The sequence below is a fragment of the Cuculus canorus genome, chromosome 11, assembly GCF_017976375.1.
Source record: "Cuculus canorus isolate bCucCan1 chromosome 11, bCucCan1.pri, whole genome shotgun sequence".
Lineage (NCBI taxonomy): Eukaryota > Metazoa > Chordata > Aves > Cuculiformes > Cuculidae > Cuculus > Cuculus canorus.
This window is the reverse complement of record NC_071411.1, coordinates 14,943,920-15,232,277: the sequence shown is the minus strand read 5'-3', so window position 1 is coordinate 15,232,277 and position 288,358 is coordinate 14,943,920. Positions and strand designations below refer to the sequence as shown.

Sequence of the window (288,358 nt, the reverse complement as noted above, 5' to 3'; positions counted from 1 at the left end):
TCCTCCTTGGAGAGGACCATGAGAGCTCAGCCAGAGAAAGGAAGCCATTTGGAGCAGGAAAAGGATGCTTGGAAACAGAGCTGGTGTGCTCATATTAGGCCTTTTCTGAGGTCAGAGGATCAAATAGACATTTAAAAAAAAAAAAAAAAAAAAGCTGCTGCTCTCATTCAGGTCGATGGGCAGAACTGCAGCACAAGAAGCCCTTTACCAGCCTGTTTCATCAGGTAGCACCATCCTGACAGGCTGCTCCTAGAGGATGCTTCCCAAGAGCTCTGACCCCATCCTTTGCATGTAGTTAGAGGAAGGGGATTGGAGGCATCATGTCCAGGAAAACCAGAGAACCTGGTTCTCTTTTTCCTCCAGCCCAATATCAGGAGGAAAGAAGAATTCCAAATACTGCTGATTGGGCCCTGCTAGATGCAGTGTGATTACCTCTTGTCCCAATGTACCTATTTCTCAAGCCTTGAAAAGCCATACAGGGAACCAAAGGGCCAAACATCCTCCTCCTTACATGCACCTGTCTTTATTAGTGCTGGACACTGCCACCAATGGGGTATCAGGGGGTTCACCAGATCCTGACCCATCTTCAACACCCATTAAAGCTGGAGTTGCTGTGTGCTTCTTGCCCGCTACACGCTAAGCATATTTTTCATCCTTCAGGGAGGCAAAAAGGATATTTGAGCCCCAGCAGGGAAAAAGGATTAGACAAACTGTCAGGAGAAAGGCAGTAGCTTTAGAATGGGGAATAACTCTGGAACCAGCGTCTCGGGCATAGTGAAAGCACAGCTGTAGGCTGAACAGAGTTTCAATGTGCTATACCTGTAGAGAGAATAACATCTCACAATGTGCAATACCTGTAGGGAGAATAACATCTCACAACGGGCACAGATAAAGGGAACTGTCCCTCCCCTCCCCAGCCCACTCTTCCCCACACACTAATTGGCCTTGGCAGGACAGACGGGCACCTGCCCCTTCCACAGAGAGGCAGCAATCTCCTTCAGCACACACCTCATGACACACAACTCATTCCTAGGATTCGTGCAGAAATGGCAAGGGGGATTCAAAAAGCCAATCTAATGAATGCTACATTTCCAGATCCTCCAGGAATAATGAAAAAAAAGTCATAATATCCTTTGCCCCTTTCTCCTACTGATTCTTAAATCAAATAAAAGCCCTTATAAGAACACAGCAGCGACTAGAATACAATTCATGTTTCTGTTTTGCTAAATCACTCATCGGCCTTACAGCAGGTAAAACTGTAGCACAGCACCATCTGTTTCTCAATATGTTTGCTGCCAGATACCGTAACAGAGATTTACTCATATATCCCTTTTGAAACATGGCTGAGTTGATAGGCAGAACGTCTGTCACGAGAGAAAAGGGATCTGTCACCTGTCAACCGCATATTTGGGATATACCCTACCAAAAGATGGGGACAGATCATTTATTTTCTGACATACAGCGTAGGCTTGCAGTGCCAGCTCTAGTGAATACCCCTTGATGATGCTACACATCCTTAAAATACTGCAGGAGAAAGCATATTTTCCAGCTGTTTGTGCCTCATGCCAAGGAACATTTATATCAGCAATTTCATTTCTAAATATTCTGAGGGTTGCTGCAAGTTCATAAATTATAATAGATGAATGGTAAGAAGAAACGCAGGCAACATGTCCACATCTTTAGATGGAAATTTAAGGGACTTATACACATGCATACATGAAAGTCTCAACCACTAGTCAGGGAGCTTTCAAGCTCTTGCATCTACCAGTTTTGGTCAGACCTCATAGTAAACAAAGCACCAGGGAGCTCAGTACAGAGCAGGCTCTGAAGGTGACCATCCCCAGGGCAGTCTGGGGGTGCAGAGCACTGCCAGGACTCAGCTGAGGATGGGCTGTCCTATCTAGCTGCTCCCTCAGCTGGGTACAGAGCTATTGCTAAAGGACAGACCTGGCAGGTGACGGAACAAAACCCAAAACCCTGGCTTGCCCAAATTTCTGCTCTCCTGCCTGCAGGTCAGCTGGTGAAGGGCTGTGTCCTCAGAACAAGGACAGCAAAGCCCACCACAGCCTGGAGCAGTGCTGTCTTCTGCTACAATAACAGATGCTTTCACCCCTCAAGGTCCCCAGTACAGGCTCCAAAACCCAGCCCAAGGCAGGACAACATGGTTAAGCCTCTATCCTGTCAATGTCTACAGTAGATGCTGCTTTCAAACGCGTGCCTGACGCACCAGCCAGTCCCAGCACCAGGAACCACACCAGAAGAGGGTCTGCTCCACTGGCAACACCCACAGAAAGTAACCCTGGGAGAAGCTTTCCAATACTTCTCATGCTCAATTACTTCTGAAGCAAGTTCCCAGGAGCACCTCCACTGACCGCAGCAATACACATCCCCAACTCAAAAGCCAGTAAGGGTCGCCCAGCCTCAAGTAATTCGACATGTCAATTCAAGCAACAAGTTTCTCTCACCTGAGACTCAGGAGACAGGTACTCTCTGGAGGTGAAAACTGCTTGCACACGCCTTACCCTCTGCCACACGCCATAAAAACCTCTTCTCAACTCTGTATCCGGATACTCCACTCACTCCCACAACCTCAACTCAGGTCTTCTGTAAGCCTCCTCTGTGGGGCTGCTTGCCACACACTGCAGCACCGGAGCTGGTGTCTGGAGGCAGGGGAATTCCTGCAGCGCTCTGAGAAGAGGCCAAGCACCTCCCAGAGTGCCCAGGACAAGAGAGTGCCTGTCAGGAGACTAAAGCAATGAGCAAACTGGTTCAGCCTGTTGCTCCATACGCTGAAGGCCATCCCGGCACAGAAGGTGTTTAAAGTGTTTTCTCCTGACCAAGCTTGGGAGGAAAAAAAAAAGAAAAGAAAGCGGCTTCATAGGATTTAAGGCTTCTACCTAAGCATTTTCAAAGGGGGTATCTGGTGACTGAAAAGAGAACAAAATAAGAGTTAGAATTTTAATGCCAAACTTAAAACAAAACAAGCTCTTCCTTCTTCCAGATTTTCGGTTTTTTATATATATATATATATATGCATCTCCTCTTCCACAGATATAATTTTACAGTTCAGAGTCCAGAATAGGGAGCTTTGTTTCCACTTCTCTCCCCTCCAGCCTCATTTATCAACAGGCTATAAGGAATCAAGGTAACCAGCAGAACTTCACAAACGACCAGCCTCCGTGTCTGAACTTCACATGGGACGAAAGGAGAGGATCCATGAACGTCTCGGGAAGTTTCATCTGATCTAGAAGTACAACCCATGATATCTCTCTCATGTCTTAAATATCTCAATTACAGGTTTCAGTAGCTGTTTTGTTGCATAGGGGATGCATCAAAACACAGCTGGCTGCTGCAGCTCTGAGCCAGCACTATGCCGAGGGAAAGGATGATCCTGAGCTATGTTAGCCTGGCTCCAGTCAGTCTCAGTAAGCGCAGGAGGAACCAGCCTGGCCATAGCTGCACGACTCCCCCTCGACTGTCAGAAACACACTCAGGCTTCATACCTTCAGCTCAGCTCAAGGAGCTTAGACCTCCAGTCACTTGTCCCAATAAAACTAGTTCCTATGGAGAAATCAAGGTATTAGACATCTCATTCTTCATCACTGCAGCTCCGTTAGTGTCCATGCTTTGTTGCATTTCAGCTACCACTACCTTGCAGTAGAGAACTGTGACTATTTAAGGAGATACTCTCCTCCCTAGAGTAGAAGTATAAAATCAGTACCCCCAAAGGAGCCGCTGGCTTGCCTACAGCATCCAAAGTACTCAGCTCTAAGATTCTGACATTCACCATAGAAAACATCTTAAAGCGCACCTCTGGCATGTTATTGGACTGCTTTGCTAAGAGAAGACTTATCAACTCACACCCCTAGTTCTGCAATTGCTTATCCTCACTTTCCCACACCGTTTATGGATTTCATCCTTTGCATCATTTCAGTCTTTTTCCTTTTATCCAGTCTCTTCATGGAACACTACAAAGAATATCTATTTTCCCTCACAAAAATCTCATGCATGCTGAACGGGCACGTTTTCCCAAATGTTTACGCCCAGTTACGCAGAACAACCTCCCTGTCCAAGCCTGCTAATAGCAGATAGGGGCTACAGATGACACCAGGTATATAGCCAAGACACTGTTGCACAGACTGAACTGCAGCACAGCTCCCTGGTAATGTTTCTGGTGCTCTCCTTTCCAGGTGCTACAACTTCTGCACGCTTTGGTTCATTCCAGATGCAAACTCAGCCTTGCTTAACTTAAGTTCATCTCTGCATAATCCTTCCCCCCATTAATGAATGAAGTGTTTCCAAGAAACAGAAATATACGTTACCTAATTACAGGAGTCAGGCCGAAGCAGATCCTTTAAACAAAACACATCCTGACTAAGCTCTTCTAACCCCACTTACCCAATCCTTTCCCCCCTGCACCCTCTGGGTATCCCCTACAAGCAGTTCCTCAAAGCAGCAGTTGCTGCTGCAGGACCGGTCTTTCAACAGCCCAGGGCACCGGAGCCTGTTTCAAGCCTGCTCTCATGCAGGGAATCCACCCAATTCACCTCCCAGGTGAAATTTGTTATGAAGCCCCTCCCGCATCCACACATCTGCTCTTCAGAGAGAGCAGCTCTAGCACTAAAACCATCCAACAGCACTGAGATCTCCTCTCTCTACTAGGTTTTCTCTTCTGCAGCCTGCAGCACACATTGCTTGTAGTTTTGGTGACCCTCAAGCCTGGAGAAGCTCATCAGCACACTGCCTGGCAGCCCCCTCAGGACTTCAGTATTGCCAACCGCACCTCAGTGTTCATATTTTGAATCATCGCAATCACGATGCTGGCAGCTGTTAGACAAGACTTGGACCAGTTTCAACTCTCCACAGCCCCCCACCCATCAAGACCACCACAATAAACAAGCAGCCAGAGAAATACAGAATAAAAAAGGCTGACCCTGAAGTACCTCTCCCCTTATGGAACAAAAGCAAAACCTTTCCCAATGCTTGAGTGGTGTGGTTGGCACAGAGGAATTCCAGCACACTTTGGTGCTGGTGACCATTCCTGTAGAGAGGATCATAGAATCACCAGGTTGGAAAGGACCCACTGGATCATTGAGTCCAACCATCCCTAACACTCCCTTAAACCATGTCCCTAAGCACTTAATCAACCCGTTCCTTAAACACCTCCAGGGAAGACGACTCGCCCACCTCCCTGGGCACAGCCCCTCTGAGAGCTCTCGCCTCCTGGCGCAGTGGTGTGCACACAGGACACTCACTGCCCGAGCCCAACGATTACCTCCTGCGGTTCTTAAAAGCTGCCCTACAATTACATATGAATGGTACAATTACATATGAATGGAAACCTGGTGCAGAAATTCACTGTTCATCTGAGCCAGCAGGTCCTCCAAGGGGTCCATGCTTGGCAACGCTGCTGTTCACACCAAAAAGCGTAGGGCAGGAACAGCCTGTCAGTGGGAGCACTGAGGTTTGATACCGCTCCTTCACACCTCCTGCAGCAGCGTTGCTTTTCAAATGTGCACAATTCAACCACGCTCCTGCCCAACACACAGTATTTAGTAAGCAATCAGATTTCTACCAGGAAGACTGAGCACCATCAGGCTGTGATTAAAAGGATTACACTGATGACAAGTTTTGAGAGGGTAGAGATGGAGAGCTCATTATGGGCCACGGCTCACTAGAGGGCAGCCTGCATTCGGCTCTGCCACCCTGGACCTTGGCGAGGGAAAGGAGAGCCTGCCTGCCCAGATTTAGAGGGCTGCAGGATCAACACATCGATTGCAACACTGAATTTGCACAAGTGATGGTGTGACCAGGAGAAGTAAAACGCTTATTAACCTTATACTATGCACACAGTGTGCCTCAGACAGAGGCTTGGACTCTCAGGGAAAAGAAATACCCCATTAAACAGTTATTTTAAAAATAGGTCATGCTTTTGTTTTCTAGTTTATGCCAGGCATATACAAATAAATCAATAAACCACCACATTCCCCTCTCCCTAGAAAAGCCTCCCTCTCACATGGGAATACCCATGACCTCACCTGCTAAGTTCCTTCATGCCAGACAGAAACAGTGAGCTCTAACCTCATTTCTGCAAGATTTACTCTGGTAAATTCTTACCAGAGTGCAATTGCCTTTGTATAACAACTATGTATTATCCTACTAGGAAATACCAAGGGAATAGAGACTTAAGAAAAATAACATAATTCTTCACCAGGCTTTAAAATCCCCCCATGGGAGTGATTTGCTTATGTCAATAACCAGATCAAATATTCACATTGGACCCTTTCCTATTTGCATGTTATTTATATGAGGGACTAGCAACCTGACCCAAAGCTTCCCGCAAGTCACTTGGAGCCTCTCCGTGCTAGACCAGTCCCTCCAAGGCCAACAGATGGTTCTGCAGGGGCTTGAACCCAGCACAACTCTACAGGCAACCCCAGTTCACCCTCGGCAGTGCCTACCCTTCAAATAGTTCACCACGTTTTAACTGACCCAAGTCAGTTTTATTACAGCTAAAAGTCCTCACAAACTGATATCTAACAGAAAATAATTGGTCTCAGGCTAAGAAGGAATGTAATTTAAAATACACCACCAAACTCACTGATTTTTAAGAAAAGGACAATTTTCCTCCCTATTAAATAAGCTGCTCTCGGATCTTCAAGGCCATGATGGTCCCAATTCCACTCCTAGACCCAAGTTAGATCCTAAATGCCTCCTTGTATCTGAGGAGTGACACACCATATGCAAGAAATACCATGAGAAATCATTCCTGTCCACAGTCACTACATAATTGATGTATTCCTGCTTTGGTATTACTCCTTTAAAAGCATGTTGGCAAGCTGGAATTTGTTTCATACACATTTTCTCCAGTCTGTCCCTTAATTCACCTGAAGTCATAGCAAGACCACAGGAGAGAGTCACTATTTACTCCTGTTACTGGAAAGTGAGCCCAGTGCAATCATGCAGTGGCAAAGAGTTCACAGGGCAGCTCATGCAGTCGCCGTTTTAGAAACCTGCAGTAGCTTAGATACGTGGACAGAAAGAAAAATTAACCCTTTTCCAGGACTGCCCATTATTACTTTACCTTTCCTTGAACAAGTATTTTCATTCAGACAACTGTGTATAAATTAGAAATGAGAAAGCAAGTCAGTTTGAATTCAAGATCATTATCACTGTTTATAAGCAACTCACGTGCCAAAACCTTCGATTGTTTTTTTATTTTATTGTAACTCCAGCAATTTAGCAGCACATATTGATTTTGAAAGAATGGACAAAGCTAAGTAAGCAGGAGGCAGTGGCAGCCAAGAATAACCACTGAGTGAAAGGACTAAGAAAGAAAATAAAATCACTTAATCGTGGAAAGATCAGAGGAAGAGTCCACGTCTTCCCTGCTCAAATGGCAAACTTCTCATCAGTTTAAAGAGACCACTCAAAATCAAAATTTCTCCTATTGCAAATCCAGGAAAGCCTGGGTAGAAAAGGAAAACCTGCTCATGTTGTCCAGAAGCTCAAGGATTATTTTGGTTTATATAAAATATTCTTTTTAGGACAAAGCGTAAGTGGTTTTGTTTGGGTTTTTTTTTTCTGCACTAAACATTACATGGCTGTGACCCCAGTGCTTTCACACCCAGTACAGGGCCACAAGCACCACCAGAGCTGACACAGGGACCCCAGCACCTGCAGCCCACTGGGGAGCCCAAGTCAGTCCTGGCAGTGCCAGTGCTGCACAGGATCACCCTCTTCACCCAACTCGGGGCAATCACACCAGCAAGAGGCTGCAATACAACAGCTAAGGGTCAAGGCAACGTCTCAGGTGAATTTAAGTTTCACATGTTCTGGATGGGCTCTCTGGAAGCCTCTCAACTCCCCAAAAGTGAACTGCTGGCCAGGAAAAACCCTCCTCAGCCCTGGGGTCAAGAGGGACAACACAACCTTCCTCCTTTCGTAACGCCAAGCCTGCCCATGCTCTCCGTGGAACAGGGCTGTATTCTACTATCTAAAAAGAAAATGGAAGAAGAAAGAAACAGTGTACAGGGAAGGGATTAGTGTTAGAAATTAATTAACACATAATGCCCAAACAAATGAGTTTCATCCCAGTTTATTTACTCCATCCCAGAGGGAGAATATCCTTCTTATCAGAGCAGCAGAGAAAGCGAGGACAAGTTTAGCAAAAAGACAAGCTGGGCTTCAGAGAGTTATTTTTAACTAGCTATCCTTTTTTGTTCCACATTATTTTAATTAAAGGGCTGAGACTGTATTAAGACCCCAATCTTGCACCAGTACTAATCTGCAGCACCCTGCAAGAAAACACGGATCTTGGCGCAAATTGCTGAGCACAGTTGCTAAAGAGGCTGTTTTGACACATGGCACAATTTGAAGTCTTTGCCACATTACCTCAGGAGAGGAAAACTCCACGTTCCTGTGGAGCTGTGACTCTGCTTTATTTGTCATGTAGCATTATATTCTCCAAACAATGTTTCCTAATGAGGCACAGAACAAACATGCAACAATGGTGATGTTAACAAGGCAACTCTTGCTTTCTTCTGTTACATAACACATCTAGAGCCAGGGTTGAGTTTTGGCAGTTTGGGATTTTGTTTTCTTGTTGTGGGTTTTAAGAAAAACAAATGGGGAAAGAAGTACTGAAGTTAGACCTGCTCAGGATGAGCATCCTGCATCAGCTGAGGAGAAGAGCTCACACATATGCAGACTCACTTGACACCTTTGGAATACTCCACATTCCAGCTGCTCCCAGCATGGGAGACCTCAGCTGGTCTCCCTCCCAGCTGCACACAACAGAGCCCACAGGGACATGCCAGTGCCCAGTAAGAGAGCAGGAGAAAAAACACAAAAGAGAAAAAACAATCAGTGACCTGGGGTTATCATCGCCAGGACAGGAGACAGCACCATTTCTGAACAGAGATCGCATCATATGGAAGACAAACATCCTCCATGCACCCAGCAGAAAGTGCAGTGTTAGAGGAGACCCCTCCTTGGGGCAGCAAATCCCACATCAAGGGGACACACAAGGGCAGCTATTGTGTTCAGGCTGTTCAGAGCTCTTCTCATCATGCAGGAAGGAAACAACTGGTTTGAAGTCTCAGTCTCCATAGTAGTCACCCACCAGCCAGGAAGGGGCCACAAAACACTCCCAATTAACACTTGCAGTGAAGAAATTACGTAAAGCAACCCCTGTCCTAAAAACTAAGGCAAGGGAAGGGGCTCAGCCTTTCACACTGCCAACAGGAGCAGCTCAGGGTCCTGCAGCCAGATATGTTCAAATGCTTATCTCCTCCCAGCACAGAAGATTTAATGTGGAGATCCAGAACAGTTGCCCTGGAGAGCCTCCTGCCCAGCGATGCAGCCTTGTATTTATGAGCTGTTACTTTCCATGCAAGCCAGGAACTTATCTAGGGGAGTGCATGGACAGAACCAGGCTCAGCAGAAGCAGAGCAGAAGGCTGCAGCAGCACTGCTAGCTCTCACCTAGGTCAACCAGCACTGACAAGTAAACACGACTGCACTCAAGTAACTACAGGTGATTTCCCTGAGGGAGTCAGGGAGTCACTGTCTCTCCATTGCCCCTCCTCCTTCCATGTATTTTTCTATCAAGCAGCTTTTTTTTTTTTTTTTTCCTAAACATGCATTGCTCTGTTCTATATTACAGTTAAAAAAAGCTCACCACAAAACCAAGATTTGAACTTGGCAAAGACTTTGTGATGACAAGCTGAGAAGCTCTGGCTTAAAGCCACGCTGCAGTTCAGAGAAAGCACAGCCCTACTGCAGGGCTAGAGAGTGTGTGAAGGTGGCAGTAGGGTCCCTCCCCAACACATCCATATGTACCCCTCAATGCATGGGCCAGTTTGCAGTAGCAGGGTACCAGGCACCCAAACTCGCAGCTACTGAGGTGAAATGAAGGAAAATATTTTGAAATAGACGCGAGGAAGTTCAGCTGGCAGCATCTTCCAAATGTAGTTTCCCATAGCATCCGGCAGTTTAGGAACAGAGATACTCTCCAACAAGAGTTTTACTTCTCCATCTCTGCACCAGCCAAATTATTCTCTGATGTAATCCCATGGGATTCCCGGTGCTTAAAGTTTACCAGCAAACAGGGCTGGCAAGTCTTCAGCCCTCAAACGCTTGCAGGTCCCTTCGCAGCATGTTGAGAGTCTGCTCTGTTGGAGCCTTGGCACAAGCAGCAGGAGGACCTCACTGGAAAGGTGAGATGACACCACACAGTGCCCTGCGCCTTAGGTGAGGAGTCTCCAGCTGGAGACTTCTGTCTTCAATTTGGATTCTAATAAGTTATCACATTCCTGCGCAATAATCACTAACCCTGTAAGAGAGAAGCTTGATGATGACAACAGCAGTGAATCATCCTCCTTGCACAAGAGCCCCCAATTCCTTTCACTCCCCCTTTCCAGGATTTGATTCAAAACCAGTCCCTTCTGTTTTCAAAGCTTCTTATCTCTCCGCTTTAGCCTACAGCTTACAAGCTTGCTCTTTTCCCCTTTCCTTTGGGAAAGGCCACGTACCAGCTTGCACTGTGGGTTTAAGCAGCAGCGAGGAGGTATGAATGGACATGGTGTCTGTAATCACTGCTCTGACCCATCTCTGCACCCTGAATCCCATGCTGAGACATGCTTTGTAAGTGTTGTCCTACATGACTAGTTGAATTCAGCTTGGAAAAAACATCTCGTCCTTCCACCACCTACTGATGTTTACTTGCTCTGAGTATGAACAAATAAACATAGTACAATCTAGAGCACAACAAGTAAAAACAAAAACAGACATTAAAGTGTAAAAGGCGTAAAAAGCACAAAATAGTTTCAAGATTAAACTAAATTTCAGCTACGGGATCTGCTAATTTCATGGGACATGTAGGAAAAGTTTAGCAATTTTTGAAAAAAAAAAAAAGGAAAAAACAGGATCTTTGAGAAATACAGTGAAGACAGCTTAAGCCGAAGGGGAAGGTGGGAAGAAAACAGCCCCCTCCAGCAGGATATCACTTAACAATATCACTTACAAATGCACATGCAGACAATCCTGTTAAACAGGCTCAAAGCTAGTCTGATAAGGCACTTCACAAACTATAGGAATTTGCCCTCAAAACTTTCCTTCTAGGACCAAGGTCTATGCTTGGAGATCATAAAAAGTATCTAACAGATAAAACAAAGTGAGCTTTCAAAAGTGTTAAAGTCATTGACAGGGAATCACATAATTTTGAGATGAAAGATAAAGCTTTGACTGGAATAAAAAGACATGAAATAGTGAGAAACACATTATAAAGTTGTCATCATTTGGAGGGGTTTTTTTTCCATTTGCCTTATGAGATTCGTATCTCCAGCGTCTCCTCAGCTACCCTGAAAGCTACAAACCTACCAAAAGGGAGAGCAAGTATTGCAATATCAAGACTGCAGGAGTTTTGAATTTAAGATGCAAGAAGATAAAACACAAACAAAGGGCCACAAGCCTTTAAGAGTTGCAGGCAGATGGAGATCATTTCCCATCATTGCCAGGGAGGGCTGGAGCCACAGCGTCTAAAAACCCTATGCACAAGCAGTAAGGGCGTATAAAAACCTGTTCTTAGGGCACAGACCAGCCACTAAATGACAGAGGTTAGGATAAAAACTCCCTCTAAGGAGTGGCTAGCCCACAGTCATTCTGTATCAAGATGCAAGTGTCAGCTGGCTCCTGCCTCTTAAAATTGCTTCCATCTGCCTTTGCCCAGACAAATGGCCAAGCTTCTGGCATAAACAAAACGCTTACAACCAAACCTCCTCTCTCTGCACTCCACTGTACATTCCCTGCTGGGAAGAGCAGTTTCCATGCTGCTCTCTAGCGCTGCAGGCAACACTAAACAATCCTGTCTCATGTTTTTGCAGCGTCAAAGAGGATGGGAGCAGTTGTGTCCAAACAATCTCTTCCTGTTATAGGCAGAGAACTTAGAGGATGGCTCTTCTCTGCGTCCTACCAGCTTCATCAAGAGACAGAAGACACGCCCCACCAAAACCTGCAGAGCTAGCCAACACCTAAGGAAGTCCCAGGCATTTTCCATCTAGGAGCTGCTTCCATCCCATCTATTGTCATCTACTTGGAGAGGGGAGCTTTGCCCCCCAAGACCTCCTAATACACACCACGGACTCTTCCTGTGTTTCAAAGCACTTAGCCAGATTCAGAACAAGAACAGAACCCATTTTGCTCCAAGATGGTAACCGCGTAGTGCTGGACGTGCTGTATATGGGGCTGAATCATTATTCATTTTCAATGCACTTGTAAAGATGCTTCTCAGACGACTGGATTAGAGTCATATTTTGGCACAGAGTTGTCACAAAAAAAATAGGAAGAACCACAATCAATGGTTACCCCTTTTATTGAAGTCCAAATCCACTTTCCTACTTCAATTACCACTTAGACCATGGGCTGTCCCGCCTAATTGGAGTAGTGTAATAGAAGGACATAACCGCCTGTATCATTTGTAGCTGCAGTTCATATCCCAGTGCTCAGGTACTGGTTTGTTGATCATCTTTCTGCCATTCTTCCTGCGGCAGATTCTGCAGTATTTGACCTACAGCCAAGCTAAGGCAGATGAAACCCTTTCTACAAAGGCAGACGTACTTAGCTTCAGCACATGCAAGTCAAAGTGTATCTTCAACCTAATATACCAAGCCAAAATAGAAAACACTTGTTTCAAAGTTACATCATAAATGCTCTTCTATCACTGCAAAGTCCTCATGGACCCCACTTGCTTCTCAGAGCAACTGAGGCACAGACCAGTGGCCTGCCTCCACACAGAAAGCAAGTTTCAGACCTGCAAGCACAGCTACATCTCAGCCCAGTGCCCCAGAGCTACACCACCACCTTCAAAGAGTCTGTTGCACTGTAATAAAGTAGTATATAAAAAAAAAGCCCTGCAGTAGTTCTGCTTTTGCAGCTTTTTCTGTTATCAGCAATTGAAGACTTCTGATGCAGGCTCTAGGTCCATTTAACAATTCAACTAATAATTGTATTTCATTTCTCAGACTATTAATGTGTAATGAAGCAGTAACAGCCTGGGCTCCAGCTGTCTGGGAAGATAGACAGTTTGTGCCAAGGGGTAAGAGCACTGCCTTGGGTCAGATGGTTCCTCTGGATCCTAGAGCACATCCTGGGAGAGAGAACCGCCCCAGCTCTGCTCTCTCTGCTCTCAGCAGGAACTGGAGCTTCCAGATGCTTTTCAAAGGATGAAGAGAAAAAGAAGTATCAGCGGTCTCCAAGTACTTTCTCCCAGTCTGTTCTTTTTGTAGTTCTCCCAAATAACAAAGATGTTTAAATGAGATGTGCACACATGTAAAACAATTTAATTAATGGTCTCAGCCTAAATTGGTGAAATCAGCATGCCTGAAGCGATGATTTAGCAGTTCAACATACTGCACTGCCAGACTTTCTCCTTCCAAGCAGTCCTTAATCCCTATGCTAACATTTAGCTCCCTGCTGAGATGCTGCTTCCAAAACTCAAGATTTTAAGGATTTTGTTCTCAAGACAGAAGCATCCCAGACTTCCTACTAACCTTAGGAGTTGAAGAACCAGTAGCAGACTGCAGAGCTGAGCAGAAACCAGCGAAAGGATGAAGATCTGCTTAGACCAGACAGATAAACAGGAGAGCATGAAAGAGATGAGCTCTGCAATCTCATTTAGACCAGAAAAGGGCCTTGTTTTTGAGCCCCAAAGCTTCTACTGACTCAAGTTTAAAACTGAAATTCCTCCCCACTAAAACCTATTTTGATTCAGCTTCATCGAGCTATCATCATCAACTCCTGCAAGAAATATTTTCTCATATTAGATTAAATTAAAGGGCAAAGAGGTGAGGGCTGAGAAAATATAAAACATTCCTCAGAGCTACACAGTTGTGTTTATCCAGCACGCTTAGATTCTGATTTGATGCAATTACTGGATACAAGCATCAATTGTGCATACCAGAGCAGTCATCAGTCCGCTCCAAAGACCAGTCGGTCCAAAAGTCAGTCTCCAAAGTCAGTCACTGTCAGGGGCAGCATCACTTCTGCCCGAGACAGGCTCCACGTAGCAGAGGGGACAATGACAACCAGGGAGGTCGATGGAGAGTGCACAAATAACAAGTATCCTCTGTACGCTCCAGCCCTGGGGAGGAGTCACTGCAGACTTCAGAGGGTTTCCCGGGCACAATCCGAGCCCAGCCTGGGCAGCAGGCAGGGAGATGGAACTCTGGGATCAAAGCGGAGGACTGGAGCTCAGCCCAGTCCTGTCCAGCCCATCAAGGGGTGTGCTCCTTCACCCCCACTTCCACAAGACCTGTCTGGTTCCTGGAGATGCAAATCCAGCTGCTTCTCACCAGACAGGGAGGAAGCACATCCAGGCTCCCCTCACTCCTCTCCCCTCATACCCAGCCCCAATTTCCCACTTCAACTCCAGGAAGAGCAGTGTGGACAGCACACACCTCTCCTCCATCCTGCTGCAATAGAATCCATCTTTGCTGGGATACAGGCAGTTAAATCACCGGGTCAAGGAGGGGACATCATGACAGAAAAACCCCAAGCAACCTTACATAGTATTTTGGTACTCTGAGTAAAAGAAGTCACGTAAGCAGTTATGTACAGAAAGCTGCTCCAGCACTCACCCAGTTTACATCTGGTTAAGAGATTTTTTTTTTCCTTCCCCAAAAGGATTAAAGCAATGAGGGAGCACAAAGAGAAAGGTGGGAGGACTGCAGCAGCATGAGGCAGATGACAAACCAGAGGCTTCTACCTTTGATGTTTGGATGATGACATCATTACAATTACTATGTTAAGGGCTCTGCTGTGTCACTGACAAATAAATCATCCAAGGAGATCAACTGTGCAGAGAGCTTGCACCACAAGTCACAGCAGGTAAAAACAGTTACAGAGAAGTCAAAGCATTCCAGGTAGAAGAAAAACTCCAAAATACTATGAGAACAGAACTTCCATTTCAAATAATTTCTCTAGCAAATATAAAAACTGTGTAGGTGCCTGAACATGGAGAGCGTGAAGACTTCAGATTCACCCACTGTTCTTTGGGAAATAAACCCATCTGTTAACTGTGTGTGCTCTACTGGAGATACAAAGAGGAAGAAAAACTGAAGAATTTGTCTTCTGTAAGGAAGAGTCTCTGACATCTGGTTCTCTGGAGATACCTGCGCTGATACAGCATTAAAAACTATGCAATATACTAATTGTCTTCATCACAAAAAATGTTGGCTGATTTCCCCTCCCGTTATCACAATAAGTGAGGTCATCCATAACACATCATGATGATCCAGAATTTCATACCACTGTTTCACAGTGTGTTCCAAAGCAAAACACCATCCCAAGTACTTACAGATGATCAGTTGATTTGAATTCCTTAGTGTAGCCGCTGCTAATTTCACAGATACGTAAACAGATCCATATAAAAATTAAGACATTTGTCCTAGAGCACTGAGGCTAAGAGCCGCCAGGGCTTGCACCTACCCTGCTCACCCTCAGTAGCAGACAGAAAACACCCCAAAGCAAACCAAGCACAGGAAACACCACTGGCACAGGCAGCACCATGAGACTGGATGGGATGCAGCAGCAGGTGAGGCACTGCTGACCCATAGACATTTGGCCATTCCTGGATCTGCAGTGCTAACTTCCCTGTCCCTGTGGCCTTCTGCTCTCACTCGGTCTCTGCAAACTCAGCCAAGTCTAATTTCCCTTAGCTGCTTGCCCCTAAACACCACCTCATCCCTCCCTCCACGCACTTCCAGCCCATGCTTTCTAAACGCCTGCTTTGCAATTCAGAACATCCTTAAACTCCTCCATCAGCTCAGCATTTGCCTATAATCCCCTTTGAATCTAAAGTGTTTATACAGTATTACTTGCAAGATTTAACTCAAAGATGATTAATTCGGTTCTGTGATTTTTGGCTTCAGTTTGATTTCAAGGCAGCAACAGGAAGCCTAGTTTCCAGTATCTTATGGACTTTCTCAAATTCACAAGTGGTTTGATTCAAGGCAAACAGATTTACAGCCTTAAAAAGGACTATCAGGTTTTTAAAAAAATGCAAACTAATTCCACTTTTAGCCACCTTCTCTTCTGTTTAAACCCACCTAGCATTCTTTGGAGCACAAATTCCATGATCACATTCATAGTAGATGTATCATGGTTTTTTTAGATTAAAATCCAGCCCATTCCACTAGCAAGTATTTAAAGCCCAGAGATGGCATAGTAAATTAAAATAAGAACAGCAGCAAAAGTGAAGGTGCCAACCAACATTGAGCAAGCACAGCACCTGCCACCACTCTGCAGCCAGCATGCCCCCAGGTAGGGGGGTGGAAAGGGAGATCACAGGCAGAGCATGGTGCAGAATTAGAGCACAAGTGTCAAGGCCAGCTGTGGAAAAGGCTAATACAGATGCTGCAGCACATCAGTGGGAAGAGTGAGCACACTGTGGCCAACGTGGTGCTGCTCCAAATCATATAATGCAGCTGCCACCAAGGGAAGGTGCACAGACCCCAGCCCAGTGCACACACAACATCTATTGCACCATACAATACCTCTATTGGGTAAAAAAGCAAGAGGGCAATTATATAAAGTCATGCCTCTGCTTTAAGCAGAGCATGTTTTGCCACTTGCATGTCAATGCCCAGAGTGTCATCTTCACTTTCGGGGCAGCTGAACCATAGCCGGTGGCCAAACTGCCCCTTCCTGGCTCAGGGAACAGCTAGCAGGCAGGTTACCCCAATGCTGGCACTCCTCAGCACCCAGTGAGCTCACACTAGTTAAGATTCGCACTTCAAGGAATAAAGTAGTATTACAAGATGCGGTTGTGGAGAAATGTTATCCTATGTACGTGGTAAGCAGGTATTTTTTTCTTTCTAAGCTGATTTACTGACACCAGCTGCCATCTAACCTGGAACCACAGATGTTCCCTTGGTTCCCAGTTCTCCCCAATACAACAAAACAAGAAAGTAAGAACAACACTCACAGGAGGCTGTTCCAATTTTGCCCAGTAACTTTGCCGTTCCTGTGCTGTCAAGCAGTTAACTCACTTTCTGCAAGTTTTAATCAAAGACCACCAAAGTTTTGTTATTTACTGGCCAAGGCTGTTCACAGCATACAAAAGAAACAGTTCCTTCCCATTTCAATTTTGCTAAACAAATATCTAATTATTCCAGCTATGTTTTTCAGTTTTCAGCAGCATCAATGAAAGCAAAAAGTACTGCAGTTTTGAAAGCAGCCTTCCATTACTCGCACGCTGAAACGCCTATCATTGCATCTACTGCATCCTCAGCCTTCACCAGTCCTCCGCTACTGTTTCACTTGAAAACTTACACTTAAATGAAATCTAGAAGACCTCAAACTGCCTTTCAGCAAGACCCACTGGCTGATATCACATCTTCCCTGCAAGTACTGCATTTAAAATTGCTGCGCATTTGAGCGGCTCTAATTTCTCAGACTGATGCAGTACCAGAGTAGTAAGACCTCCCACCCACACGACCCTGCATAACAGGGTACGCCTAAAAAGTAATTTATCCTCAGAATAAAGCCAAGAAAGCCTTCCCTGCCAGATGTTTTATTACACTGAAAGTCAACACCGATTACATTTTCACAGCAAAAAGGAAACATGACTTCATCTTAGCAAGATACCAGATTGCTTTACGACATCAGCGAATGTCGTAAACATCAGCGAATCCTCACAGACCAAACTAACCAAATAATGATCCTTTTAAGAGCCAAGATATACCTGACACAGGCAAAACAACAGCATTTAAAATGACATGTACATGCCTATCCCACTAGAAGCAACGTTAAAAGTGACAAGTGGGAAGTTGCCCGTGGAATTCTCCAGTCCTGAGCCTCAGATGTGGAACACAAACCAATTCTCCTACGGCTTTACAGGGTGACCACATGGCACTAGATCTGCGCTACACTGACAGTACTACAGCACACCTTTAGTCCTGTGCAATCGCCAGCCATGGCTTGAGGAGTAGCACAACAGACACAAAGCAGCCCAGCTGCAAAACACATCAAAAGCTCCAAAACCCTGGGAATGGCCTTGATCAGACATCCCCAAAGGGACCACTTCTGATGAATAAATGGATTCATTATTTATAGCAGAAAATAAGGTTGCTCACTGCACCTGAGAAAGTCACTTTCAATTTAGTATGTCTTCATACAGTGCATTATGTAAATGGCTTGTACACACACAGAGGCTTCTGTAACCACACTGAGAAAATTTCCTTGTTTTTAGTTGGGAAAACAAGCTTTTCCATTAATTTCAACAGAATTAGGGGCTGAACTTTAAATCCTCCATGAGCTTGACAGGTGACAGGCAAGTCTGCTTCTCTCCACCTGAAGTCCTCAAAGCTCTGGGGGCCACACTCCCATATCTGGCCACTTTCCGGTCACTGAATACGATTTGATTTTCAAACATTAATGCTTCACACAAACTGAGCCACTGGATGGTTGATGCCCTCAGATTTGCACTCCCATACCATTTACAGTCAAGAGTCACCAATTCAGGGCACACACTGGTGACAAGTGACTGCTGATGTGGCACTTTGTCCAATAGTTTATAAAACTAGACACCTATTAACCCCTCTGGGACTAAACATGAAAGTTCAAGCTGTTTATTTTCCACAAACTTGATAGGCACCAAGCCAGGGCACTTTGCCTGGGCTAGCTGTATCACCTCTTAAGAGTCAAGGACATTTAACACATTCTGGAGAATTCAGATCCTTCCACCAGCTTCTTCGTCACTCAAGAAATACAGCTTTACTTAAGCCCACTAACTCTCCCAAAGACTGTTTGTTCCCATAGAGGACAGTTAACATGTCATTCCTTTTTGCTTTGGAATCAACGACCAAATATGCTGCTTATTTGAAGGCATTAGATAGTTTGAGTTGCCTCAAAAAAAAGGAGATTCAGAAATAAAACTGCATGTAGTCATTCTGTAAGGGACAGGATAAGTTTGAGTGATTATTTTTCCTCCCCTGGAAATACTCTTTTCTAAGGAAAAAGAATCTTAAAAATATCTCAGGTTGTACCAGTACAAGATTATCATTGAAATGTAGTAAATGAAGTGATGTTAAATCCAGAGATGTTCAAATGAGTTCACGAAAAGGTGAAGTGAGAAATGTAAATTTCTGATCAACCTGAATACAAGGCCAGTAGCAACAGACCTTCCCAGGATGCACTGTGCTGATTTCAGGGTGCACCACGATCAGAGATACCTGCTCTGTAGGCATTAACTCCATCCTGCAGAGCCCTGGTTATAATATTCCAGCCATATACATGGACAGCAGTTGAGTTTGTAATAATTTGTGTCACTGGCTCAAATCTAATCCCTTTTTTCCTCCCATTAGTTTGGCTCCTGCTACGAAGCTGGGAAATTGTGACTGTCTTTTAGGTGTTTCCAGCTCAGATTTCTTGCTGGATGACCAGGAACAACTTGAGGGTTCCCTGTGGATGCCTGACCTGATACTGCTACCCTTGTAACAACACAGCTCAATGAAGTGTTCGCAAAGGTATTAAGTGTACAGGGGCAGAGGAAAATAGAAAAACAGAAATGAAAATGTAACTTTAATTCATTGGTTTTGACTATGTCACAAACAGGCTAATGCAACAAACGTGCATTGCAATATTGTTCTTGCTATCACCACAGTCTTAGGGAAGGTGATACTCCAAGTTCACACCTGTTTTCAGTCCCGAGCAGCTCTACAGAAAACAAACCAGGTACTCTGCATAGGCACAAGATAAATGCAGTCAGGCTCTACACCTGCAGACAGAAAAGTTTAATATTTGTCCCAGTAAGAAATACGGCAGATGAATCCAAAATAGTTTTTATTCTATTCCTCCACCAGAAGGGAAGCAAGAAAGGACCTCACTCCCTGTAATGCTTTTCTGCATTACTGTCAGCAATTGCATGGTGAAAAAAATCCTTTTTTTTTTTTAAAAAAAAAAGGCCAAATGTCTGTTTTGTTAAGTTCTCATCCATCACATAGCATTAGAGGTACTCAAGGGACTCAGTTTTGGCTTTACTGTGATTTAACATGGAGATTTGCCAGCCCCTCCTTACACGCCCTCCCCTCCCCTTTATTTTACAGTCTTGGGTGGCATTATGCTTTGAGGTTCAGCAGCTCCAAAGACATGCGGATGCGAGGAGCAAAAAGTACAAATCCTACTCATTCTCCAGGTGGGACCCAGATAAAGGCACCCTCTAAAGTTTAGGAATACAGAATATTGAATTGTTTAGGGGAAAGAAAAACTGAAAGCAAGATATTAAAAATCCATAGCTACTTACAAAGAAGCAGGGGGGAAGGGACAGGCATAATGATGGGACTGAGAGCAAAAAGATGGGAAATTCTTCATTTTTGCTTACATTGTAAACATTAAAATACACACATAATTACATGCAATATTTTCCCATGGGAACCCCAAATTTATGCCTGGTCTGTACAAGAGAACAGCACAGCTGTGACAGAGAGCAGACCTGTAATTAGGTCTCTATTGTGCCATCAACAAACACGGCATTTATAAGCATACAACGCCACAGATGCAAATCCCATGCATACACAATTGAAAGCCTATATATACCCTGTTTGCAGCCTTACCTTCCCATTTCATTTTGGGTTCGATTATTAGATGCCCACAAGCACCTATTAAGTAGACAGAAGAAACCACGGCAGAGCAAATCCCAGCTCTGCTGTTAGACAGGTCCAATAAACCAGGAACAAAGCCAGCCTGCAGCAGCACACGGGAACCGTGCCTTTGCCTGCACGGATCCAGGAGCAAGGACTGTGCCAATCCCTGCGAAAAAAAAAGCACCAGGACACTTTCTCCCCTTGACAGCACACCATGTCACATCCTTGCTTTTGTGGGACTTACGGAAATAGTTCACCATTGCTTTTGCTACCTGGGCGAGGTATGGGACACCCGTTACCAGTGCTGAAGGGGCAATATCTACTGCAATGTCTGATACATAAGGGATGTTTATGGGACAGCCCAGGCAAATCAGTTAGGGCTCCCTCAAAGGGCTCCCAGGGATAGAAAGCCACTCTCCAAATGGGGAAAATGAAAGTCTACCCCTTTGCAAACCAGAAGAAAGCACAACTGCCACAAGGAACCGGGTGTGGGGTACAGCAGCAAGTCCATGTCATAGCCCATCAGAAACAGGGGAGATACCAGCTGTCCCAGGAGCTTGTGTGGGAGAAGGAGTGGCCAAAACCTAGCGCCTGGCAAGCTGCTCATCCATCCCAGCTAGGAGCTCATCCCCCAAAGCAGGAAAAAAAGGCCTGTGTTGCAGTGTTATATCCCTGGTGCAGGCAGCCATAGATGCCCAGGAAGACAAGGTGTGTGAACAAGTACAGCACTTTTTCTACAGCTGCAGCATGCTGTTTCCTGCCACCACAACCCACTTACCTGCCAAGGCAAAGAACCCCAACTACCAACCATTTGAAAGCAGCAACAAGCTTTCTGTCACTACAAACATATCTAGCCTTTTCATAAAAAAAACAGCTCCAAGATTTGTCTGGGGCACATAATCCTCACCCTACACTAAGTGAAGGAAACAGATTTCTAAATGCTTTTTGAACACACCCTACAATCTCAGAGCCTCTCTCCAAAGCCTTCCCTGCATTGCCATGTGCACAGACACTGCTCCTGGGAAATCTCTGGGGAGGGCTGACCAGCTCTTCATATCCATTGACATAGGGAGAATGCAGGTCACAAACATCCCCATAAAACAAAACTCTTTTGGGAAAATCTGTGACCTCACTGCTCTTCCCTGCCAGCAGCCCAAGAAATACAAGCAGGATATTGGTCTTCTTCCTGCCCTTGGCAGAGATCTTCCTGGGAATATATTGTACCTACCTGTGCTGGGTACCCACTGCATGGCTGTAAATTTACACATTATGTAAATGCACAGCTACATATGAGAATATCAATTAATTTTGTGTATGTGTATGGTTTTGCTCTTCCCTTTATAGTCAGTGGCAGCACAGTGGCAATTCAAACACTGTGATTTAGCGTTTCTTTTTTGAAAGCGCCCACAATGATTTTAAATAAAGCAGACTTGGCCTTAAACCAGCCCTACAAACAGTGGGTTTTCCTTTGTTTCAGCAAAGTATGAAGCACAACCAAGAGACTACAACAGTGATAGTGCCAGGGAGGGTGCAGGAGGTGAAGAAGGAAAGATTAACCTGAAAATACCTTGTGACAGTTTCCAAAACAGAGAGCCTAAAACAAGGACAGACAAGACGATACTAGAGCGAAGATTGTAAGCAACAACAAAAACAAGTGGGAAGATTTCAAGTGAGTGGATCACTGCAGGAAAGCAGAGCTGCCAAAGAAGCTGTACTCCCACAGCTGTACTTACCATGCTCGGGAGCATCTGCAGGAGCAGCACGCACACACTAGAATAATGTGGTCATAACTCAAACATCAGCAAACAACAGTTTTCCTGCTCACCGCAATAGCTCCTTGTATAATTTAGCAAAGAGACACCAGTCTATCACATTTCTCCTCTCTCAAAGTAGCAACACCGCTTTTCTAACATGATGCATTATTGTTTTGGAGCTGGTTTGGGTTTTAACAGAGAGAAACCCCATAGGGATGTACTCCTTAGTGCTGCGCTGCATAGTGCTATGGGTACATACAGCAGATTAAAAAGCCACATCTGAGCTATAAGATATATAAGATATATAAGATCTGAGCCAGAAGATAAATATATATATAGCCACCACTGCATAGCATTTCAAGCTTGAAAATTCTTAAGTCTCAAAAATTTGATCCTAAATTCCAATTGAATCCATCAGATTTGTACAAACTTTGGATGCAGCAACGTTTTTATGGAAGTAGCAGCCCAGGTTCATTAGTTCAGAGCAACTCTGAAAGCCAGATAGCGAAACCTGAAACTGTTGCGAGCTAAGCAGCTCAGATGAAAGTACGTTGGCATGCATCCCCATGTAACAGCATCAATGTGCCTAGAAAGCTTCACGAATTCATACTCCATTTAAGACTATTGAGCATTTAGCTATCAGCTTTCGGAAACACAAGGACATTGGAAGATAGCCTCCTTACACACAGGGCTGTGCAACCAAACCCCAGCCCCCGCGCAGACAGCTAGATTTATGGGAACTCTTGGAAAGCAGCTATAGAGTTACCCCTGCACATAGGCATGCTCCTGCACACACCGACACGCAGACCCCACGGAGTGGCTATGCTGTGCATCTTCACCTCGAACGCTCCAACAGTGGGTGTTCGCCTGTTAAGACAAATTACCTGTAATCTGAGGCAGTGAAAAAAATTGTCAGAAAGTCTGGGGCTTAATCCTGGCTCCACCCCTACATTTATACATCGTCTATTAGTAAGGGGGGACCAAGACCACTAGGTCTCTTATTCAGACATAAGATCAACTGCAACTACAGAGCAGCATCAGACAAGTACCTGCCTGTTGATTCAATAGCAACACGGGAATTCTTCCTCCATCTTCTTTGCTATTTGCATCTATTTCATACAGCACCAATTCATACAAACCTCCTGCTTTACTGCACTCAAATCCAAGGAGCTGCACCCATCTCACGGGGCCATCCTCTCCCCAGGGCCCAGTAACAGACTGCCAACGCCTCTCGGAGTGCTGGGATCCCCAGGCAAGCCATGGCTTGCCTCTCAGTTATTACAGCAGCTATCTCCAAGGCCACCGAACAAGGGGTCACATATGCCATACCTCCCAGTAACACCTCTCCTCCAGGACTTGTCATCTTCCCACTTAATTCCAAGCAATCGGAAGAACAGAGCAAAAAGAGCAAGCTCAAATACAGTGCTCTGTCAAAAGTAATGGCTATGTGAGGAATCCAGGTTTACGTGCAGAGACTGTCAAAACAAGGGACAGAAGTAGTAGTTTACACTGCAGAGCTGTGCATGCAATTTATGAGCACACAACTGGCTTTATGTTAGCAATTACTCTTCTTTAAAAGAATCTTTACAGGATACGTCCGGGGGGGGAGTGTTCCTCCTCTCTGCCCAGCTGTTGTTTTAAACCAGATCCTCCCTGCTCAAAACATGCTTAATCCCAAATAACTCGCACAGCAAAACCCATGAGGAGCCCAGGGCTATTTCTAGAAGCCTCAAACCATTTTGCAGGCAGGCAGCTGTTTTCTGGACTGACATCTCAAGCAAGCACATCTGTATTCATGCAGAAGAACTCTTCTTGCCTGCTCCCCTGCATGCACCATTCTCATCCTACTTGTGTACACAGATAGGAACGAATTTGGGATGATAAGAATACTCTGGCAGGAGTATTGCCTAGTTTGTTTTTTCAATATTTATGTGAGCCAACCAGGACTTTGTTTGCTGAGCAATAATAGAGTATCTAAATGATGCTAATTAAAACCATTCAATCAAGACATCATGCCTTCAGAAATTCTGACTATGTTTAATTCATGCTGCAGCTTTTTTTCCTCTCTCTGAATACAGCAATTCAGACTGCATTACTCCAGCAAGCAAACATACATGTGATTAAGTTCTTGTACCTCCAAAGCATAAAGTTATGGCAATATTTGGCCCTTTCCAAAGCAAGCTCTAAGTCAGAGTTTTACCAGGACTCAAAGCCACTTTGATACTTCTGGACATGACCAGTTTTGAACTGGAAGTCGAGAAAGAAAATTTATTGGGAAAAACCTTCCCAACACACAGAACATCTTAAGTACCAAGCTCTTTTAGGAGCTGATACTGGCTGCTGTTGGAGATACGCTGTTGAACTAGCCAATTAATTCAAATTTCTACAGGCTTCTATTGAGACTTTAAATTTCATACGAAGTTTTCTTCATCTTCACAGTGGTCAACATGAAAGGGCATTTAATATGAGAAGTGCACAAATTTCACAGTGCATCGATACAACAGCATAGACCTCACTAAAAGATAAGCATTACAAAATCGCTCTGCTTCCCAGACAATTGCACTGGGTTACAGGCACTTGTTGTCTCTCATTGAGATAGTCCCTTACAGGTTTATTATCTGGTTAGAGAATTAGTCTGCTTTAGGACAGTTATTTCTTGGGAAGCAAAGTCTCTCACTAGTTCTGTTGCAGGTGTAAAGCCACCCAGGAGCATTCTCAGCACATGGACAATATAGAGGAACGCTCAATTTGGGACCCCAATGCTCCCTGTCTTTGCTCTTCCAAACTTGCCCTCAAAGCACTCCACACCTCGTTTTGTGCAAACTATCACATTACATGCATGAAAATGCACCATTTAGTCTCACGGGAGCAATCTGCTTGCCCCTCCTGACCAGCAGCTAGCTCCACACCCACTGAGGGGACACGCTTACCAATATTCCTGACATGAAAAGACGCAACTAGAGCAACCCTTGCTGAACCATGGCACAGTCCTCACTGAGGGGAAGCCCCCCATTTCTAATTACTCCAGCAGCTGACAGAATGGCCTGTCAAGGCTTTTTCTTTGGGAACAATATGCATTTAGTCCTGAGAGGTATTTAATTATCTGCTGCTTTGCAATAATCTCCCATTTTCCATCACCCAAATAGTTTTTAATAAGGAATCTGCAGCAATCCAAGACACAAGAAGAGTTTAGTGACAGTTTCACTGAGCATTGTTGCAGGAAGAAAGTGTGTGCCTGCCACAACAACAATTAGCAGTGACAGGCGCTGCGCTGAGCCCTCGGTACCGTGCAAGAGAAGCTTAACACGCTGCTACCTCCACTGCTCTCAGTTTGATACCGCTATGTGCGCAGATAACCACCAACCAGCCAGGTGGCTTCCAATGTTTCAGAAGTTGGAAGCTAAAACACTGAAGGTTTCAAGCTCTTTCTGACTTGGCCCTGTTCCAGGAGTTTAACTGGTCAGATAAAATATTCATGGAGTAACTGGCCTGGACTTGTGCAACCATATATATTATACATCACACCTGCACCAGAGCCTCTGACTAGCTTTGAGGTGTCTCATGCAGACAGGAGGCAGAAAAGCAAAACATGAGCAGTGCAAAGAGCTTTTGGAATTGTTTTGACAACAACAGTCACAAGCCACTTCACTCTTGTGTTACCCCAGCTTTAACACGTTTCTCCAAGTCGGCTCTCTCTTTTCAGCCCACAACAAATGTTAAGGCTTTTTTTTCTTTCTTCTTCCTTTAAACCCCGTATTCCTTACGGGCTAGGAGCTAATTTATGGCAATTCATTAGGTTACTGTCATTCAGGCAACAACAACTCGGGCTGTAAATTTCCAAAATGAATTTCACAAAAATACTACCCCACCCTTGCAAAAAAGTTAATTACGTATTCTTTTACCTGCTCTCAGAAGATCACGGGGCAGATACTGTCAGACAGGTTTGCTTTCTGTTATTACCAATTTCAGTAGCAATTCATCTCTCCTAATCCCATTTTGAATATCAGGTACTTGACCAGACATATTAAAATGAAATAAAGAGGGTTATTGTAATCACCAAGACAGCAGTGTTGGTTGGGAAGGAGCTTGGAGAGAGGACAAAGCAATGCAATACACAAGGATGACTTGCTTTTCCTTAAAACCTGTAGAACATACTGTTCTTCTGAAGCCCCCCTGGCCTTCCAAACATTTGCTTGATGTTTACTTCCCATGCACAGTTTCCCAGCAGAATGGTGAGCATGCCGAGCACATTCTTCTAAGAGTCTTCGTCAAAATTTGGATAACTACCAGCACATTCCTGCCTGGCTCACACAAACAATTTGGATTCTAATTGCAGAGGCAGAGTTTGAAAGAATGGCTGACAATCACCTTGCTGCCTGGTATTGACTAAAACCAAGCACACACCTTCACTGACTTTGTCCTCTGCTAACCAATACTATTAGACCCTCAAGAGTGGACACATTTAACTCAGTAAACAGTATTCTAAGCCGCACTACTTAGACAAAATGGCTAATGGTAACTAGGAGGTAAAAAAGTGTCTTTTATGTAGAGACCTATGCTTTATGACAATGAAGCCATTGCTAATGTTACATTACTGTTGTCAGTACTGATAAGTTACTGGATGGTGGTAAATTTGAATTTAATTCAATTTTTCTTCCTTTATTGCCCCATCTTCCATGTGGACATCGGTGTCACAATTGCAGAGAAATTGCTTGCTTGAAATAATTGCACACTGAAATGGTGAACGTAACATTTTCAAAACCTTTCGTGCTGGAGAAAGGCACAAAGCACCACTGATAAACACCTGAAGCCTTCCTCCCACCAGAGTAAGGTGCCATGCCTTACTCCAACACCTTTGTTAGGTATGATACAGCGCAAATCGCAGGGGCTCAGGCAAGGCCTGCACAAGAGCCAGTGATATCAGGGATGTGAAGCCTTAAAATAAAAGACCCTCCAGCCTGAGGTGATGGGCAATTGCTGCACAAAGCTGCTATTACACCCATCATAGCCCAGAGGAAGAAAGCAGGCTACACACAGGTGTTGCGATTCATCTACCACAGATTTCCTAGGCAGACATCACCTCCTCCCAAACCTTTTATTCTTTTCCAGAAACATGAGATCAGCTGCTTTTGGCAGAGCAGTACCTAGAGTGTTATCAAACATCTTTCTGTACAACAGGAGTCTCCACTCCCACTTGCCCCAGGAGGCAAAACCACTCTGAACTCTCCTCCCCAGACCTGGGAGAATCCCCAGGGTTTGGTGGCTCCAGGGTTCAGCATTGGGAAGTGCTGGAAGGAGTAGTTGGAGACAGCATCAGGCAGAGATCCCCTCCTCTCCATCCAGTGCTCATGAACACACACACTTGTGCAGCATATCCACAACACCACTCTCACTTAGCTCTCACTAACACCACGCTGTACCCAGCCTGGTACTTTTACTCAGACAAGTTTCACAGAGGAAGACAACAGGCACAAGCAATAGACTTCCAGCAAAATCCCTTTTAACTACAGTATGATCTTAGTGTCCTGGTGAAGCATCAGTGACAGCTCCTTCGTACAAGCTGCAGAACACACAGGGCATTTTATAACTGCATGCCACGCTATCCTATATGAAGCTCATAGGAAAAAAAAAAAAAGGCTATTTTCTTCCTATTGTCTCCAGTTTATTGTGCAAAACAACCTACTTGTCTACTTGTTTTAAGAAGGTGAACACTGTGCTGCAGGTACACCTCAGTAGCACAGCCAAAGGTGCCACCAGCAGATACTGTTAGGTCCATCAGCACGTTCTTCTAAATGGAAAGAATGGAATTCCTACCTGAGGCTCATCTTCTCCTCCTAATTTCAAGGAAGCAAATAAGACTCCTTCTTTGAGGAAGGCACCAGGACCTTAATTTTTGCAAACAGCTTCACTTGCCACTTCCTTGTCCCACTTGGCAGTTCTGTACAACACCACTCTACAGCCTAAGGCTACTGAACCACATGGATAGAGGGAAGCTTATGCCTAAAATCCAGGTGACAGAGCCAGATCCCATGGCATTGCACTTGGAGGGATGTGGAGAAGTACACAAGTAGGTCAGGGCATAGCCTCCAACTTTCCTCCTCTCCCAGTAACCTATTACCTCCCTCCCTGCCATGCACTGAAGGCACTTATGGCCACTATTGTTGAAGCTCAGCTGTTACAACCCGGGCCAACACACCTAAGCATTAGTCAGTCAGGGACTTGGAATAGTTTGGGTTGAGATTTACAAGGCTGGATTGCAACTATAAAAATTACTAGCACATTAAAGGAAAAAACCCAACATTAAACACAATTTCTAGCACCACAAAGCAGAGGCTTGAGCCTGCAACTACTGCTCCTTCCTAAGGCACATCTGTCTGAAACACACATCATGAAGGCGTTGCACCACTAAACTTGAGTCCCACGCTGCAGTCTCCCACCCTGCTCCCTGCCCTGGGCAGTGGGCATCGATCCCTGCAGTTTTCACAGTTCATGTTTCAGTTGAGACAGACCACATCTCTCAAGCCTATTCCGTGCCTTTGTACACGTACGGGAAACGAATAAGGCATATTTCTTTACTGAGGCAACATAACAGCCACAGAGGCAGTAAACACCTTCCCCCACCTTCCCTGGCCTTCAGCAGGGCTGCACATAACCAGCACAGTGATGCTCTGGGAATACCACTCTCAGATGGAGTTTCCACTTACCTGGACTCACCGGGTGAAACTTCCTAAGGATGAATTGCCAGGCAGTTCATCCCCTGCAGTAATTCCACACTTCTGCTCCTCACCGTGCTCATTTAACATCACTCGCCTCTTCTCTTCTGGCTGCTCTTTCAAGCTCCGTCCCACCCATGCCAAGCTGCTCTTACTTGGTTGTGTTTTTTTTTCCTCCCCACGTTTTATTTTAGGACAGGGCTACAGAACACAGTATGTATTTTAGTATGTAAAAACAAAACCAAGCAAGTACAACTTTGCAGAGGAAGTGCCAGACACACAGTCTGCCACAATCACAACCCGTCACCCTGTACTGAAACAACAGAGCTGGAGACAACAACTGTTAAAGCAAATGGGAAGTCTCATTCCTGGTGCCACTAAAATCCCACGCAGTTATGTTTTAGTCACGAGTGAAGATGACACACTCAAATGTATTTGAATAAACATACTGTATTGCAGCTTCTGCACAGCCCAGGCTCCATTTGAGCACCAAGGGGGACAAGTCTGATATAGGGAAAAAGACTTCTCTCACGGGGAGAAGGGTGCAGCTTACTCCAACAAGCATACGACCTTGCAATAGGGTGTGAATTCTGAAAGAAAAACTCTTAATATACTGCCAACAAGCCTTTCTACCATTAAGCAACAAATATAATCTTGCTGGGCTCAAAAAAAAACAAAAAAAAAAAGAAGATTGAGCCTGAGAGTGAGGGCATTGAGATTACTAACACCAGCTCCCCAATGCTCAAAGTGAATGCAACAAAGATAGCAGCCAAATTAATTAAATGCCTTCAGTGTACATCATAACAGTGTTAAAGATAGAGCTTACTTCAGCCTGGCTGAATAGTTTTTCCTAAGATTTCTTCAGATACCTTTGTTATGAAACCTATTTGATGATAAACTGACATCCATCTAATACACCAGACACCACAGTAGCACCTTCTCCTTTTTTCCTTCCAGGTTTCTTCTTCCTCCCATTTGATTCTTTACATGCAGATCTGCATTATACACACACATGCATGCTGAAGACCCTTTTTCCTTCTAAACCCACCACGCTCCCACACGGCTTTGGCCCATGTCCTCTCCTTGACTAGGGGTGGGCCATCAAGAAAGCCCTGTCCCTAAAGATCGTGTAATCAAGCAATGCAGTCCACCAGAACACATCTTCCACCAAGTCTATAGCACTGAAGTAATATTCGCTAATATTTTCAAAGATGAGCAAGGTTTGCAAGGGAGAAGAATGATCTTTTACCATACCAGTAACCCCCAGTATGCACATATACACCCCCCTTTCCCCACACTTGCTGTCAGGCAGATCTGACAAAGCCCATGGCTTTCCCTCCTCTTCAACCAATGATAATCAATTCATCTAAGTGACAAACTTGGAAAGCCTTGACACTGGTGTGTTTATCCAGTTTGCACTATTGCCTACAGAAACTGCTGTACAAGTTTTCCCATTGCCCCCTGGTTGTCCCAAGATGATGGGGACACACTTACTTTTTAGATTTCAATTCACCTTCATTTCACAAAAACTTGTCATTAGATGACTCTCCTCTTGTGTTTCCAGCAGATACTCGTATCCATCCCCTACACTGATTTACTTGTAAGCACAGGGAAGGCTAAAACATGGAAAGGGAGTTAAAGCTGTTGCCAAGGGAGGCAGACTCACATGGTCAGCATTAGGAAATACTGACAGATAAGCACATAACCACTTGCTCTGTGCCAGATAATGCATCAGCTTCAAGGCTGCCAAATAGACACCTCCTGGAGCTTCCTATTTCTGCCTCCCAAGTAAGCAAAATCAGGTGGGGCTGGAGAAATGATTAGGAAAGGTTATTTCTCCAAACTTTCTCCTCTGCACAAGAGCACAGACTTAAATTACATAGAGATGCAACTGAATTTTAAAATGATTGAGACAATAGCAAAGTTCAATAAAATATTAGTTGCCTAGATAAAAAAAATATTAACTTTTGGAAGATAGAAGGACAAACCAGGTCCAGGCATCCAGAATCTCTAACACATTAGCTACACAATATATACGAACTTCTCCATCCTGCTAACAAGGCACTTACAATAAAGGCCAATTGTATTTTACTTTCTAAAACATTAGATTCTATCAACTCTCTGCTGCGCTTTTTTGACACTGGAAGAGGAACAAGTGATTAGAAGCACTTTATTTTATAGAAAAATTAAGTAATATGGTATGAATTAAAAGAACTGCTGCAGCACATCCTTTTGCATTTCCAACACCTCACTTCCCTGCTCCTTATACAGCTAACACATGTGATGCAGTCATTTTACTTTAAAAGTATTATTAAAATTTTGGTCATTTATAATTTGCTTTCATCCAGGCCCTTCTCTTAGGTAGCATCCCTGCCAACAAAGACATTTCCATCATATCGTACACACGAGGAAACTCAGTGTCAGAGTTATAAATACCCAAATTGCTGATCTCCAATCCAGAGGGCTTTGTAGCTTGTTTTCTAAACTAGGAACAGAAGCCTAAACTTAAAATAAAATTTCAGAGGAAATTAAGGAGAAAAAGGCACAAATCATTAGACAACTGCAGCCATTTCTGTGCACTAGGAACTGTTCAGAGATGCTTCCCAAGCTCCAGACACGCATTTTCCATCATTATCGCCTCCAGGGACAAACAGCAGAACAGACCATGTCAAGGGTTAATCATACACACACCTCTCTTTTTAAAAAAATCTTGAGATATTCAAGACATTTTACCTTTTATAAGAACTGCTTTCTTTACTGGTTTAATTCAGTCCCAGCTCTCTTGCACAATAGCTACGGAACATCTGCCCATCTGCTTTCCATAACATCCAAGCAAGGCTGTTAAGACAGATGCAATAACCATGTTCACATAACCTGTACATTTAGCACTGCAGTGCCTCTAGAGGTAATATGTCACATAAAATACATCAATACACCATGATCTCAGCCCAAGGCCAGATTACAGATAGCAGCCACCTTTCGTGCCGTGCCCAGCCCAGTCCAGAACAATGACTCTGCCTGGGCACTCTCCTCTTCCCACCTGGTTGCTCTGAAGCAACCCTACATGTTTCTACTACATCTATTACCCTCCACCTCTTCCTTCCACGAGCCTTAAACCGAAGAAGTGAGGACATCAAGCACTGCCATAGGAGCTACGCTGCAAGGTGCGACTCTTCTGCGTTCTCAAGGCCAGGGCAGGCTGACTCAAGGAAAAACACTCTCCAAAATATCCACTAATTATTTGTATTACTTTCAGATTTGTTTCCAAACTAGAGAAAGTGGTCTCTGCCTCAAGATACTTCTAATGTCTCTCCAAGTCCTTCTAGGACTTGTTGGGAAGGGAAAAGGATGCACAGCCCTTGCTGATGCTGATTAACCTACTCTTTACAAATAATTGAAATATTCTAGGAGTCTGTTTCCTATTTTTTTACTTCACTTCAGGGCTGGGGAAGAGGGTGGATCATTTATGAATAAGCCTGGAACACCTGAGCATTGGTATTTCAGTAAAAGTCTGCAAATCCACAACTCTAAAACCACAAATACAATATTCCATGGAGATAATTAAAACTCCAAGTGAAATTCTGGCTTTAAGATTCCCACTAACTCCTACATTTCATCATCTATTTTGCACCTTTTGTCATTTGATTTTCCTATAAGATTTTTCAGGACTGAAAGTAATCTCTTTAGTGGAAAGTTTTTGAAGAGAGAATAATCCTCTGAAATCTCTAATTTTAACACTATACAACAATAATAACCCAGAATGTGCAGAAAAATGTGTCTATATTTTTGCTTTATTTCTGCTTTCAAGTAAAAGAGGTTTATTTCCAATGCAACACAAGGTAAATGGATTTGTTTCTAAAACCATCTCTCTTCTACAGTAGGATCTGAAAAAAAATAAAGGATTAATTGTATGAAAGAGATTTATTTATGGGGAGATTAACCAGCCTATGGAACTCTCTTTCAAAGAGAATAAAGATAGCTCAGACATTAGCATGAGAAAAACTGCAGGGCTACATTTTACACATCTTAGAAAGGGTTCTAGATACCCATTTCTCACTGCAAAGGCATGGCCACACAGCAGAGCATGACCAGGCTGGAACAATTCAAACTCACCACCGCTGATCAGTAACCGCAATAACTGATCTCCTACGTGCTCCAGGACCAATAAGCAGTGGCTGAAATGATTCTTTTGTCACAGTAACTGGGCCATACCATCTCAAAACATACCAAAAGGCGGGTTGAAAAAATTCGGCTTTGAACTAGAAGAGTGCAGTAGTGACAAATCCTGCCCTGGCAGAGGAATGAAAGAACACAGGTGAATTGAGGATTCATACACTTGAGTTCTGGGGCATCTTGGCAAACATTCTTGAACAACAGTTTTTGTAGTAGTTTGTTAAACTGACAGATAACCAACAAGATAACCCCAGCAGAACTGCTTATCTTCTCACCCTTCAGCATCCCCCTTCCCTTGCATCAAAGTTTTGACACCTGCTGAAAGTCCAAGGCTTCATCAACCCTACCTACAGCAGCCTCCTAAGAGAGTAGCCTCTAAACAAAGAGGCCATCACATAAAAGTATATTCTTTCCTGACTCTGCCCCGAAAACAGACTGCATAGAAAACAAAAGGACTGAAATTATAGTCTGCATGTTTTCCATGTGCAGTCTGTTTCACAAAAATTACTACAATTCTGAAGGAACCATGGTTTGATGGTTTGTTGTGCTGCTTTAAATACCAAAAGAAAACAAAAACCCTTCTTTCTAGAACCTATACCATTTAACCACAGAACTGTTAACCATTGCTGGAAGCACTGATGCTTTAGGACTCTGGGCAAGAGGAAGGCTTAATGCTTTGAAATGACTGTAACCAAACAATAGCAGCTTTGCTTGTGGCTTTTCACCATTATGTGGGATGCAAACTGCTTAGCCTGTTAAAAAAATAAATAAATATATATATATATATAGGCTCTAAGCCAGCCAAGGAATTGTTTCCATAACTAAACATTGTCACACAACATTGCTGGTGATGTACACAAGATAAGGATGCAGCTCATTTATCCACGATGCCCAACAACCTACTTATTGCACTTGGCCCTTCACTTAATTATATTCTAAGCAAATTGTTTGAAGTATTGAGCACTCTTGCAGCATATGTCATGTGCTGGTTTATCTAAAACCTAATTACAAGCAGAGGTGCCAGGCCCATGCCTCCCCTCAGTCAGTCCTTCCTGGTGATCTAAAAACCTCGATCTTTCTTTATCTCTCATGTGGTTGCGTATGGTCTACAGTTGTCCTCAGCTGCTCAGAAACTCTTAAATCAAAATATGCCTACGTTATGAAAACTGTTGTCTGCAGGCAAGCCTTCACATTCGTTCTGCAATTAATTTCCATGTTAAGCATGAAAACTGTTACATCGTGGTAGTCCAGTTGGGGGAAAAAACAGAACATGAGTAAGACCATAGCATTAGCCCCTTAGAGAACTGACTTTTTATTTTTGGTTTTGGTATATAATCCAAGAGGAAAAGTCCGAAATGTGATTTAGCCACAAGTGTCTCATAGCAAATAAGCTCAGGAAGAGCTGTAACTTTTATCGCCTTGCAGCCTGAACATGAAGTCTTTCCTTCCCCATGCCACCCTTGGAAGGGATGACATAGATCAGCTCCAAAGTCAGCTCCTCTCCCAGAGTGCCACCCAGCTCAGACCCAGGAAAAGACAGAGCCTGATGCTGCCAGCCTATGCCTCCTCCTGAGCTGAACCTGTCAGCTGAAACCAGCACAGATGGGAAGCGCTGAATGACACCCGCACTGTTGAGGAAGCACATGAGCTGGAAGGATCTCTGTTCCTTTCACCCTCCCATGGCACTGTCTCTAATCACCAACTCAAATATATTCCAATAGGAATGGAAATCTACAGAGAAGAGGAAGTCATAGAAATTGGGGGCCTGAGCATCTTCATCTGAGTGTTGCCGGGCACTTCCAGTCAGATGAGTAAAGGCAACATCTTAAGTTAGCCACCCTCCTCCTTCAGCTTCACTACTCTAGATTTTAAAGCTAAGCACATGCTTACAGAAACAGCAGTGCCACCCTGGTTGGGATGCTGCCTGACAATTTTGGGGCCTAGAAATCATTTGATACAGTATTATAGCTCCTCCTCTACTCATCTTCATCGCTCAGCTTGCACAACACCACATCTAAATAAAAGGTTTCTGTTAACACTGGGATTGTACAGCTGTGCGTAACAGCCAGGGCACGCTGCTGTCTGTGGCTCAACAACAGTCCATGACACCAAGACTTGGGATGCAGGGTCCTAATTCAGAGCTACCTTACTGTGTCCAATATCACACATCAGCTCATCCTAGGGGGAGTATGACCAAAGTCTCCTAGCCACGTTTTCCAAATAGCCAAGACTCCACCATCACCACCACCCATTTTGCTACTCCTTAAATTCATGTAACACAGCAACCCAGGGAGGGGGAAAAGGCAAACAAAAGACATTACAGCCAATTTGTATGGAGAATCAATTAAGTTCAGACATCTCATTAACCTTCTAACCCATTTATCCCCCAGCTTTAATTTATACTGCCAGCTGCAAATGGATTTGACACATCAGCCCACTGTTCCCCTGGAAGGGTACAACAGGCACAAACAGAGTCTTTGGGTTCTAGAATACTTCTTTTTTCCAAGTCCTTCTCTCTCTCTCCCCCAGCCATTCAGTGGATGCTAAGGAGCACTGGAGGAAGAAAATGGGATACAGAAAAAACACAAGAGCATTTTGAAACTTATGTTAAGCCATGCAGTGGGCCTCCTTTTTACCTTCTGCTGCTTCAGTTACCAGAAACTAAGGGCTAACTTGCCTACACCAAGAATGCCCATCCACAGTCACTTCAGCCGAGTCCCGCAGTGGCGACAGAGCCATATTCATAGAAGTCTTTTCATTCCACACTTCAGTTTTGTATTCACAAGACTGAACCAAGTAACATGCACTGAAAATAAGTTTTAGGTGGTGTGTGTGAGTTTGTTTTTAATGTTCTAGCACAAAGCCTAGGGAACAGCCCCAATTTCTACAGCTGAGATGCATTCCCAAACTTTACTATGAGGAACCAGAGAGCAATTTCATCTCACTAGGCAGAAAACACCCTAGATGCTGTGAATACAAACTCAGCATCCTCACAGTAACCCACAGAAAAAAATGGTCACCTGCATGCTAGACCTCAGGAATTCATTCACTCCTGACATGTTTTCAAACTCTAAAGCTTGTTAACACAAAGGTTTCTGTACAATCCCCATCTTTTGACCAAAGGCACATTCTTAGTAAGAGGTTTCTGATGCATTTAATGCATTTAATTTCTGATGCATTTAATGCATCAGAATCAAAACAAAAGATCAGTTCTGACTTATCTGTACCCACACAAGGCCAAGGGAATCAGCAAGATGACCCTCCGTTTCATATAGGCCAAACCTGGAAATCTGTGCAGTTGCAGGGAATATAAATGTTTCCAAGCCAAGAACTGCTAAGTTTCACATAATAAGCTATTTAAAAAGAGGAAAGTGGCAGCTTCAATAAAATTATTTTTAAAAAGTAGAGAACACAAGTGAAAATATTTACCTTTTTCTAATTGTATTCTCCTACCTCAGTGCAAATCAGTCATAACTAAAGCACTGCAGTCTTCCCCAGGCTGCAGCCACTGCTCTCCAGCCAGTGCCCCTGCAGCAGCTCAAAGATTTCCCAAGTTATAGCCAAGTAGAAATTGATTAAAGACTTGACTGTTTCACTGCTGCTATTGGGAATCCTGCAAGAGTTACAAGAATGAGCTCAGCTGCTCTTTACTTTCCATTAGGCAGAACTCTAAATAAAGGCAGAGCAAAAGAACATGATCCCCTAAAGGAAAAATCAGTAAGCCCCACAGACAGCGGCTATGCGCTGCCCTCTGTTTCAACAGAGACACACAAACACTTTCAAATAGATCTAAGACTCAAACCCAATATGCAACAGAAGATGAGGACTGGACCCTTTTGGAGGTAATTTTCTGGCAAGCTCCTAATGTGTCTTCTCCCTAGGTCTCATCTTCCAGCCGCTACAGGCATAACAGAACTTTTTTCCCAAGAAAAGTGTATTCATTTTTAAGCTACATCCAATAAAGCTCTGTTCTTTTTGCCTAGTCCCATGTATAAAAACAAGGAACAGCGAGGTCAAAGGTAAAGCATTATGTTATTTTACATCATATCAATAACCGGATTAGAAAACTCCATCTACAAACATATCATGCTTGGTATATTTTAAACTGATACAGAGCGGTGCATAGGCAAACAAACCATCCTTACCATGTGGCAGGTTCCAAGTGATGTTTATTTCAACTGAGTTCAAACCCATTCAAGGGAAATTTAGGTCCAATTGGAACACAGATACTGCGCTCATAAAAAGGAGAATTTCCTCAAAACAGGTAGATCTGGACTTAAAAACTCCATAGGGGGGTGGGAAAACGCATGTCAGAATATCATGCCTGCAGAGAACCTGTGGCTAAGGAGGGGTGGAGGAAAAGAGGGGCGAAAGGAAACACGCTGAGAACAATACAGGGAAAAGGGACTATTCTCAGCGAGAGGGAGGATGTGAGGCCAGGCAGGGAAGGAAAACAAGAATAACAAAGGCAAAGGAAGCACCCTGAGCTTCCTTCGCAGGGCCCTGGTCCATCAGGGATGTATTTCTGTCCAAACAAGCTTGCTCATAGCCCTGATGGACCCTGTGCTGGGGCTAAGCACAGCACGGGGAAGGGCAAGAGGACAGGGCTAGTGGATCCCCTCCTGCACAGCAGACTGAGTTGCATGGGAACGCTTCTCAGACCCCCCACTCCACAAACAGCACTCATTGTGTGCGAGCGAGCAAATATTTGTTATCTCTCGAGCCAAGAGCAGAATTGCAGCGCTGACACTCAATTCTTCATTGCACTCCGTGGGGAATTCCATACTCCTCAAGCGTTTCCAGGTTTGATTTTATTGGCGGTCCCCTGCTCCGATAGACACTGAACTTAAACCAAGCAGGCTGAGGGGATGGAGCATGCAGGCAGGGACACGGGTGGGTGAGTGGGGAGCACCCTGGTTCCCCACAGACATGTAGAGCCACAAGCGGGTGCGGGGTGGGAGCACCCCAGTCCCCCGCAGATGCACAGGCAGAGCCACGGGTGGACACAGATGGGGGGCACCCCGGCTGAGTACACAGGTAGAGTCATAGGTGGGTGCATGGGGGGCACCCCAATCCCCCACGGGAATGTAGGCAGAGTCACAGGGGGGTGCATGGGGGGCACTCTGGTTCCCTGCAGGCAGAGTCATCAGTGGGTGCATAGGTTGGGGGCACCCAGGTCCTGCGCAGGCAGAGCCATGAGTGGGTGCTTTGGGGGGGCACCCCAGTCTCCTGTGGGTGTGCAGGCACAGTCACAGGTGGCTGCATGGGTGGGGAGCACCTTGGACACCTGCAGGAATGCAGGCAGAGTCACCAGTGGGTGCATGTGTGGGGAGCACCCCAGTCCCTCATGGGCGTGCAGGCGGGGCCATGGGTGGGTGCATGGCTGGGGAGCCCCTCGGACACTCGCGGGAACGGAGTGCAGGCAGAGCCACGGGTGGGAAGCTCCTTGAACACCAGCAGGAGTGCAGGTAGAGTCGCGGGTGTGTGTGTGGATGGAGAGCACCTCGGACACCCACAGGTGCACAGGCAGAGCCATGGGTGGGTGCACAGATGGGGAGCACCCCTGTCCCCCCGGGGCATGCAGGCAGAGCCACGGGGGGGGTGCGTGGATGAGGAGCATCTCGGACACCCACTGGCAAGCAGGTAGAGCCACGGGTGGGTGCACGGATGGGGAGCACCCCTGTCCCCCACGGGAGCGCAGGCGGAGTCACCGGTGGGTGCATGGCTGGGGAGCCCCTCGGACACTCGCGGGAACGCAGCCAGAGCCACGGGTGGGGGAAAACCTCAGCCACTGGTGGGAAGGCAGGGAGAGCCGCGGGTGGGGAGAGCCCCCCCAGCCCCGCCTGGGCGCGGCTCCCCGGCCCCCGCCCGCCCCGCGCCGAGAACAATGCGCTGCCCTTACCTTGGCCGGAGCGCCGGGGCTGCCGGCAGAGCCCCTCGCCTCCGCGGCGGCTCCCCCCGAGGCGGCAGCTCCGCCCCCGGCTGCGGGGACCGAGGGACCCGGTGGCGATGGATGCTCAGGTCATGTTTACATCCGTGTGTGCGTGCGTGCGGGCACAGGCAGGCGCGATCGCACCCCGACAAAGCGCCGCAGCTGCACAGCAGAGGGGACGCGGGCGAGTCAGAGCATCCTCCTCCTCCTCCTCCTCAACTTCAGGAGCAGCGGAGGGACGTGTCCAGCCCTACTCTCCGCAAACACCGGCGGTTCCCCCGGGATCGGCTTCCCCGGAGCCGCTGGGGATCCTCCCCTCTCCTTTGATTTATTCCCAGCCGCAATTCACAAGGCAGGCGGGAGCCGCGTGTCAGCTCCTCTGCGGTGATGGATGGAGGTGGCTACAGGGCAACGGGAGAGCGGCGGCGTTCGCCTAAATCCAGCGCTCTCCGTTCTAAAAGGCCCTTTGTCAGCCGTGCAACGCGGAACAGAACAATAAGATGAGTTCAAGACTATCCCTGCTGGTATGCTACAAATGCAGCCTTCTGATGACCGTGGAGGAACGGGCTGTCTAAAGTACAGCAATGATAGCAGCCTGGCTATTGTCTGGGGCTGCACATCGGCTGGGGGGGCAGCAAACCCTGCTGAAAACCAGGCTTACACCTGCAAGGCAGCACCACGGCAAGTCCAACGTATCCCACAGAACAAACTGCTGCAGCTAAAGCCGCTATTGTGCTGCAAAAAAAAAATTGACTTGAACACTTTGCTATGAAGGGGTATGTTGTTGTTTCTCAAGAAATCTCCCAAATCCTTGTTCCATTTAACCAAAAGGCTCACCAGATCCTCCTCGGCAAATTTGGTTTGGTTTTTTTCCCCAGGGAATTCTCATATCAAGTAATAGTTATTAACCCCAGCAACACCAGGTTTTCCTGTTTCACAGATGTACAGAACACAGTAGCAAACTACTTGGAGCATTTCTTACAGCAGGGGAACAAACAATTTGATTCGCTTATGTATTTTGCATACACCTACACTCACACAGTACTTCAATTTCTGCTTGCACCCAAGGGCCCCCCATGCCTGTATTTTGCTGCCATCCAACTTCCTCAGGTATCTTCTTCCCTCAGTTCCTCAGAGGTTGTGGTTTGGGGACTGAGAAGTGCTCTCAGATGTTTCTTATTGCCAGGAAGGTGGCAACATTTGCCTCTCCTGCTCCAACTTGCTGTAAGTCAGGAGCAATGCAATAAAAATTTGAGATCATTTTGCACATCACCTCCAAAACTGCCTTCTGCATACTCTTAAGTCTTGCAGATCCTTTCTGCCTGCTTTATCCACAGGACCTCAAGTTTCCTGGACATTCATGCAGTAGAGAGTTTATCTGCTCCCTAGAAATGCTGAACAGATTATTCTAGGTATACGTACCACTGCATCAGTAGTCTCATTCCTGCTAATATCCAGCTACCATCAACCGCCATCCCTCAGAGGAGCAAAAAATGAAGCACCACTATGCAGTCTCCCTAAAAAGATTGTTTTATATCACAAGGAAGTCTAATGTTACCTATTATTTCAACCATTAAGATTCACCATACACTTCTTCCTGCTTATAGGACTTCATTAGAGGAAATTACGCTGGCATATTTTGATGCAATATATGCATCCATTTGCTTTCCACAAATAATGCTAAATCAAAGTCTAGAGACCGAGGAGTGAGCTTCCTTTGGACAGGAAAGGTCACACAATATTTATAGTAGCTGAAATAAATGCTCTTTATCTGGCTTATAGCTGTGTTATAATAAAATAAAGAACCTGCAGAAAATAATGCTGGTGCACCTGAACCAAGTAGGGGCAGAATATGAGTGATAGCTGTGCATGACAGCAGAAAGGACCTTCAATGTGATTCATGAAGGGATGCAGGACCAAATTCCTCAGCTGAGTAGCCTCTGCTGGCTTTGCACTTGACCCCATCATACCAGCCTACACCAGCTCTCCATTGTGGTAGGTGTCTCAAACCCACAAGGTCTCTTGCCCTGAAGAGCACATAAATGAAGCACAGAGTCAGGAATGTGAAGATGCCATTTGCCTGGAGTACCACAGCAAGCCACAAAGTATTTATTCCAATTCCGACCAAGCTTGTTCAGCATGCATGTCCCACATTACGATGCCTCAGTTTTGGTGAGAAATTCCACTTCTAGTCCTTGATAAGGAGGGGAGCTTAAAGCAGAACTCAACAATAGAGTCATTTTGCCTTCCTTGGCCAGCAGCTATTTAGACAATACAAAGTTCCAGATATTAAATACATTGCAGCACAATTAGCCGACATCTATTTCCCAAAGGTTTGGCAGTCAAAAATCTATGTTACATTCCCAGCCCTGAAACAATTCTTCAGCTATCAGCTTCTCAAGGAAGTACTTAGAGCCTACGGACATCAGAATTGGGTTGGGTTAAAGATCTCCTGGGAGTGGCTGCCTGGATTTATGCTTCTTTCCATACGTGAAAGGTAGACCCCAGCACTGACCATAGCTCTCTGCAAAATCCCTTTATTGCAATGGAGGAATATTAATGTTTAAAAAGGTACTCCACCTCTCTGCTAAGATCTACCACTGATGATAATCTGTACAACTGCCAGAGAGGGTATCGTTTATTATTTAGGATGAATAGCGCAGTGCCAGGCTAAATGGACTGCTAGACTAACCCATTGCAACATTCTTCTGGCAGACCCCAATAAAGGCAAGTTGTTTATGTAGTTTGGCACTGATGTATATAGATCCTAAAATGAGCATCACTTGAGTGATGGTGAGGAACAGACTTGCTGTATTTCATGTCCTCTGCACAGACAATCTTCACCCATGTGTGCTACCAGAAGGAATCCAGGTTTGGGAGAGCTTCGGGGTGAAGTTTCAGTTCGGGCTGATGTCAAAAAACTGTAGGTTCTCCTACAGTTAGGAAAAGATTATCCTTCTAACAATAAACCACTTTTCATGGCTGGAGGTTCCTTTCATGCAGCTCTACTGGCAAGGCAGAATATACAACCATGCAGAGTCAGCCCGTTTAGCTCAAAATGCTTTTGTTGCTGCTGGATTTTGTCTTAAAGCAAAGATAAGCATTCACATGCTGGACCTGTACACCTGCAGTGGAACATGAGCCTCCAGAGAGGAAGGACAGCAAACAGCTTAGAAGTGATCCATATTAATTCTGCAAGCAGGTGGTGGAGTTTCCAATACACACAAACTGTTACGGTATGGGCACACAATATATTAGAAACAATCTAAGGTAGACGATAGTTGAGTCAGAATTCCCTCAGCTACTTCACAAACTCCAGAAACGTCTCAAGTCACCTGTTGCGTTTCGGATCTAAAGCAGAAGGTACAGATTCTAAAAGCTGCTCAGTCTTGAAAAAAACAATTCAGATGCTCCCTCTAAACTATTTCCCAGTTATAAGTGTTTTTTCCCCTTTCAGAACAGGTCTACTGAGCTGGATAGAAAAGTCCTTACCATGCACATTACTTTTGCTGTCATGCAAACTGATTTCCCATATTTCTACCACGATGAGAGAATGGGAGCCTCTAGGACAGGCAAGAGCTGTACCAAGCTCAGAGACAGCCATGTCACTCTTGAGCACAACCCTTCTCCATATGAAAAGAAAGTTGAAGCTCCTCCCCTCCTACTTTCCTTCTTTGACTTCTCTGAAACATCCTAGGGTCTGTTTCTCATCACAACCTTTTGCAAGCACTGTCTATTTGTGTGGTTTAAATGAAGTGGAATACGAGGAGTTGCTGGCTTTTCTGTTTTCAGATTCATATAGCATGCCATATACATTAAATAGTCAACTTATGTACTTTTAGAAAAGGAAATGAGGTAAATAAAATGCAGAATGATAGAGCAAAATGATGTAATTTACCTTACCTGCCAAAACACACAAACTGTTATTATAAAAATACACCAGCAGACCTAAGTCCTGAGAAACTGTTTGCAAAACCAACATCTAGATGCCAGGATTCAAATCCAAGGTCCAAATCAAGCAAAGGCATTCATACATGCTTAATCTCAGCTTTCAGTGGGGCTCCTGTGGTATCACTGGGGCACCACTGCACTCCTGATGTGAGCAGTTTGTTTGCACCAGCCACTCTTACAAAGCTTGACTTGAAGTGTCTTCCTCCATCTCTGCACCATCACACAACTCTTGTTCTCTTTTCAGGTGTTTACTGTCCAGAACAGTCAACCATGAATTTCTGACTGCCTTGTTTCAAGCTGATTCCCTTAACACCACTTATCACAGAAAGACTGTGGGATGCATTCAACATTGGTAACCACATGCAAGCAAAACCTTCCCTTACTAGCAGTCCTCCTACTCTTTCCCCCTCCCACTCTTGCCTTGTTTGTGGCTGAAGCAAGATCTGTGGCATGGAGATTCTGTGGCAGATGTTGGATTATCAGCAGGAATAAGGATTTTGTTGGTCTTTGTGATAATACCATAATCATTGGTTTCCTGTCCAGTCTTAATACTGTGCCTTGTTGTTGACACCAGCCAAAACGGCTTTTAAGATGTTGTTTAAAAAGTTAAGGCTACAGCATTTCTGTAACAGCACCCTGGCTTGTACACAGCGTTCTGAGGGACCTGAACCGCCTTACAAAAGAAGTTGTTGTTACTTTCCCTGGTTTGCAGATGGGAAAACAGGAAGATTACAAATAGCACTGTCGAGTCCTATCATGCTAGCAGCTAAGTAACAAAAATCTAAGTCCCAAGAGCCAGAAAGTAGGTTTATGGGGCTGTGCCACATCTCAAATAGATGTGAAACATATCACATTCTTGGTTTTTGTTAGATGATGTGAGCATGCCCATACACAGCTTTCAAAAATTCATCTTGCTTATACCTATGCTTTAAATAGCTCATTGATCAATCTTGCAGGTTTTTAACTTGTGTTACCCCCTTGCCTTAAATTTAGTTACATCGATGCTATTCCAAGGCACCAAGTTACATCAATGAGGTGTTAAACACAGGGAAGAAACTAGGCTTGCTAATTATGTCAAACAGTAAATAATCTCTTCAATATAGCTGCACAATCTTCAGTTTTCATTTAAATGTGGTTCTGTTACAAGATACTCTTCTGAAATACTAGAAGGCAACTAGAAAGGGTAATGACTAATCACTACTATCTTGATAACTTGCTCTTTCATATATGCATAAGTGATGCTTATACCCCGTGTCCCCATGTTAAAGGGGAAACATTTGGTGATAAAATCTCACTTTTCTGTCCTTCAAGGAGACCGACTGTGATGCCCGAGTTTAAGGGACTAAAATCAGATGAGTGACCCTGGCATCTCGCTGCACATTCACTCTTTGAGCTTACTGTGATCTATTCCATCTACTTATATAATACCTTTATAATGCAGATGAGGTACTGTCTCCTCCACACAGACTTGACACAATGGCTGAGCTAGAGCAGAGAAAGTCTGTGGAAGGAGCTGAACAATTTTCCAAATCTTTTGGACAAAGTTTCTAGGCCTTCAATTTTTCTAGTTCCCAGAGGAAAGGTAGTTCTGCAGGCTAACCACAAGACAAGAAACATACACCCAGGTCCTACACATGCTCTGTCAGACCTTTTATTCCCTTATCTATGCTCAATGATAACAAGAGAAGAAGCCAAAGGCATGGCTGTTGCTCCTTTTATCAGCAAAGTTGTTCTCAGAGGAACAATAGTTATTCTCATAGGTGATAGCACAAACTGCTGGGCTTTTCTTGCATTTCTTTTGCTTCATTATTCACTGATCCTATTTTTATCTCCATAGAATTAAAGGCAGATTACGAAGTGCTGAGTGGCTCGTTGTGGTCATTTAGCCCAACCACCTTGCACTCCACAGGCCAGCATTCCACCCAGGAATTACTGTAAACCTCCCAAAGGCTGCTGAGTGAGAATGAGCCTTTTCAGAAGACACGCACTCCTACGTCTGCAGCACCACTAATGCTAGAAGGGATTCTGCTTCTCAGTATTTCTCTGCACCCCTATGTATTTGTATCTAAACAGAAATTTTAAAAGTTTTTACATTCGTATTCCTGACAGATCTGTGCATTCGGACCAAGTTGAATATTCATTCGTTTAGAAAGACACTTATAGAACAATTTCCCAAGCTGTTCCTGGAGTCGTATTAGCCCCTAAGGATTGAAGTCATGCCCTCATATGCCAATGTATCTCACAATGTTATCCAAACAATTCAAAATCTGGCCTTGCAGTGTCAAGGGGACTGTGAGTCCTTACCTTGCCATGTATTAATAAAAACCTTACTCATCTCATCAGGACATCCAAAGGTACATCACTAAGATTAGTATTAACATCTTTCCTTATTTTTTATAAGCAGACAGAGCTGAGGATCAGAAATGTGAACAGGCTGACCAGCAGTCAGAACCTGCTGACTCAGCACTCCTGAGTCCCAATCCTCCTCACAACTTCATCCTCACACACCTTCTGTTTATCTTTTGCTCAAAATGCCTCCACAACGTTGCTTATTTTCCTTTTCAGATTACTTTTTTTGCTAAACTGCATACTTGGAACTCCAGCTGAGACACAAACGATGTTATGGATTACTCCAGTACATGAGGCTGATAGACAGAGGAGCTCTTTCATTAGCCCTGAAGTGCTGATTTGCTGGAGGCTCAACACTAACACCCGGGCAGGGCAAGCTGCAAGGGCAGCCACTGCACACATACCCAGACTTAGCAGCTGTAACTGCGGTGCTTCTGTGATGCAGGGGAAAGGCTGCTTGCAAGATGCTGTTTAGGCTTCCATCCTTCTATATAATACTCTTAGAACTTGACCTATAAGTTTCTCTTCCTACAGAATGCTTATGAATGTACCCAAGCCTGTTTTCTACCACTTTATCCTGTGATTTTCTTTGTTTCCTTGCTACAGAAGGGCTACCAAACTTTTTTTTTTCATGTGTTGAGAAAAGAATTGCTTCACCCTATTTCAGGGCCAGAGATTGAGGCTACTTTGCTTCTATCTCCAGGCACATTTGACAGCCATAAACCAGAACCACAACTACTCTGCTAGCTGTCAAGCATATCTTGATGGCTACATGGAGTTTTGATGTAAGGGCTTTTTGTTTTGCCTTTCTACCAGCCAGTCTAGGAAGACACATTAAGATGGAAAATGGCGTAACACTGGAGGCATTTAACCAGCTAAAAATACTACAAGAGGGTCAATGGACATAATTGTGATGAACAGAATCCCGATTGTTGGATCCTGTTTATTTGATCATAAGGGCTGAAGCTACTCCAAAGGCGTTTGTTATGCTGGTGTCAAGGAGGAATAATGACAGTTAGGCCATGAGATTTGCTCTGTTGCCTCAGTAATGGAAGCTAGATCAGACTCTGACCCTGAGCCATCTAAAATGGACTTGACCTTCCATTAGTGCTCTCAGCCTCCAAAGTGCTCTTTCATGGCTACTCTGAAATGGCTTCTGGTGAGTGAGTGAACTATGCAATTACACTCAGAGAGTCTTGGCCCTTCCATAGATCAAAGGACAGAACCTACAAGCATGTCCCTTATGAAACTCGTCTGTGATTCAAAGAGGAATGTCATGTAGCTCCATGAAGATAGAGCCATACATTAAATGTTCCCCTAGAAAACACAGTAAGAATGACTATGGTAAAGCTCAATATCTAAGCCACACGTCAGCAGCATATTTAACCTATGATTCAAATACCACATACATAACAAACACAACCTCAATGAAAAAAAACATTAGTACAAAACTCAGCAAAGCCACAAGATAAGCTGAACTCTGTAATGGCTCCAGACACAGCTGCAGCACGCGCTCAAAGCCTCACTTCTGCAGTAATAGCAAAAATGCTCCACGGGCTTTAAACAACAGGTTAGGAAATTGTTTGCCATAGAAGAATTTAGCATAGGTGATCTTACCTTTAGCAAGGAGAACATCATAGAGCAGATCCCCAAGGAACATTACACTACAGTGGAGTCGAGTCCTTGCCAACCAGGGCTCAGCCCTTCAGTATCTGACCAAGACAGGCAAAGAATTGGGTCCCAGCTTCAGGTGGGAGTCTAGATCTCGAAGCAAATTCATGGAGAATACAGACTTAGGGTCAAGCAGAGAATTCAGTCTCTGTTGTACAGTCTACAGCCAGACACAACTGAGCTCTTCCAACATGACTCAGAGAAAAGATTAAACACCCCTAGCTGAGTTTAAATAGGCTCCTGGTCCCATGGGAGTGGGTGGAGACACCAGGTGAGGCTGATCAGGGTCATTAAGGTTAATTAGTGCCCTCAGGGTTCCATCAGAAATTCTTTCAAAGCAATTCTAGACAATTTCATACAGTGATTTCAAAGCTTGCTCCACAATCAGAATAAATTCTGCACTTCCTGCAAATATTTATCTCTATTAAACAATAGTGTGGGCATCTCCACTTCCAGAAGGTTTAAAGAAAAGGTCAGAGAAGTATTTTACAGGGACCATTTAGATAGTACAGAAGACATCTGTGTATGAGAGACAAAGGGACAGTGGGCTGTGTCACATAAAAACTTAAAGCCAGCTATGACACCTGTCTTCAGGGCAGCGTAGCTGTTTCACAGAGACGGGAGGCATTGCAATGAGACTACTTGAACTAGAGCATGCCTCACTTTCTTCGCTTGCAATTGAGAGTAGAGTTTAAAACCAGAAGGATTGTTTTGTTTTTTTCTGGCCCATGCAGATTGGCACAGAAGGCTGACTTTGCTAGATTTTTATGTCTAGAAGAGGAGCAGCATTTACACCTGTTTATATTGTATAAGCAGACAAACAAAATCTCTACTTAGACCATGATGATGGAGCTTCCAGAAATTATCCACAAGTATCTGCCTCATGAAAACTCAAATCACTTGGGCTCCTACACATGCTTTTGAAAAATCCCACCCTGCTTATTTAAAAAAGACCATTCACTACCAGTAGCAAAACTGTGAGAACACTGAAAGGATACAGCACCTCACAGCAGAGTGCCTTTAATTACCACATGGTAATCATTACAGTGATTAAATTTTCATCAAGTCCTTTTTAGTTTCTTTCTAACCTCCATCATCTTTACCAAACTAGTAGGGAACCTACAGCAAGTGAATAACAGTGAGGTGGCAATTCTGCCTTTCATTTCAGGGGTACAGCTGTATTAAATCAGCTCTTCAGTAGACTTAACATACAACAGCTTAGAAGATGATGATTTCATGGGAAAGGATTAGAACAGTTTGGGTCATGTTTAATGAATGCCATCTTAGATCTACTTTTTCTGCTTTCTTAAACTGTAAAGGGTTCCCAATTCCAGTGTTCTTCTCACGTAGCCCTTCATTCAGACTGCTGACTGTACCTTGCAACCTGTATGCCAATTGACTACTTTTTTCTGTTGGTAATCATCCACTTTTCAGACATGGAAATTGTTGTATCTTAATCTTAACTGCAAGTTGATTTGTATTCACTGAACCATACAGATAATCCGCAAGAGTCTATGCTTAAAAATTGCTGCTGCAGTCAGTGCAGCAAATGCAGATGGCTATACAGCAAGGATAATCTCTGTGTGGGTTTCATCCACTGCTACAACAGCCCTGTTACAGAGCTATGTATTCCCATAGGAACCCACAGGCCCCAGGAGGAGAATAGAGGCACAAACAAAAAACCAAACACAATAAATTGGATACTCAGCCTGCCAGCAGATTAAGTCGAGAAGGAGTATTAAGTTGTTTGGGTTCCCATTTAAAAATAAATAAAATGAGTCTCCCAGTCAATCTGCTTAATGTCTGATTGACTTTAAGCAGATAAGTAGTGATTTAACCTTATGGGGTAGATTTCTTCATACGATGTGGAGGTCGTGTCATACTTGGAAGATGACAAGTGAATTTTTTAATTTCCTGTCCTGCCATAGGCCAGTGATGTATTTGCTGGAAGGTGAGGGTGCCCCTTGTTTTTCTATTTTGGATGCTCCTGGGGCATTCTGATAGGGGCCAGCAGTGTAAAAACAATGCTGCCAAATAGCATAATGGTGCTATTAAATAACTCCACACAGGGAAAAGATTGCCTCATTTAACAAAATATGAAGAGATTTAACGTTGGACCTATTCTGCTGGTCATTCAGTGTTTTCTATGCCCGTGAAACTATTCTTCACAAGTTCTTGAACTGCACATCCTTGCCAGTTCCTTGAGTGCCAGCAGAACCTAGCATGCGAAATAATCACATGCCATGACAGCCAGAGGTTTGCTGCATCATATTTTATTGTGTTGATTTACATCTCCATTTCTTGAGCTTAAATTGCCTTGCACAGTCGAGCTTCCCCAGCCGCTTACCAGATTCTGCAAGAGGTGATTTTTCACTTTGCATTCAGCTGTCAGCGCGTGTGCCCTGCACCTGCGCCCTCCTGGCCTTAACCCCAGGCTCCCAGGGGATGTCCACGCCACCTTCCTTCCAGGCAGGTACATTGCTTCCACCAGCCACTTGCCTCACCATGCACAATTAACACATGCAGTGCCCTTTCCTCATTATTTTTTTCCCTCTTTCCTCTCCCCTCCCTCCTGAAATGAAGAAGTACTGAGCTCAAAGTGGAAAGTTTGAAGTGGTTATGCCCTTTGAACATTTTGTTTCCTGGAGCACAACTTTCTAGTTTTGTTGCTGAAAACTTTATCCACAAAATCAAACTGCCTCAAATATACTGTCCAGTAACATTTTCCTTTCTTGTCAGCTGATAGTCCACAATGACAATACAATGAGATCAGCACAATCCAATCCAATCTGTTAATTTATTTAAATTATCTTTGATACTGCTGCTAGACTAGTCACGCACCTTCAGTACCTGCCAGGGCAACTGCCAGGTCAGTTGTGCCATCCAGTCTCTTCTCACCTATGCTAAGATTTTCTAGCAACTAACTAGACTCAAGCTGGTTAGTATTCCCAAACTTTTCACAGTTTGGTCCAAACTAGTTAGACCAAAGCTGCTGATGTTCCTTTTTTGCAGTGGGAACCTGCTGTCATGGAGCTGCAGCACCTCCCACCCCACCAGAATTGACACTGGCCAGGTGGCAGCAGGCTGGACCTAGTGGCACAGCTCCATTAAAGACATTGGAGTTACGCTGCCTTACAGCAAAGGATCATTTTCCTGTATCTCCTCCATCTCCTCGGAAAGCATCCCTGCAGGAATCCCAGGTATGGCCACAGTTTTGCCCATGTCTTTCTTGTCCTCCACACAGCAGTTTCTCAAGGTTTAGGAGCCTTCCTGCCTCCACCATCCCTCAAGCTTTGTTAGTATTGTTTAAACACCTTTCTGCTTTTCTGGCTCAACTGCCACTTTCCATCTTATCTTAAAGTCTTTTAATCCTGACATTATTCCTTCAGTCTCTCCTTCTGTAATTCACTTGGCATAAAGCTGTGGTGTGGTGGCTCCCTACTCTTCCTTCTTAAGTCATTCAGCGGACGGTAGATATGTTTTTACATCCTTGTGTTTATTGCCAGGGAACATCTCTGCTTCATTGCCGGTTTACCCCCTGCCGCGTCCCCTGTTGCTGTGCTGCACGTGGGCTCAGGCTATTTGCCAACCAGCTCCTGAGAAGCTGCTGCTCCTCACATGACACTTCTGAGCAAGTCAGCAGCTCTTGGATTATCTCAAAAGTGGCGATTTAGGAGCTGACTGGAAGCAGTTCTGCCCCATGCACCACAGAGTGAAGCGGGACGCTGGGGTGCGCTGCCATTTCTCATACCAGGGAGCCCTGACACACATCAGTTACTTGGATCACCGAGTTCCTAAACTGCGTGCACTCTGCACATGACAAATGCTCCAACCTAAACACACAAGGATGCAGATGCATTAAATGACACAGCACATGGAGCTCTGGGCTGCTGGGAGCACTCGTGCTAGAAACAATGGGTAGCTGTTTTGCTTTAGGAAGCAGGAAAGGGAGATCTAGGGAGCAGGCAAAGGAAAAGCTATTGTAAAAGGAGGTGTTTTAGGCCCCTTAGAAATACAAGTTTTAAGAGAAAGAACTACTTAGGACCAGGACTTCCTTAATTTGAACCGGAGGAGTGCACATAAACTAGAGCATCACACTGGTTTCCTACTGAAGAGACCCAAACAGTGCTACTCCCAATGGCATTTGTCAGGGTTTTTTCAGTAAGGACACTCTTAGCCATCAAATCTTGGGTGCTTTCATGCAAAACACTTAAGTCCTTGAAAATAATTTTTTCCCTATCTCATTTCAGTTTTTCCTCTCTGAAATGCAATGGCCCAACTCCACCATACTGAAGGGCAGCAGAGGTACAGGAGCCACAGCGGCAGCTGTGTGCAATGCCAGTCCTCCTCAGCCGCTGACACCAGCTAGTCCATCACATGCAAGCACCAGAGCATCTGCTGGTAGTTCAGCAGTGAATGCTTGAATGGACACAACCCCCACCCCTCAGCAGCATTTTGGTATCAACGACAGACGGAGAGAGGGCTGAGCAATGCAAAAAAATCCCATTGCCATGAATATTCATGTGAATTCTTAAACATGCTTGGTGGGTGTTTGCGTGTCCTTTGTGTTTGCTTCTGGGTAAATGCCAGCAAACGAGTTTCAGATGGACACATGACAAAGAGTAGCCTCTGATGGAAACGTTGAATTTGTTGTTATTATTTATCGCTTTTGTCACCGTTGCATGAGGACTTATATCCATGAGCCAAATGAGTGATGTGCTAGAGAGCCTCTGCCCTGAGGAGCTTGTATGCTAATGGGAGAGAGGAGAAGCTGCTGGGGAACTCCAGGGAAAATAGCAGACTTTGTTCTGGCAGTGGTGGTCAAAGAAATCAACCTATTCACACCATACTACTGAGCTGGTTGTCCTGAGTTTTAGCAGGCAAGGAGGGATTGGGCAGAGGAGCTTGCAGCTTGGGAAAAAGCCCACAGATGCTGGCTGGACAAGCAAAGTGTGTGATGCTGGCTGCTTTCAGAGCTGATGGAGTTTGTGCTGACTTTGGGATGCTGAAAGAGAGGTAGTGTCTGAGGCTGTGTCATCAGATTGTTTGCAGTGGAGACTGGAGGTGTGTTCATCCAGTGGAGCACCAGTCTCTTCCTGCAATCTGTGCATCCTGACAGAGGGGCTAGCAATTTGAATTTCAAATGTCAAATATGTACCGTGACTCATCACCAGCCTATTACTAGGCAAAAAACATTTGTGAAAATAATTTTGTAACATTTCAACAATCACTGTAATATTTGGGTAAGAACTCAACCTGGCAGGTGATTTGCAGGTGTAAAGAGATGAATAAATTGTTCCCTGTGATTTTTTTTTGCCCAGGCTATTTCACAGCTCTTTAGCTGAAATTCCAAGCAATTTTTTTTTTGTTTAGCATTCTAACAAAAGAAATATGATTCCGATTTAATGCAGCTAGGAAATGTGTCCTGTGATGAACCTCTTTTATTGAAATTTAAGTGATGTGTCTTCAGTTAGGGATTTGTTGGTGAATGAAGAACTTTCGCTTCCTTGTAACTGCAAATGAGAATTTACCTTGAATGTTGCATTTCTGAGCTTAGGAAACCAGGGATGAATTTCCCTTTCTGCCACAAACCCCCCCTTCTTTCAGTAAAAATTCAATTATTTACAACGTCTTGAAGGCAGCAAAGCAAGAACAAAGAGCAGGACACCAACAGGGACAAGTGTGGAAATTTCCATCATAGAGACAGGTCCCATTGGACAGCTGAGGACACGATTTGTGGCCTGCTGAAAAAAATACATTGAGAAGCATCACAAAAGCTCTCGAGTTGCATGCTTGAGGAGCTGAAATTGCCCCTTTCTCCTCCCTTTTCTCCCCACCCTCCCTCTCCACTGCACTTCATACGTGTTTAATTTCCAAGGTCCTCTGGGGTCTGGCCTCTGGCACCATGACTAAAATGAAATGTTCTGGCTGGGAGCTGAGGAGGGGGAGACTGGAGGGATGAGGAACAAAGCCCACAGGCTGCGATGCCAGGGAGAGGCTCTCAGGCTGTCACAGCTCGGCGTGACCGACTGCAGGCAGCTAATTAACAGTAGACGGAAATAATTAACATCTGTGAAGCCAGACAGCTTTGCCTGGGGACCTCTAAGAAGCAAACCTACAACTGAGCAGCAGCGTGGTCCATGGGTGCGTGACAAATGCTCATTTCAAAGAGGTGCTTGTGATGGACATCACCGGCAAATGCTGGTGTGACTTTCGTAACGTGGGTTAGTAGGCACCAGAGGTTTTTATGTCTTTCTATTAGGTCACCTTACGGGTTTAAGAGGCAGAAACTCCTTCCCTGCTGCAAATGGTGAGTGTAATTTGCTCATGGCAAAGAGTAACCAGGGGAGAAACCTGTGATTGCTACCCAAAAGCCAGGCACAGGTTATTAGTGCCCACCTCAGCATTTTGGTGACCTCTCCCTTCTGCACACTGATTGCCTTGGCAGATGGGGTCAACAGCGTTTAGGACTTCTATGACATAATGCTTCAGTGAGAAATGTAAACAAATTGCAGCCCTGTAACACAGACAATGTTTAGTTTTGATGTTAGGTAACATGAAGTATGTCCTTAAAGATTTATTCATTGCAATGGATACACAACCTGCCATGGGGAGGGCACCTGGCAGAAATGAAATGTCAGAGATATGGATTCAGCACTCCATCAAACTGTTCATCATCAAATCTGTGTCTGAGTGAGAGTGGGGATGCAGGGTGTGGTTTTGCTCTCACTTGCCAGTAAGAAGAACAGGACTGCCATGAAGCCAAATTCACTGCCCACTCACTCCTGGCACAACCAACAAGGGCGTATTGTTGGAACAATTTAACTCAGAGCTGAACAAGCCAAATGCCTCCATGTAGCAAGTACCTGTCCTTGCTACAGAGTGGGTGCGGGAAAGCAAGGGGAGGCACAAGGCATGTGTTCAGTACAGAGCCTCCTCAAAGGCAAAGTCTTCAAGCTTACAGCTTTGCCTTGCACACTTGCACTTGTTAAGAAACAGAGATGGCTTCTCAGTGTAGACATTTCAGCTATGGAAAGGAATGCTATCTTTAGTTCCCTTGTGATAGAATAAAAAGCCATAGTCTTCCTCTGGAACTGTTCTACCTTCATATATTTATTGATCTAATTGCCAGAGACAGCCGCAGTTCAGAATGTGACTAGACATGCAAACTGCAAACTGTACAACCTGGGCTGCTGAGCCCTCTCCGAGCCAGCAAGGCTGATAAATAATGTCCCTGAATCATAACTTGTTCTTTGTATAAATTGCTCTTTGCATGCTCCATGATCATATAATGCAGAGAAGTTCATTTTTATTAGTTTGCAAATAGCTTATAAGACTAGACAAATAGATATGCTTTCCTCTCACATACAGAATACTTGGAATATTTGCATATTTAGGTAATGACAATATTTTTTTATGCCGTAGCTTTTCTTATGGTCATAAATCCATAATGCACTTCAAGGCTTTATTGTCCCCCAAAATGTGATGTACACCATTTTTTCCAAGTTATGAGCATGCATTTGCAATTCATTAAGCAACCCGACCAACATATTTTCCATTTCATACTCACTATTTTCGTATGACCTTTTTGGTCTGATGAGTCAAACATATTTGATAAATTATTAACGGAGATCACATTATTGAGAGAGGAGCCGTGTAATTAGTTCAGAGAGTGCTCAGAATTGGCGTTATTGGGATCTGCTGAAATTGGAGAGGGAAAGTTGACAAGAAAACTCAGTAGGAGGAAGGGAAAGAGCACAGAAAATTTAAACCCAGCATATTTTCAGATAAAAAATGAATCTCGAATGGTTGCAGTTCATTAATCTTTCCGTGGATTTTAGCTGTCAGATGCTTTAAAGACACAAACCTCCATCTCTCCCTGGCCCTGCACAGGAAATACAAGACTTGAGAGAGAGCTGGTTCTTCCCTGGGCACTAGGGTGCATCTGGGAGCCTGGCCAGCAAAAGGTAGAGTGGAGCTTTATTTTAAACTGTAATCATCTTCCTCCTTTCTGGCTAATTTGTTCATCGTTTTCCAGTGATGCCTAGAGGAGAGTCGTGGACTCTTGTCTCTCAGATGGGTGCTGTGAAAATGCTCCATGTCCATGGGTGCAAAGGTTGCAGATGGACTAGCAGGTGGGGCTGAAGCACATGTACTTCAGTCCAGAAAGGACCTGGTGCCTCTGTGCTGTTGTCTTCTGTTTCGGATTTATCTCAGGAGCACGGATGCTGAATTTCTCATATTCCTTGCCTTGACCAGCTTTAGATGCCGAAGAGCAAAAGGGTTTACATGGCCCGTGCAGTTTTAATTTTGTCTAAATCTAACCAGCAAGCTGCAAGTCTTAAAGTAATAAACATTATTAGTGTGCTGATAAATGACAACAGTGTAGCAGAAAAGAAAGCCGTCCATTCTAATTCATAGAAGGTCTCAGCTTCAATCATATCTTATTACTTTCAGAGTATTCGATCTTCATCTCAAATCATTCAGTGGCAGTTTAATCAATACATCAAAATCTTGTACAATTCCTTCTGCTTACTGAACAGCTCGCATCTGAAGTGGTTTCTGGGTTGCATTCTGGAATCAGACAAATAATTAAATCAAAGACTTAGTGACAGAAATACTCCTGAAAGAACCTCATTAATTTCCTTGTGATTTATTTACATTTCCCAGCCTCAGTTTGTACATATAACGGGGTTTTAAATAATCTTTCAAATTCTTTCCAGACATTGATCCTGAGAGCACCGCTGAGGCCCATGTGAGCATTACAGCTATTTTCCAGAGCAGGTAACCAGAGCAGGTAACCAGAGCATTGTCCAGCTTGGTCATTGGTTTTAGGCTTTACTGTTTTGAGACTATAGAATATTGTCTGAAATTCAGGACTTAGCTCTTTGTATGTTCAATATCTTAAATCAATGGACTATTCTGAAAAAGAGAACCTTAAAAACATGTCTAAATCCCAACTTTAAGGTGCAAATGGCACTCCTTCTTTCATATCAAAGCTACATAATGGTTCCTCTTCTCCCAGCACTACTCAGGAATGTTTTCTCAAATCGTAATTTCTTCAAATCAGAGATAAAATTCAAAATGTTTCTCTGTCTTCTTCACTTTTTTTCTTGCCTATCTCTATATTTTAATCTCCTGCTTGTATTAATCACGCTGCAGATTAGGATCCCTATTGTATAAGGGTTAAAATGAATGTAAATCAATAATGGGTAATATTTGTGATAAAGAGCTGTTTTTCATTTCTTCTCCCTTGAAATATGATAGTGTATTGCCCTGGTAATACTGTAGCTGTGTTGAGAACCACCAAAAGCAGACTTTACTAAGTAATGAAGACCTGTTACAGGCTGCACTGAATGGTTTTCAGATGGCAGGTGCCTTAGTGCAGCATCACTCAAAGCTTTTACACCCAATCTTCTTTCCAGATAAAAATATGATGAGATGCACATACAATTGCAGTCATTGACAGTGTTCAACCTTGTATGAATTGGATGTGTTGCAAAATAAACCTGAACCAATCTCCTTGGTAAATCTAAAAGTGTTGCTCAATGCAGGATGAACCAAACTTCCACAGGCACTCTGTTAGGCAGCCAGCAGGGAAGTTCCTTTGCTTCCCTTGCTGTGATAATGGCTCATTTAGATTTTATATGCCTGTAAGAGCCATATTCTGATAAAGTGATTTAACATTGAAAAAAAGCCAAAGTAGCAGCTCATCAAGGAAGTGATATGTCACTCTGAGTTATGCAGCACCTCCGTACCTGTCGGAGGAACACATCCTTCAACATGCTGTGAATCACTTACAGAACTGTGATCCATCCTATGGTTTAAAACAGGGGTGAACAAGCAACTCATATTAGTCTTTCAATAGGACTTCATGAAACTGTCACTGACTTAATGAAATTGCCATCTTTCCATTGACTTCAAAGAGAGATGGGCTGGGGCCAGCCGTCAAATTACCATCAAATTACAGTAATCCCATTCTTTCTCTTATCAGATTTCCTCTTGTGTTTTTAAAGGTGATAGAGTACACAAGCACCTGGATTCTTCTGCCATCAGGTCACTGCTTGAAGTAATTTTCTTCTGCACTTTGTGCATTTACTCTTTTATTCTCGAGGAAGATGCCAGCAGAGAGCACTGGCTGGTTTGGTTTTTTTTTTCAATTATGTTACAATTTTTACATATCGCGTTATGCATCCTACAAAAGCTTAGTAATAACATCAGCATGTGTTACACAGGTTGACCTCCAGCTGTGATGGCATGTGCTACATTATTATTGGTTTCTGCTCTGATATATATAACAAGATGTTGCCCATATAAGAAGGCATTGACATTGCTGTAAAATGTTTAAATCACTTCATGAGATGAGGCTCTTCAGGGGGTGCTGCAGGAGCCTTCTGGGGGAGGTTCTTGGAGGTGCTCTGCTTTTGACAGCACAGTAGGAAAAAAAGCATGTGTTAGCCTGTTGTCTTGGGTTCCTTCACTGCAAATGGTCCTCCAGTGATGGTGATGGAAGCCTGTGGCAGCTGGGTGGTTCAAATGCTGGGGCAAAGTTAGCAAAAATGTTTTGTCAAAACTGAATCTTTTACAGAAAAAAAATGAAGAATTTCTTCCTTTGGCAGAAAATTAAGGCCTTTCAACATAAAACCCAGTCCCTCCTCCCCGATATTCATGCGAAAAGTCAAAGTATTTGATCCCAAAACACAGCAATGGTCCTGATGTGGCCTGAGCACCTCATGGCTTCATGAATGGGATTTGCTCAACAGGCTTCCTGTAGCTAGATTTCACATCAACTCCACCTTGTTTTAGATAAAGCTAATTTCACTTTTCATTTCAAAATACCATTTCCCACTGACCTCCACTGTCTCCAACGAAAGCCTGTGGGCCTCTTTCCCGTGCTTGCTCTTTCCTGACAGTGGAATACCATTAATTCAGATATCCAAACATTAAACCCTTCATCCTTAGCCCTCAAAGGGATGCTTTTAGCAGCATATTTTATTTTCTGGTTTGCAAAGTCCACCCTGGGGTCAAATCACGAGCTGTGTGTACATGCACACAGCATATTGGATGCAAGACCAAACTCATCATGTGGGCTTGAGGAAGAAAGTGGTAGCGGCAAACGTGAATGACCTGGCTGTGCATCTCATGGCTTTCAGTGAGACTGGGGTTGTCAGCGTTTTGCATTTTTCTGGAGAAGCAGGCTAAATCCATCTACACATGCAGAAAACCTCACCAGTGACACCACTCAGCACCCGCTGAGAGGAGTAACTGATGGGAAGAAAATACCATTTTGGAGTTACAAGATAATTTTTAAACTTGTCAGATGAAACCATCAAAACGGAAAGGATTATAAAGAAGAGCTGTAAAGCTGAGATTCATAACTGGACAGATTATGTATGACCAATCCATTTCGGCTATGTATTATTCATCACTACTATATTATTCTAGCTTTCCAGCTTTTGGGCAAGTCCTACATGTAAAATGCTAGCATGGAAGAGTATTTTTTTCCCCTGCACTTTGCTGTGGGGAGAGAAAACAATATCATGTGATGGGATCCTGCCTAATAAGATAATACACACAAAAAATGAGCAGACTTGTCATGATGGAGTCAATGCTTTGCTTTTTGTATGAAAACCTATTGAGCAGTTAATTTTAAAGTAAATTGCCTTTTTTTCTCACAGACAGGTATTTTGAAGTTTGTGTTGACAGTTTCCTGATTAAATGTGAATATTTTGGTGGCATTTGGAGGTAAACCAAGCCAGGTGTTTCAAGGGCCATATAGATCTAATTCCTATTAAGGCGAATGCTCTGCTCCCCTCTGGGCATCAGAGTGGATGAAATCCAGTGGGTTTTTTTGTTCAGTAAGTCTCTATTACAAGCAGCAGCTCATGATTTTGCCAGAGGCAGTATGTAATGTAATCACAGGTATTGAGTAAAAAGGTTATCAGCTTCAACTGTAATCTTTTTATTGCACAAAAGAGATCTTTGAGCATTTTGTGGGGATTTTCAAGCCTTCCTCTTGGCTGGAGGGAAGGAGCTCCCTGAGGAGCACAGGGAGGTGGCTCCTCTCTCATCTAGGCAAGCACCAGGGGGAAACCCAAGCAAAGAATCCAGACAGATGGAGAAATGCAGTGAGTAGGAAAGGGTAACAGTAAGTTTGAGGGTGATAGGAGGTTTCTTCTTCAAGGGGTGAATTTTGATAACCCTCAGAAAGGTGCAGACTGAAGAGAACTGTCCACTCCAAAGCTGCAGAAATGCTTGGGCCTGCCTGCATTTCACATAGGTTCCCAGCACAGACAGGTGCTCTGGCAACTGCATAGCAAAAGCATAGGTGTAAACTCTGGTATCTCTAGCGTAGCAGCCCACAAACCTCATCTTGTTAAGCTGTCTAGCTTTCTGAGCCCATTTTAGTGGAGATAACCTAATTTTTTATTTAAAAATATAAAAACAACTGAAAAATTAAGTCCATTCACTCAGGATGCCAGGAAATTTCTATGCAGCTTATCATACCTATACAACTTATTCCCTCCCTTGAAGTGTTCGAGGCGAGGCTGGATGGGGCCTTGGGCAGCCTTGTCTGGTGGGAGGTGTCCCTGCCCATGGCAGGGGCATTGGAACTAGATGATATTTAAGGTTCCTTCCAAACCAAACCTTTCAATGATTTTATCATTATTCCTACTTAAGCCAACAGGAAACCTTGCAAATGCAGCACAAATATGTACAAGCAATAATTTTGACTCACGTGCTGCCTCTGTTTTATCCACTTCCATGGACTTCTCCATTCTGTACGGGAAATGAGAAAGGAAAAAAACCATTATTCCTCTTTTGGGGAAGGGAAGCAGAGGCACAAAAGTCTCCATTCCATGATATTCTCTGTCTAAGGCTTGAGTTCTTCAGGGTGCAAGATCTGAACCCTGTGCGCACTCAGACTCCCTCTCTCTCTGCCTCTCGCAGCACAATTCAGCAAGTTGAAACAATTGGACAACAGACTGTTTTGTTACTGTTGCTAGCAGCCAGTTGCTATAGATTTGAGTACTCTTCTGCTCTGCCAGGAGGAATATTTTCACATGCCTGAGGGATGCATAAAGGATTTGCCTTTCCAGACACAACTTTGTGCTTAAAATATCTCCTTACACAGATTAAAGTACTTACTTCTGATTTAGCAAAGACCCCTTGAAATGCTGGATGGAACACAACATGGTTTTCATTCAGCTTCATCTGCCAAGCTTAATTAGAGAAGAATTAGAGGTTAGCCTAGTGGGAATTTGTGCTTAAAGGTTCAGTTTCCCTCTTGCACTGATGCCTGGTGGCTGCTCAGAGCCCATCCTGGTCAGATAGGCAATAAACATGAAACTCATGAAATACTGGAGGAGAAAGTAGCATCAAACAGAGCAGTAGAATGAAATGTTTCTTATTTTTATTTTGAGGGGCATCACGTCAATTCCTTAAGGCTCAGTTTTCTCACTCCCTGTGCAATCCAGGAGTAGTAGGGTTCCCATGCGAGCCATATCTTTGAGCCTGAGCATCTCAGCCTGCCTGGAGCCCTGGCCTGGGGCTGGCTGTGCTGCTGAGCTTGAGAAGGCAAATATGCATTAAAATAATGTGTATATGTAAAAATGTGTAAATATGTAGAAGGATAAGCATTTTTCACTTGAAATCTCTTTGAAAATTACTTCTGTAAACAGAGACATTCCCAGGTGGCCACTATGCCCTTACATCAAGGCAGTCACCCCCAGGAGCTCTTCTACCTTTATATCAGAGTATTGAAAAGCACTCGCAAAAAATTATGTGGGAGAAGAATAAATGATTCAAGACTTTTTTTTTAAAGTTTAGCTTCTTGCTCTGTGAAATCTGTCTGCCCTTTCTAAGGACTTTATCAACCCTCCAGATTCTATTAGACTTTTTCATGCAGAACTTAAACCCCTAAATCCTGCTTTATGTGAAATGACAGGACATGTCCTATATCCTATGAAAGAAACGTAAAGACTGTAACATTTCAGAGTGAATAAGTAATTTAGTTGTCCACCCTGAATTTCTAGATGCTTCAGGAATAAGGCTGCTCATTCTCTCTTGTATTACTGCTTTATTGATGGTATCCTGTTCTGGCAAAAGGCAGAAGGAAATGTTGCTGAAGAACTTGAATATGTACCTTTGATGCTAAAGTGAAGGAAGCTTTCACTGTGGTTAAAATAAATGTTGCTGCAACACAGTAGATACAGACCTTACCTTGCCTTTTGCTACCGTTAAGAGGCATAAACAAGCCATATCTATCTACTGGGAAATTTAAAAATACCTAATTGTTACTTACAGAATACGAGAATGGAAAGACAGGAAAAAAGGTGAGAAGAAATTATAGAAACTGTAAAAATTATAGAAAATAAACTATAAAACCCAAGAAGAGACCACAGTAACAGCAAGGTAATTTGAAGATTTAAGTGATATTTTCTTTTTATAAAACTCCTGTCTGATTTATTTCAGTGGGCCAAACATTTGTTCCCAAGCAACTCCATTTTATCAATAGTGTGTGAGATAATGCAAATTCTTCTGGCAGGACTGTACTGTGATGAAAGAGCAAACATTGCATTACTAACCCAAATAATGCAGGAAAAACATCTTTCTATTGTGCAAGCAGACAGCAGTATAACACAGAATTTCCCCTCGGGAATAGATCACACTCTTACAACAAAAGCATTGTGAAAGTCTTTGTTCTGATCCCTAAGGATTTTATGAATTGCCACACAATCTATGTAGATCAGCTGTTCGTCCTGATAAGCAGACTTTGCATTTCTGTGAAAGAAGGCTCATGTTTGAATAGCGTAATAAGAAAAAAAACTGAGGTGCTTTTGATCATTTCAGAAAATATAAATTTTGTTTCATTTTGAGGGTGAGGGGAAGCAAGAAGAGGTCTGAAATGTGTTCACAACACACAGGATGCCCAGCTGGGTACTGTGAACCTCTCTCATTGACATCGGCTAGTCCTTGAAGAGATGTAATATTCTGAGTAGCCTCTATAAAGGTTTTGAAAGTGAGGTTTGCACTCCAAATTGACCCTGCCCTTTCTTGAATCTTTACATGGACCTCCTAATGTCTTGATTAACTTTTGTTGAGGTATATATTAGCATCCCATACATTTGGAAGCTTTTGCTGCATTAATATTTGGCACATACTTGATGATCATTGTCTGATTAAGATGTTTTCTCTCTTTCCAGGCAGAGAACAGCAGGGATATTACTGATGCTGCCTGTAATTGTTTAGAGCATTAAGAGTGTTTATAATGCTTATTCCATGCACATGACCATTACCAGAATTACTTGAGCTGTGGATGCACCATGATGACACCACATTTTTTGAATGATTTTTCCCAAAGATGTTTTTATCAATCTTAACAAACAGGATCACAATAGACATAACACTGAGCAAAGAACACCACTACATTGTAATAATTTAAAGTCACAGATTATTAATCATTAGAGAAGTGATCTCTGGCCATATTTGCTCAACCAAACCCTGATTTCCTTCATTGGGTTTCTTCTTGCAAATGGGTTATACCTTGCAATGGTTTAATACATTAAATTTACTCAAATGTATTTTAATCCAACCAGTAACTTACCACTTTGGGTGAAATAGTAGGAGATAAAGGGGCAAGTAAAGGAGCAAGTTTTGTACTTCGACTACATCTATGTTACCTACTCCTTGCCATCACGCTGGGGATCTTGCCCCTTGTGCAAATGCTGGGCTGGAAATTGCCATTCCTGCTCCCTTCCCCATGCTGCCTCTCTTGCAGGTCATTAGCATTCCCCTCTTGCTTCAGCACCGAGGGGAAGCTGTAATTAAAATTCAATATGACAGAGCATGTAAAATTCAAAGGGTCCCTTTTGCACAAAATCTTTGCTAAGCTCCTGTTCATTTTGTGGTTGTATCACTTACCATGTGCTGCTTTCTAAGAACAAATTAACAGGGACAGGTCAGGCTTTTGTGATATCCTATGGCAATTTTGCTTAGATAATTTTCTTGATCATTAACTATCATAGGACTATTGGTTGTCTCTTGCTCATAAAAACAAAGCAATAATCCATTAATTATTTCTCTTCAGAGCCTGGATGTACTCAGTATAACAGAATATTGCTCCTTGAATGAGGGCAGCTCTCTAAGGCCAGCCCTTCACAGGTACTGGCCTTGGGAATGGTCAAGGAGGACAGTCCAGAGGAATGGGCAAAGGTAATCAGTCTAGAGCAAAGCTTTCCAGGGTGGAAAATCTCTCCTGGTTTCACCTAGATGATTAAGAAACAAGAAAGATATGGTCATGCTTCAGCAAGGAGGCATTGAGATGGTGTTATGAGAAGCAGTGTGGGAAGTCTGATGGATGGGGAGCTCAGCTGGACAATGGGAAGTTGTGGATTGGAAGTGGCCCTGCACTACCAGCTCAGCTGTCCCCACCTCTGAGAGTCAAGAGATCACCCAGAGGAGACAACAGACATCTGAGCGATGCATGCTCCTACAGCACATCTTTGCAGGGCAGTGAGACAGGGACAGGCAGGGCAGTGGGGAGCTGCGGAGGAGCAGGATGGAGCACGTACCAATGGGGCTTTTCCCTGAGCATAAGTGCAAGCTCAAGTTTCTTGTGCAGGCTCATGCTTCTTATTTCATTAGGGAACTCTTTATATTAATTTTGCAAGTCATTAACATGCAGCAGAGTTCCTCATTGCATCCTAGGTCTTACACTCTGCTTTGATGCTATCACTGTCGAGAGTGCTGATTGCTCTGACCTCAGTACAAGAGTCACAGCAAAATCAGAGTTTACCACTGGGGGCTTATTGCCTTTAGGCAAAATAAGCTATAAGGACTCTTGAGTAAAATATCCACAAAATAGTGGGGCAGCAATAAAACTTCTAAAAAAATAACAAATCTCATACCAAGAGCAAAACCCCAGTGTGTGAGAAGGATGTTGGGGTATAGCAAATCCACCTCCATCATCACAGGGGTTCTCCCTGGCTTTCTTGTATCAGAATAATACTACTTGGACAGGTGGGATAATTAGGGTCATGACACCCCTGGAAAGCTGTAGGTACATACAATCTAATGGAGTGATTATATACTTAATGAGAACAAGCTGTGCCTTCTCATTTGCTGATGCTGAGGACAGAGTATTTTAGCAGGCAGGAGTGGGGTAGAGATTTTTCCAGGCTGTGTGGCAAACATGGCACTAGAAGTGCCTAGGAGAGGTGCTCTGTAGAGCAGCAATTTCCTGTGGTGCAGACGGCATTGGATGTCTCAGCATTCCACACTCTCTCAGGAGGAGCAGGTGAGTCAGGAAGAAGAGAGAAGATCAAGCTGACATCCCTATCTCTACTTTGGAAAGAGATACCGACCTGGAAGCCAGCCCCTAAGGCAGCTGTGTTACCACATGAAGATCATTGGCTTATCTGTAAAAAGGAGATTATGGATGAAGCAGCTATACTGCCAGGTCTTAGCTTTTGAACTGAATCGTGGTGTGAGCTTAGGAAACTTCCCAGTGTGCAGAAGTCTTGTTATCATATATTCACGATGAAAAGCATAATAACATTTCCTTCTGAGGTAGGTGAACTCTTCGGTAACTGGCATTGCTGAGCACAGGATTAATTCCTTGAGAGACTTCTTGACACCCTTCCCATTTGGTCTGGATTTCACTGAAATCTACGAGCATGAGTCCAGTGCTTTAAATAGGCTTTAACTTATCCCCCAGGCTGCTGCAGGAGTTCTGCTTCTGTGCTATTTAGATAGCGCTCTCCTGTCTGTGGTGTGAGGGGAAATATCAGCACCCTCTGCAGCAGATGTCTGCTCTGTGTTTGCTTTTGCTAGGCTCTCCTCTAGCTCGTCCCGGGCATTCCTGTGGCACTTCCAAAGAGCTAATGCATACTTTGTATGCCACAACTGTTGTCACCCACTTCATTTCAGCTTAGTGTCTCAAGATAATTGCTGATGTCTGTTTGTGTTGTGACTTAACCTTTCACTGTCAGGACTGGAATTCTTGTTTAGTACTCTCAAAAAAAATAATGTCAGGGAGGTTAAGGTTGTAGAAGTCTTGTCCATGTTTTAAATACAGCTCCCGTATTAGCACTTGGGCTCTGAGTGCGCATAACATGCAGCTGCTGGAGAGACCTCCTTCCAACCAGTGATGGAACTCATCCTTCCTGACAGCAAGTCTCCATCCTCTGTACATTCATCAGCTTTAGTCAGAAGTTACCCTTTCTTCTTTGCCGTTTAGCTACTTCTTTTTACCATGTTTATGTACGTGAAGCATAGAAAAATGCCTGAGAAGCAGGCAGGGTTGCAAATCAGGTGTGTGCTTCTCTGCTCATTAAAAGAGGTGGCTGCTCCCTCATGAACTTCCTCCTCTTTTGCATTTTGCCATGAAGGCTGTAGAGCAGGGGGGTGCTTATAGCTTGCATTGTTTGATTCCAGGTGGCTCAGTTCAAAGCCTCTCCTTCGCGGTTACTGACAGTGATCCAAGGAGCGCTGAAGGAGCGTGTCAGATTGTGCAAGGTATGTGTGTTGCTCTCCTGAAGGCTTCTTTGTTAAACTGAAGAAATCATGTTAACTCTGTCCTTACTGCTTTTCAGAATATGATCAAGCATTGTTCTACAGGCAATAAAACTCAGTGTCAAGCAGCACTAAATTAGTTTATTTTACACACCCAGGCTCACAAATAAGTCCATCCACACCCTCATACTCAGAATGGAATAATACATACCAGCTGTATTTTAAAATCTAGCTGGCTTTAGACATTAAGATATAAGCCAAATTCAGGAAATTACCTTGCTAACAGCTCATTGACTATTTCCATATATGGTGCTTATTACTGTTATTACAAATGAATTCATGGGAAATTTAATGAAAGTCTCAAAATGAGACAAATGGCTTTCTATCGGTTAAGTACACTGGCCAAGTTTACTTTCGGCATATTTCCTTGTCCCATAAAGGTTTTCAGTACATTATTTTTCTCTGAGTAATCTTGTCACTAAATTAAGCCTTAAGGTCAATGTCAGCTCACTGTGTACCATATAAAATGTTGATAACTTCAGTGTGCTGCACCTGCAGTCAGGGACATTTTAAATATTAAAGTCTCCATTCTCAAATAACACTTGCACAGGGATCACCTTTCCCTGTGAGTGGTTCTATTTCAGAACGGAGATGTCTAAACACATCCAGCTTATCTGCTAGGCAGTCAAAGACCCTTCCTTCCATGCTTCACTGTCCCTGACAGAGCTGGTTCACACATCACCAGAGCTCGTTTTGTTTGCCCAAACACCAAATCCAGTAACGTGGTTAAAGACTGAAGCTTGGTCTCTGCAGCCATGTCTCCCTGTCTCTGCCATCACGTGTCTGCTTCCAGAATGAGGGCTGTGCTAGTATGGAATGAGCAATGACATGTATCAGTGAAAGATGGGGCTAATAATTTATCCTTAACCTGCTAAACCACAAAGAGCTTTGCAGGAGACTGTGGGCATATTTTGATGAAGTAGCAAATCTCTTTTGCTTGCTTAGGGAAGGAGAGCACATGGCTGTAAATCTAGAGTCGCTGCTTATCTACAAGAGGAATGTCACAAGCATGAGAAAAAGAACCACGTCTTCTGCTTTGTGCACCCTGGTATTGTGCTGGGGTTTGTAATCTGATCAGAGAGGGCGAGAGGTGAATTTGACTTAGTAACATAGATCAAAATAACACCGGGCATGGAAAACATTCTTCCTGAATGCTGTTATGGGCTGGCAACTACCTGTTCATCAATCAATTCTGACTGAATCCCCTGTGCCGAAAGGTGCTTTGCACAGGCAAAAAGGCTCAGTGCGCTTCACTGAGACCCTTCTTTAGTGCATACATCAGATCATAGATGGGTTTACTGGGCTGGAAGGGAATTCAGCAAATCTTCACCCCAAATGAGAATTTTCACGCTCTGGGGATTTCTGTTATTGTCTGCAAATATAGACTAGTCTATTTCAGAATCCGTGTGAGGCAAAGAGGCTTATAATAAAACTAAATACCACTGACATCATACCTGATAGCTTTAAAACTATCCAGAAAGTGATGTGGAAATCATCTGCTTGATAAGCAGTAACCTGCAACGGGTGCATTCAATCACTGTTCTGTGGTATGCATTTTCTCTCTGGGCGCTTCAAACTGCATGTTAAATGTCTTGTCTGCTCCTTAGAAATCTAGATAATGTAGGAAACTTATTCCTAAAATCCTGCCTCTCTTCTTGGGCTGTGTTACCCCCAACAAGCTGGGTAGAATGGGCCGCAAAGGGTGGGAACTGTGCCTTGTCCTGCTGATACAGGTTTGCTGAGATCTGTGGGGCAGATCCCAGCAGCCTGCTAGAAAAAGTCGAGGTCAAAAAAATTCAGTGGACCCAAGCTGCTGCCCTGCCAGCGGGGCACTTTGCCTTTGTCTAAAGCCACCCTTAAATCAGACCTTTCTTCCCAGGACTGGAATGTGCAATGCGGTGGTAGCAACACCTCTGCTAGACAACAGGTTACATCACCAGCTGATGTCATACGTGGCAGTGGGTATATATATCATTGCGGTCAGAGACAGGGACTTGCCAAAGTTGACTTTGAGCCAGATAATTTGGTAGAAGGGACCAGCCCAAGGTGGGACTTAGCTGCTGAAGCTGGCCAGTTTAAAGGACCATATATCAAATGGTTACTACAGGTCCCTCTGAGGACATGAGCTGTCCTGGGTTTGGAGTTATGCTGCAGAAAAGTTGGATTTGCTGATTGATTGTAAGGCTTTTTATGAATTCACAGACAGCAAGTAATTTGAAATAGATGTTGTAATGCTTTGTCTCTGGTCTTTCTAAACCAGCCATATAGTTCTACCTCATTTATTATTTAGAACTGAAATGATGCTTTATGTGCTGAGTAATTTATGCTCTCAGATATTGACCTGGTGAAAATTGTAGGGTCATTTTGACTATTTTCACTCAAGCTTGGAAGAATAATCCATCATGAGCTGCATGGAGGTTGCAGCTGTCCCAGGACGTGGTCCAGCCTGAGGGTAATGGAGCATTCCATGGGGCAGGGAGTCAACCCGGGTGGTATTACACAAAAAATTAGTTTCTATTCTAGCACTTCTGAAGAACTAAATCCCTGATGTCGCTAGGGAAAAAGCTGGTACTCTATTTAAATTGGAAATGAGCACATGGCAGTATCTCTGTTTGGAAACTGGAAAATGTCAGGCCAAAAGTGATTATTGTTTTAGGATGGGTTCCTAAGTGTTTTTACAAATATATAAGAAAATCTAATTTATTTTTTTTAATACCAAAAATGATCCTATGCACATTTGCAAACAAAACAGCTTGCACATAGTTTCTTCGACTCATCTCATGAGCTGAAGAAGTGGGCCTGTGTGAACCTCATGAGGTTCAACAAGGCGAAGTGCAAGGTCCTACACGTCGGTAAGGGCAACCTGCAGTTTCAATACAGATGGGAGATGTGATTGAGAGCAGCCCTGCGGAGGAGGACTTGTGGGTGCTGATTGATGAGAAGCTCGACATAAGCCAGCAATGCACGCTTGCAGCCCAGAAGGCCAACCGTACCCCGGGCTGCACGAAGGGAAGCGTGGCCAGCAGGTCAAGGGAGGCAATTCTGCCCCTTCTACTCTGCTCTTGTGAGACCCCTCCTGCAGTGTTGTGTCCAGTTCTGAAATCTTCAACATAAGAAGGGTATGGAACTGCTGGAACAGGTCCAGAGGAGGGCTACAAAGATGACCAGGGGGCTGGAGAACACCTGCTATGAGGACAGGCTGAGAGAGTTGGGGTTGTTCAGCCTGGAGAAGAGAAAGCTGAGAGGAGACCTTATAGCGACCTTCCAGTACCTGAAGGGGCTCCAAGAAAGCTGAGGGGGACTGTTTACAAAGGCTTGTAGTGACAGGGCGAGGGGCGATGGGTACAAACTGGAACGCGGTAGATGTAAATTAGACATCAGGAAGAAATTCTTCCCGATGAGAGTGGTGAGAGACCGTCACAGGTTGTCCAGGGAAGCCGTGGCTGCCTGGTGGTGTTCAAGGCCAGGCTGGACGGAGCCTCGAGCAGCCTGGCGCGGCGGGCGGCGCCCCTGCCGGCGGGGCTGCGGCTGCCCGGGACGCGGCCGGGCGCGAGGCGCCGGCGGGGCGGCAGCACCACCTGCTGCAGGCGGCGCCGAACGGCAGCCGCGGGGCCTCGGCCGAGGAGCTGCCCGGAGGAAAAGGACCCGGGGGTACGGGTAGACAGCTGGTTGAACAGAGCCAGCAGCGTGCCCAGCTGGGCAAGAAGGCCAGCGGCATCCTGGCTTGGATCAGGGATGGTGTGGCCAGTAGGAGGAGGGAAGGGCTCGCCTCCTGCGCGCAGCGCTCTACCTCCAATCCTGTGCTCGGTTCCGGGCTCCTCGCTACGAGATTGAGGGGCTGGAGCGGGGCCAGAGAAGGGCGACAGAGCTGGGGAAGGGGCTGGAGGGCGAGTATTAGGGGAGCGAGTATTAGGGGGAGCAGCTGAAGGAACTGGGGCTGTTCGGCTTGGAGAGAGGAGGCTGAGGAAAGGCTTCATTGCTCCCTGCAGCTCCTGAAAGGGGGTTGTAAGGAGGGGAGTGTTGCTCTCTTCTCCCAAGTAACAAGGCCATTTCCTTTCATCCTATCCCTTAAGTTGTGCCGGGGAGGTTTAGACTGGATATGAAGAAAAATTGTATTCATGGAAAGGGTTTGCAGCGTTTGCACAGGCTGCGCAAGGGAAGGGATTGAGTCTTCATCCCTGGAGGGATTTAAAAGACGTGTAGCTGTGGCACTTAGGGACATGGTTTAGTGGTGGGCTTGGCAGTGTTAGGTTTATGAATTTGATGGTCTTAAAGGTCCTTTCCAACATAAACAAGTCTATGATTCTGCTCTTATATGTTCCCCAGATTAGTATGGATAAGGACGTGTGCCCAGAGCTAACAATAGGGGAGCTAAGAAGTGGTTTTCACCCCTCATTTGGAAAGAAGGCTTTGTTAACACTTGGATTGGAATTATTTTCTTGCAACTGAATGCAGCAGAAAATTTGATTTGAAGGCTCCATCTTGGATCCCACTAAGATTTGGGGTTAAATACGAACATCAGGGCTTAGACACTGAATGCAGACCGAGCTATAAATCACACAATTATTAAAACAAGTTGCTCAGTGGAACAGCTTGTATGCTCCTTAGTGAACAGCAATGGACTGAGCTGGTGTTCCAAGTGAAATACAAACTTGAATATTAACATGTACTGCTGAAATAGGAAATGCAAGTTCCCACAGAGCCTTTGTGGCATTTCAAGTGGGAAGTGGTAGTGGGGGATACATTTGCCCTACTTCTAAAAGCTGGTCAAAATCTCTGATTCAATCCTCTAATGGGAGGAGGTTCAGATGTGACATCTGCATCCGAAAGCTGTACGACAGTCCAGTTTTTGGATGATGGCTGTAACGGCGCTTAGTGCAGTTGTTAAATCAGAGGATGGACACTGCTGTTCTGAGTTGAGACCTGTTTGGAAACCTCTTTGCTGCCCTTTTCTACCCTGTAACTGGTAAGCTGTTTTCCTGCAAAAGGATGGAAAATTGAGCAACGTACTGAAGGCTTGATTCAAAGCATATTGGCTTCAAAGCCCATCCCAAAACTACAGCTTCAGAGGAATTTGGAGTATGCTCATCCCAATAATCCTCACTTTGAACAACAGAAACAAATTCCTTTTTCAGTTAATTTGTAGGAGGTCTCAGACAAATACACCAACCACCTGAAAATTTGGGTACCACATCTTGGACTAATCTCAGCAACAGAAAATATTGTGGAAATTGTGTTCTTAGGACAGGGATATTTTCCCTCAGTGAGATCTGTAAACATAGATAACCTATACCTTGCCTATAAAACCTATAAGGTGTATGTTATCTCCTTAAAATCTCCAGGAAAAGTGGAGGTGTTTAATACCCTGGTTGTCTGCAGACTGAGGAGCAGACTTAAATATTTTTTTTGGTGAGTTCCCCTGGGCATGGAGAGATGGTCTGCTTCCGAAGCTGGCAATGCTCAGAGTGCCTTGGCCCTGCTCCATCTTGCACAATGCCCAAGAGCAAAGCACAGATGAGTGTAAGGAGACACCCAAAGCAGCTGTCTTGTCGCAACTGTTTTCCAACGAGGCTTGCTCTGCACCCAACAAGGACAGCCCAGGGCTGTTTGGCCTATCCAGGAATGACTTCTTCCAGTAAGCTCTTCTAATAAGAGGAAAGCATGTTTAGAAAACCCAGAGTAATTTTATTTCCTCATTTCCACACACCAAAAAAAAAGCCCCAAAAATTTGTCAGAAACTCTCAACAGGATAAAATATGTGGTGAGTGGAGGATATTGGGGAGGAGGGGTTTTGAGATGGCCCATGTCATACAGGCAAGGGCTGGCTGGGCCAAGGAAGCCTCAGAGCACTCCAAATAGCAATGCTAAGAGAGTGTTTGGGTGTATGCTGCAATATTGTGCTACTAGCTGAGCCATAGACTACAGTAAACCTTCTGCTGGTGCTTTGAAAAGCAATCTCCAAAGATGTTGAGCTGAGAAGTTCCTAAATTGCTGTTAGCTGAAAGAGCTGCATCATAAATAAGGGACTGTTGCAAGAGTAACTTTAAACGTAAAATTGTGCCTTAACCCTGCACTTTGCAAAGCCCTGTTGATAGTGGGAAGAGATTTCACTTAATTAAGTCTCAGTCTCACCTCTTGCACCCATAGGGTGTGTAACCAGGCCAGAAGTGGGACTCTAACTTATCCTCTAATTGGAAAGTACATAGGGCTCTCAGAGAGAACCTTGAGTTCATCCTCTGTATTTTTACTTTGGGGACAGACTAAGGAAGGAGCTAAGATCCTGACCTACAGTTACATCAGCTTATTCAGCTTCACCAGCCAGAGCACGTGGCTATTAGTAATCTAGTGAAAAATGTAACAACACTTGCTTAAAAATAAACAGCCCACTCAAAAAAAGGAAGTTCTGATAAATAAACTGCATAAGAGGTAGCAATAAAAACTTTATAGCTGGAGTCATAATTGGCTGTAGAAATAAATGTTTTTAAAGCAGGAGGCATTGAATATTTTCCTCCTTACATCTTACACTGAAATTTGCCCAACTGGAAGAAAGCAAGTGGTCCTAAGCCTGTGTGCTGTGGAAGGAGACATCACTGTATTTAGAGTAACCCCAGTGCTTCTGCCCACACAACTTCCTTTCTTGAAGTCATGCTGTAGAGAGAAAATGTTTCCTTCCACTTGCTCAGCAGAGCGTGGTGAGCTCATAAGCAGGAGACTTCAACTTTCAAATGTTGAACTTGACAGAGGTCTGATTTCCCTCTTTATTTATATTTTCTTCAGCAGCTTCAATGAAGTAAGGTACACTCTGTTAAACTAATCTTCACCAGCTTTCATTCCTCCTTGTCTGGAAAAGTTGCTGCGAGCAGCTCTGGTCAGCCTGTGAGTAATCCCCCGGAATTACTACAATCCCAGATAATCGGGACTTGCCAGATGAGACTGGAATAGCTGAAACAGAGTGGGGGAGGGAGGGAATGGAATCGGAGAGGTTGCTGCTTAGATTTTCTTTTTGGTAATTTTTTGCAATGTCAGCTCAAAACCGAATTCCTTAAAAAATGCTCAAAATTAGAGTGGAGAAAGCAGACAAACTCCCATCTGGCTTTATATCACCAAAACCCCAGACAAAGAAGACAGCAGAAACAAAACAGCCTGTTGCCAGGGAAGGGAGTGACCCAGACCCCAACAGAACCACAGCAAGTGCCTATCTGCAGAAGTTCTGACCTGACAGAGCTCCATGCAAATCCCAATAAAGTTGTTAGTAACTGTAACATTACACCCCATCTTGCAGAGATATCATCCTCCCACATGTGTTGATATTGTTCTCCAGAAGGCGTGTGTTTTTTAATTGTGCTGGTAGAGTTAGATGAAACTAATGAGTCAGTGGTCTCACATTTTTAAACAGATGGTTGAGATATCACTTTTGATTTCAGTCAGCTGCTGTGCTTTGGTGCCTCTGTGTTTTGGAGTGTGTGCTTGGGTGTACACCTGTGGGGAGAAGAGGCTTAAAATGGCTGTGGATGTAGACTGGGGAGTAATAGTGCCTTGCTGCAGGAAGCCTTCCACTGGCTTTAATGAGCTGCTGTTTTGCTAAGGGACAGCTTTCTGTTCAAGGCCTTTCAAGGAGGGTGGTGTGAGGGAGGTGTTTAGAGATGGGACAAAGGACTTCTTGAAAAAGGAGAAAATTATGTTCTGAGAATGAGTGAGGCATTCTGTTTGGCCCCATACCCAGAGGGAGAACTCCTGACGGACTGATGTCAACCAGATTTTGACAGCATTGCAGATACATTTTTGAGAGATTCTGGTGTTTTGTCTCATTGCGCATCTTCATCCTCTCTCAAGCTGCACTGTTCTTATTCATGTTGAGTAGCATTTCTCTGAGGAAATAACTCCCACTGGTTACAGTAGGACTACTCATGGTAGACACTAATATTCAACATGAGTAAGTAGCTATACGTGTGTGATGGGGTGTACGAGGTTATTCAGAGTCCTGTGGTTTGCAAGCCTGAGGGCAATGCTAGGGATACATGCATACCAGTACATAATTCCCAATAAATGTCCTCAAGGTTGTACTGTCATTTCTGCAGAGCTAAACATGAAGACAATTCTGTAATGGAAAAATTTGTTTTCCTAAATTCTAAACGAGTTTCATTCCCATTGTTGTCTGGGTTGTATTGCCTAAGCTTAGGAAGTTAGAATTAGAAGCAACGTGTGCAAAAAGTAGTTTTTATAGATCTCATAGTACCCATGTTCATGCTAGGAAGTACCCATGCTTGTAGCTTTGAACATGGCATGCAGCACCTTGTTAGTAGAGTTAGTTCCATGCTGGCCTGATGTCAAACATCTCATGTAAACTTCGCAATGATGATATACAGTAAAGTTCATCTCAGCGTTAGCTGCTTTGCAAGTTAGTTGTTGAGTTAAAATGTGTCCTGAAGGCTCCTTGTATAACTGGCAAGAGAGGCTGGTGGCATCACTGGCAGAAATCTCTGTGACAGCACTGAGCAGCTAACTTTGGGATGGCCAAAGGTAAGGCCTTGTTGATAGGGATGGTTGCAGAGATATCTGAAAAGTAGCGGGGGAAAATAAAATGCAGAAGCAAATCAGAGCAAGACTGTTTATATAATCTAAAAAGACAATGTATATCAGATGGCAGAAATGAACGCCAAGCTAGTACTGAGAAAAAGAGGTCTACCTGCAGTGCATAAAGACAGGAAAACTTGTCAAGCATAATGGCATAATTAATTTTGCCATTTTGAGGATGATTCTAATGAGTATATTTGTGGTTTCCTGTGTTGAATGTGTAGTCAATGCCATCATAAAATTGCTGCTTGACATCCTGGGCCCATTCAGCAGAAAAGTCCATGTACTCCCATGGGCTCCAGGGCAGAGATGCTAGGCAGCCAAGTATGGCAGCTCTCGACTGCAGGCACACATCCACAACACAGATTTGGGACTTCTCTGGTGCCTGGTTCACAAGTATTTCAATAAATCCCACTCTGAGGTGTTCCAGAGAAGCTGGGAATGGGCAAAAGGAAAAACCTTGTTAAGAGAACGGAAAAATTCCATTGCCTATGCCTTCACCAATGGAGCCTGGAGGCGGAGGGTGCTTTAAGTGGCATTCACAGAGGCTGCCAGCCCCACGCAATTTGCGTACTAAGTTTCTCACCATTACAGTCTGTAGGGACATTTCTTCCCCCTTAGTGACCTAATTTTGGTGAGCAAGCAACCAGTTGGAAGGACTTTACTGCCTGACTTTCCAACTGTAGCTCCAAGCCAGCAAGGAATGGGAGCCCAGGTTCAGAGCTTCCTGGTAGCATGTGGTTCAGCAGCCCAGCTCCTGCCTGGGAGCCTCTTTGCTGCTGGGGTGCACAGACAAGGTGACACTTGCTGGACAGAACATGCCAATGTTGCTTAAAAGAAATAGGTCCTTAGGATATAAAGCAGCCTAATGCAAGCTTCAGATCCCACTGTGAATAACTGGATGTGGCTTACTGAATTTTAATAGAGTTTTGCCAAAAGAAAGCAACTTTTTATACAAGGCACATGATTTCCCTTTGAAAGAATGTTTACAGACTAGAGCTCATTGCCTCATCACTCAGTGTATACTTGATATTTTCACTTATGTGGTTTCTTATTCAACACGTGTTTGAATCATAAGACCTACTCCTTCATCTGAATTTATCTACTGGGAGCATTTTTCAGAGTGAAATGTCAGTCAGGTGCATACCAGACATGCAACACAATTTTTTTCTTTGCTCCCCGTCTCAGTTCTCTGGAATTCCCCTCTGCTGCTTTTTCATTTTTAATGTTCCCTTTGCATTAGAGGAGGACAGGTTTAAAGTTTCCTCTGACCAAGGAAACATATCCAATGGAGTCCTAGGACGAGCTCCTTGTTTAGCATCTTTGATCCATTTACAGCAAACCTGGACATCCTTTGGCCTCCCAGATGACAGTCTTTGAAGATTCCTCTGGTTTGGTACTGGAGGGCTCCCCTCAAACCTCTGATGGGTCTAAAACCTGACAGCAGCCAGACTGTTTTTGAGGTGGGTTTTTCCTTTGGCTTTGCTTGAATAGGAAAGGAAGGGAAAAACAAATGGGCCAGGAGGACTGTTGCAGCTGCAAACTGTGGGAAGGCAGAGAACACACTGATGTAAAACCTCCGGCATGGCAAGGTCTCCGCACATGCCCTCCCATACCCTGTGGCAAGCGCTCCCTGCCCTCCTCTGGTCTAGATGTCTCTTTTTTCTGACTTTTTGTGCTGTAGCTTTGTGCAGATCTGAGGAAGTGGGCAATGTTGGAATGGGAACAGAATGTCATTATTTGTGGTGAATTATTTCTTAATGCTGAGTGTAGGAGAGACTGTAAATATATGCACTGGCACAGTTTTAACATACTTCTCTCTCCACCATAATAATGCATTCTTCTAGAAAATCTTACAGAAATCCAGGCCAGAATTTGGATAAAAGAAATAGCTGTTTGTTTTTCCCACACTTATTTCTTAATTTAAAATAATATATCTAAGTATCATCGTGATGCCTGTGCAAGAATGCTGACAAAAAATAAGCATGGGGGTGGTGTGATACTGAGCAGGGGCAGCTTGATGTTTGTTGGTGGTTTAAGCAAGACATTCAGCTTGATATTTAGAAATCCCACCAAAATACTATACCTAAAATGCATGGTCTCTCATGTAAGCCTTCGTTAGCTACTCATGGAACTTTTTCCTGGCTGCTGTGTGCATTGACATCATAGGCAGTCATAGCTGCTGGCATTGATGCCTGTGTCACATCGATTGAAAACAGGGCAACATCTGGCAGTGAGTACTTCAGGCCCCCAATCAGAAAACTGCGCGTAGAGAAAATGCAGTTCTGTTGTCTCCTGAGAGTTTTAAAAAATAAGCCAGAGACTCAAGAACAAAACTATTTCTTAGTGAGGCCTATGTGATCTTTCCAGTACTAAGACTCTGCAATGAGCTCAGACATATCCCCAGAGTGCTGATGTGGGGTTTCAAAAGCATCTGCACTCAGCAAAGGCATAACTCTACTGCTGAACCCCCACATAAAGCCCTCTCCACTTGCAAAGGGAGCTGACGGCCATGGTAGCTTCAGCCCATGCTCAGCCACACTACTGAAACCAAGAAGATGCAGCAGACCTCTGAAGGTCAGCCTATGGTTAAGTCTTTTGCTTTGCATTTGGATGCGCTGCTGAATTTTACTGATAATGCCTGAGCTGGAGAAGAATCCTGTTCACTCACCACTACTGGAAGATGATCTGTGGTGCTAACTGGGCCTGTGAATTTCCATTAATTTCAAGGTGCTGTGATTACATATTTACTTTTGCTGATGGTGCCTATGTCTTTCAGGAGAAGGTATAGAGCATTTTACATGACTTTCAGCTGGAACACGATGTCACAAACACTCCCCCTCCCAGACTGGTGGAGCAGTTCTGATTGCTTGCAACGCTTTATTAATAGACTTGCTAACATCAAGGAAAGCTTTATGAACACTTAGGGTACAGGAAAGTGCCAGTGACTGTACCTTGTGCTGCTTCTGCTAATAATATGTAGAAATTATAAATAATGTATTTTTATTTTCTATTTGAGACAACCTAGGCCCACCAACAGACAGCCCTTCCCAGGCCTTTCAACACAGCATCCAGCAGTCCTGACATCTCTGATGTATACACCAGAGCAGGGACAGTGACTGCATGCTTCTGGCTTAGCAGTTTGGCAGGAGTTAAACCCGGTGTCCTGCAGGAGGAGGGAAAAGGGGTGCCTGGCCTTGAGCTGGTTTGCAGGCAATAGTGAAAACTGCAGGTGTGTGCCAGAACAGCCTGGTAGCCGAGACCTGAGGGGCTTTCATGCCTTGAGTGGAAAAGCCTGTCTTTGTCCCAGAGTGCTTACCTTGAGAGCGTTTGTCTTTAGGAATTTATGAGAGTCAGCTTCAACTGTGTATTTGATTATATTTCGGAACACCACGGTGGCTTGAGGTAGCCCCTTTAGCACTTGTAGCGATTGAGAAATGTGACACCTGGTTAGCAACTCTGCTTCATAGGAAGGAATATCATTTTCCCTGAAAGGATAGAGAGGTATAATGATGTCTTGTGATTCCCTGACACGAATGGGGAAGCATCAAGTCCCATACAAGAAGGGAGACTTGGGTTTCTTGGATTGCATAGCACCTTCTTCAGGCTTTCCATACATCTTGAGCTCTAATCCTACAGTTCTTGTAGCCCCCAGTACATCCCTGGATCCAGTAAATCAAGCTGCTGTTAAAGAAAGTAAAGCAAGACAGGCTTTATCAGCTCCTGACAGATCAAACTACTTCAGAAATAGCTCTCACCTGATAAGGATCAGGTATAGCTGATGCAGGAACTCCTGCCTATATGTATCTGAACATCTCTGTGAGCTACAGCATGTAACCTCCTCTATATTTTTATTGAAATTTAAAAGAACTTATGGAGGCTCTGGCAATGATCAGGGCTAATTAGCTAGATGTAGTCATGGGTATGAGGCAAGTAGTGAGTTTGTTGGTAGTCACCGATGGTTTTGGGATAAAGAAGTGGTGGCTATTCTGCACTGTTTGGACATCTGTAAGCAAACAGAGATGCATGGCATGCATCCATTGCATGCCAGAGATGGCCTCCATTTCTGTCAAGGACATGACATGGGTGTGCATGGGCAAGTAGCACTGGCTGCCCTACGCTATCACCTACCAAGCAGAGTTATTGTGCTGCTGAGCAAGCCCTTATGTTGCAAATGGCTTTGGGTTAAGGCTTGCTGTTCAATGACTTTTCATGTAAATCACTAGAGGGTATTTTCTCCATTCTTCCACAACAGTACAGAGTGTACTTTTTATCCCATTTTGCCACAGTAATGGCATTAACTTCTGGGAAAGCAGACAACTTGAGCCTCCAGGTCTGGCTTTCTTATTGACTAGCTCCTCAGAGAGAAGACAGCTCACTTTACCCATATCCATGAAAGCCACTGTGCCAAATAACCAAGACCATCTGATGCAGTCTGAATACTCTGTTCTCAAGCACTACATCATCTAGCAGGGTGTGGAAGGTTAAGCCATGTGTCTGTTCATGTACTCGAGTCACTTAGCTGTGTAAAATTCAGTCCAGGCTGTATTGCTCTTTATCAAGTCTCCTAATGCAGAAAGTAGCGTTGGTATGGGTGCTTCCCAAGGGACTGCCAAAATGAACCCTGCAAAACAAGCAGCAGTGGTTCAAGCTATGTTGCTGGCGTCATCATCATCGCACTGTTTATGGATGCCTCATGGGCAATGGCTATGAGTTTTGTGTATATTAATGTTCTTCCAGTTTCAAAGCTAATGTCGGTCATTAGCTTTGTGGTGTCACAGTCAAAGGGACCATTGCCAGAGGAGCACCTAGGATGACTGAGCAGTTAAAACACTGCTCCCGCACTTGGGTGTCCTGCTGTTAGTTGAGTGACCAGAGAAGATTCAAGTGAGAGCTGATGTGAGCATTGGCCTCTTCACAGGCCAAAACTGATAGGAACAAGCACTGGATGAGCACAACAAAAAGAATTGTAGGATAAGAACTGATGGAGGGACGTAAATAGAAGGGGAAAAGAGAGGCATAATGCTGGGCAAATTGGCTCAATTTCTGCTTCTTGTACGCACATATTTGTGGTAAACATCAAAACACATTCCTGCATTCATGCTAAGGGAAGGGGCATCCTTTCTTTGTGGCTGATGAATCTGACACCTTCCTTCACAAGTAGGCAATGGGTCTAACAAGGATCCACGTTTAGCATATTGGGCTGAGTTATCGGGCCTCCAGCTTCCCTGTATTTAACAATGTCTCTTTGCCTTTAAAATAAAAAAATACTCTGGCAAATTATCTTTTCCAGGTAAATGGAAGCAATGACAAAGACTCTTACATTGCCTGCTCAGATCAAATGTCAGCCTGCTGAGAGACAAGAGGAGGGGGAAAAAAAAGTATTAAATTCTTGTGGGGTTTCTGAGGTAGGCACACACTATGAGTAAAGCACTTAATGATCACTCAAGAAGAGTTTTGGGAATCCTTTTTTATGTATGGGCAGTTTTGATCTCAACTATACATAGTTTTGGCCCTTGATGCTACCAATTACCACTGTGTAATAAGGATTTAAAATACTTTCCACACTGTTTTACTAGCTGAGGGCATCTTTTTTACACATGCAAAAGTGTGAAAGGTAACACAAATTCTGCACACTGGCCCTTATCCTTTAATTCTTCTGCTTTAAAAACCCCACAAGTCTCAGCAGGCTTTATGTACTAAAGACTTTTTTTTTTTTCCCCCTTTGGATTTCTATTGTCTCGCTGCTTAGTTTCTGTTTGAAGACAAATTCTCAAGGTGGTGACACAGAAATGAATTGCAGTAGAAATACTGCATATAAGGGAAAACAAAGGGATTCTGACTTCAGGTGGGGAATATTTTAATATTTAATACAGTATTTAATATTTTATTCTGAATTCAGGTAGATGAGTATTTTAAAACATTTTGGGAGGGTTTGTGTTTTATGATATGTGTGTAAAGGCCTGATGTCAAACGGAAATATTAAGGTCTTGGTATTTGTGCTTGTTGTGACTAACTGCAAATGTTCATGTTCCTAATAGATAACCTGTATTTAAAAAAAAAAAATCTTGTTCTCTTCAAATAGCACTTGTAATTAAATTTCTTCCAAAGGACAGATGAAACACAAGAAGAGTCCGTGGGACCGTGTCAAAATAGAAAGCCTGAAAAAGTTTTCACAAATAAAATCTGTGCTTTTTCCATTCAAAACTATTAATGGAGCATGGGGAAATAAAACAAACACCTTCCCCCTAAACTGATGAGATTATGCATATTTTGAAAAATGGGGTGTGATATTGATCTCACCTTTATAATAGGATTTTCAGGAAACAAATTTAGCTCTAAGTGTTGTTGACATGAAGATGACACAGTTTCTCAGAAAAGCTGAGAAGAAGGTGTCGGAGACCAGTGCTGCTGGGCCAAGTCCTCTTTTCTCAATGCACTTTGCTCCTCATTAAAAGCTGTTTCTTACATGTCTCTACAGGCTGTAGCGGTTTAAATACAAAATTGAAAAATTGGCAGAGGTGTACACTTTGCTTTTGATTTTAAAGCAGTCTAGTTAAACCAGTGCCAGTACTTAGGGCAAATGTATTTAAAACAGTTAATTCTATAATCAGTTTAGCTAGCAATGATACTGTACCAAATTACATTAAATTAGTATAAGTGAGAGTTTAACCTGGCCTATCTATGTCAGCTTTGGCCTTTGCACCAGTTTAATTAACCAGGTTTGCAATGCCACGCTAGGCAAATAAGGTTGCCCTTACAAACTGTATTCTATGGATTTTTACTGATCTTCAAGCAGTTGTTCCCATCCTGTTTACAGCTGCATGGGACAGCCAGTCAGTGCTACCTGCTGGGGCCCAGCTCTAGCTGCTCTGCTGCTGCCTTTCTCTCTCTTAGAGAGCCTGCAAAAGCCCAGCAAAGTTCGAGAGGATGAGTCTGCACACCTTCCTCCAGCAGCCTTTGAGAAGCAAGACTCACGTTTATTTCCCATTGGGAGAATAATCCTCTGGTTCTCAGGAGAAGCAAATCATACATAGCCTGCTGCCAGCTGTTGTGACCTTGTTCTTGACCTTGGATGTATTAGCTCAGGAGAACCTCAGCTTTCACTGAAAGAAAAGGCCAGCTTCCTACCTCTCAGCTTGCAAATGCACCATCACATCCAAGGGTGACTGGATGTTAATGGCTGGGAGTCTGGTGTAGAGCCTTTTTGATCTTCCTTCCCAGGCCATGAACAGAAGGTGAGAGTCCTCAGGTGTCTCTTCTCCATTTTGCAAGTCCCTTCCCTGAATAACTCCCCAGGACAGGGAAGATGGGCAGTTTGTCCCTGCAGAGGCAGTTGTGACCCCTCCAACACTCTCTATTTGGACCTAGAAACATCTGCCTTGAGCAACACGCTCAGTTTTTAACGTGGAAATCATGAAAGCTATTCTTTTGATGAAGAATTAGAGGGAGTGACTTAATCCCCAGTCTAGGCTCTTTTTTATTTCCTAAGGCAAAGTCAGAATGACATTGCTCTTGCAGCTTCTGTTTGCGCCACTGCTGCTGTTGCTAACCAGTGTCATGAGTTAGCATCTGGAAAGAGGAACTTATGAAAATCAAAACAAGGATATTGAACAACAGAGATATCCACTTCCTCCTTGAATTCTTCTGTTATCTGTCCAGATGTGGCAGAGATGAAGAAAGGGAGGACTAGGAATTAGTGGATGATTCATTAGAGTAACACAATTCATTCAGGAGCCCCAGCTGCAGAATTAATCACCTTCAATTCTGCTGATAAAACCACCCTGGGACTGACAGGGTTTCAGACTTTGTTCCAAACTGATGACACAGTCTTAGAAACTATATTTTAAAATATGAATTCTGCTTATTTCGCCTGGGATATTCATGTAACAAGGGGGGCCATTTTCAATCTGAGAACTCAAAACTTTTCCTAAGAAAAGCAGATGTAAACCTGGCAGTGAAATTATTACAATTGGCAACAACATTTTGTGTGGGGCAGGCTGTGGAGAGCAAGGTTATCCTGCTGAGATGTGAGGTGACAGGCCCCTTGTTCTCCCTTAAAAAATTATTTTTGCATTCCTTCTTAAGACATCGAGTTGCCGCTGGCTGTCTAGCAAAGCCCTGCATGTGAACTGGAAAGCCTGGAGAAGTTATCTCACTGTACGTGGCTGCTGGTCTTCACAGAGATATGCCACGTGCTGTTCTTGTGACAATCAGGCTAAGTAGTGATTCTTTGAAAAACCATAAGTGGTACATGCACAGCAGAGCAGCAGTTAAATTTCCATGGGTTTCATCCTTCTTAGATGTTTTCTATCCTAAATGGGAGCAGGATTTCCCTTTTGTTACACTTCTGAGCTGCTATGTCTAAAGAGCTTCTGTTGAAGGATGATTGTTTGGTTTATTTTCCTGAGTACAGAGAGTGGGGAAGGAAACCCCTTGATTTGATACCAGAAAACTGCACCTTATGGGAGCTGAAGCACAAAGAACACCCAGGGTAGACAGAAACTGTGATTAAATACTTAATACATGTGTGAGGGTATCCCTGGGAGGTGGAAGGAGATGAAGTTTGAAATAGGGGGAATGCCTCTTCGGTGGGCAAAGAGGTGGGATGGCAGCTGGGGAGGAGAGGGGAATGGGTGACAGACTGAGGGTCTGCAAAGAAACAGATGTGGCTGGAAATAAAAACCTGGGACTAGAAATGAGGTAGAATGATGAAGAACATGGGCAGAGAGGGCCTCTCTGCTACACCTGACCTGGGAGAGTGAAACAATTAGATGAGATATTGGGGATGAGAGATTTTAACTGGCAATATATGCAGCTGGCAGGGCAAAGAACAGGACAGGGATATATATTCCTATAAAGCCGCACATAATGTCTCTGTGGGTACTGGAGGCTTTCATTTAAATGCTACTTTTCTTTCTGTATTCAATGTTGAAAAGTTATAAATAAGTCTTCTGCCTTGTAGGAAATAAAGAGGGATAAGAACTTCTTGTCTTTTAGTTTGCAGGGGTAAATTGTGTTCTCTTCCTGAATTTCACAGTGTAGAATACAGACTATGAAGACTAAGGTTTGGGAATTTTCTTAAAAATTGTCACATGTCTGTTTATTTTTTTGAATAGCAGCATTGACTACTTCCTTTCCCCTTCAAATTAATGCACAGTCAGTGTGGGGGAATTCTTCCAAACTGGAAATGTTACTGAGTTTGGTGTCAATTTTTTTTTTGCCAGCTTACAGACATATAAATCTATCTGCTACTTCTTGCTCCCAACAAGAGATCCCCAGACTTTGGTTTGAGTAACGTTACTGATGGGACAACTATTTTAAATGCTACTTGTATGCCAGAAGAAGAAAAATACAAATTATGATAATAGTGATGATAACACAAATGAGGGAATTGCAAAGAGTAATCACAGGAGAAAAAAAAAGAGCTGAACTGCCCAATGTGCTTGCTGCACGTGAAATTGTGCACCCCACAATATCTTGAAAATCATTGCTGAAATCATAGGAAATGCTGGTTCAGAAGAGGAAGAGCTGTGTCTTCTGATAAACCCTTCTCCTCAGGACCTGCACAGCCGAAGTCCTTCAGTCTCCTGAACCTCCATACTTCTGCCTCACAGTGAGAATTCAGACTGAAAAGAATTTGTATAATAAGCTGAATGTATATTTTAACAGCTCGAGCAATATCAGACCCATCGGTTGAAAAATAACTGGGAAATGCTGACCAGAGAGAGGATGTCTGCGTGGCACTGGGGAGCAAAGCAGAGGCTGGGAGCCCAAAGCAGCTCATGGCTTTTGAAAAGGGCTATGTTAGTTTGGGTGAAGACCAAGACACAAGTGTCATACAGACGTTGCCTATATTGACAGATGTCAATCTGCAACTCTAGGAAGGAGTTTACAGGGCATGAAAATTTCATTCCATTTGAAAAAAAAGAAGAACAATAAAAAAAAATGTGGGCAAATAGAATATTGTCTTCAGAGAGCAAACTAACACGTAGTTGTCAAAATAGATGCAGTTGTTTGTTTTATTCTAGCTATGATTTTTATTAAATCATTCTTGAAAGCAAGGCAGGTTTCAGACAATAGAAAACCAAGCTGTGCAATCCCAGTGATCCCTAAATCTGATTATGGGACTGCACCCCTGATGAAATCTGACTTTACACCCTAGGGATGTTTGGGACTTGCTCATAGGTCACCACTCTTAGAGGAATGACAATGCTGCAAGAAATCCTACTTGGTAAGGGTCTCAGTAGGGTTATGCCTATAATGAAAACACTAAAGTTCATGTTCTGCCACAGATTTGATGTTGACAAATAGTCTTTTTGTATTTTGTTTTTCACTTTGCTAAGTGAGATAACCATTCTTGCTTCCCTCCCTAAAGCAGTTTCACATTCATGACTAGAAAACACTCAACAGACCTACACAGAAACCTAGCTATATAGAATAGCTATCCAGAAATCTAAACCCTGTGTCAACGTAATAGTCACTGCATTTTTCATTTCACCTAATATGTATTTTGCTTTTAATTTAATTTTCTTTATGGCAACCTAGCTGCAATATTGGCATAGTAGGATTCACCTTTAAGTACCATGTTTGTTTTGGGGCATGCTTACATATTAAATCCTGCTTAGGCACAGTGGAAGTATTATTCTTTCACCCTGAAAAATAAACTTTAAAAAAATATTGTAAACACAAATGACATCTATTAGGAATAGAAGAAATCTTTGTATGACTCAGCAAAACTGTGAAGGTTCCAATTAGCCCAGGTGCAAGGAGAAATTACACCAAATACAAACTTTACATTGCACAGAGGAGGAATGAAAGACAGAAATAAAAGCTTCATGGTCTGATGAAAAGAAAACCAGCTTCTTTTCTCCTGTATGCACCAGCCCACTGGAGCTGTGGTGCTGAAACGAAGCAGTGTTGCCTAGGATGTATATTTGCATACTTGATCTTAGCTCTTTAGAACTCTCATTATAATATAAACACAGTTGAAAGCTCCTAAGCCATACATTTTGAACAGCAGAAGAGAATACCTCATTTTTACGCCTGGAAAGGTGTAAAAGGCCTACAGGTTTCTATCAAAGCAGGTAGCATGTCTTTGCTCATGAAAACCCAGTTAATCAGAAACACGCCCAACCCAAGGGGCCACAGCAGCTCAGGCTCATAAGCGTAGCTTAGCAGTGGGCTTTTTCTGAGTTGTTTTCAATTGTTTGTTGGTTGCTTTTTTTGCACAAAGCACTACTAGCAAGCCTACTGCTCTGCTCAGCTATCCCAGCCATCTGCCAGTGTGGGCTCAAAAGAACATTCTTCAGGGCCTTATCCAATTTGTTGTATCTGATTCATTAAAGTAATTACTCCTGCTATTAAGTCATTGCTTGAGTTTGGCAGCTGCATAATAATCTGGGGCCTAAATTTCTAAACCAAGCTAGAGTTTTTGTTTGGTTTTATTTTATCAAATCCCACATTGCCTGAAATGAGCAGAGGTCCTGGCAGTCCATGTGTGAGCAGTCTCTGTTGCAGCACCAAGCCGGGGAAACCGCCCTACAGCCAGGGCCACCACTGTCCGGTAGCTTTGGCATCTGTGACCAAGGAAAAGGGCATGTAGAAAAGTCTCTTTTCTGGCTTATCCGGTCTGCTGGACTTAGCAGTGCCACAGCAGTGGTGTAATATTAGCTGTAAGTGATATGATGACACCAGAATTATGAGGCATCAGTTATCAACAGCATCCTTAAAAGTCCCGGGACTTTGAGTTATGCTGTGACTTCATTTAGTGAAGCCAAAACTCTGGGGAAACGCCATGAATGAAACTTCCTGTGGCATTTCTGAACTGGAAAGTCCCTGTCACCCTAACATCACAGCAGGTAAGGAGAAAGGACAGAACTGAGGAAGATTTCTCGTCCTCCGGATTGTAAAGGGGAGGTACACAGCCCGTCATAAGCGTGACAACAGAGCCCTGCTCCTGAAATCCAGGGGCTGGGTAGGCATGGGATGTGTCTGACCCCTCACACCACCCAAACGCCCCTGTGCAGAGCCCTCTGAGCCCACCTTCCAATCCAGTCTTCCTGCTTCTGTTTGCTCTACAACCCGGCACTTATTGCAAGTATGATGGAGTAAGACAAAGACCAACTCTGTGTTCAAAGGTATCTGCACTTTGTTTTGTAATCCTGCTGGAGCCAATCTGGAAGACGAGGTGGTGTTAAAAAATTTCCACAGTAAATAAATGAAACCCAGCTGGCTCTCAAATGTTTAATTTTATTACACCTTTCTTTGCAATATTTATAAGCTAATGCCTATTTATAAAGTTTGAAGGAAGCCTCTCGGAGCTCTAAATACGCTGAAAACTTGTTCAGAAAAGCGTAAACTGTCCTGGGACGTGAATGCCCATTGTGTATGAGTTACCATAAATATCCCACCCTCTGTCCCCTCCAGACCTTCCCTTTTGTTGCACTCAAACCCATCATGGTCACAGGCTGTGCTGGGGAGGTTCAGATTGGACATTAGGAAAAAATTGTTCACTGAGAAGGTTATTGGGCACTGGAACAGCTGCCCAGGGAGGTGGTGGAGTCCCTGTTCCTGGAGGTATTTAAAAGATGGGTAGACAAAGTGTAGAAGAAAGCCAGAGAGGGATGTTTTACAAGGACATGTAGTGACAGGATGGGGGGGAATGACTTAAAATTGGAGGGGAGAAGATTTAGATTAGGCATTAGGAAAAAATTCTTCACAATGAGGGTGGTGAGGAACTGGCCCAGGCTGCCCAGGGAAATTGTGGTTGCCCCATCCCTGGAGGTGTTCAAGGCCAGGTTGGATGGGCATTGAGCAGCCTGGTCTGGTGGGAGGTGTCTCTGCCCATGGCTGTGGGGTTGGAATTGGATAGGTTTAGGGTCTCTTTCAACCCGAATCATTCAATCATTCTATGAGGTGCTTTGGGATATGACTTAGTAGTGGACATGTACAGTTGGACTTGATATCAAAGGTCTTTTCCAGCCTAATGAGTCTATTAGTTCCTCCACTAGCACAGCCACCACCCTAGTTTCGAACTCTTCTCGTAGCAAGGCTGGTATCCAGCTCTGCAGTGGCACAGGACACGATTGTGCTGCTGGATGCCAAGGTTGGTTTGGATGGGGCTCTGAGCAAGCTGACTGAGTTAAAGATGTCCTTGCTCACTGCAGAGGGGTGGAGTAGATGACCTGTAGAGGTCACAGAATCATAGAATAATTTGGGTTGGAAGGGACCTTGAAGATCATCCAGTTCCAACTTCCCTGCCATGGGCAGGGAAACCTCCCATGAGATCAGGCTGCCCAAGGCCCCATCCAACCTGGCCTTGAACACCTCGATGGTGTTCACCTCCAGGCAGCCACAACTTCCCTGGACAACCTGTGCCAGTGTCTCACCACTCTCATAGTGAAGAAATTCTGCCTTATGCCCAGTCTAAATCTGCCCCTCTCCATTCACACCCATTGCCCCTCACCCTGTCACTATAAGCCTTTGTGAACAGTCCCTTTCCAGCTTTCTTGGAGCCCCTTCAGGTGCTGGAAGGTCTCCTCGGAGCCCTCTCTTCTCCAGGCTGAACAGCCCCAACTCTCTCAGCCTGTCCTCGCATGGGAGACGCTCCAGCCCTCAGATCACCCCTGTAGCCTCCTCTGGACCCGTTCCATCAGCTCCATCTCCTCCTTATGCTGAGGATTCCAGAACTGGACACACCGCTCCAGCTGAGATCTCACAAGAGAGGAACAGAGGGGCAGCACCCCCCCCTCGCCCTGCTGGCCGCGCTCCTTGGGATGCAGCCCAGGATCAGATTGGCCTTCCGGGCTGCGAGATCCCTTCTAACTCAAACCCTTCTGTGATTCTACACCTCGGGAACACTTGACACGAGCCTTCCCACGGTTTTGGGGGGTCGGCAGCGCTGTGCGGAGCGCCAGCAGCGCTCAGATCCCCCCCTCCCCGCTGTAGGTGATGCAGCCGTGACGCCCAGAGCCGCAGGTGCGGGCCGAGCGCGGCGCGGCGGGAGTTGTAGTGCGGGCGGGCGGGGCGGCCCCGGGCCGGACTACAAGTCCCAGCGGGGCGGGCGGCGCTGCGTGGGTGCGGGCGGCGCGGCGGGGCTCGGCGCGGCGGTCACCTCCCGGCTCTCCCTTTCGCAGCGGCGGCGAGGATGCAGGCAGAGTCGGGGATCGTGCCGGACTTCGAGGTGGGCGAGGAGTTCCACGAGGAGCCCAAGACCTACTACGAGCTGAAGAGCCAGCCCCTCAAGAGCAGGTGGGACGGGCAGGGAGGACGCGGTGCCCCCGTTTGCAAACGACAACCCTCTTCCTTCTTCCCCTTCCCCCCCCTTTTGCAACACCCCATTACAAACGCGAACCCCGCGCTGCGCCAGCCCGTTTGCAAACGCTAAAACGACCCCCAACACCCCCTGTTTGCAATATCCTATTGCCAAAGCCGACCCCAACGCCCCCCGTGCGCAGCAACCCCTTCCAAACGCCGACCCCAGCACCTCCCGTTTGCGACGCTCAGCTGCGAACGCTGACCCCGCGCTGCGCCACGCCGGTTGCAAACGCTAAAACACCCCCAACGCCCTCGTTTGCAGCACCCCATTGCAAACGCCGACCTCGACATCCCCCGTTTGCAGGCGCCGGCCCCAGCACCCCGTGTTTGCAGCACCCCGTTCCAAACGCCGGCCCCGACACCCCTCATTCGCGACACTTAGTTGCAAACGCCGACCCCAGCAGCCCTGTGTGCAACCCCCCGTTGCAAACGCCGGCCCCAGCACCCCCCGTTCGCAGCACCCCGTTGCAAACGCCGGCCCCGCGCTGCGCCAGCCCGTTTGCAAACGCTAACACCCCCCCTCCGCCGCCCCGCAGGCGGCCATTTAGCGCTTCCTGCCATAACAGCGGCGTTGTTGGGCGGGCCGGCGTTATGTAAAGGGCATTGTTGGCCGTGCGGGGCCTGCCGGGGCAGCCCCGGGACCCTCGGGGGGTCGGTATCCCGGTGGGCGCCGCCGCTTCCCACGCCTCCGCCCGCCCGCAGGTGCGGCGGCACCGGGTGGCTCAGCGCGGGGGTTGTTGCGAGGTCTTGCAGCGTTGGGGTTGTTTTTTTTTGACTTTGGAGAGCGGGTCTGTGACAGGGGGATTGGGAACTTTTCCCTAGAAACGTCTTTTTTTCCTCGAGTGTTTTCTCCCCGAGATGTGCCCTTTATTCTTACCTGGAGGGGCTGCGCCGCGTAGGTACGGTCTGTATAGGGAAATAAGGCGTGTGTGACTCTCCCTTGCGGGGTGTTAGGTGCTTGCTTTCCTTCCTAGTGCTGGCAGAAGGAAGCAAATGCTTTACCTTATCTTGAGCATCTACATTTTCTGACGTGATACGGTTCTCCCTGCTCTGGTTTCCCATCCAAAGTATTCCAGGGTCAAGGAACCGTCCCTGTTGCTACAGCGCTCTAATCGGCAGTGCTTGGCTGGATGGAAGGTCATTGCTGCGAGTGTATCGTGTTTGTAATCAAGTCTGCTGTTAGCCTGTCTTTATAGTCATGGTTTTTTATAATTCTGAATGGTGTTCTTTGTCCGCCTGTGAACGCACTTGAAAAATGAATGGGAAGGTAAATATTTTTTTAAAAAATTGTGTTAGAATGAGCTTCGGTTGCATTGCCTGTCAAACACTCTTCAAAGTAAACAAATAAATGTTGTGTTGTGCTCTGGGTGGTTCATAAACATTGGAGGTCTTGTACTGAAACGTTAAAACCTCTGTCAATGTCAGGGCTGGGAGATCTGGGGCTCCTCCAGTGGCCCAGCAGCCCTGCCTGGCACTCAGCATTGGTATAGCTGAGAAACTGTGTGTGCAGCAGTGGGGATGTGCAGCCTGCCACAGCCTGACGGGCCAGCCAGCCTGACCAAAGTTGCCAGAACTCCTCTGACCTCCAAGGTTGCAAAGGGAAGGTAATGTTATTCAGGTAGCTAGCTGGGAGCCAGGCTAATGTGCAGAGAGGACAAAGCAAAGATGGGCTCAGCAGCAGTGGTGGGTTCAGCTGTGGTAGAGGCAGCTGGGAGACCCACATCCTTCAGTGCCCACATCACCTGTGGAGCGCAGCACTTGCAGGGTAGATCATGGAGCGCTGATGCCTTGCACTGTCGTTTCGTAGTCGTGTTTGCACCAGCCACGGGCTCTAACTGGTGTACAGGAGTTCTCTTTATGGATATCTGCTTCGTAGTCAGCAGTTTGTCTATGCTTTCAGATGTTGTGGACATGGAGCTTAGATACCAGGTCTGCATTTGACCTTGCACAGATGTTCCAACTGCTTTTAATTCCTGTGATGCTTTGGTACCCAAATGCACCTTTGTGTTGTTCACTTTGCTCAGGGGGAAGTGGATAAGCATACTCTAATGAAGCACTGAAATATTTGGCCATCTTCTAAATGTTGTCACTTCAGACTTCCCTTGACTGAATTGCCCCAGTATGTTCTGTCCTGGTACTCCTGCAGAGCCAGCACTGCCCACCCCTGTGGTTTAAAGGGACCCCCATGTGAGTCTTCCAGACATCTTGGTGGTGCCTCAGGCCAACATCTCTTCTGATATATTTCCAGGAGGGCTTGTAGGGTAGAAGTGACCAGATTGCCTCCCTCCCTGTCCTTCCACACGCATGCAAGAAGAGGGAGTCCCGTGGGTGGAACAACAGCCCGTGGTTTTCCTGGCAGATAGCGAACTGGCGTGTTAACCTCAGCGTAGAGTCTGCCCAGCTCACGTACGGCTCTTACCTCTAGATAGTCTCAGTTGTCTTCCTGGCCCTGGGGGAGATGAAGAAGCAAAGGAGCCAGGGGCCCTTTCCAGGTCCATAAGCTTGTCCCTTGGGCCAGGCTGATGAAACTTGATGATAACAGAAGGCAAAAGTTGCTCACAAACCTGTTTGTTTCATGATGTGCAGATCGTAATCTTCAAGGACTTCTGTAGGCCTTCAGCTTTGCTCAAGCCTGAAACTAGTCTGACTGATGATTATCAGGGGTAGAAGTCTGCTGCTTTCTCTTGTGGATGTAAATCGGGAATAATTGCATAGCAGTCAGTGGAATAGCACCAAGTCAGCTTGGTGTAGCATGGGACTGTGGCTGTGGGAATTGCTTCCTTACCCTCTTCTCCACGCCCTTGCTCTGGAAAAGTGTCTGGGGAGCAGGCAAACCAGAGGCAATAGCTGGTGTTAGGAGATGAGTCTGTATAGCAATCTGCTCTTTCCCTGGTGAGAACTACTGATCTCCCAGCAATATTCAGGGCTTTCGCTGATCTCTTTTAACCATAAGAGGTGAGAAGCATCCTCCACTTACACATAGACGCTGACATTTTGATTACATAGAAAAAGCCACCCAGCTCAGAAATATGCAAGAATGCCAGTGCTCTCAATCAAGAAGAAACTTCTTTAGTTGCCCAGTTTAACTCAGCCCTGCTGATACTGCTTCCTTCACTCGGTGAAACTCCTGTTCATTTCCTCCCAGATTAACTGGATGTCATATATTGGAAAACAAGCAAAGATTTCTTCTCTTCAATATGCCGTCGCTGTTACTCCATCCATATTTCATAATTGCAATCTGCAATCCAAAGCCACAAGGGGTCTGATAATAAAAAGCTTTTTGCAGTAAACACTGTACTAAGTTAGGCCAAGCCACAACTGAGTGCTGGAGGCCAGGGGAAAATGTAAGCCCGATGAAAACCTTTAATCACAAAGGATGAAGAGAATACATGGGGCTGGGATACATCAGTCCCAGTCATATTTCCTAAACCCCTCACACTCATGAGAAGTTTGCTTCTTGTGCTAAGTGCTAGATACATGTAAGGCTTCTCTGGAATTTGCTGTGGTTTAATGTCTTTGAAAACTGAGATGATGTTTCAGTTGCTTTGGTTTCTCCAGTCACTTTTCACTTTGGGAGGAAGCTGGGTTGTATGACTAGCCAGTGAGACAATGAGATGTATTTTTTTTCCTCACTTTCACACTTTATTGCTCTCCTGCTGTACTGTCAAAGGGTAACAATTTTAATGTATAAGTACATGTGCATAAATATGTATGTATTCCTCTAATGAACAAGTAAATAGGAGTCCTTTTCTGGTACAAGCAGGGCACAATGCAATTGATGGGGTTTTATCTTCAGGCAGTTGGTTGAAGAAAATAAGCACTTATTTCCAAAAGTAAACACAGATACTGCTGTGTCTGCATGCAGTCATGAGGATGCTGTAGGCTTAAATTACCTCTGTCATACTACTAATGTGGATTCTTCAAATCTTTTTGACTTATTAGAGCAATGTTTTGGATATTAAACTGGAAGTAAAGACTTCACAATCTGCCTTTGTGTGGGGCAATCTGAACTAACTCTGATGTGCCAAATGCAGGAAAAAGTGTCTTATTTTCAATTGCTTTTCTGGTTTCTCTGTAATGTGTGTCCATTTGGATGGTACACACGACCTAGCAAGTGCCAGCAAATTTTTGTCAGTAGTTGTGAATTACTGCCTTGCTCTTAATAAAACCATGTACTTGCAGGTGGATTACTGCTATTTGTGCTGTTTTCTGTTGCTTTTTCTCAGCTCCTTTATTGTCAGACTGGTTAAAAAGCACCTGAATGATCCAGTTACTGAACTACTTTTAATGGAAAAAATATTAGGAAATGCTTTAAGTTATATGGTAGTTTTTTAGGAAGCTTAATCTTGCTTTGTGAGCAATAACATTGAGGTGTAGAGTTTATTACTGAAGCAGTGATGGTTTTTATAAAATTCTCATCATTCTTGGTGTCAAAATGCTTTTTTTTCATGTCAACCTTGAATATTTTACTTGTACCAGTTAGTACCTTGTCTTTATCTGGTTAGGATCCTCTGTAAAGGATCCCCATTCTTCCGATGCTGGGCTAAACATTGAAGTCTTGATTTAGCTAAAACTTGCCTTTTAATCCACAGCTTTTGTTCAGGAGGTATTAATTTCACCAGAGGCACACATCTTTGAAATGTGTACTTACTCTACAGCTAAAGAGAACTTCTCTAAAGTGCCTCATTCTGCAGATGATCAAATTTAATTTTGTAAATGAACTTTGCAGCATGATTAAATTTGAACTTGATTACATTAGGCTTCTCAACATTAAGTTTGTGCCTTGTCGGAGGTAGTCTTTTCATATTACTGCTATTTATGGATCTTATTCAAGTGTTTTATATTCTGTTTAGGTTCTGCAATGCAGTTTGTTGAAGCTCCTGCTTATATCTGTTCCAGTTGTGCAAGAAGTGGAAAATATCCTTTATTTAGAACAGGTCACATGTGCTTGCATCCAGGAACTGCGTCTCAGTGTGTTTTTAAAAAAAAAAAAAAAGTATCGTGGAGGAGCAGATTTTAAAAGTTCCTGAAATATTTTTCCGTCTGTTATAGAGGAACATTGCATATTTTACACTAAAAGGTAATAATAGCTGAGTTTAAAGTGAGAAGTAGGCTGGCACTGACTGAAGTCCATGGTAAAAGTCTTGGCTGACGTCAGCGGCAGTAGAGCAGAGCCAGGAGTGTGTGTCTTTCCGAAATCTCTCTGGTAACATTTTTGTGAGGGAGTCAGTAATCCTATGTTTATTCTGTACCTCAGATTTGCTTCACTGGGAAGGAAACCCTCACCACACTTTTTGTACCCTTTTATTTTTGAAAAGGATCTTAAAAGGAAAGGCTGCAATTGGACCGTCTGTTCTATGAACATGTGGAGATGATAAACAATATTTCTTTATATTTCTTTATCCTGGAAACCGATGCTGTTCCCTGTCTGTAGCAGCATTTTCTGTGGTGAGAGATCCCGGTTGACCTTTTCTCTTATGTGAAACGCTCACTCTGTTATTTGCAGTGGGCCTTTGCTATTTAGCGAGGAAACAGAAATAGCTCATGAGATTCAGTTCAGCATTTGCTTTGATAGAAACTACTGAACGTCACCTTTTTGCTTCCCTGGCCTGCTTTCCTCGGGAGGATTTTGTTTAGCTGCCAGGCTGATCAGGGAGTGCACAGATATTTTGAGGTTGAGCCGACTGCACTGACTGTGCACCTTCCAGCACACACGTGTTTTCTTTTTATTTATCAGAGTGCTGGCTGTACTAGTTGTGTGTAAGTACATAGCACTCCACGTGAAATAAATCCATAGCGTTCTGGTGATCAGGAAGCTTCCCTTGCTGGCTATTATCTATTTACAGAATCCAGGTGATAATTTGAATCGATCTAGTCTTCTGCCTTTTAAATGGCTGAAAATAAACCCATGCAGCCCTAATGACGGATGGCAGGGGTGCCCCTGGTACTGCTTGTTTCCCTCTGTGTAGTGGAGTTAACTTCACAAGCCTGTGAACCGGAGTTTTTGAGGCTGCTCTTAACCTACCAGTAGTCATTATCAAGTCATTGCGTAGCTTATTCCACACTGGCTATGTTTTTATTTGACACTTGGGGTGATATGTGGGAGGCCAGTTCCAGCACGGTGACAGGCAGCATGAATATTCCTGCTCTATGGTTTGGTCGGGATCTAGAAGGAAGATTGGGAAACAGTTGGGAAAGAAGAGGCATGCAGATGTATTATTTTGTAAACACGTCTAGCTTCTCATTGTGTTCTATTATTAAAAGTTTACTGGAGAGAAATCTGTACAGCTGCTTAAAAATGAGGGTACAGAATAAACTTGTTCCGACACAGAGCTGTCCTCCTATTTCTAGGTTTGCTTTCCAAAGTAACGCGCTTTAGAACTTAGAAAATGAAATGGAAGGAGTAATTTTCTGTTTGCTTTTCTGCTAAAGATTGAAATTGCGTGTTGGCTGTTAATTGTCTTCCGAGAACAATCTGCTGTTGCGGTGCTGAGAACAAAATAAGAGCCCAGCCTCCATGAAGCTGGTCAGGCTCTTGGCCATTATTGTCTGCCTTGTTCTGTTCTGGATTTGAAGTGTTTTTGAAATGCGTTGGTTGTAACGTTTTTATTTGGAAAAATTCACTGTCTTTTAATATCATTTTTGCTCGGACAAAAACAACGCAATTAAGCAGTACCCTATGACTGATTGTGCTGATCAGTTAACTCTTGCATTGCCATCATATTATACTAAAACTGTGATTATTTTTTTATTTTTATTATTTTTTATTTTTTATTATTATTTATTATTATTATTTTAATAATCCCAGCAGCTAAACAGTAACAGGACAATTACTGACTTGCGTGTAGTTTTACAGTTCACTTCATGCTGGGGAAGAGCAGTGCAGGAAAAGGAATATTGTTTCATATTCGTAATATGACAGTGCTGCTGTTTTAACTGCAACAGCTGTATAAAAGCTGACGCTGCTTTATGTGTCAAGATTGAAATATTTACGTTCACTGAAACTGAAGACTGTAATATAGTGTGAGACAGGTCACCCTGTCCTGCAGCCCATCTTCGAGGCAGAAGTTACATGTAGTTGGCTATGGTAGACGTGCCAAGGATCTTCTTGCTGTTTTGGGGTGCCTTTAGAAAAGGCTCTGTCCCAGTATCTTTGACCAGAATTTCAGCTTGTGACTTGCATTTGCCCCAGTCGTTGATGTCTATTGGCTTCACCTGAAAATCAGTGTTTCAGAGAGGGTGTAGGAGTGTCCATGTGAAAGAGGATGGTGGGATACCAGAGGGACAAGTACAAAAATTGTGGAAGTTGGCAAGGAAGGCGTGGAGTACAACTGCTAGCTACTACTTTAACGACTAATAGTGCCTTTGGATCAAGCTCATTTTTTCTGGTAACATCTCTGCTGCAAAGGCTGCTGTAATGTTTGTGTTAGCAGCTTTCTGCCAAGCATGCAAGTCAGGGTCTGGTGGCTTAGAGCTTTTTTCCTTCCGTGGTAAGTGATTATGTAGAAACCCTCTGCAGGCTCCCCCTGCCCTGACCTGCTCCTCACAGCTGCTGTGTGGACTGGACTGGCAGGTTGAAGGGCAAAAATGTGTTGCTGTGATATATAATTACTTCTTCCAGCGTGAGCCAACAGAGCTGCTTGCTGTGATGATTGTTACGTATGCTGCTATGTAAAACAGAATGCAAGTTTAATGTAGGGTTCAAGCTAGTATTTTAATGTTGTAATTAACAGCCTCGTAACAGTAAACAAGTTTGTTGTTTTTTTTTTTTTTAAAATCAGTTCCCATGAAGATTATTTCTCTATGGTGTAGGCAGACATACATTTGCAGATGTGGAGAAATGAGCATCAAGAACAAACAAATACCTCTTTTTCCGACCCTTTTTCTCTTACTTTAGAATATACAGGTATGGTATCAGGCAGCTGGAGATCAGTCCTGCAGTCGATATCTCATAGGGACCTTCCAGCTAAGGGAAACAGTCGCATTTGAGATGATGCAGCAGTTCCCACCTCTTGAAAGAACTGGATTTGTGCTTTCTCGATGCTCTGCAATAAACAGTGATCTGGTTTCACAGGTATGTTTCGCCTTCATCCGTGTTGCTTTTATGGCACAGAGTGGGCATAAACCCACCTGAATGTGCTGCTTAGGCTGGAGTGGCTGGGTGGAGTGTGCTGGGTGGTCTGGTCTTCTCGGAATATCTTGTGAGACCATCTATGAAGAGACCGCTGAAGTTACAGGGAGTAGGAAGGAGGTTTGTATCTGTTCAGACCTACAAAGGCAAGCTTTGTTTGTCTGTGTGCAAGGATTATGTGCCTGGTTTGGCCTGCTGTTACATTAAAGGATTTATTTATGATGAATTCTGAGAGAAAAGGACTTTACATGATGAAAGTTAAGTGTTTTGGGTACCTGGAAAGATGTTGATCAGCTTTGAGATATTTAGGTACCAGAAGCTTGCCAAGTTTAACGTGTTTAAAGCACCCCACCAGGATACTGTATTGTCAGAGCTTGCCTGTAACCCTGGCATGCTGAGATGCTACTTCTTGTCTTCACAGTATGTGACAACACAAATGGCTTTATGAGTGATTGAAACCTAGTAGGGGCAGGGTTTTGGGATCTGGAGACTAGAGAGGAGTAACGAAGAGAAGTAGGAACAACTGCAATGTCCTGAACAAAGAATGCTTCAGAGAAGGGAGACAGAATGGTGTATGATGGTTATTGATCTGATTGCCAGCCATCCTGTTGTAACATGTAAACGCATACAAAAAGAGGGGTTGCTGTGATTCTTTCTGGAGGAAAAGTAGCCAGCTAGAAAACTTGGGATGGAGCTAAATTGACTGGGAACTGTTTCAGGGTGAGATGATGGGAGCAGACTTTGGGAGCGATCAGATAACAAGAGATGAGGAATAGGGGCAAGGAGGGGCTTGTGGTCCTGGAGGTTCAATCTGAGAAGCTGGAGTAGTACTGTGGAGATGGAAAAGGATTGTTGAGGTATCTGAGTGGGAGAGCCTGTCTGAGCATGTTCTGTGCATATTTACTATTCTTTGTGTTTTACCTAAATAGAGGAGAGAGTTTATATGAAATATGGCTGACTTGGGAAATGCTTTTTCTGGGTGTATCCCTGCATAGTAACATGAAGCTGTAAAGCCAAGCTTAAGAATGTAGAGGTGGAGGGAGCAAACCAAACCGTTTTTATAATGTTTGTGGAGTTCAGCCTGAATAAATAACAGTTGGAACCTGAGAGAATGAAATCAGAATGATGTTGAGATTACATATTGAGTGTACATAGGTAGGAGGGGATTATCTTTCAGAAAAGCGAAGGGAAAAACCCCATTCTTTGGGCTGCTTGTTGGAAGCTGGAAGGAGTTTTGGGGCGGGGTGAGGCTCTTGCAGTGGGTCTGCTGGGATGCCATTAACTACTGTGGTTGGGTTTCTGCTCAATCTAGTTAAGTTTTATTTCAAAATATATACAATTGCCAAATATTTATAATTCCACCCAAGCTCAGCAATGCTAAATGCACATCCCGATATCGGTCTGTCTAGTGGCAAAGTTCAGAAGAGTTGCTGGCATCATTTATTTATTTATTGCTGTTGTAACACGAAGGCTGCTATCTGATAAATAATTATTCCACCCTTGGAGAAGGCACATTGTAAATCTCTTAAACTGCTCCTTTGTTTGTTAGGCTTGTGCATAATGAGTTTGGAATTTAAAATTAGTAGTATGCTATGCAAGTGCCTATTTCATGACCTCATCCTCCTCCTCGGCTTGCCTGCCTGTCCACCTGTCACATCCTGCTGGGCACCTAGGGCTATATTCATAAGGGGAACTTTGGTTTAGCTTTGCATCATCTCATTTGTATGTTCTGCTGCCTAGTGGAATTGGGGAAAAAAAAATGAGGTAGGTATGTAGGTTCCTTACAGAACACACCGGGAAAAGGTAGCTTCAAAGAAGGTCCTGACAACCAGCATGCGGAGTGGGGAATTGCCCGAGTCAGCCAGTGAGGGGTGTAAGAAAAGCCTGGTGTTGAATGCTGTCCCTTGAAGATTTGGTTGTCTTGTCTAGGTGAGCTGTCGCTAAACCTTTCTTGGAGTGATGTGCCAAAGAACAGATCCCTGTTCTTACAGGGACAGTATGACACACCTCTACCTCAACTTTATTCACTTGGGATACGGAAGTTTTGAGACACTGTCCTGTCTGTGACTTCAAATGTGGGATTGAACATCTCTGTTACGCTTTGGAGTGCCCAAGCCAATAAACCAGAGGCTTTTTGAAGTGTCTCTTTTGTCGACGCTAGTCTGGTTTTGCCTTGTGGAATATTCATTGGACTGGTACGGGGAGGGAGGAGTGGCTTGGGGTAACGTGAAGGAGCGAGCATTCGCCCTGGATGGTTCTCACTTGGCTCCAGAAAATAGTGATTTGTACAAAGTGGAACAGCTCTACCAGGAAGCAAGGAAGATGTGCTCAGAAATTAGATCATTTTCAGCTCCATCTGTTTCTAAAAGGCAGTTTTCCAAATCTCTGTAATTGGGGTGGGTCACAGCGTGAAATATGGGAACCTGCTTGAAGTATGAGTGGTGATAGTCTGGGCATAGGTAGCTCGATGAAGGGAGAATGTCTTTAGGGTTTTAGGAAGCAGAGGTTCCTGAATTGCTGCAGGAGGACAAAGAAGTTGAAGGGTGATATGGACTCTCTGATGGCCAAAGGCTTCTCAGAGTGGTATGTATTGGTGAGGAAGTTGTCAGGCAAAGGTGGATATTAACAGTGAAGACAAGTATACAACAATTCTTGAGAATGCTTAATTTTTTTTAGGAATGTCAAATTGTTCGTGGTGCAGCAATCTGAGCTTGAATCATTGTAAAAGTGGGTTATTTCAAATGAGAAAAGCAGGCAGGGCAGGAAATGAAATAAGGTGATGTTTCTATCACAGACTTGTTTTTTTGATTTAGCTTGTTGCACAATTTACAGCTTCAATGGAATTGCAAAACTATTCTGCAAGTGATAAATTGGTTCCCAGCTATTAGAGCTTTTGATACTGTAGGAGCTACTCGTGCTGAAGATGCTGTGGGCCGGCAAGGATTTTCTGTTTTTCAAGTGTGTTGAGTAATGTAGAAAAGCATGAAATAGATCTCTCTGTTAGGAGGATCTCGGAGGTGCTGGAGCTGTCCCTGCAAAGAAAACAGGGCTGGCTGAAAGTGGTGAAGTGGCTGCTGCGTGTTGGCAGAGATGGGGAGGGTCTTTGTTGGTATTTTTGGTATTTCCCAAAGGCATTGGGCACCCTGGGTTTATAGCAGCCTCCTGCTTTCTGGGAGAGATCCATCTGAGTAGGCAGTAATTACTGTCTTTCCAAAGGAGTCTGTTTTTGAAGGAGGTTGTTACTTATCCTTCACTTAGCCTTTCTAATGAAGTTGATTTTAAGAGCTGTGCTGGGGTACCACAGCTCCATAGCATGGAGTTTCCCTCCTCTGGGTCTGCAGTGTTTGCAGTGGTCTCTTGCACCGGTCTGGGGTGTGTGTGTGTGTTCTTGGGTCACAGGTGGGATCTTTAGGGACTTACTCTTCGAAACTGTTGACTGTTTGGCCTTTTGCCTTGCAGCACCACTTGAGACTATAAATAGACCCCTGGAGGAACAGGTCCAATGAGTTCATGTTCCCAAATGCCATTCTGCTGTGCTGAGCGTCGCGCTGCGTGCCAGCTCAGCGAGCTGAGATCTGGAGCACCTCCGATGGTGGTTGCAGTCTCAACTGGGAATCCCACCGTTTTTGTACCCAGAGCTTCTGCTGGGCAACCTGGGCATTGCAGCTGTTTAAGGTAGCCACAGAGACCGAGGAACACAGAAGATGACGGATCCTGCTCTCCCAAAGGATTATGAGAGCATCAATGTGCCACCAATATGGTGTGATGTTTAGCACATTGCAATGATGTTCTTGTCTGTGCTGTTCTGACTTGCTGAGGCGGAAAATCAGCAGTACTGCAGGGAAAAAAATATTTTGATAAGTTTAGAGAAGAAATGCTTTGGTGATTTCTTACAACTCCTCTTTAAGTATTAGGTTTGCTCGCTAGCCTGTTTTCTCATCTCGTTTTTGAGACGTGCTATGAGCTGGAGGACGGTACTGGTTTGTAATGTTAGCAGTCTCATCCCTCTGCTATCTGATAACTCCTGCCCCGTTGCTATGAAACGTTTTAGTGAGATGCTGTGTAAATGGGATGAATATCCATCTGTAACTGCAGACATACTTTTCCATGGCTCATCTCTTGCTGATGTTTCTGATCAGTTTTCTAATTCTACCCTGGGTGGATTTGAATGAATTCTGGTGTTGTCATACAATTATGTGATATGTGTTTCTCATCTGTAATTTAATACCTTTGCAGTGAAGTTTATTAAGTGTCATAATGCAGAAAATAGCAGTATCTGTCCTTGTCTCATTGCAGTGGGTTTATTTTTTTATGGCAAAGACTTTCATAGCTCATGAAATTCCAATTCTATAATCGCTATTTACTCTAAGACAGTTTTCCTGGTGTTTAAGAGCTGCAGAAGCAGGCCGGAAATGCTAAATTCAGCTGCTTGCAGAGTCACCGGCAGTGCACAGGTTGTTCAGTAGGTGTTTGGCTTCTTGTAGCGCTATACGGAATGCTGGGCTTCGGGGGCTATGTGATAGAAAAGCAGCTCCTCCATTCTATGTGTAGCATGGCAAGAACTAAGTGGTAGAACTAGGAACTGTGTGCACTTTGTTTGGTGGCACTTAGAGTTGCAGAGCACCCCTGGCAGCAGAAAGGACGGTGCTCCAGAACTGCGAGGTTGTATTGGTTGTGTTGCATTTCTGCTGGAACAAAAATATAACAGGCTCAGCATTTGCACTTTCCACTTGTGTATTGTTTTCTCTTTATTTTGTGTATTTAGAAAATGCTCTGCTCTGCAAACTGCTGGGTTTAGTATTTTCTGTGGAATGAAAACCATCTGGATAATTTAACTGATTTTTATTGAAGTTTTTGGTAACAGGCTCTTTTCTGTTTCCTGGCATCTTGTTAGATGAAGATGAGAATTCGAGTTAAAATTCAGGGAGGTAACAACATACTGGTTTATGACCTGGAATTTTATAAACGACTTGGGCTTGTTTGAAGTTGCAGAAGTAATTGAAATATTGAAATTACATAAAGTCTCTCCCAAAAGCAGTCTCACCGAGCAAGTACTTGCCATAGGCTTTTTTGTGCCCCCTCAATGCGCTTCGAATCCTTGGCATAGTGGGAGCTGCCAGCTAGAGAAAGCATCCAGCATTCATGCTGAGGTGGCTTTGGGAGAGATCAGACTCAAATGCCAGCTAAAGTTAAGTTTTTTTAAAGACTTCCATTGATCAAACCTCCGTACAGCAAAACGCTTCCATTTATCATTGTTTCGGAATCCAAAATAGTTCGGTTGGTTTTATACTCGTGGGTTTAATTCTGCTGCAGCCTCGGTGCTGTAACAGAGACAGGAGTGCTCTGCCCTGATCCAGCGAATCTTCAGCACATGAACCCAAGACTCTGTGCTTAAGTTTTAGCTCATGGTTTGAACACAGTGCTGTACTGGGCAAAGAGCTCAGCATATCACAGGCTGTTAAATCTGATGTACCTTTGAGCCTGGTACTGTAATTTTTAGTATATTCCACTTTTTTTGAAATACTACTTAGAAAAGTGAAAAATCTGACTATAAGAGGATAAATGCGTGTTATTTTTAAACGTGAGAGGCAGAATTAACTGAAGTTCGGTATTAACAGAGGAAGAGCACCGTCACTCGTTTTTCTTTCTCCTCTCCTGCTCTCCCTGCAAGGCTTCACTGCCCATTTGGTTTCTGATGTCCTGACGATAGTGTTGGCTTATGGGCCTAATTTTTTTGAGTGGTGTGTTTTATTTTTCTGTTGAGATGAGGATTTTTTTGGTGGGTATGGGTTTTTTTCTTTTTTGTTTTGTTTTTTTTTTTTGTGAGGTGAGGGAAGGTGGTAAAGTTCTCAATGTTGGAATGTTTTGGATGTTTGAGAGGTATTTAGGTTTGGACTTGCTTAGATCATGAAGAACAGTTGTTCCTTGAGCACTCGTGTGTGCCTCCTGAAGAAGGAGCTGATGTGTCTGCAGCTTTCTGAATCCAAACTAGGTTCTTTTCAAAGCCAACCACAGCGTTGTTAGTCTAATATCAGGTGTCATGTGGACAGGTTCTGAAGATTTGGGATAGTTATTTTCAACAGTCTTATGGTTTTCCCTGTGGCTGTGAAGAACCACAAAGTCATTGAGGTGACACCTCTGGAGATCATCTAATCCAGTTTTGCTGCTCGTCATGTTGAGTAGGTTGCTCAGAGCCATGTCTCATTGGATTTGAGTATCTATAAAGACAGACTCCACAATTTCTCTGGCTGACCTGTACCAGTCTTGGTGACCCTCATGGTGAATAAGGGTGTTTTTCTGTTTAGTGGTTTCTTTTTTTTGTGTGTTGGACATAATTCAAAACCAGTGTGTTTGAGTTGGGTATCACTGTATGCCCAAGGCAAAGTATGCAGGAGGCTGCGCGCCACCTCTCCTGGTTGTGCTTCTTAAGCATTGCTTTTCTAAGCAAGATGAGGGTAGTTGCTGCATTATCTATACTGTTTCAGTTTGTCCTAAAAGCAAATTGATTGTACAGGCATAGTTAAAAGCCCCGGCCGGCAAAACTTCTGTGTCCTTTTCAGTCTTGGCTCAAAGGTTGCCAGGTTTTCTTCCTTGTCTTGATCTAATCTGGTTTGACACAAACTAGATATTTTTGCTCTGTCCTTTCCCACTGTGGACACATGCAAAGCACCCTACATTACATTTAATAAGCATTTCTGCTTCAGTGCAGAGGTTGCTTCCAGAGCTGCAAAACTGTACCTTGGTGGTGTTCGTGTAGAGCGTTTGACAGATGCTCGCTGTTTGCGATGTTATCTGGATGGTGTAACACGTATAACAATTCTACGAGGGTGTTGACTAAAATATTGCAGTTCTTTGATGCACCAGTACTAACTTGTCTGCTATGAATTCATGCACTAAAGTCAAAATTACTTCTAAGATAGTAAACATGAACTTTGGCCACTTTGTGTTCTGGGATGATTCTAGAATCAGTTCCTCAGTGTACTGTGCACAAAGTGCCTTTCTGTAACCTGCAACTGTTTCTGTTTGTTGGGACAGTGTGCAATACACTTCTGCCAAACTGTAGAGAATAACTATCACACGGAATTGAATATCTAAGCTTCAGTCAGGAGTGAAGTCACCTCTTGCCTTGGCTGTCCTGCGTCATGCAGTTACCTAGGACTACAGTCTTCTGTGGTTTGCTTTTGGCCGTTACAAGGACTAACAAACTGGAGATCTTGCAGAATATGTTCTTTAGCATAAAAAAAGGTTTACTGGAATTACTGGAAGAGTTTACTTCAGAGGTGCCTTCCAGGGTAAAATAAAGTGTAGCAGTCAAATGCAGATCGTTAATGACGTTGCCAGTAGCAAGTAAGAGTCCAGTGCTATGCCATACCGTAGCAGTCTTACTTAATTCACTTCGTATCAGAGATAGATAGAAATGCGTGTATTCGAACTATACTGTTTCCAGTTTGTGTTTTCTGAGGCTCTATTCATTTCTTTGTCCTGTCAAGCTCTGACACGTTTGGGTAACTGGAGTTGACTGGCAATACAAAACATCAAGTATAGAAATAAGTCACGTTTGTTGATCCAGAGTTTGTTGCTTTTACATTTCCAATAAGTATTGAGAAATAAGCAGAAAGTTAAGGGTGTTTTCCCAGAGTAGCAGTTTTTGAGGAGGAGGCTTATTTTGTTGTTGCCATCTGGAAGCTTCAAGCAAGCCTGAAAACCAGTAGTGTCAGTGGTCTTTCTTACTTTAAGCTTATGGGTGAGGATGATGTCTGCATTTATGCATTCCTTTCAGACTTTTCTCGTGTGAATAAGAGTAACTTTGGACATCAGCACAGCAATATCTGCACTCCGTCAGTGCTGTAAGGCTTAGCTCTTAGGTGCCTCAGAGACAAAATACGTGCCATGTGAATACTGGATTTTGGCAGATGTTGATGGTAGTTTTTGTCTCTACCTGTACTTGCAGTTCGGAGAATGTTTTACCCTATCACTTTTGTTGGTCTCCCTTTGTTTATTCTAAGCCTCAAATGGAAATAAGGAGAAGCAGTGGGGGAAAGATCTGGTTATTTGCTTACAAAGCCATCTCAAAATGCCACTTGAGTATCTTGCTACAAATGCAATATTTGGGAGCCAGAGGAGTTCTGGCCTCTGTCATGTGGGTAAAACCTGGGATCCTGGGAGGTCTCACTGTGTGAGCTGCTACTTGAATAAAACTGTTGGGGCAATTTAACTTTGCAATGCTTAACCTCAATTAAGTTGTCAAGTTTAGCATTGCTTTAGGCATTAATATAGTTTTACTCTCACTTAAAAATCTGGTGTAGTAATTAACCTCCATTTTATTCTGGAGTTCAGAAGGTGCTCATTTAATGCAGCAAATCTAATGTCATGTGAATTAAAACATGAAAGATACTCAGTAATGAGAAACTGAAACAGGGTAGTGCAGAAATTGGATTATATACAGTTTACAGGGAGCCGTGCTAGATGCAGAGTTCTTAATGAAAAGCATTGAAGGCACTGCCTTCCCTCTGCATTTGCATGGTTAAGGAACGTTCTGAATTTAGTTGGCAATTAGTAATGGAGTTGGGATTCTGTTGTAGCTCACTGACTTGTTATTGTGCTTGGCTTTATCGTACAGCTTTTTCTGAAAGCTGGGCATGGCCTGGCTGTGACAATTCACCTGCCAGAAGGTGCGAGGCATTTGCAGAGGCTGGGGCAAAAGCATCTGAAGACGAAGTGACCACTGGTTCAACTGAGTGATATGGAGTAGTAGTTGAGATCTCCTTTGCTGTTGTAACTGAAGACTGAATCCAGACTTCAACATATTTTGCCAAGTTTATTGTTGGAGAGAGGCAGAAGCATGGTACATGGGAGAACTACACCTGCAGGCGGTAGAGTTGCTTTACAAAAATTGGTCTGGCCTTTGTCATTTATCGGATAGTGTTCTTCATACTTCTGTGCCCATATTTTATGTCCTACCACAGGCACCACTGTCACAAAGAAAAGTGGTCTCCCTCTTTCCTTCAAGAGGACTGTTTAGCTGCTCTCAGCGTTCGAGTACAGCTGTGTGCTGCTGCTCCTCTCACAGGAGCAGGGCTGCTGTGCAAGGGCAAACAGGTTTAATTCTCCCTAGGAATTATCAGGCTTATTGCATTCGTACGTGGAGGATGTGCAACTGGTAAGTCCCCTGCTTTTCAGGACTGGACTGCTGCTGTGACATCCATTCACATAGTCTGATTTGCCTCTGTATTTAAGGTGTAGACCTTTTAAACAGCCCAGAAAACTACACCAATTTCTACTGCCCAGAGGTTTTGGGTGACTGTAGGGGTAAGGGGCAGCATTCTCCTTATTCTACTGAGCATCATGTGCACAAAACGTTGATTGCACATCTTTTTTTGGTCTGGGTATAGGGGACTATGTAGTACCATCAATTTGGAACATTAACGCAAAGGCATTTGCAGAGCAGTACTGTCTGTCACACATTTGCCTTGTGATGTCCATTCTCATATTAAAGCACACTTCTACCAGTTCTTTGTCTGCTCCAGTGGATTGCAGTAACTTGAAGGTACAGGAGGCTCTGCCTTCGCCCAGCCATCTCCTCTGGAGCTTAGATATGTGGAATCAGAGGCTTTGTCTTTTCTATCATTTGAGTGATTTAAGGTGGGGGGGGGGGGGAGTAGCCTCTTATCAGTTACTTAACTAGTTTATTTCCAAGGCAGTAATGTGGGGTAAAAGTTCAGTTGGTGCAGGACTCTGCACTGTGCGAGGTGTGGTGTTTTGTGCTGCACGCGAACTCTTCTGGCTGCAAGCTGCTGCTGGAAGGTACGGCTGTGCCCATGTGTGCCTTGAGACCTAGTCCTGCACCCTGGGCAAGAGCTGGCTGCTAAACGGCTCTAGGGAGAGTTCGTTTATCTCACTGATTCAATGAGAAAGGACCACACATGCTCAAAAAAGTTTTCCATCTGCTTACAGAACTGACTTGTGCTATGGCTCAACAAAGGGAAGGGCTGAGGACCAGACTGTGGGAAGGCAGGACTCCGCCGCCTTTGGCAGCTTGCAGTTACGTTCGGTTGTTGGGTTAGTTGAACTAAAAAAAAAAGAAAATCATACTGCTTATATTATAAAAACGTGGTGAAAGCAACGTGCGAGTGGTATGGTTGCTGGCCTGTGGTTGGATTTCTGTATGCAGCTGAATTTTGCTGTCATAAACAGCATTCCAGTAGGAAGTGTGACAAATATCATGCTTACAGTCAGTGACATCTTTATCAGTGAGTCTGGTTTAATTTTATGTGTCTGATTCTTGACATACTGAGTCTTCTAAATGAATGAATGGTAAAGCCAGTGGTCTGGTAACCTGCCAAGGCTCTTCTTGAGCTTTATGCTTACTCCATAGGAACCACATCCCAGATATACTGGCTCACTGAGGTAATCATCTTGGGGCTCAAGCATAGTTTAGTTAGTTCTGTGTAATAATTGACTGATGTCAGCTGTACTGCAGTAGTTATCTGTGTGCAAAGTCCTGGTTCATAGCAAATATGACGTAATGCAGGTTAACACTAACCTCTTTGACCATAGACTAAGCTAAGCTGTTTTAGTACACGTTGGCTGTGATCTAACAGCACACGTGGCTGCACTCGCTGCTCAGCTGCTGAATGGTAACTTGTTAAGCCAAGGTATTTTGATTGGCTGCTTGAGTCCTGCCACCAATGAGACCTGGAATCACTTGTGTTGACTGCAGTTTTATCTTCCAAGTCGTCGTGTGTTAATCCATTTTCCATGGAAGACTGAAAATTTAGATAATGGATGAAGCAGGATCGAATTCTTCCAGGAAAGAAGACTGCTGGTTACCATAGACTAGTTTGAGAGGGTTCGTATCTGTATTAACTTTCAGAAGACAACGTGAAGCTATTATGCAGTTACTACCCACTCCAGGATCTGCACATCAATTAGGAGAGGCTGCTTACTCATGGTCCTCAAAAGTTGTGCCGAAATAGCTATTACATTATGTCAGAGCCCGTATTTTCATCCTGAACTATTAATCAGAACATAAACCTTGTTTCTTTTCAGCAGCTTTGTATGTAGACCTAGGACTTCGATACAGGGTACTTTGGATCTGCAGTGGTTGAAAAGGGCTCTTCTGTAGTTGGCACACGTCAGGGAAATTATGATGAAATGTGATGTTATTTTGCCAGCAGTATATCTGGGAACTTCTAACAACAAAGCCTGTTGTAAACAGCTTTTGTTCTTCGTGTTATGACTTATTCTACTGTAACACTTAGGATCCTTGCTCAGGACATAGCATCCCGTGCTGCGGGTAGGTGATGTGTGAGCGTGAAGACAGGCAGTGGGCTGCTTCACAGCAGATCTGCAGTCTGAGAATAAGGCACCAGAAGCAGATGGTTATAGGGGGAAACAATGAGGCAGAGCTTGGCAGCACGAGGGGAAGGAGCCCCAGCACGCCCGCTGCCTTGCTGTTGTCAAAACCCTGGTCGACATCTTGCCCAGGAAAGAGCTCTTGAGGCAGCCTTGAGGGAGGATGGTATGGTAGGTACCCATGGAGGTACCTCTGAGGATTCTCCTTTGCGAGTGGGAGAAAGCACTGAGCCAACATTGTTGGAGGAATGTGGCATTGTTGGTTACGCGCTTCCAGGTTTTTCTTCTCAAGCGTCAGGACCTGTGGTTCTGCATCTGAGCCTTGGCTTCGATCTCGGTGGCAGTTCACTGTGGCACAGAGACTTGTGGCAGCAGAGCCTCGGGCAGGTGTGGGGTCTCAGTTAAGATGTGACAAACTGAGGAAATGGCATCTGTGCAGAACTGACAAAACCAGTTGTAACCGAAACAGAACAATACTGACGTTACTGATACTGCTACTGATGGTCTTAGACAGAACCTCACTGTCTGTATCCTGACTTTCCAGATGATCATCATATAGATACTGCCTGATATTGTTATGCCAGAGCTCCTTTTCCAAAGAAGAGAAAAGGCTCAAGTGTAATCACGTGAGTTATTTTGATGGTGCAAAACACAACTTGAACGAGAGTTCTGTAGAGAAAATGTACTGTCACGTTGATGAAAAGGCTAAGGTCTGTTCTGTAATTCCTCAACCGAATTTGTGATTGTTTTATCTGTTTTGCCAAATACTTTGTAATGAAGGGAAAATGATAACTCGGAAAAGATGGTGTGTGATAAAAATAGAAGTGCTTGCTCCAATTCTTCCATATGTTAATGGCTGGATTTTCAGGGAAGAGATTCCAGGAAGATGTGCCAATAGTCTGAATACCTGCTCGTGCGGTGGCCCTCTTCCCATGAAAAAGCTGTTTGGGTTAGAGACAGCAGTGAAGTCATTGGGAGTGTTTGGTATCTGTGTGAGTTGGATCCAGTTCTGTGTGATTTTATTAGAAGAAATGAAGTGTCATAATTCCTGAGGTACTACTGAGGTTCTTCTTGCTTTAGGGATCCTGTTTTGCTTTCATTTATGTCTTCCCTATTGGAAAATTCATGGCAAGTGAATAAATTTGTCCTCTTGAAGGCCATCTGGAAATAGCTATAGCAGGCTGAATTAGACATTGTATCTGATAAAAACTTTTCAAAGGCCCTTTCTCTGGGGAAAGGGAGGATGAAGGCCTGGAAAAAGTTTTAACAGGAAAAACAGACAGGGATTAGAGTTCAAAAAAGTACAAAATTGTGGTCATGTTTTCATTTGGAGAAGAACACAGAGGGAAGTTTGATTATGGTTGAATGCAAATGACGAGACATTGAAGTGGCACCTCGGCAGTGGCTGTTCTCTTGGTTCGTTGTCCCCTACCAGTTAATGTATATAACCTCAGTGTGCAGACCACCTTTCTATCATTTGAAAAGATTTACCAGTGTTAAAAGAACAGTAAATGTACGCAATGCAACAGTGTAGGTTTGTACCTGGAGTTTGGGTCCCAGTCAGGCGTGCACTGGCAGGTTGGATATCTAGGTCTTTCTTCCTTTAGTTATTTCAAACCCAGGAGCAACTCATCGAAGTCTGGACTAATGAATCATGGCAAGTGCTTGATGTGTTGGCAGCTACATGCCACCCAGCTTCACACTCTGTTCTGCTGCCATAATTTTAAGAAACTATTGGAACAGTGCCCTCCCCCCAAAAAGCAGTATATCCAAAGATCTGGGAACTAATGTGTGCAACCCTCCCCCAGTTTATTTATACCAATCTGTTTGGGTAGGCCTTGCTATTAGCTCTAGCTGCAGAGTAGATTTTAGTCAAGAAATCAAAATCTTGGATATCATTTACTCTGAATAGATAAATGAGCCAGTTAACCCAGAATTAGTGGGGGGAGGAAAAAAAAAAAGTCATTAGAGTTGGGAGAAGTTAAAGGAGTCAAAATCTCTCCATAAGCAAGAGCTATATAGTGGTTTGCTTTAAATGGAGTATTAGTCATTACCCTGTCAGTTGTGTTTATTAGTTTGATTTAGTGTTTATTTAAAGGTGTCTCATGCAAGTAATGTTCATCTTTGCATGTACCGGAGGCTTGCTTGTTCTCCTAATGTAATAGTTCAGTTACATTAAATGAAATCTGTACTTCCATCAACTCTTTGTCATATTTTGACTCACCAGTTCCACCTCATGATGTACTTCAGTGTACGTGTTATAATGGCTAATGTTAGCGTGTTAGTGCTGTGCTGTTGATACGCTGTCCATCTTTGGGGGAGCAGAGGTCTTGTGAGGGAGATCTTCTCCCTTCTGTTTTCCTGAGGGGCTAGTAGGGTTTATTGTTGCTTTCAGCAGAGAAGAAATGGGGAGTTATAAAGTGACTGGCTGTCTCTCCTACGGGTACTTAATAGACCTTTAGTGTTTCACCCCACTCCCTGCAGCACACTGACCCTTTGCTTGCTGAAGCAGACACAAGTCATTACAATTGCGCCTGGCCAGAGGAAGTTTCCATTTCATGGAGGGGTGAAGTCAAGGATGATGTTTTAACTGGAAATCGTATATCGGGCTCTTTCTTCAAATCTAAAGGAACAGTCCTGTTCTCCAATAATTTTAAACCTTTTTCCAGTATTTGAAAAGTTGCCTCCTTGCCTGTGCTAGCACTCCTGCCTTTTTCTTTTCTCCATTTCTGCCGTGTCAGGAAGAAAAATAAATGTGTAATTCAAGTAATATTCTAAATATAGAAGGGCTAGTTTACAAATGAGAAATCTTTCTGATGGCTTCAAAATGGGTTTTGTAATAAAAGGAAATGTATTTGACACTGCCAGAATTTACAGTCCCACCAGAGGCTTGTGAAATAACTGCTGTACCAAACATCTTGGGCTGTAATGGAGCTTGTTGACACATACAGGTTACTGAAGGGTATTTCTGGCTGTTGCCATGAGGATGGGTTAGCAGGAAAAAATACTTTCTTTGCAACTACCATAGAGCCCTGTCTGTTCCATCAGCTTTTATAAAGAGCTTTTTAATAAAAGGTGATTAAAGAGGAGGTCTGGCTTTCAAAACGAGTACCAGATATGGCCCCTGGGAGCCAGGAGGAAGGCATTTTGAGTAAGTCCGGTGTGAGTGGTAGAGGCTAATACTGGTTTTGGCTGTTTAACCGACCAGAGAACTGTTTTGCTCAAGTCCCTGCAACTTGCAAGCTTTTTCTTTATTTCTTTCTTTCGTTCTTTCCTCCTGTGTCTGAAATCCTTTCAGGCTTTGACCTCTCTGCAGCTGCTCTAGAAGTAGGTTCCAGTTATTCCCAGGTGGGATAATAGCCTTTTTTTTTTTTTTCTCTTTCATATGGCTACTTATAAACTGAGTGTTGCAGTACGGTGTCATCGTAGTCTTCAGATGATGTCAAACAGAGACCACTCTCAGCCATTTGATGAGGTTTCATCTATGTATTTAGTGGTGGATGATCTTATTCCATTTGACAGCACTGTTTTTGTAGCAGTTATTTATAGGTGCTTCCAAGGGTCCGGTTCTGTTTGGTACCTAGAGGCATAACCATAAAGAAGTTACATGAGAAAGAGTACTTTGCCATGATTTCTGCTTCTAACTTAAGAGGCTCTGAAGGCGTATCGGGAGAGAGCGAGCATGCTGCTGCCCAGCTTCTCCTAGTATCCAAAAATAAAATGTTATGGGAAGACTTAAAAAAACCCCAACAAAACAGATCACTAATTATACAAAAAAAAACCCCGCTGTAATGTATTTTTCACTTTCCAAAAGTTATTTTTCAGATTGAATAAGACACTTAAAAGTATTGAAGCTTGATTGGTAAAATAATCTATTAAAATGGGAAACTGGGTGCGAGTTTGTGATTTCAGACCAAGTTTCATATCACGTCCACTGCCACACATGTGGCTTGCTCTGTATGACTTGGATCTGCAGGTCTCATAAGGGGTTTACTGCTTGCCTGCGAGTCTTGGTTTGCCTGCAGAAGGGGATCAGAACTATCCCAAACATTAAGGATTTGCTTTAGTGTTCTGCTAAAGATCAGTTTGTGCAGAAACCCCCGAGTTGTAAAACCATGGGTTTTAGCCACATTTAGGCCTGTGATTTTGTGTAACTTGGTTCTGTGGGAGATAGGGTTTTGCTTTGCCTTTTGCTGTACTTTTAACCTGGAGGCTTCTGATGCTCACACATCACCAGCTATTGCTCATGAGCTCTGTGCAGGGGACCGGTGCTCCAGGCCCTGATCCTTCTCGGTACACAATGAAAATACCTCCATGAGCTCTTAGAGATGTTTCAAGTTACATAAAATGGAATTTAAAATAGTATCTTTTTAACAACATTTGAAGCACGTGTTCGTGAATATAAATTTTCAGTGTAGTGCCAGCAGAGTTAGTTTAACAGATGCAGAACTCTGTTGCTAAGAATAGTTTCTGCAGTTATCTCCCCACACAAATTTTCTCCTTTGGCATTTGCAATGTGCTTATCAACCCTGCAGAAGATCATATGCACGTTCAGGTTTTTTGCAGAAAATAGCCTGCAAGCTTTCTCCTTTTACCAGCTATCGAAAGCATGCTGTTCTGAAGCCATCAAGAGTTTCAGCCAATGAATCAGAATTCTGCATGGAAAAATTTGAATACAAACAGAATAAGATGTAGCAGTATCCTTTTATTCCTTTTTTCTTTTTTTTTTTTTTTTTTTTACTCTTATGTTCCTTTGGTAAACAGCAACACTTGCTGGCAAGAATGGGAATAACAGATCAATCTGCTTATTTTCAGTTGTTGGATTCGTATTTGTTAGTCATTCAGCTCTTTTGCAGCTGTTGCCCAGTACAGAATTTACCTAATGGGGAGGAAGATGTATCCTAGCACAAGATGCAGCCTCTTTTTTAATGACATCAAGGCCACAAGAGCACCTGAAGTCACATCAAGAGTTCAGTTGTTTCAATGAAAACTTAATTAACTGAGTTTTTCCCGCTAAAAGAAACAAAGTGCTCTCATGAGTTCCGCCAACAGAACTCAATCTCCAGTTAGCACACAAAATTCTACTTAATAAGTTCCTCACTTCCTAAGCAGCAGAACTTTTCTAGGGTGTGAAACTGTGGTTATTCCCCATAGTTAATGGGCATTGTTTTGTTCATTACTATAGACTGTTTAAGAGTAACTGTTGGTTTCTCTCTGTTCAAGCAATGCTTCTGTTGCCAATGCTGTCAGGAGATTTGCTTCATTTAAAAAAAACAAAGACCTGGGCTTGGCATATTAGTAGTCATTGAAGGTGAACATAAAAGAAATACAATAGGAACAACATACTGAAAAGAAACGCAGTTTTTAAGGTTGTTGAGTGCTGAATTCCTTTTGTTATCAAACAAGTTAAGTGCCCACATGCAATAAAAAATATGGCCTGGAGAAAATAAAGAGTGAAAACTAGCAAAACCTTTTTCCAAAGGTGACATTTCTCTTAGTCAGCATTTACAGGCTGCAACAGCGTTTGTAGTGCAAACATTTCTTAAACAAGAGGGCGGAAAAAAAATCAGTGCTGGAGTGTTTACAAGATTCCCAAAACTTGGAGGTATCACTCCAAGTCTAAGTGTTACAGCTCCTTTCCTCTCCATAGGAATGCCAACATGCAAATCCACCTCTAGCCCATGTTAGTCTCCTCAGTCATGTTACAAGCTGGTACTGGAAGAAGGGAATCCAGCTGTGCCAAGGAGCCTGGAGCCAACTTTCATTTGTCTGTACCCAGGAGCAAAGCTGATCACTGAAGTTCTGTAGGACTTAGCCTTTGAAACAGGGATTAAGAATATTGGGAGGCAGAGGAAAGCTTGGGATTTTCCATATTCTTCTGCTTAAGTTAAAACAGTGATTCATACAGCTGAGACTTATCTGTTCAGTTATGGTACAGGCATTGCTGCTTCTTGTGCCAAATACCTTGAGTATGAGAAGAGATGACATGGTCCATCTTGAAACCTGAGAAGAATTTTGGTGGTTAAAAAAATTCTTGTAGGTTTTGAGTCTGAGCCTGTGCAGCCATTGACACCTAGCAGAAGAGAGTAGGGATAATAATGGACTTCAGGAAAAAAGCCTGTAATCAACAAGTATGTTGTTTAAGGATGCCTTTTCTTTTGTTTTTGACTGGTTTGGCAAGCTTGATATTTTCTGTCTCTTGGAGAAGGCTGCTGCGAGTGGTTTTGTCCTTCCAGCAGCTGTGGTAGCTGGTAACGATAGAGAGCTGTGTGCTGCAGGTCTGAGATAAGTGTTCGAAATCTGAATGTTTATTTCTGAAACGCGATACAGATGTAGTAACTTCTGAAGATCAGCTATGGATTAGAAAATACTTGGTGAGTCATACCTTCCCCTTGCTGCTTTTTTTCTGTAGTATGTCATAAACATTTAGGAAAGCGCATTCATCCCAGGTAGGCGTGAAATCCATCTTTGATGCATAGGGTTGTGACTCAGGGAGGGGAAACAAAAAGGCCACTTGTTGCAATGCCTGCTGCTGTGCTCTTGCCAACTGCCTTGAGCAGAGGGAGAAATCTCCTCTGCTGTAGTTTGTTTGGGAGATGCTTTGAAGATTATGGATCTCTTCCATGTAGTGTACACCAATTAACTGTGATTAGGAGTGTTATAAGTAATAGCTCTGCTATGAGGATGAAAAGATGAGGAAGATTAATAGCACAGGATATGAAGGTAGTGGCTGGATATGTGAGAGATGGCGATGGGGTATTGAGAGTCTTGTTCCAAGTGGAACGAGGCAGCAGGGAGGAGTGAGACAGTCTGGCCTGGTGGGAGCTTTGTCCGGAGGGCTTCTAGGGAACAGAAACCATCTGTCAGCACGTGGCTGGGAGCGGATATCAAGGTGAGTTCCCCATTAATCTCCTTGTTTCTGTCTTCAGTCCTTCTCTTTGGCTTTTTATGTGCCTTAGGCCCTTCTTATAGAGTACTTTTGACTACCTCTGTAGAAGACTCTTCAGTCTTTTACGTAGCATAGAGTAGAACTGGGAGCCCTCAGGCTCTCGCTTTTGCCCGTTCTTTCTTGCTTGATATGAAGTATGTCAACTGTTTCCTTACCCGTGAGAATTTGTCTTATTTCACATCTATCTTCCATCCCTCAGGATCCATCAATTCCACCAGGCTCTCCTTCCCTTGCTTCCCATACTTGCTCTTTCATCCTGGTGGGGTTTTTGTCTGCTGGTAAAGTTAACTTGCTGCCATAATAACGTGTGTGTCCTTCACCTTCTCCCCTGCCCACCTTGGAAGTCACTGTTGTAGATGTGTCTTAGGTTACAGCCCATCTTCTGCTTCTTCCAAAGCTTCTGCTATGTCCTCATCCACCTTGTCCAGCAGAGCGCTGTTTCATGATCGTTATCCTCATGAGCCTGTTAAAATGGTCTTGCTAATGAACACCACTGTAAGGTGAGAGGCTGGCAGTGAACTGGTGGCATGTTTTTAAGGCTGTCTTCAGTGGCACACAGGAACCTCTGCGGTGTTCCCAGTGAATGACACCAACTCTAGGTACTTGCTGTCACGCGAGTGGATTATATGCAGCCTCTTGCAGTGTAGGGTTAAGAGGGCAGTTTTCAGCGCACTCCTGTGCTGTGTGTGTCTGAGCAGTGTTGATGTTCCTGTAATTTGCACAGGGTGGACAAACAGGCTGCTTATTGCTCCTGTGATTGCCCAGGAAATGTTCTGTCAACTCCACCCTTTTTTTTTCTTAACATGTAGCACTTCCCTCCTATCTAGTGTGGAGCTAAGCTGGAGAGAGGAACAGAGAACTGGGTGAGTCATCTCAGAAAGCTTTTACAACAGGTGTCTCACTGAATCTGCTTACCTTGCTTTATTTTCTCTTGTGTGTCTTTTTCTGCCTCATTTTTCAGGTCCTTGGGATTGTTCTTTGAGATGCTCTTAACAGAAGCAGTCTTGTTAGCTTGGTCTTCTTCCCCCCATCCATCTGTCTTCTATTCTTCCCCTTTATATCTTCAGCTTGTGGGCACAGGGGGTAAATTGGTAGGTAAAGATGATTTTGAGGAGCTTTTTGCTGCAATACTTCCTATGGCAGCATTACATAAAATCCACTTTGTTCATAGAAAAATAAAGAGGAAGGTTCAGCAGAGCAGTGCTTGGGAAGGAAGGAGACACAATACTGCTTTGAGTAAATAAAAGCTTCTGCCCCTTTTGCCTTTTTGCATCAGAATGAGTTGGCTATTAACTTCAATGTGGAAGAAGTATTCCTCTTTCTTGAGTATTTCTCCTTCCTTCAAAGGGAAGAGGAGATCCATGATAGGAATTGTTTGGGTTTTTTTAATTATCATTATTAAACCCTCTTTTGTCTGTCATCTCTTGTAAGGACTGCTGTCTCCTGGCACACTTTTGTCTCCCCCCATGTTACTTATGTTATCCATCATCTATAATAAGTTCTTTGTGACAGGAGTGGTTGTGTTTGCTATTTGTGTAGTGCTGTTAGTACAAGATGCTGATTGATGTTGACTGTTCCTGTGTGCTCTGGCAGTGCAAACAAATAATGAAGTAGCTGATATGCTGTAGGTAGAGACTTGTTGTAGGTATGAGTGAATGTGCTCAAAACCTGTGATATGATAATATAAGGGGGAAGGAGGAAGATGTATAAAAAAGCTTAAGTTTTGTGACTGATAAATAAGCTGTTTTCAGGTAGGGGAACAGAGCAGTCCCACCCACAGTGGGTAAAATACTCGGTATGCTCAAGGGAATATAGCAAAACGGAGGCCTCTGGGTATGGGTTACTATCTGTTGGAGTTGCAGAAGCAAGTCATTCAACAGCTGGCTTGTTTAATACTTCCAAATGTAATTGTAACTTCTAATGCAGATGGACAAACCTACTCAAACAATTAATTTCATTCAAATATGTAGAGTAAATGAGTGCTTTTGATCTTCATCAATTTTTTGCCAACACTGAAAGAAGACAGCTGTAATAAAAGAGGTCTCCAGTAAGTCCATTTTGACTTCGGCCACTCTTCAGCTCCTCCATTACGGGGAGAAATGTTGTGTGGTTTCTTTTTAAAGTGTGAATATTTAAGGGGAACATAACTTTGTGGTGGAAACCATCTAATTAAAAGTATTAGGAGCTGTGTTTATTTATGACATGTATGAATAATTGTTACTCAAAGTCTGAGTATTATTTTCTTGGGAAGTCCCTCATTAGAAACTCTGCATCATCAAGGGTGAATTGTACTGTTACTTAACTAGTTTCAGTTCGCATCTGGGCAGAGACGTAAGGAAGAGCTGCAGAGGCAAATACAACACAATGTGAATAAGAAAGCATATCTTCCAGCATCCCAGATACTATTTGTAATTATCTTTCCTTGTAATCTGGAGCTTGAGCACAGCCAGCTTGTTCAGTGAGACGTTGTTATGTACATGGAGAGTTGTTGTGAGTGGTGCTGAGAGGGAGGGAGAGAGCAGTCAGGGAGAGATGTGTGTGTTTGTATGTTTGTGCTTCCCTCCAGTGCCTTACTGCAAGTGCTGCTGGGCATCTCTGAGCCTGCCATGTTACCTTCTACCAGACTGTGTACCCTTTGGTGCAGCTCAGCTTGGGTTATACATCCAAATATTTGGCCTCTCTCCATTTTCTTTAGAACAGGGACCATTGTTTGTGCCTGGACAACAGAGGCTGTGTTTTCCAGTTAAAAAAAAAAAGCCTTGTAGAAGAGGCCTTTATCATCATTCCTGCTTTGGAAATGGGAAAACAGAAACGGAAAAGGGAGCAGCTTATCCTCAGGTGATGTAGATGAGCAGTCAGGAACAGAGCCCTTGTCCTTGCCAAGTCCTGTAGTTATTTCATCTGATGTTAGTGCCACTAAGCAAAACTCTCCTGTGAGCTTTTGAAAATGAGTTTATTACAAAATATTGCAGCACATAAGCAGCCCTTTCCTCTGTGCGGACAGAGCTGTCTCTGTTGCGATTACTGATAATCACAGCCTTAAGGTACTGGTAGTCATGTTATTTGACAGGTGGGCATAGCTCAGTAGTCACTGCTGGCGCTGTACAGTTGGAGAGATGTGGCAAACAATAAGAGATAGAAGAGTATACTTCTTATCTTTCAGGTTACTGGAAAAGTGAGTTCCTGTGTTGCCTGCTCATGGCCAGGGCCGGCCAGTGCTCTGCTGCATGATCCCATGCACTGAGCGTGAACTCTGACCAACTCACTTCTAGAAGCTGTCGTTCAGCTTTTGTTGCACAACACTTCTAGTTTTCTGAAACAGAACAAACCCAAAAGCCCCGCTCTTATTTTCTCAACTCCTCAATAGTTTAGTGAGGTTTTTTCCTTCTTTTACTTTCTTTTTTGATGCTGTTCTTCTCAGACCCATAAATATGCATCTCTTGTCCCATCTGTCTTTCTCCACATACACCCTGACAAGTATTCCCCCATTCTTACTATGATGATACTCAGTCACACTCTCTACACTGTTTTCTGGGCCTCTTTCCTTGTCACTTACCTCACCTGTCCTGCTACCTGGCTCCCACCTTTCTCGTACTGTGGTCTCTACCCATGCCGCATCCCTTGGGGTTGTTGCTTGCATGCTCACTACTAGTCCTGGCAGCTTCTTCTCGGCGTTTCTGTTGTTTCTTGCATTTTCCTGTGCCCCTTTCTGCTAAAGGAGAAGGCCTCTTGTACAATGTCCTTTTTTTCTATGCGAAGTCTTCTACTTTATTTTCCGTTTTGTCCTCACCTTGTACTATTGAAGACTAGATTAAATATCTGTAGCTTCTTGCCTAATAGCTAGGTCATGATTCTTGGTATTTTCACAGTATAAAGGAATACTGGCTATAACCCTCTGCTTCACGGTCTTGTACTGCACAAACCTGAGGATGATCCACGGAACTTAATTTGTGAACTCACTTAATTTGGGGCGCGAAGGGTAGGCAAGTAAGTAATACAGGAATGAAGTATGGTGGTAGTTAAATGTTCAGATTGCAAGACAAGGAGAGGCTACTATCTGTAACAGGGACTTTTTGTTACCCATGCAAGTGGAAACTGAAGGGGTTTTGCTAACTGGCCGACCATGAGGCCAGCCTGAGATGGGAGAGCATCCACCTGTGGCCGACATGAGTTTGCTGTACATTCAGAAGGAGGTGAGAGGTGGTCCTGATCTCTCTGCCCCTTTTTTCTTTTATCCTTGGTTCGACTGCCCATTATTAATCCTGATGTCTGGGACCCAAATTAGGCATAATGTGTGCTTTGTAGCTTACATCTCACTGTGACTCTTTTCTCAGAATTGTTTTTTTTTTTTCCTGTGACTAGTGCTGAGATGAGTACGATTTAGCACGAAGGCTGTACTGTACGACATTAGTGATGCCACAGTCTCTCTATGCCTCTGTAAAAGAAGGGAAGAAATCGAGATATGGTGACTTCAGGCTGGACATCAGAAAAAAAAATTTCACAGAAAGGGTCATTGGGCACTGGCAGAGGCTGCCCAGGGAGGTGATTGAGTCACCATCCCTGGAGGGACTTAAAAGATGGGTGGATGAGATCCTCGGGGGCATGGTCTAGTGATTGATAGGAGTGGTTGGACTCGATGATCCTGGAGGTCTTTTCCAAGCTAGGGATTCTGTGATTATGTGACTTGATTTAGCATGCTCTCATTACACAATAAAGAGAAACTTGCCAACTGAATTGGAATTGATGGTTTGATTGTGTTACGATTTTTCTTTTCTGCTCATCAATGATTAATTATTTCCTGTCTCCTCAGTGCCTTCCTTCCCAAAATGAATCAAATTTAAGCAGAGTTGGCTTTATATCTAATAACTGGGCTTCTGTAAAATGTAGTGGAAAGGAATCAATTAATGCTTTTATGGTTAAATTGTTGGTTCGTAAGAAATCTCAGTTGTTCCAGAACAGCAGCGTTTTTCTAGGTTTATGCAACCAACGGCTCATGAAAAATCTCTGTGTTGCTAATGATGATCCATCTTTTGACATGTTATTGGAACAGCAATGCAGTTATTGGTATTTTAGATTTAGTAAACCATTAAATAAGCTTCTTATAGTTTGGTAGTTTTCTCTAGTCATGTAAGAAAATAGATGGTGGAACTTGTAGATGTGAAATATAACTGTGTTGAGCTCATGGGAGAGCTATGACTTTGTCCAGTGCCCTGTCTGTCTTCTTGCACTGCATCTATCTTGTGTGAGAAATACTAGAACAAAAAAGATGTGTTTTGGAGCTTGGTGGTGGTCTGAGCAGTCACCTGGAAGCCTAGTGAAGGTGTCCGTTAAAAGTTTACGTGTTTGTGTTTCTGTTGATCTAATGAAGTAACAATTTATTAACTCTTGAATTAATCTTGTGATCATCATGGCCGCAAGAACATCACTTTTTGTTACTGCAAGAATATAACTTTTGATATTTCAGTCAAGTGGATTTGCTCATCAGCTGCTCTTGTGTATGTACTCTGGGTATGCATCCCGCAGCCATCTGTCCTGGTTTCTTTTATATTTAGGGAAAGCAAAGTGGCTGTGCTTGATAATGTTACGATTGACCAGGGGTGATCTGGGCTGTCTGCTTTGAGTGTCTGAGCTCTGGCCCAGGATCTTGAAACAATGGCTTTTCGATGTGGATGCCCGAGTCCAGCTAATGTTGTCTGTGTCCTGTCATCCTAAGCTTGGAGTGAGGGATAGTAGAGACCGGGAAGGGAAGGGGAGATGAGAGCAGACAACTTTTTGTCTTGAAACTTGCAGCCTGACTTAGGGATATAGTGAAGGATCTGGTTTTCAGAGACTGGTCAGGCTGACCTTTCCAAAATGGAGAAAGATGGTGCCTAAGACTGTTTGCTAAACCTGTAGATGTAGCCAGCCTGCCGTCTTTGTGTTTTGGCAGTGGCTTTTCCTGAAGGCCTCTAGAAACACCAAGTGTTCATGGCATTTCGGTTGAGCACTGAATGGAGTTCTGGACCTGGAAGGACTGAAAAGTGGCCCCAACTCCTGCATTGTGTGTCCCATGAGGAGCTGAGAGAAATCATCTCCTACAGGCCAAATGCTCAGACTTGCGTTTCAGGACAGGGTGGACACACAAACTGGAAAGGAATGGTTTCTGCATCTCCAGCATCTTTACAAACATATGCAGGAGATAGGCCCTCTCTTGCAGCAATTTGTGGTGGCTTCTGCTGTGGGCAGGCCTCTTCTCTTAGATCTCCCAGAGAAAACATTATGTCACCACATGGGAAACTGTTTTGTTTTGGGTATTTTTGAGTGTGAAATGTCCTGAATTGTTAGCTGGGTTTCTTTTCAGAGTACTTTGAATTTGGTAATATTGGCCTTGTGATGGGCTTATTTTTTTCTTTTTTCCTGCTGAGGCTTAGGAATAAAACAAATTATTTGCAGAGGCTTTATTTCTCTAACAGTTTTTTGGCTGTTTGAAATGTCTTTAGTGAGCTTTGGTAACGCAGTACTTTTATTTGCTATAAAATAATGAGCAAGTTTACTCCAGGTCTGACTTTGTCTGCCTGAGATAATGTCAGCCTAAAATAAATGATCATTGAGTGCAAGAACCATCCTTTTATTGTCCCTAAGGCTAGGGTACTGCTACTGGAAGGTGTTACTTGTCATGGGAATAGCCAAACTTTGGGAGCAATTATTTTGAGCAACAAGTTCAACTTCTGCTGTCTTTACTTGAAGTTTGACCCTTTGGTAATAATGTAGTGTACGTCCTCTTGTTTTGAAGTGTGTGTTGGTTGCAAGAAGGATGCTGGAGGTTAAGTATTTTGTGTGACAGTGCACAATAAGTAGACCTCAAACAGCTAAGCTGAAGTAATCTATTCTTTATTTTCCAACTTTTAGGCACTATTTATTGTCTCTGTCCTAAGTCTTTCTGTGTTGTAGTCAACAGCAACACAAGTGAAATAAGAGACTAGTGCTGGGGCACTGGTGTATCCTCTCTCCACGCCCCGTGTTCTGTGCAGGGTACTCAGCAATACCCAGGGAGATCATGAATGCTTTCTGCAGAAGTTTTGGGAGGACTTGCTGTCAAGATGTCTGTGCTGCAGTGCCCAATGGCTTGAATGACACAGCCAGATGGACCGTCTGCTCGAGTGGCTCTGACCACTGGCTGGGTCATTGCATATCTAACAGCGTAGTCACTTTCTAGATGAAGTTTTTGAAATAATGTTTTCTTTTAGCTTACCAAATAAGTCTCACTATATTATTCTAAAATCCATATAGTATTGGTTGTTCTTAGTCCAAGAAAAGTATTTCCTAATATATGCTTTGGTCTTTCTGTTGACTAGAAATTGTTTGTTAACTTTGTGATGCGCTGAGACTGCTGTCTGAAACAGATTGTCTAATGCCCTCTGCTACTCTGCTCAGTCACTGTGTGTTTCCTTTAAAATGCTACAAAAAGCACAAATGTAGCTGGAGCACCTAGTCTGGAGTTCGGGACAAAAATAAACATGACATTATTATGTTGGATTTGGACACAGTTCTAGCCAGTGGTGTGCTTTGATAGCTGACATCTAACATTTTTAAGCAGACTTTAGAGTTTGGTGGCTAAGCCTTTCTCAGTCCAGCTTTTTCTCTTAAGGTTCCTGGTTTGGTGTTTGCATTGTTCCCCAAGGTCTGCTGTTACAGAACGCCATAGTTGCGCTTTCTTTTGGTCAAATCAAAGTGGTGGTTAGACACGATGCCCTAGCTGCCAACTGCAAATGATATTTTTTTTTTGGTACAGCAAGGTCAAAATTATGCAGCTTTGCAATCAGCTCACGCTCTAGCCTTACCTTACTAAAGCACTTTCGTAGCTCTGTTACCTCCCGTCCTGCACTGAAAGGCTTTAAATTAGTACCATGAAACCCAGCATTAGAATGTTGCTGTAAATTTGCTGCAACTCACATTATGCCCATTCAAACTGTTAATTGACCATTCCCTTTCTTCTGCTTGGGTTTTAGGGTGTCATCGTCTCCTTGCCAGCAGAGTTTGCCCAGTGGGTTGGTCTGGGTTTGTGTCACTGTTATTACTCCCACTGCTATACCAATAGCTCTTGTTTATATTTGCAGTATCACCAGCTACAGGCTTTTCTATTTTAAGCATCCGTGGCATGCTATAGCCTTTCCAGAACATGATTTGCACTCTTAGGGGGAATGAAAGGTGCATCCAACAGAAAGCAACAAGCTTGCAGAAGTTTGGATGTACATCAAGTTTCCTTGAGGCGTACCTTAAGAGAAGTGATGACCGGTTATGAATTGCAACTGCTGGAAGATTTCTGTCACTTATAGAAAACTAACAAGGAGAGATTCTGAATGATTCTGCATAATTTTCTCCAATCTATGCACATTGGTAAAGTACTTCTGTTTTCAATGATGAATAGCTATTAGCTCGAAGCCTTAAATGCTGTGTGTCAATAATGTGGAGTTGTCACTGACAGCAGCGTTTGGTAAAGGTGATGCTGTGCCATGCTCCTCCCACCCATAATCTTTTCCTAAGCTTGCTGAAAGGTAACAAAGCTTATCTTGGGCACTGGCACTGTTGCAGAATAGTGGTAGGCGAAACAACCTCTGCGCGCGTGTTGGATTTGAGCAAGGAAAGTGCTGTAGCCTGACTGGACTGAATGCCGTGTTGAGGGAAGGAGCAGGGTTCAGCTGCTCACTGCGCCCTTACGATCAGATTTGATCCATTAGTATTTTAAGAAGGCAGATAGGGAAGTTTGTTTCCACGTGGCGTTCTGTACTGGCTGTGCTTGATGAGGAGAGGAGAACATATGTAAGGGTTCAATGGTTTCTTGTTGGCTCAGCTAACTGAATTTTAGCAGTTGTCAACATTACTAAAAGCTTATATTACGCTTCTGTTTAATTCTATTAAAAGGGTTTGGCTGGTAGGAACATTCAGCCTCTATAAATGTCTGAAAACTACAGTAGTTCAACAGACACTTTTATGGATTAATGAAGAATATAATAACAAAGGCCCTGTGAGTAAATGACTTGTACGGAACCTGTGCAGAAACACACCTGCAGAGCAGTTATTAAGGAGTTGCAAGAGTCTTGTTGCAGATATAAATATTCCTGAGTATCTTTCCAAGGAGTGGTTCAGTACTTGGGCAACGTTGTTCTTGATAACAACTGCTGTGGCTGAAAACTTTGTAATTTGTATTTTTCCATGCTTTTAAGTGTATGATCTGTAATTTAAATGGCGAAACATCAGTGTTTCTAGACCAAAAATAATTTGGGTTGCAAGGAATCCTTGAAGGTCATCTAGTCCAACCCTATGTCTCAGTGTCCAGGTTGGAAGATGGACAAGGCTTTCAGCAGCCTTGTCTAGTCAAGCTTTACTTTTGTCCCATGGATTACTAGTGAAAATGTCCAGCATTGTTGATCCCGGTGCTGACCCCCAAGGACTGCTGCAGTTAACCACCCTGTACGCGTGGGTTGACCTGCCCACCACTACCTGTAGAGCTGGGCAATCCATCCAGATTTCCTTGCACTTTGTCAGGTACACAGTAATTGCTGCTCTTCAGTGTTGTCTGCTGAGCCAGCCATCTCGCCGTAGAAGGCAGTCGGTTTGGTGAGGCACTGTTTGCCTGGCGTGGGAACTGTCCCATGGCCTCTACCCAATCCTAGTGTAGATTACACAGTTGTCTGACCCATTTGCTTCACCCTCTTACTAACAGCCTCAAACCTAAATGGTCTTTGCAGTCAGTCAGGAACCAAGGCAGAACAGAGGACATTTATTCCTAATGTATTTTCTTTTTGTTAGAGGGCTTAGCAATGCTTATGTTTGCAGATGGACTTTAAAGAGCAGGGCTGCGGGGCTGCTGGCTTTCCTTCCAGCTGCCAGTGCCCGGCACTTCCCGAAGTGTGTCACTGCCTTGGATGTTCCAGGTTTCAGAACAATCTGGGCTGTACTGACGGGTGCATTGAGGGTGGGAAGAGTTTGTTTCTTATTGAAGAAATTAATTGCTGGTAACTTTCCACATTCTTTTTTCTTAGTTTTGTCACTGAATATTTTCCAGGACCTGTTTTTTTCCGGTAACAATTTTGGCTGGAAGAAATCATAGGCTGGTTTTCAGTGCTGTTCAGTCAGGAGCAGCTCATATTAAGAGGAAAAACTCAATTGCATTTTCAGAACTTGTGGATGGTTAAGTTCTCCGTAACAGAGTATTATTTTTTTTTATTTAAGTGCTAACAAAATATGTGTATGTACAAAAGCTGTGCTTTAGTGCGCAGAGATTAAGCCAGCTATAAATAGCATCTTCTGTGATCCTGCTGGAATTTTCTTTAAGCTTGGAAACACTGAAGTGTGTGTTTTGTCAGCTTTGAATCATGAACCTTGAAGACGAGCTAATGAGTTCTTATTTCTCACCCCTAATCTCCAACTAGACTGTTTTTTGTATGAACTGCAGATCAGTCTGAAACTGTAGATCAGGCTTCATTTGCGTTAAGTTTACTTACTTTGTTCATAGTAACATTATTTTCTGCTCCAGTTGATGTGTTTATGAAAATAAATTTTCACCCCATATTATCAAACTCATGCAAGCTGTGTTATTGTTGCTCTGGGTGACAGTTGACAAAATCTGCTTTATTTTCTTTTGTACTTAAAACCAAGCTTTTCCTCTTAAACACCTTGTAACTCTTGCCCTCATGAAATGCATGGCTGTCTCTGTTATTCCGTCTAGTTTTCCTGGCAACTTAAAGAAGAGGTTTAGCTGGGACAAAAGCTGTATTCTCTGCTGCCTGTCCTGGTTAATTTGGTTGTAGGCAATGAGTGTCAAAGCTTTTGTCTGCCTTTGGGGTTGAGATTTGTTTCTGAACTTTAAAAGTGTTTCCAGGTTGTGCTGCACCCCAGCCGGTCTGGGTGCAGTGAGCATAACCATCAATTACATTTTGCCAACAAAATAATGAAAGTGATTAAAACCCCCTAGTTTGTTTGAAATTGAAGTATTTTACAGAAATATATTAACATTGACTTTTTGCTAGGAAACAGTCAGAATGCCTTGCATGTCCTTTTTTGTTGCAGATGATCTTTCAGCATATATTAGTATTTAAAGTGTAATTAGGTGTTTTGGTAAACAGTTGAATCTTTGCTTCAAAAATACTTTCTTGAAATTTGTCTTATGTTTCTGTATAGAACAGAATTGTAAGAAATAAATTCCAGTGCTTGACTAGCTCTTGTTTGGCATGAAGTCTTAGAGCACTTAAAATTCCTCATACAACAGCTTTAAATACTTGCTAATCTTGCCTAAAGATTGGCTGAGAATATCAGCTAGGTTCTCCTGTTGCTTGTTTTCAGTAGTGTAGAGCACAAATGCTTGAAGAAAATGTACTAGGAGAGTTTACCATAGGATGTCGGGAAAAGGGTATGGAAACCCTTGCCTAGAGGTCAAACTGTTGACTTTCAGGTTGTTGGCTATTGATCTGTATCACCGGTCTGACAGATGTATAGCTTTTGTAAAATGAGTTAATAATTCCTTGGTGTAATGCAAAATCAACACCCAGTTGACCTGAGCCCCAGGAAGGAGGTGGTGTGCGATGCTGTTCCCAGAGCTGCTGCTCTGTGGAGCCTTTCTCTTTGGACAAAGATTGACAAATAGCTGTGCCTTCCTCTTTCCTTTGTGTTGTGTTGAGCTTTGATGAATGTATTAGTACTCATGTTGGTGGCTGTTCCCTTTTTTTAGAAACAAGCCTTACCCGCAGCAGCTCGATCCCCACAGTGAGTAATGGAGAAATCGTTGCTTGTTAATGATTCACCTACAGGTTCCTGTATTACTGTTGCTCAGTCTCTTGTGTTGCTCTTATCTGCAGAGGTATTGCTCAGACCAGCGCTTGGATCTGATTTTCATAGTTTCAGTAGGATTATTGTAAGGACAGGATGGTTTCTGTGTGCCTTCAGCAGATGGTCATCTGGCCCAAAGTAGATCGCTCCAGAGTTGGTCCTGGCAATGCTTTCAGCAGGCTTGTGGAAATACTGTGCCTTTGAACTGTGCAATCAAGATGTTGGTGTTAGTTAAAGATGACTTTTAACAGCTATTTTTGTTGGTTTGCAAAAGCTGTTTTTAGCTGTTTGCTTAAGGACTAACTCATGATTTGCTCATCTCCCTGTACGTACCTCTTGCACAGTATAAAGATAAAACAAAAGAACATCGTTTTTCCTTTTTGAGACATATTTTCAGGTAATGTTTCCATCTCAGCCTCTCCAAAGCGTTTGCTTTCTGCCCACAGACTTGGCGATCTGCTTTCTTGCAAAGTGCGCATGCTTTGCCACCAAAGTTACAGGAATGGTGCATCTCATGAGCGAGCAAAAGCGAACTTCGACTCTTGAGTAACTCATTTGCAGAAACAAGAGTCCTGAAAGAGATGCCTGGAGTCACTGAGTCCAGTCCTTTGTATTCGTCGTGCCTGTCATATCCTCCCTAGGCTGATTGAGTTATGCAGACAAAGCTTGCCTAATAATTCAGCTTCCTATTTTGTAACAGTCATTATTGTAAGCTGTTTCATGGTGTCATTGTTCAAATAAACTAAAAGAAAAAAAGGGCTCACACAAGAACAAGAGGATGCTTTTGCTGCTTCTGGCTTGGTTACTTCCTGTAAAAAAAACCACTTGCCATGCAGTGCTCGGGATTATTCAGCAACACTCAACCGATAATAGAAATTAATTTAAAACCCATGGGAAGCTTCAGGATGTTAACAATATGAAAATGCTGTGGGTTGACTTTGAAGCATTCAGTATCTTCTTTTCCTTATGTCTACTCACCTTCCAGCATGGGTGGCCAAAGCCCAGTGGCCCCGAGTCATTTCCCAGGAACACCGAGCAGTTTAACGGAGGCCCTAGGCTTGGTGGTGCTATACCTAAACCCAAGGTCGACGTGAAGACCTGCACATCCGATGGGAGCAGCTGTGAAGCACGGGCTCTGCTCAACCACTGGCACCAACATTGGCTGTAGAGGGAGTAGTATATAGCACATCCGAGGCCAAAGTGATTGTGTAGTGTAATTCTGTGTTAGGTAGGAGCATGGCAGGCTTTCTGATAACTGGCTTGCAGATCGGCCCTTTTTTTTTTGTTTTCATTATATTGCATTTAGGAGTTCCTTTAGCTGATTTGATTCTAGGGAGAAAAACCTGAATTTTTCAACAGAAGTATTTTTGTGATGGTTTTCTTTTCTTATTTTTTTTCTTACTGATGTTGCTGCAGGTCAGGGTTGGTGCAAGAGAAGGCTTTTATGCCATCATTCTCCAACTGTCATTTTACAGCAATGGCTTCATGCCATTTTCTTCCTATCATGTTGCCCTTCTCCCCTTTCTCTTCAGTGGACACTGCCCTTTCAGTCCCATGCCACCTGTTTGCTCCTGGAACTTAGTTGGAGGTGGCTCAGGGGTCAGTGTGCCAGTGGGGAGCCGGGAGCTCAGCCTGCCGAAGCACCTTTGCCTTTCTGAATTCATAAGCTCCGGGATGTCGCATAGCAGAGAGCTCAAATCTGCATTTGAGTTTTAAGTCTGTGCAAAAGGTTGGAATGTCTCTGTTCAGATTTTTTTTAATTGAACTCTAAAGTGAAGGAGCACAAAATCTGATGATTTTTATTTTTTTGCAAGGAGTGCCCCTTCAACAAGGCTGAGATTGCTCTGCATTTGTGTTGATCCACTTAAATTGTTTCAGAGTCCTAGGCCTAAGCTTGTATGGGAAACAGCAGTGGATCAATGAAAGAAAACATTCAGCAATGTGCATTTTATACAAGCATTTAAACTTTTTTTTTTTGGTTTTGTTTAATAATAAAAGGAACAAAGCTATTATTAGTGACCATGGGCTTGGGAGTTTGCTAAAGCAGCAATAGTTACTCATCTGTTTTCATTTGCAGAAGTATTCTAACAAAGGCAGCCACAAATGCAGCAGCGGGGTTAGGAGGTGGATAGTAGGAGTGGAAGTGCAGTTTCTGGAAGCCAGTGCTTACTAAGACTTTTCTGTCTAGTCTTGGTTTTGTGTCCATCAGGATCGCAGTTCCCAGTGAGCTCTTGCCTTGCTGGGTTGAAACATTAAAGAATGAATTCCCTGGGTAAGTTCTTGGTCCTTTTTCCTCTCTAAGCTGCAGCACAGTTGTACAGAGCGGTTGTCACTCCTGGTGCCAGCGCAGGGTTGTGTTTGCATGTCAGCTTTTGCAGCTGCTTTGCAGAATTCAGAGAACAAGCAGTGCTGTAGGGTTTTTTTTTTTCCCCTCCCCTCCTCTCTTGGCGCAGATAGGAATAAAAGTAAGGAATTGTCTGACTTGCAACAACATAAAACCCAAACCCACACAAGGTGGTAAATTTTCCCTTGCTTCTTTCTTTTTCTTCTGTGGAACAGCCTAACAAGCATGCACAAGACCTTTGTATGTGCTTTAATGTTCTTTAATGTTCAGCCAACTGGTTCATGGTTCGCTCCGTTGCAAATGCATTGGAGTGCAGAACTGATGCTGTGTGTGATGGGATTGATGCTGCCTTGTGATTGAGTTTCCTCAGAAAGGCAGGCGAGTTTTCAGTTGAAAATGCTGTAGTCAAATACTGTCTGTGCCAAAAGAACGTTAGTCCATGGAAAGTAAGAATGAAATACTCTTATTGATTTCCGCGGGTTTGGGACCGTATCCCAATTAGATTTTGTTACGATACGTTGAATGTATGCATGAATCCAATACTGTAATTAAATGCTCAGTGGAAGTTGTTGTCTGTAATAATCTCATTAAAATCAGCCTGTTTTTCTCCCCAATCCTGCAGCAGTTAAGAATCTAGACTTGCAATTTGAGTTTAAATCTTAAGGTTAATAGGACAAATACCGTGAGAAATACCTTGAACAAGTAAACTTTCTAAAGTCACTTCCAGAAGCTGCTGTTCGCCGACATGTCTGTGTGCTGGAGATAAGGACTTAAAACCATGGAAATGCAGAAGACCTGAATGGAAAGCAAGGATGGAGAGGGAGAACTGTAGTTTGAGATCTGTTGCTGAGCCGTGGTATAGAAAGTTCCGAGTATTATTCTAGTGTCTGAAATGATACTGTCTGTGGTTTATAGATAACAGATAAGCAAGAGAGGAATAATTGGGCTGCTTTATCAGACTGCTTACAGAAACTTGAAATTTAGCATGATAGTTGAATAAAAGGTCTTATCTCTATTTACGGGTGTTAATGGTAACTGCCATTTAAGAGTATAGATTAAGTAATTTGTATTTTACTTTTATTAAAATTGTGACTATCTTTTTCCTGGATTTTACACAAACTTTTTTTCAGAAACATACCTTTTCGCTTTTCTACATGAAATAATATTTTGCTTTCAGGTGCCACGCTTTTGGGTGTAAACTGATGGAATAGGTGGTATGTTTACACTGGATGTTTAGCAGGGCTTTTTTTGTTTTTTTGGGACCGGACTCTTTAATTTGTAATCTTCCAGGATGTTTTTTGTAATAAAGGTTTTGCAAGCACAATAAAATACGTAGACATAAGTCTGAAATGACCTTGCACTAAAAGGAACAAAGAAACCTTCAAACTCTTGAAACAGGATTCTACGCATAGAACTTAAGTTTGCTTAGTTTCCCTCCATGGCAAACAAATGTTTGAAGTTTACTTTGGCAGTAGTTCCTACCACCATTACTTTAAAAAAGAGTGGAAGGATGATTCCAAGCAGCATGGCTTTTTTTCCTTCGTAGAAATGCAGTTTTAAATTTGTTTTCTGTAGGTACTCTGGTTTGTTTGTGGGTTTTTTGTTTTTTTCTTAATTTCCTTATTTTCTTCCCATGCACATATAGGCTCCCAAACCACTGAAAATAGTTGTTTTCTGGTTTTTAATTGAAATGAGGAAAGTGTATGGTTTAGCCATTTTATGCATGTGAAATGTTAACCAATTAAAAAAATGCATGCAGGGTTGTTCCCACCTTGTATTTGCATATTTCGTTTATTAGTTTCAAAGAGGTTTATTGCATTTAATCTCAAATGAAAAATGATAAAGATGGACTTTACTATAGAAGACTTAGCAGTTTACTGCCATTATCAATTTTTGTTTTGCTGCTCTAGTTGTGATAGAAAACATCATTACAGAAGAGCTCTCCTGTATTGCTTCTTGGAGGGTAGTGCTTGGACAGTTGATAACGTGATACCAGTGTTGAATAATGCAGTGAGAAAGTAAGTCAGTTAGAAATAGGGTTTTTAAGCTGCTGCAAATAAATTTAGAACATGCTGGCCGACTTCTAACAAGACTGATTTCTTCAGGTTTTCTGGAGCGTGGCCTCTGTGTGCCATTTACCCCAGGGAGGGAAGATTGCAGGGCACAATTTTTGTTCAGGGTGGGAGAGTATCTGCGCAGAAGAGTTACCTGCGCAGAAAAGTTACCCCTGCAGTAGTATGTATTAAGAGTAATATCATTAGGAATTGCCATGGTTCACTGAGTGGTTTGGGGATTTTGTGGTGTGGATGCTGCTCTCGTCTCATTTTCCTTAAGCTGTGTTGAAGTGCCATGGTCTTCTCCTAAAAGTGAATCGGAACATTCCTGCTAGCTTCAGCCTGTTATTCGCATGTGAACATGGAGAGGGATTCTCACCCTCTCAAACTATGATGCTCTGCATTCGCTGGAATCAAAGTAGCTTTTTATTGCCTTTTTTTATGGCAGTAAATTGAGATTCTCTTTGAATAAGGAAGGAGACGACTTCCTTGAAGTACGAGTTGTAAAGCTGTTTTATTGCTTGTAAGACTGGTGGTATCAGAGTCTTGAATGCCTCCCTTGCTGGCACTTGCTTATGCTTCATCCGCAGTCCTGTGCTGGGCCAGAGAGTACTAAAGTCTTGGACTTGTTTGAAAACCAAACCCTTTTGGCCTGGGAAAAGCGTTATTCTGGCTGACTTTGCAGTCCCTAGTTTACGTTGTGCTGGTTCTGCATAGGCGTGGGGTGGGGTGGGTGGTGAAATTTGACTTTTCTGCCTAGGGCTTTTTCACTCTTGTTTCAGGGGATTTTTTAGTACCTGTCTGGAAAGATTTAACATGCAGGCTTTTCAGTAGTACTAAACACCTAATAGATATATTTTTTTTTTTTTTTAAAAAGAAACCTCTATCCATAATCATTCAAATATATGGACTTTATTCATTAGAACACTTTACCTGATGCACTTTACCTGTTTTTTTTTTTTTTTTATTTTCAGCTTAATATTGTTGTATGTTTTGTAGATCATCTCTGCTTTCCTCTAATTATTTTTAAAAACAATTTTAGCGGTGAACTAATGTAAGTGTCCTTAGAAAGTTCTTGCTCTACCAGGCAGGAGGGTGTTTTTCAGGTTGCATGCTTTGGTTTTGTGTACTTCTTAATTATTAGGTTTTTTTCAGAATAAATTAAACTGTATTATAAAAGCACTGTAGGCTGAAGTTGTTTGTTCACAGGCTGGAAATAACATGGCCAGTGAAGATGTTTTCATTCTGTTCCACTTTTGAGCTTATTTGAAATTTTGAATGGCAGGTCCAGGATGTTGAAGAGTAAGGGAATGCTGCGGGTTTGGGTTTTTATGCTGATGTAATGGACTGGAAGAGTTCTTCTTTGCTAAATGCTGCTCGAGTAGGTGATGCAAGAGACTGGCAGGTTCACGTTCAGTTATGTCTTGTGTTGCTTATCAGTGCTAGGTAAGATAATGAAAGACATATGACTGCTGGCTACAGAGGATGGATGATACTGGGGTTTAGAGATGTGGCTTCAACTCCTGTCTGTACTGCCCAGCTGTGTGTCTCCATGTAAGTCCCCTGCGAAGCTCTGCTCAAAATCCTTATGTTGAAATTCAGTATGGGTAATGGCATCTGCATCAGATGATGTGTGGCTATTGGACCCTTCAGCTGCTGCCTTGTCTTTGAAAGGTGTTGCTCTTAAATCTGAATCTTTCTTAAACCCCCCCTGCCAATCTTTGGGTCATCTTTTTTTTTTTTTTTTGATTGGGAAAGGAAGGGCAGGTGGTTTTCTATAGATGAACCCAGATGGCCTGGAAGTTTAAAGCATGAAAACTCTGTTTTCCAGGATGACAGAAAGTGGTGGGTAAATGAAGGTGTGGTGGTAGGACTCCTGGAGGTAAATTGGCTTAGTTCTCCTTGCAAGGCAAACTCCCTGGAAGGGAATGTGAGTTTTCTTCCTCTGTCAAAGTATGCTGTAAGTTATATGCATATTATAAACATCTTGACCTGAAAATGCTTAAATTGTCTGACCAGTTTTGGCTGTCTGGTCTGGACTGCCAGTTGTACCCCCCATGCTGATCAGGAAACCATTGCCTGCAAACCACAAGAGGCCTTCTAGGACAAGTGTGGCGAGCGTGCTTTTTATTCACTTTACTACTTCTATTTTGTTCCTCGACTGAATAAAGAAGCAAATATTTTTGCTCAAAACTGGTGACTTACTTGTACATTTGATTTAGGCAAAACTTCTTGACGCCGTCTCTGTGGGCCACTTAAACTGAATAACATGGTGCCTTCAACAGAAGGAAAATAGGGACTGAGGCTGATCGTTCAATGTGAATGAATAACAGCTTTTCCTTTTCATCACCTGCTCCCACACTTTTCTAACTCTAGCTTTCTTTTGAGCTATTATGTCAGTTATTTGTACAGACTGATGTGAGTTTTTGCTTATTTAAGAAATAGGGACTTGGAGGGACATGATAAAAAGCATGATAAAAATGACCTTTATTTGGAACATATTTTGAGACCTTTTTGTAATGTTAGTACTTGAAGTTAGTCTTATCCGTTGACATATTCCATTTGAATGTGTGACTGCCCCCAATTAAGGAAGCACTGGACCCCTCTGGTCTCTGCATGGTTCAGTGCAAAAATCTGGGCTAGTGTAGTGGCCGGACACAAAAGGAGGTGTCAGTTACGCTGTAGTCACTTGCTGGGTGATGACATAGGCACTCAAGTTATTTCTAAATTAGTTAGAAAGGAGGGGTCACATTTTTGAGATATTATTTACTGTTTCAATTCAACTCTGGCTCACTCAGCTGGGCTAATTTGGTAGAGGATATAGGCAACAGCATCCTTGGAGGTAGTGGCAAGGGGTGGAGACAGTTGCTTTCTAGGTGACCCAGCAAGCCAGATAATGAGGAAAGTTTGGTCAGGGTCCAGATAGGCTGGTAGCTAGCTCTAGAAGAGCATCTTTGTTTAGATGGGGTCCACTGAGGAGCCTCTTGAAGCTAGCGTGCTCGCCTTCCGCAAGTATTGCCTTTGGTCATGCTGGTGTATGTGAAGGCAACAGCTCCTGTTGTGTACAATACCACGTTCCTGTACCACTTCAGAGCTGTGTACTCTTCCAAAGAGCTTGCTTTATCCTACATGTGTCCCAATGGAACTTTTGGCTGGAGGTCGTCCAGGGCAGGGCAGCAGGGGACCAAGCTCCATCTAGCCTGCGAAGGGAGGTATCTGGGAGCTGGCAAAATGGGAAATCTTGCAGCCAATGGCTTTCCCGAGTGCAGGCACAGGGTTTGTGGCGTTTTTGGTAGCTTGTGAATAGGATTGTGAATGCTTTGGCTGTGCAAGTGTTAACTGAGTAACTTTGGCATCCTGATAGCTGATGCTCATTTTCTGTACACTGGCATGTGTAGAGGTTAATACTGGCTTGAATACAGTTTTAAGTGGTCTACAATGTCAGTTCTAGGCAAAACCTAATGTGTGTTCTTCTATTAAGATTAGGAAGCGAATGGCCAGGTTATAGTCTATGAAGAGAAGGAACGCAGCAGAATAATGGTGTATAAGGTTAATGCTTTTAAGATATAATAACTTTTGGCTCTTCTTAACTGATTTGTGCGATCTTAAACTACATTAAGTGGTGGATAATGCAAGTGTAAGTGGACAAGACGTTTCATTATATGCTTTCAAAAACAAAACAAGAATGACGAATCATCTTGTTTGTTCTGGAAGTTGCTAAAAATAGATTTTATGTTTCCCCCCCCCTCCGAGTACTTGGAAAACCAATTGCAGTTCCTGAGTGTAGCTTTGCAGCAGCCTCTCTAAAAGGATGGGAAAAAATATTTTCAGTGTATTAGATACATATTGGCAACTTGATATCATTTCTAATTCAGAAATATCAGGCAGCATTTCTAATTCAGCAAATAGTTGTATGGCAAACCAAACTACTACGATTTAATCTAGATTTTTTTCTGTGGATAATGAAACATTTTTTTGTTTTACTTAATCCACCTATATTGTCCCATTCTTAAGCAAAAATATGCTGCTTGTTCTCAAATCTGTAGTACCTTTCCTACAGCTTGGTGCCAAAGACCACTTGGCAGAATTTGTTCCTTCCTTCAGCTCTTTGAAATCTGTGGAAAGTTGGGATGAAGCACCTGCATGGATTTCAGTTCTTGTTTTGGAGCTGAAAACATAGTTTCCAGCGTGCTGGAGGAGGGTCAGGAGCAATAGTAGAAGGTGTGAAGAAGAGGAAACTTTTCATCCAAAGTGGCTGAGATGAGGAGATAGTTTCTAGTGCTAATCTTCAACCAAGAAGCTAAATAAATGGGAGGGCTATTTTGCGCCCAGCAGCGTGTTTGCAAGCATTAGTTTTGCAGAAATATGCAGTTGCTACTGAGTCCAGGCTGAGAGCTGTTAGAATAGGGCTTTTTAAGGGGCATCAACACTGTTGGCTGCTGGGCTCCAGCAAGTCTGGAATTGTACGTCATATCCAGGTAACTTTGCTACAGGTTTATAAACCTGGTCGTCTAACATTGCATCTGCTGTAGCCTAAAATAACAGGAGGTGTGAATTGCTGCACCACAGCGTTGGTGGGGGCTCTTGTGGGTACTTTGCCAAGGTCAAGAATGCTGAATAAACCAGATTAAACAAAACCCTGTTGCGAGAATTCATGATTAACTATAGTCTTTGCAGGATTTATTGGTTATAAACTAAGTGCCTGGCTTTATTTTTTTTTTTGTCCTAGTAACTAAGGCAGATGTGAACTTCAAGTCCAGTGAAACATTTTTTGGCTCTTGCCACTGTTTACATGATTCAGGAGTTTGCAGTAGTTCCATAACAAATATAGCTTTGAACAGAAATAGCCATTCAAGTGCTATGCTTCTGGCAGTGCAGAAGTCATTAAGAAGGTCTAAGAAAAAGGCTTGTAGAGAGTTTTTTGAGTTGGCTGTTTTTTTCAAGAGTAGACCTATAGCTGTAATGTATTTAGAAAAGTAAGAAGGGGTATTCCTGCAGCAAATTACATGGACAGCATGTCTCACTTGACATTAAACTGTGCAAAGCATAGACTGTGGTGAGCAGTTTTATTTTGAAATAGGCTTTTCTAGAACTGCAGCAGCTTTATTAATTTTAGAGATATTGTTTGGCTGTATAGTTAGTTCTGAAGGTTTTTCTTAATGTCTTGTCTTTGAGAAGAGCTTATGCCTTTTAGTTGCAGCTTAAGAAAGATGCAGAACAAGAGGAGGGTTGCAAAATGAAATTAAGGCTGTATATTATCAGGGCTGTATCTGAAGTGTTAAGAAAAGACAAGTAGATTAAGGAGGATCATTTTCTGTATATTTTGACACTTTTTGGAATCAGAAGGTGTATATGTTGCTTGCATGTTTTTGCTTTGAATGAGACTTCATTCTGTATTTTGATTTGGTATTTCTGTTATTTATATGTGACCTCAAGTTTTAAGTAATTATTGTTTCCTCTTTCTGGTATTCATGAACAGTTTATGGCTAGAAACAAGGTGCGGGATTTTTTTTTATGGGAATTACCAGGACAGTCCCTGGAGATGCCACTTCACCGGTACTTTCACAGAAGTATTTAGTATTGATTTAAAGACTGCAGTTTGTATAGATGTCATGAACTTCACACAGAGTTTATAGCTGTTGGATGGTGGGTGAAGGGGTCGTGTAATCAACATTTGTACTGACTGACCCCAGCTGCAGCTGCAGAGCAGCCACTGAGATGCTCTGATATAACCTCCGGTGTACGCTCAAGGGCTATAAGCACACAGATCCTGTACCCATCTTGAGAAATCCCTGAACTGGGAGTGGCTGGGATTTGGGATAGGCACTTGGGGACAGATGGAATTTATTGCTGGATGTTGCTGAGCTGAGGATGTTGCTGGATCCTATGGTAGCATCAGCACTAGCTGATGGACCACTGGGATTTGCTTTCTTCAGGAGCATTGGGTTGAGATTACCCATGTCAGCGATGTTGTAGGTCACACTGAGTGGCCTAAGCAAGGAAGCTGAAGGCCATCTCTTCTGAGTCTGTTTGCAGTTGGGTAATTCCTCCAGTGAATTACTGTCATTTTGTGTGGCCTCAATTAGCAAGTTTGTAAACATCAGTAATACTTTCTTACATGGATAGCTGGAGCTTATCCCACCTTCCTGTCTGTGCTGTGTATACTCAAGCCAGCAAGACTGGTACATCTGTCCCACAATTGAAAATCACAGTTGCAGTGTAAAATCCAAATGGCTGGTAAAGTGACTTGTTGCTGAATAAAGGTTTTTTTTCCCCTCCTGAGTTTTCAGCCTGCGTGGTAAAACAATCCTCTTTGCCTTAACTCTTCCACAAATAGCAAAAAATTATAGAACTACTGTGAGAACATAAGGACTCTAAAATTGAAGTATGTTTTAAACATGGATGCTGAGGGATCGGTTTCTGCAGTCTGGAGAATTGCTTTATTAGAAAGAAAAGTTGCTAAAGATGTACCTGACCTGCTGAAGTTTCACCTGACCCGATTAAGTCCTGTAATGAACAGCTAATGCTGTGGCTAGAGACTTTTGAAGTGTGTGAGAGTTTACATCATATCTATCCAAGCTTATTTTAATGTTAGAGTTATTGCAGTAAAGTGTTAGGGGTTCCTTGTTCCCTTGCATGTAGTATTCAGGGTAATGAGCAAGTCCTACATACTGATAACACCCACCTGTCACACACTGAGCACTGAATTCACTTTGTGGTTTTCATTATGACTGACTGGGGTTCTTAATGATGTAAAGCAAATCTTCCATAAGCACTTTCCCTTTTGCTTCTTAAGATCCTGTTTGCTCAGCATACCAGAGCAGGGATGTCATCTGCATGAGATGAGGCTTTGAGCTGCCTCTGTTGTCTTTGGAAAGCGTGGATAGTGTTGTAACAGTGAGGGCAAGAAGCAGAAACTGTTGGATGAGTGGAGGGGTTTAAACTGGGAATTGCTGGGCCGCTGTAAGCCTGAAGGAGTGAGGGGGCTTTTTTGACTGGTCTTTGACTGGTGCAAGCTTTGAACACAATATGGTGGAGTCTGGTTTTCTACAGGTTTGCTTCTGCAGTAACTTGCTATCCAACTGTGTAAGAGAGAGATAATTTATGAACCAAAATATGATGGAAAGGTGAAATGAAGTCAGATCTGGGCACTACGTAGTTGCAAAGTATTAAAAATAGCAAATCACATGTCATCTTCCCTCTCTGATAGTGTTATCTTCTCTTATTTACCCAGACAGAAGAAGGTAAATTCTGTATTATAAAATCAAGAACTACGGTGGTTGTTAGTGGAGTGTTATCTCCTCACTTTTTGTTTTATCATTTCTTGGTTGTTTTAGCTATCTGACTTTTTGTTTTGCAAATGTCTGTAGAGCTCTTTAGAGAGGGAAGTAACCATAGATGTGGTGTCCGAAGAATGGTTCAAAAAGCTGTTGGCAAGGTCAGGCTTTCAAGTGAAAGACAAATCCCCCCCATGCCTTTTTCTCCCTTTAATTTGTTTTGTCATGTCTTCTCTAAGCTTGTGATGAGTTTGAAACTAATATTGGGTAATGCAGTCAGCTCCATTTTAAATGCCCTGAATGCGTTTGTGTGTGTGTGTGTGTAGGTGTCTTCACCCGCCTGCTCCTTTTCTGCCTGAGGAATTCAGCCTGTTGGAGCAGAGGTAGAACTAGGGAAACCTTACGTACACCATCATATTGAGTCTCTACGCAGTTACAGACACACATCTGGCGCTTCTGAGATGCACCTCCAGTGGTTTCTACGTGGAGGTTCATCTAGGTGAACCTTGAACGTGAAGGAGTTGTGTCCCAGAAGCCAATATGTTTTGCGCACCCCCCCTACACCCCCCTTTCTATTTTTAGTGATAAAGTTAGTGAGAAAATGGTGCGGTTACAGACAGTGCTTATCCATTCCTCTGATGCCATTAATGGTCTGATCACACCCCTTTTAATTAATGAATGGGAGAAGTGTTTTCAACACCAAAATACATCTTCTGTTTCTCCCAGACCTATAGTGGGGTGTCCGTCTGTGGGACGGTGAGGGTGGGACAGCTTGTCTGGGTGCAGGTGCACAGGCCCGCGGTGGTGCCTGGGATTTATCTTTGCTTGCTGCAGACCCTCGCTTTGCTCTGAGCTGTCTCCATCAGGAGTTTGTGCAATACAGTCATGCAAGTGAGGCAAGATGTACTGAGATGCAGACTCCGAACTTCTGGGCTGTTTTGGAGTCCTTTCATTTATATCTGAAGACCTTGTGTGTGGCCGCCTCAACCCCTCCTCCTTTTCTCCTTGGTAGGTGCTGGATTGCACAGGTCTGCGTGCCAACAGGCGTCGGGCACCTCTGCCTGTGTTGCTGCTCCGTGGGGATTGGTGTTGCCAGGTCCTTATCTGGAGCCACCCCTGGAGACATGGCTGGCTGGCACGCCACTTGACTTTCTCCAGTCAGTGTTCAGCAAAAGCTCTTGGACGCAAGGGCTAGGGGGGAGATGGAAGCTGTTAGAATTCAGATGTTCGTGCCCTGCTCCTTTGACAGCTTCTGTCTGTAAGTGACGCTTTCCCGGAGCGATGGCACTGTGAGCAGATTGTGTGACTGGTTTGTTTTGATGGAGGTTGTGTTCTGGGAGTTAAAAATATTGTGCTTTGAACTGGCCACTGTCTTCTACAGAGCCCTAGCTGACCAGCTGAGATAATAATGATGACATTCAGAAGGAGAAGATATGTGAAATACTCCGTGTTTTAAAAAAATGTTAAATATTTATACATACATTTCTAATTATGTATATCTCCTCCTGAAATTTCATGACAAACACATGTATTTGGCCTAATGGAGGTCCAATTCAGGTATAAAAAGGCTTGGTGCATGATAGTGATTATTATATAGATGTCTTTGGTGATACTCTTGGTTTGCAATTATTCATCTCTGTTTTAACAGGAACAGTAGTAAAGGATTGTAAAAAGTGACCTTTGCAGGTTCTAGATTGAACCTCTTTAGTTTTACCTTGTTCCTTAATCTGATGATCAAGCTTTCCAAGCTATACTGCAAGCTGTGTCCCCAAGTAAATGGGCATTCAAGCAGATCAACTTACGGCATTTTATTAAGTCAACACTCATGCGAAAGCCACCTCCAGAGCTTAATAATTATTTACTGAGTGCTCCTGGGTCATGAGAGAGGTTTTCATTAAGTTCAGAAAGCATTATGTTCAGCAGCTTGTGAAGGTGTGCTTTAAAGACAGGAAGAAAAATGGAAAACTACTAAATGGTGTACAGCTGCTTAAAGTAAATTCTTAGCTGAGGATTAAATAAAGTGGTTTTGTTTGTGTGGTTGGGTTTTGTTGGTGTTTTGTAAAGGCAAGTATGTTCACTGAATGAATTAGATTTATAGTTCAGGCCTTAGCTCGCAGGCAGTAGATGTGCTTGGTGGGTGTTTGAAGGGATTTTCCTCCTTCCCCTGGCTGACCAGGTGCTCACAGTGCGTTCGGGTAGGTGGATGGGTGCCCACTGGGTCGAGGGTTGTTCTACAGGTGCCAAGGCAGTGCTGCTGTACCGTGAGCAGTGCTGCTGCAGAACAACAGCACTGAGCTGGTGCAGGTCAGGGTGAGAAGGCTCTGGAGAGACAGAAAAACTTTCACCTTGGTGATGGAGTAGATGTAACAGCAGGCAGGGTGTCTCTTGAACATGTAACCTTCAAATGTGGAAGCCTTTCATGTAGAAGCTTGAAACATAGTCCTTGCTTTATCATAAAGGCTGATAAAGGTCTCTGCACCATTTATGTAATTGCTCTGTCCTTGGTAAGAAAGGACATAGGAAGTTGCCAACTTTGGTTTGGGTTTTTTAACGTTGATACTTTAAGCAGCACCAGCCAGTTGGCGTCATGAGTGGAGCACCACTGTAACCCACAATCAGTTATTAAGTTTTACGAATGAAGTACAAAGTGCCCCACAGAAAATGTCCTCATAGTTCCCTTGTACTCAAGATACCCTGCCTTGGCTGAGGATAGGGGAGAAGTGATTGTTTAGGGTTTATTGTTGATTGTGGGTTTGACTTTTTTTTTTGTTTGTTTGTTTGTTTGAGTGGCTTTTTATTATTTATTTGGTAATACAGCTTCCTCTCCCACTTACTTCTTTCTTTTGCCTTTTGTTTTGGTATCATTCTCTTTCCCCTTACCCTCCTGGCAAACAACGATGCTGTCTGGCAGGTTAGATGCTGCTAGAGGTATTGTTGCTTCAGCCAAGTATGTACTACTGACAGCAAATGTTTCCTGATGTTTTACTGCTTGGTAGAGAGCCTGGAAACAGAATCTGTACAAATAAACTCATTAATTTAAGGAACTCTAGTGGTCATTGAACAGGAGGGGTGTTGGAAGGGGATTGGTGTGGTGGTCTCTTCTGATAATGCCTTCTGCAAGTCAAGCCAACTATGAGTTGTGATGTGCAACCTCTCATCTGCTTGTGTTAAAGATAGTTTTATGCTAATGTCATACTTAAATGCGGATGCCTTTCTTTTCTCTATAAATAATGATGAATGGGATAAGGGTAGGACATGAAACACAAGCATTTAAATCTTGTGTTATTTCTTGCCTTGACCTCTGAGATCTGCTGCAGCTTAGTGGATTTCTTGAGGTGCTAAATCTGCTTTTCTTGGCTGATTTTTGCGTGGCCTAACCCCGTAACTAACCCACAGTCGGCATGAACGGAGGAAAGCAAAAGCCTCCCTCTTGTGTGCCGTTTCTTTGCTTACAGCAGGGCAGTTGATCCTGCCCAGAGCAAGTGGTTTTGAAAGCTTTTTTTTTTTCTTAAACACATATTATTTGATTCTTGTTTGAGGAAGCTTTGGGTTTGAAAAGTTGGTCTGTGTTTTTATCTGTTGTAGTTTGTCTAAGAAACCTTACACTGGAGGCTTTATAATAAGTTCTAGAACGATGATTAAAAAGCAAAGCTGAGTTAAACAGTATTTCCCAGTTCAAAACATCCAGAGAAGTTCCTTAAGGAATATATAGCTAATGCAAAATCATGTTTGTAAACCAGACAACTCATGTAAATAATGCACGTGAACCCCAGAACTTGTTTGATCAATTTATAAGAATCTGAAAACAATCAGCCAACAAAAGACTAGTTTGTCTTTTCCCAAGGAGACAGTGATAAAATAATCAGTATGCATCTGGGAAGGTAGATTAGGCTCTAAAGGGTATGATGTCTGTAATCTCTTGAGTTGATGGCAACCAAATCAAACTTGATTTTAATCTGATCAGTTGCTTTTTATTATGCCAGGGCCATCTGCATTATAATTTATGTATGCAGTCACTAACATTTCCCAGGCATCTGTGCAATGAATATCTAATTTAAATTTATTTAATAAAACGTTATCACTTCATGATTAATTGGATTGGCACATGACACTCATAACTAATAACTCTCAGTCTGTATTACACTGTGCTTATTAGTCTGCTCATGGATAACTGGCTTAATCATATGTCAATTAAAAGGATGAGTTGGTTTCATTTATTGCAATTAAGTGGTATCCATAAACTGTGTGTGCAGGAAGTATCTAAATCACATCGTGTATCAGTTGTGCGTGTGGGCGCTGTTGCCAGTTCCACATAATCCAGGGGTGAATCAGTTCATGTATGAGAGGTTTTTTTTGAATCCACGTGTCCAGGTTCTGGGCCGCACCGCAGCCTGTGGCATTGTGCTTGGTCATGGGAGAAGATGTGCCTGTGCAGCAGCACATAAAGTTCAAGAAGCTTTAAAAAATGGAGTTTTCAAAACTCTTTTAATTGCTTTTGTTGATTGGAAAATGGAGTTTCTGACAAACCTTCTCCTGTTTGCTCTCCAGAGGGTGCATGGTGATGAAACCAAAACCATCTTCCATTCCAACTTGGAGCTTTGGGCAGAGTATCCTGCGGTGGAGAGAAGGACCAGATGCAGTGGGGAAGGGAAGCTGAGAGAGAGGATGGTCTGTGCTGTGCATAGGACAAGCTTGGAGGATGAGATGCCATAGTTTCAAACAGTTTTCCGCATTTAATCAGTACCACTTGTGGCAAGCAGAAGGAGTGCTGGTGTGGTGACACCGCCCTGCCTGCTGGAGCTTTACAGCTCCTGGGGATAAATCATGGGGTATTTCATATCTTGTGTTTGGTTTCCTTCGCAGTGCTTGAGACAGTAGCATCTGGTCAGGCAGGCAGGTGTTGTGCAGCAGCTTTTATCTCGGATAAAAGCTTTATTTGAACTCAGATGTGTTGTCGGCAGGTCTGGCAGCAGTGCCAGCGCTCCGTTGGTTTGAGGCTTGTGTATTCTATGCTGCATGAAAATATAACGTCCACAAATAAGAGAATGATGCGTCTACTGAGCTTGCAGCTTTGTGGTAGCCTCACTGGTTTCTGGCTTCTCCTTTGAAATAAGGATGAACAGGACATTCAGCAATTTCCTCTCAACCTCTTTCTTCCCTCTCATCTGGCCACTAAAATCCTGTGCTCTGGATGTAAAATAAGACTCTTCTTCCCTTGCTGGTGTCTGCTCTCCTTTTGATACTTATTTATAAAGTACGTTGCCCAGCCTTGCAGAACCTGCCCAGTACATCTAGGTAGTTTTTTTGGGGGGTGAATAACTAGACTATTTAGCAGAATTATAAAAGAAATAAAACCTGGAAGAGTCTACTTCCTTTAGGGCAGAATTTGACTGTAGAGCATTTCCTGGGATTATGGTTTCTTTTAAAGATACAGTATTTGAAGTTTCTGTTGACAATTGTGTATCAACAGGAGATCCCCGAATCACCTGCGGGGTGCTGTAAGCACAGTTGTTGAGTTGTTGGAGTGTGTAGGTACAGTAACGGCCTGAGTGAGATGAAGTTCCTGGCAGGAGCTGTTTGAAATGCTGTGGAAATCATTTCTGCTTCCTTCTCCCTCGCATGCACCAGAACTTTAGTATATGGAAAGGTTATTCTGAGATGGTTTTCAGCACACTGGGCTTTAGTAGGTGGAGGAACAGTTTAAAATGAAAGTAGGTGGGAGGAACTGCTGGGTTACCAATTTTGCAGCATTAAGTATCTATAAAAAAATGCCAATAGCACACAACTAAGAGTCCTGCTTGCAGGATACAGAATAAGTTTTTCCTCAGCATGAGGAGAATGAATCCTTCCTTAAAAGCAGCATTTAAGTGTCTTTTTTTGCTCATATGTTAGAGTGATCTCCAAGGTGGGATGCACAGTGTTACTGGTTGGCAGGAAGAAAATCTTAGCACTTAAGTAATACATGTGTATAATTAATAAATAAATAAACATATATTGGGGTGCATGCTCAAACTTTTTTTTTTTTCTGGTAGCATTGCATGATCAAAAAAAATTGGGAATCTGTTGATCTATAATTGAGCTGTCATGGAAATAAAGCATGTCCTTGATTTGGAAATGTGCAAGTGGTTCAGATGTGCAGCCAGGAAAGATGCTGCTGGGTTTGGATGTGAGAATGCTTCACCCGTAATTGAAAGGGTGGTGTTTTTTACAAGTATCACAGTCAATGACTTGTCTTGAGCAGCTAATTAGTGCGATTATTCCACAGCTGCATTAGCTTCACCACAAAGGTTTTCTCTTGTTTTATCAAAAGGATCAGTGTCTCAGTGAATGTTTCAACCTGACAGGTCTTAAATAGCAAAATGGTCCCTTCCCTCCCTGCCCCCAGAATCTGCTCTGTGGAAAGCAGAGCTTGATCTCTTGGGAGAGTAAATGTGGGTTCACCTTTTTAATTTCTGCTCTGAATTGTTTTCAGATTAGTTCTAAACAAAGCCGGAGAACTTCTGACAGCACTGGCTCTGGTGGCCCAAGCGCAAGTAGCTCTCAGTGCCTGCAGCCTCCAGGTGAGACCTGGAAGAGATGCTGCAAGAGATGCTGGCTCCTGGATGCCTTAACAAGGTCTCCCATCAGCATCCTGCTGGTAGCACCTAAATGGGGGAGCCAGAGGTGGGGTTTGCTAAAGCAGGAGGGTTACTGTGGCTTCCCCAGGCCCTACATCGTTACAGACTAATGAACCCATTCTTTCCATGGGCTTATGGCAATCAGCTGCAGCAGTCAGGTTCATAAAACAGTTATCCTGAACTGTATGTGCTGTAGTTCTTTCTCATGTATATTTACTGGCTTCCAACGTCTTGGAAAGGTGTGCAGCCTGGTATTTACCTGCCCTAATTGTTCTGTCTTACTGAAGACAGAGAAAGGTCTTAAAACATGGACTCTTTCTTCTGAGGGCTGACCAACTGATGGGTGTCCCTTCAGTCCATAGTGAAGCCGTGGGCGTGTGTCATGCTGTATGGTGGGAAGCTCTCTTCCCAATGGCTTAGAAATAGCAGTGTGATGTGACTGAAAATACAGCTGTTACTGTTGTTTATTCTGCGTGTTCTCGTGTCTTACTGTGCTCAGAAGATGCTGGTGGGCCTGAAGTGGGAGTTGGGTTATTTTGAGTCTGGTTGCTAGCTATGAAGAATGTTACCACCAGCAAATCCAACCGCGAGGTAGTATTTTGCAGAAAGTAACCAATCTTTGTTATGTTGTACTTTCACAGGAGAAGTAGATTTATTTTATCTATTCATTTATAAGGTTGATCATTAGACCTGGAGAATGATCTATAGCTATAAGACTTGATCCAGCCCTTAAGTACCTTTTAAAAAAAGGAATACGAGTACCTGCTGTTCTGTATAAAAGTATTTGTTTTACTTGTGGATGGTTGATGTGAAATTGAAACGGCAAATAACTCTCTACAACTGGGTATGGGCATTTGGAAACAGTTAGCTAAAGACTAACGTGGCTGCTAAGTACCTGAAGTAGGTCGGCTGGTGTGGTGGGGCATACCCTCGCCCATCCCGCCTCGTGTTCTGGTGTAGTTGTGCAAGGTCCAGCCGCTGGAGTCATGATCCCGTTTGTGGAAGCTGAGCTGTCTCTATCTGGTCTTCCCACAGCAATTCCGAGCATCCTGGCGCTTCCAAGCCTCCCTTAAGCTCCTCCAGCATGACCTCACGAATCCTGCTACGACAGCAGCTCATGCGTGAGCAGATGCAGGAGCAGGAGCGTCGGGAGCAGCAGCAGAAGCAGCAAGCAGCCCAGTTCATGCAGCAGCGAGTGCCGGTCAGCCAGACACCTGCCATCAACGTCAGCGTGCCCCCCAGCCTGCCCCCTGCCACCCAGGTACCCATGGAGGTCCTCAAGGTACGCCGGTCCCTCTGCCTTTCTCTCCAGGAGTTCTTGCTCATCTAAAACTACTTTATTTAATAGAGATGTTGTTATAAGGGTTTTTTGGCAATGAAATTTTGCAAATATGCTGTGCTCTGTCTTGATTTGCAGCTTTTTTTGTTGTCCTGTAGCGAAGAATGGGAAAACCTTTTTTAAAAGTTTGTGTGACTTTTGTTTTCCTTAAACTCTTGAAATCTTCGGAGGGAGGTTTTGTTACAACACTAATATTTCTGTCATTTTCGCTTTGGAAAACACTTCTTCATCTTTCTAGTGCCTACTTACTTTCAAAAGGAAGAAATGATGAATAGATACTCAAACCAATATTTTGATTTTTTTTTAAAGAAAACAATGAAATATTTTTATAAAATGGAGTCAAAACTCATTACAAAAGAGCTTCTCTGAGAGCCTTAATCTGAAATACGGGTCATTTTCCAGCCTCTTGCAAGGAGCCTTCGTAATCCTTTTTTGCTTAAATGACTTGTTTGCTATTAGTAGATTTGGATTCCTTGTCCCACTGGAAACTGTAGGAGCTTGTTAGTATCCCTCTGTCAAAGGGGTGGTAGCTTGCTAATTACTGGGGAAAAACGTGAACAGCTATAAGAAAAGAGGTAATTTCATGTACTGGGTAAGTCCAAGTAGAGTAATGCAATGTGAGATGTGCGAGTAAAAGAATGCACAGTGTTTTGGAGAAATTTGGTGACATATTTCATGAAAATAAAATTTCCATCAGTTTTGAAGAGTTTCTCTATTTGCTTTGCATTATTGCCAAATCTTTTTATTGCAGTCTGATGTTTAGTCGCTTTCAGTTGATAAGCGTATTCATCCCAGATAGGTGTTGGTTTTTTTTTTTCGAGCCTTGGTTACAGTCCGCTTGTATTTCACTCACCATTGTTATATATCAATGATATGTATTCGAAGATTTAGTTTTAAAATAGACTTGCAGGCTCAGGATTTTGAGGCTGGCAGTGTGACGAGTTTATGGAAGAAACGTAGGGTGCTTTTATTTATTGACTCTGCATTACGGTGTTGTGCTGACAGTGCCAAAACTAATACTTGATTGGGACACCAGAGTTGTGCTCAAGGATCGTCTGCGATCTAGGAGCAAAAAGGCGATAGTTCAATTTTGAATTTTATATATATGCATACAACACACACTTCATTAGAAATTAAATATGATATGCAATGAACGTGTGTGCACATGCATATAGTAAAGTATCTGAAATGGACTGGGAAGAGCTGTTTTTGTCTGATGTTTCTGTGTTACGCACAACATTTGTGTACAGCACTTTGTTTCTAGGTTATGATACCATAGTTATAATTCAGATCTAGTAGAAGTGTAGGTGCTATGGAATAGTTTTTTTGTTTGTAGTGCAGTTAGTAAAATAAACACATTAAGTGTTTTACATCTTTTCATCCCAGCATATTATGATGTGAATTTTAGGGTTTGTTTTAAAACCTCTGAAAACTTGTAGGAAAGTGTTTATTTTCTCATGAAATTTTACTGTTAAGGAATGAGTGTAATGTCTTGAAGAAACATCAGCAGTTGTATGTGTTGTTCACTTTACAATTGCCTCTTCATATGAGAGAGGAGAGGAGGCAGCCCTTCAGTTCAGAGGGACAAACTACAGAAGATGCTGCAGCCAAAAGGCCAGACTAAGTTATTACGAAAGAGGTTACTAGGAGCTGGCTTGTCATAGGGTTTGCATAAGGATCTGTAACCTGCTGGAGCATTGCTAGGGAACTTCATGCAAAAGACTCGATCCTGAATCTTTGTCAGCATTGCGAAAGAAGTATCTGTCCCCTGATTCCACCTGAGAGAAGAGGGCTTCCTGGAAAGAGGGAGGACACCTTCCCTGCACTTGTCTTTGGCCCAGACACAGCGTGCGTGAGCCTCTTAAGCGAAAGATTAAGAAATGTATCCTGAACTGGCTTGTAAGTTAAAAATAATAACTGGAAACAACCTTTTGGTGACAGAATTGTACACTCAAGGTGATGTGGATATGTGAGCCGCCTGCTGGAACAAAATGATGTCTGTCTTCTCATCACCTGCATTTACATAAGTAGCGGTCAAAATTCACAAAAACAAGTCCTCTTGGTCTCTGCCCATGAGAGACGAGAAGCTGATTTGCATCGTTTTGCGGCTTGTGTTTTTGGTGGGGGAAGGCAGCTGAAGATACATCCTTTTATCCTTTATTTTTATTTTATTTATTTTTTTAATTAAAAAAAAAGATTATTTGGCCTAAAATATGAGGTTACCAATAAATCAGGATCATCCTGATGCCGATACGCTGACAGCCAGCTCTGCCTGTAGTAATACTGTATGAGTTACATCATTTCCCTGCAGCTGCTTTTTACACTTCAGTTGTTTTTTAGCTGTGGACAAATTTTCCATATGAGCTGTACAGAAGTTCTAATTGGGTAAATAGTGAACTAAGTTGGTAACTTTATTATCCAGACAGTCTGGGTTTAGTGACCTTAAAGAATGAGATAGACACAAAGGGGTTTTTTACACTTCCAGGAACGTTAATCTGCAATTAATCTTTTTAATTTTTTAAAAGAAATCTTTGAATATTACTTCACAAACAAAAATAAGGCCAAATGTAGTAGATGGTTTTACTTTTAGTTTTGTTTGTTCGTTTTGGAACTTAGCATCCAAAAACCCCACTCCAAGCCTGTTGAATTTGTCAACCTGTTGTGTTGTATCACTGTGTGAGAAGGAGAACAACACTCTTATGTCTGAGAATGGTAGTCTGGAATGATTATTTTAAAAAGAAGCCGAAGGCGTTAATGAGCTTGCATTTTATATTTGTTTTCAAGATGTTCAAGGTGTTCATTTAGAATCAGTACAGAAAGAAAGAGAAATGCCTATGAATCTATGTCACATTGCATAGCAACCTCCAAATTACATAATGTGTTCAAGGCTGTATGAATAAATAGAATTTCATTTTCCTGAGTAATGATTTATTGCATCATTTCTCTGACAAGTAATGTAACTTGACAAGGTAGGAAATGACCTGTTGGAATTTAAATTTTGCGTTGCTTTGTGAAGCCTAATAAAGAGATGGACTAGGAGTAGGTCTAATGCATTTGAAGCAGGTATGTCTTTGAATCTAGTAGCAAAAAAATAGAGTTGTTAGGGCTGATGTTAACTTTGCAGATGTACAGACTGGTTTGTCTTTAGGCACCTTCTTGTCCATCTCCTGTTGGTAGCTGAGAACCAAAGCTACTGAGGGTTGTTACAAGAATTTCTTTGCTTCTGCTGCAGTTCAGCTTCTTGCTTTGCCTTGGAAATGGGAGTATTTGACTTAAAATGTTGATCGTTGGAGTAGTTCCAAGCACTATCGATGTTGGATCAAAATCTATTCCCTAGCTATAAAGTAAGCTTATGTTTTTATTTAAAAGAGTTAAGTTCTTTGCCAAGAGTTCATCTTAAGATGCATTCAGTGCATTTTTTTTTTTACAGACTAGCTTCTTCCGTACAGATGTAGTTCTGCATACTTAATTGGTGTTAAGAAGCTGTTCTTTTTATTGTTGTTGACTGCAGTTACTCTTGTCTGGTAGGAGTCCTTATCTGTTGGAGGAGAAGTGCTGCAGATCGCAACTCTAGTATTCCAGAGCTGATCTCTGGGAACTGGTTGCTGCATTTCTGTAAGCAGGGATGGTCCAGATCGTGCATCAGGTCCTTGCCTGTAGTCACTGAGACCTGTGGATAAGTCAGTCCTTTCGTTCCTCAGTCGTCCATTACAAAATATAACTGCTATTAGTCCTGTACCTTGTGGGGTTCAGTTTGTTGAAGGTGGTGAAGTTCTTGGTTATTAGGAATAGAAAGAACGTGTTCTTGCTTTGTACTGTACCTGGTCTGTTAATCAGCTTCACCATAGCTGCCTTGGACTTCATCTGTTACGGTCTTCCTGCTTGCTGTCACGGCACTGGCTTTTCTCCTCTACTCTTAGTGGCTGTCTGCTGACTGATATTTATGGAGCGTCTCCTGTTGGTGTGATGTATTTGCTGGATTCTGCTTTTCATGTCTTTTCTGGCCCGCCTCACCTGCTCCCAGACCTCTTTCCTAAAAAGCAACTTGCAGGATTCTTGTAGAGCGAGTGATCTCCTTCCTGCCTGCCAAGCTATGAGCAGCAACAGCAGGACAACTCCCTGCCTTTCTGACAGGCAGCAAGATGCTATCCTCATCTGTAGGTTGGTTTTCAGTGTCAGTCCATGCAGCTGATTTTGGGATTTTCTTGTTCAGCAGGCAGAAGTGCTCCTTGGTTACTGGGTGAGGCTTTGAGAAGTTCTGCTGATATAAGTAGTCAGACTTGAGATGGTGATTAAGTCTTGCTTTGAAGATTCATCTGTTTTTTTTGTTTGTTTGTTGGTTTTTTGTCTCTTTTTTTTTTAATGACAGGTACACTTATCTCAAAGCAGTCTTACTTACAGTATTTGCACTGGTCCAGAAAGTGAGCTAACTGCATCAATTCAGAGAAGAGGGCTGGTGGAGGAGTGAGGACTTGCCTGTTTTTTTTGCTGATTGAGAGACGTTAGAGAAATCGAATTGTAGCTTTGCTCTATAGTTTGTGTAGTTTTACCTGATTTCTGGATAAAGTTTACTTGTCAGAACAAGCATGACCCAATCCCCTAAGTACTTTGGACCTGCCAAACCACAGTGTAGCATTGCAGAAACTGCAGTTGGCATGGACAGGTTTGTCCTCCATGGAAGGAGATGCACTGAAGCATCTTCAGCAGTCAGAACAGGAGGCTTGAGGCCTCATCAGCCCACACAATTGCAAATCAGTTCCATTGAAAACATCACTAGTTCTTGCAGAATTGGAAACGTTACCAGTGGGCAGCTGACATCCAGCCCTCTGCATGAGTCACTAAGCAGATGGAAGCTGGAGAACTGAAGGTGAATATTTCTTCCCTGTACCCCTCCATGGTATTTGTGGGTGTTCCTCAGTTGGTACGCAAATATGACGCTTGTGCTGTCATATTTTTAATGTGATGCACCAGTCTATGGCATAAGGAAGTCTGAACTGGGAACACCGTAGTGAAATGGTGTGGCCCCTGTCCCAGTCTGTCCTTGCTGCTGCATGCTAATGCTCCCGAGAATGTGGTTGGTTTACCTCACCCTCCTCCTGAGCATTAATGAATGGCACAGTAAGAAATCTACTGGGCCTCTGACATCTCTTCCTCTCTGTTTGCCTCCCATTGCTGATTTGAGAACTTCCATTTGGCACAGGCACTGAGGTGGGAGAGCCATGTCGGATGCAGTGACAAAGCACAGTCTTGAGGGATGGGGTGGGAACCCGCAGTGGGTGTTTGCTGCAGGGGCTGGCGTGTTCCTGCACTGATGCAGATGTCTTTTGGACACCACACTAATGCTTGGCGGGTAATGAGATATAAACAGATCTCCCCACCATCAGATGATATAATAGGTGCCTTTTGGGATGCTAACATCCCCTTTGTCCTTGGTTTTGGAGAGGGAGCAAAGATTCCCTTGCCGCAGAGGATCTGGACAAGGTGGGTATGCTTTGGTGATCTGCAGCTTGAGATGTCTCCTCTCTGTGCTCCCATGTAGTGCCTGCTCTTGCTGACGGGAGAGTTCACCACAGAATGAGATTCGTATATACAAACATACGTGTGGAAATATAGGCAAAAATAATATTTACTATTAACACATTAACAGTGTATTTGCATACAGTAATGTTTATAATATCCTGGATATTTTAAAGCTTAGTTGCCACTAAGGACCTCACTTAGGATTCCCCTTGCTACACTGCTAGGTTAATGTCTGCATGGTAGACATCATCTGCTTCTTTGGCACTAGAATTACAGCTTCTTACTGCTACGTCTTGTCATTGTGGTCTTTTCTTCTTTCACCTGGGGTCCTAAAGCTTGAAACCTCTTCTTTTCAAAGCCTAGAACCAGATACTGTTTACTGGATTTAGTTTCTTCTTGCTTTGTTATTGTAGGAGCTTTTGCCCACCTTGTACTGTGGGCTGATCATTACTAATACCAGAATACTTCTGTTCATCTGTTCGTTAATGCTGTCCCAGCCACTGCTGTAGCTCATGTTCATCTTTTCCCTTTAGAGGAGCTTTTTCTGCGTCGACAGGAGTGCAACGCTGCAGTCGTGCTGCACAGAACAGTGCAGGCAACCAGGCTGGCTTCTTGCCTTCGCCCTTGTGTCATGTCATTGTTAATTCATATTTTAAATGCACCACCACGATAAGCTCTCTGCATCAGATACCCTGTAGTTCTTCATTTTTGAAATGCCAAGCATGCCTCCTGAGTGATGTTAATGACTATGGACACATATTAAAAAAATTCTTTTTTCTTGTCCTTTTCCAGTGTACCTATTACAGAAAGTGACCTGTGGCAGTAACAGAGGGAAGGCTATGCGCTTAGTAGTAGTATTCTTGGTGTAATAATTACCGTAAAACTTCATTGTGTGGGGGACTTATCTCACCATTCTGGAGAACAGGAACAATGGGATGTGAAGATAAATGTGTGGTAGCATCTGCTACAGCAAATGTGTGCTTGTGGATATGCTTATCTGATTAAAAGTTAATTTAATCTAACCTGACAATGGTAGATAGTAGTGTGTGCTGGTATGCTAAGTAAGCATGGAGTGTGTTTGCAGTTGAGAACTCAGACAAGCCAGACCAACTCTTGGTGAACTACAGATAGAATGCTTAAGGATATACTTTGACTCCCATGTACATAACCCTACAGCAGCTGCTTCGTAAAGAAACACAGAACTACAGAACAACTAAAACCCGCCTTGTCTCCTAAACCTTCACGTAAGTACAAGTATCTCTCAGGCTTTAAGTCTTTTGGATGCTTAGTGGATTGAAAGCTATTCCAAAACAAGCACTGGTGCTAGATATCTGTGGTTAATAATAGAGGTAAAATGTAAACTCTTGCTTAACACCTAGGTTATTAGACATTAAAAATGCATGGAATTCAAGGGGCCAACATGCTTCTATGTACAAGTATCTGACTGCTTGACTGCTAGTGCAAAACACTGCTTTTGCCCTTCGTCTCAAATGTCCTTTTACTCAGGATGCAAATCCATGTGGTGCCCAGCTCTCAAGAGAAATGCTGTTGCTGTTGATGTCCGATCTTTCCATCTTGGCTCTTCAGATGTGGTGACTGTGGCACAAAATACAGCTCCCAGAGTTAAGGGACGATCCATCCTGCTGCTGAATTGAGCTGCTGGGGTGCCTAAGTATTGTGTAGGTAAATGATGCTGTGAGCAGAGTGCAGAGGTGACTGAACAGAGCAGGGAGGCAGCTGAGAAACTGTTCCTTCTCGTAGTGCTCTCGCCCTGCAAATAGACAAAAAGGAGTAAGGTTATATTCGCAAGAAATAGTATGGGAAGTCTGAGTTCTGGTCACATTTTAGAAGGTTCTTGCACCCAGGTTCTTGATGGTTTATACGCTACTTGGCGGTCTTAAGGATTTGCTGTCTTCCTGCTGGCATGATGATATCCACAGATGTAGGGAGAACGTGCTAAGTTTGTGGTCTTGCAGCTTCAAAACATTTTCCCTTGGTCTAGCTGTATTATCTGATGGCTGCGTTACGTGACCTTGGGAATATGGTGGTTCAACATGTGGCAGTGGCTATTTTGGACCTGCAGAAGATGAGTTAATCTTCCCAAAGATTTGTTGGTGCCCATAGTTGTGGGTATTGAAAGCATTGATGAGGCTCCGCAGCCCACCATCTAACATGTTTTAGCAGCTTGTATAAAGTCCTTTTTCAGTCAACGTTTATTTGAAAAACATCTTATTCCACTTTTCTGTTTGAGTCAAGGGCGTATAAAGAGGGTCAGCGCTAATTGTTGCAGTTGTGCTGTTGCTTCCATAGTTTAAATTGGCAGAAAATAGTGCCCAGAGCCACACGCGGCGCTGGGATGTGGGGGGGCTGGCTGACGTTTTGGGAGGCCTCTGTTGGCACCTTTGATAGACGTTAAATTTTAAATGTGAAAATTAAGATCTGCTTAAAGTAATCTTTTGGTATTATGTGTACTCGCAAATATTTCAGTTCTTCAGCTAGTTTGGCAGCATTATTCTCCGAGACGCTGAACCTGTGCAGTGAATGAATTCAAAGTGACAAGCTGGAGACATTCCTGCCATTCAAGAGAGGCTTAAGGAATTTCTTGTTGGCTAAATTACAAATATGTAGCATTTTGCCCAGCACTGCATGGCAATTTCAACCTGCTTGACCATGACAAGATTAGTGCTTTTCCTCCCTCTCCCCACCAGTAAAGTTTTTTTTTTTTTTTAAAAAAATTAGATTAAGAAGTACCAGGCAGAGATGCAAAAGCTTGAAAGAGTAAAAACCAGCCTTACCTTGAATGATTCTGTCTGTCATTGGATTGGTTCCTTAATTAGCCCCATGTCCTTTAACCTCTTGAGAAATAAGTACGGGATAAATTTGGGGATAAAGACAAAGACGCCCAGAGATTTACCACACACCGCTAGGTAATTCATCAAGGAATGTTGGTAATTAGCCCTGCCTCTTTCCTTTCTGGCTCATTTAATAAAACTGGTTGATTTAAAATAATGCCTGCTGGTTCATTATCAACTACTTTAAGAGCCAAGTTATGAACTTGAAACAAAAAACAGTATTGTGTTGTCTGTAAAGGACCTGGCAAGTGTGGTTTGGTTTTGATTTTTTTGTTTTGAAAAAATCAGTTACTTGCCCCAATCATCAGTCTTCCCAGTTTGATAATTAAATATTACTTTGTGTTTAGATTTCTATTTGGCTTTTCAGGTGTATTTGCTTACACTGTCTACTACTGAGAGGCAGAGAGGAGGAAAAAACCTTCCAAGCTCTTGAAGAGGTACATGTCAGACTGTGTTAAGAAAGCATGGCCTGATGGAATTCAGCTGAATACAGGACTTTACAATAGTAGTAGTCATCGAGTTAAGGAAATGAGTAGCTGCTTTAACCCTTTATCTCTTGGAAATGAATGCCAGCTATATGTCTGTTCTTTGAGCAAAATGATCCATGCCAGTAATGTTTCTAGTAGAAAATTATCCCTGAATAGTAGACAGAATTTGCTTAGGAAGGTATCCACGCCACGTTCTTCCTTATTCTTTATACATAGGAATAGGATTTTTCAGAGATTGGATGAGAGAATGAGGCTGGAGCTAAATCAATACACTGCTGTCTTTGCATTTTTCTGGGAGAATATCTCTGCATGGCAACACCCAGTTTGAATTTATTACATCAACAGTTGCTGGCCAGTGTGTCTGGTTAGGTTGATCTGTCTGCCTTCAAGAATTAAGTTGCTATTACTGTAAATACTCCTGAATAAATAATGTCAGACATAGGTTGCAATGATTCTGAAACTTTGTGGGCAGGCTGTGCTAGCCTTCAGCGCCTGGTAGGCTTGCCAGATTGTGAATCTGTTAGAAAACATTTTCTGAACCTCTTCTGACTCCTCAGTGTTGTTTGGGGCAGAACTGGATGTAGTGTTTAAGTGGAAGTGAGAAGAAACTTCCTCGCTGCTCTTCTTCTATACAACCCCTTTGCATCCTCTGGGTTAGTGCTTATTCTGGGGGAGGTTGTGTTTGTCACTTGTCGCTGTGACCCAGCCAAACCACGTCTCTGCTTTTATACGCTTGGCAAATTGTGGAAATATTACTCTGCCATCTTTGGTTCTCAGCAATTCTTCTATTACCATCTATGAAAATAGCTTGCTGCCTTCATGCTTGCAGAGAAAGCTCTGGGGTGGTGGGCTGGCAGCTCAGTTCCACTGTTTGGCACTAGAACCACTTCCACCGGGTGCCAGTTACGCACTTGTTTATTATTTTGAGACTTGTTAATAAGCTTTTATAGTTTAAATTGACTTAGATCTAGATATATCTAATAACAGTGTTTTTGCGAAGTTGGAATACCCAAATCAAATTAATAGTTTGGGTTTCTCACAGTGTATTCTTTTATTTTTAACGTACTCGAGCAATGTTTTGTTACGGACCTCTGTGACTTAGTGTCCTCAACTTGCTGAATATAAATAGATGGAGCAGGTAGTTCTTTAAAAAATATTGTGTAAGTTACAGAATTCAAGCAGATGGGTTTTTGCTTTTTAACTTGATCATGAGCAGCATGCGTTTCAACATCAATAGGACAGTAATTAAACTGGTACATGAAATGCTCGGGAGCCCTGAGTGCTCCGTCAGGTATGGCATTCACTGCCTTGCACTTTCATAATCTCTCAGCAGATGGCATTATGGTTTCCAAGGCTGTGTGTGTTTCTTGGGAACGCTCTCTGCTGCTGGGGAATTCGTCTTTCTGGACTGTTCTTGCATCAATGAAGGCTAATACTCAGGTGTTAAAAACTCTTTTGACACGTTATTTTAACTGTGTTGTTTGCTTGTGTTACTGTATTTCATTTTCACCTACTTAACTTCCCAGAGGTACCGTTAAGCCATTAACCAGTTAAATGCTGCATGTCATAGTTATTACATGTGAAAACCATTTACTTCTAGAAAGTCTGTGAAAGGCAAGGCTGCCTTTTCTAAATGTACTTGCTGCTGCTGTCCAGTGGAAGTAATTAAGTTATTCAGCAATTAAGGCTAAACTTCTGAAAAAGCTTAGCAATAGAAGTGGAGTGTATTTTCCATTTAACGTTCTGTATCCTCAAAGCTATGTAAATCATGACTTTGTGTTAAATTGTATGCTCTTTCATGCTTTGTGCCACAATCCTGATTTTTGCAGACAGTGTGAGTTGGTGAAAGAAAAATCATTTGAAGTACGTGATGGCTTTCTGGAAAAAAGCAGTAAATATTACTGTATTTCTAAATGAATGTGGCTTACACAACCCAAAAGCCATTAGTTGTTTTCAGGCAACCCACCTACTTGAAGCCTTGGCTTCTGACAGCAACTTTTTTGTTACCATCTCAGTTGGAATCTGTCGCGTATCTCCAAATTGACCTCAACGGGTACATGCCTTGTGTGTTTAAAGAAGCCATTGTTTAAAAAAGCTGTTCTTCTGACCAGGGCAGTGTACTCTTTTCTCTCTCTCATTTCCATTTGAACATGGAGAACAGCATATCCGCTTGCCAGAAAGCATTACAAGCCATGAGTGCTAGGGATGGTGAACATGCAGCAGCGCTGGGAGCTGCCGGTTGAGCTGAGCTTGGAGTCTCAGCACTGGTCAGGCACCTCAGCATCTTTAAAAGGTTTGGACCTAAGGGGTCGTTGCATCAAGCTCCAGAAACCCCCGAGTGAGTTTCAGAGTATGTTTTCATCCCTATCTAACACTGATGTTTCTTTCTTTCCTAGTTACAGTGAAAGGCCCTGCCAGTGAACTGTTACATTGAAATATGCTGATAGCGGTACTGAGCCAGAAGTTGTTCTGACCTAGAATCAAAAATAATTTAGGAATTTGAGAGGAAGTTTGGATGTCAAGGGGAGCTTTATAAAGGTCCTGTCAAAGACCTATAGGCAGCATACTAAACCTTGTCTTTAAGTAGATTTCTGCTGGCTACCTGGGGCTGTGACTTCTTTCTGCTTGTGTTTTTAATTTAGGTATGGGAGGTTGTTTCTTCTGGATTTTGGGAGTCTGTCTAGAGGGTGCAATACTCTTAGGAAAGACTCATTCCAGTTTACCTGTTCCAGCAATCCAGAACCCGTTTTCCTTAGCCCAGATTACTGTCTGATAGCAGCTGTATTGATAAACCCACTTTTGGCCAGATACCATGCTCCTACTGACAGGACAGAGCTGCTTGTAGTGCTCCTACCACTTCATGCAAAGTGGTGCTGTTCTATTGAAACAATGGTAGCATCTCAGGAGCTGCTTTAAAGTTAATTCCTGCCTTGTTAAAGAGTGCTTTCAAGTTAGTTCTTTCTTATTAAGCAGAAAATTCTGAGAAGTGAGACTGCTGTTTAAAAAAAGAATACAGCAATCATATATATTGTTGTAACTTACTAATTGAAAAGTCCTTTCAGCAGTCTAATACTGTTTTACTATAGTATTAATCTTCCATTATTACGGTATTACTTTCGCAGTTCTTCCTCATTCCCATCAGAACTATACTCTTCTGAAATACCACGATAGCCTGGGTCTCAAAGAAACAATTTGTTCATGGAAGGAGTAAAATGACCTTGAATGAGTAAGCACTTGCGTGTAGCAATTGTGATATTTCTATCCTCTTTACTTTCTAAAAGGAAATGAATTCCGGACCACAGACACCATTCATTGCACGGCAGTTAATGGGCTCCATTCACATGAAAGTTCATAAATTCCTTAAGGGTTCAGCCCTGTATGGTTTGCTGTGTGAAAGGAAAAATAGTATTTAATCGTGCTACTGTGGCTTTTCAAAAGAGTTTATCCTTCTCTAATGTACATTGGCTTATTGAGTGAAGAAAAGTGGTGCCTTCTGCTCTACAGTGCTGCCTATTATGTGAGTGGCTGCTCAATGCGAATTGCTGCTTCTTACATGAGTCACTGTTTGGTATTGCTTTTGGCCATTCCCTGCACTGTTTAGTGTAAATAATGAGGAAAAAGCTTCCAGCCAGGGCTTCTGCCTATTCCCAGGACTTAACCTTAGAAAGCCCTTTTCTCTCAACTTGCACCTTCCCCAAGAAAGTTTATTAATTCTGTTTGTCTGCTTTGGGTAGAGGCATTAGGCTGTGAGGATGAAGTCAGTTCTTGATGGCTCCCTGTGATCTGAGCACAGAGTGCCTAGATGCTCTGCTTTGAATGTGGAGTGAGGAATGTGTGGGCTGCTATGAGACTCGGGGAATAATGACAGATAGCTATTAGAAGAACACAGTTAATTCAACTTTGTATTTTCTTCTCTAGTGGCTGCAGTTCCAGATAATGTGCCTAAATAGCTGTTGCTTCAGCTGTATGTAAGCAATAGGCCACCAGATGGGGTAAGGCAAATACAGCTTTGGCTATTACTCAGTCAATTCCTTATTTTTGCCTATTTTTATTGTTTGGGTATAGTTTCATGATCTGTTGACTGTGGCCGCAAAGGTGGCTGATGCTGTCCTTTCCAGTCCTGGTGGTGGCTGTTGCCGTGGTTATACCAAGATGTGCATTTGTGGGGCTACACACATAAAAATTATGTGGGAATACTGAGGCAATTTGAAATTCAAGACAAAGATGGTTTTGGACAGATGACTTTAATTTTTTTTTTTTTTTTTTTTTTTAAAGAATCAGGTTAGTGGTTTTGATGCCTGGGTTAGCGTAGCCCTACCTGTGTAACTGAGACTTAAGAGTGGTGAGCTGACCTGGTAGGGCCAGAATGAGCAGCTGGATATCAGCATTGCTCCCAGCTCTGCCTTTGGTGTGGGGTAGCAAGGTGCTTTTGAAGTAAATTCCCAGTTGCTCCCATTTATTACGTGTTAGCTTATTTTTGCCTAGTACTGTGGCTGAGCACCAATTTGATTCCTGTCAGAGGTTACTAAATAGGAAGACCTCATGTTCTTCAGCTGCTACCAGGAGTTTGGGCTGAGAGAGCAGACTGGAGCTGGTCTGACATCAGCAGCTTGAAATGCATGTAGTGTTCTGAGCTGTTCCTCTCCAGTGTCCCACGGCTTGTGGTGTACTGCCTGAGGATGCTCCACTGGCTGTGGTGTCCTTGGGACTGACTGTAACTATATCTGCTGCTGCCAAAACCCAGCTGTTTGCTAGTATTGGGTGTACTGGCATCTACTCTGGCTCCTGGCAGATGTTAAAAAAGCCCCTGACTTTTACTTTTCCTCTGTTCAAGCTTTATTTCATTTAAAATAAATTCTGCTCAATATGAACTTCTGCATTTTTCAAGCATTAAGATCTCTAAAAATATTTATTCCATCCTCTAGTGATATGCTAAAATGGGCTTATACTTAATGTTTAAAAAAAAGTGGGGAAGATAGGGTTAGGATCTAGTTAATCCACATCCAATCCCTAATTACATCCATCTAACTGTAGCATCTGGTTGCCTTGAATTGTGTTATGGTCCCATACTGTTTCTTGGGTAGCTAAAACTTTGTGTGTGTTATCAATCAACGATGAGAGGCATGTTATAAAATACAGATGTTGATTGTATTTTTTTAATGTTAAAAGGAGATGCGCGATTTTTCAGATAAATATGGCTTTAGTGTAAGGTACTATGCCTGTTTCCCCTTGTGAACATAGTTCTGTTCTCATAATAGCATTTGAAGGGTTACATTAGCATGGGTCAAGTGCGGTTTAAAATAGGATTCTTCCAAGACCAAGCCTGGAGGCCCTGAATTTCTTTCTCAAAGACGTTTTGGTCTTCTGACAAAACTGTTGCTTCTGAATTTCTTGGTCATTCTTATTTGTAACTAACCTTTGGAGAACTGGAATGATAATACACACTCTTCTTTGTGTTTTGTGAATGTGCCTCTCCTGGTGAGCTGCTGGCTTCTGCCTTTTTGAAGTTCAAATGAAACCATTGAAAAGAGTTTCTGTAAGATGTTTGAGAAGGTGGGATTACATTTGTCATGTAATAAAATGTGATTCCAGTCCTGCAGAAAGAGCAGTAACCCCCCCCCCAACCTTGGTAGGACTCCACACAGTAGAGAATCAAGAGCTTGTAGCCCCTTTCTTACATGTGCTCATGTGCTGAAACTGCAGCGATGCTGGGGTGTATATGCAGGAAGAGCGTCACAGGAGAAGTTTACACCATATTTTATATAACCTGTTATTCACAGCCTTTACTTTTTCATGATACAGAACATGCATGTGCGTTATCTGTTGGAATAACGATTGTGACTGCAGTTCTTGGTTACAACTGCAATATAAACAAGGCTACTTAACAACTAAGTCATTTTTTGTTAAAGATTTCACTGGTTCAACTGATGGTCCTGCAAACACCCCATCCTCTGGCCTGATCAGGGGTCATTTTAGTGGGCAGGAGCTTCTCGGTTTACAGTCTAACTAATTATTTGCCTACTATATGGGAAATAACACAAGGAGAAGAGTTTTCAACAGCTCATGTCTGGAAGACATGGAGGGGCAGGTGTGCGGAAGGTTATGAAGACAGCCGAGTGGCTGGATGTTGTTTTTGTAAGTATAAAATAGAACGTGATGCTATATCTCTGTGTATGTAAAGCCCGAGATCTTAAAAGGGCTGAAATGTTGGCATCCTTGTTTAATAAATGAACCGATGCTAGTCTTGGTTTTTTCTGGGGGCCAGACGATAGCTACTGTCTGACTGTTGTGGGAGTAAGATCATGGAGTGTAGAGATGAGGTCATGCAGTCTAATGGCTGTTTGCCTTAAATATGTCTTTTGAGTTACAGAATTATTATGGCAACATTCCTTTAGCTAAGAAAGAACTAAAACATTTAAGTTTCATTGTGGTTTCTGGGTTCAAAATGGAACAAACATACCTGATTTCTTACTGTTACCTTTAATCTCATGTGGCCACGGTGATGCTGTAGGACCTGCTTTGTGAGTGAGATGTTAGGAAATAGAAGATATAATGTTGCTTAATGGAAGTATTGGACATTTTAGCGCTCTGCTCCCTAGGAAAAGCCATCACCATTCAAAAGCAACGCTGACAGTGTTGTTTTTCAGTTTTGATGCGCTGTGGTGTCTGTTTTGCCCCTGGCTTATTCTGCTCCAGAGAGGTGTGTTGCACCCACCTCTGTGGCTTCCCAAAATCCTACTGCTGGTATTTAGCAGAATGCTTCAGATCATAGCCGAGTGAGTTTGCATGAAGGTGACTTGGATTATCTTACATTACCAAATATGATGATCAAGCACTCTGTGGTACTGAAACTTTTATTATAACTCAATAGGTTTTAATACAGTCATAAATAACATCACAGCTCGTTGAGCAGAAGGATAAAAATCAACGAGTTCAGTGGTAAGCCAGCTTGCATTTCTTTCACTTAAATGAAGACAGCAATTTATTATTATTTTCGACTGTGTCTAATGATCATATTAGTGGTATGAATAAAATGAATGTATCTATACTACTTCATTCTTCTACTCCTCCAAGCCTTCCATATTGGGGCTGACATGAGACATCATTGACTGTAGCCAAAGTGGTATAGAGCCCAGCTAAGTCATTTCAATTCTTGATTAACTGTGATGTGTAGAAGCTCAGGGCATGTTAACAGTGTAAAACTATTTTGAATTAGCAGGAGAATGAAGATTTTGTTAACTTCTCGTGGTGCTGTGTATTTATTGTAAAGTGGATAGCCTCAAAACAGGCATGTTCCAGAACAAGTGTCCTTTGTGCTGTAGCCAGTGCTGCCAAGTAGTTTGTTAAAATAAATGATCCTTTTGAAATTATTTTCACTCTCGTTTTTGGACGCTTTCTGTAAGAGTTTCGATAGGAAGGCTTTTCAGTCAATGCACAGGCCAAGCTGTTCCAGCGTGGCACTGGTTGGGTTTGGTCTATTTGTTTTATGTTTTCACATTTGGGTTGTGATTAGAGGCATGTTCTTCATATGTGCTTTGTAAGTGACTTGAGAGAACCTGCTAGCCTCACAGTCCCCATGTAATTATGTGAACAATGAGCGTAGCAGTCTTCTACCTAAGTCATTTTTAGACGAGTATGTAACGAGCATAGCTGTCTTCAGACAAGTATGCAACAAGATGCAGAGGCTGGACTGGATGACCTTTAAAGGTCCCTTCCAACCCAAACTGTTCTATGATTCTATGATGTCCTGATGTGCAGCGTGCCTTCAAAGTGGGAAGTTTTTTCCTTTGAATGTAATAATTCAGGAGTTGCATTTGAACTTACAAATAGCTTTTATTTAAAAAAGAAAGGATACAACTGTGTCTGTGGCTTTTGGGTGTTCGCTACATTTTGATCTAGCGCCATCTCTACATCTCTCCCCGTCTTGTGTGTCAGCGCTGAATGTTGAAAGTTTGTACATAAATACCTCAGTAGCCCGCAGGCAGTATTCTAAACACCAGTCCTATCTCACAGGCTAGTGCTATGGATTTGAAAGACTTTTACATCAAACTTACTTTGTGCTTGCTTAGCCCCAAAGTACTGAAGACTGCATTTCTCAACATTTGAAATTATCTTGGCTTGAAACTTTAATATGCTATAAAACTGAGCAAACTTTCACAAACCTCAGAGTAATAAGTGAGACCGTGTTGAGGGTGTGAGTATTTAAAATCCATGAAAGTAGCAGGTGGTGGGGTTTTTCCACCTTTGTTATAGTTTTTATTTACAGTTTGGGAAAAATAGCCTATTTTAGTTTGTTTCACCTGTGAAAAGTCAGCATTGCATGACAGACATCGAGACAAATCCATGCAGGGGCCAAGTCGATTTACTGTATTTAAACCTGCTTTTGGCACTGAGGCTTGAATCATCTCCTTGAATTTTATCTGTTGCAGTCTGGAGAAGTAACCAACTTGTCCCATGCTGTGTGCAGGTAGCTCCAAGTCTCTAGGAAGTTGGTAATGAGGACTTGAAAGTCGGCATGTGCTGATTCACCTTCTGTTTTAAGCTCAGCTTTGGTTACTTTTTACTTAACATCTTGTATAAAACTGTTTTCTGTTTTCTCCTTTCTTAATTTTGTACAAAAGATGTCATTATACCCAGTTCCCTTTGCATTTTTTACATTTGTCAAATGAGCAAAGATGAGCAACCTGAGAAAAACGAGGTGCAGGGAAGGACGCCTCTTTTCACCTCTGGCAACTGCTCCTTCAGGGCTTTGCAGGATTTGACAAAAACCTCATCTTCCTCCTTTCGTATAGCATAGTGCGTGCTCTCTCTCTTCTAGAAATGTACCCAGGATCTCTAAATCCTTTGCACGTGTGAAGGTTGATGTGATTTAAGTACTAGTCTGATGTGCCAGGGTCCTACTGGGGAGGAGGGCTGCTGTTCTGCACCTGCCATGGCAAATGCAGGTGAGTGAAGTCATTAAGACACCACTTTTTCCGGTAGATTTGCAGTGAACCAGAGAACTGGAAGTGAACTACTTTGTTGTGCAGGTCTAGCAGGGGTTACTGGAGGCTGGAATGGTGGCTGGATTAGTAACCCCTGTGAAATGTAACTGATAGCCTTGCTCAGGCTCTAAATATGTGCCTGCAAGTCAAAGCTGGCGCTGGCTAACACAGCGCTTAGCAACCTGAGGAGGAAGATAAGGTTGGACAAATACTTTTACCTCTCTAAAGTGACTCTTTCAGGTCAATAGTGAACAGTGTTAGAGTGATCTGGTAAATATTGGGTTGGTGTTGCTTGGGCTGTAGGCAGGACGGATGATTTTGCTTGGACTATGAAAGACTTTGCAAGGGGAAGCTGAAAGCAGAGGTGGCTTCTGACCATCTGTACTGACTTTGGGCTCTTGGACAGCTGACGTGTCTGACGTCCTATGGCTCTGCTTCCTCTGTTGTAGTTCACAAATTTACGCCACATCTTGCAAGAGAGATTTTGGAAGCAGCTTTATGTCTATCTTTGACAGTTCCTGTAAGGAGTCATTCGTGTCCTACTGTGAGCAATCTCAAGTCCTCTAGCGCCGATGAAAGTGCTGCTCAGCTTCCTTAGGACAGAGGAGGATGGCAGAAATGGACGTAAATATGAGGTGCTAGAATTAAGCTTTTTCTGTGGCAATACTGTAATTCAAACTTGCCTGTCAGATGCAGTTGCGTGGCTGTATTATTGCTTGTTAATCATAAAATATTACGCTCTGTAGCACCTGGCACAGGTGAAATCATAGCAAGAGATTTGTGTCTTATGTCTTATGGAGTCAATTACTTGTCTGTCCTAAATGTTCCAGTGCCTTTTGGTATATTCTCTGTAACTGTATGAAATAAAAATTTATGGCATATGTGTTAAGTAGTAAACAGCTGAAATACTGGTTTCCTAGCAAAAAAAATGCAGGAGTTCAAGGGACTGAGTTCCGTCTGAAAGCCGCACTGGTGGAATGGCAGCTAGCATGCCACTAACCTGCAAATTACATCAGTTCCTGTTGCCTTAAGCTAATTTGGCTAACCTCTCTATAATTTCTTTCAATACTGTTGTCATGTGCTTCTATAGCTGAAGCAGTTTTTAAATACTGATCCAGAGAAACTTTGTTCTTTTTGTCTGCTTGATGTCTTCCCCTTGGATAAAAAGTCACATTATACAGTGGAATTTTTGGTGATGGGCAAAACAACTCATAGTTGTGTAAGTGGTGTCCATTCCATACAATGGGGTTTTTTTTTCTTTTTCATAACTCTTTGTGCTCGGAAATGACTGTTGGATCCACTTAGGCTACAATTATGCTGCTACACCTTAAATAACTGTCTTGTACCTGCCCTGGTTTTGAAATTCAGGGGGTTTTTTTTGGATGAATTAAGTAACCAGGGAGTTTTGTTGTGCTAACTAATGTGATTTCCTTGCATTGACAATGTAAGGTAAATTGCTGGAATCAACTCATCCTGCCTGTCATTCCACAGTCAATACATGTAGTTCTTCACCTTTTTCCTGGTCTTGGTCTTTCTGGTCAGTGTTCTCATGGCCACTATTCTTGGGTTATAGACTAAAAGAAAAATGAAATAATATGCTATAGAAAAGATGGAGGCAATGGGAGAACAGAAGCTGGAGAAGTTATCTATTAGTAGATTCATGGTGGTCATATAAGGAATTATATATGACAACCTGATTGACTCAACTTTGATTACGTTTCAAATAAGGTAGCTGTTCCATCTTGGAGGACTAGAAAGGTTGCAGAAAGCAAGAGGACTGAACTTGTCGTGCAAATTACTTCAGGCCACTGATGTCCTTGGGGTGAAAAATGTGATGCCGTTACTTAATGTTTGAATGCAGCATGTGGAAAAACGTCTTTGAGTTAAACCATTGTCTGGCTGGCAACTCAGATTGCTCTGAGTTGAGTAGTAGAAGGGTTCCTCATGCATTTGCAGTAAAACCTATGATCTGTATTTTAGTGAAATAACTGAAGGTTTTTATGGTCCCTAGGACTTTCGGGCTTAGTGGATCATGCTGTAGTAAATATGACTTGCAGAATCTTGAACCTGGATTAGGAAACTTCAGAATAAGTCACTCTGAATGGAAGAGGCACTAATTGGCTCTCCTCAGACTTTTTTCCTATCCTGAAAGGGTAGACACCTATTTGTACAACTTTCTGTTTTTATTCAAAGTCCTGGAAAACAGTTTGTTGCTGCTGCTGTTAGTTTCTTATCCTTGAAAATGAAAGGTTGAAGCAGCTTTATAAAGCAACTTTGAAACGTTGGACTGGTGTGTTGAACAGGCTTTCTGCTGCAGTGAACCCTGCTGAAGCCTGTAGCCCTTGCAAAACTCTTCGGTGGAAGTGGTTTTATGTAATTTTTCTTTGGATACCATTAATTGCTAAATCGCGCAGAGTTTTAACCTTTCTTAAGAATCCCATGACATAGAGCTGTCTAAGCAACAAAAAGTTCTATTGAACCAAGAAAACTGACCAAAAAGTATTTTATTTGTAATTATAAAATCTAAGTCCTAAGGCAATTTACTTGAAACAAATGCTCTTTTTAATTAAAAAGAGGAAAAAAAATGGCAAGGGGGTGAGGGAAAAGTCTTCCTCCCCCTTGATTAGCTGTCCTCTAAATCTCTGGTATGTCCCTGTGCCCAAACCCATCTCTGCTTCAATGAAGGATTAAGTGATTTGGCTCTGTCTTCACGGGAATGACCGTGGTATTTTCGGGGAGAAGAATCTCCTTCTGTGTGGTTTGGGGAATGGGAATGTGCTCCTTCCCAGCTGGCAGGGGAGTGGTGCAGCCCAGAGCTTCTGGCATTGTGGTGGCCTCTTGTCACTTGCGTTGTGCTAATGGAGAATTTGGGACATCTTCAGTTCTGGAGACACAGACCCAAGGTCTCCACTGCTTAACTCCGCGTCCTGTTTCTTAGCAATTTGCTTGTGCTGGGAACTGGTTGTTGTGTGCAGGAGGAAGGCAGGGAAAGCTGTTTGAGCTGCACGTATGGCTCCTGTCTGAGCTGCCTGAACATGGCAGAGGCTGAACATGGTGCTGGCTGTGGGCTGGACCTGTGGGGAGTCCCAGCGTGAGGATGACCACCAGCTTTGAAATGGTGGCAGCCTTGGCTAGAGCAGGTGCCATATATGCCATGGAAAAGGGGAAATGAAAAGTGGGAAGATGGATAGGTGGCAGAAGAAGTCCTAGGGTGAGGCGACTTCTGCACACAGGGCTATGAGGCTGGACATGATAGGTGTCCTTCGGGTGGGCAAGTCCTGCTTCCACTTCTAGGTCCCCTGTGTAGCTAGTCCAGAACTTTGTTCTCTTCAAAGTCACTTACTGGTTTGTTCAAGATTGGTGGTTTTTTTTTTTTTGTTCAGCCCGTTTGCCATTTCTTTACTTATGTGAATGTTGTGGGGAAAATCATTCAACTAGTAGCAGTATGGATATCTACAGAAGTTTTGTCTGTGAAATTGCATGATAAATTGCTTTATAGTTGCAGGAAAGATCACAGGTATGTGAAACAACTATTGAGTGTTTCAGTTTTGTGTAATTTCAGTATCATTTTTATTTTTATAATACTGTAATTTCAGTCTCATTTTTATGTTTATAATACAGCACCAGAGGCTGCTCATACAAAACTATTCTGTGATCACACTGAATGAATTAATTTATTTCTCCCTGGATGGTAAGAGAAGTTGGAAAGCAATGGTATTTAAAGATGGGACAAGTAAGACGTGATTTTTAAGAAGTAACAGAGATTGTAAAGCTGATAAGCAGGTTCCACTAAGAGGAAATACTCTAAATGCAAGATATGCTGCATCTGTGCTTGCTTTCTGCAGTTACCCATTTCAAACAAATCAAACCCTTGCATGGACAAATACCTAAGTATATAAATAACAGAGGGCAACTAAGTTAGACCTTCATCCAGAAGTAGTGATGGATCAGAGCTTGATCCTGCAGTAATTAATGGGCTTGAAGTTTTCCTACAGGATGACTGGTAGTTAAACCAATACCAGATTTTTATTCTGGTATAAGTTCCCCATTATTTTATTCATTAGCCATTTAATTTCTGAATTACACTGTGCAGAATGCATTGGCCAGGCTGGTAGGCTTCCCTGCCCTGTGCCTGCCCAAGAGTGAGCACTCCTGTACACCCCTGCAAAAGGGATTTGGTCCATGCACACCCACTGGGAGTGGGAGTGCATTACTCTGTTGCCAGGAGACACTGTTCCAAGTTCCTGCCATCATTAGCAAATTATTAGTAAATTATGTCCCTGAGTGATTCCCAGCAAGACTTGAGGAGCCAACATCAGAAGTGTTGTTCCGGTTGCTTGTGTTGGCTTCGTACAAAGGAACTATTTGAGCCATATGATGTGTGCTTAAGCACGCAACATTGCTTTGTATTTAAATTCCTGAGCCCTTGATCACCTTAACTGGAAGTATTTTTTGTTTTTCAAACTGAAGGAGGTGTGTGGGTCTACCCAAGATTCCTGTCACTGATGTGTAATATAACACGAGGATTTTGAAGAACGTAGTCTGAAGTATACCTAAAATTCCCATTGATACGGTGTGTATGCTTAAAGCTAGTGAAAACCATCGATAAAGTGTTTGTTTGATTGACTCTAGACCCAGGGGCTGGGAAAAATCTGCTCTATGTATATGGATTATTGTTTCTTTGATGTGGAAGAAAATAGGCAGTTTCTCAGGAATTGTTTTTCCGCTACTCAGATACTTGAACTGGATGTATGAACTGGTATTAGCAGTCAGATGGCAAGATTAGTGAGAGCCTTTCCACTGCTCGAGATAACTCCAAGATGCCCCAAAAAGTGAGGGACAAATGCTGAGTAATGCTAACCTCCATGAGTATGGCTCCATCCAGAATTTATTCAGCCCAGCTGAGCCTTGTAGGGCTTGAGATGGGTTACATATGGGTGCGGTCAAGCTGATGCTTTTCTCAGTGCTTCAGCTCAAGAAAAAATGCACTAGCTTGGTGTCGGCATAGCAAGAGTGGATGGAGCTTGAATCACTGACCCATGAGAGTTCTAGTGCAGGAGTACCTGGTGCAGTGATAATGCATGGAGCCAGCCCATGGAGATTAGTAGAGGTGCTGCAGAGCTGGTGTTGGAGGCTGTTCTGGGCCTCTGTTTCTCAGGGTATGTTATTCTGCTGACGATGTAAGTGGTGCCTTGATAACCATGCAAATGGAAAATGCACCTGAATACAAGTTGGAAGTACAGCCTTCTACCAGGTGTTTCTGGGCTGAATCCGAGCTGTAGGCTGTCACTTAGCCGTCATTGATCTGTTCCTTGTAGCCAAGTTCTTCTGTTAATGTGGTGTGATAAATTCAGCTGGTTTTGCCACCTTGTCTTAAATAAGGTCCAAAGTCCTGCAGATGATACTTCCATTACTTCTTTCCCTTACTTCCTGCTTCCTAATACCAAAATGTCCCAAACCCCAATGTTCTATTCAGTTTAGTAGTGTTACAACAAAGCTTAGGTTCAGATTCCTGGAGATACAGATAGTTGGTGATACAGAGGATTCAGTTTCAAGTAGCTTTATTTTTCTTGTGTGTGCCTGTTCAGACATATTTCTTTTGGAGCGTATCCAAACCAATAAATTGTCATCTTCCTGCACTTTGTGTCTCATGAGTTTGAAATAACTATTCTTCATCCCAGAGGCAAGAAAAGGCTGATGACCAAAATAAGTTAAGTCAAAACTTTTATTCATGGTTTCAAGTTTGGGGTAGTAGAGTTCCATTGCAGGGTTTGGTTCGAAGCTCTTTTCTTGTGGGATACTTTGTCAAAAAGTAAGACTGCTTTACGACTTGTCTACAGGCTGACCATGGCTGGTATATCTTTGCACATTTACCCAAGTAAGCACATTTGGGGTCTCTTTGGTGTAGACACCGGATAAAAGGATGCTGTACGCCAAAGGCAGAGTTAGTCTCAACAAAAAGCACTGACTTCATGAAACTTCATTTAGTCTGCACCAAATTTTGGCAGTGGAGCTCATGAGGCTGCTCAAGAGGGCACTAGGGACACAACAAAGAATCCAACTGAAGTATCTCGGATGCCTCCCCTGTAGTTTATCAGGCCTCAGACTTGTCCAGAGCAATGGTAGTTGAAACTGATGTCTGTCCAATAAGGAACATGTGTGAAGCTCTTTCCATCCTGTGGGATCTCCTGTCCTTGTTGCACTGCCATGCAGGGTGAGAATAGTTACATCTCATTTTCCTTCATTCTGAGAATAATTGTGTGTTCTTGTATTCAAATATGAAAGCATGTTTGACCATCTGTGGATTCAAAGGAAATGTTGTGTCCCCGAATCTCTACTTTGCTTAATTTTGGAAGAATTTAATGATTGAAAAGGCAGTTCTCTGTGTTCTTTGGGTCACTACTGGATTTGTGTGAGAAAGGTGACGCGTCCTTGGAGAACGGTGCATGTTTAGAGTACAATGACAGTGGCTCCTCTGGTATTTTTTTTTTATGTAAAGGCAATAGAGCATCTTCTCTGCAGCTGATGATCTGAACCAGGTACCTGACAGTAAAGGAATTTCCTTAGAGTCACTTGTTGCCCATGTGTAGCAAGAGTTGACTCCGCATGAAAATGTGGTCTACAGGGTAACTGTTCAGAATACTTACAGAAGGATATACCTTTTTTTCTGAGACAAAGTGACTGTGTAGCATCTCAAGGGTCAAAACTAAATAGATTGTAATTTCCTTTTGCAGTTACACTGCACACAAACAGTAATGTCTATATAGCTGTTACACTCACTTCAAGGGTGTGCAGTGGAAGACAGATTCCCACCCTCTTCCAAAAAAATAAGGAAAAAGAAAACCCAGAAAAAAGCAGACAGTAGCTTCTGAACTGCAGCTGAAATCTGTTGCCCCGTACCAGAGGATGTGCTTCCCAGCAGAATAAAGTACTCAGAGAATAGTTGTGCTTCTGTATTAAGTAGAAATCTGCCTATTTAAGGTTTTAAACTTCGTTTCTCTTGCCTTCCCTGGCACACAGAGGGCAGCAGAGCCTATTCGAACAAAACAAACCAAGAAAAAAAGGAAGAAAACCCATGAACTATTCTCATATGGGGTAACACAATAAAATCTTGAGGAAAGTATGTTCTTGGCTAATAAGTGTGCTTTTTGCCAACAAAAATCCTATGTCGAGTAGGCTGTGTGTGTTTCAAAAGTTGACGTGTAGTGGAGTCAGTTCAGTATGCTAGTATGTATTATTTACAATATTATATTTGACAGTGCCAAGTTGTGATGTGGATCTTGGAATTTTGCTGATCCGTCTTCTGGGAGCACAGAGGGTGAGTAAGAGATGGATGCAGGCAGAAGAGGCTTTGCTCCATTCTGCCGCCCTGGCAGCGTTGAGGGAGAGCAGCAATGGTATTTGATGCCTGTGAAGGAAAAGGAATGTGCAAATTCTGTCAGACAAGTAGGGCTTGTTTTTAAAATAATTTATTCAAAGATAAGTGTTATAAAAAAAATGTTTACTGATAACTTTATGTACTTGGAAGATGAAAATTTAAGTGAAAAATAGACTTATGTGGGAAGCGTAACTCTTACCACTGGTGACAAGAAAATTGATAGCGCCGTTTGGGACTGACAAAGCAAGTGTTGTACTTCTCACAGCAGACTTTTGTTTTGTGTTGTCTTGCAATTTAGTGCAACAAATCAGATTAAACTCTAGAAATCCTATCTTAAGTGTGCTTCCATGTGCCGCAGAGACTTTGGAAAATAATGCCAGTTGAGGAGCTTTTGATGTGCTTGGGTATGAGCTTTTGTCAAGGAGTTGGATAGAAAGACAAATTGAGTTCTGTAAGGTGTACAAGTGCAGTAAGTGTGTTTTGGAACACGCCTTAGTCCATGTCCACCATTCCTGAACTGGAAAACGTTTTCCGGCTGTAGACTGAGAAAGAATTAATGGGCTCTGAAGCACTAGAGAGACTGAGGACGTAGTAGAGCTTTTTTAAATCCTTCGTGTTCTGCTGTAGGGTTTGGATGGGTTGGTGGCTGCATGGGCAGAGTGGTGAACTGCTTTGCCTGAAGCTGAAGATAGGACTGTGTAGCTGCAGGGATTTATCCTGTGCGCCCCACTGCCAGTGGACGTCCATTTCGCTCATAGTGCGTTTGTTCAGTTATTTCTTACTCTGTACTTAAAAACTTTTAACCTTACTGGTAAAGAAAAATACCATTGTCTATTAGTACGACTGGAACGAAAGATGAATAGCGAATTAGCCTTGAGCAAACTATCAATCTGACTTTGATAGCCCATCACTTAAAAGGTCCTTTTATGTTTATGAAACAGCATGACGTCAAAGCCAGGGAAAAGAAGTAATACCAATACTTAGGGCTAAACTTGCATAGCTTCCAAGAAGAGCCTCTGTGTGAACTGTTGTTTCTCTACATGCGTGGCTAATAAGCCGAGGTTGCTATAAGTCTGGGCAGTGGTGTTGAAGTGTCTTCTGCTGGTTTGGGGTAGCCTGTTCATGGTGCTTCCATATGCAAGTCCCCCAAACTGGACTGGCATAGAGCAAAGGATATTGCAATTGCTTCTCTCGCAGCCTATAAGTAGTATGCTGGAAATGCTTGAGTATAATCATTATCAGGTGAGTTGTTATTATTTTGAAACCTGTTGCTAAGAAGACTTACAGTATACAGGATATCACTTTTTTCCGTTGTCTGGTATGCTTTATTTAACTTCTTCCACAAAAATAAATGGTCACTTTTAACAGCAAAAGTCACTTTAATGGAGCTGTTTTAAAACAGACCAAACTTCTAAGAGTATTATTATGCTTTGATTTGTTTTCTGCCTTCTAATAAAAGCATTATTGATCAAAGGGGGTTGACAATTTCTTGGATACGATGGAAAATTTGTATGGAAAAAAAAAAAGCCTTTCTTTTCTTGCTTATTTAGGGTGCACGAGAATAGCTAGGTATGAGATTTTTTTCATATTTCATATATAAAAAAATTCTAGGTACTGAAAAGTTTATCTTAAATACAAAAATAGCTGGTACTGAGGACAGTGATTGATTTAAACTGAAACACTTCTTTTTCTTGCATCCTATTTGCATAATGTGTTTATAAACAGACTGTCTTATTTGTATATGATTTAGGCCATATATCTAAGATGTAAATAATCTGTAGGCAAAAAAATGCTGTATTCCTTTTTTATAATCAATGTGTTACTTAAACCCAACAATAAATCTTGTGATCTCTCTGTTACTTGACATCCGATGAAGGATAGCAAGGATAGCTATCCATGCTACTTGATTTTTAGCAGTAGCTACTAACAAGTAAATTGAGTACTGCAGTACTACTTTCTCCATCTTTTAGTGAAAACTAAATGTCGCGTAGCTGCAGGTGTGAATGGTGGAATGTTTATTCTGAACTGTCTGTGTAAACTGGACGACCTGAGCATTGGTCTTAAGGGAGAAATCTCGTGTTGTAGAAAAATGAGTGGAAGTTTTTGTTTACTGTTAATAAGTTGGTTACTGGAACAGTAGCTCATAAACTGATTTCTTGCCACCGAGTGTGAATTAGTGAAATGCTGCTGACTTCCTTGGAGCTGCACAGGTTTGTACTTAGAGTCAAATGCTGGTGTATATATATCACAAATGTATAGCACAAATCGATAGCGCATGTGGTGATGATGTAAAACAATAAAATGCTTTTTAAATTGTCACACAGGTGCAGACTCACCTTGAGAATCCAACCAAGTACCACATTCAGCAAGCCCAGCGGCAGCAGGTAAAGCAGTACCTCTCTACCACTCTAGCAAATAAACATGCCAACCAAGCCCTGAGCTTGCCATGCCCAAACCAGCCCGGTGATCATGTCATGCCACCTGGAACTGGAAGCAGCGCACCCAACAGCCCAATGGCTATGCTTACTCTCAACTCCAACTGTGAAAAAGAGGTAATACTCTGTCACTTTGCTACTTCTTCAGTAAAATGGAATTGCAATCTTCTTTCTTTCTGTTTTGTTAAGAAGTTATGTTTATCTTCTTTTCTGAACTGTTCACTTTAAAAATCTAACTTCTACCTCTTTGTTTGCCTGATGAATATGTATTTGCATAGAACATTTTGGCAAAAAAACTGTGTCTCTCTAGCTTCCTCTATTTTTGAACTATTTTAGCTAGTTTATGCTTATTAAAAGTACTTCTCCCCCTTTCCTTTTTGCACGCAGTGAGTAATTGACCTTTGGAGAATACAAAGGACTTCTGTAAGTTGTAGCTCTCTGGAATAATGTTATTTATGGCTCGTTCAGTGTAGAAAGAGCAAAGAGCATAGCAAAAATAACTGAAAAACACAAAGCTTTTTGAGATATTTTAGATATTTTGCAGTAGAATTTCAGCAAGTCTCTTGCTTAGTTGAAAGGCCAGATCATTCCAGCTAATATACCCTGAAATGTTACGAATTGCTGTTTCATGATAAGGTCAATGCTGCAAATGCAAAGATTTCCCTGGCCTGTGCCTGGAAGTCCTTCACTGCCTTGTCTTAATCTTTGCTAACAAAAACTTCATTGCTTGTTAGGTGTGTGCTCAGGTGCTGAAGGAAGATGATTTGAAAGATGTTAAGTGTAAAAATCATAATTTTTTGTAACTCAGCAAGTGGGATACAATTGTAGAGCTTCTCTTGTCCTCCTCAAGCTTTTGTGCCAGGTTTTCAAAACAATGCCCTCTATGAGGAAAACATTACGCAACTTTGAGAAACAGTTATTACAGAACGTATTTTGAACATGTGAGAGAAACTACTTGTGCTCCGTAGTTTCAAAAGAAATGAAAATCTAATAATTCCATCCTGTCATCCCAGTTGTACCTGCGTCTTTTTTTCCTCAAGATATTTATAGCTGCACTTTGCCGTGTCATCAGGCACATGTGTGCTCTTTATGGGACTGAGACTGTGTCGTGAACTCAGATCCATGCTTTGCTTGTTTTTTTCTTTTTCTTTTTTTTTTTTCCTCTTTATTTCTGCAGGGATTTTATAAATTTGAAGAGCAAAGCAGGGTTGAGAGTGAGTGCCCGACTCTGAATACACACTCACGAGCATCATGCATGCAGGTACTGGATGACACAGGAGTTGGAGCACATGTCCCCTTTCTAATGAGCATGTTTCTTTGAAGTTATGTTGAATAAACTTGCCCCATAGTGTCTTTAAGAAGTTGTATTTAAGGTGTATTTAAGGAACGAAACACCATCATTTCTGATTAGCATTGATGTCAAATATGCATTAGGAGACCTGAAGAGGGTTAATGCTTTTCTAACCATATGATGCTATAGCAGAAGAACATATTAACCATGCCTTAAGGTTTCATTTCAGGAAAACTTTTCTAATCCAGTTTTACCAAGACTTCATATCTCTGTTCTTATCCTGGCAACAAAGACCACATTTCTAAGCAGATCGCACTTGCATTTAAAAAAATTATATGAGAAGGCTTTAATCCATCCATAGTAATTCGTCCTTGGTAGTCATCCTTCTAATTTTATTTTTAAAATAATGAGTTTTTATTCCTAATAACGAGACTGTGGACATGGGCTGTAACTGTTAGTTCCTTTTTTCGCCCTTGCTTCTAGTCAGTGTAATTTGTTCTGATCATGCTTTCTTGAGCAGATAGAAAAGTCCCATATATTACTATTTCTACCACCAGCTTCATGCATTGATTTTGTACGTGACTGTCATTTGAGCTCCTTTTTTATAGTATGCAAAAAGGAAATAGTCCTGCAGGACAGTTCAGAGCACCTGCACGAGTGCTTTGGCAGACTGCATTTCTCTTGATCATGCAGGAGCTTCCAGAGGCACCTTCGGGCCCAGCCCCAGCAAGGTGATGTCTTATGGCATCTAAAATCGTTTCCAAGCTGCTCTTGGGTTGTGCTTCCTGGAAAGGCGTATGTGAATCCAGTGGATTCTGTACATCACCTGCAGATGTCAGGGACTTGGGCGTTATGTCTGTGCACAAGTTTTAACACCACAACTAGAGGAGAGAAGTGGAGGGTAGGCAGGCGGTGCTGCATGGGGAAGAGGGATTCGCGTCATTGGTGTAGCTCATTCTGTGGGCCACTATCTGCTCCGCTGTTCTTGGAAGGAACAGTGTGTCTGCGGGCAACTAGTGCAGGGTAACTGCTGGTGGGGGGAGTGGGTTAGATAGACCATGAAGCCTCAGCTCTGTTATAGCCTGACTGTCCTGGCTGAATAGCAGGAGTCATAGCTGAGGGACTGGATTTGGAGCGTGATAAAACCGCACAGACACCTCTGCTTGGGACCTGGCTGCAGAGACCCCGCTTGTGGCTGAAGTGCTTTGTCAGGCCTCTCTATCCTAGTGGTTTCGATAACTGGTTTGTTTTTCTTTGTCTACCTTTTCTGCTGCAGATGGATGATGTGATCGATGACATAATTAGTCTGGAGTCAAGTTACAATGAAGAAATCCTTGGCTTGATGGACCCAGCCCTGCAAATGGCAAATACGGTACAGTGGCCCTTTCTATTTGGTTTCCCCGATAAGTCTAATTGTCTTTCCTCGAGAGAACGCAAAACTAGCCTGACTTTTTCTCCAAGCCGTTAAGTAGTTATTGCGTTGTCCCATAGAGGATAATTAGGTTTTCTTTGAAGAGTTTAAGTTGTATAATTGCAATGAAAAACACAAATTTAAAGAAGTGTAAAAAATGATTAGGGGAAGAAGACTTAGGAAGCCTGTGAGAAAAGACAAAAATCAGAGGTGTGAAAGTTGGTGAGCAAGAGAATGTGCATGTTACCTTAGAATTGCAATTTGTCTGCTGGCTCACATTACTGTGAGCATTAATATAATCGTACTTCTTGTTTTGATCTTTTGGGGAGAAGAGCGCCGGTGAATTTTTTTGCCTTAGGCTTAAATGCTGTTAGATCTGGTTGAGTAGATGTCTGCCAGTGCTGGCGTCTGTTTCTTTTTCATCTAGTGCCAAAATTTACAGCTTACCACATAGCATCAATTTTGTAGCATGGATTTACATTTGCTGACAGTAGGTGTCTGATGTCATGTTAACTTAGTCCCGTGCTCCCACAGATTCCCACAGCCCTCTTGGAGACATGGTGTAGGCTGCAGGAAATGGTCTGCCAGCATCCCTTGCTAAATAGTGCCCTTTGAGTAGATAGAGAAGTAACCGCAGAGACCTACCAGAAGAATTAATTTTCCTTTAGTCTGACTTGAAAAGTGCATCTGCCCTGGAGTTTGAGAGGAAAACTTAAAAACCCACGAAAAGATAATTTTCAAGACAGTTACTCTATTTTTCTTGAGGCTTCAGGAGAACCTGGTGGTCCCTTCTCTTAAGTTCCATTGGATTGAGACCTGTTGAATTAGAGGGGACTTGGATTTCTTTGCACTTTAATTCCTCTCTCATTTCACAGGGATGCCAGCAGTGGCTCTTTGCTTCCAGGCAAGGACATACTGGTACTCTGCACCCTTTTTGTGCAAGGAGTTCATGTAGTGAATATTTAGGGTAGTCTGCATCCCTCCTGCTTGCTGTATGATGACAAACCTTGTAAAGGCTGCCTGCTCCAGATTTGTAGGGAAGTTTCACTAATTGCACACTGTATGTGATGAAGCCTGTAACGTAAGGATAAGGAACAATAGATTAAGACTTCATAATAGAGTTAAATTACTGAAGGCGAAAAGCATATTTCAGTCCCTGAACCTGATACCAATCTGGAAGAGGTGAAAATGGAACTGTATTTCCCGACAGTTGGTTTCGGGGGAAACACGATGTAATAAACGCTTTTCTTTTGGAATAGGATTTAGTTCTTAAAACATCCAGTGTTTTACTAATCAAGAATTTATGCCCGTAGACTGAGCTAAGTAGAGGTGGAAGAAATCAAGAGAGGAAATGGTCACTAAAGAGACACAACCTATAAATAGCTGTGCTGAGACACGACAAAGGCTGCTGTTGTTCCATAGCTAACAAAGAACAGAAGGACCAGTTTGTTACATTTGGTAACAGTATTTAGTTGATAAGCAAAATCAGAGATTTCTGTGTAGAGCAAGCAAAGGGAGGTTTCCAAGTGCCGCTTAATTGGAAAGGGCTCAGTGCTCTCAACTGTTTGTGAAAGTGTTTGTAAACTTTGGTATTGGGTCACAAGTTAACTGGCTTTGCTTCTGTGGTGAAAGGTATCACAAATGGTTGCTAGTTTGCTGAGAGGGTTTTCTGTGTAGATATGACCTAGTAATTACGTCGCTTGGTACTACGAAAGGTAGTCTTGTATGCCAGATTGCAATGACAACTAATTCATCCAACTAATAAATTTCTAGCAAAAATCTCATGTGGAAGGCCTTGTGAGTATGTGCAGCTCCACTTCTAAATGTGGCTTTTCTGGTAACGGAACAAAACAATCTGTTGTAGGCTGCCTGAGCTGGGCAGCAGAGACCCTCCAGTGTGTACTGATACCTTGGAGTAAGCCTTGTTGGTCACACAGCTGATACCTCAGTGATTTATATAGAGCCTGAATGACCTGAATGTGGATGCCTGTTTAGTTGGAGTAGTGGAGGAGGAAGGAAAGCCTCAGACACCTCTGTAGGAACACTGTGAGGAGTCTGCAGTAATGATTACCATACTTGAAATTTCGGTTATAGAAAAGCAGTAATTTGTGTGTGCACCTTGCAAAGCCAAGGCCTAGAAATATGAACTCTCACGAAGGAAGGTTTTTTAGACCTTGCTGTTTCAGTTAACATAAGAAGCTAAGCCTTGCATAAGCTGCTCTTCCTACATTTACTTTTTGGGGGAGTAAAGGTGGCTATCTTGAATGACACTGTATTTTGATGTCTTCTTAGCCAGAAGTGGCTAATGAAGCCTGAAGGGAAGTGATTTAAGTTGGAAAGATGCTAGAGTGTGGTGAAGGCAGGGAAGGAGCCTTCTTATAACCAGAAAAAAGACACCAAATTCCATGTTTTTCTCAGAGGCCTGCCTCTTCCCAGTGAAATGGCCGTGGGAGTTTTGAACATTTTCCCATTACTTTGTGTTTGGGGAAAGGGATGAAAGCTTGACTGTCTTAACAGATAAGAGCTGAAATGTTTGCAGACAGTGTTTAATTTTTTCCAATTTCTTCCAGTAGGAGGCATTTGAAATAAATGCTAGGTATTGCTGTATGGTGTGCATTATAACCCTCTTCTGGGTTTAGGGTTGGGTTTTTTTTTCCCCATTTCAGCCCAGTGCCTGCTTTTGTGTGCTTAACAGCGCTGCCAGTTTGTCCATCTAAAAACAATGCTGTCAGCATAGGAGTCCTCTCCATTTCACAGTTCCCTGAACTCTGCACTAAAAAGTATTGGTCTTGCCTTACTAATTTTTATTCCTCTTTGACCTGAAATAGAATTGGGAACAGAGGATATGCCTCAATTTTAAATTATCTTTAAATGCAGGTATTTTAGCCATGTTAGATGAGCTGAAATGCTGTATACATTTTATATTTTTCAGTATCAAGTTAGTCCCAAAGATGTAACTTGCAGCCATCACGGAGAAGAGGTGTCTTGGAGGCTCACACTGAGTGTGGACCATATGTGTAGTTGCTCTTGTAGTAAAAAGTTAAAACTGAGGCTTTGGCCTGTAGGGTTCAGCTTGCTGAGAAAAGTAGTTGAAGAAAGAAACTGATTATTCTTTATAGATTAAATTACTGATTAAATCACTGGTTTGAAATAGTTGGTTGGCCTCTGTGTCTGATGTGAAGCATTCATATGTACATACAAACCTGCAGTGTTTAGCAGCTGTGCAAATTTGTCCCTTCATCTTCCTTTATTTAGCTAATGCTGCATCAGCAGTGCTTGTGCTGTGGTTGTTACACGGCTCTTGGTATGGTTCCTCTGGTGCTTGCAATTTCTGCAAGACTTCAGTGTGCACATTCAGCAGCTGCTGCTTTTACCCTCTAACCCTCCACTTTGTGGTGATTGCTTACACCCGTCCTGCTTATTTACAGGGAAATCTGGCACAGTGTTGACACCTTTGGGGGAATTAAAAAAAACCCCTCAAACATGATTAACAAGCGGGTCTGTCTTGCAGTAAGGAAGGCAGCTTGATGACCTTAACTGATCTCCGTGTTTGTTTGTAACCTAGCTGCTTCACCCAGGCTTTGAGATGCTAGTTTCTACATGTCGGGGTGGTGGGGGACATGTGTATTTTTTTTTTTTTTTAATTCCCTGACATTTCTAATTAGATTTCACGTCTGGTTCTGAACTTCAAGTCCCTGGGCTACAAACAAGGTCTTTGTGCTCTCCCCGGGGCTTAGGAGCATGAATAGAAAAAGTGCATCCAAGTCAGAAGGGTGTATGACGCTGTTGCTATGCCTGTGTCAAGAATGCATTGGAGGGGCCTAAAGATAGAAGGGTCAGCCTCGTAGAGCAGTGAGTGGTCACCCTGCCACTGATGTGGGTGCATGACAACTTGAACCGTAGACTGTGATGGATGGCTGTCCCCTTACATTTATTATAGGTGTTCCTTTTTTTTTTTAATATTCAAGAGCTAAGGGAAGGGCAAGAAATTGTAAGACTGAGTTTTGGTAAGAATTCAGTCACTGTTTTCCCCTGTCACTTAAAGAGTGAGTCAGGGGACTTCATTGCTGTTGTTGGCCACTGTGGAGACAAGCGTCAGCATGGCTCCAGGATGATAGTACTGTATTGGTGCGTATCAGCTTTGCTTGTTATGGTACTGCCAGGTAGCAGGGAAATTTCCTTAGGTCTCAGTCTGGAAAGGACTATCAGTAGGACTTTAATAGTCCAGGCTGTCGCTCACTCCATTGTATTCAACAGCGTTATTTACATGGGTGTAAAGTTAGTGCTTATCCTAATCTCTGCAAGGATCAGTGTCTTGGAGGGATTAGTTTTCTTTGCAGGAAGGATAAGTATTGCCACTCAGTTAAGATATCATACTTGTCTCTTCAGACCTAGTTTGAAAACAGAAGAGAGATAGGTAAAACAATCCACTCAGGATAAATGTGAACATCTTTAAATACCTTTCAATTTAAAGGGATAGCTGCGATAAGTCTTCTTGGAATACTAACCTATTTCTGTATAAATCTCCTTGCTTAAACATACGTAAATAAGAATAGCAGAATGAAAAAGTAATTGAGGACGCTTAATGTAAAAATAATCTTCCTCCTACTGGTGCGTGTTCTTGTTATGTAAGGCAAATAGCAAGTTAAAGTAAACTTACATGTTTTCTGTGTAGGTAGATTTAAAATGAGATGAAAAATGTGATTGATGAATACAGTGTTTTCCCCTCAGGCATGTGACAACTTGCTAAGTACTCTCACTCACATATTCCTGGAGAAATGGGGGCTTCCTCTAGGGGAGTTCTGTAGGTTCTATCAGATGTTTTGAGTAAGAGAGGCATTGAGGGTACAGATATAATAGTTTAACTGAAAAATAAGGAGCAACAATACAGCAATACTGTCAGCATGTTACCCCTTCTTCCTAAAGGTTGTTTGCAACTTCGAGTTGTTCTTCCCTGCTTTTTTTTTTTCTTTAAAAAAAAAAAAAAAGTATTGTCTGCAAATTCTTGAGGAGAGAGAGGACAAGATTTTCCCAAGGTAAATGTTTTATTGTTCATTCTCATGCATATGTGTGACTTTGGCTGACCTTATTGCAAGCTCCGTTTGCATGTGGAAAAGACCACAGATTTCTTAGCAGGTTATTCTTCTGTACAAGGGCTTTTGTAAAGGCAAACTAAATGATCCTTTTCCTTGTTTATCTTTTCCAGTTGCCTGTGTCTGGCAATTTGATCGACCTTTATGGCAACCAAAGCATGCCTCCACCGGGACTAAACATCAGCAACTCCTGTCCAGCTAATCTTCCTAATATAAAAAGGGAACTCACAGGTAAATGTCTAAAATACCACCTTGGAGCAACGGTATAATTGTTTTGAATTCAGGTGACATTGGACATAATCTCTGTTGTGAGAAAAAATGTATCGATGAATGCTTACTTTTTTACTTCACAGACCATTTTTTAGCAGACATTTTAGCCTGCAATGCAGTTGTGTTCATGTGTGGGTGTATGCGTGCTCGCTGTGATGAATTAAGATCAAGCCCCAAGTAGTTGTAGTCAAATCTGCACATTGAAAACAGTGTGTCACCGGAAGCTTCTCTTGCAGAGCAGTTTTCTGTCTTGGGCTTATTTGTTTTATCAACACCGAACTTTAAAAACTTAACATCTGCAGTCTCTGTCGGATTCATTTTAAGGAATGCTACATGTTGAGGCTTTACGTTAGTAGGGCAGGGCAGTAAGGAACAACTAACCTGTTGTAATATGAAATGTGGATACCTAGAACCTATAAAATGTAAAATTAGGTACTCAAGAGAGAATATGCATCTTTTAAGATGAAAATTAAGTATCCCTCATACTTCTTGTTATGTTGGTTCTTCCAGCAGTGCTCTGAATAAGCTGTTGGAGGCATGAGGAGTGAAATGGGATGTTAAAAGCCTCTTTCTCTCAAGTAGTTGTATACAGAAGCTAAATAATTTGAAGGAGTAAATAAGTCTCATATCCTCCAGCATGTTTCATTTTTGCTGTTCTGCTTCACTCGAAAGGATATAACCACATGTAGGGTACATGGCAAGCTGTCCACAGGATGAACCAATGGAGATCCATTCTAGAGCCGATGACAAAAATCATCTTAATACCCAGAAATAGCAGTTCTTAAGCCCACCGGGGAGTCACGCTCTGTGCAGTGTGGTAGAGGCATAATTTCTTGGCTGTCATCTTTCTTGGTTTCTGTTGTGAAAGCTCTAAGGCTGACTCAGTTGCAAAGCAGGTTCTGGGCAGGAGTTAGTTTAAGTAGAGCAGTTTTAATAGCACAGGAGTCAGCTTCTCGGGAGGAAATGCCACATCTCTGTGCTGGCGGATATTTGCATTTATATGACTGCATAAAATTTGAGTTCGGCACTGAATGATGGCACACAAACTGCACAATGGTTTCTGGGTGCTAGAGATGGAAAAGCTTGTACAGCAGTGAAACTGTATTAAGTGGAAGGTGGTGGGAAGGCAAGAATGACCCCAAGTCCTGCTTTACAGACAGTTTCATTGCTCCAGTTACAGAAAAACAGAGGTGGCAGTAGACTGCAAACTAAACAAACTTGTCACATCTAGGCTGCTGGATTCCCTGCAGACAGTTGTGTAAGACTTCAGGCAGACAAGGCAGAAAGAGAAGGAAAATTAGTGACTGAAGTGGTCTTATGGAAATCCTCAGTGTGTCAGAATAGACCTGAATTAAGTTAAATGTCCATATGCTGCATTCACCTGTATGAAGAAACAATTTAGATAAGTGCTTTTTCTGTTCAAAATATATAATTGCAGATTACATTTAGTTTAGGAGAAGTTTAGGAATTAAACTGAAATTTAACAGCAGTCACTTTGGCATTGATCTGGCCAAGCCTTTGTGCAGAAATCACTATTGATGGTGCTTTCTGACAGCTGGTGATTTTAAAATAGGCATGTTATTGCAGGCAGGAGGTCTTCTGGTTCTCCATTTCCTGACTTTGCTGTTGGAACTGGGCTGGAGAGGGCTTCAATATTGAAATCTAGTATTTGTCAGAAACCTTTCTCCATCCTACTGTATAAATATCAAAGTAATGAAGAACCGAGCAAAGTCAAAACTATTATCCTAGCATCTGGTGTTGATGATGGTTGTGAGTTCTCAGCTGAAGCATTTAATGGGAATCCTGCTCATTCAGGAATGAAGTTTCCATTAGTTTTGGCCTTACAAACCTCTTATCTATTTCATAAGGCAACATCAGATTGAACCCAAATTACACTGAGACGTGATAATCTTTCAAGCTTTTGGGGAGATTGTGTAGGAGCCTAGTGTAGAAAAGGCTATGTCTTGTTAGACTGCATATATGGTAGCTCTGTGTGTTCTAAGCAATGAAGTAGTAAACTTCCAGTACTCCAAGGGAAACCTTTTATCACCTGTTAATATGAATTGGATGGGACTTAATCCGTGTTTCTTAAAAATAAAATAGTACAGGGAAGAAACTTGTTGGAGTGCATTTTTTTGTTTCCATAATGGAACGTGTGATAGATCATACACTCATTCCTCTTATCTGATTTGCTGTGAAACTCAATAATGCTTGCTGGTACTGAGTTTTAAATGCAACGAGACAAGGATTAATGACCTCACCTTTTTTTAAAAAAAAAAAAAAAATTAAATGGGCAAAGCAAACATGAAAATACTTAAAATTGCTTGAGAAATGTAAGATCAAATGAGAACTAAAAATTAGAAGTTTAGTTGTGCTTTTGCCCAAACTCAAGTGTGATAATAAATGTGTGGTGTGTGCTTAAGAACAGTCATGAGTTGAGGAGACAACTGATGTGCAGTATGCTTGTCATTATTTTTCTTTTTGCTTTTCCTGAGGGAGAGACCATTGTTTTCTAACAATATTGCTAATCAAGATGTTGAGTTTTTCATCTTTTTTTTTCATATAATGAGAATAGTTAGTGCAGCTGGAAAACACAGCATTTTTCATAGGTCACTTAAGTTATTCCATGTACATGCCACAAACAGACGTAACCGTAATTCTGGTGAGTAGAGCCTCCAACTCCTGACTGCTTCACATCCTGTGCAGGTAGCAATGCAGCAAGCATGCTGTTCCTCTGGTTGAGCTTCTGTGTGGTACATAAGCGTGCTGGCTGCACGTAAACGTAGGAGAAGGTATGTTGGATTTCAGCAGTTTGCTGTCCTCAAATACCTTGCTGAATCAGGGCTTCCGTGGGAAACATTCTCATCAGGAAAGTCAGTATGGGAAGTGTGGGAATAGGCACCGCACAGGGGCTGAGGTGAAGTTGAACGCTGGTGTTGCATTTCAGCAATCGCAGCTTACGTAACGGGCCCTTCTCACCTGCTGGAATGCGTGTAATTGGTTTGACAAATACCGATCAGGTTTCCTGCACGCATTTCACAGACTAAAACATTGTGTTTGCATTAATTTAATTACTTCTTTCATGTGCACAGCGTGTATTTTTTCTACAGAGTCGGAAGCAAGAGCGTTGGCTAAGGAGAGGCAAAAGAAAGACAATCACAACTTGAGTAAGTTTTGATTCTTCACACTTTGCATCGATTCTAGTAATGATTTGGGGGTTTGAGTGTTTGAATGCTGGTGTTTTAAATCTGAATGAGACACTGCATGCAGTGTATAGTACAATTTCATTATATTAGGCCCATAGATCAAATATCTCTAATTCTTGTGAAATGTGTGCTTAAATCTACTTTTGAATCTTAAGCTTTGTTTTTATTTTTTTCAACAAGCCAAGTGAACAGGTGTTTGTTTTCAGTGGAATAACTGGAAACAGCATTTGATCCAGTTAATATCCAGAGTATTGCAGAGCATTGCCTTTTTTTTGAAGTTAATCTGAAATCTTAGATGTGCAGTCAATTACTGACTTGAAACTTCAGCGTGCGTCCTCAGAGTGGCAATTTTATAAATTTTGTTTTTTAATGGAACACATTTCCAAATGGAAATGTTCTGATTTTTAATGGAACACATTTCCATGGGAAAAAAAAAAAATTAAATTAATGAGCATTTTATGACTTAAGAATCCTTAAGTTGTCCTTTTATACTTAATATTACTGGAAAAAGGGAAGTGTTTCATGCCTTGAGCTACTCAGAGGCCTCTTCCGTAGCATGAAATGCTAATGCACAAAAACTGGTATTTAAGTTTGACTTTTGGATCCTCAAAATGTTGCAACTGGAAGAGCACTTAAAAAAACCAGACTATACATTTCGTGCCTTTTTCTGGTTCAGAATTTCGTTGAACATCTAGGTTTTTGTTTCTGAATTTGTTTTTCTCTCGGAAACATTGGCTTCTCAGTTGAGTCTTATGCTAACACAGCTATCCTGGTTTTAGCATATCAGTTTCTCTACTGCTTCAGCAGTCCCACATTTCTACAGGATAGACAGAACTTCTGTCTTAGTGTGTCCATGTGTAGGAGGGCAAAATAAATTGTTCTGTTACTGGATTCAGGCAAATGTTTCAAAGGCACTTGGAGACATCTTTGATGAAATGCTTTATGTGTTATAATTAAGGGTGAATATTACTTGTAACATTTTTGCTGTTTTTCCCAAAGTTGAACGAAGAAGAAGATTTAATATTAATGATCGCATAAAAGAACTAGGCACTTTGATACCCAAGTCAAATGACCCGTGAGTATATTGTGCCCCAAGGAGACTCTGGGAGGGAGGTTATAAAAGAGTCTTAGGGGAGAAAAAGAATTTCCAAAACAAAGAAAAACAAATCTTGAATTTTCTTGTATAATCATGGCACTTTGTGTCTGTAGAAATGCTTGAAGGTTCCATTATATTAAGGTTGTTTTGGGGTTTATTTTTTCCCTTTTGGAACTTGCTTAAGTTCATATCATTTGATCATTTTTGTCACAAAACAGTCACCATCCCATTGTCAGTAGGTCAGCATCCAGCAGGACCCTGTGCTTTGGCAGGGCTGGGATTGATGCTCAGAATGACTGCCTCGCCAGAGGTAAAGTTACCAGAGTGTGAAATCTTGGTCTGCTCTCACTGCGTAGCAGACTGCCTGGCTGCTCATCCTGCTAAATGATTCTTTTAATTTATTGGATGCCATAGATCAGCAACTCGGAACCAATCCCTCTTTCTGTGAAAGTGGAGGGCAGTTCCTCTGGGAAGCCATTATATTCATCTTCCCTCCAAGAAAAAAGCAAAATAAGGAGTGTAGCTGTCTGTCTGTTCACTGATTATTTCCCAGTGTTTGTGGTGGTTTCCCAGTACTTCTTTTAACTAATTTTATTGTTACTATCTTGTCTTAATTACACCCAGCACTGATTCAGTAGCAAAGAACCACTTTTGCTCTGGAGCTTGCAAGTCACACCCAAGTCTGAATCAATGCCCTGTGCTTTTGGGGAAAATTTACATTATTTTGAGGTAGTTGCTTATGGAGCAATCCGTAGCTGCTCCTAAAAGAGGCTCTTTAGCTTGCGCTAAGGCAAGCAAGGCAGTGCTGCACAGTATCAACCTATGGGAGAGGTGGGCCTTTGGTCTGATAGTGTGCAGTGAACTTTTTATTTTTATTTAAAGCAAGATGATATGGGGGAGAAGATGATGCAGGGAGCCTCTCTTAGAGCAAATGTGGGAGGAATAATGTGGAAAAGGCAATATGGGAGCCCCGTACCCATTGCTGGAATACTGTCACAGCTAGGCTGCAGTGTGGCATTTGTGTTTTAGCCAGAGTTAAGTTTAAAGCACTTAAATATGCTGCTATATAGGGCTTTTCTCCTCCTACCATAACACAGCTCTGATACAGTGCTACTAGGACCTAAAGGGTCTTTCTCTCGTGGAAGGCATCCCCCAGACAGCAAGCCCTACAATGTTTGAGAAATGTCATGTGGGATTTTTTTGTTGTTGTCTTGCAGCCTTGCTGTAAAGCAATGAAAGGAGCCCCTGGTCCTTAGTGGCTCTGCGCAGTGCTGGCTGCAGGCTGTGTGGGTGACAAGAGGTTGGCGTGGAGGCTGCAGGGAGCCTGCGCGGCCCTTCAGCTGAGCTGGGGCTGCCTCCAGTCTGCCTCCCAATAGCTGTCTTCTGGCCCCCTCTAGTGCACTTCAAATGCCTTCTCTATTCATAAACTGCAAAAAAATATTACCCGGGTGTTATGTACATATGAAATGTAATCATAGCTGCTGACGTGAAGGTAATGACTATAAAAGAAAGCCTCTCTGAGAGCCCTAACTTTCCCTTTTGTGTTGATTTCAAAGGGATATGCGCTGGAATAAGGGAACTATTCTGAAAGCATCTGTGGACTACATCCGTAAGCTGCAAAGAGAACAGCAACGCACGAAGGAGCTTGAGAACAGACAGAAGAAGTTGGAACATGCCAACAGGCACCTGCTGCTCAGAATACAGGTTTGCTGATAAATAAGCTGCAAATGCTCTCGATGTTGCAGTGTGTGACTGCAAATAATGATAACTGAAGCTTGTTTGTAGGAATGTGGGTTAGAAGGTGCCACCATTGTAATATATGGTGACCAACGCTGAGATATCTGCAGAGGTCTTTCCAGAATATAGCAGGATACTTTGGTTTAAAAAATGTGTATATAATCTCTCAACACTCTAGTAAAACTCTTAGGGCCGGTGTCTTGGGGTTTTTTTTTCCTACTATGTCCAATATAAGCTGCAAACCATCCTATGAGAAGGATTTATATGGTAATGTACTTTTGGGGGGGTGCCAGACCTAAGGAATCAAAACTTCATATATATTTTATGCGTTTTGATAATGATCAAATTCAGTTCAACTGTTTGGGACTATGTTCGCTTTAGTTGTCTTGTTTGTGGAGTTTTTTGAACTATAGCTTTGATGCTTGTTTTCTTTTCTTCTGAAGCAGTTCCAGGTGAATGGCAATAAATGAACTCTTTTTGTTTTGCTTGTGAATTTCCTAAACTATGTGGGGACCAATCTAGGCCCTGTCTGTCAGAGAGGCTCTACAGATTGCAGTCTCCTACATCTCATCTCTTTTTTCTTCTCTCAATCTGCCCCTCCTTGATGCACTGCAGGACTCTGTCATCTGCGTTCTGGTGGAGGGTGAACACTGCTCACAGGACAAAGTGGGCAGGGAGGGCAGTATTGGTGCCAGACACTGCAGCACCATATCTTGAGTTCCCCGTAGGTACTGTGGGGACTGGCAGCTGTGTTTAATGTGAAGGATGCCCTAGCTTGCCTGAGAGCAGTTGCAGAGAAGCACACCTAATGTGAGTGCTCCAAGAGTTTTTGCAGCAAGACAGCCAAGGGCTGTCTTCTAATTGGATGTTGAGCTGTGGTTTGTTTGTTTTTTTTTTTTTTTCCAAGGAGTTATGGTTGGTTGCCTTTTTTGTTCCTTGAAGTCTGTAAGACTGTAAAATAGTTCTCCTTGACTCTGAAAAGCAGTAGGTGGCATGAATGTGTTTTCTCTGTGAGTCACTGGCTTGTTGGATTCGCCCAGGTTCCCAATAAGCCTGTGTTACAGAGAGATTTAGGAGTGAAAACTGCATTTCTCTACTTAATTCCTTTGCCTTCACCTTAGGCTGGATAGGAAACATTAGCCATGCAGCCTACACAGCTTTTGTTGTCAGCTCTGCTCTCCAGGTGGGCCAAGATAGCTGGATATCCACTCCTCTCCATAAGAGGGTAATTAAAGAAGTAGATCTAGAATTGAATGTAAGAGCATAGAACACAGAAGCAGCAATGTCCCAGATATTCTCATGTTGCTACTCACCTGCAGTTCAGGACTCTACATGCAGGCTGCAGCGTGCCAGGCTGGCTCCTGTGTTAGGAGACCCCTGAACCACAGCACGGCTAATCCACAAAGTAGATAATGAAGCTAGAAATACCTGAAAGTCAAGTGTGGCAGTAAACAGCTTTAAAATAGAACAGGCTGGAATAAGCTTCAGCGTAGTTTTTGTACTTTGTATAGTCTGTTTGCTAGAGCAAGATGATAAAGATGCATGACCCTCCTGCAGAGCAACATCAAGCAGTGGTATTTCAAAGCTAAGTCAGATCACTGTTTAAGTATCTTTCTACCTTCCTTTGCATTATCTGCCTGCTCTGGCTCCTTATTCAATTGAAATACCATGAACTCCAGACCCTCAAGTAATGGGCAGCACATCTGGCAACAAATAACTTAGTGTCTGTATTTTCCCTTTTTGTGTTGATTCCAATTAAGCATAGAATAAGAAACTTCTGATTTTGGCATGTTAACTGATGGAAAAAAGTGGTTCCTTCTCCCACCTTCTTCATTGATCTTGCAGTGTTGCATTAAGGCTTGTTGTCTTAGCTTGAAAATGGAAAAAAGGCTATTAATCAGCCTCAGTGACAGGAATATTGAGAAGCAGTACAATCAAAACAGTGATTTTGATTGCCCAATGTAATGCATAAGTGGAAGCAAAACATCTCTCACTGCTGCATTTAAATGAATTTTTCTATTATCTGTCTTCCATCAAGTGCATCTATGTGATTAAATGTAAAGGTAGGATTTAAACTTTTTCATGAAGATTTGAAGAATCCTGGTTGTGTGTGAAGTCTGAAGCCTTCCTATGACTTGCCTGTATTTTTTCAGTGCAGGAATAGTGTTGCTCAGTTTTGCTGGATGTCTCTGCTTCCAGCTCTACTAGACCTATGGAATGAGAGGTGTCCCTTGCAGTGTTTCTGCAGGACGTGGCAAGCATCAGATAGACATGCTATGCCTCCACATGTACATTTTAAAAAGTACTAAGTGTATGCCTCTGCTGTTCCACTCTTTTTTCCAAATTTAAAATGCTTTCCTCACCTGGGCTGATGCCAAAGTTGCCTACTGTGGCACTGGTTTGAGAAGCGGCCCGAGGGGAAACGTGTCTGCTCTACAGGGCACTGGGATTTGGCTCTGGTGGAAGTTCTGAGGAGAAGCATGAAGGGCTTGGGTGGGGTGGTGTTCACCCACCTCTTTAAGAGACTAGTCTTCAAGTGAAAATCTGCAGGGCAGAAGGGTACGAAGTGTAAGCATTTGTCACTATTGGAAAGGGAAGAAATAGTTTCTGTTGAACAAGAGAAACCTATGGGGTGACAGAGTTTGCTTTTAGAGTTTTTTGATTTGTCCCTTCTCCTCCTTTACAGGAACTTGAGATGCAAGCTCGGGCACATGGACTGTCCCTTGTTCCATCTACAGGCCTTTGCTCCCCTGATATGGTCAACAGGGTCATCAAGCAAGAACCTGTGCTGGACAACTGCAACCAAGACATCATGCCACACCACACAGACCTGTCTTGCACTACCACTCTCGATCTCACTGACGGTACCATCACCTTCAGTGACAATCTCGGAAATGTGACTGAAGCAGCTGGCACTTACAGTGTTCCTGCGAAAATGGGATCCAAACTGGAAGACATCTTGATGGACGATACCCTTTCACCTGTAGGAGTAACTGACCCGCTACTTTCCTCTGTGTCTCCTGGAGCATCGAAGACAAGTAGCAGGCGAAGCAGTGTGAGCATGGAGGACACCGATCACGCTTGTTAGCATATGCTTGGCACACCTTCCATAAACTGCTTTGTTTCTTGATCAGTAGATTAAATAATTTACCTTTTGTAGAAGTTTTTGATTTTTTTTTTCCCTTGTGCTTCATCAGTAGCCCAGTGTGTGTGCGTGTGTGTACATATTATATATATAGGGATTTTTTAGAATTTTTGTGAAGAAACTTGTATATTCTATTTTAAAAATCCCACCGCCTCCAAAATATTGTACAGCGTATGTACAGTATCTGTGAACTGGATTCGCCAAGAACTTTGAACTGGTCAAATCTACTCAAAGCAATAGAATTACAAATGAAGAGTGTTTCTACTGGGGGAAAGGGGATTGTAGAATTGTAAATGCAACCTATTTACTTGGAAACAAAATGTAAATTTAAAGAATGTAAAGAAACCAAAAAAAAAAAAAGTCCAATTTGTAATTGTATTAATTGAATAGTGCTGCCTTAAAGATACAGTGTCCCTCAAACGTTGGTCTTTAGATGACAAGTGTTTAGGGAGAAATACCCACCCTACTCCACTCAGAACACAAACATGAAAAAAAGTGTTAAGACATCCTGACTGTGTTGATTGTGATATCAAATGCTGTTGCTGAAAATTGCAGGGAGATGCGAGACTCTTTCTCAGAGTGCCATTTAATTTTACTCTGAGCTGATTTGGGTTTTCCTTTTGATCAAGGTTCAGGTTTTTCTCTTATAGGTTTTTATTTTGTGTTGTACCGCACGTTGATGGCTTGCCGACAGTAAACCAGGAAGGAGCACTGTAAGTTGGTATTACACTCTTTGGGCAAAAAAAAATGATACACTTTATCAGCTGGGCACATTACGTTGTACATATCTAATTGGCTTTATTTTTTTTTTTAAATTGCGTTGTACAGTTTCTTTTGATTTGCATGGATTCCTTAGTTATCCTCAGCTTTTTGTTTTAAATATATTTGTATTTCATTTGTAAGATTTTTGCCTCTTAATATTGCAACAATTTTTTGACATTTTTAAACTCATTGGAAGTTTTCTGCGTTCTTTGTAAACACTTGAAAGGAAGCTTTTATGCAGGGTTCTGTGTTTTAAGAGAGATTTTGAGAATATTTTGTATATTACAGTCTCACTTTGAAAATGTTTTTAAACACATTTAAGGTAGAGTACAAATTTAGGTTAGGTAATAAAACGACTCTGTAGAGAAACTGAACTTACATATTTATTTTTAGTGATACAGAAAAAAAGTAGTAATATGCTTGGAAACATAACTATGTAGTTAATATACCCGTTATAGTAATTTGTGTTTTATTTCAGCACTGGGGCTGACATAAGAAAAAAAAACAAAAACAAAAACAACAAAAAAAGAGTAAATTACTGTATCTGCAAATAACTGTTACTTGATAACAATGTTATTAATTTTTAACATGCAACAATGTTGTAAAAGTAGTTGGGTGCATTATCTACTCAAGTGTAGTCCTATGCAATAACGGTAGTTATACTTGTACTATATCAAGCCTAGGTGTTTTACAGAGGTGACGTGGTGTTATGAGCCAGGTGGGTTGAACGGATTTCTCAATAGCAGCCTACAGCTGACTCGCGAGCGGCAGGCAAGTGGATCTCGTTCAGAATGAAGTGCCTTAAACTCTAGCTGTAGTCTTCCTCGACTAGCACTGACTGAAGTGTGGCATAGGAGAGAGCTTTCGGGTGGTGTTTTATTGAAGTACAGCATGGTGCCTACGTATAGAGAACAAGAGCTTCCCGTTCTCCTTTGTGCTACACTGGAAATTACATAGGATAAGCGGAACGGTTAGTGACTTGAGTGCCAGTTTGGCAGGCGTAAGGAAACCTTGGTCGCGGCGGTTAACGTTCAGAAATCAAATGTGAATTGAGTAGCAATAGGATAGCCGAGGACGATGTTGGGCATTCCTGTAGCCTGCGGTGTGATGTGCTGAGCTTTCACCCAGACTTTTCCGTATGGAAGGGTTCTTGAAGTGTCCCCTGCCTGGCACTGCTCTTCCCAGCGCTGATGGTGAGGGGCACGGGGCTCAGCGGGGATGCAGCTGGCTGTTACAGTGCTCTGGGGTCTGTGTTTGTGTTGCTCTTTCTGTGGCTGTTACTGGCTGCGTCCAGCCGTCTGTTTCTGCTGGAGCAGTGAGCTATGTGTTAGCATCGATGCAACCACCAAACCACCAGGTTGGGGTGCTTTTTTTCCCCTCTTTTTTTTTTTTGTTTTTTTTTTTGAAGGAGGAGCAGGAGTTGGATTATGATGATGCCTCTCCCCCCCACACCCCAGACAGCTTTTGGGAATGTGTCTTTCCTAGGGTAATAAAGCTCTGACCTAGGGCAGGACCCGAGCCTGCAGGATACGCTGCAGCCATTGTGGTCCTTGGGTAGGAAAATGATCCTTTGGCTCCTGTTCCCTGCAAGGCAGCTGTGCGGCGGTCGGCTCCAAGTTGAGGATGTGGGTACAGGCTTCTGGTGCTGCTGTTAGGTAATGATGACAGGTAAAGAAAATCAGGGCTGTGAAATACTGGTAACTAGAACACAGGGCTACGTTATCCTTCCCCGTTAAAATGAGACAGCTCTGCAGCATTGTGCAACAGAATCGGGGTGCGCACACTTGAGTATAGTGACTGAAAACCACTGAATATATTGAGTAAGGCTTTTGGTTGATGCCTGTCCTGGGCATTCAGAAATTGAAATCTAGACTGTGGTATATAAATATTTTTTTAAGCTTATGTGAAACCACTAGTACTCGCTGACAGCCACAACTTCTGAATTTTGGCTACATGATGTGTGGAGATGAATTAGGATTCGAGGAAAACCATTAAATCAAGAGCTGGATTTCTTGATAGAAGTAGTTGTGGCCCCTGCAGCTGTGTCGTGCGTTCCGTGTACGTTGTGTTGCTTTGGGGTAACATGACTCAGCTGTGCCCTGCTGGCTCTTCACCCCGTCTTTTCCAAAGACTACGGCACTCCTCGGAGCTGGCTCACCCTTCAAATGAAGCATATTGATGCTGCAGCGAGGACATTTCTAGGAGACACGGACCTCCAGGCAGGTGCAGACTGGAGGTATCTTTACCTGTTTGCGCATTGTGGAATGTGTGGCCATGGTATTTTACAGGAGGTCGATGGCAGAGGACAGAGACGGCGATTGGAGGCAGGGTTTGGCAGGAATTAGATGGAGTGAGGTGTACAGAAGTTGTTGCCCAGCCTGGTGGTGGGTGTGTTGTGTGACACTGGGCTGGCAGAGGCTTCCTGAGCGGGTGGATGGGATTCCTACCAATTTTCACTTTGCCAAAGCCATCCAACAAGAAGGAATGTGCAGAGTACCATGAAGTTCTTCCTTACTGCTTTTGGCCTATGAAGCAATATTTAACTCTTACAACCTGTAAAAGCAAAAAGAAGGTACATAAGGAAAGCACAAAGCACAAAATAATGCACTTACCTTTATGTTGTTTGACATAAAATGCACTGGGGGGGGAAGCTGATGTTGATAATAGTATAAATACCTATATTTCTTGAAAAAGTGACATTAATTACTGCCTCTTGCTATGATGCTTGGTACTGTAATGTTGATATTCATCTGCTGTTGACTGCAGCAATAATTTGTGTATGGTCCATAGCACTGTAAATTATGGATCAATATTAATGTATCCAATGAAATAATTTGAACTGTTGTTCTTGATAGATGGATTAAAGCATTTGGTTTTTCACATACGTCTGTGTAAGCTATATGTTTTCTGTGTAAGTGAATCTTGTTTTTCTGTGCATTTGAAGTCCCAGCAGAGCTCCTGTGTTTGTCATTTGGTGGTGGATGTGTCTGTGCTTCTGACTTGGTTGCACCAGAGCTGTCCGGTTGTGTTGGCACTGGGGTAGCACCGGGTAACTGGAGCTGTCGATCAGGCCCTCTTTATGCTTTGCAAATACACACCAGGGTGGATAGACCCAAACTTTCTGGACTGGCGTAAAGAACAAAACAGGTGGACATGGAAAAATGTCATTGTCCCTCTCCTGGTGGGGTCTCACCTCCCTCCCTTCTTAAAGGGGTGTCTGCCACCTCTCCTGCAAGGTTACTTATTCCCAGCAGCACCTCACTGTCTTCTCTAGCTGACCTGTGCACGGAGAGATCCCAGTCCTCCGTCTGCTCATTCCCTGGATCACCCCTGAAACCTCAACTCAACTAATGCGCAAAAAGCGGTTCCTGGGTTGTGCTGGGAGCTGCTGCTAGTGGTGGGTAGGAAATACCTGGGGTCTTGTTCTGTCTTCCCGTATTCATTCTTTTGCCCTGTCTCTCCATTGCTCTCATCCCTTCTGGTCCTGTTCTACAGTGTTCGCTGCGTGGAGTCCTTGACATCTCTGTGGACGTTGCTGCAGCAGCAGTGGTGGCTAATGCATATTATATCTCATGGGGCTTCAGCCCTGAATAGAAACAAGTCTTGAATTTGGCCTGTCTTGAAAATTGGATGCCTGTTGAGAGTAGAAAATACTTAATTCAGCTACCACTGAAATGCCTAGCTGACCTGCTCCACTCAATTTTAAAACCAACCAACCAAAAATCGCTGGGTGAAGCTACCTGACTGCTAGGACTACAGTGGAAAAGCCTTACATCCTCTTCGTAGAAGATACTTGAGTTAAAGCTTGTGAAAGTTTCCAGCAGGTTTTGTGATGCTATTTCTTTAGAAATCCAGCACGGTGTTAGAGTGTGCTTTTGTAGTACGGCAGCAGGATGTCATTTTGAATTTGAGTTTTTAGGTGGACTTCTTGCCGTTGGTGAGGGCAGCTCTGGGTTTTGAATGGGTTGCAGAATCCAAGAGGGACAGGAAGGAAACCTGTCATGAGGGTAATGGCTGTAAGCAGTTGCTCAGTGTGTGCTACCAAAGAGGCGGTAGTAGGTCTGCTTAGAAACCTTTTATTTCCTTTGGACAAGCACGAAAAACTCTGAGTGTTCAAAATAAAGCTGCTGATACCTGGTGAGGTCTGGTTTGCTGCAGAGCCCTGTGGCTGAGCTGCATCATGCAGTGGCACAGCAGAACTCTTCCACCATGTCACGACATTGTGTGTTCCTTCCAAGGAGACACTTCTTGGGGCTTGGCAGCGCTGGTGCTGTGAAGGAGACAGCGATTGCACTGCCTCGGTGGGTTCAGCAGCTGGCGCTGCTTTTGCTGTCACATCTGGGAGTGGCCCCGGCACTGAATGGTGGGCATGTTCTCTGTTTCTCCAGCTTCGAAGTGTGCTTGCTTAAAATTGCGTGGGAATGGCTTGGAAGCTGCAATAAGTCCCTGACTTATTGAAATGGGTAAGGCTTGACAGGATGCTGGTTTGCTGGTTTTTGATACTGTCTCCTGACCATTGCTGCTGTCTTTACATGTGATGTGAAGTGCACCCTTCTTTGCTGCTCCATTTTTAATTAAGTTTTTTGAGAGAGACTCTCTTAATGAGCATGTGTTAGGACTCGCATCTCCACCATGGCCTGAAGCTGCACTTTGTTCATTTCATGACTTTCTCACCTAGATCGAAAAGAAGTGAAAAGGCTTCTGTTAAACTCTGGCAATGCCAAACGTGAGTGGACACTCTTATTTGTGATTCCCTGGAGAGACGGCAGCTCCCAACCCCTCGTGCTGCCAATCTCCTACCCTATCCCTGCACTGCCAGACCTGAGGCGTTGATGTGTTCTATGATCATAGGTGGAAATGATGCTTCTTGCACCAGATCCTACATTAAATGCCATCTAAGAGCTGTGCAAGGCTACGAGAAGGCTACTGCTGTCAGTAGGATGAGCCAGGGCATGAAAAGCATCTAAATATTGATTGCTGCTCTATTCTATGTATGAAAACCACTATGAGGTTGATATACATGGTTGCATATTGTGGTTACTATCTCAAATAAGCTATGGGAGAAATCCTTAATGCCCTGATGTGTCTGCTACTGGAAGGGGCAGCCGGGAGAGCTGCCCTGGCTGTCTGGAGTGGCTGTAGGACATTGATGGAGGCTTTGGCGTTTGGACACAGCGCATGAGCATCAGCAGGGCAGCTGCAATAGTTTGAGAGGGAAGGCAAGCACTTGGGTCCAGCGCAAGACCCCGTGTCTGAGCATTCTGCTTGTGCTCTGGGCTCTGAGCAGGGTTCGACAGATGGGGGGCACACAACTTTGGATGCTCCGATCTCACTCGAGGGCTTTGCCCTGCTATCACCTTTCACCGGTGCTTCTCTGGAGCTCCTGCTCCTTTTGGCTTCCTCCTTGCCTTTGATGGCAGCAAGAGCTAGACGTTAATTATAAAAGTGGAGAAGAGCACACTCTCGTGGGACTGCATTCTTTCCTGCTGTCTGCCAAGCTTGAAGAAGGGTGGGCGTCCCTCGGTGGGCTCAGGCTGCGTCCTGGCACTGGCGGGGCAGAGGTGGCTTCCACCTGCAGCTCCGCGTCAGCCCCAGCCCAGCACGGGCCAGCGAAGGTGGTCTGCTCCTAGGTGAGTTATGATTCAATAATGTCATTTCCAACTAGTTTTCTCTGAATGCAGTGGTAAATTGTAGCGGTGGTAACGGCTCCAGACAGGACAAGCACAGCACCGCTGAGCACGTGTTGCGTTGTTAACGAAGAATAAGGGCATTTGCTGTTATGTTCAGCACTGTTTGTATTTCCACTCTAAAGACATTTCATCAAAGTATTTTAGTGTCTTCAAGGCCTCTGGACTGATTCTTATATATTGGGTACATTGAGTACTACTATTGACTGGACATGAGTAATAACTGCTTAAATACTCCTTTATTAAAAAAATATCAGAGACCCTAATCTTCCTCTTTTTTTTTTCCTTTCCCCTGCTGAAAAGCAGTTTCTAGAGCAGGTCGTTGAAAAAGAAATTACTTCAGAACATGTAAATAATAAAATAATTTCCTGTCCTCTGACCACTGAAGTAATTTTGTTCAAACAAACCCACGAAGGACTTGCGCTGCAGAAAACCCAGCTGGGTCCCGTATGGCTTTCCACTTTCCCCTTTGGAGTAATATGTCATTCAAGATAATAAGAAAAGAAACAGAGATTTTAGCTCTAATGATAATAGTTCCATTTGAAAAAGCAGGAAATAATTCAAATGGAAAATAATTAAATTCCTGCTAGACATTAAAAAAAAATGCACTGCAAACAATGAGGTGTATTTTAAAGTCGCTGTTTTATTAATAATACTTTCCTCCTTCTTCGCTTGATCTTTCGGTGACAAGCCTGGCAGAGGCACTCTTTATCAGACATTGAAGCAATTTAGCTGCTGTCGTATGCCTCTCTTGATATACATGTATTACTCACACAGCCGTTTTATGTTCTTTAGCATATTTTAGTATATAATTAAAAATGTGGCTGTCTGCTACTAAGCAACCAAGCATGTCGGGGTTGATTGTATTCTGTCACCCATGGCAGAAAGGGAGGGTAAAAAATAATAATCATGTGTTCGCTTTTCAGTCTTAATTGCGCTCCAGCTCCTTTGATATGTTGTTACACACACACACATCGGCTCCTGAAGATGGAGGTAAAGCCAATGTGTGGGAGCGGCTGCCAAGTGACCTGCAGCCACCGCGCTGTTACCAATGGCGCAGCAGTCCTACCTGCCCGGCTTTAAATCAGTACGTGTGGGGTTGTTGTTCTTCTGGGTCCAGTTCAGCTCGACCCTGCTAAGCTAAGCTGCTTGTTTTTTCCATGAGACTGGAGTGTTAAATGCCTTTGGATCCCCGAGGATTTTTTTCCCTGGACACTTAAAATAAGTTGATGTTTGCCTTGCACCTCTTCTGCGTAGGCAGACGGTAGTAGGACTCCTGCACTGAAGGACACTGTTGGGCAGCCAGTAATAGTGCGCCTCTTTCCTTTCTAGGTTGTCTGTTGTGAAAAATGGCCCAACTGTCTCCTGGAAAGGTGGAAAACTAGTTGAAAGCATCACCATAAACTGCGGGATAGGAGCACCAGAGCTGCAGGTCTCTGGTCCCGGATCATCTCTGGGAGGTGGTCAGCACCAGGTAGAGCTGAGACAACATACACAGCCCCCTCCCAGAGGCTCTCAGCACGTTGTCCCACGGCACAGCTATCCTTGGGGCTCTCTCACGCTCCGACAAAGTTCAGATCCTCATCTAGTCTTGCGTTACACTGTCTTTTTCTGTCCTAACAAAAGGCTGATGGTGCAGACGGCTTCCATGTGAGCAGGAGCGATGCTTACCCCCCTCAGCAACTGGGAACTGGCTGAATGAACCTGTGTTTGACGGACTGGAAAAAGCACAGTTTTCATTGATATCCTCAACCGCAGGCTTACTTAAGGCATTAGGGGATTATTTGTGTGGGAAGAGGTGGCTTTGAGGATGTGTTTTTGTGCTGTAGGACCCCTATGGGAAGCCTACTGGGTAAGGTAGCACTGTCTGTGTGAAACCCTCATCTCTGGGGAAGGATCAGGGAAGTCTTTTGTGTGCTTCTAGACACAAGTTCTATGGGCTGAAGAGGAAACGGGATTTATGTCAGCTGTGTTCCTCTTTCTCCCAGTGTCTGTCTCTTGGCAGGTGCAAATGTACCCAGGCATGCACTGCGTGCAGTGACAGAATAATTTTAAAAGTTTTTCAGTTTTAATAGTTTTTATTACTTCAGCAAAACAGAAGCCAGCACATCAGCACAAACTGGTATGACATAAGGGAAAAAAAAATCAAAATAATAATGCTGTAAATAATTCAAAGGCTGTTTGTTGATTGTGATTCCATTTGTTCAATATCCTGGGAAAAGGATGACACTGCATTTAGGTTTTTCAGAGTCAGCATCTGATGTATATAACCTGCTTTATGTCTGCCAGGATCCTAAGACATGACTCTGAGGCTGCTTGAAGATGATAAACTTGCTTGGAGTCCCCTAGTTTCTCTTGGATTTCCTCAGCTGACCTTATCTACTTGGAAAGCACGGTGACGGGGAAGGAGCCCTGGCCAGCCAGGTAGGAGGATGCTGAGGGGGTTCTGCAGTAGCTGGAAGATCAACGTTGTTCATAGGCAGCTCTGATGCAAAATTGTACTGCATTTGTCACACCAGTGGCTTGCAGGGGTTACAGAGGAACCTCTACTATACGTCTTGGCAATAAGATGAGTCCTGCCAGCTTGTGCTCAGTATCTAGGAGTCCTAAGGTATAGGACTGCCATGCTGTCGAGATATGGCTCCTGTGGTGCATCAGAGCAGCAATATCTGCTGATCTGTGTTATGTGATAGTACCTGTAATCGGAGCATGTCTTTCTCTTACACTGGCAGCAAAAGTTAGCAGCTACATTTCTTTTTTGCTAATTTGAATGAGCTGAAAAAATGAAAAGAACTGAAAATGCCAAAGCCGATGAAGGAGATAACTTGCTTCAAGGATTTTGTATAGCATGGAGATCTTGTGTGGTGCCATCAAGATGCCCCACTTCTTCTACATGCTTTATGAGCCAGATAAACATACTGACTTCAGGGATCCACAAACAAGTGATAGTGGGACAGCACTGTGTGAGGCCATGGCAGCCCCCAGGTTGAGTTACCCAAATCAGTGAAAAAATGCCCCTCACTTTCCCCCAAAGGAAATATCTTGCTATGAACTATGCTATGGGCACTTGGTGACTTCACTTTGGAGTCATCACTTTTTGAGCACTAATGAATTCCCTTTCAAACGGAGCTATCAAAAGGGGTAAATCAGGTCAGATACCAAGATTCTTCTTGCTCTGAGCAGCTCTGGGGTGTACGTGGTTTCACAGGTGCTGCTGTTATTTACACTGCTTAAAATTCAGTCCTGCCTTACCATGTCAAACAACTTCACGCGTGGGGCAGGACCATCAGCCCAGGCTTGCAGTTCTCAGAGGGCAGCTGGCTCTTCTTCCAGCACCGTCTCGCAGTCCCTGGCCCACAGCTTGTATGCTTTTTCCAGGGTCTCCTCACTGGTGTCATTGAATATCTCTGTAAAATAAGACTTGTCGTTAATTGGACATTTAGAGAAGCTTTTCCTGCTTGCGGACACTAACTCACTAGGGGGAGAGTCACCCCTCCCAACAGTTTGAGAGCCCATTTTCTTGTTAGTGTGTAGAGACTGAACTTCATGGGAACAGTCTGAATGGATACTGATGCAAGAGATCCCAACCTGGTCTCATGCATTGCTTTTATGTTAGGGGTTGGGTTTTCTTTTATTAAATCTCATAAGTAAGAGTGTTTCACTCCAGATATTAAACAGATACTATGGAGTTTTCAGATATTAGTTCTAGGCACACTAATGCATTAAATTCCTTTTGCTAAGGTTTATTTAACAAATATTTTCAAGTATAACCAAGGAATTGTTTTACCCTTATTACATCTGCTTTGTCTGGTAGAACACTGTTTATAGACTTTTGGATTGCAAACTCATTTGCAAAGTGAATTGGTCAATCATAAGGCAACTAATTAGACCTCAGTCCTTAAGTGAGTTCCGGTGGTTACACACAAGAGAAAGATCCCATCTCTCAGTGGTTTTGTCGAGATGTTAAGAAAAGCATAAGTAAATCCAGAAATGCACGACTGCGGAACTGCAGGACACATTTTCCACCATGTCGGTGTGTCAGGGTGCCCACGGCCCCACAAGCACCCACACCTGGGGCTCCCTGATGTCCCTCTCTGCAGTACCTGCTACGCCGAGGCCAGTGGGGAGAGGCATCCGGGGCTGTCCCCCGCTGTGCTTTAGGCGCTCCGACAAGGCTTTCTTGATGAGGGGCCAGCTGCAGCCACCATGCCAGACCGGCAGCTCCAGGCCCCTCATGCACTGGATGATCTGCTCCTTCTCCATGGCGGTGATGAGCCCCCGTGTGTAGGCAACGTATGTCATGAATGCCATGTCGATGTTCACAGCTTCTCCATGCATCAGTGACGGCAAAACTTTCTGAAATGGAGCAAAGGTGGGTGGGAGAAGAGTGGGGTTGACAAATAGTCGATAAGTAGTTTTTGTCTAGAAGTACTGCCAAAGATTGACATTTGACTCACAGCAGAATAAGTACAGATGTGCTGGATGTTAGCATCTTGTGATTTATAGGATACAGAGGATGATCTTTTTTACACATGATTAATTGCATGTAAAATATCCCATAGGGATCCAGGATCTAATTCTCCACCCGTTCAAATCACTGACAAGGAGCACCATGGGATGGTGAAAAGAACTCTGAATTTTGAACAAAGTCCAATCCTCCCCCCTCATTTTTCAGTGGCAATTCATCCCCAGACAGACTATAGTCTCTATGCCTTCATGCTGTTAAAGCTCATGTTGGTGGTTCCTAGTGGCTTCACTAAAATCTCATCATCTTTGTACTTCAATAAATCCCTGGTAAGAAGCACGCCTGCAGTCTGAATAAGAAAGAGAAGTGGAGGTGTCGGGGAAACAGGGCAGGGAAAGCAGTCTCTTTATCCAACAGGACCAGGCTGGGTGTGTTGGGTGATCTGAGGTACCATGTGCAAGTCTGTATTTTACCCCCTTTGCACGAGGCTTTCACGCTGGTGATAGAAAACTTTTTTAAAATAAATGTTGCATTATAAAGTCTGTCACTCACCATTTCCAGCTCTGGGCTTATGAGGTGACCAAAATCAACCAGTCGGTTCAGGTCATCTTCCCAGAGGTTGGGAGCCAGCTCTTCCAGCATGGTTTCAATGGCAATCCTGGTAGTTTGCAGTGCAGCATCCCCATGGTCAGCAGAGCCACTGTAAGACTGGAACTTGGTGTCTAGCAAGTATTTTCCGTGGCTCTTGAGCAGGTCAAACAGCCCTTTGTGTTTCATGAGTGCCATCTAGGACAAAGAAGAGAAAAGGTAATTAAAGATAATGATGTGATCCTTGTATGTGCCATTGAAAACCTGAATGTGTCGATGGATTGGACTATAATGTAAATACATCTACGCTTGGTAGGTGGGCAAGTTCTACCTCTGCGACTTAAAAAAGTATTTCTGTAGACACAGTTCCTGGTTAGCATGTTTGGTGTATATTCAACAGGTCTCTAGGACTGTAACCTGGTGGTATTACACATATTATCTGCAAAAGGCAGCGTGGAAATGCCCAGTGAGGCTCTGGTAAAGTGGCAGAGATAATGGAATACACGTGAGCAAGTTCCCTTGATACTGGGCAACCCTGACCATGCTGTGAGCTTGCTACATGCTCCAATAGCCCAGCAGTTGGTTTGTAATGAGCTTTGGCTATTTGTGTGCCCAGGACAGCAACTGTGAGTGGTGGACAATCCCAGTGTAGTGCTCATCTAGTCCTTAGGACTGTTCATTGGGCAAGGGAAGGTGGGAAAGGTCTGCAGTATGGGGTATATGAGAGTTCAGAAGTGGTGTGATCATTACAAGGATGTATTTTTCCACTCTGGCTCTGGCATTAGCCCCCTCCTGCAGTGGGGAACAGTGACCTGTGGGTGCCCACTAGAAACCTCCAGAGAGTCTGGGGAGTTCCCACTATGCAAGCACTGAAAAATGCTACCGATGAACTTGTATCTAACTCACTCCAATAGCTTGAACTCTACTTTATCAAAAGTTTTCGAAGCTCTTCAGGCTTCGAAGCATTTACTTTGCATTTCCCAGGTAATCTTAGAAGCACAATTTGTCTCGCAGGAGATTGATTGACCACACTTGACATAGCCCGCAAGGCAGGTGCAAATGATCTTTCAGATTATTAATCCCCAGTATAATGAACTTCTAATTCCCTGCCAGCAGTTCATTTTGGGGTGCTATAGATCAGCCTCTGTGCAAAGATGCTTTCTTCCCTGGTCGTGCTGTATCTATATCTGACCTTGAGTTTTGGAGTTTGCTCCATAGAGGTAGCATTTGATACAGCGTATGAGGGATATTCTGACAAATTTAGCAGCTGTAAAAGTAAATATAGGCTTAACGAGAGCTAAAAGTCCCCATGCACCCTTCGTTGCTGGCCCACCCTTGTTCCCATAAGGCGAGTTCTACTATGCCATCAATGCTGATGGACACCTTACCAGCATTTCAAGTTCAAAAAAATGCAGTTGCAGAAGTACATACCTTTAAAATTTCACCAAGGCCATTGGAGATGTGTCGCCGAGGAATGCTCTGAATGAAGGATCTATCCAGGAAACTGGCTACTGGAGGGGTGTAGCCACCGAGCTTGTTCTTACACTGCAGGAAATTCACACCATTCTTGGCCCCTACGCTGGCATCAACATAAGAGAGGAGGGTTGTTGGGACCCGAATGTAAGGGGTACGTCTTCTGTAGAGTGATGCAGCTAGTCCTACGATGTCCAGGCAGACACCTCCTCCAATGGCGATGATGGGCTCAGTTCGCCTGTCAATGCTGAACTTCTGGACTTCTTGCAAGATGTTCAAGACCAGGTCCATGGATTTTGTTTCTTCGGTGGTAGGCAGAGCGAGGATTTTGTGATGAACATTATTCTGTTCAAAGTATTCTCTGACTTTGGAGCCATAAAGTTTGTCAACAACTTCATCTATAACAATAAAGCGCCTCAGCTTCCTTTTGCCACTAGTGGCTAGCTGTAGTTGCTGGGGGTCAGCTATGTGACCCCAGAGCAGAGTAGTGTTAGAAGGATCCAGAATATTGTATGTTTCTACCACTTTGTAGCAGAAATAGATGGGAGCTTCAATCGTCCAGGAAATCCCACCTTCGGAGACACATTCACCTCTGGCAAGGATCAGAAAACATGGTTTGAAATCATTATATTCCTTTTTTATACTTTGCATTTCTGAACCAGTTTAAGGAGGCAGCTGAGGGATGGGAAATGTGGGATTTCCTTCCCATGCACCACAAAAGTGCGGGGCTTTGAGGGTGGAATTGCTCTCCAGGGTGTCAGGGCTCAACTACTTTGGCACCAGGGAAACCCTCCCACATCTTAGAGCAGTCAAATGGCTGAACTTCTACATGGCAATCACGATAAAGAACAAGAAGGGCTGGAGCACGTTATTCATGCTGGAAGCTGAAAACCCCAGCAGAAAAGACCACACCAATCATTTCAGCTTCACAGAAGGTAGCAGGGAAGAGATCATCAAAGCTTTCCAAAGTGTTTATGAAGGAAATATAACCTTCCCAGTATATCTGGCTGATGAGAATTGATTTACCCCTGTGTATCTGCAAACAGCCACATTCCTTCATACAACATTCCTTCTCTACAATGCTCTAGCTGAAATGGCGTATGCATCACCTGACCTCAAAACAGGTATGAAAGAAATAAAAACTCCTCCCAGGTCATGAAAGAAAATTATCGGAGAGGTGAGAAAGAAGTTTGAAAGGATAAATAAAAGGCTATGAAGTGGGCAGTATCTATCTAAACCAGAAAAAAACACAGCCCTGCAACCCAGTTATTACGTCTGTTGGGAAGAGGGAGCCAGGGGAAAAACAAGTAGTTTTCTTAGTTTGTTGGGAATCAAGAAAGGTAAAAAAAAAAAAGGCAGAAGGAAGCTTCAAAATGTATTTTAGATACAACTTCTTCTTGAGTTGCAGTTGAGTAAAAATTGAGAAGTTCTATGAACCTTTTAGTTTTTTTGAATGAGAAGATGGCTTATTGCATAATCAGATTTCTGTACATGCTCAGTTTCTTTCCACATGCCTGAACTTCTTCTAGTAGGTCAAAATAGATGCTTCTCTGCTTTCTTTACGAAACTGACTCTAAGTCTACCCCTAAGTTTTTGAAGCGTTAATAGAAAAACAGCGAGGATTCATGCCTTCCAGAAAACTTCTTCTGGGTTTTTAAAATGCAGTATTACAAAAAGTCATTGGTACATTTTAATGGTCCGAAAATATACCTCATAGCTGTACTTTAACTGCATGTACATCTGCCTCTGGCATGTGACCCTTCTACGAGGCAGGATGGTTTTGAATGTTAGTTGGTGGAATCAGCTTCGGGTGCTGGATGGCGTAACTCACACCCATTGCAACTCCTCTGCAGTGCCAAGATAGCAGTGAATTTGTGGCTGAACATACCCTTGTTGAAGCATATGTCAGCTGAGGGTTTTTCTGGGTGTGCTCTAGGCCCTAGGTTCATCCTGCTGTTGACTGAGGTCCAGCAGACTGCTTTTGGGGCTGCTCAAGCCCTGTGCCATATGCTGCAGCTCTCCCTGAGCGTATCGACTACTGCCAGTGCTGGGGAAGAACCCTCTGCCCTGACTGAGAAAAGGGATAGACTTGTATCATCAAAACCTGAGTATGACTAACTACAAAACTTCTGACATGCAAACCAGCTGTGTCAAGAAAGATCTGCACCACAAACAGGGCTCTACAGGCTCTGAAAGGGAGTATCCTGTAATTAAAGGATAATTAACTGGAGAGATGTGGTTTCCGCAAAGAGTTGTGTCTCTAGGGGAAATATGTCTCTCTTCATCTGAAGCAGCATTGGGCGACTCCTACGGTTTGAGAGATGCCTTATGACATTTGCTCCTGTCAGTGACCTCCTGGGTATAATTTTCCCATCTAGGCATTTCATTTACCTGCAGCCCTCTCCGTCAATGATCCTTTTCCCGTGCCTGTGCATGAGCTTTTGCACACAAAGATTTCATACTCATACAGGGAGGGGAAAAAAGCTCAACTGCAGCATTCAGAATTCCATATCTAAGCTTTTCAGTAGTTTGAATAAATTTCTCATTTACAAAAATTGAGGTTGTTGATAAAACTCCCCCTGTAAGTTAGCCAGATCATGCTAAGGAGAACGGCAAAAACCTGTGCTGCCATATTGCACGTGTTTTGAAGCCCACTTTTGCGAGGATGCACGCATAATGGTGGGTTTAAGCCACAAAGACGTGAGATGGTTTTTCCATCTCAATCATATCCCACCAGGAAGACCGCGCACTCTGCTAGCCAGAGCGATCCGATGCAATCACCAATGAGCAACATGGGCTCCTATACTTACATTTTCGCTTCAGAGAGAGTAATCTCGTCCTCGCAGTTGGAAAGTACTTCTCCTTTCTTGATCCGGTACCACGTGCTCTTGACTCGCACTAGCTGGAAGTCTGTCCGCCGGGACTCCTGGGGCATGGGGACTGGAGCTACTGGAGAAAAGGTCTCTTCTGATGCTGGCATGGTTCTGGAAGGTGAAATCTCTCGGTTAAGAGATCTCCTGTAACTGGGTGCCTTTGAGGTGCTTTTTAAAGGCTCTAGGTGACCAGGCGTTGGAAGGGGGAGGTCTTGTGTATCCACAGGGGGGAACAATTACAAAACTAACATTATCTAATCTGGGATGCACGTTACGGATGGTAAGAGCATCTGAAGACACGTGCAAGTACCAGGATGGGGTTGTGTAATCAGCTAGTTTTATAATGCTTAAGAATTACAATAGGAGTGCATACATTAACTTCTAGCATGATGCCCTACAGCAAATTTAAGGTTATGAAAGGCAATTTGTGTGATTCTCTATGACATTGAGGAACCTCCTTTGCTGTGCGGAGCCTCTGATCTGGCTATGACTCTAACCCGCTCTTATGGAGTGAAAGAGGAGCAGGAGCATGGGGATGGGATCAATACCAACTAGTTAAACTTCTTTTGAGCTTATGTTCCCAGGATTCTCTTGCATTTAGGAACAGAATGATTTTTTTTTTTATTGTTGTTTTTATCTTTTATGGTGGGTTTAAAAAAATTATCAGAGAAAGTTTATTTCCTGAAGTGTTGTTTGGAGATAAGCTGAGTTTTGATTCACTTGCCCAGCTGCCTGCGGGATTCTGAGATGTGGAGGCTTCCTGCCATGGAGTCATTTCAGGATCAGCAGTGCTGTCCAGGCAATGGTATCTGAGCCTTGATGACCCTGCCTTTTGAGTGCCATGCTTTCCTGCAGCTGTCAGCTTAAGACTATATCAGATCCCCCTCAAGTACACAGGGAGACCCCATTTCCTTGACCCAACGGCAAGTTCATCCTGTTGGATGGGCTCAGCCAAAGGGATGAATTCCCATTTTCTAGGAAACAACAGGACTCTGAACGTCGCAGGTGGAAGGCTGGTTCTCCCTACATGACTGAGGGATAAGCAGTTCACCTTTCCATAAGATATTTCAGCTCAGGCTTTTGGAGGGCCCTGAGCTCAGCTTGCCGCAATAAACACTTTCTTGGCACACAGCTCTGTGTGCTGAGCACAGGGGAACTTGTTCCTTTGAGTTCATCAGCTGTGCCTGAAGGTACAAATCCATGTTTGCCTTCTTGGCCATGTTTCTGAAAGCTGTCCTTGTTCAGAAACAAAGATCAAGAAAACCTAGGCATAAAAGCAGAGTCTGGTTCTTCAAGAGTCCATCAGACAAGACCATTTAATTGCACTGAAGGTTTAATTGCAGCCAAACTCACTTAATAACCTACATTTATCTCAAAATTAGTTTTGGGAAAAAGCTGCAAGAATAAACTCTAAAACCATGTAGCCCTGCTCCAGGAAGTGTAGTAATTCCTAACATCTAGTTCTCACCACTGGCTTCATCTCTAGACGGCAAATTGATTTGCAAAGAGGATAGACTGTTCTCCCTGTTTCACAGAAGAGGAAAACAGCACCAGAAGAGAAGCAACTTGCCCAAAGTCACCTCCAAAGCTAGTAGAGGATGGATTAGATGGCATACTAAAGCTCTTAGCCTATTTAACAAATACTCATTGAAATTTTAACTCCCAATCCAAACATAATTTGGATTGCTTTCCACAGGTACTGTGGGTCTAATGCAGTTTGTTGTTTACTAAATCATAAGGTGAAAAAATCTTAGGTATACAAAGACTTATTTTGTTTGCTTTTATTTTACTCTTGTCCTGTACGTTTACTTATTTTCCATTTATACTTCTCGGCTCTATTCTGAGAGCACTGAAATTTCTTCCCAATGTCTGTCTGCTTGCCATAGCCAATGACTGCCATGTCCTTGTACCGTCCATCCTGCAGAGAGGCTGCCAAGACCCTCACAGTGAGGACCTGCTCCGCACAGACTCTTCACCTCCTCTGCTCAGCCCTGGACTCTATCAGCGTGCTTTACAGGTATGCTGAGTTTGTCCTTGACTCAATAAGCCCAGGTTGGTACAACTCAGATGTGAAAGATGCTGTTCTGCCTATGGGGTAGTTCAAGTTTCCATGTTAGCTTCAGTTTGTGTTTCATCTGCGTGAAGGAGAGACAGCTGGCTAACCTCAGCACCCTCACATGCTCTTTGGTTACTTTGCTCTTTTTGGTTACTTTGGGCTTTTGGATATCCTGGATGTTCCCACTGGTTTCTCCTGATGTCTCCTCCAGCCAGTGCACTCCTGGGACTCTTTGCTGGGGAAGAAGGTCAATTTGTACCTGTGTGACACAACCTCTACCAGCCCACGCAGAGACCTGACTTCTGGGCTGGACCCCAGAGCAGGGGGTGATCCAATATTTCTGCACCACCGCAGCAGTGACTGTGTAGTTATGGACCACTTGTAGATAATCTGGGGTTCAAATCTGGAACTTTTTTGGCCTTATACTTCATGGTTTAGCAGGGACACATGTCTTGTGCTATGTAACCGGAAGGTTATGAAACTGCTTTTCTTCTTTTCTTTTCATGCCAGATGTTGTTGGATTTCACCTGATGTCTGTGCTCTGGGTTGGGGAATGTGGGTGCAGCTGGAGTGGGTGCAGCCCCAGCCCAGGGCCATCCTCCCTGCACAGCCTCTCCCCAGGCTGGGGCTCTGCCCAGGTGACTGTGGGCGGAGAAGCCCATCCCCTTGGTGGACACCTGAGCACCAACGTGCTTCTCTGCAGAGACAGCAAACCCACAGCAGCATCCTCTGAATTTGGGGAACAAGAAGCAACATGCATAATCCTGCAGGTAAATTCCCTGTGTGGGGTGGGGAGCTCCAGGAGATACGGTGTGACAGGAGGGGACACCATGTGATGATCTAGTCCTGGGTCCCCCACTGCCCTGCAGAGATATGACCTTCAGGCTCTGTGGCTTGGCAGAGGAACGGAGGAAGGGCTTACTGGGGAAAGGAGTTTGAGGCTGAGCAGCGTGGGTGGGTCTGCAGGAACCTGAAGTGGACACTCCCAGGACAAAGTGATGGGTGGGAAGGTGGACAGTGGCAGTGCCAAAAGAGCTTTGTCTGTGACTAATTTCTGATGGATTGTGTTGCTTGTTTTATATATATTTTTTCTGCAGCTTTAACCTTGCTTCAGTGCTTTCTGTGATAGTCACATGTCCCTGATGGGGCACACAGTGAGATGTTTGCTTCCTTTTTTTGGCTGTTTTCTAGAATCAACAGCTGAGTATAAGCACCTAGGCTGCTCTGAAGGGAGAGACTTTGTTCTCTCACAGCCTGATCTAAAGCCCATTGAAGCTATTGAAAGTATCCTCTTGACAGCCTTAGGCTTTGGATGCGAATGTCTGTAGGTACTGCTAAACCCTGCCACACGCAGCATCCTTTATTACCTATGAAAATAAGCGTATGCTTTGCGTACTCTCTGCTAGTGACTTCAAAGCCTCCCTAATGCAAGCTCAGAAGCATCCAGCTTTTATACTTTTTTTTCCAGCAGTAGAGCCCATCAAAAACGCATTGACCAGTGTATGTTTTCCTTGCCTTCCCCTGAAGTTCAAGCAGAGTTTAGCACCCTGGTCCATGCTGCGAGAAGCAGCTTCCCCACCCCAGCTGCTTCTTCCCCCTCATTTTCCTCATGCTTCTGTTCCACCCCAAAGATGCTACTTCTGCCCTTGCCATCACTGCTGACTTTGCTGCAGGCTCTGGCGCTACTGGTGCTGAGGACAAGCTGATAAATTAAGCTGAACCCTGCTGGGTCCACGCAGGACCCCCTCCAATGTTTAATGGTCAGGCTGTCAAGTTTGACTCACGCTGCTGGTCATCTCTCAGCCCCAAGTGGGCTATGGTGTGCCCATGCCCCAGTTCATGGCCCTGTCCTGGTTCATGAATGGTGGCCTTGAAGCCAGTGAGCAGCCCCACGTGTGCCACAGCCACAGCCCTGCTTCCTTCTGCTACAGCTCCATCCATACACTGGGATTGTGTCACAGCTGGGTTTAACTGACAGGCTGCAGTTTCCTGTGCAGGGTTCTGGTGGGGTAAGGAAATAGCTCCGGCATTGCACTGTGGTTTCCATAAACAGAATTGTCTGGTAAGATGCAATGGCCGAGGTGTATTTATGCACTAAGACAAAGTGGTGAGTGTTGCGATAAGCTGTTGTCAATGCCTGAGGTGTGTTGGTGAATAGGATTGCTGGAACTGTGTGGGATGGTTTTATCAGACTGGATTTCCAAGTGTTTAGCATTGAGCAGCTCCTGCCAAAGTGCTCAGCACCCAAGCACCAAGCTGTCTGTCCAGTGTTCAGGTGGATCAGATTCAATGCTGTGCCCTAGCTGGGAAGGGGGCACTCTTTTGGAAGTCGTTGCTCTTGGGCTGCAAGATAGATATAGAGGCTGGAAGGAGATATGAGATACCTAAAGTCAGAAAGCAAAGATCTGGTCCTGCATCTTTTGATGTGGCATCTTTGCTTTGTTTTTGCCAAATCTCAACTGCTTTCTTTTGCATTCGACTCTTGTCTTCTCCTGGGCACCCCCTGCAAAGAGTACAATGTCCTCTCCTTTTCTGACTAAGCTCCCCCCACCCCAAAAGTGCCATCTAATCCCAAGCTGCAGAGTTTCATTTCACTCCAGGAGCAGTGTGTCCCTCTATGGTGCTACACCTCCTGCCTGCTTGGGGGACACCAATGTCCCCCACATGCAACCTGCCTCTCGCTTGCAACCCCGACTTTAGTATGAACCAGAAGTGCCCGATTTCAGACAAAGCAGAGGCTGCACTCTATTGTTCAGCTTAGTTGTAAAACAGGCAGACTGTGTTCCCAGCATCTATCAACAAAGATGCTGGGAACGATCCAGCTGACAACTGTGGCCCATTTTAAGAACTGCCACCTTATATTTTCCATGAAGCTGCTGGAGCCTTAAAGCAGCCCTTTCTTTCCCTTTCATGGTAGGGCTTGAAATCCTCTGCTTTGCAGTTGGCAGCATTTTCCTCCTCTAAGTGAGCTCTCTCCCCACCCCACTTTGTATGCATGAGAAAGGCAATGCACAGGTAGATGGGAAAGGAAAACTAATGTCTGTGCATAGGTAGAGCTGTGGGGAAGGAAACTGGCACTGTAGTTTAGTGCTCAAGGTAGTTCAGCAGCTTTCCTGGGGTTGTGCAAAAACTATGCAGTAAAATGAAGCACTTTTCCCGGAGCAGCAGTAAAAAAAAATAGTAGTTCCATAAGTTTTCTCTCACCTTAGTGTTCAGAGCCTTGAACACAGCCTGGCCAGGGCAGCAGCCAGCCCTGAGCTCTGCTCGGACTTGTTCGGTGCTTGCATAAAGGAAAGCAATTCTGACCTCTGCTGTTGGCCCAAAGCATCATCAGGCTGTAAAAAATGCAGCGCTTCCTGGAGAGATTGTATAATCTCAGATACAGAGTTGATGTGGGCATGTGCTGCATGCTCCCTCTGCCCAGTAACGCTTCTTGGCACTTGCGGCTGGGATTATAACACAGGTTACAAAACAACTGCATGTAGATCTTGTTTTCACCCTCCTTGGGTGACAGGGAATCCTTGTGTGTTGCTCATCCAGAAACATAACATGATGACTACTAAAATTATAAACATGTTTTCCCCCCTAAATTAACAAAAAGCTTCAGAGTACTTGGCAAGGAGGATGAGCCTGGCGATGCTTTTGTGTGCAGCGGTGAAAATGCTGCACAAAAACGATGTATCTTCACCCAACATGTAGCTCGGCTAAATTATTTGCCAAAGTCAACAAAACAACAAGGCCTGGGAAGGGGATAGCTGTTCCTAATTAATTGCATTTGCAATTAATCATAAAAATGTTGAAAGACATACAGGCCACCTCTATGGCCAGAGATAAGCATGAGATGCAAATCAGAGGCTGCTATAGCTATCCTAAATCTGCCTTCCGTGTACATCAGGCTGGGCTGCTGCCATGAGCATGATGCTGTTTAGATGACCTCTAACTGTGGTCCAGGCTGGCAATTCCCATGTAAAATGCGCATATGTTTTACATTCCTTGTCTGTTTTCATATTTTTTTTGTAAATTGGATAATGAAAATCGGTGAAGACGAGCAATAGGATTGTCATCTTAGTAGATACAGAAAGCTGAGGAACGCTGCTTTGAGAAGCAGATCTTCAGGGACGTTTAAACCTTTCCCTATTCCCCAAAACAGGAGTTTATTCATATGGTCCCCCCCTGTGCCAGAGGAAAGAGCAGTCCCCAGCAACTGGAAGCCTTGGTGCCGTTTTGGTGATGGGGTCATCTGCTGTTCATCTTGGTGTGCTGCGGTTGGGGAGGAGGGGTGTGTGGAAAGAGACTCTTGAAATGGTCACATCCACAATGAGGAAAATTGAGTATTCTGACATCCTGTGGGGAGGATATGTCCTTGCTCAGTGTATCCATCTTATATATATCCCGTGAAATGCTTGGTTAGAAAAGACATTAAAAACCCAAACACCTTCCTGATATGCTACCACTTGGCTAGAAGCTGACACCAAGCCACCACCAGGGCTGGGCTAGGACACCCACAAGACCCAGCGTTTGGGAAACATATCCAAAGTGGCGTTTAAAATAGATAGGAAAGAAATGGAGAACAGAGAAGTCGGAGGCACATGTGTATCTCTACTTTGCAGTCTGATCCTTTAATGCTGATCTGATTCCTAAAATCCTAAATGGCTATTCCTAAAATACACTCTCGCATTTGCTCTCATACATTCTGTCCCAACAGTGGGCTGTGGAGGAGTTGCCTATATGAGGTGATATTCTGATGCCCTCTGTGGCTTTATACTCTGCCTTCTACGGTGTCCAAGATCCCACCAGAAACTTGTCCTGGGATGGGGATACGGTATCTGCAGCAACAGCAAGTTCCACATGGACAAGGCTTGGCCGCACAGCTGCTGGGCCGGTCTGGACCAGTCCTTCAGAGGAAGTGTGTCCTCTTTTCACCCGATTCACTTTACGGACGCTTCACAGTTGTCTGCAGCTTTTCTATCATAGGAGATAAATTCAAGCCAGGTGCAACCTGCTCCACCCCCGTTACCCTCACAGTCTACTTGCCTCGTGTCTCTGACATGTGCTCTCGCCAGTGCTTTCGTAACCCAACATGTGCTCTTACACCTGAGGAATGGGGTAGTTTTCCTGAACGATGACTCACTCCATGGGGCTGGGACACGCTAAGGTCCACCGTTGCATCGCTACCCCGTGGGTTTCATGGGGCCTCAGGGCAAGTACAGTGCCAGCGGTTGCATCGTGTTTGCCCCCAAGGGCAGTCTTGTTTCTGGAGACGTTTCCACAGCCTTTCCACACTGATGTGTTGTGCATAACTGTTTACCTGAATAAAGAGCTTTTTCAGATTTTTTTTGGCTTGAGAAGTGCTCGGTTTCTCCAAGCAAAAAACTACCTACAGGAGTGAGTTTCATGTGCAGTTCTTTGTTATTCAATGTTTGTCTCAGAACTTCAAAAGTGAAAATTCCTGGTTTTGAAATATTCTTATCCTTTTTCACTCAGAAAAGGATCAGGTGCAAGGGAAAAATGCAAGAATGCAACTCACAAAAAATAGTTAGAAAATTAGGAGTATAATATTCTTTCCAATGTTAAATTTTTCTGTGATTGTTTTCATAGTCCTTCAAAACCTATATTTTGTATGAAAAAAACGCATTGTATTTTTGCAGTCTAAATTCCTCTTCTGCTGAGTTGAGCCGCTACAAATTCATTGTTCTTCTTTTTATTTTCCATTTCAGAAACCCCAGCTGGACTCATTGCTGAGAATCTTCTCAAAGCCAAAGAAATAGCCCTCAAAGACTCTCGTGTCCCTGAACAGCTCAAGAATTACTTACAAAAAGCTCTTGATGTTGCTCTTGGACTAGAGCCTTACCTGGATGCAATGGCAACCTCAAAGAGGTATGGATGTTCCTTCGTAACCTTGTGCTTTTTCTGTGATCTTATGAATATGTTCCTAGATTTTCTGTTCAGAATATGTCATAAACATAGGGAACAGTGAAAGGAAGATGAATGAGAGTTAACTGCACCCAAATAAATTATGTCTATGTGAGCCCATGGCCTTGAGGAGAGGAAGTGGGAATAAAAAGCCCTAACTTTAAATTTTGAAACATATTCTACCAATTGACCATGGCAATGGTTGGAACACATCCTGTGAAGCCAATCTCCACACAGTGCCTGCGGAAAGGCTCAAAGGATGAGCCGCCGGACGAAATTGATGCTGGGATAAAAAAAGAATGAAGAAAACCTGCACCTCTGGATCCGCCCTATAATATCAACTCTTATATGCAGCTTTTATCTCCTAACTCTCCACAAACATTAATTAATCTGCTAACTAAATTACTCTAGTAACTAAACTAATTAATTAAACTAATTTAAGGTATCATTAATTCCTAAGTCCAACTGATACCCTCATTATTCTTTTTTGAGCTACAGTATATTATCCAGCCATGTGGGGTCTGCTAAACAATTCCCATTTATCAGTGTACATTTTGATCTGTGGAAAAAGCCAGTTCTGTCTAAAATTGACAATGTGTAAACTGTTCCAGGCTGTGGATTATGGGAACGCTGAGCGTTCATTCTGTTGCTGAAATAATAGCTGATAGTTGTTTGACTTACGCTTGCTGTACGATAATAGCTATACATTATCTTATTAAAGTTGTTAAAGCATTTGTGAGGGGCAGAAAAGAGGTTATATGAAATGTTCTACTCTTTAAGTCTTGGATTATCTGAGTGTGGCTGACACGGGTTATGAATTTGTTCTCGTTTTACTGAGGAGTGTTGGGGGGAGCTGGCGAAAAAAAAGAGAAGCTGAAATGGCTTAAAATTCTGGGCTGCGGAAGCATCAAAAGCCATTTCTGGTTCTTACTTTCTTCAGACAGGGTAATCTAATCTGTCTGGAGGCTATGGACTTCTTCCGGTCTGTTCCCTTCCCTTTATAATAGGTAGCACCTCACTCATCCAGAGATGTTGTCACAGGCCTGGCTTCTGTGAAATAGCACCTGGAGATAACCTGCTTTTCTCAGCAGTTTGCGAGGAAAACCCTGTTTTTTCCTGTCTTCCAAACAATTTCAGATTTTACATCTTCTCTCCTATTCTGCAATGAAACCTTTTTCTGGCTAAAAAAAACTCTCACCAAACCCTGGCCAGGGTAATTCCAGCCATTTACTCCAAAGCAGCAGATTGATAAACACCTGTCTGGGACCAATTGGAAATGGGAAAGATTTGGGGTTGCACAGTGGGGAATACTTTCCTTCAGTCCCACAACCCCTTCTTCCCAGACCCTTATGCTGGAGTGGGCCAGCACTGAGACAGACCTATCACCGAGCCAGGTCCTCTTAGGACTGTAGTTTAGTGACATTAAGCTTCTGTCCTGTATTTTTGTGCTCGTGCACACATGAGTTTTTCCAGGAGGTCCCTCTTGGTTGTTGTATTTTATGCAGGATACTCAGATTTTGGTTGTTACCATAATGTTGAAATGTCTTTCTTTTTGCAGAAAAACTTCAGCTGACCGCAGCCCAGGGAATGCTGGAGGAACTGAAACCAGAGTTAGGCTGCAGGATGAACATGCCTCTGGCTCATTGAATGGCAAGTTGATCAACCAAGAGGATAAAATTGCACCACATTTGTGTGAGGGTTGTCACTGCAGTTCATCACCCTCTACTCCACCTTGAGTGGGGAAAGGGTGAATGCCATGGAAATGCTCAGAAACGTGGACAATTACTTAAAAAGAAAGATAAGAACTTCCTGTAGGCTTCAATCTTCCTTTTGCGTTAATTTTCCCTGTCCTTTGCCTCCCATGTCCTTGTGCCCACACACACATGTGCTCGTAAATGTTTTAATTCACAGTTTGGTCCCATCCCTTAGTGAGCAGCAGAGAAATCGTTGTCCTTATTGGAAGGGGAAGCAAGGGAAGCATGATGTTGATTTGAGTTTGATGGTTTTTGTTAGGGCTTTATATGCTTTTGTGGTGGAGGTGGCCTGTGGGCAAGCGTTGTACCTTTTCAAGTAGCAATACCCAAGCTTGTATCCCTACATAAAGCCTATTACACTAAATCTATTCCCAGATTCATTCTTCCCAGATGTTCCCATCTTTTGAGTAATATTTCATCCCAGTGAAGTACTCTTATAATGTATTACACTAATACATTGTTCGAAGGACACCACTGATGATAAATTTCTTAAATGATGGTGCTGTCTAGGGATAATGACTCTAAGAGCAAATGCAAGGTAATGTAGTGATTTTTTTAAACCGGGTTCCAGAAAGAATGTGGAGACATCTTAAAGCCATTTTCATATGGGGGGAATGTTAAAATATGCAATATTTCAAGCACTATTTAACAAGTACTTGAACAATAGCAGCATTGATGGTGAAGGTTCTACATTTAAAACCAGTCCCTTTATTCTGTTGTCTTTTAGCTGTACTTCAGATGAAATTTTGTCAGATTCTGTTGTTAAACCCTTATTTGAAAGTTTTTTAAGATCAGATTTCTTTTTTAATTATCACTTAGAAGATAATTCTGATTTTCTTTGTGAACAGGGTACATTCTTTCCTATGGCTTTATTTTTAAATTTTCATTCTTGTCTTTCAACAGGCCAAATTTTTGGGATGTTTGTTCATATGATTAGAGCCAAGAAGATTTTATTAATTGGCAAGCTTAAAGGTTACAGTATCCTTGCTATTGCAGAAGAATTGCCAGATGATGGCAAAATCTTTGCATGTGCAGAAGCACCGTATCTTGGAGCAAACAGCCAAGAAGCATTTGATTATTCTTCAGATGGTAAAAAGATAAGCATGCGAGTGGGACCAATGACAGACACTTTGGAGGTAAAGTCGGTTCGAATGGGAATTTGGGAGCTTTGGTGCAGAGGAGATTAAAGAGTTTTGGGTAGGTTGTCTTTTCTGCTCACAAAACGCTGGGTGGTAAGTCTAGTTTGCTTGCGAATGTGTGAACATACTCTTGCACTGGCATTATTTTTTATTCATGATGATGTACGATTTGACAGGTATCACACAATCTAGTTTTTTATCTTCTTATCCAAAACACTGCACCTCTTTGATCAAAGATCTAAATGTGGGTAAAAAGGCTTTGGGTGGCAGAGTTTTACTTGACATGGATGGGCTTTGTTTCAGGGTCTCTAATTTCAAACATAAGCTGATAGTGTATCTGTGCCTGTTGTGCGTGTCCCGAGAAAAACAGCTTAGTCCCGATGTTCACAAGAATTGGAGGGGTCCTGCAGAAGTTTGTAATTCATCCACAGCCTGTCGCTATTTTCCTCAACTGACAACACTCTGGGCCATTAGCCCCCAAGTTTCTCACTTCCACAGCAGTGACACAACTTCAGACATGCAAACGTGTCAGCTATATTTGTTTCATTCTGACTAGTGACTTTGTCCCAAGAAAGAGAAAAGCTTATGGTTGTCAGCAGCTAGAGGAGTTTCATGTTTAACTCCAGTTTATGGATCTCCAGGATGTTGCTGCTGGTCCAGCACTCTAACAGGTAATGCCCACGCCAGGTTCATTAAATGTATAGCCTTTTTATTATTAGAGCAAACCAATTTGATCTGATTCCATTTTCAATCTGGATGTGTCAGTGTGAGCTTGATTGTAACTCTATTTGCATTAAGAGGTACCATATTTGTTTCTAAAATGAAATGGCCGGGAGCTTTCTGACCTCTGGCTTTCATGACCTCCAAGTCTGATAAGAAAGAAACAAAGAGCTTTGCCAAGTATATCAATAAACGAAACGTTACAGATCACCTGCAATGTGCAGCATTTAAAATCCCAGCTCCCTGCAGTGAGTGTGGAATTAATTGAATTGCTGTTGCTCTCTAGTGCCCATTCCGTGCAACTGACTTACTGTGACTGAATTAAAATATCTAAAGGCAGGCAGAGTACATGCTGTGCAGAGATTAAAGAAAGGAGCAAAGACATGAAAATTAAATCCTTAAAACAGAACGTGGCAATTGATTTTATATCCTCCGACTGCAACACAAAGGCACATCCTGACCCCAGTTCTGCAGGTACTCGGGGCTTTGAAAAACTGCTGGAGCTGCTCGAGGTGATGTTCGTGCTCAGCAGGAGAGATCCCAGCACTGAGGATATCTCTCTATGCAGGATTTCTGCACTGGGCTCTGAACTTCTGTTGCTCAACCTGGCAGATATTTTCTCATTGATATAAGGACTATTAGGATTGTCTTACGAGTCAAGTGACGTGTTTGGTGGCCTCTCAGGTGCCCTGGCATGTCATGGTCATTGGGGTTTTCTTGGCTGGAGTGGGGCAAACACAGCTGGATGCATGGAAGAGGCTCAGGTTGTGAGCAGTGTGCTGCCTTTTCCCTGACAGGGAAGACCAGCTTGGAATGGAGACAAAACAGGCTTCCTCCTTTGCAGGCAGGACAAGGTAGTCACGGGCAGGGGCAGGCTGTGGCTAGCACAGCTGAGTTCTCACAGCTCAGTTTCATGGTTGAGGTGCAGAACAGTGTTTCTGTCCCTCACCATCTGCAGGAAGGTTGTTCTAGATTAGAGCTGGGTAAGAGATGCTGAAAAGCATGGCGAGTTCAAGAGAGCTGGAATAAGCTCTGACAAGGATTGTCTTTGCTTTCTACATTATCTGCAGCTGTAGGTTTTGTTCCTGTTCATCCATAGAAGTTAGAGAACAGAGTCAGTCAAACACCACTTGCTCTTTGGCGATACCTGCTGCAGCTTTCTTGCAGTGGTAACTATGGCTGAATTTTGCTTCCAAACTGATTGCAGGGGGGTAGGACTTTCGCTTATCTGCTGCTTCTCGAATCTTTATAGCAGTGCAGGCTCCTGAGAGCAGAGGATTTGCCTCACTACACCAGCACAAAAGTGTCTTATGGCATACAAATAACAGTGCCAAGCAGTGAAGTCCTTTTCTGTTGTATGAAGCTGTGATTCAAACTACCAGAAGGTATGCGATGTACTCTCATTTCTGGTGTAAAACTAGTCTGCCCATGAGTTAAATCCTAGCCTCAGGTGAGGGTACCACCCAAGTGATGCAGGATGTGTTCAGTGCTTTGTCCGTGTCTGCTGAAGACGTCCTTTACAGGGAAAGCAAGCTGCCAGATGTTGCAGCTGTTGCCATAAGGATGCACCACATCTGTATGTGTGGACCTCGGGCAGTGCGGCCTTTGTGGGACTCGTGTGGCTTTGGCTCTCCCACCTGCAACCATGGCTCCTGGGGGCTGTGAGCAAGCAGAGAGCAGTGCAAAGGCAGCACCTCCGTCCATACAGGCACCTTAACGAGGCTTTCTGAAGCCTCCCGTTGCTCCTTTGCATCATCGCACAGCATTGGCAGGATGACCAGGTTCCCAGTCTCTTGTCCCAGATCAGAGCCACCTGGAAAACATCTGGGATTTTGAGCTGTCAGAGGATGCTAAATACAGGACAGGAACTGCAGAGCTCAGGTACACAGTGAGGTTCATTTTGTACCTGAGGGCACCATGGAAAAAAATCCACCTTTCCCACACGTGAGGTTCAGGCACTGCCAAGGCAGGCCAGGTGCCCACCAAAGCGCGTGGCTGGTGTACACCATGGCACAAGCCTCGGTACCCAATGACTTCAGGAATATTGAAGTAATCTTTCGAAATTTGGAAGCCTTTCCTTAGGTTCAAATTCTGATGCAGGTATTTTCATTGGGAATCAGATACCCTTTCAACACGTGCTGAGCCAATGTTTAAAAACGTTTCCCAACAAGCTCCTAAAGTCTAAACTCTGTCATGCAGTGCCTGAAAAAAATGTGTCTTGCCATGTGTCAGCTGTGAGCAAGAGGCCTGATCCTGCACAAAGAGCTTCCTTTAATTCCCAGTGGACTTGTAGTTGAACAACGGATGTAGGATTGAGTCCAGAGGGAATGCAGACTACCAGGAAATTATTCCTATCCATTATTTTGATCCTTCCATTTTCAAATAGAAAACACAACACAAAAAATAACGCCGTGTTTGCAGCAGATTCTGCTGATTGCAGAGCATTGTATAAGCATGTTCGGGTTTTCTTTTTTCTTTTTTCCCTTCCTTTTACCAGACAGAATAGGTGAAGAGGTTGAGCTGCAGATCTCATTTCTCCTGTTTTGCTGCTTGTGAAGTCTGCCAACAGAATCCACCTTGACAAAGTCAAGGACTCTGCGTTTAATGTTGAACTGAGTGAATAAATTATGCATGAAATTGTGTCGGAGTCTCTAGTGTGCAGAATTGCTCCTTTTGATATGAAAGGTTAATTCAGAAAGGAGTCCAAAATAGCTGGAAATTGTGGGGATAAGTGGATAGTATTCACTGTTGTGAGCTGTTATTACTAGAAATTGCATTCCCTCTCTAGTTTCCCTAGAGATTTAGCTTTGCCGGTGAATATAAACTGTACTCAATAGAATAGCGTTTAGGAGTAACAAGAGTGTATGTCCACATACAGTAAAATATTCTAATGGTGTTTTAAAAGGATGCTGTACTTTTTCATGTGTTTTCTGTACCCTAAGGATGGATTGCTATTACATTTAGGTCAAGAACAAGGCATAGGGAAGGTAATAAGTTTTGAGTACATCTTTATTACAAATGTGCTGACTGTATGATCCATATCAAAGGAACTGGACAGTCATGTTTTTCTGATTAAGTTTGTATGTGCCTTCTGAGAGTGTGTTGCCTCTGATCAGGACTCCAATCAGGTTTTCTCTCAGCTTTGGCAGAGGATTCATTCATGTTTTTATTTGGGATGTCTTCTCCCTGATCTTTTGCTGTACCCATCAATAGTGCTGCTGTGTCCTTTCTCATGCTCACTTTTGGTGCATCTCCTCTATGCAGTGCAGTGCTACAGGTTTGAGTTGTTAAAATTTATTTTTAATCCCATAGGAAGTTAATGACTCACTGTAGGCAAAAGCACTGATTTTAGCCAAGTTTGCTCTGAATTAAGACACTTCTTGTTGCCATCTGTTATCATCTATGATGCCTCTGTAGCAAGGAGCAGGGATTGCACTGTAAACATTCAGGAAATTAGTTTCAGCAGGATATTTTGAAGGCAGATTATTTCCTTCTGGATCTCAGCTTTCCTCACAGTTGGAGATGTTTGGGCTCTGCCTCTCTCCTAGCAAAGGACAGAAGCACCTCCAACATGCTGTGAGGTCCCAGGCAGGGCTCTGGGAGGACAAGGGTGGTCAATCCCTCCTCTTAAGCAACTCATGCATTTTGAAAGGGACAGCAGCAAGCTCTCCTCTCCATCATTGCGCTGATATTTCCAGTGCTTAGCTCCACAGTCAGAGCTACCAGTAGAATAGCTTTTTTCAGCAGTGGGTGCTGGCAGTGAGGAAATCTCTGCGTTGTGGTACAACGGCCGTGATGACTGCCTGTCCGGGTGACCCATGCTCTTCTAGCCAAGGACTTCAAGGAAATGGAACACTTTCCCATTCCTGTGGCTGTTACTGTTTTCTGCAGAATTTGCTCCAGAGGCAAAGTTGGTTCAAGGAATTTCTTGGTTTCTCTTTATAGGCCTGGAGCTGTTTCCAACTGAACATGAAAAAAACCCAACAACAGTCTTGAAGCTGTCGAAACAAGAAACTCAAATGATGGCAGGGTTGCAGTATGAACTCCAAGGCAGTGATTCAGGCATTTCCATACAGGTGTCTAGTACTAGGTACCTACAAGTAATGAAGGGTGTCCAATTGACCTTCTTGGCTGGCCGTTCAGGACTTGACAGTCTGGCAAAAGAGAAATACCTTCCAAATGGTGGCTTTCAAGTAGTACACAGACAAAAAAAGGCATGTGTTGCATACACGTAAAACAACACATCCCTCCTGGGATGAAAGCTGTGAAGTTAAAATGTGGTTTATCTGTATCAGAAGATAGATAAGAAGGAGATAAGCTGTCAGCAGGTAGGTAGTACAGAAAGAGGGCTGAAATGGGAAGTCCAGCTAATAAGCAAAGGGCTACGCAACTCCATATGGACCTAATGAAGTCAATGCGTAAAAGCGAGATTCGTTTTCATTAGGGAGGCATACCATGGAGCAGTAGTAACATATGTTCAGAGATGGCCACATCTGCTTCTGAATGTTTGCCCCCCACCTCCTCTGCCCGGCAAGGTTACAAGCCAGAAAGTAGTGATAAGTCATGATAATTACTTGAATTTGGCTTCGGCTCTTCTCTCTGGGGAATGAGACCTCTAATCTCTCATCCTGATGGATGACTCCTCCCAGCTTTTGTCTTCTGTTCCTTCCAGAAGGATCTACATTGTACACACTGGCGGAGTTGCAATATGGTATAAGATGCTCTTCCACAGTAGCAAAAATATTCATGCTGCTTTCCCCTAACCCAGCTCAAGAGGGAAACCAAGGCAAAATTTTCTTACTGGTCATGAAATGAAAAGAAGAATCCCAGGAAACCAGATGTACTAGTTTCTGCTATATTTATTATAAACCAGCACTTATTTGGCCTTAAGATCTTCTCCCATTACCGTGTAGTATCAAAAGGTGTCCTAAATGCGAACTCAGGAATGCTTTTGGCAGAGATTTTGTGTTATCAAGTTTCTTCACTTAAGTGTAACTACCCAGGCTCTCAGGCAGGCTTAATTTCTTAACCACTAAAAAGCTTGCAATGACACCAGTTGGCACAATAGAATAATTCAGAGTTTGAATGATTCACTTCCCACTATTTCCTTTTCTGAATGATGCACTCCCTGTTTCAGAAAGGTTTCTGAAATCTCTGTTTGGGAGCCATCAACCTCACTCCTGAAAACAAATTAGTTTTTCACATTCTGTTGCCATTTGTTATTGATGCTTTCTTTCTTACATCTCAGGGGATCACTCATCACTCATCGTGCACAGTGTCTCCAAACACAAAAGGGAAATCTGGACGTAAGAAATGCTGTTAAAAGTTGTGGTAGAAACAGTGAGTTCTGGAAAACATAATTGTTTCTCTTTTCACTGGAAATGCCAAGATTGAAAGCATTTCTACTTGCCGGGATAGGTAGATGAGCCGTTGTTTCATTGCAACGCACACAGATGCACTTAAATAGTCCCAGATGGAATCTGAAATATTCCATAGCAGCCTCTTGGGCAGCGAGTGCATTAACTGCCACAGGAGAAGGCTGTAAAGGCTCCCATCTGGTCATCCATCAACACTTTTATACATTATCATCAGCAGGCTGCTTGGAGGGAAGGTGTGCCACATTTCTGAAAATCCAATTAGATGATAGCAGCCAGTTCTCTTTTATCCTCTCTGTTGCTGAGCCATCCAAAGCATTTTTTTAGATTAAAGAAACATCATTTTCCTTCACAGGAGTTGTGCTGCTTTATCTCTATCATGACCTGCTCTTTTATGTGCTTTATAATTCTATTATTAATTGGGATTTCAACCATTTGCCTGCTACTGAAGTGGGGACTCGCTAGTTTGCAATTCCCAGGACCAGCCTTATGCCTCTTTTTTTCCCAACGACTGCTATAATTGCCACTCTTCAATTTGTTGATAGTTATTCTTTTGAGAAGAGATAACTTATTGCAGCACCTCAGCTGCAGGGTTTGATGCCAGTCCTCTCCCTTACCTTGATGGACCAACTCCCCTTGACTCTAGATATACAGATGTTTCTGCTGTGACTCTCAACACTGGATGAGCCATCCTATTTTATATCCTGATTTTCTTTGAGAGGTTCAGAGTTTTGGGCACCAGCATTGCTGAAGAATTGCTAGCAAAGTAAGGAGAGCTCCCAAGACCTCTGGAAGTAATTCTAGCAATGTTAACTTAAAAAAACCCCAGGGTTTCCTCTGGTTTGAAATTTATATAAAGGACATATTAACGGCAAGACTTTACATTTACAGGTAAATAATTAGTGTTTTCTGCAACATAATTTTGTTCCAGGCATTACGTGCTGAGGATGAGCACTTTGATATTGTCTTTATTGATGCTGATCAAAGAAACGCTGTTAACTACTACAGCTTTGTCATGGATAACCACTTGCTGAGAATGGATGGAGTGATCTGTGTAGAGAATACACTCATGAAAGGACAAGTCTACCTGGAGAACATATCTGATGAAAATGTACTAACTGTCAGAAAATTAAATGCAGTGATTAATTCAGATCCTCGTGTTCAGCAGGTTAGTGCAATGCAATTGGTTGAGATGCCTGTGGTGCTGTATCTATGGATTTTGCGAAGTGCTCTTTAAAATATTTCTTCTGTTGATGCTATTATCCAAGGGACCTAAAATGAACTCAAATTTTATTATAATTCACCTCATTTGAGCTCTATGTATGAGTTTCTATATTCAGAAACCATCCCTACTCTCTGTCTACATCATATACAGTGTTAAAGGCAAGATAAAAGTGGAACACTTAAGAGTGAATGATCAGCCCAACAGTACAACCAAGGAACCAGTGCTTGGCTTTAAAGGCTGTAGTTCAACAAAGTCCTAATCTAGCAGGAGAAAATAAAAGAAGTAATAGCATGCATAAGCGACATGCTGTGGTTTTAGAGGCAAAATTAAACAAATATCCTCCAGGACTTTAAAAGCAGTCATAAATGATGCTATCCCAGGGCAGTAGTCACCAGCCAGCAAAGCTGGCCTTCATGCCTTGGCTGTACCAGGATGGCAGTGGAGCTGCTGTTGGTGAAGCCACCAGAGATCCCTGGGTGCAGGGCAGATGTTCTAGCGAATGCTGAAGAGCACCAAAGCGTTGCTGTTACAGTTTGCCGAGCTCTGGAGATAAGACTGGAATATCCTCCTGACAGCATTAGCCAGGCAGTGGAAACCCAGAAACCTCAGTAGCTGGCACTGATTTAGAAAACAGAAAGACAAAATTGCATTTTTTTCCTGGCGTTGGTGGAAGCTATGAGTTTGGAAGAGGAATGTGAGCAAATACAAGTGCCTGATGTATTTGTGTTGGAAGGAATTTCAGCTAAGGAATAAGAGTAGGAGAAAAGTGACCATGGCCTAAGGAAGGATGGACTATCCTTATCAGTGGAATTTGGTTGATGGAAAGAGCTGGGTACAGAGCAATTGAAAACTGTTTGCGTGTGTATTATATTTGCAGATAATTTTACCTGTGAGGAGTGGACTGAGCGTCATCCGAAGGAGCCGTGCACCTCTAGATGCAGTGGTTGAATCCAAGGTGTGTATTTCCTCTCTGCGGTGAGCACTTCTGGGGAAACGTTGACTCTGCAAAGGGCAGTGACAAAATAATTTCCAGAGGTTTGTTGGTGAGCTTGCGTTCAGTCATGCTGTGGTGCTGTGCAGCACGGACTTCACCGGTTTAGAGCTTGGCACATATTAGCCTCACTAGTCCAGGGCTACACTAAAGCTATTAAACACTGACTCTTTGCAAAGTCCTCTGGATCAACTATGCTGTTTCTCTGATAAATCTCCAGAGCAATTGTCATGCTTCTTGCCGAGTACCTGTGCCCGGTGCTCTGCGGTCCTTCCCATGCATGAGAGTGTGGACAGATGGAGTTGGGGTCCAGCTGTAATGAACCCATGCAATATTTCTGAAGTAGCTGTTTTTGTGCCCAGAGGCACCCCATGATGCCCTACTATACTCTCTGAGCTGAATCTTTCTTTGGCCTTAGATTTCACTTGTCCTGCAGAAAAGATGCTGCTTTTATTGTTCTCCATCTTATGTAGTGTGCATCATCAAGCTGTAGTAAATCCAGACACAAACATCCTGATTGTTTCACAGTTTCTGAGTTCTCCCAAAGCTACACCCACTGGTAATTCCTGGCATTTCAAATCCAACATTTTAAACATCTTGTATTTTCCATTTTGATTCAGTCAGGGGGAAATGATGTATGGCAGCTGATCAGATGACAGCTTGGTTTAAGTTGTTGGCTGATGTCTTTATTTGTGCACGAGCCTTGTAAAGATATTTTGACTGCACTCCACTTGAGCCAAATCCTGCCTTTGGGAACTTCTTAGCCTCTGTGCCTTCTTGGAGCCAGCTGAGCCTGAGAATAGGATTTGGGCCTGGGGGTGAAATAGCTGGAAGAACTTAACTGGTTGTCTTTTCAGAGGTCCTACCTGACCCATCTCTTATGTGGAACCAGGTCAGGAAATACCATACCCTACTCTTATGTGGTTGGTGCATCTCCCCAAACCACAGCCCTTCTGCTCAGTTTCATGTATTCACATTAAATAATGGGCCAGGAAGGCATGGATTCCTCTGTGTGCTCCTACTTTACTTTCATGAGTCCTTCATAGCTATCATGTTAATGACCTTTGTGCCTTATTGTGAAATGTATATATGTTTTTGTTTTAGAAAGAAGTGGTTAAGGATGACGTTTTCTGGGGTTATAACAAGCGCAGCATCCTTGACCGGCTGCGCTTGGATGGAAAGGTGGCCTATGTCACAGGCGGAGGGCAAGGAATCGGAAGAGCTTTTGCTCACGCACTGGGAGAAGCTGGTGCTAAAGTAGCTGTTGTGGATCTAGTCCTCGCAAAGGCAGAAGCAGTGGTGTGTGAGCTCAGCCTCAAAGGTAAGCATGAGACTGACCTGCAGGTCCTGGTGTACATGACCTGGTGATGAGTGGTTTAAAGGGATGCTTTCCTTGTTCGTACCTGACTCTTTCTCTGCAGTGCAATTATTTTATCCAGCATTGTTAGGGAACAAGTTAGAGCACAGGCTTTTCAAACAACATGTATGTACCACCATCACAAAACTTCTACTGCCCTGACTGAATGTCAGTGTTGTCTCAGCAAACAGTCATCTGTATCACATCATCTGTGACTTATTTATTGATATAAGCTCAACCATGAGAGGCAAAGTGATCTGAACAAAATTTCTCACCAAGAATGTCCAGACGAACCACAGCAGTTAGCCAGGGATGAGGGATGGAGAGCCAACTCTTGCAAATAAGGTCCATGTAACCTGCATTGAACAAATGGAGATGGTGTTCCTCAGGATAAATAATGCAGCAGACAAGGAATCTCGGGCTTCACTAAGGATGGATGATAGAGATGGCCTACGAACTCATTATCACATACCCCCTTCCCTGGCTCTTCTTCCACACCTAATGCCTGGACCATGCGCCAAAACATCAAAACACGGTATAGATATCGTCAGCCTAAACCTCTCATCGTGCCCTGAAATGGAAGCAAAGTCATTTTCAAAACCCTCAGCTATAGTTCTTTCAAACATGCAAGGTTAGATTAGGAACAAAATACTAATAGACATAATAACTAAAATCTCAAATAAGAGGTAAAATCCTTTACAAGACACTTCTATTTTAGTAGTAAAAACAGAAAATGCAACATAAAATTGAATTTCCCCTTGGAGTTGTGCTAAACTGCATTGTAAAATTGAAAAAGAAAACTGGAAATATAATTTTAATAAGAAAAGAAAGGAAGGCTTGCTCATTTTATAATTCCTTTTGTGAGATCCCAACTCAGCCTTCTTCAAAGTTCAGTACTTCATTGCCCCTAAATATGGACTTTTACCCAGGAAATTTTCACATTCCCATTTGGGTAAAGTCATCTGTATTTTTTTCCACTCTGATTTCAGAAAGAGGTCAAATCACTGTAAGCAGCAAAACAAGCACCTGCAGATGTATTTCTATCACCCAGTTTCAACCCACTTTCTCATGAAGGGGCAAGGAATGGTTTAGTTCTGGTTTTCATGCCATCCTGAGCCTCCACAGAGAACATTTTAAATAACAAGTCCCAGTCCGTACAGTTCCAGCTCTAGTAAGCAGAAGATACTTTGACTATCACTGTAGTGGTTAAAGCTTTGAATGCTGGTCTGAATCTGAAATAACAACCTAGAATAAAAACTGTCCACGTCCTATTACAAATTCTTGAGTCGTCCAGACCCTCCCTTCCTGAAGCTTTTCATTTTCTTATGCACTGAAGCCATATGGTCTTGGCACAAAGTAGCTGTGCCCTAGAAGTTAACTTGCCTTTTGGACAATTTTTCACAGTGCAATCCTGCATGTCAAGTAGAGCTATTCGGGTAGAAATGGGCTACTTGATAGAGCCACGAGACTTTGGATGCCAACAGCCTATTTGAAAACTAACTTAACTTTTCTCCAGGGCATTTTCAATAGGAGTTTGATCATCCATCCTTCAGTGGCTGCCCTACATGTCTGTTCCTTCACCGGTGGGCTGCAAGCCCAGAGGAGATGGGGGGATGTTGTAAAATGCAGTCAGAGAGGTCATGAAGCATAGCAAATATTATTGCGGTTTAAAGTAAAGAAAATCTCCCTTCCCAGTCTTTACACATCTTTGTACTTTGAGGTCAAATTTTCTCTATCAACTTGACCAGTGCAGCTGGTCAGGGCACATCTATTCCATCGCATGTAGGTTTTCAAGGCTTAAAATTTATTATCATTTCTTGTTGGAACATACCTCAAACTTTGTAATCCTTTTGTGAAAGGGAATTGTATCCAAATGCCCATTTTTTGGAAAGTATTTGAAAAGGTCAGGTTTTCAATCACTTTCTCTCCAGAGGTAACTAGGGAGTCTAGCCCGGGCTGCAGAAGCTTTCCCTTGAAAACTTTTGTTGAAGTCGATATGTTTCAATGAAATATTTTGGCTTCAAATAAGTAACATATTCTGTTGGAAATAAGTTTTGACAAAAAGGTTCAGCTAGCTTTAATCTCAAAATGCTCATGAGCAAATTGAAGCAGTCATAGTATTCATACATGTTTTTCCTGCTATAATAAACACAAAGGAGCTGTGATTTCCTTCCCACCCCACCCCCTTTTTGGTAGTGGATCTCTAACTCAAAGTTGAAAACTGAATGCTCCAAGTCATTCCCATGCAGATACTTTTTCAAAACATTTTGCTTAGCTTTCTTAAACCCACTTTGCTTCTTATACCAAGGAGCCCTTTAGTGTCTTTTGGGATGGTGTCATCATTTCATGATGAGTTTTAAACATCAGAACCTCTGTGATCTCAGTTTTAGCTTTGTTAGGCAGCTCTGGTGTATCTCCCTTGGCTACGTGAGTCTTTGTTTTTAGATCCTGCGTGAATACCTTTTTCAACAGTTGCTAATGGATCCTGACAGAAGAACCAAAAATGATGAAACATAACCAAAAAATCCTAAGGGTTACCTTCCACTACATACCCCTCTGTCTTCAGGGGGAATTACTGCCTATACCTTAAGGGAAGAATTAGTCTGATGGGATTTTTAAAATGTGCATTTTCACAGTAAACTATGCAAATGCCTTCCCCACAATGTCACTTCTGATCTTCTTGTCTCTATGTAATGTATTACTTCCATTTATGTGGAGAGACCAGAGACGAAGCCCTGTGGCAGGGGGGCCACGTCCATGTCCCCTGCAGAAGGGCACCTTGGGCAGATTCAGCACATCAATACCTTTCCAGCATGGAGCCCCTCTCATCACAAAACTGCCTCCACAAAACTAAACTGAGGACTGTAGAGATGCACTGGTACTGTTGTGCATGTGGCAGTGCAGTCATGTCTTGGGTTTCTTATCTTAGGGCTATAGATTTCAAGCTATTTTTCCACAATTTATTTTATTTTTTATATTTATTTTTAACAGGTAGTTTGTGGGGGCAGTGGAAAGACAGAAAGTGGGTTTTTTCCCCCCTTCTCAGAGTGCAAAGATATCAGCTGAATTGATTAAGGTCAAGTATGGGCCTCTGGTTTGAAGTGAGAGTGACTTCAGTGCTTCTTCGCTAGACACTCACACGTGGCACCTTTTGTCTTGTTTTCATGAACTGTTTTATAAAATGAAGCCATAAATGGGGTGAGAGTTGGAGGGCAGGTGAAGAGGCTCATTCTGTTACCATTAGTAACACGCTTGCACCCGTTTTTTCTGTAAATTGAATAAGAAAGATCGCAGCAGCTCCGTTTGCGTTACATATCTTGATAACAATTAGGAGGAGCAGCAGGGGCTGTCTGGCTATTCTTATTATTTCAGCATATTTAGCATAAAACCTTAGATAAAATAAGAGGTCTTGTTTTGTGGCAGAATGTGCATTCAGTTTTGAAGGTTGCTGTATTGTGAGTCTGCCCTTTTCTCTGCCGTGGAAAGCCAGGGGACCATGGCACGGCTGAAGGCCAGAGGGGTCATTAGTGCTCATGGCCCAACATGAAGAGCGTCTCAGATCACCATCACCTTGGGATGTATGCTCTGGCAGGCTCCTGGAGGCACTGGAGATCAAGAGGAGATTTTCCATCCCAAAGCTACCTTCCTGTCGTTCTCTTCAAACATCACCGGGCAGTTATTGTTTTGCCTTGCTTTCATGGAAGTCTCCATCTCAAAAGCTTTGTTTTGGGAGAGTCTTCTGTTCTCCTAGGATAGATTTAAGGCGTCTTTTAATAATCTAAACCAGAAACCAATGGGGAATGTTTTTTTCCATTTAAATAGAAGTAAAGAGTCTTGTTTTAAGAGCTGTTCCTCCCAGTCTGTGCACTCTTTATTTGCAGACTGCCGTTCTGCGGTCCCACCCCAGCAGCTGACTCCCACCTTGTGGGGTGAGACTCATTTCACCACAGCCCTTACTGGTGTAGCCTTGTTTGAATTTCAGGATGGATATAATCCTATTGCCATCAGATTGGCCAGTAGGCTGCATATTTTGTTTGGTAATAAGAATATTTAAAGCTGATTTTGATAGTAAAATTAGCTGAAGCTATTTGCCGATCAGCACTGATACAAAAGTCAATGCCGGGATTTTTCTGTGAAAAAAAGCACAACTTTTGCATAATTCAAATCCGGTAAATCTGTTAACTTCTGAGTGTTTGTGTTATTCTGGTAGTGTGATTTCCTGTAAATAAGGCCAGGCACAGTGACTATCACGCCTGTGAACCTGCAGGTATTCCCACTCAGCTCCCACCTAAAACTGATTTGGTTTTGTCTGAGGCTCCCAGCTGTCTGGATGCTGTGGTTTTGGATGAATTGGTTTGATTGCTGCAGCATCTCGGGGAGAACCGGCATAAAAACCATCTGCATTTCAGAAAATGAGAGAGTCCTTTGCTTTATCTTGTTCCTGAGCTGTTACCACCCACCCACGAGTGATGCTCCCTGTGGCACTGCTCCCTGAAGGAGAAACTGCAGTTGAGGGTTTGGACAGAAGATGGTGCAGTGTTCAAAGCTTCGTCCTGCTGGGTGGCAGCATCCTTCTCTTACCTCGAGTTTATGTTTGCCTCCAACAAGCAAAACTCGCACCGGTTAGCAACTTTATAATAGCAGTATGACAGTCACAAACACACGTTTTGCTCCAGTTTTTGATACAGTGAATTACGGTGGCACATATATATATATATATATATAAAAAATGCATATATATGGATTAATAAATAATTATAAAATAGGTTTTTTCTTTCTCTGTGAATTCCTATACTGACTTAATCACTCTTCTTTTAACGCAGGGATTAAAAGCATTGCCCTCACAGCAGACGTAAGCAAACCTGAGGATGTGCAAAGGTTTGTGGATGCAATCGTATCTCGCTGGGGCACAGTTCACATTGCATGCAACAATGCAGGAATCAATATGAATTCTGCAAGCGAAGATACTTCCCTGGAAGAATGGGACAAAACTTTTAATGTTAATTTACGAGGGTTATTTTTGTGCTGCCAGGTAAGTGTGAAACGTTGTACTGGCTTGTTTTGCAAGTGGGTAATGATTTTCTAAGCATTTACTTTAACAAGATTTAATAACATTCCATTACTAATTAACACAAGAAAATTTGCCCTAGTTTTAGTGGAGTTAAGGAGGGATTTACTTTGTATCAGTTGCAGATTTTGATCAGTGTTTTCAAGAGCACTTGGTACTTACTGCTCCAGCCCAAGCATTTAAGAATGACCAGATTTTTTTGGAGGGTGGTTATTTGACACATCCTGAAACCCAGAAAGCTTTGAGGGGTTATTCCCAAAGTTAGTGATTATTTTGGAAAAATATTGCCGACAGGGAAGAGGGTCTGAAACCATAGTGGGATTTTTCCTGCATCAGCCATTTTTATACCAAGTTTTTATATCAAGTGCTTAAAAAAAAATGTGTTAGCACACGAACTCTTCTGAAAAGTGAAGACTAATTTATTATCATGTCATTATTAGCACAATCACAAAAAGGGTCACTGGTCTTTCCTTTAATTTCTGTCACAGGCTGCAGGCCGCATTATGCTGAATCAAGGATATGGGAAGATAATTAACACAGCATCTATGGCAAGTTTAATAGGTGAGTGATGAGAGCTAACAGTTGTGCTTCAGAATCCATATTTTAATTACTACCGATGCTATTTGAATCAATTAAACCTGTATTGGGAAGGAGTAAATCACTGACATTTTGTATTAGAGGAAATGTACTACAAAATTTTTATTGATATCATTTTTCAAAATTTATCTGTCCTCTATGTTTTAGAGCACTTATTACTTTTTATTGAAGAGGTGGAGTCACCTTCTTGGACTCCGATGCACTGATGGCATGGGAGAGGTGCTGGTGCATTCCCAGTTCGTTTCAGGAGAGCGCCTTTGAGGAGTGAAGTTGTGCCCCTGTGGTGTTTACAAGCCTCGGAAAAGCTTTTGTGCCCGTCTTTGCCCTGGTACCCACGGTTTTATTTTAGCATCGTTGCCAACAGGTGTCTCCACCAACGCTGCTGAATCAGCAGTGTCGTCAAAAGCGCCAATAAACCATTGTAACATATGGAATGAAATCCCTACTGCTGAGCTAATCTGGAAGGCAGTTACATGCTGGTGAACTGAGGCCCATGTAACAAAAATTGATCAATTACACGAATTAAGCGTAGCCCTTTAGGAATTTATTTTATTGGTCTGGACATCTGTTGCAGTATTGTCCAAATCCAAAAATCAAATGGTGCCTTGGGTTGCCAAGTTAGGCAAGAAAATCAGTAGCTATAAAAGTACAACTGAAAACCCCTGTATTAATATCATGTCCATCTGCTGAATGTTACATAAATATGCAGTCTTTTTATTTTCCTTGGGAATAACATTTATTTTTACTGTGCCCAGTTTGACATTCTATGACATTCTGCTCAGTTTATTGCACAGTAACTTTAAATGTTTCTTCAGAAATGCATTTATAATGTTGTTGTTAATCTCTTTTTTGAGTGTCTTTACCAGCTGTTTTACTTATGCCTGAATACAGGCGCCATCCCTCTGCCCCAGCTTTGCGGAGTTACAGAGTCTCCCAAAGTAAAATAGTTTTGAAAAGAATGCAGAGCCCTCAGTTTCAAATGCCCTGGACTTCCATGCTCTGCTCTGCATGGTGGGGCTTTAGTCGGAGCTTGGGCTGTCACTGTCCACATCATCATCATCACTGAGCAAAATTTACTGAGAGGTATTCTACCCTAGAGAAGGTTATGAAGCTCTGGAAATTGGCACCCGGATGGGGGTCTGTTGGTTTGTTGAACTGCTCTTGCAGCCCAGAAGTGCTGTCCGCTGATTAAGGACAAGCATTCCCCACCTTCTCCACTGGGCTTTGGCATACTTCCGCTGAGATGGATGTGATGCCATTCTACCAGGGCTTCCATCCTAGCCCCAGCTCGAGGCTGTACCTCCCTGGCTGGCATGCCCAGTCCAGAGACCCACATGGGAATTACATCTGAGGGCAGTATCAGTGCTGGAGCAGAAACAAAGGCCAGAAAGCAACCCCAAGAGAAGCCTGGAAGGGACTTTACAAGATATGTTTAAATGTCATGGAAAGTTAGAAGAGATGTGTTTACCTTCTGAACCTGTTTGAATCTTGGCATTGAAAAAATCTAGTAGTTATAAAACTACAACTGAAACCCACGATGTTCATATCATGTCCATCTGCTGAATGTTAAATAAATATGTTGGTTGGTTGGTTATTTAAGTATGTTGGCCAACTGGCATAGTATGAAGTGTTTCTAGAAATAGTTAGGGGATATTTTTTTTGTTGTTGTTGTAGGTTGAGTCCTTCCTCGGAGATAGAGAAAATGAGGAGACTTAGCAGGATAGGAAGGTTTTTGTTTGTGATTTTTCCAGATATACTGCTCAGAATCAGTTTTAATTAATTGAAGATAAGCTGCATACATTTTGCATATGTGCATTTTGATTCTGGTATTTCACTGGAATTATTCCAGACGTATGCTTCAGCAGCGGAGATGAGGCTGCTGTGGCTCTGCGATTTGCACAGGTGTAACTCAGATCTGTAATTTTTACAGTGAATATCTTTAGTGGTAAGTGGTCTGCTCTTCTCTGTCTGTGTGCGCCTCTCATTAACATTACATGGCTGCTTCAAGGTCAGGCTAGAAGTCTTATGCACCGAACAAGGTTGCAAAAACATACTGTTAGATGTTTAAAATATAATGCTGCTGATGTTGGCAGCATTTTTATCTGCTTTCTTTCCATCTCCATCCGAAATGGGAGTGAGCATCCTCACTTCCCAGAAGTCTTACAAATTCACATTTTTTGGTGACAGTTTTGGAGGCACGGCTTTTTTGACAAGATCTATCCCTGTTTTTTATGAGTTTGGAGGACTGCAGATTTGCTTTTCTGTCTATAGGAGAAAACTTGAAAGGGCAGCTTAGGTAAGGGAAAAGGAGGTGGTGCAAGGTGCTCAGCTGCAGAAAGCCCACCCAGCACAAGAGCTTTATATCATCTATTGGCTTCTTCCTGAGCTCCTCCAATTGAAAGGAATCAAGTATTTCAGGAGTGGGAAGTTTCATTTTCTGAATTACCTTCCTTAGATATTCTTGTGAAGACAAAAGCATTTACACGGAAGGACTCTTAAAAAGCCCTGTCTGAGCACCCACCCCAAATCAGAAAGCTGATTCTGATAGCTTGCAGCAACTCGCATTTCTCACCCGTGTGTGCTAAAGGTGCAGAGCTGGTGCCAAAACTCTTCTCCTCTTAGCGAACACCAAATGATTTATCACAAACAGACATGTTTGGAAAGTTTAGCAAAGAACTGCTTTTGGGAGGTTACAAGGTTAACTACCGGAGTTGTATGTAACTTGGAGCTGATGCATGGCAATTAATCAAGAAATTACTTTCCACATCTTTTCGAGAGCCCACGCGGCGTGATGTGTCTGGGGGCGACAGGAACATGCAGAGAGCAAAGTGATTCTGCTGGTCAGAATGCGAAAAATTTCATATTGAACAAAAAATGAGTGCAGAATATATGCTGGTAGAGGGGGGCCATGGTGTGAAATATTCTTTGTAGTAAGCAAAAGGTCTCAGAATTCTGAGCAAGCTTTCAGCACGTGCAGAAAAAGAGAAGTATTAATTGTTTCTCCCATCATGTGTTTGCTTTAAGTCTATTCTCAAATATCTAGGTTAGAGGCAAAGGTCCTTATTCACATTCCTAATAATTTGCAGTAAGTCTTTTTGCTCTGTTGGACTATGGATAACTTAATTTGTTACCGTCTCGTTTTCACCCATGAACTTGACATACATAAACCAAATAGTTTCAGTCAATAAAACCAGTTCTGGATATATTGGGGTACCATGGATTATGTTGATCTAGAACTGATGCATCAGCTTAAATCCATAAACTACGATCAATTTAATACCAACTGCCAATGCCACTCAGGTGCTTTTGTCTAAAAGCTGTGGGATCTGGTGTCTGTACCTTACAGAAACACAGCATTTCGCCTACTTGCAGGGTCCAGCCTCACCTAACCCCACCAGCTACCATCGATCTGCTTTGTGATTACTGATATCAGCACTGGTTTTCCTCACTCTCCCTCTGTGAAAGAGTTAGCAGCCCTAATGATGTTCAGTACTGATATGGTGCTAATTATGAGCCAGTGCTGTGTACTGGGTTTGTTTAATGAAGTTATTGTGGCAGCCAGAAAAATCTAAGGCAGGATATTTTGTGGGTGTAAATCCCAATAGCTGGGCCAACTCGGTTTGACTCCTGTGGGTTTAAAGCACTTTTTACCCACTGGGGATTTGTCCTTAAGTAGCTTTCCTGAGAACACAGCAAGTGTGAGAGCTGGTGGAGGGGCAGAGGCACCCGAGAACACAGCACTAACAAGCCTGAACATTGTCATTAGCAAAGCCGATCATTTTCTCTTTCTGACTGACATGTGACATCTTTGAAACATTTTCAAAAGCTTCAGATTTTGAAAGCGGTGGGTGTTCTGAATTTTTGGGATGCACCTGTGCTCACAGTCACACAAACACTGATTAGATAATATGATGTGTTTGCCTCAGACTATGGGTAATTTAAAAATTGAGGAGAATAATTCATTCCAAGTAGCTATATATAATATAACATGTTACATAAAATCTATTATGCACTTATATTATATTATATTATATTATATTATATTATATTATATTATATTATATTATATATTTTATATTATATCACATTATATTATGTTCTATCACACTACATAATTGAATATCATATTATATCATATCATTATGCTATACTGTATCGGTATTACTGTGTACAAGTATTTTTAATGTATAGGTACATATGTGTATAATATATGAATGTGCATCTGTGTATAGGATTATTCATCTTTCTTGGGAGTAGTCAAATATTGCATATGCACATTCAATAAATTGATTTTAGCTTTGCACAAATATAGAAACTTTTAAATGTCTTTATTTCCTTTTTTTTCCTCTATTTTTTCCCAGTATCCCAGCTGAGGCAAAAATGTAAGATGGCAAAATATAGAATGGATTTTTACATTGTGGGTGTCTAAATTCCTGTAGGTCCCAGCTTAGAAAATGACAAATAGTTCATCTCAGTATAAGAAATTGTCCATGTAGTGCCTAAGCTATCTTAATATGTGGAGAATACAAAATTTTCTATTTCTGAATCTCTTCTAGTCCCACACCCGCAGAAGCAGTTGGCGTACAACACCTCGAAAGCTGGGGTCGTAAAATTAACACAGACATTAGGAACCGAGTGGATTGACAGAGGAGTAAAAGTCAACTGCATTTCCCCGTAAGTAAAATGTAGTCTCATTTTGAAAGTACAAAGAGAATGAAATGTTCTAAAAAGCTCAAATGAACAGTATCTCAGCAAATAAAGTTTCTAATTAGCAGGTGGATTGCATCCCTTTTTATGTTGTCTTTTCCTTAACAAAGGTTTAAATACTTAGAACCAAGCCTGCTCTGTTGCTGTGTATGCTCAGGGATTTAAGAAGAGGTTTTAACATTTGATAATAGGTTTTCCAATAATGTGAAGGGTAGTTTTTAGCATTTCTCTTCCAGATGAAATATTTCCTTAGTCTGTCCAAGCCTTCTGCGGTTAAAGAAAAGGCTTTTGACACTTAATAGACAATACTTCTTTCCCCTTTTTACTGAAACAAATATATAGGCACTTTAAAAGCCACATTGTACTGCTGTAATTGAGATACTGTTCAGCTCTGACAATCATAGGAAGCCGGGTATAATTTTGTAAATACATATATATTTATTATAAATTACATTTTCCTTCTTCTTAGAGGCTTAAAGCTGTATATTTTATTTTATGGCATTTACTCACAAAATTTTTTTTTGCCACATACACTTTTTCTTTCTTTGTTTTTCACACTTATACCCAACACAGTCATTTCATTAAACAATTAACAGTGCATGATAGTGCTAAGCAGAAACCTGAGTGGGTAGCGTTAATTGGAAGCGGTCAAATTCCATAGACCATTGAAGTCAATCAGAGTAAGTGAGAAGGGCAGGATTTTAACCCAGGAGTTAAGTTGTAATAATGAAGATATAATGTACATCAAATTATGAAAAACAAATTACATATTTTAATTCACAAAATGAAGTAAAAAAAAAAAGTCACAGAGCTCAATGGCAAGTGCCTCTGTTTTTACTGTCGGTCTGCTCTCCACTTGCTTGTGCTAGCTGTCTTCCTTATGATTATTTATTACTAATTATACCAGTGACTCCAGCCGTCGCTCTATGTGATCCACAGATTCTTTAAACAGCATATTACTGCGTAGTGGGATTTTCCCCATGCCAATGCGATAGTGTTCCCACAACAACCACCAGTGAATTTACACTGGGTTTCGGGAGCCAGGGGAGATGAAGGGAATTAGGGAAGCTCAGCAGGACCTGGCAGGAATTGTGTCTGAAAACACACAGGTAATCTGTATCAACAGAGGTGGGATAGCAGTGCCACGTTCACAGCAGTCATGGATGAGAAGGCTTTTAGATGAGGAATTACCTGTTTCTAGGGAGCTTACATAAATTTAAAAAATATCCACTGAATGATGAAAACTCACTGTTTTGTATGAGTTGGAAACATACACTCATATTCGAAGAAGCTTTGTTTCTGGAAGCAGTTGTCAGAGCATAAAGAAAAAATAGTTTTATTTCTACTTTTCCAGCCAACATGGAGTTGCATTTTTATCATCTCTCTCTGTCCTAAACTCTAGCTCTGAACTCACAACCCTCTAACACCAAAGTGGGTTTCGTTGTGAAGGAGTAGCCAGAAAGGGCACGCAGAAGTCAAATGTTTTTCCTGTCTTTAAGGTTCCCTGTTCCGGACAGAGCAGTTCCCCAACGCATCTGGGGACTCAGACTGAACCACTCTTGCAGCCAGCTCCCTCCTGGCAGCTCGAAGCTTTGGCTGAGCCCCTCATGCTGGAGCCACCAGGGGGTTCTGGGTAGTGCTCAGTGGAAGGAGCCTACAGCAGTTTGTGTAGCTCAGCTCCCTCCTCACCAGACACAAAAGCCATACGTGCTTGTCAGTGAATAAACATTCACAGTATGAGGTGTGAGCCTGCATTTCAGTGAATGTTTGGACCCATCCTTAGAACTGTGGGCCCCACCAGTCTCTTTGTTGTGTCTCTTGATGGGACTCACCAAGGCACAGGGATGCCTTCAACACCCTTGAGCTTAATCCCGACACGGGGCACTGGCCTCGATGCAGCAGCACGTCTGTCTGCGCTGCCACAGTGCTTCACAGGGTTGAAAAATGTCCTAAATGCACAAATCTTTCTGAGCACTGATGTTCAACCTAGCAGGCAGCCACCCCTCCCGGAAAGTATTTTGAGGAGTATGAGGAGTGCAGAAATTAGAATCACAGACTGGTTTGGGTTGGAGGGGACCTCAAAGACCATCCAGTTCCAACCCTCCTGCCAAGGGTAGCAGCACCATATAGGGCATGATGACAGCTAAGATAATCTCTGGATAAATCAAATATGTAAGTATGTGCTTGAGTCCTTTCCTTTTCCCACTCATGGTTGCATTGATGCTTTAAGTCACTCTCAGCGTACCTCTGGCAGAAGCTCCAAACACTCCAGTCTGGCCTTAAGCATTATTTCACCACTCCAACCTTTGGGCCTTTTCCCCCTTTTCCTATCCGGTCACTTTTTATCAACTGAATTTCTTAATGAGTGCATAAAACTTATGCAGAGCAATGCATAAAAGTTATCAATGCATAAAATGTTATGGCAGAGTCCTTAGGCTAATTTATTACATTTATAAAACTGAAGAGCCGGGCTTCTCCTACTAGCCAGGCAAGCATCATGGCCATGGGGAGAAGGTGGCCGAGACTCCTTGGACACTTTGGCTGACTTTGCCTGTTGCTCTGTGCAGCAGCACGTAACTCTCTGTATCGTGGAAACTACGCTCAGCTCTACTGCCACTGTTTAGTGCATTTTGTAGCCTCCTGCGCAGCTGACACCGCGCAAAATTGAAAAGGTTGTGGAGTTTCTCTGAAGGGAATGTGGGGTCAGGTGTGGAGGGACATGGGTGTGAACAGGGACTTTTACAGAGCGCTAATTGGCTGCCGATGCCTGACTGCACGCGGTATGTTTCAGTCCCTTTCCTGGTCCCCCCATGAGAAGTGTGTTGGATGTCATAGAAGGGAGACTATTCAGAGCGTCTGATCTTTGACACGCACAGCATTGGAATGCTTATTTTTTGCAGCCATTATACTGAATCTATGTCCATTTTGAGGGCTAATTGTATGTCTCTGATTGATTTGCAAGGCATAAAATGCCATAGTATAATGATTTTTTGGACGGGCAAGTGGATCTCTTGATTTTGGAAGGTGACCTTCAGCTCAACTCACAGCTGCAGCCAGGCCAGCTTCTTGGAGATCCAGTGAAACACAGTAGTTTTAGGGGATGAACCATGTTCTCCTCTGCTGGCCTGTAGGGATTTGGGGTTGGGCCGTGATGGGCAAAGAGGCTTCATCCCCTGCATGCCTGCTGTGCTCCCCTAGGATGGTACAGAGGCAGCCATATGATGCTGTACCAGGCTTTTATCCTTGTGGGTACAAGGAGTCAGAGAGCAGGCAGAGCAGGATCACCATGGGTTTTGGGTGTACCCCATCACAGGGGAAGGACAGACAAAGCTGGCAGGAGAAGGAACACCCCAGCATTACCTGAAGGCATCCCTATTAAGCAGCATTACTATCCCCATTAAGCAGCAGTCGTTGCTGGTAAGTATCTTTGGACTTAAATCTAATTCCTTGGGAGATGTCCCAATTAAGTGGATCTCTTGATTAAACACTTCCTGATTAAGTGGAGTGTACTTAACTCATTCAAATTAATAACTCATCTGAAAGAAATCAAGTTACACACAGATGGAATCTTTTTTTGCTCTCATTTGGGGATTGAGCGCACGTAACAATTCCAGTTAAGTATCTGGTAAGTGATATTTTTCCTAATGTGTCTCTCGAAGTGGAAATGTTTTAGGTAATTGTGTTTTTTTTTTTTTTTTTCCTAATGTCTCCAATTGTCCTGTGTATCAATAATGAAATATTGATGCTCATGTCTAACATTAAGGAACCAGCAGTTTGATATTACATTGACATGCAACAGAAAGTACTGATAGGCTCAGCACTGCATACAAGATGAGATAGGGAATTAATGCATTGGCAGTTGTCTTTGCTGGAACTGGTTAGAAGCCAACTAAAATCTGCCTAAAAGGGTTCGACAACATTAAATTGCCCAACTTGGCAACAAAGCTTTCCCAGAAGATGTGTAGTATCAATGACATGCCTAATATTTATAGTGCCATCAGTATGTGTGTTTGCAACTTTTAAGTTTTGCGCTATATTTTTTTCTCATTTCTATAATAAAAATTTGTAATGAAGTTTTGTTAGAAGTCTAATTTTTTGCTACTTGAAGTAAACCTAAAGAAAGGTTCAGTGAGAGGCACGGCACTGTGATTTACAGGTTACAGTGAGTAGACCAAACATCATTTTTCCAAACAGATTGAAAAACGTCCTCTTTTTAGCAAAATCTGTGGTGCTGGAGGATAGTATTTCCTAATCTGCACTCCCTTGGAGTTAAAGCATACGTGTAAATTAAAATAAATTATGGAATCATATGAATCTTCTTCTAATATTGTAAATCCAGAATGATTTAGCTGATGGTTTGGTAAGCACGGTGAGAAGCATATAAGGGAAAGGAGTCCAACGTATTTCACATCTACTAATCAAACCATGTTCTTCTCTGAAGAAAAGCAGTTCTTGAGGAGTTTGGGAAAGTGGGGAGCTGTTCTTAGGGGAAATAAGTAAACTGCCTGCAGTCCTATACTGAAATGTGTTTGATTTTTATTATGTTGCCAGAGCTTAAGTGAGTTGCATCACTGAGTGTTTCTGAACTGCTCTAGCATTTATTGGCAATTACAAAAAAAAATAAAGCTGATATTTAAATCTTAGTATATTAGTGAAAACAGAAATGTTTGGGTGAAAGTCTGAATTAGTTCCGCTTTGTAACAGAGTAAATAGCAGGTTTCAGCCTTCATTTAAGACAAAAGGTAAATCTCATACCCAGAATCCAGTGTGTCTCAAGAAATCATTTCCTTGGAAGTATAAATTGGGATGCCGATGAAGTTTCAGAACAAAACGGGTATTTTTATACTTTGTTCATTTCATATTTATCACTAGCTTGTTTGCTAATTTTCATTTGCAAGAGGCAATTCTTCCAGCTAACTGGCTGCCTCAATGGGCCACTGATTTCTTTGAAGTGACAGTCTGTAAATATGCATAAAAAAGAGATGCAATTAGCGTGTGTGTGGTTCAGTGCAGCCTGATTTCATTGGCAAGTTTACCCACAGTGTTGATAAGCTACATTATCTAGAAAATTGGCCGCTGAAAAACAGCACCTCTGATTGCCAGCAAAGGTTCCAGATAACAGGGTGCTGAAGAGAAATATAATTGAGGTTGAATATGTTAACCAAGGTGTCACATGCTCCTTAGAAGCGCTAATTTATCAGCATGTTGGAATTTTTATTAACATTTGGAATGCATTTCTACCACACTAATGAAGTGGAATTGGCAGTTCAGGTTTTAGTTATTGTCATTTCTGAGAAGTTAAATGTAATTTCTCGTTAGACACAGTTATGTAAATATATTTGTTCAGGGGCTGAAAAAAATTATACATTTCGCAAACTACAAATATGTTGTTAAGGAGGAGTATAACAAATCAGTCTCAGTTAAAGTCTTAAAAGCCAGCTGAATGTTCGCCCGGCATTGTGCTTTCCTAAGCATCACTCGTTTTTAGGGCACCTGGAGAAAATGAACATAGCAGAGCTTTAACGTATGGTATAGTCACTCATTAATGTAAAAAAGGCGAGAAAGGTAAATGCAGTGTGATTTGTCAGGGTATTGGTTTAAGGGGAATTGCACTGGGTGTGCTGAGCTTACCTTTGCCTCTTCTTTTTTTGTGTGGAAAGCGTCTGGTTCCCAGAAGGGTGCTGGCTGTCGCTTAACCCATTTTTTGATGTGTTGGAAGTTGGGCTGCTTTCAGTTTCTGGGCTGTACACAAACACAATTTGTGGTATTATGCTGTGAGGCAATGAGAAGAGAAATGGGCAGAAGGGCGACAGTTGCCAAGAGCCACCATAGAACCGCTTCAAGGCACTTTCAATTCCAAAGCCATGCTTGTTTTCTATAAAAAAATTAAAGTGGTGATTACGATGAGTAACCTAAAAGTAAGGGCGTAGTGCTGTTAGCTAAGAAGATAGTATGTGTGCACTCACTTTGAATAAAACCTCTCTCTCTGCCCATTGGCAGCGAGAGGCAACAGGAGAGAAGTGCTATGAACGTTTGCATCCTGACTTTCAGCAGAGGCAGAGCAGGTATGACTTCATGACTCCTCTGTGTTATACCGCAGTTTTCCTCTCAAAAACCTATAAGCACTGCTTTTCCTTATGGGCAACACAAGCTCCTAACCTCTCGATACGTGTGCTCGTTGCAGGGGCATTGTCGACACGCCGCTCATCCGCTCCAAGGACCTGCAGCCGCTGGTGCGGCGCTGGCTGGCGGACATTCCCGCTGGGAGACTGGCTCAGGGGACCGACCTGCAGGCTGCTGTCGTCTACCTGGCCTCCGAAGCTTCCGATTACATGACGGGCCATAATCTGGTCATTGAGGGTGGCCAGAGCCTGTGGTGAGGGCTGTCCTCTACCTCCCCTCTCAGGAGATAAGTCACTTTTGGAAAGTGCTTATTAGAGTTTAGCTTAGTCCTAGTTTTGGCCTGTGTGGCTAAGTGGTCAGCTAATATGAAATGACTCTCTTCTTCTTTTGGATGTTGCTTTGGAGACTCATATAATGAAAAAAAAATTATCAAACCACCAAAAAAAAAAAAACCAAACCCCAAACCAACCCCAAAAAGGAACAACCCTTAATTTTCAACATTTTCATCTATTTTTACTGTGCATTCAGATTTCTGCTATATTAGTATTTAATGGCATTTATAAAAGCAGTGAGATTTGGCTATTATTTAGTTTAACAGGGGGCATTTATAAAGCAATCAATATTAACTAGTCTGTGTAGTATATTGTTCTTGGGTGACTTTTTTGTATTTCAGTCGTTCCAGTGACATCTGTGAGTGGTGAAAAACAGTTGGATGTGGTGTTAAAAAAATAAATTAGTTCATTGCATTTGAACCTGAATGTTGCCATTTTATATTTACTGATGTTCTTAGGTTTTGACAGTGTTTTTATACAAACACCTATTGAAATGCCCCTGTAAGAAAAGTACTGCACTTAATAGAGAATTATGGTTGGTAATTATAATGGTTCCAATCCAAAGCCCATTGAGGTGAGTGGTAACTGAGCATATACTTTAAGTTAAACACATATATAAGTGTTGATACAACTGGTTCTTTGTTTTCCTTGATAGGCAGACGTTAGCAAAGGCTGTCTTCTAGATTTTTTTTCCTCTTGTAAAATTCTGAAGACAATTCTTGGGTGTAAATCAGGGCCACCTCAAATGGTGTCAATACACTTCTATTAGCTGAAGAGCTCATTTCAGCGATAGCGCTGGGTTCATTGCTTATAGGCAGTAAAATGTGGCACAATAACACCACTGTTTCGATAACGCTCTGAATTTATACAGAATTCCATCCTGAGGGCCTTTAAGCATAACCTAGGGAGAATTTACGGGAAGGAATTCACTTGCAAATCCTCATGTCATTTGTTTTTGCATTTGGCAGCTCTTTGTTACCATAACATAAATAATTGTGGATGAATGTCGTTACTTTGATTAAGTGCTACAAGTCCATACATTGGCTGGCCATTATTGTGGTGAATTGCTATAATGGCTTCAGACTTGACATTCACCGCCACATCGTAAGGTATGCATCTCGCTGACGTACTATCATAGTTATCGTGGATAAAGTGCAAGAAGATACTTGTCTTCATTAAATTTTCTATTAGACCATTGATAATTAATACATATCTCATGTTTCATCTCAAATCATTTTTCTGGGGAGTGTTGCTGTTAAGTGACTCAGGGCTAGAGCTTTTTGGCTTGAAATCCCTGCCTTGTGTGCATGATCTAATTTATTGACAATGCTCTGTAAACTCACAGGCTTAAGGAGAGCTCAATTTTGGATATATCTTCAAGAAAAACAATTAAGGATTTAAATGTTTTATTATTTTTCTAGGCTCACAAACCCTTTTCTCTCTTAGCTCCCACACTTGCATCATTTTGTGTCATGCTCTGGAGGGCTCGGTGGAGTTTTCACATCCCTCTGGCTGGCTTTTCACCTAGAGGTTAATGTGCAAACATCGGTGAACTCATCAGGAGTGCTTCCAAGGGATCCTAGAGAGGCTTGTATACTGTCGCTTGGACTGCTGGTGAAGAGTTTGTTGCAGCTCCTACCCAAAGTATAAAATAACAAACTTTAGCTAATTTGAAACATGAACGGCGGTTGGCACTGGAACTGTAACCAGTGTTCTCACTTTCTCAGTAGAAAAACAAAGGGCTGAACTCCCTTTCCCTGTCTGGAGACGGATGCAGGTTAGCACAGAAAGGCGCTGGCAGGGCGTTGCAGGAAGCTGAAGTTCATTGCCCTGGTGCCGGGTATTTTGGCGAAGAAGATTTTCAGCCAGCGAAGGTCACACCGTGACTTTCACAAGCTTCAAATTAACTTTAAAAACAAAACCCAGACAGAAAAAAACCCCAGACTTAGGTGGGGGGAAAAAAGAAGGGAAATCAAAATGATCTCTTAAATAAGCAGCCTCCAGTGTTTGGACTGGATCTTGTCTCGCTCTGACCTGTTTGCCCTAGGCTCTGCCTTTGAAGGGCTGAGTGGGCAGAGCAGAGGTGAGTGAGTTTACCTGCACAGCCTGACGTGGGGCTTGGATTGGGTTTGGAGGCACCGCTGTATGCCCACACAGATCCCAGCTCTGCCCCTTGCTGGCCTGGGGAGCCTGGTGGAAGAGGCAGTGTCTCACTCTGTGGTGCCGGAACGGCTTAAAATGAAGCAGTCCAAGGGAGTACAGTACTTGCTGCCAAGTCCCTGGTGTGACAGTTAAATACCCTCATGGAACTGCTGGTTTGCGTGGCATCTTTGCTTTGGCCAAAGAAATGAATGCTGGAGGAGAGTGTCGGGAGGGAAATGCCTCTCCCCACGCAAATGCGAGCTGGCCTGTCTGCTCCTAGGGACAGCCTTTCACCTTTCCTCCACGCTCCTGTACCCAGGGCATCAGCAGTATGGGGGCACCAGCACCCCCATTGTGGCTCTTCATGGTCTTGCCTTCCTGCGGCAAAAGGCTTATTGTCACTGAAAGGCAGAGCTGACCGTACCCTGGTGCCTTCTGTCTGATAGGACCAAATTTCACATGTAGTGGTAGGGTTGGCTTTAGATTCGAGAGGACAAGGTTTGGACAAGACGTATGGAAGAAATTCCTCACAATGAGAGTGGCAAGGCACTGGGACAGGTTGTCCAGAGAAGCTGTGAATGCCCCACCCCTGGAGGTGTTCAAGCACAGGTTGGATGGGGCTTGGAGCAACCTGATCCAGTTAGAGGTGTCTGCCTGTGGCAGAGTGGTCGAACTGGATGATCTTCTCTGGAGTGTGTCCAGAGAAGAGCAACAAAGCTGGTAGAGGGGCTGGAGAACAAGTCTTATGAGGAGCGGCTGAGGGAACTGGGGTTGTTTAGCCTTGAGAAGAGGAGGCTGAGGGGAGACCTTATTGCTCTCTACAACTACCTGAAAGGAGATTGTAGAGAGGAGGGAGCTGGGCTCTTCTCCCAAGTGACAGGGGACAGGACAAGGGGGAATGGCCTCAAGCTGTGCCAGGGGAGGGTCAGACTAGATATCAGACTAGATTTTTCACAGAAAGCGTCCTCGGGCACTGGCAGAGGCTGCCCAGGGAGGTGGTTGAGTCACCATCGCTGGAGGGATTGAAAAGACAGGTAGACGAGGGGCTCAGGGACATGGTTCAGTGGCAGACAGGAATGGTTGAACTCGATGATTCAAGAGGTCTTTTCCAACCTGGTGATTCAATGATTCTATGACCTTTCATGTCCCTTCCAACCCAAACCATTCCATGATTTGGTTGGAGATCCGTGCTTTGCTGCATGGCAGCTGCTCCTGGGGCGCGGGGCTCCCTGCCTTGGGCAGAGCACGAGCTTCCTTGCTGCAGTCGTGTGGTCTTTTCTGGCAACACAGCCCTTGAGCAAGTGGCAACGGTCATTTACCCTTTTCTGGGAAAAGCAGAAGCTCAAGAGGGATGCAAGAAAAGCCTTTATTTCCTCTTAGCACAGAAGAGGTTGGGGTTGGGGTGGGGGGAGGAGCGGGGAAGGTAGAAGGGAACATTTTGGGGAAAAAAACTGCATTTCTGGGGAAAGCGGAGTGGGCAGAGGCGCCGTTCTCTGCGGTACCTCTAGGAGGAAACCTCAACCTGTGCTGTGTCTGCGGCAGTCGGGCTCCCCGGCTCTGCTGCTCAACTTTTATATCGGTGCTAAGTTAGTACTTCTGATATTTCTAAGTTTTTTTTTTTTTTTTTTTTAAACATTTATGTAGAACACCACATAATTGCAGAAAAGATAATAGTCACATACCCTAGGGCTTGGTGTACACTTATGTTAAAAGTACAGCTTTTATTGGCAACTAAAGTAATAACCTTTCCATGTCAAATTGCTTTAAATTAAACTTAAAAAAAAAATACTGGCTGATACCCACACTTGGTAATTGTCAAACATTAGCATAATGTGGAATACTAAAGCTGCCTAAATCTTGGGTTTAAAAATAATTATTTACTTAGGTAAATTTTCTATTCAAAAGCATAATATTAGGGTTTTTTTTTAACACAGTCTCCTCGATGTATACATTAAAATGCAGACCTAAGCTTGATATGGAAGTGGGGCTGAATGTGGCCCCTGAGAGAAAAAGGGGGATTTTATACCTTTAGCTGATCCATCCATTGTTTGTCACCCTGAAAGAAACGTATGAAGCTGACACCTCTGAAGACACAGATGCTGTGGGTGAAATCTGGTGGCCTAAGGGCAGTGACCTGGAATGCCTGCTGACTGCACCCTGCGCTGCAGCCCTCAAGTCCACACATAATATTCCTGATGCTGGAGGACAAGTGGGAGATAGGTTTCTCAAGTATGTGGGTATGCAAAGCCAAGGGCAGCAGGCTGGTAGAGTGCGTTTTACTTATGTGTTTCAGCACGTAACTGTAGCAAAGGCAGTGGGGACCATTCAAATTTCCAGCGTGAAGCAGGAGAGAAAACTGTGCGCTGCCAGGTGTGGCTCTCGGGGCTCTTTGCTGCACGTGGGGAAAGTTGGACCTACCAGGTGGAGTGAGGACACAAGTCCTGCGAGACTACCAGTTCTTCCTCCTAAACACATCAGTGTTTTGCTGGATTTTCAGCAAAACCCATTCAGGGACATTTTCTTGAACAAATTGGCAATTACGTTAGGGAAAAAGGTTTTCTGGCAAATTCCTGCACCTTTGGCTAGCAAGGTAGAAAGCAATTGCCTTCCCTACTCCTTTCACAAGAAAGAAGCTCTGGGAGGTTCTTGCTGCCTTTCTAGCCAGCCAGGGGAGGAAGAAGAGGGAGCTGTAGCACCTGGGAACAAGAGGTTTATGATCTTCAGGAGAGACAGTTAAACACTTGTTGAGAGGGGAAACACAGGAGCTGAGGACTGAAAATTGGATAAATTTCCCATCTTTGGCTAATACCATATGTGTTTTATAGTGGTTTTATAATCTGATTATATATTAATTTCCACATTTTTAGTTCTTTAAAGCAGGAAATGAAAATACATGCTCTTCCTTGGCTAACCTTGATGCAGTCTTACAGCATATACCTTCTCATGAGAACTGGTTGAAATTCTTCGAAACACTCAAATCATGGTGTGTTTGCTGCTAGATTTTCACCTGCCCTGAATCTTTTCTCCATTCAGTACCTCTTTCCTCTTTTTCTAGAGCCCTCCCTTTCCCACTAGTCCTATCTGACCTCTTTCCCCTGCTCTGCTGCTGGTGCTGCTGCTATTCCATCAAGGAAAATGGAGAAGAGTGGAGAGGGACCAAGCAGAGTATATTGACAGTACACATGGGTTACCCAGAAATACCTCTCAATAACAGGGCCTGGATTCAACCTTCGCTTACTTGCACCCAAAAATGGCTCCATTGCAATCCGTGAAGCTTCTGGTACAAGGACTTTATGAGCAGTAGGGAACGCAAGAAGATTCTTGTTCATGGGTGAGTACAAGTAACTCTCATCTCAGTCCCTTCACATTTGAATACGTGAATATGTTCTTGAATCCATGGGTGGTGTGAAAAACGTATCCAGGCACAAGGGAAGACTGTAGATCCTATTCCCGCTATTGTTAACCTTCTTTCCCAAACTGGGGCTCGATGGGGAATAATTCAGCCCTTGCTGGGTTGGCTGTAGGGACAATGTACCTTCCCTTGGAAGATGTTCTTTGGGACAGAAACCCATATTGCAGCTGCAAGCACTTTCTGGCATTCTCTCTTTGCTTCCCTTTCATCAGCATAGCATGCTGTGTACAGACGCAGTTCGTGTCTTTAGAAAGCCTCATTAATTCACAAGATACATTTTTTTGCTTGACAGTTTGTAACAGCTTCTTAAATGTGTAAACTAGCATTTTCAGATTTCTATTAAAATATTGTCAATTAGATTTGTGTTTCAATAGGCTACTTCCGATGTCCGGACAGAGTATTGACACTACCTTACATGTACAGTTGTTGCATAAATGGTATGTTAACACATGAGAAAAGCCATTCATTTGAAACTGTTTAAGGGCTTTAATTAGAGCCCCGATTAAAACAAAGATTTTGGTAAATAGCAAAATGCCAAATATTATGCTATTCCATTACAAACCTCTCTTGATGACAGTGTGGTTTGTCTCTGCTGCTTCTCTTATTGTCATATCACTCATAGAATCCTGATGTTCAAATCCCACCTAAGAAATGCTAACAGACTTTCCTTCAATGCGTAGCTATGAATAAGGTGTTGGAAATGTTGATTTACTTCTGATGTGCTGCGCAGTGTCTATGCTGTAATAGATGAATCAGTTGTGGGATTAGGTTCAGTACAATGTATTTCTTTCTCCAGATCTCAGGTAGATGTACTCACCATCTTACATGAAACCATGTTAATGCTCTTCAGCAAGATTTCTCAGGCTAGTGTGATCATCAGGAAGATCAGTTTTCTTCCCTTTTGCAAGTGACTGTTACCTCTGGTGGCAGCAATATTGATTGTATTTAGAGCTTCCAAGCAGCACCATGCAGAATACGAGCTTCAAGGAACTTCAGCATCTTTCTGTCCAAGCATTTCAGAGGCTCCTTCAGCTTCTACATAAAGTTCTTTCTTTCTTTCTGGTTTTAAACAGCTCTTTCACTGCAGAAATATTGGGAAGTCTCTTCTGAGAGATAGAAATAGCTTGAGCGGGTCGTAAATGCTCGGAAGTCATCCTCCCTCCTTCTTTCCTTGGTACTTTCTGGAATTCGCCTAGTGGTCCTGAAGAAAGAAGCAAATCTTCTCTCTTCCGAAGCTCCTCATAAATGTGCTTGCAGTTAATATGAGTCCTTTTATATTCTCTTCCTTCAAATTCTTTGGATTAAAACAAATACCGTCTGGTTCTCTTAGCTCTTTTGATTATATATTCAGAACTATTGTGTATCCTGGAAAATGAGTTCTTTTCAGTTTTCACTTTTCTTGACAACAAGCTGAAAAATTTCCCCAAATGAAAATTTTCTGCAAAAGTCTTGGTTTGTTCCAAGACCCATTTTTCAATAAGTAACGTTTTGATGAAAAAATGCCAACCTGTTCTACTTAACAACTGTTCGTAGAACTGACGAGAGAAAAACAAGGAATTGGAGGAAAAAAAATTACCAAGTCTTTTATGTAGAGTTAATCTTTGAATATTCCTGTTGTTTCGGTAACAGACAAGATGTTGGTACAAGTAGATGAATATTTAAACATTAGCATTGACACTGACTTATCTTCTCAATAACATATTGATCGTATTCTTTCTATAGAGATTATTATGGACTTCCCATAGAGTCAGGGAGCATCTTAATGAAGTCACAGGCTGGGTGTTTATGCAGGTATTTCTTTAGAGGCTGGTAACATAGACAGTCTCATGCAATGAATAAGCCCCCACAAATGCACCTCAAATGTAGAACTGGTCCATGTTTCTGCCTTTTTATCGCTGCTAGCATGTGTGCCTAGGCAGAAAGCTTGGAGTTGTGATGCGGTCATAACTTAGTATCTGTAATTTGTTGCATTTAAAATGACCAGTAGCCTTTTCTCTTTACCAAGGCATCTGGAAGCTTATTTAGGCTGCCTTTCCTACCAGAATGGGTGCTTTTCAGGCATTGAAATTATGCCTAAGAAGTGAGAAACTCCGCAGCCCTGTAGACACCTGTATGTCTGTGTCCATGATTTTGGGAAGTATCTGAAGGGTGTTATGCTCACAAGAATGTCCCAGTGAGCCCAAAGGACCGCAGCCGGGGTCCTGGCTGCTGCCTCAGGCACCAGGTGAGAGGATGACAGCCAGGCTGCTGCTGCTGCTAAGAAATTTAACAGCATTAAAAGTGCACTGCTTGGATTAATATAGGATCTGTGTTATGTTAGTGACACCAAATGAATTTTGAAGTGGATGGAGATGTATGGAAAGAGGGGTTTTAAAATGAAAAACATATTTAGTGCAGCAGAATATATGTTAGTATCTTTCAAGAGAACTTTTTTGAAGAAATGAACAGCTCTAGGAAGGAAAAACATAAGTACATAATAAATTATGACTCAGAGCAAAACTCTCATTATCTTTAAGAGGAAGGCAGGATTTAATTTTCACTATAGTTATTAAGAAATGCCTCTCACTGACATGAAGATGAGAGGCGGCGAACTCTGATTTGTGAGGCAGTGGACAGTTGCTAATTCCATTAAGATTTAAACTGGACAGTAGTTTTGTAGTTGTTCTTATAAATATCTGCTTTTTTTTTTGCAAGCCTTGCAAAGTCATACAAGGGCTTCAAGATCTAAAAATCATCAAAGAATAATTTGTCAGCCTCACAGTTCTCAGCCTACAGATCTCGCTGTATACCTGGAGGAAGAAAAGTGTTGTACAGCCAAGAGGACTTCTTTCAAAGAGTGTTCAGGACAGTAACAGCTTTTGGCTGTTGAAACTATTTTTTTCATGGAAAGTGCTCCCCTCTAGATTGGAGGTGTTCTTGGTGGGGTGGGCATCTCTTCTCCCCATCAGTCTGGGGAACAAACAGGTGGGCTTTCTGAAGCTAGGTAGCATGGATTTCCTTGGCATGCAAAAATACCGCATGATAAATAGCATTAAAAAGTGACATTGGGAATCATCTATTCCCCAGAGCATCTGTGTTCTTCTCTGAGCTTCATCTTCAGGCAATAAGAGAAACTTTGTGTCATGGGATTTTTCTAAATATAGTTAACCAAATTGTCTTGGTTGACCGTGTTCCATACAGACATTTTTAGGTTTCAATCCACGTAGATTTATCCCTAATTTGGACTCCAGCCTTGAATGAACCCAGATTTGGAGTCAAACTGGAGATGTATGATACAATTTTTGATAACACAAGGACCTGAAATTTGGACAGTGCCAGAATAAATGCATATATTGATCCAGGGTTGTTTTAAATTAAACTGGGTTTGCTTAAAATATTCATGAACTGGAAAGGGTCAGTTAAAAGCTTCAAGCTGTGAGATTTATAACAGGCTTATCAAAGCAGATGCGTTTTGCATCATTTCTAACTTTTGACTGGTGAGAAGTTTAGATTTTTTTATAAATACATATACATTTTCTCTAGCAAATGTGTGTGTATATTTATATATATTTTTTTTTCAAATACATCCCCATATGCACCCTCACTCTCAGAACATTTTGCTTTTACTCTCCCTGCGTTTCAGTAACTTGCCTCAGCTGTGCACCGTGTTGCCTTCCAAATGCAATGCATCAGAAATTCATGATGGTTTGCCAAGCAAAGGAGGGCACTGAGCTTCTTTATGAAGAGGATATTTCTGCAAACTGGACTTCTTCTATATCCCAGTGGAACTTTCCGTTGGTTCCATATTACTCCTGTACAAAACTTGCAGGGAGTAATAGATCAGACATCAAAACCAGTAATTAAAGTCCAACTTACTGTTCTTCAATATCTGTCTATCCTTTTCATTAGGGAGCAGACATGTACCTTTCCTCTCCTATAACAATCAGATCCAAACAGTCAGTTTAATGACCAGCCATCAGTAGTTCTGCTTCTCAAATTTCCAAACATTCTTGGTTGGAGGATACTGCTTATACTGTGGTGTGTATCAATAGGTGTATGTCATGTAAGTCCTCTCTATATAGCTGGATATTCACAAATATTTGCATGTATACAATTAAGTGCAAAAAGTAGTTTTCAGGCAAACATTTTTCTTTCTGCTTGGAGCAGGGATGCCAGCAGTGGATGCAGGCATTCAAACTGTGCTGGTACCTCTTTACCAAGAGTAGTCACAAGGATCTGGGAAATTCTGAAATGCCTACAGTAAACCTGGTCTTTTTTAGGGATGTATTTTTTCATTCAAGCATATTTTGAAAGCCCAGAGATTGAAATAAACCTCAAGGGACCTGTATGTGGTACTGAGTATCAAGCCCTGTTTGATACTGGATGTCACACCATTGCTGCAGTTTGCATCACTATTTGTACCAGCTCTGCTGTTCCATCGTCCTGCCCTTATGTTGTCCACTCTCCTCTGCTCATATCACCTCGGGTGACCACCTGGAAACATAATGAAACATAATGAGCGTGAGCACACAACAGAATTCTTCTGGCAAACACATCTCTCTTTTTTTTTTTTTTTGTTTGGGGTTTGTTGTGTTTATTATTTTTATTTTAGTGCTGGCAGAACCTCACTTCAATGACTGTAACCAGGCACTCACATGCTTTGTCTGGTTTTGAGTCTGAAGAGGTTTCTGAGATGCCTGGTGAGAGAGAAAATCTGCCTATAGCCAAGGATGGACCTTGTTTTTAGTAGTTCTTCAGTGGCTTATGGAAGAAAAGCCCCCCCTGGGAAAGCCATGCAGGTTTGGTAGACCTGACCTGTGTAATGCATATCTCCAGTGTTATCTGCACTGGTGTTAGAAGGAGGTGTGTGATACTATCTGTAGACCTCTAGTTTCCTTGCTTCGAGAGCCAAGTCAGCCTTTACCACTGGCAGATGAGAGCTCATGCAAAGTAGACTTGCAGTTTTCATTAGTCTGTGGCCTCTGTTTTAATGAAATCTGCTTAATATCCTCAGGAACAGAAGAATTCCTGGAGCTCTTGCTGGTATGATGGACCTTTGCAAAAATCTGCCTTCTTGCTGCTATTGAAGCCTTGGAGGGGTAATTATGTTACAACTGACTCACAAGCAAGAGGAAGCTTGTAGGCTTTCTGCTGTCTTTAATTTTACATTAGACAAAAAGCAATAAAGAACTTGTTTTCTGTAATCTATGGATTTAACTTTGAATAGCAGGTGGTAAATGTTCCAACAAATATGTATATATATATCAAATCTGTGAGTGCCCAAATATTTACATCTTCAGCCAAACAAAGGCTGGAGACTTACGTTGCCTGAGGGGAAGATTGTTTTAGAGAAACAGGTTGAAAGGAAATCAAGAATGGGAATTACAAATTTTCTTTCAGAGATGAGTGATTGTGGTAGAGAGGAATCATGTTCCTGATAGATCGCTGGCTTAGAGAGCTAAGCCAACTTGCAAAAAGGGGTGTCCTGTTGTCTTTTAAGCCATGGTCTTGTTTCTTCTAGTTCTGTGCACATTTGAACTGAAGTCTGTACAAGGAGCACGCCAACAGTAGTCAAAGTTTGTACGAGCTTTCCCAGCATGGGCTGTCAATCTGGATATATGGCAAGGTCTGTAGCTGATGTATGGATCTGTGTTAGATGGCAACTTGAGTGAGTCTATCAGTTCTCCATTGCTAGAGTGTGAATCAGTAGAAGCATCAGTGGATTTATGGTGGTCCATGAGCCCCAAAAGTCTGGGAACACCAACAGTTGTGATGTAAAACCCAAAAATAGGGAGATATGAGCTTTCTGCTTTCCACACTTGTCTGCTATTTCAAAATCAAAGCCTGGCTAAAATCATGATGCGTTGTGTTTACCAGATGGCTGTTAAACAGAGCTAGAACTTCTTTGGGTAGTGAAATTAGTACAAATGACTAGTCCCTTCTAGAATCTTGCAGGTTTGTAGGCTTCAAGGACTTTCTGTTGCACTTTGAAAAATAGGGAAAATATGAGTAACTATCAACTTTTAATTTCCCATCTTTTAATATTTCCCTTCTGTTTTGAGTCAGGGAGACCAGAAGGTCCTAGTTGATATCTATTTTCCACTTCTCTTGTATGCCTTTTTCCTTAAAGTAAGAAATTCCATATCTTTTCTGGCTCTTTACATAAGGGTTTTTCCACAGCTTTGATTATTCTGTAACTCGCCTGTGAACTACTTCTGAGTAATACCAGTGTGCCAGCCCATGTCACAGTGCTTCTGGTCCATACACTGGAACTATAATTCACCAGGTTTTGTGGTTTCCTCTCCCAAAGACTGTGCATCAATTGCAGATGCAGAACTTCAGTTGGACTTACAGATCCCAGCAGTGCAATACAGCAGTGTGTTTTCCCGCTGGACAACTTCCTGCTTTTTTCAGATGGCGTTGCATGTCTCTGTCGCTGGATTATTGCTAGCAGAGGTTGAAAGTTTGTGCATACCTGTGCACTAGTAGGAAGTCTTAGACTGAAAGGAGAAAGCTTCAGGAAGATTTTCTCGAGCATCAAGAATACCTGTAGTATAAAGGACACAAGGAATAAAGAGTGTCTTTGACCTTTGCTCATAGGCTATTTTCAACAAGCTGAACCCAAACCTGCACTGCCTAAGAGATGCTGAAACCAATGGAAGTGCAGGATAATGCCCAGACAAACTGATATTCATTGCTATTCTTTTGATATGCTCAGTGACAAATGCTGAAGCGTGGGGTTTTGTGTGGGTACATGTCACCTGTTACAAGCTGCAGGTACCTCTAGGCTAAAGAGTTCGGGAAATGCAGGCAGGTGCAATACTCCTCAAAGGCAGAAGGAGGAAAACAGTGAAGAATCTTACCTTTTCTCCTATGGTGGCTGATGCAGCCTCTTCTTTGTATCAACACATGCTCAGTCTTTCTCATCCAGACATCCATTACCTTTCATCTCCTTTGTTGCTACTTCTTTTAGTCCTTGACACAAGCTACTCATTTTCCTATTCAAGGCTCTTGGTCTGTCTTGATATTTGTGCTCATCAGTGGAATTTCACCATCCTCTCTTCAGTGGAGAGGGATGGGACTTTCTTTGCCAACTTAGTACAACGGTATAGAGGCTTCCTTCTGTGTTGGTCAAACACCTCGTAGTCATGTGCAAGCCTTATTTTCTTCCTCCATAGCCTTCCCATGCTTGCAAAAATAGTTATGGTTGGAGTTAAGCATTGCCTATGCATTTCCAAGTGGAAATAATTGGTTCAACACTTAACAGTACTGATACCTGGTGGTTCTTGACTGGCATGGCTAAGGTAATGAGGAATGTACTAGTGATTCAGACATAAAAGTAGGAGTTTGCACCATAGGAGATCTATGAGATTACACCTAGGAGATTTAAATCTAGGAGATAATTTACTGGCCTTGTCACATGGGCAGGATTCTGAATACCTTGATAGAAGAGAGAGAGTAGCTGAAAAATGAAATGGTTAATTGTTCTACATATCTAAAGTACAGCAAGTAGAAAATAAGTGTAATGTTAAAAGGATATTTTTTTTTTTAAATTAGATTCCAATGTATCTGTAACTTCATGAAAAGAAAGATAAAACCATCCTGGTATTCAGCTTTTCAGTGTGCTGTATTTTACCATATGATTGAGTTTAAATATATTGGTGTGTTGGATATGTTTTTCCATTTAAAAAGCTCCTGTAAATGAACTATTTATTTACATGAAAGAAAAGAATTTCCAGTGTAGCCCACGATGCTTTTCCCTCCCAGCCTGCCCTGAAAGAAAGTTGCCATTTCATATTTGGCTTCAGCTTTCAATGTTCTCAAAATTTAAAAAAAAAAAAAAAAGGTATTCTTAAAACTAAATAAAACATATAGATCAGTATTTCTGGCTGAATGAATGAGCACTTCTCCTGAATAGATCTATTTGAAAGGCTACTCAATATTTTGTTAGAGAAGTGTATTAAAAAGTTGAAACAGCCTGCTGAATGAAGGTGAGGGACAGAAACAAAATATAAAATGTGTCATGTGAAAGAAGAGCCCCTTATCCAAGAAGATCTTGCAAAAACTTTAAATGGAAAAGTGACACTCATCAAGCAATTTCTATATCATCTGCACTGAATAATTTACTTTTGGGTGAGATTCACTAACATCATTGCAGAGGAAGTGTAATTGAAAATTATGAAAGCTATATCTTTATTGTGTATTACAGCACATGCCTTTGATACGGCGTTATGTCTGCCACAGTGGGAAGTGTTTTTCAGAAAAAGTAAAATCTCTGGGACAGATTCTTGGTGGTGTAAAATTGGTGTTACTCCACCGAGAGCATCCTATGTGAGCGAGCTTCTGTCTGCACACCCAGACTCCCATATCTCTGTAATCGCTCAGGCAAGTCACTTGGTGAAATTCAGGAAAAGTTTGCATGGGTAGGGCTAAGGAAGAGCCCTGCTATTTCGTTTATAATGGACAGTTTCAATGCAAATTTAAAATTTTTGGGTCTTCTGCTTCTATTTATATAGTTTATGTAAATGCATATTTTCTTTTCTGCAGTGCAGTTTAAGTAAGTCTTTTCAATGACTGCTACATAATGCCCCAGGTCTCCGTGGCACTGCACACATCTTCTTTCTGAGCAGCTATGATATGAGGTCTTGACTGTGCACTACCTTTGATAGCACAGACCCTTCAGCTTCAAAAGTTGCTTCAGAAGCAGGAGTTCGAGTAGCAGCCAGTCTGAATACAGAGCTGGTGTCTAAATCGATGAAGATGTATTGGCTAAGGACTTGCTAAATGACTTTCACAGCACACATAGAAAGTCCAGTATACTTTTTTAATTCCTCCAAAAGCATTTGAATGGCTCAGGCCCTATGCCCAGATGATTTACAGAAACGCACCCCTTGCCAAGGGCTGACACAAAGTGGTAATGCTGTTTTAAGATGCTTAAATAATGTTTGAGCAAAGGGCTTTAGCCTGGCCGTGTGTGCTGGGATGAGCTCTGGCTGGGCAGAGCCCCAGTGCCCCAGGAGAACAGCCACCAGTTCCTCCAAGCTCAACTGTTTCCCAGATGACTTGTGCTGGTGGAGAAAGTCTGCCCAAAGTAGAACACCATGAGTGACATTAGCATTCGGAGAGCATCTGTTCAGCCATCCCCAGTTAGCGTATGACTGTCAAACTGAGACACACGTCTATTCCCAATCCAACTCCTTAACCCCTGCTTTGCCTAACCCACTGCCACGTTTCCCAGGGCTGCTTCTCATGGGGAAGGCAGGCCAGCGCGGTGCTCATTGGTAGGTATATGAATTAATTATGAAGGTCTGACTGCCTTATTAGCAAGCGTCTTGCTTCTGGTGTAAAGAGAGTGTGCATGAACCCTCTATGGACAGTTCTTTGATGTACCACATATATGCCTTTCTTGGCCATATGCCCTATCCTGTTCAGGGACATGGTTTTACTCTGCTGGAAGGTGAGGTGGAAGTGTTGGCAGCCTCAGTAGCTCGAAAGCGTTAACCACCATGAATGAAAATGTGTGAGTGTAGTGCAAGGAGCTGGACTGGGCCAAGGGCTCATTTCTTCCTGATTTTTTCAGGTGAGCCCCAGAAGAAAGTCCGGTCATCATCCTCATAGCCCATACAAAACGGTCCCTGAAATGTCTCAGGGTGCAGAACAGCAGACTGATATTTGCAGGATTTACTGGTACTTTTCCACAAAGGGAAATGCCACAAAGCATTCTTTTTTTGATGGGGTCTTCCATACCTCCTCAGTGCAACTTCCACTTCTGTTGCTGAGAGAAAGTCTAATCTGTTCTGTCTTTCCAAAGTATGTGTGTGTGCAGATGAGTAGAATTTCAATGTTAATCAGCACTTGCTTAATATTTCAGAGCTCTTTGTGCAGCAATTGCCTCTTTGGACAAAAGGACAATATTTTTGTTCCTTTAAAGAGAGGTTGGTGGAGAACATGCCTTGTTTGTTCTGTGTTGGAGATATCTCCAGAGACTTCATCATTTAACTGTGATTGTTTGCTAAGATACCACACAGTAATCAGAGGTTTTTTGCTGTGCTGCCCACCAGGGAGTGGTGGTTCCCCCAAGGGCCTCAATGCAGGACAACAAGCTGTAGTGGTCCAGAGAGGTTTTTGGCTTTTATTGTCCTTTCAATCACACTCACATCACCCTAGTTCACATTGTCACATCATGTGCTTCTTCCCTAGGCCAGCAAGGATATTTGATTAGCAGCTCACCTTGCAGTAAGAGTATTAAATTGAAACCCTCAGAGCTGCAGATTTGACTATCCAAAGGCCTCTTTTTGGGATCTTGGGCAAATGGCTTACTTTCTCTGCTCATACGGTCATCTGCATCCCACCCAGATATTTGGGGAAGTCCTGTCGCATCTGTGCCCTGATCTTCTTTCCAGCTCTCATGGCGCAACTGTAACATGAATGTCAGTATTTATGAGGGTGCATCGCATGCTTTACTGTTTAAAGGCAAGAGATTTTGAACTTTCTCTGATTTCATTTATTTATTTGCACAGAATGGTTTTAAATCAAGCTACCTAAAACTTTGCAAGTGGTTAAATGGGTTTGCTCAACAACGACAAATGATTATTCTCCAAGACTTGTGTAAAATGTCATTGTGCTTATATTCCAGTCCCTGAACTGTTAAAACCCCCATTCTCATAGGTGTTTTAAATGTAATGCATTTTCAGATACCATTTATAAATGTCCAGTGGATAGAATTTTATTTTTTATTTTTTTAATTTCCTTCATCTGATCTAGGTCTTTGATAAATACTACAGACAAACTGAGTGCTGTAGGATCAATCTTGACAGTTCTTCAATAAAAGGCTGTGTGGTTCTTCGTCAGTGTCTTCCTTTCAGTGACAGCTGCTTTGTTCTTTTTCAGTCAGATTTTCTAGTTAACACATCAAAAGTGTATCTGTGTACATGCAGTACTGAGAAAACAGTTCAAAGAGGCAGGAGATTCACTTTTAACTCTTCACTGCATCTTCCTGCACTTGTCACAGAAGATATCTTACACAGAAAGCTTCAGAACAAGGTGAGGAGTTCACCAAGGAGCACTGTGAAGTACAGCACATGTGGATTAGTCATAAAACACAAATTGGTCAGTCAATCCACTTACCATCCCAAATTAGCTTTCTTTTGAGCCAGACCATTAAGTGATAAGAAGTTTTCAGGTTTAGGCAGCGAAAGCCTTGCATCGGACAGAGATAAAGCCATATGTTTGATCAAGCGCTGAAGCTTTGTCTGATGGTTCTTGCTGTGGTGTCAATACCCTAAAACTAATTAAACTGAGTTTAGTGTTCAGTTTTAACTCCTTTCTTTGGAGGGTTGCCATCAGCTTCTCAGTGAAGGTAAATAGTAAGGACAAGCAACTGCTTTGCATATCATGTTTCTGTCTGTCATGACCGAAAACTTATTTCGGACTACAGCTTTAATTGCCCACACTTCACCCACAGCAACACAGCACACACGTTGGAGTGCTTTCTGCTCTTTTATAGCTATTAGGCATTGCTCAGGTAAGAAGACAGATCAGAAGAGTAAAGTGCTAATAAAGAGAGCATATTTCAAGCATTGTATCACTAGGATTCAAACCTGCCCTAAAATCCAGTAATATTAAGTAAGTTTTAAGAGAAGGTCTATTTTCGAGCACTTCTCTTCATGAGCTGTCTCCTGAATAAGACTAGGGAAAATGGTTGCATTTAGCCGCAATGTATGCTTTCTCCAGGATTTCCATCAGACTTAGAGCACTACAACAGTTGCAGTGACAAACTGTTGCTTGTACCCTCAGGAAGCCTTGCCTAAGTGGAAAGCCTGTTTGGATGTGAGGCTGTGACGCTTAGGTGTCAGTGGAGGCAGCGTGATATTTCTAGCAAGCCCTTGTGCCTGTTGAGGAAAACATTCGTCCATCATGACACCCCACTTTGCGCCCCACTGGTGGGTTTGTTGCCCTGTTAGGTCTCTGCCTCTCCAGTTTGGAGGCAGAGTCCCATCTGGCAGTCAGGGATGGCATTGACACCCCGCAATGAGGGCAAAACAAAGGGACCTGCTTCATACCTTCCCCACCAATAGCCAAGGAGCAAACATGTCCCTGCCAGCTTGAGCTTCTTTCTGTTTTTATTGTTCCCTTCACTGCTCCTATTTTTTTGCTCTTGTTTTAATTGCACAGCAGTTCAAAGCATTCACGAGCCTCCGTAACCAAAAGCTACACTTCGTGTCTTAGGCAAGAGAATGCGTCACAAGTTCGTGGGAAGAAAGAGGAGATCTCACTGTCCCAAAGCAGTGCCAGGACACAGCAGGTAAGCAGTGACCCCATTCCTCCCTCCCTCTGTTCCTCACCTGGTGCTTCTCCAGTCCCTCCTGTGGTCTGTGTCTGCAGGTAGGGGCTACAGCATCTGGTGGTGAAATTTCCTGTTATCCAGACTTTGCCTGTGAAGTGTAATCTGTTGACACACAGTGGCTGTATTTGTTCAGATGCAGCTGTGTTCTCCTTAGCTCAGTACTACCCATCAACTTGTACTGACACATCCTCTCTTTGACTCCTGCAGATGATGGGGACCAGAAACACACATCTTCCTGGAATGAGCCCCACCAGACAAACTCTTCTCAGGCCGCCCTTGTTGTACCCCCCCCTGCAGTACATTCAGCCTCAGACATGAGTTGACAAAGTGTGTGGGAAGACAAGATCAAAGCCAGTGCTTGTTATGGACCCTTTTTTGCACCCTGCCCTCTAAGGAGTGGGTTGGGTACCCCGGTGGCAAAATTGCCACATTTCCACAGAACAGGATGTATACGGCCTGGGGACTTTGCGTGACAATCCTGGCAGAAACCATCAAAGGACAGCTGGTTACAGGACTAGATAAGGAGGTATGTACCACTGAATGAGAAGCTGGTGATTTGTGTTGTGGAAATTACTCTTCATTAGAACAGACGGGTTGGAGGAATGAGAAGAGCTCAGTTCTAGGGTAGGGTCCTGGGAGGTGGAGGGTGAGTCCAGCAAACATGCTCTACAGAGAAACACAGAACTGAAGTCTTCATCCCAGTTTCTGATGGACATAGAGCTGTAAATGACGTGGCTTCATTGTTGTCACTGGAAAATTGAGACAGCCGTGTCTGAAATGTTGTGTGGATGAGTTTTGGTTAAAGAGAAAGAGTAACATAGTGAAAATTATGATTAAATACAAGAGGTAAAGAAAACCTGATTAATAGGAGTCCTCTGGTACAGTGGATATGTTTTCCATTAAAGAGACAATACATGACTTAATGTTTCTGGAATATATTCTAGTAGGTGACCGGTAATCATCATTTTGGGAAAAATAGGCTTCTCTCATTTATACCTTATCATCAAATGTTACATAAAAATTTGCCTAAATCCAACAAAATAGAAACTGCTGCAAGTATGATTTAGGGTGGAATATTAGGCACAGATGTTTATAAATGATTTTAATATTTTAAAATGCCCAATAGAATACTTTCTTGGAGTAGCTGGATATATGTTTTTGTGTATTTGTTTTGCAGAAAGAAAAGTTAGCAACTAGTTGGTGAAGGAGATACAGTACAGGAGACCTCCTTTCCAGAGAAGATGTGTAAGAAAGAGATGCTGGAGCAACCAGTTCAATCACTTTGTCCACTCCTGACCATTTCTATGTGCTCAAATTCCCCAAAAAAGCTGGGGATTGTTCAGAAAGTTTACATCCCCTTGGCTGGTTTCTTATACCTTCACCCCTGTCTCTCCTCCCTCATACTGCACTGGCTGAGAGGTAAAAACTTCAGTGCTGACCTCATTTTGGCTAAATTTCTGAATTCTTTTTCTGCACTGGAAAATGTCAGTGGAAATAGTCCCATTAGTTTCAGTGGTCCTCTGCCATCAACTGGCATTAGCACTAGGAAGTGAAGGATCTGGAAAAATACTTCTTGTATACTATCAGCCAGGTAGTAAGGTGGCAAAAAGAGTGCATTAAAAAAATCTGCATTTATTTGTCAATATCAGAGTGTGCACTGTCAGTAACCTCTGGCTTACATTGTTTTATCATGTCAATATTTCATAGCATCATAATGCTATTATACGGCTGACTAATGGGAATGGCTATTAGCAGTGTTGATGTAGTTTGAAAATAGCAATCCATATTTTATGGACCAGAAAGAGACCAAGCCTTTACCTTAGACCTTAGCAAGCGTAAAAAGGGAGATAATGTAAATGAAATTTACCTTCTCATTTCCATCTTCCCCCAATTAGTTCATAATTCACATATTGTCCGTCTGCTTTCATGCTTTGAATGCACTTACACAAATTAAAATATCCTGAGGAGGTCTGTCAAAAACTCATCCTTTACTAGCTTGAGGTGGCACAGACAGCTCTGCTCTGCCCAGCCTGAGAGCTTTACTAAATCACAGCTGTCCTTTATACTGTGAGCTAGGCAGTATTTTGAATGATTTAGTAAAGTTAACTACTAAGTATATGGACCGTTGCTGCAGGGTTTCTTGGCAGGAATATCTTGATCATAATATCTGTGACCACAGTCAGGCTCTGTGCAGATGGAATAGTTTAATTGTGAATGCACACGACCCAGAACTTACAGAGAGGGAATACACGCTGATGGATTGATGCACAACGTGTTTGGAATGAACCCTTGCTTCAGCACCCACCCGGTCTGAAATCCAGGGCTGCAAGCACCAGCTCTTCTCCTTGGTGCTCACTGAAGCCTTGGAATTGTTTACTGCCCCATCCCCTCTGCTCAGGGCATGGGTGGCAGATGAACTATGCTGGTTCCTAAGCATGAGCAGGAGCTTGCATGCTGCTGGCTCCCTGGTCAAGAGAGTTTTTTGAACTAGTGAGATGCAGAACTGGAGTTGCACACAAGTACAAGGACAAGTATGCCCTTGGCTGCAACCCTGACAGGAGCTGGGGTGGGAACACAAGAGAGATGTAACATGTTGTGGATTGCATTAAATGTAAAGTCTTTCTGCTGTGGATGGGACTCTGATATTTCCATGGGCACCAGGCTTAAGGCACTGTTTAGCTCCCTGAGTATCCAAACATATTGAACACTTTGGTGCCTAGCAGAGAAACACAAAACACCTCCTGAAATCCGGTTCCCCTTACCTAAAACGCTGCTTCTCTTCATCTAGGAGGCCAGGGGGGAGACAGACACATCGCTGCTCCGATTTGCTGTAGGTTTCTAATACATACTGTGGAGGGGCCAAGGAAAAAAAAACCTGTTAGGCTGTAATTGTCAATATTCTGCACTAACCTGTTCTAGACCTTTGTGGAGTTCATTCTATGACATTAAAGAGAGAAGAGAAATGAAAATTGCAAATGGCCTGTGAATAGCCTGACTCTGAAAAGCTGCCATAATGTGGTTTTACACAGACCAACTAAATATACTTTAATAGTAACCTAATGGTGGAGCTAGAAATTAAATAGATTGTGTGTTAATTAGGTATTGGTTAATGCTATTATTTCACTTCATTATTCCACAATCCACCTCTGAAAACTGGAATCCACCCTTGTGCTGAGAGGCTGAAGTTGTCCCAGACAGAGCAGACCTAAAGACCCTACTGAAGCTTTCAGTGTGGTGCGAAAGCACATTTACATTTACTCGGTCAGAACGGCTGGAATAAAATGTCTGAACTTTATAACTTCAAGAATTGGTGGCATATTGTTAGTAGATTATGAATTTGTTTCTAAGAAAAAAAATAGGCTTCCCAAGCTAGAAGATCATTATTCAAGTATTTTCAGAAGGTGATGGGAAGCTTTCATCAAGCCATCCCATTAAAATATTTTACATTTTTACCTTGGCCTTTGTTGTCCTCATTACAAAGTATGCATTATTTATGAAAAATGCTGTCCACACAGTGCTGGGCAGCAAATGACCCTTTAAGCTAAGTGTTAATGAAGTAGTGTAAAAAATTCCTGAGAAGAGGATGATTTGGAATCCCAGTGGTCAGCCTGCTGCATCCCAGGGAGCCAAATGTGTTGTCGGAATTCATTTTACAGTTACGGACATGATGTCAACCCTCCATATATATGCAGTGGCTTGTCAGTTCTGAGGTAAGCTTACTGGAAAGAGTGGTAAATTAGCATCAACCAGTGAAAACTGAATTTATCCCAAGGCTTCTTAAAAATTCTTTGTCATTTATGTTTCCCTTTGGATCAAGGAACTAACCCTATGGAGTGTTTTATTTTGGATAGTCACTGATGGTTCCGTAATGGGCGAGACTTACACTACATTGTCACAACAGTCAATTGTAGAATGAAGAGAGGAATGTAAAAGATAACGAGGAGTTCCCAAAGAAAAATAAAAGAAAAGTCTGATGTGTTTGAGTCAGCATTATACGTGCTCAAAAATGAGGTAATTTTCTGGTGGGATTTTGCAACAAATCCATATTTTCTCCCCCCAAAAGCAGATATTTTTATTGTGATGGCTATGAAATGAACTTGCTTCATTTTTCTTTTTTTTTTCTTTCATGGTTATGTCATGTTTAAAAGCCTATACTTTCAAAAACAATTGGCATGCCTTCACCTGCCCCTTGAGACGTTTTATTAGCTCCTGATTCACAGTGAGCCCAAGCCTTTGCTCTCTGACAATCAATTCTCTTGGGCAGCCACCCAAAAAGAGTGACTAAACTTGGCAATCATTTTCCAAAATTCAGAACGATGTGCAGTTCGTACCCTCAGCTGTTCCTCTAATGCCAGTGTGGAGGTGTTGGCTCCCCACAGGAATTAATGTGGAGGTCCGGCCTGAGGGGACAGGATACTTTGAGTTCAGTGACATAATTTTTCACCCCTCTGGGATCTTACTTAATCTGAGCAATTGTAGGTGTAGGTTTGCAGGATAGAAAGACCAGAATATTTTCTTCCCTGTCTCTTTTATTATTAGCCCCACTTAAGGGTTTGTTTTCATGTAATTTATGTGGTTGGAGTCTATATTCTTTGTAAACATTATAAAAACATCCTTTGCATACTTTAAACTTCTAGTACCATGGCACTTGCCGAGTTAATTTTCAGTCTTTCCTTGCTCCTCCTGGCTTATCATTTCCCTACTCCTGTCCTGACGTAGTTATAAATCCTCTCATTCAAAGTCCGCACTGCCAAAGACCAACAACAGCTTATTTGAGAAAGGAGGGAAGAACCTGTTCTTCAGTAATTAGTGCAGGAACCATCAGATCATAGGAGACCTTAGGCTTTAGACGCCTAATTTTGTAGGTAAAAATGACCTGTAAGAACTGCCGTGGAGCTAAGTGCAGTAATCTTTACAGTAGGTCAAAATGAAAGAGCAGGCCAAACAAAATGCTTTCTATCTGCTCATGTTCTTTACAGGCTGGTGCATGTCTTGTATTTTAAGACATTTCAAGACTTCTCTACTCTAATTATATACAATGATCCCTTCCTCCCATCCTCTTTTTGAAAAATTTGCTGAGATCCCTCTCTTGGGGATCTTTTGGCAATGGGCTCTGCCACTGCCCACCGTGCAGCATTTCTGTTTTATTTATTCCAAACTAGCGTTGCTCTATTAGCACAACTCTATCGCTTTTCATCCCTCTCAGGTAGCTTGTATGCAGTGCAGCAGGGAAAGAGAAAAGAGGCTTGGTCATACAGTGAGGTTTAAAAGCATGTGATTTAATCTAGGAAATTTGAATGGAAATATTTTAGGGCAGTGTTTTCACTTTTATGGCAGTTAAAAGGAAATGGGAAATGTTAACTTGGAGAAAAGAGTGCAAATTGAGCATTTGTACAACATAGACAAATTATTTCCATGCCAGTTCAGTGAAACAGAAATCATAAGATGGTTTTTTTTAAAATGAAATTGTAAATATGAATTTGTAATCCAATATTTATTGGCCTTGGATTCTTAAAAATATATAGTTTCCAAATCTGAATTTAAATATTTATGCAGTAGCACATATTCCTGTTATAGCTAATATAAGTAATATACTTATCTTTCAAGGCAGCAATATTTTTTCACTCAACCTTGACTTTTAAGTTTAAATATGCGGATAGGAAGTGTTGCTATCTAGAAGTTGTTGTCACTTATTTCTATGCACAAATCAAGATAATTCCGGCTGCTCTTTTAAGAGGTAGCACTTTTTATTTCTGTGCTCCAGCTGATCAAGCAGATTATGATGGTTTATTGTCAGTTTTCTTTTTTTTTCTGTGAGTTAGACACATTTCTGTACATACCTTCCAAAATGAGGAGGTGAGTTTCCACAGCCAGTGGAACTGCTAGGGAAAAGTTTTATGATAAATTATGCTTTTCCCTGTAAAAATCCAGGATAAGATTTTTATACACGTGAAATCTGTCTTGCATCGTTTTCACACTTTAAAGGGCATATGATGGGTATATATTTAGAAGAGAATCAGAGGGATTTAGGGTAACTGAGGCTCTTGTCCATATCTCTGAGTAGGTGGGAACATCTGTTTCTATAGGACATTTTTGATAGATCCTTGACATATTCTTGTCTGGTATTAAATCTAGTGCAGTTACAGCCATTTAGTCCTGCTGAGGAAGTGATCCCGAGACCCTTCCCCTTCTTACTCATTGTGTTTCCCATCCTCAGCTTTACTTTGGCACTTTGGCACTGAATTTTCTGTCTTCTAGACAGAATGCCTAGATACAGTAAGTTTTACTTTATTGTCCTAGTGTTCAAGGAATAACTATTCCTCTGGAGAGGCCCTTCCTCCATCACTTTTTCTTCCTTTTCTAAATCTTTCACTCATTTGTGTAGCAAGAGCAGGTAGCAGTGGACCATTTTTCCCCTGTGGAATCGGCCACTTTTGCCTGCATTGATATCTTAGTCAACGCCCCCCTTCGCAGGGCCGTGAGCTCACTGTCAGGGGAAGGGATGGCTCTGTGCTACAGCAGACCATCACAGAATCAGAGAATGCTAGGCTGGAAGGCAACTCAAGGTCATCTGATCCAAACTTCTTAGGTGATATACAGTTTAAATTAAATAGCCCAACACCCTGTCAAGCTGAGCTTTAAAAATGTCCAGTTTAGAGGAATATACCAATTCCCCGGGGGAGATTATTCTAATGTTTAACTGTTCTCATGGTGAAAAATTTTCTTCTGGAAGCCAATTGGAATCATCACGGGAACAACTTTTACCCATTACTCCTTGTCTTTTCCAGTGGGCTCCTTGTAAAACAGGAGTCTCCATCCTCTTGGTTGACATCCTCTATGTATTGGTACATGGTAATAAGGTCTTCCCTAAGCCTTCTCCTCTCAAGGCTGAACAAACCCAGTTCTCTCAGCTGTGCTTTGTATGGGTCTATGGGAAGGAAACACACTAAAGACACCTTTGCCCTGGGGAGCAGTTCTGTACTCTTTTGGGAGATGGTAATGTTGGTTTTCTCCTGTCCTGCTGAGTGGGTTTGTCCCAGCTCTGGGAAACATCACAGCCAGCTCGTAAGGAGGTGTGGCTCTGAAACTGATCCTTGGTCTTCTTGTCCTAATAGCAGAATATCTATAAAGTTTCGTTTTCAGAGATTCTAGTTTGTAGAGGGAGCTGCCACTGTTTTTCACTGAATTTTTGAATGTGCAATCCACCAATCAGTCCAAAAAGTATTTCATGGGCTAGAGACTTTGTGACCACGACTGGATGTCTGAATACATTTCTCTTACAATGCTGCACCTCATTCACTGTATCTTGAGCTTTTCATCCAGAAGTACAGCAGTGGAAGAGTCCTCCCTTCCCCTTTCTCAAAAAGGAAGGTTCCTCATATACCAGCATTATTACCTCATATACTAGAATTATTCTGTCAATACAATGGCCCTTGGGAGGTCAATGGAAAAAGTTAAAAAACCTAAAGTCAAGAGAAAAGCCTAATACAGTTGCACTGACTTTGCATACAATTTGAATGAGCCATCACAGTGTCAATCAAGTGTCTAAGACTGAGCGATCTCACAATGTCAGTGCAAGCTCTGTACTAAAATCAATGGCAGAGTTCCTATTAATATTTGGAATGTCTATTTTCTTAGACTCTTAAAGCTATTTTCATATCTTTTGAATATTCAGTAATGCATGTGAGAAATATTGTTGCTCTTCAACAGCCTTCTTGTTTTCTGCATTAGAAGTTGTATGACAGTAAAGGGCTTTTTACGAACCCACTTGCTGTCTCCTTTCTGTACAAGGATGCCTTGAAAAGATCTCTGATCAGCTCTCTGCAAATATACTAAAAGAACAAAATGTGGTGAAACTCCCTGTGGTTTCTAAACCTGTCATCACTCCCCCTTGCTTGCTCAGGCCCAGCAGAAAATTCCAAGCAAATTTAGAGAAGATTTAATTTGCAAAAACTTGAATGTTGGTACAGGCAGACTTCTTCCTGCTCCTGTACTGACAGGATGACCCAAACGCCTGCGAGAACTTCCCGCATAAACCCAATCGCTTTGAATTATCTGACTTCTCCAACAATTTTGTGAACTACAGGGGGGCTTATCAATGGCTTTAAAATGGCGTGGGATAGCCACTGACTGTACCCAGAGAGCAGAACATAAAGCAACACTGGGTTTCTGGAGATAATGCCGGCACATCAGCATTAGGCAATAATGGAGAATGTATTCCTCATCCTTCTTCTCCTCCAGACAGCTAGAGGTGATATATCTTTTGGCACTGTCAGCCTAATCTAGGTCAGTCCTATTGTCAGGCTCCTCAAATAGTACCTGTCCACTGTTGAAATTTATGTAGGAAAAGCATTAATGCAAGCTTTTAATAAGATGAAGAATTTAACAGTATGCTGTTATCTGGAGATGATATATTTTATATACAGGAGACATATTTAATTACCTTTGCCATAGTCGAAGTGGCTCATGCAGAGGCAGGCACAGCTGTACCTCCAATCCTTTCCTCCTGTAATTAGAAACAGCAAATGCAAAGCACATCTTAACTTTTCTGGTGGCGGAGCTGCCTTGCATAGACCTCCATACACACTGCTGCTCAAATATAAATTAGCCCTTCCAAGGCACACATTGTGGATAAATAAAAAGGAGGAAAACGGCTACCTGAAGTTTTGCTGTTAGGTTCCCATGGCAAGGGAGAAAGTCAGGAGCTGCCCCTGGGAGCAGCACAACCTGTGGGTGGCTCAGGTGCTGCAGGGAGGAGGATCACCCAAAGTGTTGGGTGTGGTGGTTGGGGTTCAAGGCCCTCCCTGCACTCAGGTCTACCTCTATAGTCAAATCTTTCTCAGACATCACTTGATGTTGCTTGCCCAGTGGTAATAGAGGAAGTTGGGTTGTCCATGTCCTTGTGGAGCCCTCCATATCCTCCTGTTTGGCCTGTTTCAGAGTGGTGATGTTCAGGCACCCATCAGAAGTGAATGGGTCACCTCCCTTCTTCCTGGGACATGCTCTGGAGTCAACAATGTAGGTGAATTTAATGACACTGCTGACTGGAGTTACTGTTGATGAACCTGTGCGGGTCATTACAAACAACATTTCAGCTGATCCAATTTCTCTTTCGGCCTTCCTCTCTTCCTCTCCATGCATGCCAGAGCCCATGAGGAAAATTAACATTTCACTGCTATGTTCCTCCAGAGACCCCACACAGAGCAGTGGCCAAGGGCAACCTTGAAACCTTGTCGGCATCTATGCAAGATGCAAGTCCGCTGGAGCTGCTGGGGTAAGTGTGATGCCTCCCTTATTTTTTCCTGCCCAGCAGACGATAGGTACTGTTCACTAACAAAATGGCATTTTTTTGAGCTACATTCAGCCCACTTGCCCCACACACACAGCCCAGGCATCGGGGTGCTCTATACTGCCATGGGTGTGCTCACTCCTGGCAGCTGATGGCTGAGAGACTGTTGCGTAGGGACCCATAGCAGTGTGAGAGCTAAGGTAAACACAGCTCTGCCATGACTTTTTTCTTGGGTATAGCTTCCTGAAACACTCTTTGGGGGAGAACTTTCTTTTTTTCTTAATGCTAGAACAATTTTTAAGGATTGGTGATAAACAGCAAGTCTGTTTCGGAGGAATCTATTAATGCATGGCAATAAAATAGCTGTGAAGAGAAAAGTCAGGAAAAATGATTTGTTCTCTCATAATAATGATACATCTGAGGTTAAATAGACAAACATGTTTTAGAAATACAGTCTTCTAGGCTATTAAGGCTTTTCTCATGGCTGAAAAGATACAAGAAATCACCATAAACTAACTAAATTTAAATGGCTTCTGTTTGAAAAAAAACAGTTCACTATTAATAAGTTGTTGAATAACAGGCATTTAAAGGAAGGCATAACTATGATATTAAATAGATAAATGTAAAATACTCTGTGCGCATTTAAATGTGAAAATCACATTAGGAGTAGAAAATTACAAAAATTTAAATACTGTAGGAGGTTGTTATGTAGGTAGTCTATAAAAAACAGGCAATTTGGAATTCCTCTAAAGAACATAAACCCTAGATAGAGCTGCTAGTTCCTTTGATAAAGACAGGTCTCAAGCTGAAGTTTTGATGTTTAAAACCCCCAAAAGGTGTCTGAGCTATCTTTTTCTAAGGGATTATATAAGATAAAAGCTTGCACTGTAAGTCCCTATTTTAAGAAACAGAGTTGCTAGGAAGTTGCTAATACGAAAGGCTAATTGTGCATGCAATAAAAGTATTGCTCCATTCACAAAATAAAGTGCTAACGTTTTAATAAGAGTTGAAAATTATCTGCTTCAGAGCTGCTGCGGGGTGTATGTTGCTCAGGGGCTGCTGCTCATCCCCCAAACACCGTGGCTGCTTCTAGTCCTCTTTTGGCACCAGGATGTCCCGTGGACACCATGTTGTTGTTTACAACAAAGTTGAGGGACTAAAAGAGTGATATACCTAGGTTTTATACAGTTCAATCTTTCCAAACTGCTCACATCTTAATTACCTACTTCATTTATTCATTTCATAATGTTTTCTTCCCCTTCCAACCTCCAGTTTCTCCTCCAGAATTTCCCATTTGCCTGCAACAATTAACTTGTTTGCCCTGGGATATGTTCTTTTTCGGATGTTGAGATCAAGGTGTCCAAGATGCAATGCAGTGCTCCACACTCCCTTTCCTGTCAATGAAATGAGGTTTGCACCCCTCGTGTAATATGTGCTTCACATCTTAAAAAGGCTGCGTCCCCTTCTGGCTGTGCCTCCCTCTTTCTGTGGATTAGAAGTGCAGACCTGGACTGCTAATTTAAACATTGCAATTAGTTGAATTTCTACAGTTTGGTGAACTTAATCTAGGCTTCAGGGGCTGAATTCAAAGCTGATGTGAAATGTCATTCCTCTAGTGGATTTGCTGATTTATGTCAGCTAGATCCAGGAGGAGATGTGTTTTAATGTGGGATGAAGGAAAATAATGCTGAGCATGACTGGGACAGTAGGGATCCTACACCCAGTACCACTGCAAGACATTGCAGCACAGGGCAGACTCTTCTCCTTTCTTTTCCTTTTCTCTTCCTGGGCAGGCGAATGCATCGTGTTCAGACCATGCAGTCATGTTTTCCCACCCATGTCATTTCAAAGGTTCTTTTCAATTGTTGAGGTCGTGTATTCCTGGCAATGCAGTAAGTTATCTCTGTGTATAGGAATTTGTATCAGAATTAGGAACCAGATCCTCAGCTGATGCAAACAGGCATTGCTTCACTAAATGTGGCTACCCTGGTGCTATCAGTGTAGCTGGCTTGATTTGCAGCAGCTGAAAATCGGGCCCCAGAGCTTCCTTTTATTAATACATTCTTGATCTGTAAAATAAAGTTGTGAATAAGATGATGGTGACAGAAGGGGATAGCCTGCTTTGTAGTACCTTGTTCACTAATATTATAAATGATATGGAAATTCAGTTCATGTTTTGCTTTTAAAATATTCGTTAAATCATTCTGTCAACACATATTTTTTAATACATATCCTCCCTGTCAGATTTTGCGCTTAATCTCGGAGTCTGTAGACAGCTGAAGAGCATCGCTTTCTACAGAGGCTCCTGCATCAAGGTCTCCTTTTCTGTTATATTCAGCTTGCATCTGTTTAAACACAAGATATGAGATAAATGATAGTGCCAAGCTTAAACATACATCATCAGGACTCTGATGTTAATCTCTGGAAATGGCAGGCCAGATGGTGTAACGCAAAACTCAGACATCACAGTTTGTCATGCCGTGCTCCAGTCCACTGTACTATAAATGGACTTCCCTGCACACTTAGTCAATCATCTCTCTGGTGACCAGAAAGCAGGGGTCAAAACAAGAGATGTCATGAAACAAAGGTTGTGGTCCTGCTCGGCAGCTGTTCAGCCCTCCGAAATCTGGACATCGTCCTTGCTAGCTGCAGAGATGAAATTGGTAGTGGAAGGAGATAATTCCAGATGATATTACTGGGTCTGAACAATCACTCTAACTTCACTCTAACTTTCTTTTTTACTTATGTAAAAAACACGGTGCTTCCTAATATTGTAGAATGGAATCAGAAATATCAGGACTCGTCTGGAATAATGTAGTATTAAAGAGCAGTCTTTTTGGAAGACAGCAGAGAGATCAGTACATAAATAAGTTCCTGTGAGGTTTGCTGTAGGGCAACTACGTAAATGCCATCCAGAGAAAAAAATTAGCAAGTACCTCACTATATTTTATGGGAGAAGAGCTAATCAGAGAGAAGAGACAAGTGGCAGAATTGAAAGACACTGACTGTAATTAAAGTTTTTGGCATTAATTGTGATTTATGATATACAACCATGCTTGAAATATGACACTTTACATTTTTTACCTGCTGACCTCAAGACTGTTTAGAAACTAGTTTTCCTGCTGAACAGGAGTCAAGATTGTATGTATGAAACTGCTAGGAGTAATTGTATTTCACATTCATTAATAATCAAAATACACGGACTTGAAGGATAACTCATCATATTACTTCAGCTTTCTGTGTGTGCAGTTTCAGTGAAACCTGACAGTTCAATCCTTTTGAAATCACTTAGAAACAGCCAGCAGTAAAGGTCCTTTCGTCCAGTAGTGCAGCAGTGTAAATCCTGGAATAACACGGTAGTCAGCTGAGCTTTCTGGTGCTAAAGGCAAGCGAGGGAAGGAAAGGAACTGAAGCCTGCATGAGCAGATAAAAACACCTTGCAAACCAAAGAATTTGAAATGTTGCTCTTAGTTACCAGAATAATGTTATATTATCCAGGGCAAGTTTGTTAAACTCTGACAGCTGGGGTAAAACTTTGCATGAGGAATTTGTTTTGATTTAGCAAGGTAAGTTACTTCTTGCACTGTTACACTTAACTCTGAGGTAGATGAGAATGTTTCTTAGCTCGTAAAATGCTCATCTGTGTGAGATTTTGTTTTATCAAGCAGCAACTTTAGCAGTGTCCGAGTGGAAAAGATTAAATAAAACTCACGCATTTAAAAAATTTGCTTCAATTTACTGTTCTTTCTGTATTTTCAAAGTGCTCTGAATGTAGGCAGGGCTGAGTAAGAGGCCAATGTAGCTTAAAGCTTGTTTACAAACTTTGATCCATGCACTATGAAATCCAGTTGAAGTTGCAATAGGACCACAAGAAACTGAAATGCTTTACCTAGACTGCAGCTATCCCCACGGAGAGTTTATATTTGCCCAGCTGGGCATAGCCTTTGAGCAAGGTAAAGGATGCACCCGTGCAGCAAAATACTGTCCCGTCTGAAAAAAAAAAAATAAGATTGAGAGTTGTGCCCCAAATACAAGTAAGTGGAATTGCTTTTGAATCTTTACTGTGCAAGGAATAGATCATTATTTGTTGCCTAAGAAGAGATTTTTGGAGGTACATGTTGATGATAGAGTTAACTTGTTGGAATAGGCCAGTAAATGTAGAGTCAGCCTGTTTTGGAAATGTAGAGTTAAGCTGAATTGTATTTATAGGAGCAAAGCACCAAAAGCCCATTGGCATTTTATAGAGCTTTGATTTGATAGGTTATTGATTTTGGCTTTGGGGGATATAGCCCCCGTTGAGAAAGTATCAAACTCGCACTGAATAAAATTGTCAAAGCCTTAAAATCAGTAGTGAGGGACTGGGTAGCTCCGACTGTAGCGCTTCAAATGGAGTGAGGAAGATATGCCTTATTGCCTTAGACCTCTGGAAGCAGTTATGTGTATTAAATACTGGAATAACTTGATATTTTAAAAGCTTATACGCTCATCCAAGTAAAATGGGTTTAGAAGACTGCTGGGAGTTTCATTATTTTATGACTAAATCGATACCCAGATTTATGCCTTTTGGACATAGAAACTTGAATTTAATTGAGAAAATGGATCTAATGAGGATAGACATTTTTTATGCAGGTGACCTTGTTTAAAAACACACGTGCACACAATTTTGTACCACATAAAGAAAAAAAAAAGAGCAACTGAGTTTTATAGGTCAAATATACCCACTGAAAAGAGTGACACACCCAAAATACTGGTGAATAGACAACGGGAAAGAAATAGTAATGCTTCTCAACACATGAGAAAGTAAAGGATTTTTTTTTTTTCTTTTTCATCCTGAATACAAAATTAACCAATTAATGTAAAAAAGCGTTATTTCCCAATTTAGGAGAAATATCAATGGCCAGATGGCAATAACCTGGCCATCAAAATCAGCACTACTACTGATTCAAGTGCAGCATCAGTAATTCCTATTAGCCCATTCTCTGGCAAATGTGTGATATTTATGGTAGACTTTTCCTAAGACAAGATATTGTCTATAGTAATGAAAATCAGAAAGAAATCATGTTAAATATATTTAGCTAAATTCTGCTCCCTATATGGAATCAATTTTACAAAAAAAAAAAAAATAGCCCCAGACAAGCACGTATGCATGTGCTTTGTTTTATTCCAGACTCCAAGATCAACTTTAGACCACATGCTTTGCCAAATCGAAATCAAAATGCAGAGTAACCCCATTGACTTCAGCGAAATAACTTGTGATTCAGTCCCATATATTTGTCTCAATATGTGTTTCATTGGCTATAATAGGCAGAAACTATTTATGACACAAATTTCCTGGACTTTTACAGGCACAATTAGCACTCTGAAAGGCAGAAGAAAACTAGGAGGGAAAGCTAACAAGTATAGAAACATAGATGGGGAAATCATTAACATTTCATTTCTTCTATGCATATACTCACACACACACAGGCGAGGGACTATCCGCTGGGAATGTACACATCTTGAAAATCTAAATTACACCCTGAGAATAGGTTTGTGTCGCAATGTACTACAAGAAATTTTCGAGTTTATAGTTGGCAAGAAATTAGCATTTACTATATAGAGAGACAACATGATGGAGTATATTTTGCTCTTCATGCTAAACTTCCATTGATTGCCATGGGAATATTCTGTGCGCGGAAAGGCAGTAGGAGCTGTGCCTTTAACAGTAAACAACAGTGATAGTCAGTGATGTTTCTGTCTGCACTGAAATAGAGCGATAATAAAAAAAATCTGCGTTCTTATTGTTTAAAAGCCACAGTCGATAGATTTTTATTTTCCCTACTGACTTGAACAGTAAACTTCTGTAAACAAAATCTGATGTGCCTATCTTATTACGTGTAATTTAAATGAACACTCTGGAAAAAAACCAAAGATGCCTTCAGTGAAAAGACTTCTGGGATGAGACTTGGAAAGTCTCAGACAGCATAGCTTTTCCCATGTCATTTTGGGCAGGTCCTTGAGCTTTCTGTTCCTTGCAGAAATCTTACATTCATGCAGGGGAAGTGCTTGGGACAGCGCGAGGACAAGTTGTGGTGGGGTTCAGTATCATGCCCTTTGGAGCTGCCTTGGTCGTGGGTCCTGTGCTTTGGTGAGCTGTACTCAAACCAGGTTTGACCCATAGAAATAGCAGACTGAGATCTTAACCAGGAGCTGCCCAATCTCCTCGTGCCTTCTCCCTCTCCCTGAGCTCCCCTGCATACCAATCAATGTCTATTTTCCTTCCAATGCCAGCCGGGAATTTTAATGACCGTTAATGGGATTTATGCCTGGGTCCCAAGGGTAATGCAAACCCTGTCGTGGCGCACAGTGTGTACTCCACTCACCCAGCCGGCTGCCTGAGACATCGCTTTTATTTAGCAGCCAAATTTGTCCCTGAAGTTAATGGAAGATTTGGGTGCAGGTATAAGCCTGTGTATAGCACGCTGAGCACCGGCTGCAGCAGATAAAGACAGGGAGAGGAGCCAGCGTGCCTCTGCTGGGCTTGGGATCACGCCTGGGGAAATGCTCTGTGGTCCAGGCTGGCCTGAGCATCCACAAATGTGCAGCTGCAGATACTTCTGTAAATAGCTCCCAATAAAAATAAATCTCAAGTACGAATAACTGCAGGCTGTACGCTTTGTATCTATTACTGCTCACTGTGCTGATAGAAATTCCCCTGCAAGTCTTTCTTGTTTTATTCAGGCGAGCAGATTTCTATTGCAGTTAATGGCATAACTGTCATGTACAGTGAGCTGGATTTGTGCCTTGCTTTGCCCCAAGTAATTTTATAGGCAAGTGAATCCCATGATGAGCTGATCGGATACCCTGCACAGCGCAAGCTGTACAGCTTTGTCCTGTGACTTCTGTGTGAAACTTGATTGTTGCTAAGTAATTCTGCAAGTGTAGTGTGCTCAGGAGGAATTAGCTGCTTTTTAAAAATAGATTACTTCCCATCACTTTCCAGTATTTTTACTGAGTGTTTTTCATACTAATTTTCTGTTTCTCACTGATACTAACATTTCTTAATTTTTTTTTTTTAATAAACAACATACGATTAGAAAAAAAATTCCCTGGAAGAAAAATCTGTAACGACAGTGCCAAAGAACTGTGGAGTACTTGAAGTATGAATGTTTCTCTGCATTGCTGCAGGTTCAAAAGGGATCTCATTGTCCTGAAATGTTTACATGAAGCAGGAACATGGGCAAATGAAATTGCTGTAATGTCTATTAAAATCTTTCAGGTTGTTTATGCCTCCTGAATGTACTGAAGGACTGGGTCAGCATCTCCGTGTCTGGGACAGAGGCAAAGAGCAGCAACCCCACCAAGGGCTTATGAGTGATGCCAGAACTCTGTGTAGGGGATACAGGACCAGCCTAAACTTCTGCCAGAATGTCACCTTAATGAACCCACTCATGGCCTCTCTTACAGTGGCAATAGGATGTAAAATACACCTTGGAAGGTAAAGGATACACTTTTGCATGTTAGTAGCGTTTTTGTAATGGGATATTCAGAATAACTCTGGCAGTCCTATCCTCTCTCCCCTACAAAGAACACCCAAACAAGAGCTATTCATTTGGCCTCTCCTCAGAGAAGAAGGAGGCTTTCAACTTTGTGATTAAATCTATCTAAATTGCTTAAAAAAGAGTCTGCATTTTCATACTAGAGCAATATGCATTAGGTTTTTGCCAAGCAATTATTTTTTTTTCAGGCATGTTTCTTTTGCTTTATCCTGTACGTGAATAGAGTCCAGGTAAAATATTTTTAATTCATTTCAGGCTGGATTAGTTATTGGAAAAAAAGATATATTTTTTCCTTGTTGTTACTTGATTTAATTAGTGCTCTGTTTTTAAAGTGGCAAGCCAAGCTTTGCCAAGTCTGGCTCTCTGACTCATGCTAAAAGAGTTTTATAGCCCCACCTGCATCCAAGAGAAGGAAAAAAGCCACAAAGCTTTATTTTTAATTCCGTGTCCATACTTTACCCACTCCATTAAGACACAGATGTCACAGCGCCCACTGTTTGCCCAGTGCTGGTCTGCTGGGGGCTGAAACCCACGGCACAGGGGGACTGCGGGAGCTGCGGGAGACTGCTGTGGCAGGAAAGGGAGCTCACTCACGGACCTTGTTTGCTACAGACAGGGAGCGAGTGGGCTTGAAGGAGAGAGAGCTTTTAATTTTGTGCTATTAATATTCTTCTAGGAATTTGTGCTTTCACACCCCTTCAGCAGCTAAGCAGCATGTGGCTGGATCGGGGGCTGCCTGCATTGAGTGATCCAAAACCTCACTTATTTACCCAACCTCCAAGTGAGGTCTGTGAAAGAGGAAAGAAGCAACTGTAATTTCCCCTTCCTCCCCCCCCTACTTTCTTCTCTCTTTCTCAAACCGAAGGTCTGTGTTTGCCGCTGTGCTTTGCACTCGTGGACCATGTGCAGATGCTGATGGAGGCTGTGGGGATGAGCACGCTGATGCTCACGCATGCGTACAGCCAGCCTGGGGCCGGGGCTCTGCATTCCCCTTCCCACCTCACTGACCCTGAGGCAGGTCTCCCTTCTTGGGTTCACTAGAAATCTGGGTGTGACACTTTAATCCCGTTGGAAAAAATGTCATATTTACCACTGCTGAGGCTTTTTGCAGGACAGGGACAGTTGAGGTGAGTCTCTTTGGGTTGAAAAGGTCTCGGGCAAAAAAAGCTTTCCTAAATTATGAAAGCTGTTCAGATTTTGACATTTTCAAATTTTCATTTTTCCTTTGGAATTTTTGTTACTTTATTCTTTAGGCTACCAACAACAAAAATATAAGGTAAGAAATTGAACAAAAGACTTCAAAATTGTGAAAATGAGTGATTTGCTCTAAATCTGGGGGTTTTTTTTCTGACGGTCAGCTCAAAAATTGCTATTTTTTTTTTTAAATTCCTCATTTCTTTATTCTGAACAGGGGCAGTAAAAAGCATTGAGACATTAAAACCGTGAGAGCCCCGTCTTCCCAGTCTCTGTAGAGAACGATCCTCCTACAGGAGTGTTGATGTCTCCCTCCCTGTGTCCCAAAGCCCTGTGCTGGAAGATGGGGGACAGAGAGGGAGGCTCCTGGAGGCGGCTGAATCCTTCTGCCAGCATTTCTCAAGGTCAAGATAACCTGGCACAAGGCTCGCTTGTCCGCTCTCCCACCACGTTTTCTCATCCCATTGAGCCACGAGGGCCCCAATCCTGCTCTTCCCAATGCCGCTGGCAACGTCCCTGCTGGCTTTGGCAGGAACAGGCCTTTCGTTGTTGATTTTTTCCCTGTCAATCAGTTACTTTGACATCTAAATGTCAAATGACACCACATGGCTTTTTTTTTTTCTTTTTTTTTTCTTTCTTTTTTTTTTTTTTCTTGTGATTTAATTGCAAGCGCAAAATGGTGGGTGCAGCGTGAAGGTTTTCAAGAGAATGTATCATTAGCAAATTCAATTATCTGGCACTGGTGCTTGCTGGCATGGAGGGCTCTGATGGTGCCAGGGAGGCTGCTGCCGCGTGGAGGGGGCCACGACGGAGCGGCAGCTCTCCCAGGCTGTCTGGCTCACCTTTTCTTCCCACCCTTCGGGAGCAGGAGAGCCATCCCTCCTACAGAGCCTGAGATAACAGGTTGTATCGTCAAGTTCTCTCTCTGCAATGATAATAATACGAGGGTCTGTCCTGCTTCCAGGAATTGTCTCGCTATACCAGCAAATCAGCATTACTTCAATTGTAACATCATTCCTGGAAGCGGTGTTACATGACGTGCCCTCCTTGCCTGTCTCAGTGTGAATGAGAATACAGCAAAGCTCATGTTTTCCATTGTTGAAATACTAGCATAAATCTTTCACTAATGCACTTCTGTCTTTTATTATAGCAGTCAGTGCAGCATAGAAGAGTACGTCAAATCTCTCCTTGTTGGTACAGTCAGTTGTTGGCATCATCCTGACATGTTGTTTCTTTCCTTAAAATGGCTTTGTAATGTGACCTAAATGAGTTGTTCAGCCTCTGGCAGCACCTTTGCGTGTTTTGACAAATCTGAGGCTTCAATGTTGTATGAAAGAAGATTCAAAACAGTAGGGAAACAATGTCCTAATGAGAGGTTTTGTCCAAGTCAGCCCCACGTCAGAACAGACGGTCCTGGATCTCATTATTGGGGCAGATGCTGCACAGGTTCCTGCACAGTGAGAGGGAGGGATGTGAGGGATGAGGACAGGCACATGAGGAGGGATCCCCCTTCATCACAGGCAGGCCTGTGCTCTCTGGGTGCTCTTGTGTCCTCTGTAACACCTGTGGATGAAAAGGACCAGGTCCTCCCCGGCAGCAGTTAGCAGAGATCCTCACTTCGGCTTGCAGGAACCAAGGATAATGCACAGCTGTGTTTAAGGCCAAATCAGCTGTTCTTTGCCAAGGACAGATTTAGGCTGACCTGTGAGGGCATCAATTTGGGAACTGCCTTTGCCTGTGCTTTCTGAGGGGAGGCTGCTCAGAGACAAAAAGGTACCATTGTGCTTTGTGTTTCCCTTTCAAAACTACTTATCTTGTCTTGGAAGGGGAGCTAACAGTTGGAGACTTAAGGCTGATTAAGCAAATGGTTATATAGAGAAATAATAAAGCACTAAAGCAAGGAATTAATAACTGGCTGCCTGAACCCCAGAGCATCCTGTACCCCTCTGCCTGTGCCTTCTTTCACAATATCTCTGTGTTGTTGCTGCCTTTCTACATTGTAAGATCCTCAAACAGGCTTATGTTTCTTGGATGTCTTTGTGATCCCTTGTAGCTTTTGAATGCTTCCCCCAATAGAAGAAATTACCCTTCCATGGTGAGAGGCTTCAGTACTTCTTCCAGTAGGACCAGGAGCTGGGGCTGCCCTGCTGCCAAGAGAAGGAGACGCAACAGCACCTGGTGCTTCACCATGGGATTCCAGGAGCAGATGACAGGGAATGACCACTGGTAAAGTAAACAAAATAAAGAGAGGAGAAATTATTTAGGGTAAAGTCTATTAATCTGCAAAGTACTTATTTTCACTGCTCTTCCTCTGACCAGTATTGGACTGGTGCCTTGCTCTCTCCACTCCACATGGGGTGCAGGATGCTCCCAGTCACCTGACCCAACCAAGACACTGGCTTTTCTCTACTGCTTATAAACCGTGGCACTTAAGACAGTCTCTTCTTTCTCTGCACCGGGTGAATGCAGCTCCTTTCAAAGCAACAAAAGGTACAGCCCAACTCAGCTTTCTCATTGGTTCATTTTCTCTCCAAATTTTGCTCCTTCTGAGCAAGAAGGAACTTCTTAGTTGTAAGAGATCCTCCTCCTACATCCCAGATTGGGGAAAGCTGCTTCTCCTGAAGCCATAGTTTCTTGTTAGGAGTGGAGAAGAGCTTCTCTTATCAGTCTCTCCAGAACAGTGTGGGCAGCAATGTCAAACTGTTGCAGAAGCTCAAGTCCTCCTCAAAAAGAGGATAGCTCATGTTCTGTATTACCTTGCTGCTCTGTTTCTTGGTTTCTAAACCAGAAACCAAACTCCAAACTCCATGCAGGAGTGACATCCCTTCAGTGCCCAAGACAGCTATGTGAAGGACATACTAACATATTTTTATGGATGGGGAAACTGAGGCAGGAGTCTTGTGCGTGTCAGCAGGGTTGCAAATGGATTTTGTGGCAGGAGTGGAATTAAATTGAGCCTCAGATGAAAGCTGTCTCCCCAGGGACTTTGGACAGCCTAATTTCTACGCAGACATCTCAAAACTACTGCAGTTCCTTGGGAGCAAGGGCTCTGCCCCAGCCCTTCTCCAAGGCTGCTCACAGAAGGGATGTCCCTTCTCCCAGGGGCTGCTGCAGGGTAACTTTCTGATGCCCCCCTCCAAAAGACTGCAAAGCATTTGGCAGAGGTGCAAACAAGCAGAAAGTCTTTGGCAAAGCTCCCTGGCATTTTTTATTTATTTATTTTTTTTTCCACTCTGCCCAAGATGTTTTACTGCCTTTGTGAGCCTGTATAGATGCTGGTTTCTGGCATGTGGTGTGCTGGAGGCTGCAGGCTGTTGCTGAAGCCTCAGGAGTGCAGCTGGCCTTTAAACCCAGTTTTATAGGAAGGAAACTCTCTGGTCCCAGCGGAGGGAGGTACAATCTTGTGACACTCAGTGGAAATAGAGTAGGTTTGGTTTGGTCAAAGAGAGAGTATTTCCAAGGAAACATGAGGGGGTTTAGAAGTGTTCCAAAGCCAAGGCAATTCCAAAAAATTTCAGTCCTATTGTCTTGCTTTCCCAGGCTAATTTTACGAGGAGGCCCTAAGATGTGAATGAGGAGTGATCTTGTTCAGCCTGGAAAATAAAATTAACACCAGTATGAAAGGGACTGAAGCCCAGAGAACTGCAAGTATATGATTTTTTTTAACGGAAGGATGGAAACGCACAGCTCAGTATATAACTGAGGTCCATTTGGAATAACATATTTCATACTTGCCTGCGAGAATAAAGTAAGATCCCTTCGGATGGAGGCAAGCCCATTTTTAGTGCAATAAAGAATGACAGTGTACTTTCTCTTCCTTCTCTTGTAGGACTTTCTACCCTGCCCTGGGCACTTTTTCCTAAAACCTGCCATTCCTCTCTCTTTTAGTAAGGAAACTCCATCCCTCACTGGTCAGCCTGTTCTTCGTTTTCTTCCCATTTCAGTGTTTCCTTCCCATTTCAGTGAGAATTGTAGCACAACTACAGTTCTCAGACAAAGTTCAACTAAAAACTTTATCCCACTGGCCAGGAAGAAGCCTGAACCTTCCTCCTCGAAGCTTATGATCATGTTTCTCTTTCATGCCAGCAATTTTGGAGTTCCTCTTGGGTCTCTGTACTTTGCTCTGTGCTTTATGTGCATTTTGATCCCCTCTCTTTCTCTTTCCCACTTCACTCCCACACACCAGTTCACCCTTTTGTTGTAGGCATCCCCAGTACATCACTTCTGGGGTTTCAGAGGGGTTATTAGAGAGCAGTGAATGACAAAACCTGGGTAACTTGTGTTGGATGGCTGCAATGTCTGCCAGCACTGGCTGCTGCAGGCAAGCCAGAGCACTGGTATTTATACGGCTTAGGATGTCCCACTCCACTGAGTGAATCTCTGTGGAGTTGCTTTCCTAGGTGTGACTGTTTAGAGTACAGTCCTCCCTGTAAGTTAGATATTCTGCAATAAAATAAACTTCACCAACTTCATTGCTATATATAAAGTTTTCCCTCAAACCTTCTCTGAACTAATTCCTTTCTCCTCCCTAGGAAGCATCTGCTTCCCACTGCCAAATTCTTCTGCGTTCCTGTCCCTTTGGTCGTGTTTTCTCTGAATCCTTTAAAAAATGTGCATTTTGGCTGCACGGTCATGCCAAGGAGTGTGAGAGTTTGCACATTGCGAGCACGGATTGGCCCGTCTCAAATTGGTGCATCCAGAGAACCTGTCACAAGTTCCTTGAAGCACTTCTGCCTTCTGTTGTGCTGGCATCGAGTTGACGGGCGCTCATTTTGCATGTCTCGGCTCTGCGCTTGGCTGGTGAGTATATTTGCAAGGCTGGATATTTCTGGTTCTACTCCACAGAAGCCTTAAATGGAGTATTTGCTGTGCCCTGCCTTACAAAAAGGAGCCCAGTAATAAAACTTTGAAGGCTCCTGTTCAAAACCCTTATGTCAGACCTGCCTGGGTGGTGGTGGTGTCTCTCTCTGTGTTTGCTGAAGGAGTTCCTGAATTTTTTGGCTGTCGCCACACTCTCTCATCTCCCCTGCAGCTCTCCTTGCTTTGCCTTACCGATGAATTTCACAGAGCTTATTAATTACATTTCTTCTTATACTATCCAAGCTATTATTCATACCTGGATTCAAAGGTTTGGAAGTGGTTTGCGGGGCCCTTCAGACTATTCATTATTGTGCAGGACTGCACTGATGCTGTTCCTTACACCTTGAACCACCCCGCAGGGCTGACAGCAGAAAGCACGTATGGTCTGAAACCCCAGGGCAGGTCCTTCTCAATGAAATGGTGTCTTTGGAGCCTTTAAAGCTACATTTCTGCTCAGCCCATTAGGACTGAGGTGGTGAAGGAACTTGTGCTGACCTATTAGCAAACACCAGCAGCTGTAGATCACTAACATGCAGCAGGAGCCACATCCCTCGATGTTACCAAACTAGAAGTGACAGAGTATGGCTGTAGGTCTATCACCCGTCTCGTCTGTCAGTGATGACTTAATTATCTGGCACCTGGAATTCTCCTACTGCCCCAACAGGAGTAAGAGGAAGGAATGACTGATTTAAAACCTCCTTTCTCTAAGTAGGTGCTGATTTTGTGTTGCCACATAATTTTAATAGTTCCTTCTAACCTTAAGAGGGATGAATCTAAGTTAAATATCAGGCTTTTGGATACTGGCAAACTTTGGATTTCCAAACTGAAGAGATACAAATAGTTAGAAGGGCGATGCTGTGCCTTCTCTGGATGACTGAAGAAGCACCATTAGCACTTGAGTGTATTCCCGACTAGATATAAAAGGAATCGGGAGTGTTAAGGAAAAACAGAGTAAAGTGGATGCCTATTACAGCTGTCGCAATAGGAAAGTTGCAACATTTGCTTGTAGGAAAAGATGCAGAAGCACACAGAGTACCTGTTAGTGCGAGCGAAGCCAGACTTGGGCAGGATTTCAAGTGTTACAGACACAATCCCGAAAGCTATATGCAGATCAGCGTGACTCTTCCATGATGCTGGTTAAGAAGACATGCCATTGCAAACATTTTTTTTTTCTAGGCTGCTTAAGTTTTCTTGGGCCCTTATAGAGTAGAAGCTGCTTATGAGTGTTGAGTGTGTTGGGGGACTGAACCGAGAGAACAGCATCCTTGGCTCTATTATAAACACAGCTTGTCCCTTGGCCCTCCGTGCTGCATACCAGATTTCTAGATTGGAAATACAGTTCTCAGGGAAAAAAAATCCACCCTTGGACTCTTTGTCCCGCTTTTATGTTTGCAGACTGCACAATCTTACACTTCTCCCTCTTTTGTTCTTAAAACTAGGAGCACTCTGGGTCAGACATAGTCTTCTCCCGTGCCTCTGAAACACTGCTTGTGACAGAGCCATTACAGACAAAGACAGGGGTTTTATTCCACTAAAGATTCTGGAGTTTGGGGAAAAATACTGGTTAGATACACATTAGAAAATGAAAGAACTCGTATAGAACGATCATCAAAGAAAGCTCATTCTGGGAAAAAAGGAAGGTTTTTTTTCTAGCTCGTATTTTGTATTTTAATGAAACAGAATAGATGGCTGACCTGAATCTCAAGGAATTCCTAGGCTCCCAGGTCATTCCATTTTCTTGTGGGGTTCCAAAGTCCTGTGGAGCCCTTCAGAGAAACAAGTAGTTCCCAACACTACCTGGCCTGTGATGCTGTACTGTCTGCTTCAGCAAGTGATCACTCTGTCATGAACAACTGTTTTACTGGAAAATTTCTGCTCAGCCTCAGCTCTGATAATTATACAGTTTCTAAAGGTATTAACAAATAACGTTTGTTCTCGCTTTGTCTTAAGAAGCTTGCTGTCACGATTAATCTTTGCCCACACTCCATTCCCTCTTGCTTCTTGGAATGTAGAGGCATTGCTATAAATATCTATGAGTATAAATGTGGATTTCTATGTACGCATACACATTCAACTGCACAAATTGATAATTTATCATATCATAACATACTGTGTCATATAACTTAATGTAGTATTGCTCTTCTGAAATGAGAAGACACATTTTTCTGGCCTGGGTAGTCAAGGTGAAGCATCAAAGGTTAATTTCCTTCCATCTGAATTTTGCAGCAAGTAAGTTCTGACTTTACTGTGCCATGATAAACTTTGTGTAGTATATCTTGTATAAAGGTAAAATACATTTTCCATGACTTAAAACTTTGTGAATTGGTGCTATGCTAAGGGCAATTAGATTTAACATCCCTGGAAGCTCCAAAGGCATTTTAAAGGACTCGCTCTTTTGTTCCAACTCTAGCAGTCAGAGAGACTGAGACATTTTTGGAATGGGTTTTGATAGACTTATATGAAAATTTATATGACTAAGAATTGGATTTGTTCCTCTGGAATATTATGGATTATTTTTATGTTGGAATTACATAAGTGTACAGTGCTGCGTGCAGTTGGCTTAATGCAGCTAAAAATATATCTTCTGATTTCCATTCGGAAAGGTAGCTGGATTTTTCCAGCTTCCCCTCTCAGTGATGACTTTATGGCGTGTATGGGTTATAGATTATAGGAAAAATTGAAATGCATGGTAAGATCAAGGGTTTTAAAATGGATTAATATTTGATTATATCTTTGAAAAGATGAATATTGATGCATGTCCTTCTCCACTCTTGATTTTGAACTGTGTTGAAATCCCTTACAAATGGAACTTATTTCAGAGAGAGCATCTCGATGGAAATGAGGACAGGAGTGGGCAGTGCGTGAGGAAGCAGACGGCTCCAGGAGCAAAGGCCTGCTGATGCTTGTCCTGCTTTCATACCACAGCTCATTTGCCTCTGGTGCGGTAGAAATCACGAAGATTA

The 288,358-nt window shown here is 42.8% G+C and overlaps 3 protein-coding genes across 6 annotated transcripts; 2 read left to right on the top strand and 1 right to left on the bottom strand.

Moving 5' to 3' along the window:
- The first annotated feature begins 88,188 nt into the window (after positions 1-88,188).
- On the top strand, positions 88,189-195,074 carry MITF (melanocyte inducing transcription factor). 4 transcript variants are annotated; one of them, XM_054076446.1, is made up of 11 exons: positions 88,189-88,314; positions 88,473-88,587; positions 146,221-146,467; positions 174,071-174,298; positions 175,359-175,442; positions 176,749-176,844; positions 182,090-182,207; positions 185,357-185,413; positions 186,452-186,527; positions 188,105-188,252; positions 190,972-195,074. In XM_054076446.1, the coding sequence occupies exons 2-11, from the start codon at positions 88,484-88,486 to the stop codon at positions 191,371-191,373; spliced, it is 1,560 nt and encodes a 519-aa protein (XP_053932421.1). In that variant the 5' UTR covers positions 88,189-88,314; positions 88,473-88,483; the 3' UTR covers positions 191,374-195,074. The 4 variants fall into 4 exon arrangements, with proteins under 4 accessions (XP_053932421.1, XP_053932422.1, XP_053932424.1 ...); XM_054076449.1 differs by lacking the exons at positions 88,189-88,314; positions 88,473-88,587 and adding an exon at positions 96,463-96,727; XM_054076447.1 differs by lacking the exons at positions 88,189-88,314; positions 175,359-175,442 and having other exon boundaries at positions 88,398-88,587.
- A 6,111-nt stretch (positions 195,075-201,185) lies between these two features.
- Positions 201,186-207,340, bottom strand: LOC104061234 (2-epi-5-epi-valiolone synthase). The gene is made up of 5 exons (XM_009563146.2): positions 207,216-207,340; positions 204,364-204,997; positions 202,897-203,130; positions 201,983-202,235; positions 201,186-201,286 (listed from the first exon to the last, which is right to left on the bottom strand). The coding sequence occupies exons 1-5, from the start codon at positions 207,338-207,340 to the stop codon at positions 201,186-201,188; spliced, it is 1,347 nt and encodes a 448-aa protein (XP_009561441.2).
- A 10,192-nt stretch (positions 207,341-217,532) lies between these two features.
- Positions 217,533-244,687, top strand: LOC104061235 (D-threitol dehydrogenase-like). Its single transcript, XM_054076869.1, has 9 exons — positions 217,533-217,539; positions 217,905-218,137; positions 225,167-225,403; positions 226,338-226,415; positions 227,556-227,772; positions 232,632-232,840; positions 233,365-233,437; positions 238,030-238,147; positions 244,365-244,687. The coding sequence occupies exons 1-9, from the start codon at positions 217,533-217,535 to the stop codon at positions 244,558-244,560; spliced, it is 1,368 nt and encodes a 455-aa protein (XP_053932844.1). The 3' UTR covers positions 244,561-244,687.
- The last annotated feature ends 43,671 nt before the right edge of the window (positions 244,688-288,358 follow it).

Bases quoted from the DNA above. Each gene is read 5' to 3' on its own strand.
- MITF (XM_054076446.1), top strand. From the start codon at position 88,484: ATGCAGGCAGAGTCGGGGATCGTGCCGGACTTCGAGGTGGGCGAGGAG. The intron at 186,528-188,104 runs GTGAGTATATTG...TTGATTTCAAAG, and splicing joins ATACCCAAGTCAAATGACCC to GGATATGCGCTGGAATAAGG. The intron at 188,253-190,971 runs GTTTGCTGATAA...CCTCCTTTACAG, and splicing joins ACCTGCTGCTCAGAATACAG to GAACTTGAGATGCAAGCTCG.
- LOC104061234 (XM_009563146.2), bottom strand. From the start codon at position 207,340: ATGCCCCAGGAGTCCCGGCGGACAGACTTCCAGCTAGTGCGAGTCAAG. The intron at 204,998-207,215 runs GTAAGTATAGGA...GATCCTTGCCAG, and splicing joins ACTCTCTCTGAAGCGAAAAT to AGGTGAATGTGTCTCCGAAG. The intron at 201,287-201,982 runs GTACTGCAGAGA...CTTATTTTACAG, and splicing joins CACTGGCCTCGGCGTAGCAG to AGATATTCAATGACACCAGT.
- LOC104061235 (XM_054076869.1), top strand. The intron at 225,404-226,337 runs GTTAGTGCAATG...TTATATTTGCAG, and splicing joins CAGATCCTCGTGTTCAGCAG to ATAATTTTACCTGTGAGGAG. The intron at 227,773-232,631 runs GTAAGCATGAGA...CTTTTAACGCAG, and splicing joins GTGTGAGCTCAGCCTCAAAG to GGATTAAAAGCATTGCCCTC.